Source organism: Lagenorhynchus albirostris, chromosome 16 (genome assembly GCF_949774975.1).
Source record: "Lagenorhynchus albirostris chromosome 16, mLagAlb1.1, whole genome shotgun sequence".
Classification (NCBI taxonomy): domain Eukaryota; kingdom Metazoa; phylum Chordata; class Mammalia; order Artiodactyla; family Delphinidae; genus Lagenorhynchus; species Lagenorhynchus albirostris.
The window spans coordinates 72824519-73112876 of record NC_083110.1 but is presented as its reverse complement, the minus strand read 5'-3'; the positions used below and the strand labels follow the sequence as shown (position 1 = coordinate 73112876).

The following is a 288358-nucleotide window of genomic DNA, read 5'->3' as shown; positions in this document are numbered from 1 at the left end:
GCTCACAACTGGAATCATCACCAATAATGCTGCCCCCACCAAAATCTCAATGTAACATCCAAACTCTTTGACCATCCCCTCTTACCCTTCCCCTCACCTTCTCTAGCGCTCCCTCTTTAGCAAAGACCTCGGGCAGTCCATTCAGCTGACCATTTTTTTCCCTATCCAGAACCCTCATCCTAACCTCACTTCCTTGCCCAGGCTAAATTCCACAGTCCAGCAGTAGAAACACTTCCTTGCAAATACCCTTAACTCCCTGGTTGCTCTTTCCTTCCGTTGTACTCCTCTCACAAAACCCCAACCCTGTTTAACCCAGGTACATAGTGGGACATTTCTGGAGAGACTCACGTGGCGGGGATGACCGGACTCACTCCAAATTTTTATGACCGCAAATATCAAATGTGCAGTCAACAGTGACAGGCACTCACCTACACTTCTCAGGTAAATGCGCTTTCCCACCCTCTGCGGTTATGTAAACTAAGACAATTCAGGCTTTAACTAAGCATCACTTCCCAGGCTGCCCAGGCTCTGGCTGGCCACCGGTGGGGTCCAATTACAATATTCACTCAGATTTTGCAGGCTAGCGTGGGACCTCAGACTCTTCTACATTTCTGGGGCTCCCTAGGGGTATCTCACGTGTGCTCTTGTATAGTCCTTGTAACATCATCTTCTGCATCCTCCTGTCATTGATATCTGCTCTCCAAAAGCCCCTTGAGGTAGCTCCTCCCTAGGGCGGGCCATTGATAGGACGCCCTTCAGGACAATGCTGTAGTGGAAATGTGTGTCTTGTCTGCTCAAGGCCCTTCCCCCATTCCCTATCGTGCTGGTAGAATTTCAGTCACAGCCACAAGATGGGGCACCCTGCCTGGACTCAGCCAACCACAGATCCCATTCCCCAGCAACAATGATTGGTCCAAAAGTGGGCACAGCTCCAACCTGGCCACTCAGAGTTCTTCTCCACAAATAACGGGAGAGAAAAGGTAACTTTCCACTGAGTTTTTTTACCCTGGAAGGATGTTCACCTGAGCACAGCATGTTTCCTTAAAGGTGGATAAAGGCTTTATTAACGAGGCCAATCCTCAGAGAGATGGAGAGTCCAAGGGTCATCATTTGAACTTCTTCATCCATCCAGGCCCAAACATCTGTCCTGGACTCGACAGATGCAAGCACCGGTTAGTCCCCTTTTGTGCTGGAGCCAGTCTGACGGGGTCTCTTCCGTTTGTAACCAAATCCAGCTAATGGAGTTAGTTGTCAATATGCCAAGAGTGCCATCACCTGGTGCTCTCAGTCCTGTGTCCCTGGAGGCGTCAAATCTGCTTGAAGGTCCTGGGGGTCTTCACCACATCCACGCCACACTGTTCCATGCAGGAGAGGGAAGTGCATCACACACTGAAGTGCAACTTGCACCCCAGGGCCTCACTAGTTCCTACAGCTTCTGCCGGCAGCCACACTCTCTACGGGGCTGAGACTAAGTTCTTGATTCTGAACTGGAGGCAAATCTGCAAGGTGTGAGCCTTGCTGTCCTCCTCAACCCAAGCTCTCCCTCTGCTCCAATGCAAAAATCTCTCCTCCCCCCACTTCCAGTCTATAGCCCTCTGCCCACCCATTATCACACATGCTCAGATATGTCTGAACACCAGGTTCAGCTCAGTCTGCAAACACACACACACACACACACACACACACACACACACACACAAATGCATGTACTTCTAAATTTAAAGTAATGAGAAAAAGCCAAGGGAAAGGATTGTAGAATTTTTTGACTGGAAGGGTCAAGGGAAAGGAGATCCATGCAAAGAAAATGAAGAGAAGAATAAATATCAATATAATAACCTGAATGACTTTTACAAGACTCAGTAGGACAACAAGTTCTTCTTTTCAAATGACAATGACAACAACAAAATTCCAGCCTCTATTTAAAAACATAGCCAAACTGTACTTTCGTGTGGTCAAATTCATTGGTTTCTGCCCAGTGCCATTCTTGAGGGATTGCCCCCTCCTCTCTATCCATAGGCTTGCAGTGGGAATGGTCATGTTGACACAGAATGACCTCTCTCCCATCCCCCAACCACAGACCAAAAGCCTCTACCCCAGGGATTGGGATGAAGACCAAGAGAGGCCACTCAGCCTTACTAGGGTGGGCGTGGGGAGTTATAAATTGCAGGAGATGTTGGCAGCAACCTGGCTCTAGTCTCTGCTGAGACCCCGTCATGTCCCTGTTCTTGGGTTGGTTCTGCCACAGGCCCCAACGCCCTTCCAAAGAATTCTGCCTGCTGAAACCAGCTCAAGTGATTTTTGTTACTTGCAACCAAAAGAGTGTTAATTAGAAGACATCTAATGAGCCAAAGATGATTATGAGAAGACCATGAAAGGAAAAGAGCAAAGGATCCTAAATAAATAAATGATAGATAGATAGATGATAGATAGATGATAGATAGATAGATAGATAGATAGATAAACCAAATCTGTGTCTAGAAGGAAGCAGAGATGCTGGAGGACCATGGGCACAGAATTCTCCCCAAAAGCTAGAAATGTCAAGATGACAGAAAGGCGCAATTACCGTAAGAAAGGAAACCAACACTTGACAAGTGTCCTGGGAACATGCAGAAAGGGGCCAATTTTTAAAACTGAGGCTTGGGAAGGAATTAATAACTTCCTTATAGTAAGTGACCTGCTTCTAGGAAAGCAAAGAGTCAAATGAATGACATTTGATCTTGTGTCTACTCCAGTCAACGGCACTGTCCCAGGGGTGGCCTCCCTTACTTATACCTCAAAAGCTCATTCCCAAATCTCTCAGCTAACAGCACTGTTCCTGGGAGGAGCCCATGACGCAGCAGATGGGAAGTTGCTTTGCAAAGCTGCAATCACTCATGCAGTGCAAGGGAGAGAAATCAAGTTAATTTTCATCACCCCGTTTTCTTACTGAACATGTAGAAGGACAAAGAGAGAGAGGGAAACTGATGAAAGAGAAGCAATTTTCTAAAATTGAAGCAAAAAATTAACAGCGTCCAGAAATCTGACCCCAATGTTCCTGTGCGTAAAGCTTTTCTATGATTTCCTGTCACCTATGGATAGAGTTCAGGATTTGTACGTGTGGTCCCTGCCACTTGGCCTGCTTCCACTGTCACCACCCCAGCCTACCCGCCCTGTGCACCAGCAACACCAAATGCGCAAGGTTCACCTACTCACCACGATGGTCTTTGCCTCTGTTCCCAGTGGTCAGCCTCCAGCACATCTCCCTCCTTGGTAATGCAGATTTGGTTTTCTTTTCTTTTTTTTTTTTTTGAGCACTTTGTTCTTTTCACTTCAAGGTCCTCGAACAATCAACTTTTCCTCTTTGGATGCCTCTTCTAATTAATACTCTTTTGGCTGCAACTAACAAAAATTGCTGAGCTCCCTTCAGCAGACAGAGAATCCACTGGAAGGATCCCACCTCTCCAACCCCCCGGCTTATTTACCTGCTTCTTTTCTTCAACCCTCAGCTCACCGGTACTGTTGGAGCCCAGAGCAGGCTGCCCCAAAATGTGCCTCGTGACATATTGATTATTTTGAATGAAAGTGACCTAAGAAACAGCCAATGCAAGAGGGACACACTGACCCCCCTCTCTGTCTCCCTGAAAGGAGGAAATAAATCTCTCATGTGAAAGGGACACTCGCCGCATCTGGAAGTAGAAGGACACTCTTATTGCCAGAGATAGGGAATTCGGGCTGAGAAGCCTATATAAACAAATAAACAAACCTTGTTACTTCTTTTCAATTACTACCTCAAGACCAAATTCTGTTTAAATTCATCACTAACTGAGCACCCAAAACCTAAGTTTTTGTGTCCTGTCAATTCCTCTCAAATTTACTGTTTCTTTGTCTAAAAAACATAGAAGCTTCCTGCTTTGGCCACTTCTTAGGTCCTATTTCTGTAAAACCTCCATGCTCATGAATGAAAAAGGTTCTTTTTCTCCTGTTAATCTGTCTTGTGTCAATTTTATTATTAGTGCAGCTATAAGAACTCAACAGGGGTAGAGGGGAAATCTCCCCCTTCCCTGTGGTACCCTGCCTCAGGCAGCCAGCGGGGCCCTGCAGGGTTATGTGTACCACCGCTCTGTTCCAGATGTGTTCTGCACAAAGTCAGATCACGAGCTCCTTGAGGACAGGGACTCTGCTCCCCAGTGTCAGTACTTGGCATGGCTGGTCTTGGGAATTCAACAAATGTCTGCTGGACACATATATGAATTATCAAAAAGGTAAATTCCTGCTGGTAACCTATGTAATGGCTATTGATCATTGTCAACCATATATTTTTTAAATTCCTGAGCAGTTGCTCTTGCCCATGGAATCCTATTTCTCAGCAGTCAATTTCACACACATTCATCCTGCTTAGAGTCTCTTCCAGCAAAGCAGATTTTCCATTTGAATTTGGGATTGCTCCATTTATCCACATTATGTTGTTCTGGAATATAAAGCTACACTCATTGTCATGGTCTTGATGGTACCTGGTAACACGAACACTTAATTATGAACCATCTCATGTGTTTCGGATGGATGTTTTTCTCAAAGAACTGAAGTTGAGTGACATGTTTGGCATTTACTCGAATAACAATAATATGGACCTTTTTACTGTACCTTGTTTAAGTAGCTAGGACAGGGCTAAGCATTTTACATATATGATCTCACTTAATCCTCACAATAACCCCTAGGAATTATTGCCACTTTATAGATGAGGAGGTTGCTATTTCGAGCGGTTAAGTAACTTGCTCAATGTGACGCAGATGGTAAGTGGTAGAGCTCGGAACCAAGGACATCAGATTCAAAATCACCCACGGTCCCTATCAATGGGCGCCTAAGAAAAAGATGGACTGAGAATGGGTGTGATGAGGACCCAAAAGGATGGTGAGAAAACTGACTAAAAACAAGTGACTACATTTCATTTTGTTCCCATGCACATTTTTAATTGCTCTAAGAATATCTGTTTCTTTCGTTATTCTCTTGTTACCTGTCATAAAACTGGAAACTGGAACCCGAGGCTAGGAGCGACTGGGAGAGCATTATTCCTCGTTTCTGCACTGGAATTTGACATGAGACCATATATCTAAGACCACATTAGGAATCTCTTGAAAGCAATAACTTTGCAAACTAGATTACCAGCAGCACAGCAAACCACTTTGGGGTTCATGAGATCTGTGTTCTCTGAGACTAGAATGCAAACTATAAATCACCAAGACTTAGGAAGATAAAGAAGACTCCTTGGGGGCTCCCTCTGGAGCCGTAGACAGAAACACTGTTCTATGCAACCCCACCTGGGATTCCTATGGACACATCCCTAAAAATTCCTATGGACACATCTCTAAAAATCACAGTAATAATTACATCCCTAAAAATTATGCTCTAACAAATGGCCAGTGAAGATTTCCTTCAGATTAACTGACAAAGATTGGTAAAAAAGCAAAAACAAAAACAAAGAACACCACGTCTGAGTCTGACCATGCAATCTGCTTGACTGGTTCTTATCGAGGTGGATTTCTCCATTGTGTCAGAAAAGGAAAATTTCTAAAAGCACTGAGTCCACGTATCTCAAATGAATCAAGAGAGTGTATCAAAATTTGACAGCAGAAAATAGGCCAGCTCCTATAATTTTTTTTCAAGGAAAAGTTCTCAGTGGTAAGGTCTTAGAATATGCCACACACTGAAAAATCTTGCTGTTAGAGGAATTAAAACTGAAGCCTAAGGGTTCCTCCATCTTCGACTTTCTGTCTCCATAAGTGACAGGAAATGTGGTTTATTTGTTGAATTTCACCGTGGATTGTTTGAGGAAAGTTGACTTGAAAAAAATCTTGAAATAAAGACAAATGTTTTGTGGCAGGCAAATATACAAATGAAAAGAAATGTTTAAGTTTTACTGAACTACGGATGATTTTTTAAAATGGTAACTGTGAAGCAAGGCAGGGCTGGAAATATTTCTAATTAGTGTATATTATGCCTTGTCTAATCAATCTTGAGAACCAAGGTAAATCAGGGGTGATAAAGCAGAGCCATTGCAGTCTTCATCATGGACTAGACAATTACCAGGAACGTTCTTCTCTTTCTGTCTCCTATAGAATTATCATTTCTCCCTTGCTATGTGTACCATAGAGTGACTCTTCCATCAAAGAGTCTTGCCACCATATGAGTTGCCACTTAGTGTCATATGCTCTGGTGTCTAATTCCAAAACAAAGCATTCAACCAAAGGTGGGAACAGCCCAAATGTCCATGAACAGATGAATGGATAAACCAAATGTGGCAGATCCACACAATGGAATATTATTCAGCCATAAAAAGGAATGGAGTTCTGATACCTGCCACAATGTGGATAAACCTTGAAAATATTATTCTAAGTGAAGGAAGCAACCTAAAAGGCCACATATTATATGATTTCATTTATATGAAATATCAGAATAGATAAATCCATAGAGACAGAATGCAGATTGCTGGCTGCCAGGATTCTAGGTAGAGGGGGGAATAGAAGGTAACTGCTTAATGGGTCCAGTGTTTCCTTATGAGGTGATGAAAATGTTTGGAACTAGACAGAGGTGGTGATTGTGCAACACTGTGAATATACTAAATCCACTGAATTTTTCACTTTAAAATGGTTCATTTTATGTCCTGTGATTTTCACTTCAATAAAAAAATTGCAATAAGACAAAGCTTTTACTTTAAACATGCCATGTGGAAATTTTAATACAAAAGTAAGAGCTACGACAGTGTGATAAATGCTTCTAATAAAAACAAAATTATGAGAGCAGGCCTCCTGTCCTCCCCAGCACTCAGAAGTGAAGCATAAAGCCTTCTGGATGGGTCATAATCTTCTGAGGAGATATGGATTTAATCAAAGAACCATGACTTTAGTTGAGCAGGAAAACTCCCAGCCACGATATTCTACCCACCACCTACTATGCAAAAAAAAAAAAAAAAAAAAAAAAAAAATCGCAAATGGCAACACTTCCGAGAAGGTTCTTTCTTTGCTATATCTGTCTCTTGTTGAGCCAGTTGGGGGTGGGAGGTCAAAGCTGTGCCCTCGCCCCAGATGGCTCTTCTGGTTCTTGGAAGCACTGGGTACCATAGCACTCACAAGTTCATCTTAAGGCATAAACCTGGCTCTGTGCTCAGGGTCCAACTTCCCCACAGAGAGAAACCTGACCTTTAACAAATCAGGGAATCTGAGAACCTGGAAAGTTCACTTTGTGCTGTTTCAGGCTTCATAAGATTTGCTTTATGGCATGCCTGCACAAAATCTTACTCTAAGGAGAGGGTCTATACAAGAGAGGTGCATCGATTATGAATCCCAAGCTACTACTCCCATCTCTTCTCTCCCCACAAAGTAATACTCTGCAGCACGAAACTGCTTGACTTGTAAATTGATTTATCAGGACTTTAATATAACTGCTGACCATGATCAGAATAGCAACAAATTGGCTTAAGCAGGTTCAAAGCTGAATCAGTGGAAGAAACAGTGGGTGTGTTTTCTAGTGGAATTCTTCCCACATGGAATGATCTGGGAGTGTTATCCAAACATGCGGCCTTATACACACACGCTTTTCAAGTCGAATATTTGCACGGGCAGTGGCTGGCAAATAGACATATCTGAGAGTACATACAAAGTAATCCCTAAGTAATTATACAAAGTTGAAAGCAGGAATGCAAACCTGAAAGCTACCAGGGAAGTCCGTGCACTCAGTTTCTTAAACAGAGATGGACCCCCTGAGTTTATAAACTCTCTGGAAATTCTTTACAAACTGTCGTGTTTAACTGCAACATTTAAAAAGAGGGTCAGGGCTTCCCTGGTGGCACAGTGGTTAAGAATCTGCCTGCCAAGGCAAGGGACATGGGTTCGAGCCCTGGTCCAGGAAGATCCCACATGCTGTGGAGCAACTAAGCCCATGTGCCACAACTCCTGAGCCTGTGCTCTAGAGCCCATGAGCCACAACTACCGAGACCTCGTGCCACAACTACTGAAGCCTGCATGCCTAGAGCCGTGCTCGGCAACAAGAGAAGCCACTGCAATGAGAAGCCCGCGCACAGCAACGAAGACCCAACACAGCCAAAAATAAATAAATAAAAATTAAAAATAAATAATAAATAAATAAATAAAAAGAGGGTCAAAAGTTTCATTGGGCCCTTAGAGAGATCCCTAATCCAGAAAAGCTCTAGACTTTTTATTTTTAAAGCCTCCCACAAGAGACTGAATAAACAGAATCTAATTTTGATTTGGCCCTGGAGTTGCCGCCATCTTCACCATTTTTAGAATTTCGTTCCGTTGGTTTGTTCAACCAATGTTTGTTATGCCTACCATGTGCCAGAATGGAGGGTAGGGCAGAGAACCATTGTAAAATTTGAAACCAAGTCCCAGAAAAATAGGCAAACATTGTACAAAAGAACTCACAGTGGGAAACCAAACCAGGACTGTTTTACAAAGACAGTGCTTGCTGAAGTGGACCTGGCCCACTTGAGATCTGAGTTCAGATGGATTTTAGCTGGAATAAACCTTCTAAACCCTTCAAGCTTCCCTGACTCTAACCTACCATCAAGGAGAAAACCACAAGGTGAAAATGGTATCACTTGTGCTAAAGCCCATTACACCAAACTTACACTTAATACCTGACTTAACTGCAGTTTCAACCTTTTCCAGAAATGTAATCTTAATCAACCCATCTGGAATTTTCTGGTCAGCACCAATGAGGTAGTCTCTCATGCGGGTGCTTTCCATCCCTCCCCTCACCCAGCAGAAGAGGCAATCTGCATGACAAAATCCTTGCCATTTGCCTCCCCAGCAAAAAGATGTCCTGGCCTAAATCCTGGCTCTTCTTTTGCTAATAGCTCCCTCGTCCCACCCTCCTCCCTATAAAAACTTTCCATATGGGGGGACTTCCCTGGTGGCGCAGTGGTTAAGAATCCACCTGCCAATGCAGGGGACACGGGTTTGAGCCCTGGTCCAGGAAGATACCACATGCCGCAGAGCAACTAAGCCCATGTGCCACAACTACTGAACCTGGGCTCTAGAGCCTGCGAGCCACAATTACTGAGCCCACGTGCCCCAACGACTGAAGCCCACGTGGCTAGAGCCCGTGCTCCGCAACAAGAGAAACCACCGCAGTGAGAAGCCCTTGCACCACAACGAAGAGTAGCCCCCGCTCGCTGCAACTAGTGAAAGTCAGCGCATGGCAACGATGACCCAACGCAGACAAAAATAAATAAATAAAATAAATAAATAAATTTAAAAAAAAACAAAAAGCTTTCCATTTTGTACAAGCTTCTCCGAGTCTCCTTCTAGCTGGTAGAATGGATGCTGCCCGACTCATCAGTCACTTAATAAACTCAATTAGATCTTCAAATTTACTCACTTGAATTTTGTTTTTAACACTTCACAGATAGATATACATTGTGAGAAGGTTAGAATTTAAATTTACATCACACGTATGCAGATACTCACAAAACTAAATTCAGTCATTAACATACGGTGGTTTCCCAAGACTCTAGTCCTACATACAGTTTTTTGACAAGCTACTGTTGATTTGTCTCACATGATTCCAAGCAGAACCAGTTCTGTTCTCTAGAATCTGCTCTGGCTAGTTTCTGTTTTATCCACACAAACCCAGAAAGCATGAGTCAGATCTACATGGGCATAGTTTATAAAATCACGTTCCAGCATGGAGAATTCAGGTCTCAGACCTCAGCATGTAGGTCCCATAGAGATCTCTCCCCATCCCCCAACCCCAGTGTGTTTCTCTCATTCACTGCTGAGAGATTGTCTAGGCTTAGAGGTGCTCAGGTTCACACAGAAAGCATCAGAGCTGGACGGGAACACCAGCAGTGCTGCAGCTGTAAAACCCACATTCCTAGCCCAATGCCATCCTGGAAAGCTGCTGTCCCATTTTACAGTTAGGAAAATAGAGGTACATATTTGTCCATAAAATGACTTAGCCACTCATAGGCCAGTTCTTCCCATTCCTCCATAACTGTTAGCCGTAATAATGAGTCAACCCCAAGGCAAAATTTCCAGGTAAGCCCCAGGCAAGACGGTGAGCCTGGCCACCTTTGGCTTTTCTCCCCCTCACCCCGTCCAGTCCCTCCCCTTTCTTCTTCTTCCCAATGCCACCCCCCTTAACCAGTCACCAGAAGCCCATTCTTTAAGCAGATCCTCTGGGCTCTGAAAACTGCCCCAGCCCCTGGTGTGTCCTGACTAGGGTTCCTTGGGGCATATTCTCTGTCACTTCACGGGAAGCAGAGATGTCCTCCACAACCGGCCCTTCTCCCTTTCTCTCCCCAAGTAAAATGTGTGCACCTTCACCATGACCTTGGAGACCAAGCCAGCAGAGCAGGGCGGCAAATCCCCTCCGTGCATCTAAGCCACTGGCTCCAATCTCGCTCCTGCCATCCTTCCCTCTGCCAAGTTCCACACTAGGTATTAGCTTCTTTCCTCTGCCTTAAACCCTGAGGGAACGGTTAATGAATGGAGAATTGCCCAGAGAGCGTCAGCCACAGCGGGGGGAGAGACAGGAGCTGGAGGACTTCCAAAGGGAACAGGCTCCACCGGGCACCTGAAGAGGTGACACTTCCAGGGCCAGTGTGGGGCAGGGCCAACTGCCTGACGGCCCGAGGCTGTGGCACTGTTGGCAGGCACATGACTGAGTTTTGCATCTTACCAAGACAGTTTCTTGGCCAGAAATGTAGATGGTAAAAATTAACTATAATCCATGTAAGTTTCCACTCCCAACACCATGCTCTTCAAAGGCTCCCTGAAAGATAGCTAGCTGTACTCCCACGGGGGCTGTGTATTCCCCGAGAGGCTCTAGGCAATGGCCGGGATTAGAGTGAGGTGTTCAAACCGAGTCCCCACTAAAGCCGCGTTTATGATGAACCTCTCTATCTAAAACTTTATTCCCCTTCTTGTCCCCTCTGACCTCAACCCTGGGATAACTGAACACTAATCCACAAGTCAGACGACTAAAACTGCTGCTGTCGATAGTCATTATTGTACGAAAATTGCTGTTGTCAATAACATCGTTAATGTGCTAAAATTGCTGTTTAGATATCACCCTTAACTACAAATTCAGGTTGTTTCTCCAGGGCAAGATGAACTAACAGACCCCCAAGCCATGGACCACCCCGCCAGAGAATCGTAAACCACAGACATCTTTACTCCGAAACCTCAAATAAGGAATGTCAAAGAAATGTCACAGGACATGATTAATCCCAGCCTCTTTCTTCTTTCCCTTTTAAAAAAAAAACCCCTAACTCAAAGAACAAGTTGGAATGGATCTGAGGCTTGTCTCCCACTCCCTTGCTCGGCGCCCTGCAATAAACCCTTACTTTGCTGCAAACTTACTTTGTAGCTGCCACGGGCATACAAACTCTAGCCTGGTTACAGTGTCAGAATCACCCCGTGCCTTCCCAGGTGGGAATGAGGCTGCCTGGATTCAAATCTAGCTCTGGCGCCATCTGCTGGCCGCTCTGTGTGCATGGTCTCTGTACCTGTAAATGAGATGATTGTTAACAGCAGCCCTCTGGTGGGGTTGGGGGCGGTTGGATGAGTCCCGTGCTTAGAGCAGCGTCTGTCTGAGCAAGCAGTAGAGAAAAGGTTTGCCATTTCTATCGTTTCCGGTTTCTTCTAACAAACGTTGTGTCAGCTGTGTCCATCCGGTCACAAGACAGCACTACATTTTACTTAAAGTCACACAGCTAAAAATGAGGTGCCAACAATTCACTGATTCCAAAGAGAAAATATGGTTTATTCACAGATACAACAAGGTCGAGATGAAATAGCACGATTTATGTGATCACTAAGATTCTTAGCCTCAGTTGTCATATTCAGACAAAACCTAAAATTCTTATAAGGTTTGTTAAGGTGAGGAACATTTCCTTGGTCCTCCTCAAGGAAAGTTCTGTCCATACTTCAAAGAAATCTATGTAAGTTTCAACCTCTTCTAACATAAATGGAGAAAGAGCAACAGAATTGAGAACAAAGGAAAGGAACTATACCACTTGGTAACCCTTGTTATAGGTTGAATTTCATCCCGACCCCCAAATTCATATGTTCAAGTTCTAACCCCAGTACTTCAGAATGTGACCTGACTTAGACTCATTGCAGATGTAATTAGTTAAAATGAAGTCAGGTGTCAAGCAAGGCGGACAGGCAGCTTGTTGTCAAAAGACCCAAACTCCCAATGGCTTTCAGGGAAGGGTTTTTAAAGGCAACATTTGGGGTGAGAGTTGCAGGGTACATGACTTTCTTCTGATTGGTTGGTGGTGAGGTAACAGGGTGGTGTTTCAGGAACCTTAATCATCAGTTTCTGGTTCCAGCCAGTCTGGGGTCTGCGTGCTTGTGGTCAGCATGCAGTCACCATCCTCCACCTGGGTGGGTGTCTTAGTTTCTGCAGAACAACTCAAAGATAAGCATCAGATTGTTATGTGTATCCCTTGAGGGGGAGGCAGGACTCTGTTTCATTATATGAACTATTTTTTATTTTTTAATTTTTTTAATTTTTAAGTTTTCCATTTAATTTATGTTTTATTTATCTGAACTATTGTTAAGCTATCATTACTTTTCTTGCTTGACTGATTTCCCTTTCTGTATTCCCTCACTTCGCTAATTACTTAACTGTTTGAGCCTGCTCTCTGAAACTCAGGGAAAGCATAGGAGACTAAAGGCTTTTTTTTACAAACAAGAAACAGGCAACACAGAAGGGCTTTTGTACCCGGAAAACCCCTACAGGGCTCTGCTCAGTTTCATGGCCTCCAGAACTGAGAGACAATTTCTGTTGTTTAAGCCACCCAGTTTGTGCTACTTTGTTATAGCAGTCCTCGAAAACTAATACACTCTTCCACAGCAAGAAAGTGTAGAAGGTTATATGGAGGGTAATATATAACACTCGGTAGTCGATGGATATACATGGATTTGTTCCACAAAAATTTGGGGGTAGCTTTCCTGGGTAGGTGCAGCGCTGGGTCCTGGAGTTACAATGGCCCCATCACACAGGCACTCAAGCCTCCGCACTGAATTCCCTACCACCAGGGCGAGTGCTTGGAAAGGGTGGAGGGAGCTGTGAAGAGCTTGGACATGGCCCAAGAGGGATCTGCATGTAGCCAGTAGCAGCTGCACATAACTGAGGAAGCCAGAGGTGGCCAAGGCAACACATGCAACATTATCAGGAGTCTGGCAGTGACCGAAGAGGCTCCTGCCAGCTTCACATGCCCACGACAATGTTGCTGATGCAAAAATATGGAGGGAAAACAGAATCTCGTAGCAACTGGCACGACATCTTCTCTTGTGGAAAAAATGTTTTGCTAAGAATTTGGCATGGACCAGTATGGTAAAGGCCCTAAGGTTATGCTCTGGTAAAAGGATAGGGTTGCCAAACCGATTTCAGGTGAGGACAGGGTCTATTAACCGCAGGTTTTTACGTGGTTGAGCCAGTTAGGCTGAGCTCTGCCCAAGGAGGGAGAAACCCCTACTGGCAAGAGAGGAGAGATTTGGGGGACAGAATAGAAATGTCTAATCAGGTTGTTTAAGTTGTTTATGGGGTGAGGGAGGTACTTAGAGTCCTCTCCCAGTCTCCCCTGGGCACTTTCCAGTGACTGCCCCACTGCTGCTTGGTGGTTTGAGAAGGGTCTTAGAGGGGGCAACCCAGCAAAAAGGAAAAATGAATGGCCAACAGCTGGGTTAACCCAGAAATTACTTTATGATACTTTCCTTATTATCACTCTGAGTGCAACCCCTGAACACAAGGAAGGACACAGTCTGACTCCACTTGAAAACTATTCCCTGGAATAACACATTCCCCAAACGGCAAGCTGTTTGCTATATTCTGAAATCCACCCTTCTTTGGCAGGGAAGCTTATCTTACTTAAGGCTCACAAACACCATTTAACAAACACCATCCTGCCCATTTTAAAGAAGAGGAAAGAAGGCCCAGGAGAGCCCAAGTCACTTGCCAAAGAGTGCAGTGATGAACCTGTGACCTGCATTCTCACACCCCAGACCTCCCATCCTCCCCCCCAAGCCAGGTCCCCTTTGTTCTGGAAGGTGCCTGGCCAGCCCCTTCCTGCCCCACAGTCAGTCCACCAAACTGGGAGTCACAGACGGTATTGTTTAAAACAAACATCCCAACAAATTTCCTGGGGGGATGGGGGGCGGGTAGTTGGAGTGAGTCTAGATTTTTCTAGAATGAAAGCACCTCGGGTTTATGGACTTTGTAGTCACGTTCTCTCTGTTGGGTCACATCCCCAGAAGCACTGCTGAATATCTTCTCCTCACTTTTGGACCCGTATACAGAAAGATGACCTTCAGAAGTTGCTTTTGTCACATTCGCCCAAATCTCAGTTCACAGGGTGATGATTTTACAGCCCAGAGGATCCCAGATTTTTCCTCAGGTGGTGGAAATCTACTGAATGTCCAGTTTTTTTTGTTTGTTTGTTTTTGGTTTTGTTTTTTTTGGCGGTACGCGGGCCTCTCACTGTTGTGGCCTCTCCCGTTGCGGAGCACAGGCTCCGGACGCGCAGGCTCAGCGGCCATGGCTCACGGGCCCAGCCGCTCCGCGGCATGTGGGATCCTCCCGGACCGGGGCACGAACCCGTGTCCCCTGCATGGGCAGGCGGACTCCCAACCACTGCGCCACCAGGGAAGCCCTGTTTTGTTTTTTTAAGTAATTCAGTGAGGAAGGCAGAATAATTCTTTATTTTATTTTTGGCTGTGTTGGGTCTTCGTTTCTGTGCGAGGGCTTTCTCCAGTTGCAGCAAGCGGGGGCCACTCTTCATCGCGGTGCGCTGGCCTCTTCACTATCGCGGCCTCTCTTTTTGCGGAGCACGGCCTCCAGACGCTCAGGCTCAGTAGTTGTGGCTCATGGGCCTAGCTGCTCCGTGGCATGTGGGATCTTCCCAGACCAGGGCTCGAACCCGTGTCCCCTGCATTGGCAGGCAGATTCTCAACCACTGCGCCACCAAGGAAGCCCAGAATGTCCAGTTTTTTATGTTATATGGTTTTCATTCCATCCAACTCAATAATAATTCTGTATGTATTAAGAGTTGCCCTCAGTCTTCAGGCTGCCGAACTATGTTTTCTTAACAAAGTTCATGAATTATGGTTTCTATACAATGGATTTCTATGTAGCTATTAGAGTGCAGTAGATCTATGCATATTGAAGAGAAAATATGTCTATAGTAAGTATGTCAAATGGAACTAAGTAAGGATGAGAACAGTATATATAACATGTGCCTGTTTTTATTTACGAGACTTTCACACAACAGCACAAAGCTGAAACTCGGGAAAGGAGCCCCACAGGACAGAGGAGTTCTGTGGTCAGCTTTCAATAGAGCATCAGGGAACATCCTGAGAAACTGCTACTTAGCCAATGGGCCAGCCAAACTGGCATCGTCAGTCTTCTGTTCACTAAGAATTTTTTTACCATGAACAGAAGTTTCATCAAATGCTTTTTTTGGCATGTGTTGAGATAATCCTAAAACTATTTTCATCTGTTAATATGATAATTTATATTATTTTATAATGTTAAGTCAAACCCAACTTGTTCATGATTTACACATTTAATTGATAAAGGATTTTGCTAATATTTTCTTTGGGATTTTTATAACTATGTTTATGAATGATTTTCCTTTCCCATTCAGTCCTTATCCAAAGTTATCCAACTTTCAAAATGAGTTGAGGATTGTTCCCACTTTTTCTATATCTGGAATAATTTGTATAAAACTAGATTTATTTGTTTCTTGAATATCTGATAGAGCTTGCTAGTAAAAACCATCTGGAATATCCTTTCGGGGAAGATTTTTAACAAATGGTTCAGTTTCTTTAGCTCATAAGCCTATTCAGTACACATTTCTTCTTGAATCAAGTTTGGTTAGCTCTACCTTTCTACAAATTTTCCATTTCATCTAAACTTTCATTTTTATAGACTTAAAGTGGTTTATATTATTTTATTACATTTTAATGTCTGCATTTATAATCTTTTTCATTTCTGATACTATTTGTGTTCCTCTTGTTTTTTTCTAGATCATTCTTACGAAAAGCTTGAAAATGTTTTAGCCTTTTCAAAGAAACAAATTGACTTTGTTGATCCTCTCTATAAAAATGTTCTCCTATTCTTATTGTTATTCTAATGTTTTCTATGTTGTTAATGTTTGTTCTTATGCTATTACTTCCATCATTGTGGTTCTTCCTATGAGTTTATTCTACTTTTCTTCTATTAACTTAAGTTCAATGGTTAGTTCATTCATTTTGAGCCCTCTTTTTTGTATATTAAATATTAATACATTAAATATATGATATATCACATATTATTAATACATAAAATATATGATTATAGAAATATATCATATAAATAAACTATATTAATATAGTATATTAAATATAGTATATAAAATATTAACACTATCAACTTCCTTCTAAGAAACACTAAGTAAGTTTTAATATTTTACCAGTTCCTCATGCACCACTTACCCCAAGTTGTTCTGGGGCAGCCTGCTGGGTAAGACTGACATCAGGGCATTTGGAGTGTCCATCAATGGCGTCCAAGTGCTTTGGCAGATCCTGATGCTTTCCCCTGCCCCTTCCTTGCTAATAGACCCCCAGTTTTGTTCAGGTATTGAGTGTCCTGGGCTTCACAGGCCATTCCCCAGCCCCAAGGGGTGAATGCTGATTCGTAAACCATAGTGGGAAACCAATTCCCTCTGCAGCAATTGGTACAACCCTGAATATGAGACTCCATCATGGCTGTTACGATTGGGGGAAAGTCCAGGGTTGGAATGGGGGGATTCACAGAAAGTTTTCCTTCCAATAAAAAGACATGCAAGGGAGAAAACGTTGCTCCCCTTTGAACCCAGACCTCCCAAGGTTAACTTGCGACTATGGGGAGAAATATTACCAACAAGCTGAGAATGGCAGAGCTGAAAGGTAGGAAGCAACAGAGACTTGATGACTTCACTGAAGACCTATGTCTGCATTTCTTGTTATGTAAGATAAGAAGCTCCTTATTATTTATTATTTGCAGCCAAAAGTGTCCTGCAGGTGCCACATGAGGCCAGCCTCCTGCCTGCTGAATGTCACTTTATGGCAGAGAGTTTTTCAGTGATACTGCAATGTGACCTTTGTATGCTTGCAATGGATCAGGCAACTGGACAAGATACTCACGTGTTATTACAGCACTCCTTCTGCCATCCTGGGAAAAGCACATCATTCCACATTTTTCCTTTGTTCTTAGGAACTCAAGAAAAGTTTTCTTTCATAAATTCATATTAAAATGATAGAGGGTCAGATTAAGCCTGTGAGAAGAAAAGAAAAATAAATGAAATGGGGCCAGAGCTTGTGCTTGCTACTGTGGCGATCCAGAGCAAGTGGGCATCTCCACGTGGCCTGGAAGGTGGGAGCTGTCCCTTCACGCACACGTCACTACCTGCCAAGTAAACACAGGCACATTGGAGTGAACTTAGCTAAGTCGCTTTCTGGGAGACAGCGTTTCCATTTTAGGGTCCTTTCTCACAAAATCTTAGAACATCTTTAAATTGTATTATTTAGGGCCCTTTGGTTGCGAATGAATGAAAAATTATCTCACACTTTTTAAAATAAATTTATTTATTTATTATTTTTGTCTGCGTTGGGTCTTTGTTGCTGTGCGCGGGTTTTCTCTAGTTGCGGCAAGCGGGGGCTACTCTTCATTGCGGTGCGCGGGCTTCTCATTGTGGTGGCTTCTCTTGTTGCGGAGCACGGGCTCTAGGTGCTTGGGCTCCAGTAGTTGTGGCTCACGGGCTCAGTAGTTGTGGCTCGCAGGATCTAGAGCCCAGGCTCAGTAGTTGTGGCACATGGGCTTAGTTGCTCCGCAGTAGGTGGGATCTTCCCGGACCAGAGCTCAAACCCGTGTCCCCTGCATTGGCAGGCGGATTCTTAACAACTGAGCCACCAGGGAAGTCCTCAAACATGTTTAATGGCTCATGTGAGCAAACCAAGGAAAGGTGAGTCTGGATGTAATGATCTGAACATTGTCAAGACTGTCTCCTCCTCTCTCTGCTTTTCTCTGCTCCTGGGCTCCATTCTCTCAGACAAGTTTCTCCCCAGGCTGGAATCATCATGGCCAGCAGCATCATCACGATTCTCTCAAGCAAAAAGCAAGAATGTCCCCCAAAGCTCCAATTAGAACCTTCAAGGGGGGGGACTCCAACTGGCCCAGTTTGGGTACCATGCTTATCATTGGACCAATCACTATGGGAAAAAAGGTGTGGTGGGTTGAACTGTGTCCCCCAAAAGACATGTTCAAGTCCTAATTCCTGGTATCATGTGAATCTGACCTTGTTTAGAAACAGGGTCATTGCAGATCTAATCAAGTTAAGATGAGGTCATACTGGATTCGAATGGGACCTAATCCAATGACTGGTGTCCTTATAAGATGAGGGAAATTTGGACACAGATATACACACACAGGGAGAACATCATGTGCTGACAGAGGCAGAGATTAGAGTAATGCATCTACAAACCAAGGAATGCCAAGGATTGCCAGCAACTACCGGAAGCTACATGAGAGGCATGGAGCAGATTCTCCTTCAGTGCCTCCAGAAGGTGCCAACCTTGCCAACATCTTGATTTCTGACTTCTAACGGTGAGAGAGTAAGTTTCTGTTATGGTAAGCCACCTGGTTTGTGACATTTTGTTACAGCAGCCCTGGGAAACTCATACAGAGATGCAGGGCCCAGGTTGATCAGGTGCCCACTGCAGTGGTCAGGAAGGTGGAGTACTATGAAGGGCAGCCCCCAGTATTAAGGTTGCAGGGGAGAAAGGGCTGTACCCCAAGGAAGGGGGAGGTGGTCCATTAACAGAGGAAGAGGGTAAAGGGGGCCAGGCAGGCAAGTACAGCGGCCACTACATTAACATACACTGTCATAATTTTGGCTGGATTTCTTATAGGTGAAGAGAATGGAATACGGTCTTGCATTGCAGAAAATGTTTATTCCCTCTTCCAAAGACAGTACAGATTCCTTCTTCCAAAGTCAGGAATTTACAAGCCACTGCAATTTGAACAGTTTTATTCCTTAGATAAGGACTGAAGTAGTTTGATTTGCTTTGACACACACACACACACACACACACACACACACACCCTATACAAACACATACCTATGCACATCCATACGAAGTTTTCTTATTTTAGGGGAAAACCTCATGCTACACATTATTTTTCATTTGAGATATAAATTCATTGGAAGTATACTCTAAGATAAATTTACTACTTGGTGGTTCTTTTTTCACCATGATTCGCTCAGAGTTTTAATGTTTCCTAATTTTACTTAGCCAGTCTTAATCAATTTCACAAAAAATGGGGGGCGGAAATGCCTTCAGAATAAACTGATTGATAACAATCAAAAGATAGTTTTCAGGAATGGTAACCCTCATCTCCCAGACATGCGCCTAGGGAAGGCTAGATAAGATAGGACAGGACACAAGCAACAATGGGACTCTCTGCTCTAAAGAACAAGGCCCCTGTTAACTGTGCTACCACGTTGCCACTTGAAGACGGGAGGGTAGAATTTTGTGTAATGGATTGATTGGTGAAGGAATGCAGTGCAGGACAATTCAAGTCAACAAAAATCTGTTAGCACGCTTCAATAAGTGGAACAAAATGGTTGTGAATGCTCCATTTCCCATGTTGATGTTGGGGAAGGGAACAGCTGAGGCTCAGATAACTTGCCAAGTAGTATATCATGTGACCCACCCACCTTTCCTGTGTGCCCTGCCGTGACACTCTTGCTCTGTGTTTTCCAAAGGAAGCAGCAGCCAGCTTGGTTAATCATGTCTTTGTCTCCTGAAATAGACCATGTGCTCTGGGGAAATAGATTCAGACTATGAATACTGATGCCCTTCTGACCTGACTCAGCTTTGTACTCAGCTCCTGAGTTCAACCTGCTTCTATGGAAGGTAGGTGGCAAATAAATACACAATTATGTTGTCCTATCCACTGAAACTGGGATGCATCACAGGTAAGGGTCACACTGTCAATCAAAGACCGTAGAATTGGATCCTAGGCATCTGGTAAACAGAGCAATAAATATTTTTACTGTTCATATCAGCAAGAGGGATGCCTACTCCATCTTTCTTTACTTGATAAGGAGTCCTGCAGAGAGATTGCAATTTAACCCCTAACACGTCACCTCTGATGGGCAGCAAGCACTAACTTCCTGCCGTTTCATATCTCCAAGCTCAGTGTCATTGTTTAAGGTTTGATTTATTTTAGGTGTCCCTAAATACACAGGTACCCCTGAGTTTGGATGTCACAGAGCCCCCTTATAGAAAAACTTACCTGAAGGTTTAATCCCAGACTAGAAATTCTCTTCACTGCAAATGAGATCATCAGTGTGATTTGGGATGCCCCAAAGTACACACTGGCCACTTGGCGTTCATTCATTCGAGTTTTATTTCTGAGGTCCCTGAGGCTTTTTATTCTCCTGTTTAGTATCTTCCCAAACTTCAGTCATTTAAGATAGAGTAGCATTTACAAAAGGATAAACATAGATATCAATGAAATAAAATACTGTTCAGAATTAGACATATACATATATGATCAGTTGGGTTTTAACAAAGTTGCCAAGGTAATTCAATGGGTAAAAAGAACAATCTTTTCAGAAATGATCCTGGAGCAATTGGTCATCCATACACAAAGGAAAAAAAAAAAAAAAACGCACACTTCAAACTTTACCTCAGACCACACAGAATAAAATAACTCAAAACATATCATAGACCTAAATATGAAGGCTAATGCTGTAAAACTTATAAAACACAGAAGAAAATTTTAGGGTTTAAACTAGGCAAAGATTTCTTAAGACACAAAAAGCAAGAACCGTTTTTTAAATTTTTAAAAATCAAGGGATTTCCCTGGTGGTTCAATGGTAAAGAATCCTCCTTACAATGCAGGGAACTTGGGTTTGATCCCTGGTCAGGGAAATAAGACCCCACGTGCCACAGGGCAACTAAGCCCACATGCCACAACTACTGAGCTCCACACCACAACTACTGAGCTCTGCGCCTCAACTAGAGCCCGTGTGCCACAAGCTACAGAGTGAACGCGCTCTGGCACCCTCACTCCACAACTAGAGAAGAGAAAACCCGCACGCCACAACTAGAGAGAAGACTGCGCACCACAACGAAAGATCCCGCATGCCTCAACAAAGATCCCACGCGCTGCAACTAAGACCGACACAGCCAAAAATAAATAAGATAAAATAAATAATAAATACATCTTTTAAAAAAATACAGCAAACCATTTTTAAAAAATCGATAAAGGGGACTGCATCAAAAATTCAATATTTTGCTTCAAAAAACACTTTAAGACAATAAACAGACAAGCCACAGGCTGCAAGAAAATATATACAAAACTTATATCTCCCCAAAATATATAAAAGAGCCCTTACAACTCAATAAGAAGAAGACAAATGGTCAAAAGATTTGAATAGACACTTCACCAAAGAGAATATATGAATGGCAGATAAGCACATCATCAGGGAAATACAAATTAAAATCACAATGAGATGCCACTACACACCCACTAAACGGCTAAAATTTTAAAAGATTGACAGTAACAAATGTTGACAAAGATGTGGAGCAACTTAACACTTACACATTGCTGATGGGAGTGTAAAATGATATAAGACAGCTTCTTATAAAGTTAATATACCAGATACTATAAGAACCAGAAATTCCAATCCTAGTTACTTACCCAAAAGGAATGAATGCATATGTCCACACAAAACTTGCATGCAGATGTTCAAAGTAGCTTTACTCACAAGAGCTCAAAACTCATCATACCCAAATAGCCATCAATAGGTGAACAGATCAACAAATTTTGGTATACCCATGCAAAAGACTACTACTCTGCAATAAAAATAAGCAAACTTGGGAGTCTGGTGGCCTAGTGGTTAGGATTCCGGGCTTTCATTTCCGTGGCACGGTTTCAATCCCTGGTAAGGGAACTGAAATCTGAAATCCTGCAAGCTGTGTGGCGTGGCCAAAAAAAAAAAAAAAAAAAAAAAAAAAAAAAATTAGCAAACTACTGATACACACAACATAGATGAATCTCAAAAATATTATGCAGGAATAAAGAAGCCAGGCACAAAATACATATATCCTGTATGATTCCATATAATGTTAAATTCTAGAAAATGTAATCAAATCTATAGTGATAGAAACAGATCAGTTATTGCCTGGGGCTTGAGGTAGAGAGAGAAATTGACAATTAAGGGCACAAGGAAGTTGGACGTGATGGAAACGTTCTGTCTTGATCTTGGTGGTGGTTATTTGTATACATTCATAAAATTCACCACAATTAAAATTGCTGCACTTTATGTACATTTATCTCAATAAAATTGATTTAATTAAAAGAAAACATTAAAATTTGAAAATTAGAATTATTTTTATGGTTTCAAAATAGGGTTTTTTAATAAAAACATTCCAAAGTGGTGGGGGAGTAGGGTATATACAGACAAAATAAAACTTTTAATTAATGAAGATAAAATTTTTAAGTCAAAAGTTCTTAAAACTAGTCATTTGATTTTTTGAAAATGCAATCAAAGCATATTAAATATATTTTATAGAAGTAAAACTATTCATAATTCTAGCATTCAATTTCCATCTAGTTGCCTATATAAAAAATAGACATGCTTCATGATGTTATATCTAGACCTCCGTATATACAAATTCAAGAATATATGCATTGTTTTAATATTGCAGAATATTCCTCAGCTGCCGTGCATAACTACTGCAAATACTGCGCTAATTTGTGAGTACCTCTGGAAGCAAGAATTGGAACACAAAGAGAAGCAAGAAAACGAATGTTGGCACTACTGGGAAACAATAACTCTTTATGCAAGAATCCATTATAAGTTAATTAAAGATAAATTAATTAAATTGTCTCTTCTTTACCTCACTGCTCTGCTGCTCAAATCATCCTTAGGCAACAAATCAGCTCCCACACAGGCAGCAGCACAAGCCTCACCCTTCCTAGCATTTGGGGGCAGCTGCCTTTGTTCAAGGGCAAGAGGCATGGAGAAGCATTTCCCTGGGGCCTGAATGGAGCTAGTCACAAAAGCAGGTGTTTGGGTTTTTAATTAGCATTAAATCATACCATACCCATGTTGGGTACCAGTTCCTAAGTGACAGAGCTGCCGATGTGTTCTCTGAGATGCAGGACTCTCTAGAACACGGGGCTCAAGGCAGGATCCCCTCTGCCCAGGTCCAATGGCAGCCCTGCTTGTGATATCTCTCTTAAATTTTTATTCAATATATCTGCTTTTATGTTAAGATCTATTAAATTCCTTTTTAATTCTACAAGTAATTTGTGAACATATTTCTTTATTGCACAAGTATTGAAACATTAAAGATCAGGCTACAGTCCAATTCATCCACCTACCCCACCCCACTGTTACAAGTTTGGCTACAAGTTCAGTACAAGTCATTCTAAATGCATTACATCATAGTAATAGCTAACACTTGTGACATATTTACACTGTGCTAGACATTGTTCTAGGAATTTTATACCCATCATCTTTTTTTAATCTTCATAACAACCTCATGAGACAGCTACTTTGCATACATATATTCAAATATTTACTTACAGGGGATCTATAGCAGTGTGTGTGTGTGTGTGTGTGTGTGTGTGTGTGTGTGTGTGTGTGTGTGTGTGTGTGTGTGTGTGTGTGTGTGTGTGTGTGTGTGTGTGTGTGTGTGTGTGTGTGTGTGTGTGTGTGTGTGTGTATCATACTTAAGGCTTAGTCCTGAAACTTATCTTGTTGACTTAATATATCTTGGAGATCTACTTATGTTAGGACATTTAGATCATACTTTCCTTCATAACAGAAAAAGGTAAATGTAAGCAAAATTTGCCTAGGGAGGGAACCAAAAGTTTCCTAAAGACTTTCAGAATGTCCCATTTACTGAGATTTCTAATTAGCTTCAGCTTCTGAGATCCACAGGCAATTAGCCACCAGGTGAAAGGTTAATGGCACAGCTGGCCAGGGCAAAAGCTTCCCTGTGCAAACCTCTAATTTGCTGTGCATCATTTTTTCCCCACCAGACAGCTCTCTAAATGAAAGGACAAAAGTCTCACAAGGCTATTTCAGGAGGATTTTCTAATAAACACACAGGATTACTATACATAGGATCTAATAAATACAAAGGAGCAGAAATTATAATGTCCATACAATTATTTCTTAATTAAACTTACTCTGGGCTAAATCACCAGCCTCCTCAACCCCCTCCCAGCGCCAGCATACCAGCACCACCAGCAATTCTCTGGTGCATTCTGAACTGCCAAAAGCTCCCCTATGAGCCAGAACGACCCCTTCTCCACTCACAGATAGACAAATCTCTTCCTAAGTGTAGCTTTCAACTTGGTATTGGAAGAAAAATAATCTAAGTATTTCACACTAATAAGTGAGTGTCTGATACTTCCATTTTCAGAACTGTCTCAAGGATGGCTTGGTTTTCTTGGTTTTTGTTTTTAGTTTTTTATTTTTATTGGAGTATAGTTGATTTACAATGTTGTGTTAGTTGCAGGTGTACAGCAAAGTGAATCAGTTATATATATATATATATATATATATATATCCACTTTTTTGGGGATCCTTTTCCCATATAGGTAAGAACGGCTTGTTTTAATCCAAAGCCTCTATTTGGTGAATTGAGACTCATTTGGGGAGACATTTAGAGACAGAGAGAAGACCCAAATACTTCCTCCTCTTCATTGTTTTCAGTAGGAAAGATTAGCTCATTAATATTTATGATATATCAAACAAGTTGGGCCCAGAGAGAGGTACAGAGTGGAGCTCAAGATAAATAAACAAAGTGAGCATCAGGAACTAATCAAGGCTGCTGGGACCATACACCTGCAGGCAAGAGAGGAAGAGAGAAATGGGGCACAATACGCAGAGATTTATTCAAAATGGATATTTTTATCCTTTCTTCTTTGCAATAGCAAAGTAGAATTCAACCCCTTTATAAATCAGGGGTTTGGTTTTTAACATGCTAGAACCTTTCTGTTTCTTCATGAAAAGAAGTACCAGGATAATTTTTCTAACACTTATTTGCCCCCAGATTCTCACTGGGGGAGTTTTCCACCCTCACCCAGAGTCAGTTAGGAAAAGAAAATTCCTGAACACCTCAGCCATCTAGGTCCTGTGTCTAGGTAATTCTCCATGGTTTTAAGGCTCTCTCACCTTTATGCATTGTTGGGGAGGGAAAATTTCCCCCTCTACCCCTCTTGAGTCCTTGTGGCTGCACTAATAATAAAATTGACACAAGACAGATTAACAGGAGAAAAAGAAACTAATTTTAATTTGTGCATATCAAGGTCTTATAGAAATGGGACCTAAGAAGTGGACAAAGCAGGCAGCTTTTATACTTTTTAGACGAAGAAACAATAAATTTGTGAGGAATTGACAGGACAAAGAAACGTAGGCTTTGGATGCTTAATGAGTGAAGAATCTAAACAGAATTGGGCATGGGGTACTAAATTAAAAGAATTATTCAACTACCAAGCTGGGCAATTTGGACAAGTTGGTGAACTTCTGTACAGCTCTGTGAGAGAAAGAAAGAACAAGAAGGAGAAGATAACTCAACAACACCTCAGGCTTCTTCCAACTCTAAAAACTCTACAATTCTCCATGTAGCCCTACCTAAACAGCGACAATCAAAAAACTCTTCAAGTTTGGGGTTGACATGCACACACTACTATACTTAAAATGGATAACCAACAAGACCTACTGTATAGCACAGGGAACTCTGCTCAGTAGTATGTAACAACCTAAATGGGAAAAGAATTTGAAAAAGAATAGATACAGGTACGTGTATAACTGAATCACTTTGCTGTACACCTGAAACTATCACAACGTTGTTAACCAATTACACTCCAATATAAAATAAAAAGTTAAAAAGAAGACCAAGCATAAAGTCAAGCAAGTAATAAACAGATTTTTTTAAATACTCTCCCAGGTAAGAATATATAACATGCTTAATTGCAAAAAATTTGATATCTTACAAACTTTTTTAAGAATGAAATTGCATCCTATTGAGGTGGTGCTAAAGAGAATGGAAACCAAAACCTCATTTTCAAGTGCCCTAATCTAGAGTTCCTCTAAAAGATTCCCAGGAGAAATGTAGTTCTTTTTCTCGATATACAGACTATCATCCTAAAGTATTACACATACTGTTTGAAATATTTGCCTTCAAGAATCCTGAGCTAATTTACATTACCATGTGAAGTAACTTTCTTTGTGCCAAGTCATAGTGAGAACCAGTGAAAAGAAATGCCTGTCAAATCTTATAGGACTTAAATGTTTCCAAGAACAGCCTCACATTCAACCCATTCCATCCAAAAATACAGATCTTAAAAAGCAGTACATTTCACAGTAATTCTTTGCTTCACAACGGGGCTCACCAAGCATTTCTTTTCTTTTCTTTTTTTATACATTTATTTATTTATTTATTTATTTGGCTGCGTTGGGTCTTCGTTGCTATGTGCAGGCTTTCTCTAGTTGTGGCGAGCAGGGACTACTCTTCGTTGTGGTGCACGAGCTTCTCATTGTGGTGGCTTCTCTTGCCGTGGAGCACAGGCTCTAGGCACGCGGGCTTCAGTAGTTGTGGCATGCAGGCTCAGTAGTTGTGGCCCACGGGCTTAGTTGCTCCATGGCATATGGGATCTTCCCGGACCAGGGATCGAACCCATGTCCCCTGCATTGGCAGGTGGATTCTTAACCACTGCGCCACCAGGGAAGTCCCTAAATAGACTTTTCTGTGGCATGATAAATGAAATTTTAGGTGTAAACCACTATATTTACACAACCTTTCAGAAATGTAAAATAATAATAGCTAATATTTATTCAGTGCTTCATGAGGTAACAGCCTAAATCCTTAATGTGTTTTCGTTTATTTAATCTTTAGAAGAACCTCCCAAGCCTGGTACTATTTTTTCCCCATTTTACAGGTGAGAAAAATAGATTCATAGCAGTTGAATAAATTTGAGTTCACACAAAAATTAAGTGGTAGAGTCAGGAGTCCAGAGTGTACACTATTATATAACATAAGGTGCCTACAACAATAGAACCTAAGATACAAGATGGTAAAATGGGAAGCTAAGCTCAACAACTGACTTATTCTTTTCAGGCTCCATGTTAAATCATTAGGATTATCTATGTTAACCTTTGAGGTCCATCTAATCCTAATTTGATTGAAATTTTAAAGTTAAAAGATAGTATCACGCTGACAGACCCAGTGAGACTTCATTAATTCAGTTTCTCATGCTTCAATCATTTCTGAACCATCCATATGTTTTTTTTTTTTTTTTTTTTTAGGCTGCGTTGGGTCTTCCTTGCTGCACGCAGGCTTTCTCTAGTTGCAGCGAGCGGGGACTACTCTTCGCTGTGGTGCGTGGGCTTCTCATTGCAGTGGCTTCTCATGTTGTGGAGCACGGGCTCTAGGGCGTGTGGGCTTCAGTAGTTGTGGCACATGGGCTCAATAGTTGTGGCTCGCAGGCTCTAGAGCGCAGGCTCAGTAGTTGTGGCACATGGGCTTAGTTGCTCCGTGGCATGTGGGATCTTCCCGGACCAGGGCTCAAACCCATGTCCCCTGCATTGGCAGGCGGATTCTTAACCACTGCACCACCAGGGAAGCCCCATCCATATGATTTTTGCTGTATTCGTGTATCACCCAAACCATTATTTACTTAATAATTTCATTTAAATCATCTACTTTATGTCAAAAGAATGATATAAGATCTGAATTCACTGGTTTGGTGGGCTAGTTGTATTTTTTTCAACTACCTTAAAATAAATATATAGCCACTTAAATTTAAAAAAGCATTCATATATCTCCTAAGATCATTTCTTGTTGTATTAGTGGCAATATATATCACAGTAGGAACACACTACAGTTGAAAACCTGTGACTTCTAGAACTATGATAGAGTTAAAAGAGCAACAACAAAGTCTTCATTGGATGCTGATAGGAACCTTGTATTTAGAGAACGTCTTTAACCAATAAAGAAAAGTGCAAGCACAAGTTCAGCCCAACCATCTGTGACTTTTAAGCCACAACTGATTGTCATGAAGAACTGTGAAAAAATAAATATGGTTCCAAGGAACAGGTTTTGTGACCCTCTAATGTATGGTTTGTCCTTACGCTAAATGTAATACTGCATATCATTCGGAATTAGATATTAATAAGCTCTACCAACCCCCCCAAAATTAGAATTTTTTTCTAATTGTCAGATATTCGAGTTGACTTTGGAAGGGAAACTTCCCATTGTTCAATAGAGGGGCACAGATTCAAGGTCTCCACTGATCTGGGAACTGAGTTACTGACACATGGAGCCTCCAGACTCCTGTAAAAAAAAATTCCCATAAAAGAAATGGATTTTATCATAGTGTGTCACCCCAGTGACAAGAACATAAAGCAGTGAAGCCAGCAACTATCGCCAAATACCATTCACTCATTTTTCTTATCATCCTACAGAATCAGACTTACTCTTAGTTCTTAGAGTCCTGAGAGCTGATTAATCGCTCCGAAGAGAAAGGTGATGAGCCAGAAAATAGATAAATCAGTAGTTAGTACTGACAGCTTGGAGACCACAATATATTTCCTGTGGACCCTGCAGGCAGTTTAGAACGTACTGAGGGGGACTTCCCTGGTGGTCCAGTGGGTAAGACTCTGTGCTCCCAATGCAGGGGGCCCCAGGTTCGATCCCTGGTCAGGGAACTAGATCCTGCATGCTGCAACTAAAGAGTCCGCATGCCGCAACTAAGAATTCTGCATGCCACAACTAAAAGATTCCACATGCCACAACAAAGATCTCACATGCCGCAACTAAGAGAAAGACATGGGGGTTGGGGAGCAGGTAATAGGGAAAGCGTCTGATGCTTTTCTGTATAGTTGACATCTTTGTTCCACATAGAAATAGGAGCTTTAGACTCTAATAATGGAAAAAAGAACTGAACAACCTTTTAACTTTGTCATGTATACTACCATTTTACTCTGTTCAAAGAGATAAATAGCATCATAACACTCTTAAATCAATGTAGGCTTGAATTTATATTATAGGAAGGTAACCATGCTCACTGATATTTCTATAATAAGTTTAATTTCCATTTAGCCTCTCTTTACAAAACCACAGAATTTGTTCCTTAAACCAAAATCCTTTTAGCATACATTAAAAGTATATCCAAAGCAGCCACCTTTTAAGTGTTTTAAAGTCAGCCCCTTAATCCTCTTCAAGAGTCAGCTAAAGGGTGTTTAATATAACTACTTAGCTGATTGGCCTATAAATCCCATGAGACAGGCAAGATAAGGACTTCGGGATTTCAGAGATAGATTTTTTTGAAATTATGAAAAGACAATGTAACTTGATGGGTAGGGTGGAATTTAGCCCTATAGGGCCATAGATGCCAAATGTAGCCCACAGATGTGGGTTTTTTCTACCTGCATGGAGTTTTGGAAAATTAAGTTAATGGCTTGCATTTAAAAATTGGGAGAGCATACAGAAAAATGTGGATTTCCAACTACACTACCCTCCAGCATGTCAGAGAGAGGAAGGGAGGGGAAGCGGGGAGGGGCGGGGGGCAGTGAGAGAGAGAGAGAGAGAAAGTCACCAACTGGTGACAGAATTAAGAGAGCGCTGGGAATCACCCGTTCTTCTGTCAGTGGCCAAGCCAGCGTGAACACTTGGCACCATCCTTCTTAGGAGGTGGGTAATGTTTGTAAACAATGTGTTGCCAGGAGATATTAGATTGTCCAACTTTCCCATGCTTCCAGACACCACCAATACTTTTCAGACACGTTAGACGTCAACTCAGAAGCTACCTTTCTAGAGTTTCTGAGAAGCTGTACAAGTTTGGAATACATACGAACGTGCAACTACAAACGTTGAGACATAACATATCTTTCATTTCTTTAAATCAGCTTAACTGCAGGTAGCCTCTGCTAAGCAAGCCACAATCACCACACAGAGGATCGCTGTGACAGGGTGGGAATTACTGAGCACGATGGCCGTGCACAGGGAGGACGGGGGTGGGGGAACCTACCTTGCTCCTGGGGTCCTCTACAGACATCCCCGTGAGAAGTTCTTTCTCCCAGAAAGGAGAGTGGACTTTTGCTCTCTTCTCATGCCCTGGAAACCATCCCATCCATGTTCAGTGGCCAGGCCGCTGGGAGTGCCCGTATGGGCTATGATTCCAAAGGGCCCTAGCTGGGCATGGAACCAGTGGCCTCAGCCTGTTCAGCATGGTGAGCTCGTTAACTGAGCCAGTCAGGCACCAGCACAGGGAACTGGAAGCAGATATTGGAAATCTAGGGCCAGGTGGCTGTGAGAAAGAATAGATAAGTGAATAAAATAATTTTCAGAGAGTACATGTGTGGACAAAACATCTGGAAGGATGCACACCAAATGCTGACGCTGACCCTCCAGGAGGTGGTAGGGGAGACTGCTGGCTTACACGGTCTGCTCTGCTTGAGTTTTCTACAGCAAGCATGCATCGCTTTCATCATTATAAAATTTCTCTATATAAAATATTTATAAAATATTAAGTATAAGATATTCTTATATAATATAATATATGCTACATGTAGGAATATGTGCATAGATAAAAGCTTAGCTCTGGGTGGTGGAATGGTGGGTAATTGTTTTCTTCTTTATAATTATCTGTATCCTCCAAATTTTCTACTTTTATTATCTGGGGAAAATAATAAACATTAACAGTAAAATTTAAGGTACGTTTTGTACCTTAGATCATCTCTCAGCTTCATCCTCTCACTGCTAAAGATCTTCATTAAAACGGAAAGCACCCATTGGCCTCCCCTTGCCCCACGCCAGTGACTTTCAAATCCTGTGTCCCCCTACAATAGGTCATCATTCGCAGCTATCCGTCTCGTGACAACCTCTGTCGACATGGCCAGCAAGTGACAACTTTCAAACAGAACCTCAGCGTTAAGACGGGCTCAGAAGTAAAGCTTTAGAGGCAACTGGCTCAGGAATGTAGGGCTCATCAGGCTCTGCTCCTTGTCCCAAATGTCCACAGCCACTGTGTTCAGATCTGCGACTCAAAGCATATACTGAAGATGACTACAGACCATCAGTAAAAAGCAAATCCCCCCAGAGCAGTCCTATTTTGTGATATCCCCCAGTCAGGGGCTGTTGGAGTTTCACATGGCTTTATCTAGAGTAGATTCTGGATAAAAAGTGTATGGTAAACTTGCACTAGATGATATGGCTGAACGAGGCACTACCCTCACTCATGAAACCTGCTGCTGGGGCTTGTCCTACATCCTATACAGCTCTGACGAATGTGTTTAGTATGAAAGATGGCCTGTGGGTTCTTGGGAAAATGCCTCCAAAACTCTTTAACACAGAAAAATTCCTACTAGTTACAAAGTAAGAGAAACACATATAGCCACACTCGTTTCTGTACAAAGCTGCGGGACTCGGTGGAATCTGTCTCATCATTTTAAGGATCCGTGAGGCAAAGGAAGAATTGAAACACACACACACGCACACACACGCACACACACACACACTCCAAGCAAAGAAATGCAGCAGGATGATCTTGTGAGATAGGAATCACGCCCTTTGGCCCCAGGCTCCCTCTATACAGTCTCTTTGGATCGTGAAAAGTGGCCCATGTTCATGTCCCAGGGGCTGTGACCAGGTCACGTCCAGAGAATGGAGACAACAAATTACTTGCTTCTAAGTGCAAAGGGCACAGTCCAAGTTAAAAGAAAAAAAAATCTGAAAAGAGGTGCCGCCTGGCAGAAGCGGTTCCCCGTCCCGTGCCCTCCGCAGCCCTCACTCACCCTCCTACCCTGGAGCTAGAAAAGGAGGGTGGCAGAGCGCTGGAGAGGAAGGAAGGGAACCGAAACAGTCTGGCTTTGGGCTCTGCTCCCAGAAGACAAGGTGCTGAAATCTGCTGGCAGAGACCCAGATGGATTAGAAATCCCAGAGTGGAGAGAACGAGCATCACCTGTCCCACCTGGAACTCTGGGCACCTTCTACCTTGTCCCTTGTGCCATAAAAGCCAGAAAACAACAGCACGGGGAGGGCAGAGAAAATGGTTAGGAACTGAGAGGGTCTCAGTTGGTCACAACCCTCCCAGAGACCCAGAAAGGCAAGAGAAAGAGAGCCATGCTTTCAAAGAGCTCCAGAAAAGTGTGGCCAACTCAGAGCCCTCTTCCCTACGATTGCAATGTTCCCAGTGACACCACGAGACTGTGTGTGCCCCATGTGGGAGACACCACAGTAAGAGTTCTCCCACTCTAGCTGAGGAAGGAAAGGGGGTGCTTATCCCTAAATGACTGAGAGATGACCAGGGCCTGGAAGATCCAGGGGAATAGCCCCCAAGGGATCATCACAGGGTCTGGGATTATTTCGCTTGGGCACCTTCTGGGACAGTTGAAGGCTGTCAGAGGGGCGGGGTGGGGGGGGGTCTGCTGACACCCACAGGTGGGCAGGGACCTCCAGGTGAGTCAAGCTCACCGTCCACCATTCCTGCCTGGCTCCTTGGCCCTGCTATTGGCACTTCAGCCAGAACGAGACTGAACGGTAACTCAGAGGGTGTGTACAGTAAGTTCCAGGCCAGCTGGGTTACCTTCTCTGAACCTCACTTTTCTTGACCGTCAGAAGGGACACAGTCACTTCCCAGGGCTTTGGTGAACCACAGAGAAGGCCTCAATAAAGGGCAGCTACTCCTATTTCCCTCCCCTAACACCAACTGAAATTCTCTGTATCTTTGCCGCAAAATCCTTACAAAGATCGCCAGTGCAGCAGTGTTTAGCCAGACACTTACGACTTCACTTGTGCCCACGGCTTCCTCCCTCCCTCAAGTCTGCACTTAACAAAGCTGCGTGTGACTCTTTATTTGCCTTAGAAGTACATAGGAAATGTACGGGGAAATATATTTTGGAGACTTACTTCAAAAAGTGCTTAATAATGTGTTGATCCTACTGTTAAAACCTGGCATTTTGCAAGTGTTTTATAGACATAATCTTATGACCCTAATCTTATGACAAGAAGATTAGTATTATCACCTTTGTTTTACACATGCATAAAACTGAGGCCATTAAATCACAAGAAGTTGTGTCATTAAAAACAACAATCATAGGTAATATTCATTAAGTAGTTACTATATACCAGACACTATTCTCTTTATATACATTAAATAAATATATAAATATATTTGTGTGCCTGGCACATACTAAACATTAAATATGTGTTAAAGACAATATTATTGGACTTCCTGGTGGCGCAGTGGTTAAGAATCCGCCTGCCAATGCAGGGGACACGGGTTCGAGCCAATGCACGGGACATGGGTTCAAGCCCTGGTCCGGGAATATCCCACATGCTGTGGAGCAACTAAGCGCGTGCACCACAACTACTGAGCCTGCACTGTTAGCCCATGAGCCACAGCTACTGAGCCTGCATGCCACAACTGCTGAAGCCCGTGTGCCTAGAGCCCGTGCTCTGCAACAAGAGAAGTCACCACAATGAGAAGCCCATGCATGCAACGAAGAGTAGTCCCCGCTGGACGCAACTAAAGAAAACCCGCACACAGCAACAAAAACCCAACGCAGCTAAAAATAAATAAATTAATTGATTAATTTAAAGAAAAAGACAATATCATCAGGAGTTCTCACTTAATCTCCTCAACACTCCTCAACCAGTCCTAAGAAGTGGGTACTTTTATCCCACGGGAAATCAGGTCACAGAGAGGTTAAACAAATTGCTGTAGTCACATAGGTCCTAACTGGTGGAACAGAGATTTGAACCCAAAGAGCCAGATCTCAGCTCCTACAGTCTTTTGCTCACAGCTGGGAGGTAGTATAGGCAGAATCTAAACCCCAACATTTGTCTGACCCCAAACCTCCTGACCACCTCGATAATTTGCGAGGGCTGTAATTCACTTACCTAGAGAAAGCTCAGTCGGCCTCTTTGTCCTGGTGCAGGCTGAGTGCACACTGACACCACCACCCATCACCCCAGACCCTCAGGAATATCTGTCTGCTTTTCCCAAGTCTGAAGGTGGCAACTCTGTGCCAGACAGACAAGGTAAGCCAGGCAGTTAGGGTACCATGAATAAGAATATCCATGGCCATCAGATACTAGAGTAATGCTGCTCTCAAAATTCAGATATCCTAGTATCTAAAGCACACCTGACTTGCTCTCCTGATGGATGTGGACCCTCCCTCTTCCAAACCCTCAGAGCATTTACTGAGCTCTCATGGAATTTCTCACATCCTGGCTTATATTATGGTTATTTGAGAACTTCTAACCCCTTCTAGAATTAAGTGCCTTGAGAACTGTATGGTTAAAAGACAGATCCGGCTGCTGTGTAAGAAACACCTCCAAATAACAATGGCTTTAAAAAGATGGGAGTTCATTTCTGTCTCACATAATGGTACAGATGCAGTGTGTGGGGCTGGAGAGCAGGGATCCAAGCACCTGCCACCTGTGACTCTGCCATCCTCAGAGCATGGCCTTTATCTGTCTACAATGGCTCTACACCTTGTCTACATTCCAACCAGTAAGAAGGGGGAATGGTGGCAAGGAGAGGGAAAGTCCCTTCCTTCTAAAGGCAGAGCCAAGGTAAAAGTTCTTTCACTATCAAAGAAAGGGAGAACACGTAGTGAAAGAAAATGAGCATCTCAAGTGACCATGGCTTAGGAAATACATTCAAAACGATGTTGTGTGCATGCAGACAATATTTTTTCATCCAACAAATATGTATCCAATGCCACTATATGTCAGACACTGAGCTAATCAATGGGACTCCAATGTAAAGCGTTCGCAAACAATGGGTGAATAAATGAATGAGCCCTTTTATGGAAGAGCAATCTGCAAGTAAGGCCATGAAAATTTCATGAGGGAAAATAATTTAAAATACGGGCACATGTAATTTCTTCCCATAGAAGGTCATAGATAAAAACAGACATATTGAAAGATGAATTTTTGTGGCTTGCTGAAAAATATGGAAAATCAATTATAAAAAAACTAAACAAATAGACCTGATTTATTGGGCTATGCTGCTACTAGCAAAATATATTACAGAGTCCCAATCCTGAATTTTTACTTTAATGACTTTTCCTGTATTTTGCTCTGAAGCACATTTTTACTTTTTCCCTACACATACACACACACACACACACACACACACACAGACAAAAAGTGGTCACTCACTGCATTTAGATAAATATACAGGTCTAAAATTGAATTCTTTGTGTGTCTTCTATAAGATAAACATTAAACACTCAAGGGATTTAATCTGGGAGAGGAGCCAAAAGTCCAACTCCAATTTATTATTATTTCTGAATTATATATGAATCACCACGTAAAGCTTTTAGTAATAATGTCAGTTGAGCTGCCACTGGAAAGCATTATTGTTTTCCGCCGTGGACACCACCAGCTCAGCTTCTCGTATTTCCCAAATTCCATTAAGATGGAACTTCCCAGATGGTGCCATCAGCCCCCCACCATAAGAAAGTCCAACAAATGATTTGCACTCTTATCATTTTAACTAAAACGCGAATAGTAACATGAATAGCAATACTAAAGAGTGAAATATTAAAATTCAAATGTTAAGAGTTGGATGAAAGTTTTGCAGTGAATTAAAATGAAGTTGCATTTAATTAGAATAAAGTTTTCTGAACTTAGGCGTTAGGTTTCAAAGTGGCAGACGTGAGTCCTAGGAATTTGTATTTTCTTCCCTTGTGTCGTTAACTTGTGATGTTTTTCTCTGCATACATTGCTCCTGAGAAACCGACAATTTCTCCTTCCACTCCGTGGCACCCGGACACACCATACTTACTCAGTGTGCTCTTTCTAGGAGAGCAGCCGCTGTGCCCATTCTGACATCTTTCTTCTCTTCAACTGCATTAGGCTTGACTGAAAGGAACAATTCATAGGCATTAAATAAGAGCTCCTCATCTGGAAGAGGCAGAGTATTGTCTCAGAATTTTGCAATTCTCATTTTATGTAACTTAATTGCATGCTTATTTATTCAGCTAAGATAGGTAAAGCATTTGGCAGTGTGTATGGCAAACAGTTATTATTTGTTTAGGACTTACTATAATTAAGGCACAATTCTAAGTCCTCTGAGGACTACTGAGACTCATTGATTCATTAAAAATGCTTATGAGGCTTCCCTGGTGGCGCAGTGGTTGAGAATCTGCCTGCCAATGCAGAGGACATGGGTTCAAGCCCTGGTGTGGGAAAATCCCACATGCCACGGAGCAACTAGGCCCGTGAGCCACAATTACTGAGCCTGCGCGTCTGGAGCCTGTGCTCCTCAACAAGAGAGGCCGCAATAGTGAGAGGCCCGCGCACAGCGATAAAGAGTGGCCCCCACTTGCTGCAACTAGAGAAGCCCTCGCACAGAAACGAAGACCCAACACAGCCAAAAATAAATAAATAAATAAATAAAATTAACAAACAAACAAACAAAACTATAAAAAAAAAAAGATTCCTGTTCTTTAAAAAAAAAAAAAGTGCTTATGATGCGGGCTTCCCTGGTGGCGCAGTGGTTGAGAGTCCACCTGCCGATGCAGGGAACACGGGTTCATGCCCCAGTCCGGGAAGATCCCACATGCCGTGGAGCGGCTAGGCCCATGAGCCATGGCTGCTGAGCCTGCGCATCCGGAGCCTGTGCTCCGCAACGGGAGAGGCCACAACAGTGAGAGGCCCGCGTACCGCAAAAAAAAAAAAAAAAAAAAAGCTTATGATGAGATTTCCCTGGTGGTCCAGTGGTTAAGGCGTGGGTTTGATCCCTGGCTGGGGAACTAAGATCCCACATGCTGCGTGGCCAAAAATAAAAAAAAACTTAAAGATCATTAACTCTGGATGTGTGCCAATATGTATAAGTGAACATATTCATTCAACATGTATTTATGGAGCAACTACTATGTGCCAGACATCATGCTGGGTTTACAAAAGCAAACATAGCCCCTACCATCATGGATCTTCCAGGCTACTGGGGAAGGCAGACAACCAAAGAATTGCACAAGTAAATACAAAACTAATTATCAAATGGGATAAGTGTTGTAATTCTTATAAAGCTTGGGTTCCTGTTGTTCATTTTCCTAGCAGTGTCACAAAGAAACACAACCCAACAAATGAAAGTAATTTCAATATAGCTCAGATCTCTGTCAAGGTGATGAAAAATAAGGAAAGACTGGGAAACTACATTTGGAGGCTGCAGGGATGTGATAACTAAGTGCAATATAGTATCCTGGATTTGGATCCTGGAACAGAAAGAGGATATTCATGGAAAAACTGGCAAATCTAAATAAAGTCTGGAGTTTGGTTAATGACAATGTACCCAAGTCAGTTTCTTAGTTTTGGCAAATGTACTGTGGTGATGTAAGATGTTAACAACAGTGGAACAGTTAACAACTGGGTGAGAGGTAGATGGAAACCTTCCCTGTCTTTGCAACTTTTTCATAGATTTAAAATTTTTCCAAAATAAAAAACGTATTTAAAAAAATAGTTCATATCTTTACTTGAATTCTCAAAAAATTCATGATGGTATCTAAATATAGGGATAGTTAACATTTATAAAAGTCTCATTTGTAATTTACCTCTTATATTAGTTGCCTGTTGCTGTATAACAAATCAGCCCAAAACTTAGCAGCTTAAAACAGCAAATAATTATTACCTCACACAGATTCTGAGGACGTGGAATCTGAGAGTGGCTTGGCTGAGTGAATCTGTCTCAGTGTCTCTCATAAGGTTGCAGTCAAGGTGTACACTCATCTCCAGCCTCAACTGTACACTCATCTCAAGCTTCAACTGGGACTGGAGAATCAAATTCCAAGCTCATGTAATTGTTTTTGAGTTTCAGTTTCTTGCAGCTGTTGGCTGGAGGCATTAGCTCTTCACCACGCCAGCCTCTCCATAGGGATGCTCACAAAAATGGCAGCTGACTTCCCCCAAAGCAAGTCATCCAAGAAAGCAAGAACACATATCCAAGACAGAAGCTACAGTCTTTTTATAACCTAATCTCAGAAGTGACATATCATCACTTCTGCCATATTCTACTTATTAGAGGCAAAATACTGAGTCCAGACTACATACGAGGAGAGAGGAATTCAGTTCCAACTCTTGAAGGGAACAGTATCAAAGAATTTGTAGACATGTTTTTAAAACTACTATCTCTACTCCCTCCTAGTAGACTCACTAAACTTACAGAAAAGGATCCAAAAAAAAAAAAAAAAAACCCAGTATAAATCCAGAAGGACAAGGAAAACAGAAGAGACAACAGCAACAAAAATTCAGAACCGGGAAATCAGGAAATCAAATCCAACAGCAGATCAAAGGAAGTTGAATCCTAAGTCAACACTGGGAAAAACAATGATGCCACGTAATTTGTGCTTCAGAACCTCAAAAAGTCTCATGAATTGGCAGCACCGGGTACTCGTGGAAGTGGAGTAGAGGTTGAAAGTCTGTTTAAGAACTAGTGAGGGTAGCTTCCACTCCATAGGCCTGGGCTGTGCACGGTGCCTCCCTTCCCAAGTGCACAGTATGGAAATGGGGAGGGGTCAGTGGAAGAGTCACTTTACAGTAAAGAAAGCTAATAGGGACTAGCTCATCCATGTGATCACGGGCAGCAACAACAGTGACAAATCATGTTAATAGTACGTACGCTTGATATGATGCAATGAAAATGGCACTTTACCTGTGGTCTTCCTCCCAATAGCCAGTAACCCCAGCCTTATCATGAGGAAAACATCAAATTTCAATAGTGGGGCACCCTACAAAACAGCTTACCAGCAGTGTTTATTCGAGGTCATCAGAAACCAGCGAAGTCTGAGAAACTTCCATAGCCAAGAGGAGCCTAAAGAGATATGACAGCTAAATGTAACATGGTATTTTAAATGGGATCCTAGAATGGAAAAAAGACATTAAAAAAAAAACTAAAGGAATCTAAACTATGGACTTTAGTTAATGTACCAGTATCAGTTTATTAATTGTAACAAATGTTCATACCAATGTAAGATGCTAATAGTAGTGGAAACTGAGTGCTGGGTATATGGAAACATTATACCACCATCTCAGTTTTGTTCAGGTCCCCTGGATGCTCTCCCCCACTTGATGTATTTCAGCAGCTGCTCCTGCCCCACCCTGGCAGAAAATGAGAGGTTTATTCACTGGAGTGGGTAAAAAAGATGGAAGCACCAACCATAGTTAAGGGACAGAGTAAGATACTGAAAATAAGATTAAGTAAGAATTTACATATTAATGTTGAAATATTCAGCTCCCCTCCCTGACTCAGAACCCAGAGGAAACAAGGCTTCTACACCCCAAGAAGGGTATTTGAAAATTCTTCTCTGGCCAACTCAAGAGAAAAGACACAAAGATAGTTAGGAGAATAGGAGAAATTCCCCGATGAAATAGTCCCTCCACCCATGGTGAGGCTCTCAATCAACAAGCCCAATCTCACTGGGGTTCTTAGTGTCTCAATCTTAAAAATAATTACAGATATTTGAGGAAAATCCTTAACATGAAAGACACCAGAAACAGTAAAAGGCAATTGAGAAGAAACAGACACCACAAGAACAAAAGCTTCAAAGCCATATTTAATATTCTCAGAGCAATAAGAGAATAGTTTGTCTCCATGAAATTAGAACAGGATGCTATAAAAATGAGCACAAAGAAGAAAAAAGGGGAGGTGCTCTTGGAAATTAAATTTTTAGCAGCCAAAATGAAAAACTCAGATGACAAAAAGCCAAAGGGATGAAAAAATATTAGAGAAATAGGAAGAATAGTCCAGGAGGTTCAACACCCAAATAAGAGGGGTGCCCTCAGAAGGAGAGTACAGAAAAACCAAAGGGAAGAAAATTAAGTTATTTATGTTTCAAGAACATTTTCCATAATTTAAAGAATGAGTCTGCAGGTTGAAAGGATCAACTGACAATGGATACAAATAGACCCACACCCAGACACAGGATCATGACATTCCGAAACACGAGAGACATGGTCTAGCCAAACATGTTAATTCCACTCCCCTCCTTGCCAATGACTGGCTCAGGACTGGGTGTACAGTGCAATTCTAGTCATTGAGACATGAAGGGAAGCGTGCATTAGCTTTCTGGGAAACGTCTCTTAATAACTCACATAGATGCGGGAAGAACGACTCCCTTTTGCTGCTTCTGGGTGTTCGGAAGTGCCTTAGCCATCTTCGAACCATGGAACACACAGCCCAAGAGGACACACATTTGATAAGTGGAAGAACTAGGTCTCAAGTCTACCTCCAAAGCCCACGTTCTTTTTTTTTCCCCAAGGGGAAAAAAAGGGGGAACCCCCCCTTTCTTTTATTCTCTGTGCTCATAGTTATAGCATCCTGTTCTAATTTCATGGAGATAAACTATTCTTTTATTGCTCTGAGAATATTAAATATGGCTTTGAAGCTTTTGTTCTTGTGGTGTCTATTTCTTCTAAATTGCTTTTTTTCCAAGCGGCATGTGGGAATCTTAGGTCCCTGACCAGGGATCAAACCCATGCCGCCTGTAGTGGAAGCGCAGAGTCTTAACCACTGGACCGCCAGGGAAGTCCCAAATCCCATGTTCTTTATTTAGCTCATAGTCTACACTGAAAGACTATCCCCAGAAAACAGCCTGAGGGAAAAATCATACCTGTGGCTCCTATTATGTCGCAATAGTTTATACATCAAGTGCCTCTAATTAGCTGTTGGTACTTTTCTGGAACCTCTGCAACTTGTATTTGTATACTTATTAGTGCTAGAAAGTAACCCTAGATCATAAATCTTTGAATATCAATAGCCTGGAAGTTTCAGCAACAGCAATTATCAGTTTAACCTACAACTCATTCAAAATGTCATCTAATAAACAAGTACATTAAGAAGGCTCTTTCAAGTTCACTTATTTTCATGCCAGATACTGTATTCAGATATTAAATCTCTGGCTTATTAAAGCAATAGTAATAAAGAGGCCAAAGTCATGAATTTGAACCTCCAGGTAAACTGGTTTAATTATCTCCACCACTAACTTCAATCAGTAATATTTCAAAGAAATGAAGTTTGTTTGAAACAAGAGGCAAGTTTTATCATGTTACCAAAAAAAAACAAAATGAGGAGATGGTCAAATTGGGGGTGGAGAATCATCGTATTCCGGCAAAAAAAAAAAAAAAAAAAAATAGTCATGCCAGTAATCAGAAAGCACCTTTATGAACAAAGGGAGCTATTGTGTTTTATGGTTCAGGCAACAGTCTCACTGAATCAATGGTGTTAACCACTTCCTATGGAGTGATGACACCCGTAACCAACACCTCTGTCCAGATTACCCTTCTAAATGCCAAGCCTTCATAGCCAACTGCAGCTGTACATCTCCTCCAGAAGTTCCTATGGCTGTCTGAGCCTCAACAGAGTGAACCCTGATCTAGACTTTCTCCTTTCTCGATGCATGGCACCACCATGCGACACGTTGCCCAAGACAAATCTTAGAAGCCATTCACAACCACTCCCTGCCACCCAACAAAGGTCTGTATATCCTTCCTTCTCTCTCAGTGTTTCTTCGCTTTGACCCCTCCTCTGTATCCCAATCCAGGCATCTCTTTCCTGGTCTATTTCAATCGTCTTCTAAGCAGTCATTCTTTTTCTAGTATCTTCTCTGTCCAATCTCCATAGTTATTAGAGTTATACTAAAATGCAAATCTGATGGGAGGAAGCAAAGGAGAAGAGTGGAGAGGTGGGTGTGTGGTCCATCACACAGGCAACATGGGTGTGTTTTATCTCCTAAATAGGAAACCTCTGAAAGCTTTTACACAGGGGAGTGACGCAAGCATAAAGATTTTGTTTGTTTGTTTGTTTGGGGCTTTCTTTGCTATCAAATGGACATAGGATCCCATTACTATTTAAACTTGTGTTTTTCTGACTGATATTGAGCATCTCTTTGGATACTTATCATTCATTCAGGCTTCCCCTTCTGTAACTTGCTTATTCATATAATTCCCTTTTTAATTTTTTTTTTCTGTTTCCCTTTTTTCCATACTGATTTTTAGATGTCTTTCTCCACACTCTAGAAGCTAAAGCTAATTTTTTTTCAGTCATAGATGTTGCACATACATTACCAGCTGTCACCTATTCATTTACTCTGATGACGGCATTTACCTGTTAACAGCAGCCCCAAAAAAGCCTATTTTTAATGTATTCAAATCTATTGTTTTCTTTATTGTATACACTTTGAGCATCTATTAAGAAATCCCCCCCACCCAAGATCACAAAGAATTATCTACATTTTTTCCTATAACGTTGCACTTTTATCTTTAAATTTAGGTCTTTAATCCACCAGAAGTTTATTTCTGGATATGGTAGAGATGAGGACCCAACTTTATTTTTCTCCAGATAACAACCCAATTTTCCCAAAATTATTTACCAAATAATCCACCTCTTCCTTAGCTCTATAAAATACCAAATCCTCATTTATACAGAGTCAATTTCTGGATGCTTTTCTGTTCCATTGAGCCTGGTTTTATGCCTGGTTCTATATTAATATCTGGTAGTGCAAGTCCCCTTTCTTTGTTCTTTTTTTCCCCCAAAATGTCTTAGTTATTCTTGAAGTTTTATTCATCTATCTAATTTTCAGAATCAGTTTATTAAGTCCCCTTAGAATACTCTTGCAATTTTAATTTGAGTTGCATTGAATTTATAGATTAAGTGGAAATCAATAGTTTTATAATGTTTTCATCCCATCCACAGCTTTTATTTACATTTTATTTTATATCCTCTAATAGAGTTTCAGACTTTTCTTCATAAAGGTCTTGAGAATTTTTATTATGTTAATTCCTAGAAACTTTATAGGTTTGTGGAGTTTGAAGTTTTTTTCTGTATTTTAATTGGTTTTTTTTTCATTTTATAATGAGTTATTTCTAGAGTAAGGGAGATGCTATTAATATTGATTTTGTACCCCATTTCTTTCAAACTCACTGAGGCTTTCTTTGAGGTATGATACATAAATCTCTTTGTGCCTGCTCTGTGTGTGCTCAAAAGAATGTATATTCTGTGTTGCTTAAATTTATCTCTGCTAATCTGGGTTAAGTAATCATGTTATTAAACTCTTTTGTATCCTTGGTTATTTTTTCTGCTTAATTTATCAGCTTTTGAGTATATGTTAAAATCTCCAACTATAATTCTTGATTTATCTATCTCTCGTCTTAAATCTACCATATGTTGCTTTATATGTTCCAAAGGTATAATATTAGGGGCATATGTCTATGATCATTAGATCTTCTTGGTCTATTGTGCCTTTTATCAGCATGCAACACCTTGCTTTGTCTTTGATTTTTTTTCCATAAGTTTGTTTTGTCTGACACTAAAATTGTTCCTTGAGCTTTATTTGCCTGGTGTATCTATTTTCACCTCTTTATTTTCAGTTTTCCTGTGTCCTTTTGTTTCAAGTGCAACTTGGTAGATAAAATGTCCCTGGATCTCAGGATTCTCTCATTCAGCCCACCCAGAGTCTCTGACTTCGGCAGTCATCCTTCTTTCACAGGGCTCCTGATCCCCAAATGTCTCTTAATTGTTCTTCTGCATTCACCATTATTCCCTTAAGACTATTCATTGGCCAGTGATGGCTCTCTGGTAGTGAGAAGAGGCCTACCTTGAGCTTCTCCAGGTGAGTTGGAGGTACAGACACAGAAAGCCCCAACTTCGGCTTTCCAAGCTCAAGCAATTCCTGCCTGGGCACCCTGTGGTGTGATAGAAGCTCTGGACACATGGAGGTGGGAACTCAATCAATCAGTGTGTTCATCTGCCTGCTAGTTTATGAGCTGCTTTAGATTTTAGGGTTTCAAGCACCCAAAGTTCTGGTCCAGCCATACAATCAAAGGTTTGCTATTGCCCTGGTTTGGTGGTGTAAGAGAGAGAAAAAGCCCAAGTATAACCAGTCCCAGTCCAACCCTGGCTTTGGTTTCCTGCCCTGAACCCAACTCTCCCCTTTCTCCTGAGAGTTTAGGGTCAGTTGTAAAGTAAGGTTTTGAGCACCATTCCCTCCCTATCTCCTCTCGGCATCTCCAGTGTCAGAATCAGAAGTTGTTGGTTTCCCTAACCAGAAGACAAATTCTGAATAGCCTGTAACAGACATTTGTTTTTCTTGCAAGATATTGTGCCACTGTTCGTTGCCTATAAATCAACTTAATTTAGATTTTGAGCTTTTCCCATGGTCAAGCTGGTGGAAAAATATAAGCCCTTTCTCTCTTGATTTTCAAAAGGTGATCTATTCACACGTCTCAGGAATATCTAAAAAGTGACACTGTGAAAACCTCCTTCCCACCCCCAAATCTAACCACCGATATTGGTTTATTATGCATATTCCAGAGTTTCACTATATATATATATACAAGAAGCATAAGAATGTATTATATATACACGCACGCACTGTCTTATTTGCTCCCTTTTTCTGCGAAGGACAGCAGAAAAGGACAATCTACTCAGCATTTTGCCTTTGTTATTTCACTTAACTTTCTGGTAGATCTTTCTCTACTGAAAGGTTGAGCATGCTTTTTATAGCTCTACAGTCTCCCACAGTATGGAGGACTGTGATGTATCTAACATCTCCCCCTGACAGACATCGAGGTTGTTTTACGGTCTCCCCTATTACCAACAATGCTGTGTTGAATAAAATAGAGCGTTTAAACAAAGGGGGGAAACAAAAAAACAGCCAAGGCATTTCATTTTGTGAGTGTTTCCCAGTAACTTATTTCTCCTGCTGCTGTTTCCTCCTGCTGCATTTTTATTTTCCTGGAAGCTTCATGTTGATGCTTGATTGCAATTTCCACATTGTACAGGGTCATTTTAGCAGTTGGTATTACACAGTAAAATAGAAAAATGTGCATTTGTGGGTAGCAACGAGAGCAGCAAATCTTGCATTTGTCCAATGCCTTCTGCAAGCCCCGAGTGCTGAGACAGCAGGCTGGTGGAGACTTCGAAAGCTCAACACACAGTGACAGTCAGCTGCAGACACCTCCTTTCTGCCACAGCAGCCTAAGATGCCCAGGGTGTGCTGGTCAGGCCATTCTTCCAAAGGCTACGGAAACCACAGAAGGCACACAGGAATTTTTTTCCTCAGTGCTTTCAAAAATCCACTGGCATATATACTGAAAAGAATTGAAAGCAGGAGGACTTCCCTGGTGGTCCAGTGGGTAAGACTCCACACTCCCAATGTAGGGGGCCTGCGTTCAATCCCTGGTCAGGGTACTAGATCCCACATGCCGCAACTAAGAGTCTGCATGCCACAACTAAAGATCCTGCATGCGGCAACAAAGATCCCATGTGCCGCAACTAAGACCTGGCGCAGCCAAATAAGTAAATAAATATATTTTTAAAAAAGAATTGAAAGCAGGGACTCAAAGTGATATTTATACACCCATGTTCAAAGCAGCTCTATTCACAATAGCCAAAGGGTGGGAGCAACCCCAGTGTCCACTGATGGATGAATGGATAAACAAAATGTAGTACATACATAAAATGGAATGTTATTCAGCTTTAAAAAGGCAGAATATTCTGGCAAGTACTACAATATGGATGAACCTTGAGGACATTATGTTCAGTGAAATAACAAAAGGACAAATACTATATGTTTCCGCTTACTTGAGGTACATACAGTCATCAAATTCGTAGACACGGAAAGCAGAACAGTGGATGCCAGGGGCTGGAGGAAAGAAAGGAGTAGGAAGTTATCGTTGATGGGTACTGAGTTTCAGTTTTGCATGATGAAAAGAGTTCTGGAGATGGATGGTGGTGACGGTTGCACAATAATGTGAATGTACTTCATGAGACAATATTGTACTTAAAAATGGTGAAGATGGTAAGTTTTTGTTTTGTTTTTTGGTGGGGTCTTAGTTCCCCGACCAGGGATCGAACCCATATCTCCTGCAGTGGAAGCGCAGAGTCTTAACCACTGGTCCACCAGGTAAGTCCCTAAGATGGTGAGTTGTATGTTATGTGAATTTTACCACAATTTTTAAAAAATTTAAAGGGTAAAAAAGATAAACTATTGGCAGCCCCTTGAGCGATGTCAGTCTCTCTGTATCAGCAGTTGTAAGCAGAGCCTTTTCTGATCAAATCATTTCTCCATGATCCATTTCTCCACAATCAGTGGAGTCACACAGAAAAAGATCTTATCCTGAGGACGATAGCAGTGAGACCACAAGTTAATATTAATCAAGCCCTCACTAAGCTCGGCTCCTTTGTCTCATTTAACCCTTATTAAAGCTCTGCAAGGTCAACACTATCTGCATTTTGCAAATGAGAAAACCGATGTTCGGTAAATCCAAAAGATAAACAGCAAAACTATTAGCACTCATTAGAGTGAGGAGTTAGGCAAGGGACATGAGATAAATGAAAAATAATCAATACTTTCCCATGTACCAAAAATTTCCAACTCAAAATTGTTTTTAAAAAATCTTCCCATCCACAGCAACAACAAAAACTTCAAAATACTGGGGAAATATTGCAAAAAATCTACCGAAGAAATATAAATAAGAGAGGAATTGGGACAAGGGGACAGAGTGAAAAATTCACTTTTTACCTGGTGCAATGAACTGAACGTAAATGTTCCCCCCAAATCCATATGTTGAAATCATAACCCCCAATGTGATGGTATTAGGATGTGGAGCCTTTGGAAGGTGAATAGGTTAGGAGGATGGAGCCCTCACAAAAGGGAATAGTGCCCTTATAAAAGAGACCCCAGGGAGCTCCCTCACCCCTTCTGACATGTGAGGATACAGTGAGAAGACAGTCTTCTATAAATCAGGAAGCAGGCTCTCACCAGACACTGAATCTACTGACAGCTTGATCTTGGACTTCCCAGCCTCCAGAAATGTGAGAGATAAATTTCTGCTGTTTATAATTCATCCAGTCTGTGGTAGTTTGCATAGCAGCCCCAACAGACTAAAACACTCAGTACTACCTCTGTGTAATTTTATATTCGTGGGGACTTCCCTGGTGGTCCAGTGGTTAGGACTCCGCGCTTCCACTGAAGGGATCATGGGTTCAATCCCTGACTGGGGAACTAAGGTCTTGCATGCCATGTGGTGCAGCCAAAAATAATAATAATAATAATTTTATATTCATATTAAAATGAAATTTCTGCCTAGTGAAAAAAAAAATGATGCCCTGGGCCTAAAGCAAAAACCTCTCCAAGTTGCTGTGAGGACCAGATTTCCAATCTTCTTCAATGTAGTTAAAATTACAATTTGATTTGTATAAATATATATTTACCTAAGGAGAAGGAACACAATGAGAATAAAATACATTGCAGTAAAATACCTAGTGTGTATATATGTAAAAAATTATAGGAAATATGTATGAATTCATATGGATATATTTAAAATGCATTAACCAAGAACTTAACAGTAGTCAGAAGGCAGTTGAATCGGGAATACAGGAGTTAATTAATACAATTGTTAATAAAGAATTTTATGATAGAGAAAATGGTACATTTTATGCATTTTTTTAAGGCAGAAATAGTAACTAAATTTAAATTGGGTGCAAACTCGATCACTAGCTCTGCATGATGTTGCAGAGGTGAGGGGAACCAGGTTTGCTAAAGTAATTGTGGTGATAGAAATGTATTAGCCTTGGATGCTACCGAGGTGGCCCATTCTATCCCAGTACATTGTAACTGTCAATTACTGCATTTTTTAATAGGCTAACTAAGGAAGAGAACAGGTGGAACTGTCCCAAAATGTCACTTGCCCAGAAGAAAGATCGGGTAGCTAAGAAGAAGGCAAGCTTCCTTAGAGCTCAGGAACAGGCTGCTGAGAGTTAATAAACCGAACCACAATTTCTATGAAGTTTTTCAGATAAAGACAGTAATAAACTTATTGAACAAGTAAAAAAAATTTTTTTTAATTCGGTCAGGGTAGTGAGAGTGGCAATATTTACTCTAAGGAAAAAAAAAAAAATCCTTTAACCCATCCAGGTGTTTTATTTGATCCAATCAGGGCCTGATTTCTCTGGTTCTTCAGAAACTTTTCTACCTTTAATGTTTACTTCTTCCTTTGAAGGGCGAAGTCCACCAACTCTTGTACATACTTAAGGAGATTAATTTTTAAGCTCTCTCCTCTGATATAAAATGTACACCACCTCCTCTCCTTTCATGTTAGTTCCCACTGGGGCGAGTCAGGCACAAAAATTTGAAGAAGGGGCTTCCCTGGTGGCGCAGTGGTTGAGAGTCCGCCTGCCGATGCAGGGGACGCGGGTTCGTGCCCCGGTCCGGGAGGATCCCACATGCCGCGGGGCGGCTGGGCCCGTGAGCCATGGCCGCTGAGCCTGCGCGTCCGGAGCCTGTGCTCCGCAACGGGAAAGGCCACAGCAGTGAGAGGCCCACGTACCACAAAAGAAAAAAAAAAAAAAAGGGAATAATCAGTAACTACCAAAGATGCTCTTAAAGTTCTTGTGGATCTGACTCAAGCTTATAAAGTTAAAGGCTCTGTATTTTGTTTCAGAAAAAATATCCATCACTGCCACACACCTGTTCCCTCAGGTGGGACCCTGACAAAGCACCAAAGCAGGAGTGTTGGACAGGTAGGTAGTATCAGCCCATAGAGAGAAAAAACAAGATGTTTTCACAAACCACTGGAGTGAAGAAACAGCTGTCCCAGGTCCCTGGTGGTACCTTGTCAACAGTTACATGAAGCAGAAGACAAGGTAAGGATGTAGTGGGAGAGACATCCACGTATGAGAATAAGGTAATTTTTTAAGATGATAACACACTCCCCTGCCTTCCAAATCCACTAAAAAAAAAAAGAATCTTGGGACTTCCCTGGTGGTCCAGTGGTCAAAACTCCGTGCTTCCACTGCAGGGGCACGGGTTTGATCCCTGGTAAGGGAAGTTCTGCATGCCGTGCAGTGCGGCCAAAAAAAAAAAGAAAGAATCTTGATCAACAGGCTGAAAGAGTTTGTCCAAACATTGGAGGAAAAGTAAAAGCTTGAATTTTCATCTTATTTTTAAAATTTTGCTTTCTGTACTCTGACCACAATTCCACCAGTTACTTATTATGTAATCCTGGACAAGTCACTCCATGTTTCTGACCCCTGTTTCCTTATCTATAAAATGGGCCTGTGCCATTCCTATGCCACAAATGTCAGAGTGACCTATGAAGCTGTTATTCCACTTGGGATTCAAGGTGGACACAAATGCACAGGAGACCAGGACTCCAACGCTGGCTTTGTCATTATCTGCAACAGTGACCAAGGCCCTTCCTCTTTAATCCTCAGATTGCTGGGAAGGGTTAGAAGGATTCCTGAGCTCCCAACCTAGCCACAGTTCAAGCTACGCACATCCACTGTTCTCCCAGACTGGGCTGTTTATATCAAGTGGCCACCCTCCCCCTGCAGTGGCATCTGTGCTAGGACACCACCTTTCTCTGACAAGTTGAACTTGTACAGATAGTGCTGCCAGCCTGCCACTGACAGCGATTGGCTGTTTTTATAGTTACAGAAATACGTAGATTTACATCGACCTGTCCACGGGCCCTTACTATCCGATAAGACTCCTTGTGGCCAAGACTAGAAATCTGTGAAATTCCAAGTCTTCCTCCCTGTTCTCCTCCAACTTCTTCCCAAACTGACCGTCTAATTTTAACAACACTGAACATGTGTTTCCAGATTTTCACTCTTTAACTCTCCCATGATGAACAATCCAGTGTATATAAATCTTTGTCTATTTTTTTAAGACTATTTCTCAAAGTGAAATTACTGGGTTAAAAGGTGCAGACCATTTTAAGGCTCTTGATACACACTACAACAAATTGTCTTCTGGAAAAGAACAAGCAATTGATATTCCTGCTAGCAATGTATGAAGCCGTGGGCCCATCCTTTTGTTTTGTTTTGTTTTGTTCATTTCCCAGTATAAGCAGTTAAAAAAAAAAAGTCCCCCCTTTTATATTTTAATTTGTATTTTGAGATAAGTCACAAGGATGAACATTTTATTTCAAGTGTACTGGCTTGTTTTGTTATGTTTCAGTGAATTATCTGTTTGTGTCCTTTTCATATTTTTTAAGTTCATCAAAGAAAATCTGTGAAGCAATTCCTTCCATAGCTAAACAGGGTGGGAGACGTAACTCTAGACACAAAAATAGAAATGTGAAATTGATTAATGTGAAATGAAAACTTTAGCTAAATATCCTGTTAACACACATATTGGTTACAGAAATTAAAGCATACACACTTCCATTTTTGTAAAATATTTTTTACCTTAAAGCAATTTTAAGAAAAATTGATCTTTTTCTCTACTTTGCCATTCTAAATCCACTTTAATGAAAAACTGTGACTTTTCTTTAGATGTGACACTTTCAGTCAAAATGAAATATAAAATAAAATTCAAAAGCAAAGTAAAATAAGATAAAAACTAACCACTTTAAAGTTGGCTGGGATCTGAACTATACAAAACTAAACAACATCCATAAAATGAAAACTTCTTTAAATATTCATTTCCCTTTGGGGCCTGGCAAATGGGAATTTAGTTCCAGCTTACTGCACTCGATCACTCCTGCAATTCAAGAAAGCTCTTTCCGGAATTTTAAGATATGCCAAGAGTAGATGTGATGTTCCTCTTTTTTTAAAAAAAAAGAACAGTTTTCACATTTTTTCATTTAAATTTTATTTATTTATTTATTTATTTATCCATTGCAGTGGCTTCTCTTGTTGCCGAGGACGGGCTCTAGGCGCACAGGCTTCACTAGTTGTAGTGCATGGGCTCAGTAGTTGTGGCACACGGGCTCAGTAGCTGTGGCTCACGGGCTCTAGAGTGCAGGCTCAGTAGTTGAGGCGCACAGGCTTCGTTGCTCCACGGCATGTGGGATCTTTCCAGACCAGGGCTCAAACCCGTGTCTGCTGCACTGGCAGGCGGATTCTTAACCACTGTGCCACCAGGGAAGTCCCTTGATGTTCCTCTTTCAGTTCCAAAGAAAGCGGTGACAGACATGACTCTACAATCCAGCCAGCAGACTAGATTTAATTCTCTGCAGATCAGCAGCACATGTTGGACTGGAGACACCGAGGATTCAGAAACCTTCATCTTTACGTATTTCTTCTGGAGGAGACTGAGGCTCAAACTCATCAATTCAAAACTCATCAGATTTGACAACAGTGGAGGTAAACTGTAATTTTCAGTTGGCAAAATATTGTCATTTTATAGAGAATAAAACTCCACAGGCCCCAGGCAATAAGAAGTCATGAAAGAGGGAGAGAATCATATACAGTCATCCGAAGACCACGGCCCTACTAGAGATTCAGGGGTTGACAAAACTGATTTGGGAAAGAGGAAACAATGTGGAGACGGCGAGGGCTTGATTCTGAAATTTGTTGGAAAATGAAAAATGGCGTCAGAAAATGAATTTTGAAAGAAGTTAAATGAAAAGTATTTGAGCTAAAAGATATGAGGTATAGTCTCAAAAAAAAAAAGTAACTTCCTATTACAACTGTGTTTCCAATATAAGACTGAAGAGTTTGCCTACCCAAATGCTGAATAACAAAATCTCTCCCTTTCACGCACATGATGCAAACATGACCTAAAGAAGTTCTAATGAGAACTTCTAATGACAGAAAAGCTACTTCAAAACTGGCAAATTAAGAATTTCTGGAAGCCTGTCTAGTAAAAGCTATCATGGGTATTATTTGAAGAAACTAAGTATTTTGACACAAGATGAGGGGGTGGGGGTGGATTTTATATGTATCTTTCCACTGGGAAAGCTTTGTTCTTTTTTATTCAGAGGAACAAAAAACATTAAATACAGATCCTTAAGGTGAAAGTGAACTTCCAGCCTAAAAAGGACACCTTGCCAGGTAACCGCACGTTTAGAAATGGGCATCTCCCTCCGTCGCCAACCGCTTGCTGAAATCTACTCATGCAGGTGCCTTCCTCTTACCTAATGGATGTCCGCGAGGGTCCAGGTTTAACTATGAGAAACTCTCTCACGTTCTCACTGTGTTTGGGGAGGGGTGCAGGTTGAGGACAGCGTGGCAGAGGCTGTAGGTGTCAGGGAAGAGGATGGAAATGGGGTTCTTACTCGCGTTTCTGTGCCCTCGGGGTTTGCCTCCCTTTGAGGGCAGAGAATGGAATCCCGTTAGTCGTTTTCCCCTGTTGAACAGTGCTTTTTGAGTTAAGACACCTGAGACCAAACCAGGGTAAAACAAATGTCAATTAAACATCACTGAGCGGCACTAGTACAGAGGAAGCAGGCCCACTCAGGGTTTCTGGAGGGTGGAGGCTTTGCGGAAAATGCGGGAGCCCGAGGTTCTGGTCTGCTGCAGCATCTGGAAAGGATGATAATGGAAGAGCAAATTTGGGAGGATGAATGACCAGCTTGGTTCATACAGAGGGAGCAGCAGGCAAGGCCGGAGAGAGGCTGGGGAAGCAGAGCAGGGAGGACAGGAAATTCTGAACCAGGGAAAGCCACCCAGAGGTAGAAGGGAGCTGGAGACGGCTTCTGAGGACAAGCTGGGAGGGCAGAGGATTCAGGATGGACTGCAGAGTTAGGACGGTGTCTCGGCTGCCTAGGCTTAAGGAAAGCCGGGGTGATGGCAGTGAGAATGGAGAACCAACCCCAGAGAAACAATAAAACCTGGGGGTGGTCACTGAGACCCTCAGGAGGGCACACAAGCTAGGACACTTCTACAAACACTCTTTTGTAAGGACAAAAGACCATTTTTGCGTTTATCCCTTCCTTTTCAGTTCAAAGGGTAGCAAACATCTAGGTCCTGTTTAGACCAATATTGGGGAATCTTCATTAACACGAGGTTTTACGCCCCACATAAAAAAAAAAAAAGGCACTTCAGGCAAAAACAACAGAGCAAATTATAATCTACATCTCCTAAAACTTATCTTTTTCTTTCAAAGGTTATCCTTTGAAAATGCTTTTGCTTGTGAAAAAACAAGCTGGGGGGTGGGGAGCAGTGTTGTGACTGCCTAGGTGTTTCCAGAAAGAGGCAGACAGTCAATCTGCAAGCATCTTTCTATAGTAGAGGTTTCCCTTTATTTTTGAGGCTTAAGCGTACTTTATTCTCCCCTGCCATTAACTGAGTGGCCCTGGCAAGATGGCTAGCTTCTAAGAGCTTCAGTTCTCTCATCTGTAAAATGGGGAGAATAAACCTACCTCCATGGGGGTTCTGTAAAGATTACATGAAAGAGCTTGCACAGTGCCCAAAACACAACTGACACCCCAAAAACACGAGTTCCCCTCCCCAGTTCTATTCCAGGGAGTAACATTCAGAGAACTACCACCTGAAGTTTCTTCAGGAGTCAGAAGTGCTGTTCAAAACACCTTTTCACCTCCTGGGAAAGAGAAGCAAACGAGTCTCAGAGATACAGCTGAGCACAGGCTTTGAGGGGCACAGGAAAGGAACGCCTCTTAGTTGGTAGTAAGCACTTCCAATATTCCAAACCATGCTCCTTTCAACAAGAGTGAATGCTATTAAGTGACTTAACAGAAAGAAAAGGCACCACAAGAAATGTTGTCTTTAAAACAACTTTAATGAAAACCATTCTCAACACATTCAAACAGCCCTTTTTGTGTTTCATGAACAACTTAATCTCGTCCAGTTGCCCCAACAGGTGATGCTGTTTCCCACCTCAGGTCTTTCCACCTCTTGAATGCACTTTCTTTCCCACCTTGTCCCTGGTTGCCCCTGCTTACCTGTCTTTTAAGTTACAGAGAGGCCAACCCTGGCACCCCTACTGAGGCTAGGGGAGGGGTACAGACAGGGGCATTCACTACCCATTCTCCACACTTTTGAGTATTTGAAAATTTCCACAATAAAACCTTTCAAAGTCACTCTTTAATATAAGAAATGAAAGAAAAACATGGTGGGTCATCCCAGGTACACCAATTCCACCTGTCCATGAGCCTGAACTGCAGCTCACCCCCTAGCAAATACGCAGCACTGCCTACTTTCTCACGGATGCGTCCTTGCTAATCCCTGGTCTAGTTTACAGGTCGCTGTAAGTTTCCTATATTGGACACATATTGTGACAGTTTACTGTCATATTAAGTGTGAATACTGCCCAAACGTGTTTCACTTGCTTTGAGACTGAAAAAAGGAAGCACTAAATGGAGAGGCTGCACTCTCTCACGAGCGCCCACTAGTGTCAACAACAACATAAAGTCATTCTCAGAGTTCTGTGGGGCTGATAGGTTTGGGGAAACCTGCAATAGCGTTGATGTTTAAAGCAGGAAAATAAATACCAGGGTGAAAAGAAGGCAGAATTTAGGAAGACAAACATGTTTTCTGGATCCTTATCCCAAAAGGAACTTAAGAGAATCAAGGCATGTAGAAGTTACTCAAAGTTGCTCTCCAAGAGTCCCACTGATCTGTGTGAAGACAGCCACGTGAGCATTATTACCATCCCCTCGCGCCCGCCCCGACTGGCTCCACAACTCCTGTCCTCCCTTCCAGTCACCTGCAGACACCTGGGCCTCTGTGAAGGATGCTCAGCCCTCTCTGGCAGCTCTCAGGGACAAGAGACCTGGCCAACTGCAACCCAGGGAGGACTGGAAGTGGCAGTGACCTAGCAACAAAGACGTGGGTCTTCCCTGAACCTGAGTGGTCGTGATAAAAAGAGTAGCAGTAGTGACAGTTAGCTAATGTTCTGAGTGCTTACTATGTACCCAGCATCGCTATGTGATCTTCACTCATATTTTCATTTAAGCCTCACAATAACTCTATGAGGCTGAGGAATTTCATGAAAGAGGAAACTGACCAAAAATCAGAAACACTTTGCCGAGAGGTTAGAGGAAAACAATCCTGCACGGGACCCACAGCTAAGAAGAGGTAGAGAGCTTGGACACAAAGGCAGGTGGGCACCAGAGCTCTTCAACATGCTGTCAAGTTTTTGGTAAGCTCACTTTAGGGGTGAAATAACAGGACAAGACTGACAACCTGTTGCAAGTCTTATACAAATATCAAGGAGACAAGTCAAGTGACAGTCCATCCAGCGCTTTGCAGGGAGACAGACAACAGCAGGAATGCCGTGTCAGCGCCTCAGCTGTAAAGAAATGAATTCTATCAACTCACCTTAGAGGACCCGCCCTGGGGAACTAACTCACACTGACTGGTAATTATTGCTACAATGAGAACCATTAACTTGGAGGAAAACCAGAACATTCAGTGTCTGCAGCTCAATTCACCCTGTTCCCAGATGGCAAAATCTACATGGAAAACAAGTCACCACCAGAACGCTGCTCGGTAAACACTAAGGCTCAGCGCTAAGGTATGACACCTCAAGTCATAAAAACCTGAAACAACGGTAATAGACCAAGATCAACCACTCTGGAATTTCCGGGACAGTCCTGATCTCCAGCACGCTATTTATAATATTGTGAGTTGCTATTCTGCATATATGATCCTCCCTGCCAGAGTAGTGGTATCTATGCTCTAATGTCCTCATTTTCAAGGGTCTACGTAGAGCACACCTTTCCAATAACATACTTACGTCAAAAATCAATATAATCTGTTAAGTCCTTCTACTATAATCACACTCTGGTTTTGAGGAAAATCCTTATCTGGTGGATTCATGAACCACACAGGCCCATCAGACTTGGAAAGGAGTTTCCTCTCGTTATGGCCACATTACCAAACCAGGCCCAGGCTGACCTCATTGGTTTTACGACGACTCCTTGACCTTCAGTTTCAGACACTGATGCTTTTTAACTCTAGTCCCAAACTCTGCACAGAAAACAATTTCAGAATATCCAGTGACTTGACTTTCCTCATCTGAGGAAGATGAGGGCATTAATCCAGGTTAGGGCTGGGTAGGAGGGTCCCAGGTGGCGATGAGCTACTGGGAAAAAGGAGGTCAAGCTTTACTCAGCGGCTATGCTCTCATCTATAGTTTATATACTGAAATTTGAAAAGGGTTCAGCTACTTTTTAAACGTTTGCAAACCACTGACCTGAATGGCCATTCTAAGGTCTATAAGTATTTAATTCTATTTCTGATTTTTAAAATTGTTTTATTCAACAAATATTTGGAAAGTGCCTTACTTTGTGACAAGTCTGTGGTAGGCATGGTGTTCACAACAGTGAACAGTACGCTAATAAACACAGACTCTGCCCTCAGACCTATGACTGTTTTGGCTTTGGTTTTGGTTGTTTTTTTTAAGAAATTGAAGAGTGATATAAACGCTGTCCACAGCAGAGTTACCTTCTAAAATTCTATTTTATATTTTCCCAGGTGTTAAAATCACAAGATTCCTAAAACTGAGCTGGTACACGTTTCTACTATGGACACTGGTTCAAGTGTTTCTTCCCCCTGCCCAATATTCAGAAGATACAGGCTGAATAATACAGACAAAACCAGTTGTAAGTTGAAAAATCAAACTGGATTTTATTAAAATATACATAAATAACCCTTATTTTTCTTTATTTCATCAGTTTGGGGAAGTTAAGAGGAAATTGGGAGGTAATAGCACTGGTGTAGAGAAATGAAGGCCAAAAGGGAGTCAGTGAAACGGTATTCCAGCCCAGATCTGCCACCCAGCAGCCTGAGAAAGGCATTTGGTGTCGTCGGCTGCATAATGAGGTGATTGGAATATATGCTGTCTGGGGTCACCTGCAGCTCAAAAACTCTACTGTCCTAATTCTGTCCTAATTATTAGGAGCAAATGCTACAGCTATGTATTAACTACAGAGCAGGTGTTCACAATGAAAAGTAAATGACCACTGAACTCACAGGAGTACTTTTAAGGAAGACAAGAAGAATACAGACGTTCTCTGCTTTAAAAAAATGCATTGATGTTACTGTTTTATTCACACTAACTAGAATATATACACAAAAAATGTGTATCATATGTGGCTTTCAAAAAATTCTATGTTCCATGAGAACTATGTAAACAGTGTAAAATGTTCCTACTGCATAACAAAAGAAAACCAGCATTTCCATGTAGTATTAGGAAAATATGTAGATAATTTGAAGTTACAGTAAAACGAAGTAAAATATCACAGAACAGTCTTTTCATGAAATAGTTATAGTCTAAAGCCAATACAGTTCATACTTTCAAATACTTTGGTAGAAGTGAAATGAATACAAAGCAAAAAAACCAAAATCCAAAAAAATTCTACTGTGGTTCTCATATTGATTGGAACTTTAGCAATGAGGCGACTGCACAGCTACCTTAGATGACAAATGGAAAAACTTCTCATTTGCTCCCCACTGCTGGTGGCAATGATGCTGGGAGAGCACTTCACAAGTCTTCTGTGAAGTGCGGAGCATCTCACTTCCTTCCACAGCTCTGCTCTCAGCAACAGCCTGGAAGGCTTCTTAAAGACAGCAGTTCAGCTTGGAATAGAAGTGATCTTGGTTACTTCCGCTAACAGATATAAATGACCCCGCATAAAAGCAGCTCAGAACTATAATTCACATTTAAAGTAGAACATAAATTTTTAAAAAACTGTATTATTATAGTTTCTCAAGAAGTCCACAGAACATACTACATTAATTAAAAAAAAATGCAAGTTCAATAGCCCACCGCCAATAGTTTTTTAAGAAACAGAAACAACCGTCTGCATGCTACAAATATTTCTTCATTGATATCACATATTACTTTGACAACTGTACAACTAAACTGATCTGAGGAGTTTTTAACTGCATCATTTTAATAATTTCTTTTTCTCATCTATACAGCCCAAATGTGGTACTGATTTATTTCACTGTCTTTTTGTTCTGTATGTTTTCTTTCAAATGAAGCCCTACATCTGCGAATTACAGCAGAGTAACTGTCGGTGAATCACATTTCTGTCATCCATCACAGGAGCAGACTGGGGATGTCCTCTGAGGATTTTCTCAGCAATGTAATTTATACTGCAACTTTCTGTAAAGACAAGAATGTCTTTAAAAGAAGAAAAAGAATCCTCGGTCAGCTTTACAAACTTATAGTAGTAACACAATAATGCACTGTCGTTCCTTTCTGAAGTAAAAGAACAAACACACTGTCAAGTGCCAAACAAACACTGCAAACTGCCTCTGAAGAAGAGCCTGCGAGCACAAGTCCTCAGACAGGCCTTCTGGAGGGATGAAAGGGCATCAGGGAGTGTTTGGTGAGATAAACTAGCCTGATAACCTTCATAACAAAATGAGTATAGAAAATAAAATACAAAATAGAAAGTGAATTATCTGTTGGGTTAATCTGAGGCTTTTTAAAGAACAATCCTAAAAAGGGCTAAAGGGCAGAAAAAAATTATTCAGCAAAATTGTCTATGCTTGAATGAACCAAGTATAGAAGGATTGTTAATATTTTAAATTAATTATTTTATAGTACCAGCATAACATTGGGAACTAATTTCTTGCCTAAATTTCACAACCACGTATAAGAAGTAAAACAATTACAGTGAACAAATCATGTGTGAAATAAAAGGTTCTTAATTTTTCATATCAGATGTATCATAGTCCCAGGCAGGAATACTACTGTTTGGAGTTTGTTTTGCTTTGTTTTGTGCAGAGAGAATGTCAGGGGAACTTAAATCATTTCAAAATTCATTTGGAATAATAGCCAAGAACATAGTATACCAAGAACTTGCACTGCCAGATATTAAAAACTTTCACTGATTCTAAGACAGCATCAATTGTAAGATGCAATATTGTTTTATGTACCATGCAAAGAAAAGATGTCCAGGGTATGGAATCTAAAAGGAGACAGAGACCCTCACAAAAAGTGGGGATACCAAATGGCAACAGCCTCAATGAGGGGTTAAAAAAATAATAATAACAACGCTTCCTCCAGAAGAGAAGGCAAAGAAGCCTGCATACCACTTCCTTGACAACAGGAAGAGGGGGAAATAATTCCTTGATATTTGCACTGGTACCTCCACCCCAACCTGCCTACAAATTCTGTGCTCTGAGTTCACACTACCAGCAAAGGCCAAGAAAACCTCAAGCAGAGATATTAGCTTCAACAGACTCAGACTGGTAGTGCCCCCAAGTGACTAGCAGAAGAAAACTCAAACCCTCTCAGGGAGAACTCAACTTCAATTAAGGCAACAGCTGATTTTTAAGATGCACTCCATATTTAAAGATGCTAAAATGTGGAAAATACATAATATGAAATCAGATACATCAGTTATTTCTCTGGTAGGCAGATAAATAACTCAATAGAAGAGATGTCAGAAAGCCAAGAAAACAAATATTGGGCATATGATTAAAAAAAGGTCAAACAATAATAGCACATGATAAAAACATCAAGCCAATGACAAAAGGGTACACTGTTCAATATATGGCACAGACAAAAAAGATTAACTATTTAAGAAAAAAGTTCAATCCCTCTCTATACCATATCTTCTAACCTATAAAGTTAGATGAAAAAACAAAACCATATAAGAACTAAAAGAGAATAAATATAATTATCTAAATAATAATTAATCTTAAAAGACTGGCCTACATATTTTTAAAACATGCTCCCCACCCCACCCCTCAAAAACCCAAAGCATAAAAATAAAGGGCAAATGTCAAACTGGAAAAAAAATTTGCAATGACCAAAGGTTAATACCCTTAACTGTCATAATTATAAATCAACCAGAAACAGAAATACCCCACCCCACACCGCCAGAAAAATGTACAAAGGTCAAAAACTGGCAACTGACAAAAGAAGAAATGGCCAATTAAATACATTAAACATGCTCAATTTCACTAGTAATAGAAATGCAAAATAAAACAATGATATAATAATTTTAGCTATCAAATTAGCAAAACTTTTAAAAAAACCAGTAATACCCAGTGTGGGCAAAAGGGTGCAGCACTTATATGGATAGCCGCTATGAAACTTCAGCAACCTTCCTGAAATGCAACTTTACAACAAATACAGATCAAAAGCCTTTTAAAAATGTGACTATCCTTAGATCTAACAACGCTACGTCTAGGAATTTCTGCCAAGCAAACAGTCAGAGATGTGCAGAAAGTATGTACAACTACATGTCAGAATTATTTATAACAGTGAAAAGTTGGAAAATCACCTAAATGTGCAACAGTGGTAGATAAATTAAGGATTTTAATAAATAGAACTATAAAATGAAATATAATGCAACTATTAAATATCCATGTATCTCTGAAGCACTGTTCATACTAGTAAAAGATTAGATAACCTATATGCCCATCGGTAAGGGACAGTTAAACAAATTACGGTGTAACAGTCAATGGAATACTACACAATCCCTGAAAAGAATAAGGCGGCTCTTTTGTTCTGATATATATTCTTTCTGCCTGAGATGATCTTCCTCCCCCAGATATCCACCTGGCTCACTTGCTCAAATGACATTCTATCAGTGAGAATGTCCCTTGCCATTTTATACAACAGCAACTTGTTCCCATCCCAAATGCACTCCCTCTCGCCCTTTTCCTCCTGCTGCTCTATTTTTAACCATCCGGCACACTGCCATTGTTTATTTACAGTCTGTCCTCCCCCAGAGGAAAGAAGATCCTTGAGGGCAGAGACTGTTTGGTCCACTGCTGTGAACCCCGGGGCCTAGACACTAGTACCTGGCACTTAGTAGGTAAGGTGCTCAGCGAATGATGCATAGATGATGGGTGGATGGATGGATGGATGGATGGGTGGATGGATATGGGAAAATCTCAAAGATACAAACATAAGAAGCGTGTCTTATTTTGCTAGTATTTGTCTTTTAAAAAGGAAAAAAATCATGTATGTGTTAGCAGATGTCTGGAAGGATACACAAAACTTGGAACGCTGGCTGCCTCCGGGTAGGGACACTGGGGAAGAAGTGTAAAAGGGAGGGCCCTCTCTTCTGTCATTTCTAAAAGGTGAACCAGGGACCTGGTGTTCCAGTGGGTAAGACTGGTGTTCCAATGGGTAAGACTCCACGCTCCCAATGCAGGGGGCACAGGTTCGATCCCTGGTGGGGGAACTAGATCCTGCCTGCATGCCGCAACTAAGAGTCCGCATGCTGCAACTAAGACTCAGCGCAGCCTAAATAAATATATATATTTTTTAAAAAAAGGAAGAGTCTCTTCCTAAAAAATAAATAAATAAAAGCTGAACCAACTGTATGTATAACCCACTCAGAAAAACAAATAAAAATGGTAAATATACACACACCCATGTTGTAGGCTGAGGTGGAAAAATTATACAATATACTCGCAAGTGGAAAAAAACAGGCTACAAAATAGCAAATAATATGAAATACACCGATGAGGTGGATGGACCTAGAGACTGTCATACAGAGTGAAGTCAGTCAGAAAGAGAAAAACAAATACTGTATGCTAACACATATATATGGAATCTAAAAAAAGAAAAATGGTTCTGAAGAACCTAGGGGCAGGACAGGAATAGAGAATGGACTTGAAGACACAGGGAGGGGGAAGGGTAAGCTGGGACGAAGTGAGAGAGTGGCATGGATATATATACACTACCAAACGTAAAATAGATAGCTAGTGGGAAGCAGCCGCATAGCACAGGGAGATCAGCTCAGGGCTTTGTGACCACCTAGAGGGGTGGGATAGGGAGGGTGGGAGGGAGATGCAAGAGGGAGAAGATATGGGGATATATGTACATGTATAGCTGATTCACGTTATAAAGCACAAACTAACACAACATTGTAAAGCAATATTCCAATAAAGATGTTAAAAAAATATATGAAATACACCAAGACTTAGAAAAAGCTTAGAAGGATTAACTTCTAACACTTTTAGTTAGCAAGATTATAGGTGATTTCTGCTGCTTCTTTTCTACATTTTTCTTTAGTTTCTGTATGAGGCACTATCGCTTTATAATTTTTTAATGGTTTTTGAAGCACACAGAGCACTTGTTTAGCAGAGGGTCGCAGCACCCAGATCCCAGGGCACAGTGACTCCCTCCCAGCGCTGCCTCAGTGATCCTCACTTTGCGTCTCCCATCCCAACCTCTGGGTCACCCACTGGGAAACTCCTCACTCCTGTGATTCTCCGACCTCATCCTGCACTGACCTCTCGCTTTTTTCAGTCTCTATCACCTCCCTTAGCTTCCTTGTCTTTCTCCTCCTGTCTTGGTCACCCGGCAAAACCCTAATCCTAGTAAACCCAATTATCTCTTACTGTGCACCTCAACCAAGTAGCAGCACATGGCCAGAGAAAAGTCAGGCGATCGTGCTAACTGTACTCACTTCAAATTTATGACCAAAATACCGAATGGGCACTCAAGCATGCAATACAATCCTACCACACTTTGCTGGTAAATTCCCTTTCCCCACACTCTGAGGTGAGTGTTCTTCTGCTCCCCTCTCTCCTCACGTCTCCCACAGCCCCTGACCGTGACCTTACTCTCACACACTTAGGACAGGAGGCCAGAGAACCCCGGTCTACCCACCACCACCGTTACCCACTACCCATACTGTGCCCTCACTCTCGGCCTTCCTCCAGTCCCATGGAAGAGGCAGCCCTGCTCTTTTTCTAAGACAAAACCCTTCGATCTGCCCTGGCCCTATCCCCCATTGACTTTTCAAGTATTTCCTCCAATAATATCCCCTTTAGTTCTTGCATTCTCAACTTCTCCCTCAATACTGGATCACTGTCGTTAGCAAACGAACGCACCTTAATATCATAAAATGTCCCTGTCTTATTTCTGTTAACCTTCACAGCGAAACTCGTTCCTCTGATCCCTTACCTCCCCTCAGCCCACTGAGCCTCTGCTGTATTAAAACAGCTTTGCTCAAGGTCACCAATGATGTCCTATGTCCTCTTCAAGCCAGTGGCCCATTCTTGGTCCTCCTCTTACTTGACCTCTCAGTGGCATTTCACATGGCTGACTGCTCTCTCCTTGAAACAATCTCTCAGCTTCCCTGAGACCACGAGCCCCTGGATTTTCTTTCACTTCACAGACTTCTCTCTTCTCCACTGACACACTCCTAAGTGACCTCATCCAGTTTCTGGTTTCAGGTGGCAAGTATGTGCTGATGATTCTAAGGTTATTATTATCTTCAGACTAACATCATTCACTACCAACTCTCCATCCCCACAACCCCTGAAACCCTGCTCCCTCAACAAGCCTTCCCAGGAAAAGGTACCAGCAACCACTCATTTGTTCGCATCAAAATCCTAAGGGCCATCCTTAACTCTTCTTTCCCGCACTCCCCACACTGAACTCATCTGTAAGTCCTGGACATCGCTACCCCTGCACTAGACCTGAGTTCAATCATCTTTCACCATCCCTATCACTACAACCCTAGTCGGAGTCACCACCAGCCTCTTACCTGTTGTCCCTCCATCCCTGCCCAGCAGTCCACCCTCCACCCAGCACCCAAAGCAATCTTTCTAAAGTATAAACCAAATTATGTCACTCCTCTTCTTAAAAACGCCTGGTGTTTCCATTACTCTTAGAATAAAATGTAAACGTCCTACCAGATCCCTCGTAGTCAGGCCCACCTACCTCTCTCCTCTTCTCCCCTCTGGCTACACGGGTCTGCTCTCTGTCCCTCAAACACAACACATCAGCTTCCATCTCATGGCCCTGGCAACTGCTCTTCTTTCTGCCTGGATTTTTCTCCCCGTATCTCCAGGTGTCCACCTCCTTCTCATCATTCAAATTTCAATTCACATATCATCAGCTTGGCAAGGCCTTTCCTGGAAGCACCCCCAGTCACTCTCAACCTCTTCCTATTTTGTCTTTTCCACAGAACCTATCAATAGCTGACATTTACTTTTGAATTAGAGTGCAGGCTTACTGTAATCTCCTCCCAGCAGAAGGCAATTTCCTTAAAGGTGAGAATGCACCCTCATTTACCACTTATCCCCAGGATGAAAACTGGCGTCTGGCACATAGTCAGTGCTGAATAAATATCTGTCAACCAACTGAATGACTATTTCATAATTGAAAATCTGGACTGAGGTAACTCTTGACATTACATTTAGTTTATTTTAATATTATAATATCAGAAATGCTGAGAACTGATAAAACTGTATCAAAAGCCTGATTACAAAATGGCCTTTTATACCTCTTACCTACTCTGTTAAGGTTTTCTAATACACATTAGGAAATGACCTAAATATCCATGAACAGGAAGCTGGCTAAATATGATGGGGCATAGCCATACAATGGATTCCTATGTAGCCATTAAAGAGAATGAAAAAGATCTACACAAGTTACTATGCAAGGCTGATCAACAACATCAAGCTGCAGAACAATACAGTCAATGAGATCCCTTTGTTCTGACATGAACACATATTTGATTGGACATGCACAGGAAAACTTCTCTAAGGAAATCCTACTAAAAGTGGTTACCTCTCCAAAATAAGAAGGTGAAGACTGAACTTATCATTTATGATTAAAAAACCAAAAAGTGCCAGGAACTACTTTTGATTTCAGCAATCTAGAGCTCACCACTTTGCATTTCACTCTATCAAAGGCTATAAAAGTTCTTTTTAAAAAACACATTACCTGTTTTTTAAAATGATGTATAATCTAGTGAGGAAAAACTGGCGTCAGCTGTCTCAGGAGAACAGTCAGGTTACAGAGTGTGGCCAACTTGCAGGTTGGTTTATGCATTATAGGTTTAACCCCCTTCTCTATTCCTTCCCTTGATAATGACTGGGAATGCTTAAAATAAAACCTTTACAATCTTTCAAGCAGTTTGGGGTTGAGGGGGGACATGGGACATGTGACACAGGCTTAGTCAACAGGTGTGAGTAAATTTTCGGAGATGCTTCTGTTTTCCTAATTAAGATAGATAGATATAACCCATACTACCCTTTCTCACCTTCTTCATGCCCCGAACACAGATGTGATATCTAAAACTATGGGAGCTATCTAATAACTACGAGGCAACAAGAGCCAACAGGCAGGTGAAAAGATGCAAACGATCTAGTGACATCATTCAATAGACGAACCCTTCCTGTTATGTAAGAAAAATAAACCTCTATTTTTTTAAGGTATTGTGAGTTCGGTTCCTTAATGTCTCTACTCTGAATTTTAAAAAAAAGAAAGAAAGAAAGAAAAACACTGAGAGGAAACAGAAAAAAGAAAAAATTATAGTCAACATCAACTCCATAAAAGAGGCTTCAGAATGAAACATTCAGAATTTATACACACAATAAAGATAAACTCACACAGTGAAGCTGAAGTCCAATCAATGCTGGGGCTGCTCTGGACTAATGTTCATTGTTCGATAAATTTCTTTAAGTAATAACAGGGCAGTATCTTCAGATTCCCTATTACAAAGAAAAGCACATTTACTTAAGAGATAATTAGAAATTAACCTCTAGGACTTCCCTGGTGGCACAGTTGTTAAGAATCCGCCTGCCAATTCAGGGGACAAGGGTTCGAGCCCTGGTCCGGGAAGATCCCACATGCTGGGAAGCAACTCAGTCCGTGCACCACAACTACTGAGCCTGCGCTCTAGAGCCCGCGAGCCACAACTACTGGGCCCGCGTGCCTAGAGCCTGTGCTCCGCAACAAGAGAAGCCACCACAATGAGAAGCCCACGCACCCCAACAAAGAAAGCCCACACGCAGCAATGAAGATGCAGCCAAAAATAAATTAATTAATTTTTTTTTAAAAAAGAAAGAAATTAACCTCTATGCATAAAGATGGAGAATGCAGCTTTGGTTCTATTCAATTCTACCTAAGAAGGGCAAATGAAAATAAAGTAGTGTAATCTCAGAGCTGTCCTTAAAAACTGGATGAATACCAATCAGCTCCAAAATAGCTGTGCTGCAGTTCTCCTTGGTGATGGAGGATACACAAAAGGATGGCTTTCAAAGTCCCTACCATTCCCATTCTGTGAAAGGCATCCCTGCAAAAACGGTGTGCAAGTACCAAAGGCCTTTGGTCAAAGGCAGATGACATGCTGCCATCTTGTGGATAACTAAACTAAAGGGGGAAAATACTGATTTTGAATATATGGGCATTCAAATTGCAAATGGTAAATCAGCAAGAACCTCACTAAAACTGCTGTATGTGCTGCAACGTAAAGGCCACATGAATGTTATCAAAGATCAAAATACTTACCAATAGCATAAGTGACTCTGAAGAGCGAAAAGATATTCATTAAAACTCTCTATTGGCTTTTCTTGAAGAACATAGTCAATTCGGCGGCCTCCGTTTAACATTCCAACCTTTCCTAAGTAGTCCTCATCCTTGGAAAAATCTGGATTTTCAACAGTCTTTTCTGCTAGAATTTAAACCATTTCAATATCAAAGTCAATCACTTAATCATTATCCTTTGACTTTAGCTGACCTTCTGGGCTCAAGAGAATATTGCTTGACACACGTAGCAACCTGGGGAACTACCAGGCTCACTTCCCATTCCTCCAAAGAGCCAGGGGAAGAGGGGCTGGTTCCCCGAGACAGAGGAGAAAGAGCCAACGAGCCGACAGAAGTTTTGAAGAAAAGGGGTGAGAGAGCATTGTAGAAAGAAAGGAAATAGAATTAGAATCTGAAAGAATCAAAAACATCACGGCACAATGACCTGACATTACGTGTACAGTCTACAACGACACAGTACAGTCAGACACAGTACCAGGAGAACATTTCTCACGGGGGGTTATTCAGATGCCTGAATACTAACTTAGTTCTCAACTCTAACATTCCACTCTGGCCTTATGAATCTCAACAAAATTTTAAGCCTGCAGGGTAAAAAGTTCAGCAACTATGAGCCCAAAACCTATAAAAAAAAAAAAAAGGATGACATGCATTTTGAAGTACAGTTTATCCTGATTTTCCTTTATAGGAAGAGCCTCTACACTTCAACAAAAAAGACTACAATGGAAAACCATCATCAAATAATTTATGTGTGCTATGTTCACAAATAATATTTGTACTGGAAAATGCCTCAAATGTCAAATTTACCTTCAACTACTTGCTTTTCTTCTTCTTCTTTGATTTGATTGGCTACCTTCTCCAATTCTTCTTGCAGCTGAGTTGAAGAGGTATGAGCACGGGCAAACTCATTTAATGTCTGCCAAGCACTTTTCAGTGAGCTAATGAAACCCTGCTTCAAATCAGATCCCATACGAGAGAGACTTTCTTTCAACTCTAAAGAGATTAAGATGACATATCAAGTTATTAGTTACTGGGTTAAATTCTGCACCACAAAAATTAAAACAAAAGTTATACTGTTCTCAGACAGGATAAGACCTCTTACTCTTCTCTTTCTTTTTTTTAATTATTATTTAATTTTTTTACATCTTTATTGGAGTATAATTGCTTTAAAATGGTGTGTTAGTTTCTGCTTTATAACAAAGTGAATCAGTTATACATATACATATATTCCCATATCTCTTCCTACTCTTCTCTTAAATGTCAAATATATGGAGTTTCTCAGCCAAGAACTTCCAACGTATTAAAATGTTTTGAGGAGTCTTATTCTGCCATTTTTTTTTAACAACTAAACTTGATCCAGCCTAAACCTATACATTTCCTCTCACCAAAAAAAAAGGAGTTCAAATACCATAAAAATATAATAAGCACATTTATGTGCTTTATTTTTACTGTAAGTTAAAAAATGGGCCCACGATATTAAAAAGATGATTGTTTTTCTAATACGTACTGGTGAAATGGTTTTGAGAATTTGAGATTCTGATATAACCACAATTTAAACTTCTAATTTAAAAATGAAGGAACTCCTGCCCCTTCACCTTTTCTGCTTTTGTCTAATAAAAAATACATGAATTCATAGTCTTAGCGTATCAAATTTCTCATTTAACTTCAAAAGAGTTAATTGTGTTTATAAAGCATGGTGCAGAAAAAAAAAGAAAGATATTTTAAATAAGAGGGCATGATCACTGTTCCTTCTTTTAAACCTATGGATAAGAAGTACTATACACCATTAGTAGGCATAAAAGAAACCTAAACCCTACTTGGAATTATTATCAATCCATTTTGTTTAATGAATTTTTTTAATAGGAAACGTTTGTTTAGTTAGCAAGGAAAAAACAGCTTGCTTGACTTATCATCAAATTTTTATTTCTTGATGGTTTGGTCATTAGTTCAAAAGTTACTTTGCTTCCCAATTCCAAAAACTATAACCAAATTCTATCAAAATCTATGCACCTCATCACTTTATTACCAACTTTCTCCATTCCTTATTATGTCAACAATTAGAATGTTATCAAGGAGAAATCATTAAGGAGAAGGAACTCATTCATAACTTTACAGCTCCTGCAAATAATTAGTAAACATGTTCTGAACAATGTAGGCATTTAAATAAATAAGAACTTAGTGTTAAAATTTTCATTAACTCATTACAAATGACAGGAAGGACACAATTCATTACAAATGACAGATTACAAAATGACAGGAAGGAAACAAGTTTTTATAGTATTTGTTTTTTACCTAAATGAAGTCTTTTTCTGCCTTTGTGATGCGGAATGAGAACTGCTTTTAGGTCCAAATCTGGTACAATCATAGGTTCTAATCTATATGCCACTGGATCAAGCTACAAATAGAAGAATTAGAAATCTATGAAAAGCTGTTTTGAGTTATATATCTTAGTTGAGTGAGAAAACAGGTATCTGGCAAACCAGAGATTTTGATTTTCTTTTCACACCTTATTCAAATACTGGTAATTATAAGAAGACTTCCAAGTTTGCGGGTAAAATTACTTGGCAAGCAAAGCAAGAAAATTATTTCCTTGAACAAAGTCTTTTTGGTAGAAAAGTTTATCGGAAAGTATCAGACTGTATTTTTTAGGTCAGAGAGCTGAGTTGTACAAAATCAAAATCAGTATTAATTCCTAAGAAATAAGAATCTGAGAATCTATTAGGATAAAGAGGACTGGCGCTTCGTCTTCTTCAAAATAGAAGTAAATGCAGTTCACTCACTGGATGATAAATATTGAAGAACCCTTTGCAGGTAGGAAGCCTGTAGTTCTCATCTATACTATCCACTCCTCGAATAGTGAGAAACATACCAATTGGAGATCCCAAGGCAAAGAAAATCTCTGGTTCAAAGTCTAAGGAGTTGTAAACAACAGAAACCTAGAAAGGATCAGAAAACAATGAAAGATGGTCATTCCAATGTCATGTAACACAAAATTCAAAAGTTCAAACTGGAACTGCACTTAATTAAAAGCATCCCAATATAGCTGATGCCCCTCAAGGTGTGGCTTCAGTGCTGATAACCAGTCACAGACAGCTGCTGCCAGCTGAAAAGGACCAAAAAAGTTCCTTTTGAAATCTTTACATACTAATACATCCTGTGACTATACTTTTACTTACTGTGTAAAGAAGTAAGTAAGAAGTAAGTAAAAACCATAAAATATAGTGTATGGAAGCATTATATTCATTTTAGTTATAAATGTGGTCAAAACTACAGACTCTAGAATCAAGCTGCCTGGGTTTGAATCCTGACTCCATTCCCCACTGTGTGACTGACCTTGAGCAAGTTTCTTAACCTCTCTTGCCTCCACCTCAGTTTGCTCATCTGTAAAATGGGGATCATAACAATGCCAAACTCATAATGTGGTTGAAAAATAAATAACCTAATCCACATAAAGTGCTTAGCATATTTTAAGCATCCAATGACTGTTACTTCTATTATAACTACCATCCTCATTCATTAGGCTTGTTTCTTTCCATTAGAAATGTGAGCGTAAGCTGTGACAAAGCGAGAGAGTGGCACGGACGTATATACACTACCAAACGTAAAATAGATAGCTAGTGGGAAGCAGCCACATAGCACAGGGAGATCAGCTCGGTGGTTTGTGACCACCTAGAGAGGTGGGATAGGGAGGGTGGGAGGGAGAGAGGGAGATGCAAGAGGGAAGAGATATGGGAACATATGTGTATGTGTAACTGATTCACTTTGTTATAAAGCAGAAACTAACACACCATTGTAAAGCAATTATACTCCAATAAAGATGTTTAAAAAAAAAAAAAGAAATGTGATTTATCCCAGAAGAGCTCGTTTGGGGGAAACGTCTCAGTTCACTGAGAACTGCCTAGAGTGAGAGAAAGCACCCACATTCGGACAGCACTCTATAAGTTACAAAGCTCTTTTGTTTGTTGCTCAGTGACAGAATATGAGTCTTCATTTTAGTATCCTGAGAATGAAGAACAATGAATGGCATAATCCAAGTGCATGACAGAGGTCCACTGAGAGCGAAGGGCATGGCAGGAACCCTTGTTCCCGCTTATCAGACGAAGACAGTGAAGCCCAAATAGGTGATGTCACTTACCCAGGAGCACACAGTGAGTGGCAGAATGAGGATTTCTAACTCCCAAACCAATGCTCTTTCTACAAACTAGGCTGCCCTTCTAACAAAGTCTAGACTTCACATCCCTTTGTTTGCCCGTATATTTGCAAATTCAATAGTTTCTGCTACTGATGAGGGCCACAAAATACTCTCAAGATTATGTATCTTCCCCCAGTTCCAGAAAAAAAAAAAGAGAAGAAAAAACAAAGTTAAAAAAAATTATAAACTGGAAAAAATATTTACATCAAGGGGCCAATATCCTTAATATATAAATTGTTAACTATCAGTAAGAGAAAAGCAACCCAATAGAAAAATAGGTAAACCAGCACCTCACACACACACAAAAAAACCCCTAAAAACTAGGCGATAAAACATCTAACCTCTCTAGTGCTCAAAGAAATACAGTGAGGTACAGTTATCAAAGATATATATGAAATACTAAAAAAAAATTAAAATCTATTTTCATGTAAAAAATTATTTCTTTAGAAGAAGTTACACAAGTAAGAATACTACATATTTTTAAAGGAGAATGATAATATCAGTACTAGTCAGGGAGAGGAGAGAGAGGCAATCAATCTTATAAACTGCCAGTTGGAGTACAAACCGGCACAACCTTTCCAGGGGCAAGCAGCAATAACTATTAACATTCTCATGTGCACGTCCTTTGGCCCAGCTATAAATACTTCCAGTTATTTAACTGAAAGAAAGATTAAAAATGTACACGGAAAATTGGTTTAAAACTGTTTATCACTGGATTGCTTAAAAGAATGAAAAATTGCCTACATGTCCAACATTATGGGTTGAATGTGTTCCCTCCAAAAGAGAAATGTACCACTACCTCAGACCTTACTTGGAAATAGGGTCTTTACAGCATTACAGTGGGCCCTAAATCCGATATGACTGATTTTATTATAAAAAGGAGAAATCTGGACACAGAGACAGGCATGCGCAGGAAAGATGATGTGAAGGCAAAGGGAGTCTGCCATGTGAAGATGGAGGATTGGAGTGATGCACACAGAAGCCAAAGGATGCTAACAACTGCCGGCAAACCAACAGAAGCTAGAAAGAGGCAAGGAAGGGTGCCTCTACAGGTTTCAGAGGAAGAAGGCCCTGCTGACACCTCAGTCGCGGAACTGTGAGACAGTAAGTTTCTGGCGCTTAAGACCACCCAGTTTGTGATACTTTGTTATATGGCAGCCTATTATAAAATAGGCTTTGTATTAGATGATTTTGCCCAGATATAGACTAATGTTAAGTGTTCTGAGCACGTTTAAGGTAGGTGAGGTTAAGCTATGATGTTGGGTAGGTTAGGTATATTAAATGCATTTTTCACTTTGGATATTTTCAATTTACAATAGGACATAACCCCATCGTAAGTCAAGGAAGTCAAGGAAGATATGTATGATATTCTAGTATTTTCCATTTTTGTTAAAATATATATGTAAATATATGCTCAAATAAAAGTGTAGAAGGCCTTGTTCAAACTGCTAATGGTGATTAGTCCTGGTTAAGAGATTTTTTTTTCCCCTCTTCTTTTGCTTAAATCAGTATTTCTTGGCTTTCTGGCAATGAATGATGCACACTGTGGATTACCACAACACTTTGGGTAACAAAGGAGATGGCATGTGACCTGGGCTGAGTAAATCAAACCATGCCCCATTCCCCAGGCAACAAGAATTGGTCCAGAATGGACTTGAGACTCAAACGAGGTCAAATAAAATCCCTCCTTCAAAGTTTCCTAATTGGACCTATCGGGGTACATTCCTTTACCTCTTATGGTAATAAAGCTATAAGGAGATGAGCCCAGAGCCACTGACACCCACCATTCCAGGTTCACTGGAAGAGAAGGCCAACTCCCAGGGAGAGGCAGGCGGGTGAGAGTGTCCTGATGGCGCGGAGCCCCTGGTTCCACAACTCTGACATTCCAACCTTCACAGGTAGGTGAAGAAATACCTGCCTTTAATTTGCTAGAATCTGTTCAAGTTTGCTCATGTTTAAAAAAAAGACATTTTTAAAATGCAAATTTTGGGGCTTCCCTGGTGGTGCAGTGGTTAAGAATTCGCCTGCCAATACAGGGGACACGGGTTCAAGCCCTGGTCCGGGAAGATCCCACGTGCCGTGGAGCGACTAAGCCTGTGCGCCACAACTACTGAGTCTGTGCTCGAGGGCCCGTGTGCCTAGAGCCCGTGCTCCGCAACAATGGAAGCCACCACAATGAGAAATCTGCACACCACAACGAAGAGTAGCTCCCACTCGCCACAACTAGAGAAAACCCACACGTAGCAACGAAGACCCAACACAGCCTAAATAAACAGACAGATAGATAGATAAATAAATAAATAAAATGCAAATTTTATGGATGAGTTAGGCTTAAAAGCTTTAACAGGCTACAGCAAACATCCAATAACATTTCCTGCCTTCTTTAAATCAGTCATGAACTCACTTAAGAGAATGGAACCATATAAACAACTATAAATATACTGAAAGTAATATTGTCTAAAAAGATTTTAATACTTTTAAGCCATTGAGAAACAATATATCATTAAATGCAGCATTATCAACTACTTGGTAGGTTTTTATAGGAATATTTCCCCCAGGGAAGAATTATGAGTAATAAAAAACGTAAGTTGAGGGAATGCAGCAAGCATCTCTCACAGAAGTTTAACTATATCCTGAAAATAATTTTCTAACCATCACCACTTCCATTGCTAGTGGCTAAGACACTAATGCTATAAAATTATGAGGGGTGAAAAAAATTGAATAAGGACAATTTCAAAAGCTAGGTGATATGTTCAGTACACATTCAGTCCCTCATTTCGAACATTGTGAAAGAAGCATACAATTTTTATTAAGAGAAATTCAGTTTTCTCCCCCCGACCAAAAAAAACTGTTGAATAAATATTTAAAGAATCTAAAGCTAACCCAAATAATACAGATACGTGATTCCAACATAAAATACATTGCCCAAGTCAATACGTTAACTTACCTGTCCAGTGCCAACTTCAAAAGACTCATAATCAACGTGCACAGAAGAAACGCAAACTCCGAGTGGGAGTTTCCTCTTGGACTCATTAGATTCTGAGGGCGGAGAAGCCATTTCTTTAGCTTTCTGAGCACTTTCCTCTTGTCCTTTTGTCGAAGCAGCCATCACTGCCTTCTTTTCTGATGCTTTTTTCTGTTCCTGTGAAATACCAAATTTTCATAATAGAACTGGGGGGAAAAAAGTTATCAGCTATCACTATGAAATATCTATATCAATATTAAGGAATGATTAGTAATTTCTTAGGCATAATAATGGTATTGTGATTATTAGGGAAATGTCCTTTTAGATATACATACTAAATATTTATGGAAAAAAATACCATGATGTCTATAATCTACTTTAAAATTCTTAAGAAAAAGAAAATTAAGAACAAAAGCAAAATGTGGCAAAACAGCTACAGTTAAATCTAAATATTTGCTATTAGTATATTCTTTGCTCTCCACTTTTCTATGTAATTTAAAATTTTACTAAAGTTTTTAAAAATGCCAACTTCTTCCTTTGTGATCTCAACTTTAGCCAGATAATTTAGAAGTACTTTATATAACTGTAAAATATATACTTCCTATAAAGACGTGTAACTTAAGAGAAATTTATTCATTCAACATCTTTACACCATTATGTCTACACGGAGCCACTGACAAATTTTCCTCAAAAGCATTCTGGGAAGAACAGATAAACACACTGTGGTACATTCATACAATGGAATAACTATTTAGAAATAAAAAGGAGTAAACTGCAAATAAAACAACAATTATATGAATTTCAAAAACACTATTTTGAGTAAAAGAAGCTAGGTACAAAAGAGTGTACAGTGTTGGTTCCATTTATATAAACTTCTAGAACAGGCAAAACTATCCTATAGTGATCAAATTCAGAATAGTAGTTGTATGGGAGGGGGAGTGGACCAGAAAGAAGCATGAGAGAACTATCTGAGTGACAGAAATGTTCTAGTTCTTGTTTTAGCTGGTGATTACACAGCCGCAAAAATTGTCAAAACTTACTGTAGTGAAAATCAAGATCTATGCATTTCATAAATAAGCAAAGAAAATTCTTAGGAGCGTCTCTAGATCAGGCGTACCTCTGTAGTAATGAGATAAAATCTGCTCGTGTGGGTTTGTGATCACACCCTGATACAGCAGCAACAATGTCAGGGGAATGTGAACAACCATCATGGTGGATTCATTCACTGGCCCTCATTCCCCAAGCTGTGAATGACTGTGTTAAGTCTCTGTTTAAATAGCTATTGACAGGAAATTCCCTGGTGGTCCAGTGGTTAGGGCTCGGTGCTTTCACTGTCGTGGTCCTGAGTTCAATCCCTGGTTGGGGAACTAAGATCCCACAAGCCTCATGGCGCAGCCAAAAATTAAATAATTAATTTTTAAAAAAAGAAGAGCTACTGACAGTGCCTAAACAAAACAGCTGGCCAAATTGGTCTTGTCTATCAATAAATTCCAAATACTAGAAAACCTGGAAATAAGTCCAATTGGTTAATTCAAAGGCAATACAGAATAAAGAAAACTCTCCACCAGCCAGCTGGGAACTGATTCCACCATTAAAGTCTTGGAAGGCTTCGTTATCTCTGCCCTTTGGAGGAACCACAAGATTAAACCTAAAACCCAAAATGAAGAACATGTTCAAGGTTCTTCAGTTTAAATTTGCTTTCTCACTTGCAAGTACCTCCCATTATACTCATAGAACTTAACAATCTAAATTGTTAAGAGGGCTGTCTAAACAGATCCTCAACTGTCCTACTGCGAACTGCTGTTCTGTTTCCCCTCCTAGACACATGCTATAACTTTAAAACAAAGTGAGCCAAAATACACATACTTGAGTATCAATATTCCCAGCACTAAAAATTATTCCTTTTCAAAGGAAAATGAATAAGATGGCTTACAAAGGGGAAAGAAAAGCTCAGGCCACAAATATTTGACCTCTTTATTAAAATAACAAGCTAACTAACTTTGGTTCCATTATTTCGGTTACACTAAATCAACAGGACACACCATTTTATCTTATTATTGATCTGGCAGCACCTTGTTAACTAGGAATAACAGAGCAATCAATGGCAACACGGCTGAGAAAGTTTCATGGTTCATCCAGAGGCAATTACTTTTGAGTTTAAAAAATAAGATGACTTTATAGTTTTACTCCTTTCAAAATATTCTTATAATGCCATTACTTATATATCCAAGCTACTACAGGAGCCAAAACAGGCTCCTTCTAGAGATTCTTCAAGAACTATAGAATACTTTTCTACTTTTTTCCTTTTATTTACAAAATAAAATCAGGGACAGATGTAGGACCTGGAAACATAGCTTCTCATTTGTTCTTTTTGTGTTTTTACAGGCCTGTGCTTCACTGATGTGCACATGGAGATGAACATGCTCACACTTGGAGAACACAGGCTGGCGGAAAGGAACAACATTGGCACGCTTTCATCATGGTTTTGGTGTGACCACTGTGCTCACCAGAGATGTTGCCTTTCAACTCAATCTTCACTGTCGCCTTCAATCAACCATCAAAAACACTATTTCTGTGTCTAAAATGTGTTTTCAGTTGTACCTTTCTTTCCCATTTCCTATTATACCCCTATCATCTCTCAATCAGTCACTGCATAATTACAGTGACTATGCCCGGAGATTCCTAACAGCCTCTAGCTTCATCCCCTTCCAACTCCATCCCCGCACTGTAACCAAGTGAACTCCCTAAAACACCGGCCCAGTCATGGAACTGCCCTCATTGCTCCACTGACCTACAGCAGTGGTTCTCACACCATGTCCCCTTAGAACTGAACCAGTGGTTTACACTGCTGCTAAAAATGTGGCCCAGTTCTCACACACACACACACACACACACACACACACACACACACACACACACACACAAAATTAACGTAAAATTCAAGTTGATAACAGAATTGTCTCAACTTTAAGATTTGTTCCAATTGTTTTTTCCTTTAGTACTCCTTATCAGCCAGTAGGCCCTAGCCAACAGCAAAAGACAGCAAATATTAATGGAAAAACCAGGAAGGAATCAATATGTCTAAAAACTCACTTATTATAAGCACATTTGCTCATGGTTGAAATTTTATGTGACTTACAGCACATAGTTTTCAATTTTAACATTTCTGAAGTAAAAATTAAACTTTAGACTAAACAGATGATTTGGTGCTAAATCATAATTTGTGATAAAAATTAATAAGTAAGCATTTCATGATGTTAGTTTAAAAGCACCATGACTTTCACAGCCATAAGAACGTGTTTGCGGACCACTCCCTCGTAACTGAAATCTGCCACATCTGCCATTCAGGCCCTCAGAACCCTGTGCTCTACCTTATTCTCAGCTCGACTGCTGTTTCCGCTGCAGAAAAACACTTGCCCACTACCGGAAGGCCATTTCCCCTGGCCCTACCCTTCCTTCAAGCTCAAGTACCAACACCTTGGAGAAGTCTTCTCTCACCAGCCCCAGCCCATTCTCTCCCGGGCAGGCCTCACCTGGCTCTGACAGCACAAGCAGCACTGATGCATCATCTGTGGTCAAATCTCTCCCCCTAACTAGACAGCATACCCTCAGTTCATCTCCAAATCCCAAGAACTCAGCACATGCCTGATCTAAAACATATACTCATAAAATACAGAACAACTCAATTGCTTAAGCTAATCATAACAAATCAGTCCTATGACTTTACAGTCATATTACATATAAAGAAGTGGCATATGTTAAGTTCCAAAGAAGTAACACAAATTAAAGAACCACAGAAGTTCAAAAGATGGAAGGATCAACGAAGACCATGTTAATATAATAAAAATAAAATAGCCACCCTAAGTGCTACCTAATTTTTCTAAGTATACAGAAAATCTCTGTAAAGTTAACTTAATGAAAATTAAACGAGTTATTCCCAATAGTTTTATTCTTTTGAAATGTTTTCTAGTTGTTGCTGTTATTGCTCTGATTTGGATTGTTGACAACTTTTTGGTTTTGGTTATTAATTAATGAAATGTATCCGTGTTCCTTCTTATCTCTTTAGATGGTGAGAAGGACTGGGAGAAGAGAAAATGCGCTAACATTTATTGGATGATAAGCTACACATGCATTACTTCATCCTCACTGCAATCCTATAAGGAAGGCATTATCACTCCCGTTTTATAAATGAAGGAAACCACAGACCAGAAAAGTTAAGCAAATTGCTCGTGAATATGTAATTAATAAGTGGTTGAACTGGGAATCAGGGTGACCAAGTCATCTTTTTGTCCAGGACTTACCCAGTTGTTGCACTGGGAAATTCTCAAATACCAATTCTAAGGCTAAAAGTCCTTCATCCCGGAATTTGCTCAGCCCCAGGAAAACCAGGAATTGGCATTTAATTGGAATTTGAATCCATTTCTGGCTGACTCCCAAGTCAGGCCTTCCATCAACTCCATTACTGTGCCCTTGGGCAGGGAGCACAGTAGCTGACCTAACCATGATGGTATTAACAAAAACTTCCAAAATATAAACAAGCTAGTCACAGATGAGTTTTTTCTTTTAGGTGCAGAGATGAACTTTACCAGTTTGGCTGCTTTATGTTTTACAAAGTTAGCTATCTTCTTCCTGGGTCCAAGTGGTATCCCCATTTCCTTCAGGTCATCCACTGTACACATAAGCTTTAAAAGAAAACAAACAGCACATTAATTAGTCAATCTAATGATATATGAAGTGAAATTTAAAAAAAGGAAATTATGAAAAGAAACCGTATCATCTAAAGCAACTGAATATCCAATTTGTTTAAAGTTAATTTCTTTTCTGTCCCCAGCCTCAGGTAATTTTTTTTAAATCATGAATTAATTTAGGTTGTAAAATTTTAGGCCTCCACATCTAAGTCATTCTTTTAATTTTTTTTTGCGGTACGTGGGCCTCTCACTGTTGTGGCCTCTCCTGTTGCGGAACACAGGCTCCAGACACGCAGGCTCAGCGGCCATGGCTCACGGGCCCAGCCGCTCCGCGGCACGTGGGATCTTCCCGGACTGGGGCACGAACCCGTGTCCCCTGCATCGGCAGGCGGACTCCCAACCACTGCGCCACCAGGGAAGCCCCATTCTTTTAATTTTTAACAGAAAATACATGCATGTTGTACAGAATTCTTTCCTCATACACAGGAAAAACAATTTTAGACAAAAATGAATCAAACTATCATCAGTTCCTATTTCCCCTCATCCTGGCCACATAGTATATTAATATCAAACCCTTAATATTCTTGCCAAACTAATAGGTTAAAAAAACCTCACTGCACTTTTTTTTAAAATAAATTTATTTATTTATTTATTTTTGGCTGCGTTGGGTCTTTGTTGCTGCGAGCAGGCTTTCTCTAGTTGCGGCGAGCGGGGGCTACTCTTCATTGTGGTGCGTGGGCTTTTCATTGCAGTGCGCGGGCTTTTCATTGTGGTGGCTCCTCTCACTGCGGAGCACGGGCTCTAGGTACGAGGGCCTCAGTAGCCACGGCGCACGGGCCCAGCACTTGTGGCTCACGGGCTCCAGAGTGCAGGCTCAGCAGTTGTGGCGCATGGGCCCAGCCACTATGAGGCATGCAGGATCCTCCCAGACTAGGGCTCGAACCCGTGTCCCCTGCATTGGCAGGCTGATTCTTAACCACTGCGCCACCAGGGAAGTTCCTCACTGCACTTTTAATTTATATTTCTCTTAAGAGTTTTCATATGATAAGAAGTCATTTGTTATTTTCTGAATATCATCTGTTCATATTCTTTGCCTATTTTCCTATTGTGTTGATGGTCTTTGTGTAACTAACTTATAGAAACTTTGAATAATAAGAAAATAAACCCTTTGTTTATAATGTGTGTTGCAAACAGTCTTCTTAACCTTTTGTTGGCCTTTAGGTGTTGTTTATGCCATCCCCTGCTATGCAATTTTTTTTCCATTATGGCTTCTGGGTTTTATGTCATACTTAGAAAAGCCTTCCCAGATTATTAAAAAAAGTTCTCCTGTTTTTTCCAATTTTTTTTAAACGTTTAAGTCTCTGCCTTATCTGAATGCACTGTGATGTAAAAGTGTTTAAATCTTATTAATTTTCAATCTCATACAAAGGAAAAACAATTTTAGACAAAAATGAATCAAACTATGATCAGTACCAGAGATTCCATATCAATCTTTTCCTTTTCAAAAGTGCTAACGTATTCAGAGAGGCTAAGTGCTTCCAGAGTTTCTTGCAAAGTCAGGACTTCTTCATTTTCAACATCAAGGTCACAAGACTCATCCAACGTCAGCTTTGGCTCTTCAGGTATCTTTTAAAAAAAAAGTTGGGAGAACGTTACAAAGTTCCCATAAAATGTCTTCTGATCTATGGAAAAATCTTAATTCTGTCCTATACACAAATCATAATTTTTGGCAGTTTGCTATCCAAAGTTTGAATATTCTGAAAAAGTATATAAATTTAGTAAATCACGCATGCTCCCATTTCCTACAATAATTTACTTCACATTTTTTAAAGAAACCATAAACTGTCTCTCACATTTAAATTTATAATACATAAGGAAGACGAGTGAGAAACTCAAATAATGAGCTCTATGATTCCACTGCACTCCTAAAGCTCAGGGTATTTTGTTACATAGAATCAGTTCAGATTGTGGAAAACTCTTCAGCTCCAACTCTGAATCTAGAGGTCAATTGGGCCATACCTGCTTTTCCTGGAAATGTGGCTGCTTCACAACTCCATTAGCAACAGCTAAAGGCTCAGGAGACTTTGATAAATTCAAATCTTTTTGATTAGACAGGATGTCAAACAATATTAAAGAACCTTAAAAAAAAAAAAAAAGCATTTTGCTTTATAATGTACTAGGTGCTTTTATAACACTAAATAAATTCTCCTCCTTTTTTTTGTTCAAAGTCCCAAGCAGAAGTCACATAAAGTTAGATGTTAATCAAGATCTGATAATAAATATTCTTGTTTTACCAAGTAGTAGAATAAATTAAAATATAAAGCATTCCTAGGTAACATGAAAGGCAAATAAGGCAGAATGTAAACTCAAAGCATTCATTTCTACCCTTTATAAAACTTAAAATCTATAATTCTAAGTCTTGAACTAACAATGTCACCCACATTGAAAGCAGGGATGACTCAACAAAAATTGTATTTAAAATGTGGATATTTGGAAGTTTTACCTAAACTGTGACCAGCAACAGAGACCCCTCCTTTGAAGTCTGGGTTCCGACTCATGAAGAGTGCATACAGACGGTTTATCTCCAATCCCACTTTCTCCACAATCCTCTGACAGTAGATGGGGCTGTTGTAAAATAAAATGTCTAGCAAGGTTTCATTAGTAAAGTGACGAAACCGACCAATACTTGGTAAAGTGATTTTCTTAATATTCCTGTTCAGAAAGAAAAAGAAGTATGTTTAGTCAGTAAGCACCTTAAATTTATCGGTTTCTAAAAGTTTCAATTTTGAATCCTGAAAATACACTAAGTAAAAAAAGATCCCACAGACTAATTATGAGTTGATTTTATAGACAGTTACTGTAAACAAATCAAGATAAACCAAAAAAGTTGTCATTTGTGCCTATAACTATACTATGAACTTGGGGATTCTCTGAAGTTATCATACAAAATAAGGCCAAAGCGAAGATTTTTAATTTATTTTTAAAGAGGAAAGCCTACTCTTCCATTTTTCTTCCAGTTTACTGGAAATCAGGATACCTGACAAAAATTGTGGGTGGCCAGGACAATAGAGAATGTAGCAAGAAGTAAAAAAGGAGCTTAATGGAATGAGAATCTCTCCTGATTTGAGAATGGCCATACTTCAGGAATACCCAAAGAGAGAGAAATCACCCCCATAACAGGGCTTCACATGGAGAGAACAGAATGTTTGTAGCGTTAGTTTTATTAAAGCATGTGCCCTGAAACATCATGATGTTCACTAAAATCCAAGTATGTCATTAGCCCTGTGTCCCCAGCATAAATATTTTCTAAATCTGTGCTTCCCAACTGGAAGCATTCCAAATTGAGTGGAGGCATTTTTAGTTGTCACAGTGCCTGGTAAGTGCTGCTGGCATTTAGACTAAGGATATTAAATGGCCTACAATACACACAACAGTCTTACATGACACAGAACTGTCCTGCCAGAAGAGTCTCCACTGAGAAACAATAATCAGTGGTTCTCAACCAGGGGCGATTTTATCCCCAGGGGACATCTGGCAATGACTAGAGACATTTTTGGTTGTTAAATTAAGGGTAAGGTCGTGCTACTCTTATCTAGAGGGTAGAAGCCTAGGATGCTGCTAAACATCCTATAGTGTACAGGACAGCCCCATGTGTGAACCACTATAGATCAGTATTCTAAAACCAGCTTAAGTTTCTTAGATTCTCTTAAATATTTACAATAGGAATACACACATACGTATGTACGTATATATGTGCATGTGCACACACACACAAAGTAGCACATAAACTTAAGTGTTTAATCATATGTCAGAGCAAGTATATAAAGTTTTTAAGTGTATCTGTTGAAGTCATAATAAACTACTTTATACTATAGTTTAAAATTTGAATCTAAGTTTGACTAATCTGAAAACCAAGCTATCAAAATCCACAAACCTGTCAACACCGGTGGCATCCCCACCCAAGGAACTATGCCAATGAACCGGAAGGAATTCCACTCTGCTTACTTTCCGATCATCTAAAGATTTCTTGAAATGTGTCTGCAGCAATTTGAGAGAAACCACCCTAAAATCATCCACTTAAAAAAAAAAAAAAAATTTTAGAGAAATGCAAATCAAAACTACAATGAGATATCATCTCACACCAGTCAGAATGGCCATTATCAAAAAATCTAGAAACAATAAATGCTGGAGAGGGTGTGGAGAAAAGTCAACCCTCTTGCACTGTTGGTGGGAATGTAAATTGATACAGCCACTGTGGAGAACAGTATGGAGGTTCCTTAAAAAACTACAAATAGAACTACCATATGACCCAGCAATCCCACTACTGGGCATATACCCTGAGAAAACCATAATTCAAAAAGAGTCATGTACCAAAATGTTCATTGCAGCTCTATTTACAATAGCCCAGAGATGGAAACAACCTAAGTGTCCATCATCAGATGAATGGATAAAGAAGATGTGGCACATATATACAATGGAATATTACTCAGCCATAAAAATAAACGAAATTGAGCTATTTGTAATGAGGTGGATAGACCTAGAGTCTGTCATACAGAGTGAAGTAAGTCAGAAAGAGAAAGACGAATACCGTATGCTAACACATACATATGGAATTTAAGAAAAAAAAAATGTCATGAAGAACCTAGGGGTAAGACAGGAATAAAGACACAGACCTACTAGAGAATGGACTTGAGGATATGGGGAGGGGGAAGGGTAAGCTGTGACAAAGCGGGAGAGAGGCATGGACATATATACACTACCATACGTAAGGTAGATAGCTAGTGGGAAGCGGCCGCATAGCACAGGGAGATCAGTTCGGTGCTTTGTGACCGCCTAGAGGGGTGGGATAGGGAGGGTGGGAGGGAGGGAGACGCAAGAGGTAAGAGATATGGGAACATATGTATATGTATAATTGATTCACTTTGTTATAAAGCAGAAACTAACACACCATTGTAAAGCAATTATACTCCAATAAAGATGTAAAAAAAAAAATCAGGGAAGACAAATTAACTTGATTAAATTTTCCTAGCTTGATTAAGTAGTTAGCAATTACCTCTTTTATGCCAGTATTTTTTATAACACAAACTTTTCAAGAAAAAAAAAAAAGATGACAAAATCAGTCCAGAAAAGGAAAAAAACCAACCTTTCGGAAGTTCTTGTTCATGTTTCATTATTTTACAGGAATATATAAATGACTGAAAATCATTAGCTCAACTACCATTACTGGGAGGCAGAAATGCACTGTGGGTAGACTCTGGAATCAAATTACCTGCTCCAGAACCTACAGACCGTGACATGGGAGAGGTTAACTCATCCTCTGGGCCTCAGTTCCTCACCTAATAGTAAAGATAACAGTAACAGCACCTACACCCCAAAGAGTTATTGTGAGGGTTAAATGATACAACTCATGCAACATACTTGGGACATACCAAGTATTCAATAAATATGAACTATTACTACAAACATAAAAATAAAACTTCCAAAATTTAAGTAAACCAGGCAGATTCACAGTTCCTTTAAACAACTTCTCACAACTAATTCACCATAAATCAGTTCAATGCACAGGTGTTCCTAGTGGCTGGAAGTGCTCAGGCAGAGGTTGTCAAAAAGCCTAAATTATTTCCAAGATCCCTTCTAATTCTTCACAATCTAGGATTTTATGAGTTATAAATGTCATAAGAGCAAATGAAGTACAAAGTAGTATTGCCCATGATCATTTAAATCTCCTCTTACAGTCCCTCAGCCAACAGTATACAGCTGGAAACCATCTTAAAAATGAAGGTTTAAAAGTTCTAGTAGTTCTCCAATCATTTCATGAAATGAAGTGACTAACGCTTACCACATTCAATAATGCTTCTAAAGCGCAAGTCACACACAGGTCCAATGCCATGCACCATGAACACCAAATGGTCAACCGGAGGCATTTCCCCTGCAAAAGAAAGAAAGACAGACATTCATCCATGCATATATACATACACACACACACACACAAGCTGGGGACTGTTTAGGTTTTCTTAATTGAATAGCAATATTCAATACCCCTTTTGTCATCATAAACTTGCCAAAATCAGATGAACGCAGCTCAAAGTCCACCTTTTGGCAAATAACAGTGAACTAGACCAAGGAGTGGAGGAAGCAGGCCATTTCTGATCCCAGAAGCTATGAGCCAATGACGATCATCAGTTTTGTACCTATAGAGGCTCCATAACCTTGTAATTTCTTCAGAACTCCCCAGGGCACTAAGCCCCACATGGAGATTCCACTTGTCAATATAAAACTTCAAAATCTTTTCCCAAAATCCTTCTCTGTGTTAGATTCACACATACTATACATGAACATTTCCAAGTTAAATCTACTATTTTACTCTGGTTATTTCATACAGATTCATAATATGAGTACATTTATTTCCAAATCCTGCTCACTGCCTGTTTTTATAAATAAAGTTTTATTGCAACACAGCTAGGCCCATTTGTTTGCATACAAATGCTTTCACACTACAATGGCAGAGTTGAGCAGAGATACAGCAGAGTCTGCATGGCTTGCAAAGCCTGAAATATTTACTACTTCGCCCTTTGCAGAAAAAATTCACCACTCCTGCACTAAAGTAATACAAACTAGTTGAGGCATGACAAAACAAGCCCAAAAATATTGCCCAAAGCCTAGTTTCAACAAGCAAAGTGCTTCTTCACAACAATATATATTTTAGAATCTATATTACATGGTTTGTGCACCTTCAACAGAATTCTAAATTAAAGAACAAACAGATATAAAAGTAATAAAAAGGAAAGATCTGTGCCAACCTAGCTGATTTCTGCATGTTATGGCAGGTAATCCTAATAACTATTTCCTTTTTTCATCATTCTAAAATAGAGAAGTCTAAAAATGACCTTAGTCCTAAACAAACTGTACGAACCATCAGGAATTTCATCAAGGTTATCATCAACTCCACGCTTTACAACCCTGGGCCTTGTCTGTCCATCTTGTGTGGTCCCCCATTCATCTGGCACTGATGAGGGCTGGAACTGAACAATAACCTTCAAGATACAAGAGAAGGATTATGACAGAACTCACTATCAAATTCATTCCCACTATAAGCTAAATACATAATAAACTACTTCATAGTATAGTTTATAATCAGATACTTGTACTGTTCCTCCAAAATCAATTTTGTAACAGTCCTGCTAGCGTTCAGTAACCATTAAAACTAAGTAAATCAATACCATTATTTCCAATGCTTATGTTGGAAAATAATACAACTAAATCAGAGGTAGTATGCCTTGATTTAAAAATATAACAAACAGGGCTTCCCTGGTGGCGCAGTGGTTGAGAGTCCGCCTGCCGATGCAGGGGACACGGGTTCATTCCCCGGTCCGGGAAGATCCCACATGCCGTGGAGCGGCTGGGCCCGTGAGCCATGGCCGCTGAGCCTGCGCGTCCGGAGCCTGTGCTCCGCAACGGGAGAGGCCACAACAGTGAAAGGCCCGCGTACCGCAAAAAAAAAAAAAAAAAAAAAAATTCAGGTTTACACATAAGAAATAAAAGAAGTAGAGGAATCCTTGTTTTATAAATACATATAAGGCAAAATCCTCTAAATTAACAACGTGCAAATTCAATTTCAATGTCCAAAACGGATTTACCTACCACTTTTCAGGAAGACATATACTATTCTGTTAAATCAACTGTATTAAATTTAGTCCAGTGTTACATGGAAAAATCTCAAATAAACAACCTAACCTACCATCTAAAGGAATCAGGAAAAGAAGAGCAAACAAAGCCCAAAGTCAGCACAAGGAAGGAACTAATAAAGATCAGAGAGCAAATAAATAAAATTGAGACCAAAAAAAAAACACAACAGGAAAGATAAATGAAACCAAGAGCTGGTTTTTTGAAAAAAATTAACAATATTGATAAACCTTTAGCCAGGCTTACCAAGGAGAAAAGAGAGAGGACCCAAATAAACAAAATAAGAAATGAAAGAGGAGAAATAGCAACTGATACCACAGAGACACAAAAAAAACCATAAGAGAATACTATGAACAGTTATATGCCAACAAATTGGACATATTAGAAGAAACAAATTTCTAGAACCATACAACCTGCCAAGACTGAATCAAGAAGAAACAGACAATTTGAACAGACCAATCACTAGTAGTGAAACTGAATTTCTAATAAAAAGAACTCCCAGCAAACTAAAGTCCAGGACCAGAGAGCTTCCCATGGGAATTCTATCAAACATATAAAGAAGAGCTGAGAAGCTGATACCTACCCTTCTCAAACTATTCCAAAAATTGAAGAGGAGGGAACAGTCCCAAATTCATTCTATGAGGCCACCATTACCCTGATACCAAAACCAAACACACTACAAAAAAAAGAAAATTACAGGCCAATATCTTTAATGTATATGTAAACAGTGTCAACAAAATATTAGCAAACCGAATCCAACAATATATAAAAAGGATCATACACCATGATCAAGTGGGATTTATTCCAAAGATGCAAGGATGGTTCAACATTTGCAAATCAATTAATGTGATACACACATTAACAAAAGGAAGGATTAAAAATCACGATTATCTCAACAGATTCAGAAAAGCATTTGACAAAATTCAACATCTATTCATGGTAAAAAAAAAAACTCTCATCAAAGTTGGTACAGAGGGAACATATCTCAACATAGTAAAGGCCATTTATGAAAAAACCCACAGCTAACAGCACACTCAGTGATGAAAAGCTGATCATATTTCCTCCAAATTCAGAAACAAGACAAGGATGCCCACTCCTGCCACCTCTATTTAACATAGTATTGGAAGTCCTAGCCACAGCAGTCAGAGAAAAAGAAATAAAAGGTATCCAAACTGGAAGGGAAGAAGTAAAACTGTCACTATTTGCAGATGACATGACACTATATATAGAAAACCTTAAAGTCTCCACCAAAAAACTATTAGAACTGATAAATGAATTCAGTAAAGTTGCAGGATATAAGATTAGTATACAGAAATCTGTTGCTTTTCTACACACTAAAAATGAACTATCAGAAAGAGAAAGCAAAAAAAGACAATCCTGCTTAAAATCTCATCATGAAGAATAAAATACCTAGGGGGAATTCCCTGGTGGTCCAGTGGTTAGGATTCTGGGCTTGCACTGCCAGGGGCCCAGGTTCGATCCCTGGTTGGGGAACTAAGATCCCACAAGCTGTGCAACACAGCCAAAAAAAAAAGAAGAATAAAATACCCGGGAATAAACCCCAATGTTCATAGCAGCACAGTTTACAGCAGCCAAGATATGCAAGCAACCCAAGTGTCCATCAACAGACAAATGGATAAAGAAGATGTGGTACACATACACACACACACACACACACATACACACACACACACACACACACACACACACACACACGATGGAATATTACTCAGCCATAAAAAAGCATGAAATTCTGCAATCTGTAGCAACATGGATGGACCTAGAAAATGTGTGTAGTGAAATAAGTCAGAGAAAGGCAAATACTGTATATCACTTTATTTGTGGAATCTAAAAAATAAAACGGATGTATCAATAGATAGCAAAACAGAAACAGACTCACAGATTAAAAAAAAAAACCAAAGTAGTGGTTCCAGTAGGGACAGGGAAAGGGGTAGGGCAAGATAGGGGTATGGAATTAAGAGACACAAACTACTACGTATAAAATAGGTTAGCAACAAGGATATATTGTACAGCACAGAGAATTATAGCCATTATTTTGTAATAACTTTTAATGGAGTATAATCTGTAAAACTACTGAATCGCAATGCTGTACACCTGAAACAAATATAATAAGTCAACTATACTTCAATTAAAAAATAAAATTAATAGTTTAACATTAACCTTCCACCCCCCCCAAAAAAAAGAATGCATGCAAGATGATATGTAAAATTTTGTGTGCTTATATAAAAAACAAAAGTTAAAAAAAAAAATTAAAAAACAAAAGGGTAAGTGTGGTTACCATTAAGAGGCAAAACTAGGGGAATGCAGAGGTAAGAGGCTTTTGTTTTTCATTTGATACCCTTTTATACTGTTTAAACTTTGATGGCATATGAATGTTTTTATTTTTACTTATTTTAACATCAGTAAGGACTATAGAGGTGGTTAGAATATAGGTTTTTGTTTTTCTTTTACACTTTTCTGTAATAAATAGCCTATGTTCTGAGAAACTACCATATTACTAGCATTATGCTAAATGCTTTTGCATAAATTACCTCACTTCATCAAAAATATGACCCTGGGAGGTAAATCTTATTTATTGCGAGTGAGGAACCTGGAGCTTAGAGAGATTAAGGATGGTAAATGGAAGACTCTAAACACCACACCCAATATCTTTAAAAAAAGAAGAAAGGTTTCCAGAGATGATACAAATAAAGAGGAAGAACTTATTTTTACTTTAAAGGTTGAAACAAACCATCATCAAGGGCAAGGTAGGCAAACTATTGCCTGCAGGTCAAACCTGGCCCACCACTTGTTTTTATAAATAACATTTTATTGAAAATAGCCAGGTCCATTGGCTTACATACTGCCTGTAGCTGCTTTCAGAGACTACACGGCCTACAAAGCCTTCAATATTTACTCTCTGGCCCTTCACAGAAAAGTCTGCTGAGCCTGGATCAAGTACAAAAAATTATCAAGCTTAACTTCAACGATGCATACTAAGCTTCAGCTACTGTGTTACCATAAACAGAAACTTCATGAGACAAATTTAAATTTCATTTTAGTTTCTATCATTGATATGAACTGTAGTAAACTTAAAAGCAATGCACTAGTTATAAATATATCCCTACTGCAGAGTAAAAATGAACATTTATCAAACATTCAGTAAAATAATTATTTTTAAAAACCTAAACACTTTAATATCTTAAACAACATCACTACCTTTGGATTGTGCATAACAATTGTCTCCCCACTCGGAAACTCTAATCTGCGGTGCCACTGATTCGTGGTTACAGCTTTTTTATATTCAGCCTACAAGGGAAACAACATATGATCCAGTAAGACAAATCTATTAAGAGAAAGTGTGGAAGAAAATTATAACTATGATAGTAATAAAAATAATAGTAATAGCAGCTCTCCTGTACTAACTGGCTACCATACTTAATATCATTTTACATACAGTACCTCACATAACTGCTCTCAATCAGCCCTAAATAATATTGTCCCCATTACCTACAGGTGAAAACCAAGGTTTAAACAGTCTATTAATTTCCTAGGGCTGCCATAACAAAGTACCACAAACTGAGTGGCTTATAAAAACAGAAACTTATTGCCTCACAGTTCTAGAGGCTAGAAGTCTGAAACCAAGGTGTCAGCAGGGCCACATTCCCTCTGAAACTCATAGGGAACTCCTTCCTCGCCTCTTCCTAGCTCCTGGTGGTCTGTCAGCAATCTGTAGTATTCCTTGGCTTACAGACGCATCACTCCAATCCTCTACTTTCACATGGCCTTCTCCCTCTATGTTTGTCTTAACATGACTGTCTTCTTATAAGGATGCCAATCATATTGAATTAGGGGCCCACCCTACTCCAGTATGATCTCTTCTTAATTATATCTGCAACAACTCTATTTCCAAATAAAGTCACATTCTGAAGTACTAGAAGTTAAGACCTCAACCTATCTCTCTTTTGTTTTTTTTTTTTGGTGGTGGGGGGCAGACACAATTCTAATGCTAGCAGGCAGTTTTAGTTCACAGTTGCACAAGACCACACAGTGATCACAGAGGTAAGGAGCAAAAGCAGAACTGTGGTTCACTCCCACCCACGACCTTCTGACTCCAAAGACTTGACTGTCCCACCACTTTCTTACTCTCCTTCCAGAGACACTATTCTGCTCTCTATAAGGCAAAAGTCTGAGGGTCTCTTGGAGAAAGATTCAAGACCAGGTAAGGGGGAACCTCTGGTACACCCACTGAGTAACAGTGGGACTTCCTTGGTGGCGCAGTGGTGAAGACTCTGCGTTCCCAATGCAGGGGGCCCGGGTTCAATCCCTGGTCAGGGAACTAGATCCCACATGCATGCCACAACTAAGAGTTCTCATGCCACAACTAAGGAGCCCACTGCTGCAACTAAGGAGCCAGTGCAACCAAATAAATAAATATTTTTTAAAATGAGTAACAGTGATTATTTGACAATCATGTCAAAGTAGAAGTGTTTCTTTTTGTCTCCTGGGCAGTCATTCAGTAACAATTCCTCTCCATCAGCCTCTATCCAGCTGACCCTCTTCCTCACTACTTTTTAAAAAATTTTTAATATATTTGTTGACATTTTTTAAAAGCAAGATCACAAACAAAAATGTTTAAAGATTCACCATCTTAAGAATTATTTTCATTTCTTCGTATTCCCTTTCAATCCACAGCTTTATAATAAATCTTGTCTGGTAGAGTATGTTTCTACTTTTCATTCTTCAAAATGGTCTTGATTATTCTTGATACTTTGATCTTCCATATAAAATTTAGGAGCAGTCTGCAAATTTTACTTAAAAAACCCTGATGTGACTTTGATTGGGATTACATACAATTTATAAAATAATTTGGGAAGAACTGACATCTTTATTATGTTGAGACTGTGCATCTATCTATGAATGTAATATTTTGGTCTATTTCTTTAAGGTCATCTTTTACATCCTTCAATTCTGCTTCATAGTTTATTCTCCATAAAGTTCATATATACCTTTTGTTGGATGATTTTTCTACTTAGCCTGTAGTTTTGTTAGTGTTATAGTCTTCTTTTATTATTATGGTTTCTAATTGGTTATTTCTATTGCGTAGGAATGTTATTAATTTTTATATGCTGATTTTATATCCACAGACTTGCTGAACTCTTACACTGGTACTAATGGAATTTCTAGAGGTTCTCCTAGTTTTCTATGCAGACATTGATGTAATTATCAAATTAAGGTGTTTTTTGTTTCCAACTCTTCTATTGTTTTGTTTTAGTGCTCTGATAGGATAGGATCATCTACAACACTAGCAATATGTATCACTTGATTCTCATTTTCTCACTGGCTTTTTCATTTCCTAAACTCCTCTGCCTCTTCCCTGATCTGGCTTGAGTTTCCTGGGTAGAGACTGAACAGGAACTAAGGTCTCCTAAAGTTAAGAACAGCTATGTGCTATTGAGACGGTCAATACATGAATTCCATCCTCGAAGCCTGTGTCACCCATTTATAATCAAATATAGTATACACTTTCAAATACTGCTTAGACTTGAAAACATATACTTTAGCTTCAAAATAATAGGACTAAACATTCAACCTTGGGATGCTATACCTTCAGTAGGGTCTTGTCAAGGGTACCAAAAATTATAGTACACATTTGTTTATTTATTTAGGTCTAAAATTAAGCCAAAGATATCAGCATTCCTTTACATATTTTATTCCTTATTCAAATGATTAAAATTATGTTTTAGTAGACTGGTGCCTCCTGATATTTGGTATTTCCAGGAACAAAATTAATTTTATGCCTTCTTTTCAGTCTTTGCCCTTACCTGGGTTCTGACTCAGCTCTAAATCAGTGTTTTTCAAACTGTGGGTCATGACCAGCAACAAATTGTAAAATTAATATTTTCAATGACATAGAAAATATCTAACTGAATGACACCTAGTGAGGTGTTGTTCCATGTACCTTTCTTTGTTTCTAATGGTGCGTTAGAGCTCACTCATACCAGCTCACAAGAGCTGATCACACATACCGCTTCCCAACTCTGTGTCTAGTTACATCATGTTGCTAGCTTACTATTGGCCATGGTGGGAGTATTTACACCATGGAAATCAGCAAACACTATAAATCAGGGTTTTTTTTCCCTGGAGAGCCAGTTTACCAAACACCACTGCCTCTGATAAATAAACACACATACTCATGGGGGTGTGTGTGTGTGTGTGTGTGTGTGTGTGTGTGTGTGCGTGTAAAATGTGTGTACTAAATCCAATCTAAAATGTATTCTTACTACACGTTGAAATGAAAAACATTTGAGGCCTCTGTTCTCAACAAGCTTCTTTTCCAATTTACTTAACCCCAACTAACATCTGTCTTAACTTCAGGCCAATATTCACCTTTTTGTACTGTTTTGGTTATAGAACAGTATTTCATAGTCACTATTATAGAGATTAATATTTCTAGGGCAGGCACAATTGATAATGACTATGACTAAGGATTACATTTACAAATTTTCTTTTGAAAAAGCAAAATACTCCACAAAAAATCTGTACTATTATAGCTATAAGAAAAACACACACACACACAAAAAAAGAAAAACACGTATATGAATAAAGAACAGTTTAAAAAAATATTTTTAAAATGTAACATTTTATTTGAAAGGATGACAAGATTGTGATTTTTTTCTTATTTCTATTAATTATATTATGATGTTCTTCAAGGACAAAAAAATTTAGTAATTAACAGTCAGTTGCTAAACTTGACTGTCAGCTCCTAAACAGAACATAAAGCCCAGTCCTTGCTTGAAGCTTTCAAAATATGAATCTAGGGAAGATTAACATTTTAGAGGTCCCTTTTAATGTCAATATTAGTATTGTTTTAATGTTTAATGTTAGTGTTGGTTACATAAGTTTTAGTTAATACATTAAAAAATAGTAACTAAAATGTTCCATACTCCATTTCCCATGTATGCAGATGAATTCATTTAACTTATTTCAAATATTTAATTACTCAATTATTAAGCAGAATTATAACAAGAAATTAACACAATTATGTAAAACAACATTAACCACCAATTTTAAGATGGCTAAAAAGTCTCACAATATTTGTTCCTATTCTTATATTTGTTTTCATAAACCAGAGGTGAATTTCAAGCCTTTTACTGAATATTAATTTGAAAAGCATCCATCTCCTTGGCATGTGTTGTCAGCAGCATATCACAGCAGCCTAAGCTCTTCTGAAGATTTGATATAAGTACCTTATTATATTAGATCTGTGACGTTCCCCTGAAAAACATTCTATCTTTAGACACCAGGCCACAATTAGTACCTCATGAAAGATGACACCAATTAAAAGGCAATCTTCTTTGCACACAGGATCAAGATAGGCTGTCTTGTAAATAAAGTCTGCTCCACTGTGAGTGGTGTTACATGAGGCTCCAACGTATACAGAGTCTATATGTTTTAAAGAAAAGCATAAAGGAATAAAGCCCACGTACCTCCAGTTTTTCACTGAACTCCTCTGTATAGGGAATAAATCTGCTGTCTGTGTCCCCTTTGTAAAACCAAGTACAGCGTCTCACTTCAGCTGGCTCCTCTTCCCAGTACACGGCTTTCCTCATCCGGTCATAGAGGTAAACGTCGTAGCGCCCTCCATCAGTGCCTAGAACCACACTCTCAGGGTCTGGCTGGACTGGAGCACAAAGACCACATTTTAACTCTACAGTTACAAGGTACATTTAAAAGTAATAAATAATGAATATGGTGACTTGTCTATCCTTAAAGACAAAGAACTAAGCTCATTTTTTTAAAAAAACAGAAGTTTAAGATTAATCTGTGCTGCTCAAAATGATGATTCTTTTAAGTGGAGAAGAAATAACGAGGGTAAAATATAAAAGCATGATCATGAAATAATTCAAATAATTGGTAGTTTTTTGTTTTTTTTAATCAAAGCAGCAATGCTCCATGAAGCATACTTCTAAAGAATAGGTGATTTTTAAGTCCCAAGATGAACTATCATCAGGATAAACAAAGAAACCTACTTCTATAGTGAAGACTTCTCAGAGTCTTAACACACTCTTGTGCACTATCTCAAGAGATGGATGTAGTTACAGCACTTCCAAAACTCATCTGACCATGGAACACTTTTTTCACAGCATCTTCAGTAACAAGAGTTCCATAGAAAATGCTTTATAAACGCCCTATAGCTACAAACAAATAAGGGAAATAAGAAAACTGACACCTGGGTTATATGAACGACTCTATTTCTTGGATTTAAACTACCTTTAAACAAAAAGGAAAATTACTAAAACATTTCTTCAAATACCTTGCTCAAATAACTCAGAACTTACATTAATATTATCATCTTAAGGTACAGAGACTGGCAGGCTCTACAAGGATTAAAGAATTTGACATTCATAAAAAGTAGGCCATGGATGAATACTCTTCATTTCTCTCTTCCTAAAATCAGATACAAATGATGCAGGATTTGTGCTTACCTGAGTTATAGATTTCTTCAAGATTCAAAGAGTCAAACACACTGAAAGGCATCCACAGTTGCCTGTATTCTATCTCCTTGCAGTAAAACCAGTGGGGTTGGACAGGTTCATATTGGTTTTGAAGTAGAAAAAGAGATGACGCTTGCACAGAGGGACCCGCAGGTCTAGCAGGTGCCTGCTGCTGGGTTGGAGGGGACAGCCCTGGCTGCACTGAAGGAGGAATCTGGGGGGGACAAAAGTTAGGACCGTCATGTCTGTCCAAAGGAACAATTCTGTATATGTTTCACACACAAACTAACATAGTAATGATTATCCTAAATATTTCTCTAGACAACTATTTAATAACCAGGCTCCAAAGCAAGTAAAACTTTTAAAAATCTAACAAACCCCAAAATCAGTTGCAAAGTGAACAGGACTTTCTCACACTGGTGGCAAAGTAAACTAATACCTTTACAGAAATCAACCTAGCAGTATGTCTCTTGTGATTTATTTAATCTTTAAAATATACATATTCCTTGGGAATTCCCTGTTGGTCCAGTGGTTAGGACTTGGCGCTTTTGCTGCTGTGGCCCAGGTTCAATCCCTGATCAGGGAACTAAGATCCCACAAGCGCCATGGACAAAAATAAATAAATAAATATAAATAAAAATAAAATGTGCATATTCCTTGACCTAGACATTCCATTTCTAAGAACTTATCCTAAAGATATAATTGTAAAAATTTACCCATAAGAATGTATATCAAAAAGTTATTTATAATAGACAATCAGTGGATACAATCTAAATGTCTAATAGAAACCTGATTAAATAAATCATCTTTTACTCATATGGGGAATTCTCTAGAACCATTAAAAACGTTATAGAAAAAATCTTAATAACACCTAAAATATGTTCACAAAAAACATACATAATGCTTGCTTCCTTGTTCACAAAAAACATACATAATGCTTGTGTTGGGACTTCCCTGGGGGCACAGTGGTTAGGCATCCGCCTGCCAGTGCAGGGGATACGGGTTCGAGCCCTGGTCCAGGAAGATCCCACATGCCCTGCAGCAACTAAGCTCGTGCACCACAACTACTGAAGCCTGCGCACCTAGAGCCCATGCTCTGAAACAAGAGAAGCCACCGCAATGAGAAGCGCAGGCACCACAACGAAGAGTAGCCCCCACTCAGGCACAACTAGAGAAAGCTCATGCACAGCAACAGAGACCCAACGCAGTCGAAAATAAATTAATTAATTAATTAAAAAAGAAAAAAAAAAAAACACTATGCTTTTATCTTGAAAAAAGGATAAGAAAGACATAAAACAAAATAAAAACAGGGTTTTCTAGCGGCAATTTCTATTCAGTTGGCTATTTGACATTTTTCAAATTTTCTGTACTGAAAATACTTTTAAAATCAGAATACAATTATTTTTTTAAATTTTTATTAAAAATCATTTTAGAATATTCTATCAATGCAAATGTACTGAGGTTGATAACTGTACTGTGGTTATGTAAAAAATACCCTTATTCTCAGGAAATACACACTGAAGAATCTAGGAGTAAAGAATCATAATGTATTTAACTGATCTTCAAATGTTTCCCCCCAAGATTGCACATATACAGAGTGAGAAAGGAAGGGAGGGAGGGAGGGGAGAAAAGGATACTCCAACACGTGTCAGCGTGCACGTTCACAAATGATAGAACAAATGTTCATGACAGGTAAATCTGGATTAGGGTACTGGGGTGTTCTCTGTCCTATTTTTATTTTTGCAACCTTTTTTTTTTTTTGCTGTACGCGGGCCTCTCACTGCCGCGGCCCCTCCCGCCGCGGAGCACAGGCTCCAGACGCGCAGGCTCAGCGGCCATGGCTCACGGGCCCAGCCGCTCCGCGGCATGCGGGATCTTCCCAGACCGGGGCACGAACCCGTGTCCCCTGCATCGGCAGGCAGACTCTCAACCACTGCGCCACCAGGGAAGCCCTGCAACCTTTTTTTATATTTAAAATTGTCATTTTAAAAATTCTTAATTAGGAATCTTTACAAAATTTCATCAGCAAACAAAGTATACTAACTTATATTACATGCTACAAATCTGGTTACTTTCCAATATGCTGAAATCCAACATTACCAAGAGTTTGTGTATTGGTAAGATTTAAATTAGATGGTAAAATGGAACCCATTCTTCATCCCCAAGAGAGAAGTCAGGTTACACTCTGATCGAAATACTATTATCTCTGCCACACTGGGCTGGGTTCTTAATTCTTCCTTTCAGTCATTTCCCTTTTTTTTGATTCAGTTCACTTCCCTTTGGAAGTCAGTTGAATAATTAGTGGGGAAAAAAGGCATAAAGGAATTTCATAAAATTTACCCAATGCAAAAGTTATTCCATTCCTCCCCTGAGACAGAGTTTGACTGTCTAGATCCAAACTCCATAAATGTAAATAAAAGAAATTATTGGAGTAATCAATTTTAGTCCCACCAATTGAGTGTTTTGATTGAGTAGTATAATTAAAAAATGAGAAGCTGGCAGTCTGCTAATAATTGCTCCGACTTTCACATGTCCCTAGATGACATTTGTCATTGGTATGTTACATTAAATCTGGAAATATTGGCATATGGTTAACTCATTAAAATCAATTACTACTTCCATAAATAGATAATATAAACTGAAATATGAACCATTCAATGAGCTATCTTTAAAAGATTGTTTACTTCAAAGCATGTAGCTTAAAAAAATACCCTCTGAAAATAATTTGTCATCATATTGATTATTAAAAGCACAGTGTTGGGCTTCCCTGGTGGTGCAGTGGTTGAGAGTCCACCTGCCGATGCAGGGGACACGGGTTCGTGCCCCGGTCCGGGAAGATCCCACACGTCGTGGAGTGGCTGGGCCCGTGAGCCATGGTCGCTGAGCCTGCGCGTCCGGAGCCTGTGCTCCGCAACAGGAGAGGCCACAACAGTGAGAGGCCCGCGTACGGCAAAAAAAAAAAAAAAAAAAAAAAAAGCACAGTGTTTTCAAAAACACAGGTTAAGATGAGAGCGATTAAAAATTACAGTGAATAATTAGGATATAAAAAACATGTTTCCATACCGATGGCAGAGATCCTGGAGGCATCTGGTACATCTGAACAGGGGGTCCAGAGGGCGGGGGATGGGTAGGATGGGCCGGTGTTTGGCCCTGCTGCAGCTGTGGCGGTGCAATATAAGGATTAGCCCTGCTGCTTACAGCTGTGTGGCGATATGGATTGTATCCTTGTTGGGGCGTTCCTTGGGGTGGGCTCCCAAAATTTGAAGGAGGGAGACTACTAGGCTGAGAAGGCAGATAAGTATTTATTCCCGTTTGTGAAGCAGGTGGAGCACCATAGTGAGCCTTCGAAATGGATGGTGAAAATGCATTCGACATATCTTGGGATCCGGTGGTAAAAGGGAGAGCAGTTGGGGGCTTGGAGAATGCTGACTGTCCAGCCGATGTTGCTGCAGTTGTTAACGGTGACTGTCCAATATTCCCAAAAGGATCACTACTGCTTGATACCTGAGAGAAGTAACTAAATGTCTGTGGGGTAGACGTGTGAGCAGAAGTCTGACCAAGGAAGCTGTCCTCCTCACCCACATCTGTGGAATCCTCTGAAAGGGAACAGAAGGGTACATGGTTTAAAGGTATGCCATCACTCTGTAGATAAGATTCTATACCGCAGACCTAGCAATTATACCTCTTATTTTGTTGTTCAAACTTACATTTCTGCATTAAAGACAATAGTGAAAAACTTTTTTTTCTTTGAAATAAATAACTAGAAAACATGAATAAGAAACAAGAGGGAAAAATACTAACTCATTCGTAAGCTCACCTCCCAGAGACAATCACTGTTAACACGGTTAATATTTTGATACATACCTTTCCACACTTTTAAAATAAATATAGTTATACACTATTTATTTTGTAGACATGTATAAATTATGTAGACATATATGTATATAGGAGAAGGTTTTAAAAATGGAAACAAAATCTATACTCCTAGTTTTACATGTTATTTTGAATACTGTTTTTTCCTGGTAAGAAACAATTCAAATACTGTTCTGCTACCCAAACACACAAAACTTTATTTCTACAGTAAGGACAAGAAACTAAAGTACAGATATTAACTCTGTTGACAACAAGGGGTGTGTCAGGGCTCTTACCTACAAAGCACTCATTATATAAGTGAACATGTGGTATTTGTATTCCTGAGGCAAAGTAGGTCAACCGTTAATTGCCATCCCTAAAACCACACAGTATCACAACCAGATAGTCATTAGAGAATGCCAAGCCACTGGAAAAGTCACTTTCTAACTAAGGGAAGTTCTCCTCACTTCCCTTTGCCCAACTTGATCTTCACTGTGGGTATTATTAGCATCAAACTATTTATCCTCTCTTCTGCTACCAAGTCCTAAAATAGTGATAAAAACATTTTCCTTCTACATGGCCTCAAAAGTCCAGTCTGGGCTTCCCTGGTGGTGCAGTGGTTAAGAATCCGTCTGCCAATGCAGGGGACATGGGTTCAAGCCCTAGTCCGGGAAGATCCCACATGCCGCGGAGCAACTAAGCCCGTACGCCACAACTACTGAGCCTGCGCTCTAGAGCCCACGAGCCCCAACTACTGAAGGTTGCATGCCACAACTACTGAAGCCTGCACGCCTAGAGTCCGTGCTCTGCAACAAGAGAGCCACCGCAATGAGAAGCCCGTGCACTGCAACAAGTAGCCCGCACTCACCCCAACTAGAGAAAGCCCGCGCGCAACAACAAAGACCTGACTCAGCCATACATACATACACACATACATACATACATACATAAATAAACAGAAATAAAAAAGCCCAGTCTACCTTTCCTCAGGAAACTTTTAGGAGGCCTTAGCTTCTAACGTTGTCTTCCTCTTCCTAATCTTTTCCTTCTCCCATCTCATTCCCTCTCATTTCCAATTCCCTCTTATCTCCCACTGCTGGAGGCAAAGAGCAGATCAGGAGGGTGGACCCTCTCCCAGCACACAGGCACACTAGTCCCTGCCCTTGAGACCTGCCAAAGGGTGGCCTTTCAAGCTCTGAGCTCCTTCTTGACCTTTACTGAATGAGGCCTTCAGCTCTTAGACTGCTCTCATTATATTTCACACACATCAATTTAACTGAGATACTCCACTATTCAAAATACTCCTCTGAGTTGTTTCTTTATAACTAAAAATATCTTCCTGCACAAGGGCCCCCCCCCCCGGCACCCCAGGCACTGTCTGCTTATATCGTTCTACTTTTCTGATACATTTCCGATTCCTACCCTCTCTTTTCAGTCACATGAACCTCACTTGGACTCAGATTTCTTAGTTGATGTCTTAACATCTAAAAGCAGAGGAGAAAACCTCTGTGGTGTCTTTCATCCTTTAAGACAACTTGGGATCAACCTGATCCAAGAGACTTTTTTCTGATTAGCATTAATTACAAACAAAATACTGATCTCAACAAGCTGCCAGCCTCACCTCAGGGGCACTTTCTAATTACATGTGGACACATCTGGCATCAAGAACCATAACTTTAATAAGCACCTGTATACTTGTGACACTCCCAACTCTGTCTCAAACTGAGACTGATCTTATGTGTCCCAGAACCTATCTTCCAACTGCCTCCTCAATACTTTTTGACAGGTTCAGCCACATATACCTCAGACTTAGTAAGCCTGAACTGAATTTGTCATCTTAACTGTCCCCCTTCATGTCCCCCCTTTTACACATATCACTAACCTCAACAGATGTCTGCCAACATCCATCCAGACACTCAAACCAGAAATCTCCTCTCTCAGACTGCTCCCTCCCGCTCACACCCTTCATTTAATCATTCAGATCCTCATTAAAGAAATATGTACACAGTATCCATTACATGCCAGGTGGTGCTATGCCTTGGGGCTGAAACTGAACAAAGAGAAGGGGACTCTGCACTGCACAGCCTGGACCCCCGTGAGTCACTAAATCCCAACAATTCGACTGTGTAGAAATCTCTCATATCTGTTCCCTGCTCTTCACACCCAGTGTGGCTGACCAGGGCTAGAGTGCCACAGGCTCCTGCCTGACTCGCAGTGGCTTCCAGATTGGCCGCTCTTGCTACGGTCAGCTTCACTCTGGTGCAATCTCTGCAATCTCAGGAAACTCCAGTCTTTCTGAAACACACCTCTAATCCCACTGCCTTGTTCAGAACCCTTCAAGGGCACCCTCCACACCCCACAGGGTAAACTACAAACTCCTCAGTGTGGTGTCTGAGGCCCTTCGTGATCTGGGCCCCGCTGACCACTTGAAGCACTCCCCTGCATTCACTCTAGTCACATGGAGGGGTGCAGCGGGGGAGGGACGGGGCGAGAGGGAAAAAGCATGGGATGGAAAGAGAATGTGAGCACCTACCACCAAATCCCACCAAATCAGCAGGTTTCTCTCACACCTCCAGACTCTCACATGTCTGTCTCCCCAGACTCCCTAATTTCTATGTATCCTTCAATATTCAGCTCAAGAACTGCCTCCTCTGTGAGGTCCTGAAGGCCCGAGGGATATCCTCTCCCTGGTCAGCCAGCCTGACAGCCACAGCTCTCAGAGCAGCCTATCAATCCCTCTTTCCAGCCGTCATAAACCTGTATCACAATTACTTACACAGCTGGGTACACTGCGTCTGTATATACTGTGCAGTCGTGAGGGCAATGCTGTCTGCTCCTCTGTGTCTCCCGGACACTGGGAACAGGGCCTGGCAAACGGAAGCTGCTCAATCCAGGTTTGTGAAATGGAATTGCTTCCTATGTGTCTCTTTCACTGACATGATTAACTGTTGCTTCCAATGTGACAGGTTCTCCTTTTGTCTCTGGAAATTATCTGAATGGGTTTCTAATGATCAAATCTTTTTTAAAGGTAGAAAAATATTTGTTACAGAATTTTAGTTCTAAAAAGTATTAATTTTCCTATTAAAAAAATAAACCAGGCTTCCCTGGTGGCGCAGTGGTTGAGAGTCCGCCTGCCGATGCAGGGGACACGGGTTCGTGCCCCGGTCCAGGAAGATCCCACATGCCGCGGCGCGGCTGGGCCCGTGAGCCATGGCCGCTGAGCCTGCGCGTCCGGAGCCTGTGCTCCGCAACGGGAGAGGCCACAACAGTGAGAGGCCCGCATACCGCAAAAAAAACAAAAATAATAAAAAAATAAATCATCTCCAAGAAACAATAGTTTTCAAGACAGGTAAGTTATCCTGTTACTTAGCAATGAAGATGTTTAGCATTTACGGACAGTAACAGACACAAACAAATTATATAGCAAGGAAGATGGGGCATGAATCAAACATCTGTGAAGCAGAGGATGACATGAAAACCCCATGTACAGCCTTATTTATTCCTGCAACCTCCCAAAGCATTCTGCTCCAGCCATGCTAGTCCTCCACCAAAAATGGCAATGATGAACCTTTCAGCCACACTATCAAAACAAGACATACATATTCCTGACTGCCACCCTTTCATTTATTCAATAAGTTTCTATTGAAAAATCGGTCTACAGCATACCAGACATAAGTTCTAGGCATAAGTTCCTGCTCTCATAGAGCTTACATGTTAGTGGGATAAAATAAACAAATATGGGACTTCCCTGGTGGTGCAGTGGTTAAGAATCCACTTGCCAATGCAGGGGACAAGGGTTCGATCCCTGGTCTGGGAAGATCTCACGTGCCACGGAGCAACTAAGCCCGTGTGCCACAACTACTGAAGCCTGTGCGCCTAGAGCCCATGCTCCGCAACGAGAAGCCACAACAATGTGAAGCCCGCGCACCACAACGAAGAGTAGCCCCCACTCACCATAACTAGAGAAAGCCCGCGTGCAGCAACGAAGACCCAACGCAGCCAGAAATAAAAAGTAAAATAAATTTAAAAATTTTAAAAGGATAAACAAATATTTGTACACATCAGGTGGTGATAAGTACCAAGAAGAAACATAACACAAGGGAAGAGGAACCATCATGTATTGTCTCTGATTTGCCCTTCTTCACTTCTCCATGAAACTTTCCTCAGTCTTCCAAACAAGAATAAATTATTCAACAGGAAAATATTCAACATTTACTGAGGATCTATGTGCTAGGCACTAAACAAGATCCTAGAAATAAAAAGGTAAATAAGTTATAGCTGCAAACTTCAAGAAGCCCACAGTCCAAATAGAGAGGCAGACATGTTTATTTCTCAAACATTTATATAACACTATGTGCCAAGCACTATATTCCGTGCCTGACAAAAATCAGTTCACTTCTCATCACAGCCCATATGGAAAATGAAGAACAGAGAGGTAAAGTAATATGCCTGAGGTCACACAGCAAGTAATTGGCAGGGCTAGGGCTGGAATACAGTCTGTGCTCCCCAACACCAGGTCTGGGTTATGCCACGTAATCGTTAAAAAGCAATCTCCCTAGACAATAATAAAGATATGTACAAAGTGCTAAGATGCACACAGGAGTAGGGACTTGAGAACAAGCAAGGGCTCCTTAGAGAAAATGATGCATCGCCTTGAAAGATGCCTGCGTTCTGTACCTCTACTTTGCAAATACTACGTGTCTATCCTAAGAGATATCCTACAGTATCCTAGGAGAGGAGGAGGCACTAATTTTTTTGCATTCCCTGCAAGCACCTGAGTGTCCAACAGGAGGTGTTCAACAAAAATCTGTGGAATGCCAGTTCAGGAGTGTCCAGCACTGGGAACAGTTCCTTCCACGAAGAGCTTGGCCCCCGCCCCCAACATCCCAAAGTCCTCAGGACACTCAAACCTGGCCACTGATGGCCCTGGCAAGGTACCAGAGGGTCGGGTCCAGGCACAAGGAAAACCTCCCCTCCGACCCTCGCCACCGCCCGCCGCCCGCCCACCTCCCCGCACACACTTGCCCCACCGGATCCTCATCTCCTTATTACCTCCGGGCAAGAGCAGGGAGGCCGAGGCAGCGGCAGCCTGGGTAACTGGGATAAAGGGCACGTTGAAGCTGAACTCCGTGGCCGAGGAGGAGAAAAGTAAGTTCGTGCCCGACGAGGAGGTGGAAGCTGCGCCTCCGCCACCGTTAGGTTTCCTCTCAGCCATGGCTGCGGCCCACCTTCCGTTACACGTCTACTGGGGGCCGGTGCGGAACCACCAGCCGGAAACCGGTCACGGTCGGGGCCAACAAACTTCCGCACTTGCGCACAAGGGCCGGAACTCCGGACGGCTGGTCAGCCTCCCTCTGCCCTCTCCTACGATGCCGCCAGGAACCAACATGGCGGCGCAGGCTTCACGCCCGGGTCCTAGCACGTGACATCCTCGGCCGCTGCCGGGGCCGGAAGGGAGGCAGAGGTGGAGGCTGCGACTGAGGTTGGAGCGTGGGAGAGGGAATGCATCTGGTTGTGAATCAAAGTACTAATCGGCACTGAAAATCTCGGCTTGCGGGGGGGCTCTCTAGGCTTCCTAAAAGTACCCACAGAAGCGTCTAACTAGATAAAATTTTGGAGGAACAGCGAAAGCACGCAGGCGCAGGTAGCAGAGTGCTAGCTGCTGACAGAGGGAGGAAAAGGTGTGGGGGCCATTTGCAGCTAAAGTCTAGCCAAACTCACCAATTGTAACCAAACACCCGCATCTAACCCGCCCACGTTGTTTTGAACTGAATTGAACTCTTGTTTGTCATTCGCCCAGAAATAGAAATGGTAGAACTTTTGAAGTTTTTAAGCCAAAGAGAAGAAAAAAAAGTTTAAAAGTGAAACCAGGGAATTGACATTTAAAATAGGCGTGTGACTTTTTTAATAGTTTTCTACACCTGTCTAAAATAATCTGACTAGTTTAATCCTAAAATGCACTATGGATAATTTGGATATAATTGTCATCTTTCACATAGTTAGAGATTATGAAAGAAAAAATAACAGATAATCAACTTCTTGGAGGGTGGGAGAGGGATAGAAGAAACCCAAAAGAAGCTTTCAAATAATGAAACTACCCTCTCCCCCAGCTGTTCACACCTATATAGTATCTGTTTATTTATTAATTCAACAACTAGTATGCTTACTGTCAAAACAAAACAAAAACAAAGCCAGATACTAGTTTAAAGCAATAAGGATAGATTTTTATTGCATTAAGGAAGTGGGTTCATCGTGAACTGAACTTCCCAAAAACAAAAGGCTGGAGACTTTAAAGACTGGCGTGTGCTAAGGCAAAGGCATCGAAGGGTGCCAAGGGGTGTTGGTCCATGTGACTGGGCTTGTTAATTGGCACTTATATGGAGCAGAAATTAACTTCTCATATCTTTATGACATGCAGTGGTACAAGTTAGAGCAAGGTACCCACCAGGCTGGGAGGAGACAGCTCTCAGGTCCTTGAGAAGGCAGTTCTGGGTGACAAAAGATTTATATCCGAAAGGGGTGGAGAAAGGTTTTATAATCGCAAGCTTTCTAAAGTAACTGCTTTAAGGGAGGTTCAGGGCCTATATGCCTATCACCTGGTTTGGGTTGGAAGAAACAGTAAATTCTCCTGGCAGTGTTGAGCTTTCTCAGGCAGGCATTTTAAGGGGGACAGGGTTCATCCTGGGGACATAGCCTTAAGCTGTTGGTAGCCATTCTAGAGTTTGGTCAAGGGGGTCTTTGTCATTACTATGGGTGGTTGAAGCAGTATACTAAACATTGGGGTACCATGGTATACAAGATAGACACAGGACCTTTCCTTCTTGGAGCTTACAGTCTGGTAAGGAAGACAGACAACTAAACACATAATAACAATAAACTGAAGTGTGATGAAAATAATGTACAATTTCTCAAAGTGTGTTGTGTGGAATACTGACACCATCAGGAGAGGGAGGTGTAACCCTTTTAGGGGAGGGATAGCAACTATTTAGAACAATCAGACCATCAACAAAGGACCTACCTCATCTGGAGTGACATGAAAGTCTTTCCTGAAGAAGAAATATTAAAGTTGACACCTGAAAGCCAATGAGTAGAAGTTAACCGGAAAAGCTTGGAGGAGAGGGACCGGAAGAAGTGGTGAGAGACAATTACAGATAAAGTTACAGTATGTAGGGTTACCTTAAGATGCCATATTTTTTTTTTGCGGTATACGGGCCTCTCACTGTTGTGGCCTCTCCCGTTGCGGAGCATAGGCTCTAGACGCGCAAGCTCAGCAGCCATGGCTCACGGGCCTAGCCGCTCCGCGGCATGTGGGATCTTCCCGGACCGGGACACGAACCCGTGTCCCCTGCATCAGCAGGCAGACTCTCAACCACTGCGCCACCAGAGAAGCCCAAGATGCCATATTTTAATGTTAAAAGAAACATGGGTTACCCCATGGCTGGAGCCTAGTGAGCAACTGGGAGAAAGCTGGGAGATAAGAATGAAAAGTAGACCAAGGCCAGATGATACAGGGTCCTTACAAGTTAAGAGCAAAAGGGACTGAAAGAAGGATTTAAAGGAAGGTGGAGAAATAACATTTGCTCTGTAGAAAGTTCACTCTGTCTTCAGTGTAATAAAATAGATAAGGAAAGAGCAAGCTTCGGGAGCAGAAAGAACAGTTGGCCGACTGATGCAGCGGACCAGCTGAGCAATGATGGTGGCTCAAATTAGAGCGATTGGAGTAGGAATGAACAGAAACAGGAGTAATTTCTGGGGAAAGATGTCAGATTGAACAGCTGTATCTTCATTTTCTTCTTCCTGAAGCTCTGTTGAAAACACAGATGGATTTGCTTGTTTTTTTAGGCATAAACCCATAAGGATGAGGAAAATGGGAGAAGATATGGCAGCAACAGATTTTGGAAGGCACCAAAAAAATAGGCAAGTGGTAGATGATTTAGCAAACCAGTAATGGGGAACGCTCAAAGGCAACATTATTTGCACCACAGGATCACCAAAAGATTTAGGACCTGATGACCTCAGGCACCTCTGGAAGTGGCAGTCCAGTGGAAGAGAGAGGTCCTATAATTAGGAGGATTGGTTAAAACTGTTTAAGAAACAGACCCCCTCCGCCACTCTCAGTAACTGGACTATTGACCATCCCCCTTAAAGGAAAAAGGCTGGGGCTTCCCTGGTGGTGCAGTGGTTGAGAGTCTGCCTGCCGATGCAGGGGACACAGGTTCGTGCCCCGGTCCGGGAAGATCCCACATGCCGCGGAGCGGCTGGGTCCGTGAGCCATGGCTGCTGAGCCTGCACGTCTGGAGCCTGTGCTCCGCAGCGGGAGAGGCCACAGCAGGGAGAGGCCCGTGTACCGCAAAAAAAAAAAGGAAAAGGGCTGAGTTTTCCCTTCTGGAGAGGGTAAAACTGAAGGAAGATTAAGCAAATACACACATACTGAGTAACAAAACACCCTGTTCCACAAACCCAGCCCAATTTCTTCACTCAGCTCCAAAAACACTAGCTGCTGGGTCTTCAACCTCTAGGCAGGAGATTAGAAGCATCTTGTTGGGGTCAGGGAACAAAAGATCTAGAGAGAATTAAATCCGGGTTTCGCAATGAGACAGCCCAGAGCAGAATCACCCCCTAATTAAGCTCACAATCAACAAGCCCCAGGAACACACCCTCCACTAACCCAAGAGCCTCTTCTTGGTCACTGATTTGCACCTCTGGTGTCAGCTCGGCTCACAATGGACCCTAAGTGCCCCTGAGCCACTGGTGGCTCCTGCGCCTATTGTATCTCCTGCAAATGCACCTCCTGCGAGAGCTGCTGCCCCTGCTGCCCCGTGAGCTGTGCCAAGTGTGCCCAGGGCTGCGTCTGCAAAGGGGCCTCTGACGAGGGCAGCTGCTGTGCCCGAGGTTGCGAAAGCCTGCTCCCAGGTGTAAATAGAGCAACATGCGCGAACCTGCCCTTAAAATTTGTTTCCTGCTACCCTGACCGGCTTGCTACATTCCTATTTCCATGAAATACTTGTAAGAAAATAAACTCATCTAGACAAAAAACCAACAAGACCCATGTATATGCTCTGAGCTCCCAATCACCTTTTTAGTCCCCATGCTTTTTGTTTTGTTCAGATATTCATTCAGCAAATATTATGTGAACCTGCTCCTATGCCAGACACGGGGGATACAAGAGTGGACAAATGGGCAGAGCCGTGACAGTTCACACTCTAGGGGACAGCCACCCTCTCTTGCTTCCATACTCACCTCCACCTGGCAAGGCAGGTGAACTGGGAGGATGAGACACAGGTGACTGAAGGGAAAGTGTGCTAATTTCTGATTCAGGGAACACAGTGGAACAGGAGGACAAACTGGAACCTAAAAATGGAGATGCCTGGCCATTAGATATATGGCTCTGAAACTGGAGAAAGAAGTCCAGGCTTAAAATGAGATGTAGGAGGCATCAGCTCACATGTAGGTGATTCAGAAATTGTGGGAAAAGAGCCTCGTGTTCTGTCACTGTCAGAAATGGCCATTCTTTTGGAGGAAGGTTTGTGTTGCTTTCTGTACAAGGTGATGTGCTGGGCACCAAGTCAGGTTGACAGATGTGATCAGAAAAAGCACAGGTGGGAGGTAGTCCCCACACTTTAAATACGATTACCACATACTCGAGAAGATTCTTTAACCTGGAAGATAGTGATTCAAACAAGACCCACAAAAGGAACAAGAAATGGCAATTTAGAAGAAATTACCGACACAGGAAGGCAAGAACTTTCAAAAATCTATCAATAATATCTTCAGAGGGATCTGCAACCAAGAAACAAGATCAGGGTGATGTTTAAGAAAGAAAAGACAAGAAATATTTAGGGAACAAAAAAGAAAGTCAGAAGAAGGAAAAAAAGTATGAGGAAATTTCTCAAAAAGTAAAGCAAAAAGACAAACAGATGGAAGCTAGGAGAGAAACCTAAGAAAATTAGATTGCCATGCAAGAAAATCCAATATCTGAATTTTAAGAGCTCTGCTAAGAGAGACAGAAAGTACAGGGGAGGGAATCATCAAGGGAAAAAAAATTTTTTTTAATTCCCAGAAATGAAGTATACAAGTTTCTCATTGGTACCCAGCACAATGGTTGAAAACATACATACTGGAGCATTGGAGACAAAGATCTCTAAAGGTTCCAGAAGGATAAAAACAGGTCAAAATGCAAAGAAATGCAGCTCCCAAAATATTTACCTCTCAAGCACACTTTCTAAGAAAATATGAAGGACTTGCTCCACCAAAAGTAAAAGAATAAGGCTAAGAAAGTCTTCCTATGGGGGATGCAGGTAACATGATATCCAACACAGGTGTACAGGGGAATTCAAGCAAATTCCCAAACAGACCCCAAAATGCAAGGACTCAAACAAATGTTCGTGTCTCACTCACACAAAAGTACATGTTGGTGACCAGCTCTTGTCTTCAACATGGGGCTTCTGAGGCTGCTCAAGTTGTTGCCACCCAAGGAAGTGGGAAGGGGTCAGGCAGTTCAGGGACAAATGTCCCATCTTAACAAGTGAGACAGAAGTTGCACACATCACTTTTGTTCACATTCCACTAGTGTGAACTTCGACAAAATGCACTCCTTTGGGGTGCAAGAAGAGCTGGAAAATACACTCCCCACCTGGGTACCCACATCGTAACTACAATTCTGTAACTATCGAGGAAGAAGATTTTGGTGGGCAAATGGCAGTTGCCATGGCAGTCTGTCCCTCTGGCCATAATGTACCCACCCTTATTCCCAAATAGAACATAGTCATGCCCCAAGGCGTAACCAGCTGCATCCAGCTTAAAAGTCCAGGATCTCTAGGCAGCTCAGCCCTTTCCAATGCATCTGGATGTGGTTCCTCAGGAGCTACGACTAAAAGACACCCAATAGACAGTTGTGGAGCAAAAACAGGGTAACTGCAATGGAGACTCCCACTGGGAAAAAAAGAGGAATGGAAAACACAGTAATCACGGTTCCATAGAAATGACTGAATCCTGCTAGGCATAAATTGAAAATACTCCTTGCCCTGACAGTGGAGAATGTTTGTGGTTAGTCCTGACTGTCTTTGGTTTGGTCCTCTGTAAATAACTCCCCAGTGCACAGTTCTTCCTGGCCCTGGCTTTGCCCTCTGGGGGTTTCTCCTTGACCATGGTCATCCAAGGCCATATGTGAAGTAGCGCTGGGAAGCGTGCCCTCTCTGGGGGCTGTACAGCTTTGGCAATTTACTTCCTGCTGGTATGAGTTTGGGGCCTGAGACTTGCTTTCAGGCTTGAACAGTTGCAGACTTTTTCAGGCCAGGCTTCTGGTTTTTTTTTTGTTTTGTTTTCTGTTTTGCGGTACGCGGGCCTCTTGCTTTTGTGGCTTTTCCTGTTGCGGAGCACAGGCTCCGGATGCGCAGGCTCAGCGGCCATGGCTCACGGGCCCAGCCGCTCCGCGACATGTGGGATCTTCCCGGACCGGGGCACGAACCCGTGTCCCCTGCACTGGCAGGTGGACTCTCAACCACTGTGCCACCAGGGAAGCCCCTCTCCTGGTTTTTTTTTTTTCCAATAACTTCCATGTCTGACCTGAGCTCTTTTTTCTCTCAGCCTAATGTTGGTTAACTTGAGGTCATCTGAAACCAGGCTACAACCTTGATCTGATCTTTGCCACAGGGCTAGATTCTCTAGTTTACCTGAGAAGTCTTCAAGGACCCTTGAAAATACCTTTGAGTGAATCCTCCTAGGGTTTGAACACCGAATTGATTGGTTTTTCCAGTCCTGGAAGGCCCCAATTTCTCCTATGCTGCCTAATCTGGTAGCAGTGGCCACCTGTGGCTATTGATCATTAGAAATGTGGCTGTCTGAATTGAGATGTGCTATAAGTGTAAAATACACTCCGGATTTTGAAGAATTAATTTTAAAAAGAGATCAATAGTCTTCATATGGATTATTTGTTCAAATTATAATATTTTATATGTTGGGTTAAATATTTTATTAAAATTAGTGTTACCTGCTTTTTACATTTTTTAATTTAACTTTTAAATTACATATGTGGCTTGCAAGGTATATCTGAGAGACTGAATACACAAACAATGACCAGACCATATTTAACAATAGAACCTGTATCCTCTGACAGTAGAGCAATTGGTTCACAAAGGTCAGGACTTGGTTGATGAGTGCCAACTTTCCTATTTGTTTCCTTCACTCCCCAGAAAACAGGAATGGTTAAGAAATTCCTCCTTGGGAATTCCCTGGCGGTTCAGTGGTTAGGACTTGGCACTTTCACTTCAGGGGCCCAGGTTCGATCCCTGGTCTGGGAACTAAGATCCTGCAAGTCATGGGGGCAAGGCAAAAAACAAACCAAACAAACAAACAAAAAATTCCTGCTCCCTTTTGTATTCTAAGAAAGGGTTAACTGTAAAGGACCACCTTGCTCTTGCACATTCCAAAATAAGACTCACCCCTACCCATCCTCAATGACTCCCTTGTTTTATAAAATCTCAAATTTTACCCCTCTTCTTTAAAAATGTCCTGAATGCGTGTTCTCCCTATTGCAACAGGCTGAGTAAAATCACCTCCTTCATTGTCTGAGGCATTTTGTCTTTCACCTATTGTCATCCACTATCCAACCACTAAACTAGAGCCACGTTATTTTCTATTTGTTACGACAGCACACCACTTCTGATAATACTTTTTGTATTATTTAGGGTAATGCTAGCAGCTGTTAAGAAAGAGATCTCGGAATGCAATGTTCCTATAAAAATCCAGGCTGACTTTAGCACAAGGTCATTCTAGTCATCACCATCCCATCCATCAGGAAGGAGCAAAGAACATATCCAGGGCCAAATGTTTAAGAAATTGAAGTGGAAGTTCCAGATGTCACATTCCCTCATGTTTCTTTGGTAAACCTAATCACACAGCCCTACCTAGCATCAAAGAAGGCTGGGAAATGTAGTCCCTAGCCAGGCAACCAACCTCAGCTACACTTCTGTAGCTAGGAAATGCAGTTCTTCCCTGGGAAAACTTTATATAGCCCTGGAAGGAGAGAACAGACTTTTTTCAAAGTCTCAATGAACAGATGAATCCTGAAGAAGAGTTAGGATAATGGTGGTAGAAGATCCTAAGAAGTAGAAGGCAACAAAGGCCAGAGTGGAATAGGCAGAAGGGCTTTGGGAAAGATGTCCAAGAAAATAAAGTATATAAAATAGCTGATGTCTCTAAATATCTAGAGAGGAGATTTGGGCAATTGATGGAAAGTGTGCATTACCCATTCAGCAAATATTTATTGAGCATCTATGATGTCAGACACTGTTCTAGGTGCCGGGGAACAAGGCAGCATACAAATACCAAAATCATTGCTTTAAGGATCTGGTGGAAATTTTAGTGCAGCTGAGGCTGAATTTGTGATAAGTATATAGAAAACAAGCAAATGTTTAAAAGAAATTTTTACCCCATCCTGAGGCAACTACATTCAATTCTTTCTGCTGATTCTTTCTGTATTTCTATATTTTTAAATTAACATGATTACATGTCACTTCTGTTCCTTTTTTTCTCCTTTGCATTATGTGTTGACTTCCCAGATGAAAGATGAGGATTTTGCTCTTTTTGGTCTTCTTTGTCCTTATCACATATATGAATCCTATATATCCTCATCCCCCTAGCCTCCTAAAGTTAAGTTATACGGACTGCCCTGGTGGTGCAGTGGATAAGAAGACTCCATGCTCCCAATGCCGGGGGCCCGGGTTTGATCCCTGGTGAGGGAACTAGATCCCAAATGCATGCCGCAACTAAGGGTTCACATGCCACAACTAAGAAGCCTGCCTACCACAACTAAGACCTGGCACAACCAAATAAATAAATTTAAAAATATTTTAAAAAATTATAATGTTGGTTAGGGGCTTCCCTGGTGGCGCAGTGATTGGGAGTCCGCCTGCCGATGCAGGGGACATGGGTTTGTGCCCCGGTCCGGGAGGAGCCCACATGCCGTGGAGTGGCTAGGCCCGTGAGCCATGGCCGCTGAGCCTGCGCGTCCCGAGCCTGTGCTCCGCAACGGGAGAGGCCACAGCAGTGAGAGGCCTGCGTACCACACACACACAAAAAATTATAATGTTGGTTAGATTAATATTGAAATTGTAACATTATTATGCTATTTAAACACTATTGATAGCCATATCATGCAATAAATTGTGATTCTTTTAATTTTCTATTCAAGTTTTTGTTTTCCTACCTTTAAGGCTTGGAACACTTTTCCCTCACACTTTTCACCTAGCTAACTCTTATTTATCTTTCAAGTCCTAGTGTAAATGTCACATTTTCAAGAAATCCCTGAAGGATCCTTTCCCCACAAGACTCCCTCACTAGAATAGATAGTGCTGTTCATTCCTCTTATAGAACTGCACTTTTTCTTGCCTGGCACCTATCATGGTTGTAAATGAATAGTTATTTAGTAATAAGTCTCTCACTGAACCATACATACCATGAAGGCAGGGATGGTATCTCCCTTTTTCACCCCAGTATTTCCAATGCCTTTGGTAATTACTTGTAGACAGTGTTACGTAACATCCTCCTTAAAAATACGGACTTGGGGTGGGGGCAGAAGTGTGATTACCAGTGGTGGAAAGAGAAAACTTGCCATAGAGAAGTACTCTCAGGGACCTTCCCTTGGCCTTTTAAATTTTCATAACTACTTATTAGTAGTGTCAAAACATCTTGCCCCAGGAAAATTAGAGGGTGAAATTATTAACATTATAAAGTAATTACATTTCAGTAGAATCACAGTGTCTCTTTAAGTAAAATCTGAGCAATTGTTTGCTTACAAATCACTGAATACAGAGGTAGAAACCAAAAGCTTAAGTGTTACTAGCCACTGCTGAATTGCTATCCAGCTGAAATTTCATATAAAGTAAATCTGAAATTATCACAATTTAAAAGCAGATGTTCGGGATGTTCCCTGGTGGTCTAGTGGTTAAAAGTCTGTGCTTCCCATGCAGGGGGCAGGGGTTCGATCCCTGGTGGGGGAACTAAGGTCCCACACGCCCTGCCGTGCAGCCAAAAAGTTAAATAAATTAATAAATAAATAAAAGCAGATGTTCATGACATATATTTAATTTGTGTATTACTGGCCACAAAGCTAAAGAGGGGGTTTCTCCATTCAATACCAGGGACTTGGCAACCCCCTCTGTTCAATGAATGAATGAACAAAGTGGTGGTAATGCCAAAAATTTGAAACAGCTCCCCCAAACTCATCAGAGCCAGATGTATGATATACTACGCCAGTCATAGTTATCCCTGGGTATTAGTTGCAAGGAGTTGGTTCCAGGACCCCACGGATACCTGCGGATGCTCAAGTCCCTTATATAAAATGGCATAGAACAGTGGCCCTGGGTGACCGGCCCTCTATACCTGCAGTTTCTACATCTGCGGATTCAAACAACCTTGACCCCTGGATACCGGGTGCAGAATGTAATCAGTTCACGGTGACAAATACAAAATAACCCCTTTTGCCCTAAGGAGGGCTTGAGACCTGAGTTCAGGTTCTCCAGCTCCCCACTTTCTAGACTCCATTCAGATCCTTCCGTTAATACGCCGTATTTCAGCTGATAAGACTGGGATTTCTCAGATATATTCCAGGCCTAGGGGCTGTTTCATTACAGAACTTGCATATTTCCCAAATTTCCTCATTCAAAGGTTACTGTTGACTTGATCTTTTGTGTGTGGTGATGCCACCGTCTTCATTCTGAGCGTGTCCTGACACACACGTCCTGTAGGAACCTCGCCAAAGCTCCTCGGCTGTTTCCAGCTTCTAGGCAGACACAGGCCAAGGTATGTTTTCACAGTTATGAACTTGCCTCTCAATCAGGAACTAGTCCCTCCGCAGTGCCTGAGATAACAGAAAGAGAGCTTGGGGGTTTTCAAAGTCCCCCTTATCTAAATGTACACCTTCTTCAGTGGGGTAAGACTTGATCCAGCTGAAGGAAAGTCACTACACAGGGTTTCCGGCAGGGAACCAGAAAAAAGAGTTGCCATCGGCAAAAACAAACAAAAAAACACCAAGAGGACGCCATGAGGTGGGCAGACACCAAAGGCTGCTTTACACTCTAGTTTTGCCCAGCGATAACTTTGAGGTCTCTTTGGGTTTGTGCTTTGGGGCTGTTGCAAAGCCTGTGCAAGGGCTCGCACTATAAATGTATAAACCGGACCCCGGGAGTTTCCCCCTTCGGTCCTGCAGAGTGACACCCAGCAAAACACCTCCCTCGGCCTGCGACGCCGGGCTCCGGACCGTGAGGCCGCGCCTGCCCTTCCTTTCGCCCGTTTCTAAGATGGCGGCCGGTCTGCCGCCGCGGCCCCGCCCCTCCCCGGCCCGCCCCCCTCCCCCCAGGAGGCCCGCCCCGCCTCCCCGCCGCGGGACCGCGCAGCGCGCTCCCGCCGCCTCTCCCCGCGCGAGCTCCACCCAGGTCGCAGGCAGCGCGGTCGGCGGCGCCTATTTCCCGCCATTGTGCAAAGTGGAGGTTGGGGGCCCGCACGCGCCGCCTGCCTGTCTCCGGCAGCGCCTCGCTGCCGCAGCCACAGCCGCCGTTCTCTGAGGCGCGGGGAGGCCGGGCGGCCCGCGCCGCGAGGCTCACCCTGCGTGGGAGGGCGCGGGCGAGAAGCGGCCGAGCCAGCGAAGAGGAGCAGCGGCTCGGGACGCCGGGCCGCGCCGGCTCCGGCCCGTCTGCGAGATGCCCTGTGGGGAGGATTGGCTCAGCCACCCGCTGGGGATCGTGCAGGGCTTCTTCGGTGAGTGGCGGCGCCGGGGGCGGGCTAGGGGGGCCGCCGAGTTGACGGAGCCCCGGGCCCGGCCCCGCCGCGCGGCCCCACGCGGGGCTACCTCGAGGGCTCGCGCGGCCGAGACGGCCAGCCGGGCCTGCGCTGGCCGGCGTTCCACACAGCGAACTTCGGGCCGCGGCTTCCCGGGCCCGGCCGCAGGTGCCTCCCACCTGCCCGATTCGCGATTCGCAAGCGGCCGAGGTTACGCCGCGAGGAGCGGGCGGGCGGGCGGCCGTGATTGACGGCCTCGCTTCCCTTTTTGGCCCTGCTGGCGGCCCGAGCCCCGCGTGCGGCACAGCTCGGAGGGGCCCTTGAACCTTCGCGAGGGCCGGCGGAGATGGGGTGAAGGAACAGCACTTTGCCTGGGGGAAGCCTGCAGGATATTTCAAAACTTCCGGTGTGTCGGGGGAGTACTCGCTCCCTCGCAGCAGAAGTTGGCTCTAACTCCTGTATTACACACATCCTCTCTTTTCGAGATAAGATATAGTGTTAACAGCTTAATTTTTCTTTAAGGGTGCCTTTAAAACCAGCCGGGTCTCCATCTCCTCTTGTGCCAGAGGTAGCAAGAAATGTTGAACTACTCAAACGCGCTCCTACATAGAAAGAGCTTAGAATGTGGCAGGCAAGCTTAGTAAATTTTAGCTGCAATTATTGCTAATGCCACTTTTCTGGTAAGGAAAATTTAGGTTTGTTTGCAGTTAACTAGGCATTTTGGCCACAACCCCCATGTGTTTGTGCTTAGGAGTGGTAGACGCAAACCCGAACAGAAATCAGTGTGTTAGATCAGAACACCTGACGTGTCAGGAGGTAACTTAAACTTGTTGAGTGGCCTTCCTCACTTAAGACGTTGTGGGATATTAGTGAGAACGCCTATTAAGAAGCTCAGTAGTCCCCAGCAGCCAAAACCGATGGCAGAAAATGTGTGTACTTCTTGCAGGAAAGGCTCACTCAACAAACCTTCATTCATTTTCCTTATAATTTGAACTAGTTTAGTTAGCTGGTTTCCCAGGCTGAAACTAGAAGCTGCAAATGAGGAGAAGGGCTGGATAGGCAACCGGACTGTAGGCAGTGAACACCGACAACCTGATAAAGAAGAAATTTAGAACTATGCATATGTTGTTAAAAAAATTTTTTTTTTTGAATCACTGTATATTCGTCAAGGATGCTTTTGAGGAAGGGGCATATACCTCTCCACTGAATCCTAGTGATTGATGTTCGTAATGAATACTGGAACTAATAATTGATTTCCAAAGTGATGGCACCAAAATGTGGAGTGAAGATTAAGTTGCACAGTAGGTTTAGGAGGGTTCAGGGGCGTAAATACTTATTAGGAAAAATCTTTCAAAAGTAAGTTTTGGTGCTTAAAGGGTGAAGTTCCCGTTATTGATGTTTAGAAAATTTATTTATGAGAAATACCCCTATCCTAGTCTTGCTGGATCAATGAGATGATTTTATTTTTGGTATATATTTGAATGTATTTGTGTCAGATTTTGTCTCCTGCATGTATGATCCTAAGAGGCAGACGACTCATTATAGTACAAAAGGTGTAATTTGGATATAAAATATTGGCTTCACAGTATTTTGTAAAGTTTGTGTAGTGTTGTGGGAACCTGGACCTTGTGGATGTGTTTCCCTCCAGAATGTCTTATTCTCATACAGGTGTGTCTTACAGAGAAAACAACTGATACTTACAGTCATGATGTTTTTGTAGAAGCTGTTCTGATGTATAGTATATATTTTTGCTATATTTTCCTATCACTGTGAATATATTGAATAACTTTATCATAACAGCATTTACAGGTGAGAAGTAAGTGAGGTGTTAAACTTTTTGGTTTAGTAGGAAATTGTTTTGAATCCATCTTTCCCCCAGATAGAAAAGGAGTGCCCGTCTGTTGTGGTTTATGAAGCTTCTGGGACCCGCCCCTGCCCAGCTCTCAGACCTCATCACTATATTCCCCCTCATATTGAACCTTTTTTCAGTTCTTTGATTTTGAACCTTGCCTCTAGGCTTTCTGCATAGGCTATTTCCTTTGCCTGGTCCCCACTTCCTCTCCCAGGGCCACTTTCCTGGCTAAATCTTACTCTTCCTTTCGGAACCTCAGTTAGGTACCTCCTGCTGCATGTAATTATAGGATCCTGTGTGGCCTAGAAATTAGCTTGTAAAGCATGTTGTTGAACTCACTTGTTTCTTGGGTTCCTCGGCTGTATTTTAACCCTGGGAATTCAGGCCGTGTATCTGCTTTATTCACCCAGAATATACCTGTACATCAGAAGGGCTCCGTGAACATTTGCTGAGGAGAGGCAGTGGAAAGACTGATTAATCAATCAGAAATGGTATAAATTGTGGTGGTTACTGTGACCACAAATCTAAACTAAGGACAGTCCTGGTGGACATTGTATTGGTTCAGAGAATGCGATGTGATCGTACCAGGTATGAGTTACTCTCACATGCAAATCCTAATTCTTTTTTCTTGGTTTGGATAAGAAACTTTGAAATTCTCTTAGAGGCCAATCATAACTGTATGAATCATAATTCATCTTTGTGAACCAATCCATATTTTGAATTTGTATCTGCCATATTACAATTGTTCGTATGTAAATTTTTTCCTATAAGCCTTCATAAAATGCCTTTTATGTTTCTGTACCAGTTTCTATAAGATTTTATATGTAGAATCTTGAGGGCCAAAGGCTTAAGATTTAGGAATATTTTATTGGGCTCTGTTATGTGCGTAATGCTGATGGCTCAGTCCCCACAGTGCTTGTTCATTTACTGACCCATATTAAATTGCTTCCCTTAAACAAGAGCAGGAATCTTAGATGAGAAAAAAGTTTTGTATACTTCTTTTTCTTTTAATCATTTTTTATTTTAAAGAAGGAGTTTTTTTCCTGTGAATTAATAACTGCTGTTAATTTCAGAAAAGTAGGAATGCTTATCAACTGATTCTTTATGTACGTTCTCTTCAGTTTGCTGGTTGGGTCAGGATCATTAGTTCTGATTATATTCAAGGCACTTCGGTCATATCTAACAGAACTAGAACTAGACTAGCTCATGAAAAAAAGGACGTTGGTGTGTGGAGGAGGGAAAGGAGTAGTATTTTATCACTAGCATTTTAGAGAATTTAAAGCAATAATAAAATCATCTAAAAGTCTGTCTGCTTTTTTATTGTCACCATGATTCTGTACCGACAGTTCACCCCCTTTTGTCTGTACCCGCCTTCGATCTCTCCTACCACCTGGCCCTTGTTAGACCACTGAAAAAAAGTGATTTGTTATAAGGCTATAAAACCCAAAGGCAGGGAGGGTGGCTTGGTATCCCAAGAGACTGCTGAATGGAATTGGAAAACTAGCAGGAATCCAACCAAGCAGCGCTTCTCAGTTTTTCTCCCTTAGGCTATGTTCATCTCTGCACACAAACTTTATCTTTCTCTGTTCCACTGCTCCCAGTTTCACCTGTCAGTTCCAACCCACTTGAGCTAGCATCTTTATCTTAATCCCAAATTCCAGGGTTAGAGAATCTGATTGGCCCACCATGGAGTCAGGGGTCCACTAGTCAGCTGTGGCCAGGGCAGTGTTATGTAGGATAGTCGTAACTATTGAGGCCCATACCTCAGCAGTGGGGGAAGTTCTCAAAGAAGATGAATGGATAGGGCAGCTGTGGCAAAAGCATAAATACATATATCTATACATGTGCATATATGTAGATATATACATGTACATATATGCATTTTAAAGTTATTGAATAATAACTTGCCTATGGTTAAAAAAAGCCAGCATGATAGTATTAAATGAAGAGTAGAAGTATGCTGCTCTTCTCCCACTGAGGTCACCAGTTTTAACTGTTTCCGATTATAGTTCTTTTTTCTTCATTGAGATATAACATAAAATTCACTGTTTTAAAATGTACAGTTCATTGGGTTTTAGTATGTTCACTATGAGTGCAATTATCACCACATTATTTCCATCACCCCAGAAAGAAGCCCCATTATCTGTTAGCAGCCACTCCCAACTGTCCCCTCCTCCCTCCTCTTGCAACCACTAATTTACTTCTGTCTATGGTTTACCTAATCTGGACATTTCATATAAATGGGCACATATAACTTATGGCCTTTTGTGTCTGGTTTCTTTAACGTAGCATAATGTTATCGAGGTTCATTTATGTTGTAGCATGTATCAGTACTGTATTTGTACAGTACTGATACATGTATCAGTACTGTATTCCTTTTTATGACCAAAAATAATATTCCATAGTATGGATATACCATATTTTGTTTATTCATTTATCCATAGGTGAACACTTGGCTATTGTGAATAGTGCTGCTATAAACATTCATGTACAAGTTTTTGTGTGAATATATGTTTTCAGTTCTCTTGGGAATATGTCTCAGAGTGGGATTGCTGGGCCATCTGGTAATTTTATGCTGGAACTTTTTCCCAAAGTTTGTACACCATTGTACACTTCCACCAGCAATGTATGAGGGTCCCAATTTCTCCAGTCCACTTCAACACTTGTTATGATCTATTGTTTTATTAGTAATAGCCATCCTAATGGGGGTGAACTGGTATCTCATTGTGATTTTGATTTGTATAACTGTAATGATAATAGTATAATAGTGTCTTTTCATATACATATAGGCCATTTATATATCTCATTTGAAGAAATGTCTCTTCGAGTTCTTTGCAGGTTTTTGTTGATATTTTTATTTTTTTTGGCCACGCCACGCAGCTTGCAGGATCTTAGTTTCCCGACCAGGGATTGAGCCTGTGCCCTCTGCAGTGAAAGCGCAGAGTCCTAACCACTGGACTGCCAGGGAATTCCCCTTTGCAGATTTTAAATTGGGGTTTTGTCTTTTACTGTTGAGTTATAAGAGTTCTTTATATATTCTGAATATTAGACCCGTATCAGATATATGATTTGGAAATATTTTCTACCATTCTATAAATTGTCTTTTCACTTTCTTGATAGTGTCTTCTGATGCAAATTTTTAATTTTGATGATGTCCAGTTTATCTCTTTTTCCTTTAGTTGCTTATGCTTTTGGTGTCATATTTAGGTAACCATTGTCTTATGCAAGGTCACAAAGATTAACACCTATGTTCTTTCTAAGAATTTTTAAGTTTTAGCTCCTTACATTGAGGTCTTGGATCCATTTTGAATTAATTTTTGTATATGGTATGAGGTAGGGATCTGAATTCATTCTCTAGCATGTGTCCCAGCACGTTGTGTGTGTGTTTGTGTTTTAACATTTACCAGTTTATTTTGAAGGATATCATAAAGGATGCAGATGAAGAGGTACATAGGGCAAAGTGTGGAAGGGTCCCTTGTGGAAGAACTTCTGTCTCCATGGAACTTGGGTGCGCTACCCTTTCAGTATGTGGTTGTGTTCACCAGTCTGGAAGCCCCACAGCACTGTTTGTTGAAAAAACTATTCTACCCCCACTGAATGGGTTTGGCAACTTTGTTTAAAAAATGAGTATGTGTGTGTATCATTTGACCATAGATGTATAGCTGTATTTCTGAACCCTCAATTTCATTCCGTTGATCTATATGTTTACCCTTCTGCCAGTACTATGTTGTCTTGATTACTGTAAGTTTGTAGTAAGTTGTTTTTATTTTTTTTTTCAGAATAATTCTTTATTTTATTTTATTTTAATTTTTGGCTGTGTTGGGTCTTCATTTACTTTGCAAGGGCTTTCTCCAGTTGCGGCAAGCGGGGGCCACTCTTCATCGTGGTGCGCCGGCCTCTTCACTGTCGCGGCCTCACGTTGCGGAGCACAGGCTCCAGACACGCCGGCTCAGTAGTTGTGGCTCACGGGCCTAGTTGCTCCGCGGCATGTGGGATCTTCCCAGACCAGGGCTCGAACCCGTGTCCCCTGCATTGGCAGGCAGATTCTCAACCACTGCGCCACCAGGGAAGCCCTGTAGTAAGTTTTGAAGTGATATGTGAGTCCTCCAAATTTGTTCCTTTTTTTTTTTTTTTTTAAGATTGTTTTGGCTCTTCAGAATCCCTGTATTTCCATATGAATTTAGGATCAGTCTGTCATTGCTGCAAAAAAAGGCACTTGGCATTTTGATAGGGATTGCATTGAATGTGTAGTGCATTTAGTTCTTTTGGTAATAGAGAATAGTAAAGATTACAGATTCTATGGGATAGGGAGGGTGGGAGGGAGACGCAAGAGGGAGGAGATATGGGGATATATTTATATGTATAGCTGATTCACTTCGTTATAAAGCAGAAACTAACACACCATTGTAAAGCAATTATACTCTAATAAAGATGTTAAAACAAAAAACAAAACAAAACAAAAAAGATTACAGATTCTAGAGCCAGACTGCTTCTTAATTACAGGACCATACCCAGGATATTTGTCTATAATCATTTTTTAATATCTCCCTTCTTTATACTACAGAATTATTTTCAGTAATAATCATGAAATAAAGCTATATGCAGTGCTTAAGGTAATTACATATTTTCAAAATAGATCTAGACATTGCTTCTATCAATTTCTCCCTGCCCATTTTAGAATTTTTTGTTGTTGAGTTCTGTTATGTTGATGTTGTTTCATGTTGGTATGGGTACCACACTTTAGATTTGAATAAGTTTGTATTAATTGTATAATTAATGAATTCTTTGTATTAAGAATAACTTAGCAAGTTTCAGCAGACGAAACTCAACTGTTTACTTGGTAGTGTTTATACCTACCTAATAGTTTGAATTTTGGTTTTAGTTATAGTTTGATATAATAATATTTTATATAAAGAATTGTCCGATGACTAATATGTGAATTTTGATAAAACTGAAACATCTGCAAAAGACACAAATTAGAGAGATACCAAATCTTTCCACTGATGTTACTAACATATTTTCATAATTCATTCTTTAGCTTTAAAACAAATAGCCATTTAAGAAGAATACATTTCAATTTTAAGATATGATTCAGATTCAGTAAAATTTTCATGTATGAGTAAAATTTGCACCTACTGCACCTCTCACTTCTCACTGTTTCACTGATTTATTAAACACAAATAACAATTCCAACAAGTTGTCCCATGGAAGATAGAATTGAAGTAACTCAAGTTCTCCTTCTTCATCTTTACAATCACTGGGTTATTGTTTGTTTATTTAAAATCTTTTGTATACATGTAGGACTCTAGAGTACCACAGGGCTTGGGGGATACTAACTGCTCTAACCAAATTTGGACTGTTGTGTACCACTGAGAAATTTACTATCCAGACATATTCATGTAGCTGTGTCTGTTGGGAGCCAAGTGTGTAACTGAGGATTCTTCAAATTAACTTCTATGTAGAATGCAATATTCATTAAAGGTTAAGTAGTAAAAATGTGCTAATTTGACACTACCACATATATTACTAAAACTCAGCAGTAGTTTTAGTTTAGTTCCCACAATTGTTTGGGATTAATACCAACAAAAGATTTTCCAAGGAAGAATATTTTATCACTGACATTGTTTAGAATTGCCAATTCAGAGTGATGGTAGAAGCAGAATGAATTTTAGTTGGTTTTATTATTTTTAAATTCTCTGCAGGAAATATATCTCTTATTGCTAGCACTTAGGGTAGACTACTCCTACCACTTCTGTAGTAGGTCACTGCTTGGCCCCTCTTACTTCCTAACTTTGAGTGTGAACATGTCAAATTAATTAACCTTTCTTTACCTCAATTTTATCATCTGTAAAATGGGACTAATAAGAGAATCCAGTTTTTAAGCCTGTTAAAAGGATTAAATGAGGGCTTCCCTGGTGGCGCAGTGGTTGACAGTCCGCCTGCCAATGCAGGGGACGCGGGTTCGTGCCCGGTCCGGGAAGATCCCACATGCCGCGGAGCGGCTGCGCCTGTGAGCCATGGCCGCTGAGCCTGCGCGTCCGGAGCCTGTGCTCCGCGACGGGAGAGGCCACAGCGGTGAGAGGCCTGCGTACCACAAAAAAAAAAAAAAAAAAAAAAGGATTAAATGAGATAATGCATATAAAGTGCTTAGAATAGTGCCTGGCACAGTCTTTTAAGTGTTCACTAAACATTAGCTACTATACTTTGGTAAAATTTATAATTTACAACCATTATTCTAAACAATATATATTTTACTTCCATTTGAGTCTCAATGTGTACTTTTCCCCCCATCCTCGTTTTTGAAGACTTCTTTAGAGCTGTTTTAAGTTCACCACAAAATTGAGCAGAAGACATAGAGATTTCCCAAATACCTCCTGCCCCACACATGCATAGTCTCCCCTCTGTTATCAACATCTACTACCAGGGTGGTGCATTTGTTATAATCGGTGAACTTACACTGACACATCATTATCACCCAAAGTCCATAGTTTACATTATGGTTCATTCTTGGTGGTGTATATTCTGTTGCTTTGGACAAATGTATAATAATATGTACATACATACATTCATCATAGCGGCATACAGGATAGTTTCTGTGCCCTAAAAATCCTCTGCGCTTTGCCTGTTAATTCTCCTCTCCCCTCTAACCCCTGGCAACCACTGATCTGTTTTTTACTGTCTCCATAGCTTTTTTTGCCTTTTCCAGAATGTTACATAGTTGGAATCATATAGTATGTAGCTTTTTCAGATCGGCTCCATTCACTTGTGATATGCATTTAAGTTTCCTCCATGTGTTTTCCTAGCTTGATAAGTGCATTTCTTTTTGGCACTACATTCCATTGTCTGGGTATACCACAATTTACTTATCCATTCACCTAGTGGAGGACATCTTAGTTGCTTCTAAGTTTTGGCAGTTACAAATAAAAACTGCTATAAACATTTGTGTATAGGGTTTTCGTGGACATAAGTTTTCAATTCTTTTGGATAAGTACCACGGAGTGCCATTGGTATGGGTAGAGTATGTTTAGTTTTATATGAAACTGCCAAACTGTCTTCCAGAGTTGCTGTACTATTTTGCATTCCCTCCAGCAATGAATGAGAGTTCCTCTTGTTCCACATCCTCTCCAGCATTTGTTAGTATTCTGGATTTTGCAGTGTAGAGGTAGCTCATTGTTGCTTTAATTTGCATTACCTAATGACATACAATGTGGTGCATCTTTTGCTTATTTGCCACCTATATATATTCTTTTTTTAAAAAAATATCTTTATTGGAGTATAATTGCTTGACAATGGTGTGTTAGTTTCTGCTTTATAACAGAGTGAATCAGCTATACATATCTCCTATACATATCTCCTCCCTCTTGCGTCTCCCTCCCACCCTCCCTATTCCACCCCTCTAGGTGGTCACAATGTATATATTCTTTTGTGAGGTGTCTGTTCAGGTCTTTGGCGCATTTTTTAATTGGGTTGTTCATTTTCTTATTGAGTTTTAAGGGTTCTTTGTCCTCCAACTTTGTTCTTTGTTCTTCACTATCGCTGGCCGTTCTGGGTCTCTTGCCTCTCTATAACTTTAGATTCAGTTTGTCAGTATGCACAAAATAACCTGTTGGAATTTGATTGGAATTGCATTGAATGTATAGATCAAGTTGGGAAAAACCAACATCTTAAAAATATTGAGTCTTCCTCTCCATGAACATGGACTATCTCTCCATTTATTGAGTTCTTCTTTGATTTCTTTTGAGTTTTCTAGCTTTCCTCCTCTAGATCTTATACATATTTTGTTAGATTTATACCCAAGAACTTAATTTCGGGGAATGCTACTACAAATGATACTATGTTTTTAATTTCAAATTCTACTTGTTCACTGGGAGTACATAGGAAAAGTGATTGACTTTTGTATGTTAGCCTTGCATTCTGTAACCTTGTTTTAATAGCTTATTAGTGCCAGGAGGGTTTTTTTGGTTGATTCTTTTGGGTATTCTATGTGGAAAATCATGTCGTCTGCAAACAGAGAGTTTTATTATTTTCTTTTCCTATCCATATACCTTTATTTCCCTTCCTTGTCTTACTGCATTAGCTAGGACTCCAGTACCATGTTGAAAAGGAGTGGTGAGAGAGGGGGCATCCTTACCTTGTTCCCGTTCTTAGTGAAAAAGCTTCTGGTTTCTCACTTATACTATTTTTAATTCTTCTGTTGCTTTCCTTTTAGATTTACAGGCATGTTCTTTTTTCCTCCAACAATTTTAGATACTAATTCAAGGCTTTCACTGAGGAAATTAGTGTCTCTTTACTGCCCTCCATTGCTTCTACCCAATTTGTGTCAGTCATTGTATATTACCAAAGTTTATAATATTTATATTCTATCTGTGACTATAATTTGTGCTTTGTCTGATCATGTTAGAAAGGTTAAAAATCAGAGTAAATGAACTACTGAATATAACCAAAAAGAAATACATGGATATAGAGAGCAAACTAGTGGTTACCAGTGGGGAAGAGGAAGGAAGGAGTGGCAAGACAGGGGTAGGAGATTAAGAGGTGCAAACTACCATGTATAAACTAAGTAAGCTGGAGTACAATCTTGTCATTAAATTATCTTGGTTTAAGAATAGTCTTTTAAGAACAAGGTCAAATCATTTCTCTTAAACCCCAAGGTTTAATATCAAGCCATAATTTACAGTTTTTCATAATAAAATAGGTCTTGGACTTCATCAAATGCTTGGTTCTGTATCCCCCGAGAAGGTCATTTTTTTTTCTTTAATCTTTTAGTGTGGCAGATTACACTAATAGATTTTCTAATAACAAACTGTTGTGCATTATTGGGATAAAAGTACTGCTTGAACATGATTTTTTTAATATATATTCCATTGGATTCAGAAGTTAATAGTTTATATAGGAGTTTTGCTTCTTTATCTTTTGTGAAGTTGTCCTGAAACTTTGCAGAATTTTCTGGACTTGGGACTTCATGGGATTGGGAGGAAGGATTAGCTACTGTTTCTTTTGTTTCTCTCATTGATATTGGACCTACAATTTTTTTTTGACCAAATTGTGATAAAAATAAGAACTCAGTCTTCTAATCTTGTGCCAATTTTGGCAACTTATATTTTTTCAGAAATTTATCCATTTTATCTGAATTTTCAAAATTATTAGTTCATACTTCATGATATTATATATAGTTTTTAGTATTTATCTATAGCATTTCTCCTTTTAAAGTTTTGTTACTTTTTCCTTATAGTTTTGTGTCTTATTTGTATCCTGTTGTTTTTATTTATTTGTATATTTTATTCTTTCTTTCTTTTTATCTTTTTCTCCTGTACAGGCGTGCCAGAAGATTTGTCTGTCTTAATATTAATCATTTGTATTGGTGTTTTTGTTCTCCATTCCATTGATGTCTGCCCTTAGCTTTATTTCCTTTCTTACTCTTTGGTTTATTTTATTGCTCTTTTTTTTTTAATTAAAAATTTTTTTTCTTTTAAATTAATTTATTTTTTGGCTGCATTGGGTCTTTGTTGCTGTGTGTGGGCTTTCTCTAGTTGCGGCGAGCAGGGGCTGCTCTTTGTTGCGGTGCACAGGCTTCTCATTGCAGTGGCTTCTCTTGTCGTGGAGCGCGGGCTCTAGGCGCGTGGGCTTCAGTAGTTGTGGCACGTGGGCTCAGTAGTTGTGGCTCACGGGCTCTAGAGCGCAGACTCAGTAGTTGTGGCGCACGGACTTAGTTGCTCCGCGGCATGTTGGATCTTCCCGGACCAGGGGTCAAACCCGTGTCCTCTGAATTGGCAGGCGGATTCTTAACCACTGCGCCACCAGGGAAGTCCCTATTGCTCTTTTTTTAGCTTCTTAACTTGAATGCTAATAAACTCATCTATTTCCATTCTCTCTTGGTGTTTGATAAATGTGTTAAAATCTGTAACTTTCTTCCTAAACACCACTTTAGTAGCCCACAGATATTAACCTGTACAGGTTTCTTTGTCATCCAAGAGTATTTGATAATTATCACTGCATATTCCTTTCTAAACTAAGGATTTTTTAATAGTATAAGTTTATTTTTTCTTAAATCATCAAGGACATGAGGATGCAGTTGTTTTAAGCTTTCCTTTTGTTATTGAGTTCTTACCTTGTCACATTTTGGTCAGAAGACATTGTATGTTTCATATCTATTGAGGTTTCCTTTGTGGCTAGTACATAGAACTTTTTGTGAATGTCCTGTGTACTTAAAAAATACACTCTCTGTTTGGATATTTGTATATTTATTAGAGAATTTATTAATTATCTTATTCATTTTGCTATATTATTTGTTTTTGTGTTTTGTGCTTAATTTATGTTTCTGAGAGAGCTGTGGAAAGTCTAATTGTGATTGCTGTTTTATTTTTTTTCTCTTTAGTTTTGAAAGTTGTTGCTTTATGTATTTTGGAGGCTATGTCAGGTATATATGTATCTTATTTTCTTAAGCAGTAGTGTGTTAAAATTTAATTTACTTATATTTGTTTGTATTATTGCATTTTCTCCCCATTGAAGAGAATTTTGACATCATTTTCACTAAGTTCTCCTGGCATTTTATTCACATCAGTTTTTTACTCCAGACTGTTATCTTTTCATGGATGTTCTTTAATGAGCCTGTTGAATCACTCCTTTAATTTGTGTCAGTTGCTTTTTAGGTTTGTTGCTTAGTTTTCATACTGGGATTTTTTTTTTTTCCATTGCGTTCATGAATTCTGTTGTTTCTTGGATCCTGTGTCTACCTCTTTATTGGAGTCTTTTTAAATTTTAAATTCTTTTTCGGAAAGGTTGTGTGAGAAGAAGAATAAGAGGCGCATTACATAATGATAAAATAGTCAATTCACCAAGAAGACCTAAATGTAAATACACCTAGCAAAAGTTTCAAAATACAAGCAGAAACTGACAGAACTAAAAGGAGAAATAGACAAGTCTGCAATTATAGTCGGACATGCTACTACTCTTCTCAGAACTGTACCAGAACTAGTGGAGAAAAAAGCAGCAAGGATATAGAACACCATCAGTCAAATAGATCTCACTATTGTAGAACCCTCTACTTAACAACAGCAGAATACACATTCTTTTCGAGTGCACATGGAACATTCATTCACCAAGGTAAACCACATCCTAAGTCATAAAACAAATATTTAACAAACCTAAGAGAATTGGAATCATCAAAGTATGTTCTCTGACCATAATGTAATTAGAATAGAAATCACTAACAGATAACAAGAAATTCAGACTTGTGAAAATAACATTCTGAACAATTTGTGGATCAAAAAGAAGTCACAAGGGAAATTTTAAAATATTTTAAACGAAAGGAAAATGACAACACAACATATCAAAATTTGTGAGATAAGCCAAAGATGTACTGAGAGACTTCAAGGGCATTTATTAGAAGAGAAGAAAGGTCTCAAACCAATAATTTAAGCTTATACTTTATGAAACTAGAAAAGAAGAGCAAAATAAACCCAAGTCATACAGAACAAAGGAAGTAATATAGAGCAGAAATGAATGAAGTTGAAAATAGAAGAAAAAGAAAATCAATGAAACCCAAAGCTCGTTGGGTGTTTTGTTGTTTTTTTACCCAAAAAGATCAATAAAATTCATATGCATCTTCAGACTGGCAAAGAAAAAACAAAGGAAGACAAAGATTACTGACATCAGGAACGAAATGGGAGATACTGTTAGAAACATGTGAAAGAATAATACAGACACGAAAAGAATAATACAAACAGCTCTATGGGCATAAATTGAACGACTTGGATGAAATCGACCAATTCCTTAAAAAACACCCTATTAATTTCCTATTTCTTTTGTAACAAACTACCACAAATTTAGTTGCTTAAAACAATATAAATTTATTTTTTTATTACAGTAGAGTTGATTTACAATGTTGTGTTAATTTCTGCTGTATAGCAAAGTGATTCAGATACACACACACACACACACACACACATTCTTTTTTATATTCTTTTCCATTATGGTTTACACAAGATATTGAATATAGTTCCCTGTGCTATACAGTTGGACCTTGTTGTTTATCCATTCTATGTATACTATTTCGCATCTGCTAATCCCAAACTCCCAATCCATCCCTCCTCCACCCACCTCCACCTTGGCAACCACAAGTGTGTTCTCTATGAGTCTGTTTCTGTTTTGTAGGTAAGTTCATTTGTGTCATATTTTAGATTCCACATATAAGTGATGTCATATGGTAGTTGTCTTTCTCTGTCTTCACTTAGTATGATAATCTCTAGGTCCATCCATGTTGCTGCAAATGGCATTACTTCATTCTTTTTTATAGTCAAGTAGTTTTCATTGTATATATGTTCCACATTTTCTTTATCCATTCATCTGTCGATGGACTTTTAGGTTGATTCCATTTCTTGGCTATTGTGAATAGTGCTGCTGTGAATATAGGGGTTCATGTATCTTTTTGAATTATAGTTTTGTCCATATATATGCCCAGGACTGGGGTTGCTGGATCATATGGTAACTCTATTTTTAGTTTTTTGAGGAACCTCCATACTGTTTTCCATAGTGGCTGCATCAACTTTCATTCTCACCAGCAGTGTGGGAGGGTTCCCTTTTCTCCACACCCTGTCCAGCGTTTGTTACATAAATTTATTATCTTACACTTCTGGAGGTCAGAAGTCTGATTTGGGTCTCACTGGGATAAGATCAAGTTGTCAGCAGGACTGCATTCCTTTCTGGAGGCTTTAGGGGAGAATCTAGTTCCTTGTCTTTTTTCCAGCTTCTAGAGTTTGCCAACATTTCTTGGGTTGTGGCCCCCCTCCACCTTCAAAGCCAGCAACAGCTGGTCAAGTTTTTCTCACATCTTCTTACTCAGACTTCCTCTTCTGCCTCCTACCACTTTTAAGGACCCTTGTAATTACCTTGGATCCCCCCAGATAATCTCCCTGTTTTAAGGTCAGCTCCGCCTAAATTCCCTTTTGCCATGTAACAATATATTCACAGGTTCTGGGGATTAGAATGTGGACATCTTTGCGGGGGTGTGGGGTGCATTATTCTGTCTACCACAGCCACCTACTATCCAGATTCACTCAAGATAAAATGGAGTTCCCTCCTCTCAGGTCCACTCTCTCTCCATTGCCCACCTGGAACCTCAGTTTTACTTTTTGTCTTTATGCATTTGCTTATTCTAGGTACTTCATATAAGTGGATACAGTATTTGTCTTTTTTGTCTGTATTATTTCACTTAGCATGTTTTTAAGGCACATTCTTGTTGCCATAATTGTCTTTTGACAAATATACAAAAGCCAATTCAATAGAAAAATAAGATTATTTTCAACTAAGATATTGGAACAATTAGACATTTAAATGCAGAAATATTACTTGCAACCTAAATCTCATGCCTTATAGAAAAACAAACTCAAAATGGGTCATAGATCTAAGTGTTTAAACTGTTAAACTTTTAGAAATAAAGAGAAGATCTTCATGACCCAGGGTTTGGCTATGAGTTCTTAGACATAATTCCAAAGACATAATGCATGAAAACAAAAATTTGATAAATTGGGCTTCATCAAAATTATAAACTTTGTTTTGCAAAAGCATTGTTAGGCAAATGAAAGGCTGAGAGAATATACCTGAAAATCATATATCAGATAAAGGACATATCTAGAATATATAAGGAAAATGTAATGATTATTAAGCCAGTTTAAAAAGGGGCAAAAGATTTAAGTAGATTTGAATGGACACTTCACCAGAGAGGATATAAGGATGGCAAATAACCACATGAAAAGAATTTAGTATCATTAGTCACTAGGGAAATGCAAATTTAAAGCATAATGGGTTATCACAACTACTGGTAGAGCTAAAATTTTTTTTTTTTTTTTTTTTTTGCGGTACACGGGCCTCTCACTGTTGTGGCCTCTCCCGTCGCAGAGCACAGGCTCCAGACGCGCAGGCTCAGCAGCCATGGCTCACGGGCCCAGCCGCTCCGCGGCATGTGGGATCTTCCCGGACCGGGGCATGAACCCGTGTCCCCTGCATCGGCAGGCAGACTCTCAACCACTGTGCCACCAGGGAAGCCCTAGAGCTAAAATTTTTAAAAAATTTTGACAATACCAGGTAGTGGTAAGAATGCAAACAGCTGAATCTCTTATACCTTGCTGGTGAGAATGCAAAATGGTACAGCCACTCTGGGAAATAGGCAGAATCTTAAAATGTTAGTCGTAATAATATATATATATATATGTATGTGTGTATATACATACACACATACATATATATACATATACCTAGCTGTTGCATTCTTAGGTTTTTCCCCTAGAGAAATGAAAGCTTATGTTCACACAAAAACTTGCATACAAGTGTTTATAATGGTTTTATTTATAGTCATCAAAAGTTGGAGACAGTCTAAATGTCCTTCAACAGGTGAATGGAGAAACAAATTGTAGTTCGGCTGAACAGTGGAATATTACTCAGCAATAAAAAAGAAATGAACTATTGATACACTTATGTGTTGGGGGTTCCAAAACCAACCGTATGTTTGGAGATTCACTAAAATGACATATATGACTCAGTATGTAGTTGTACTCCTGGCTAAGATTTATTAAAGCAGCATGGTAAGGATACACAGCCGGATCATAAGGGGAAAAGACAGATGGAGTCTCTTGGAATTTATGCATAGGTTTCCTTATGCTCTCTCCCATGGGAGAGTTCATAGCTTGGAAGACTCGATATTGTTAAGATGTCAGTTCTCCTCAAATCTATACTATGCAATATAAACCTAATCAAAATTTCAGCAGACTTTATATAAAAGTCGACAAGTTGTTCCTCAAAATTATTTAGAAAACTTGAGGATCTAGAATAATCAAGACAGACTTGAAGACAAAGATGAAGAACATAACTACCTGATTTTAAGACTAACTGTCAAGCTGTAGTGATTAAAACAATATGGTATTGGCATAAGGATAGACAACTAATCAGTGTAACATAACAGAAAGTCTAGAAATACATTAACGTAAATACAATGAGTTGAGTTTGACAGTAGTGCCAAAGCAATTTATTTATTTATTTATTTTTTAAAAATCTATCATTTATTGCTGCTGAGGACCAACCAGGAGACTTTCCCCCAGTCACATCTATTTCTCATCACTGATGGACTTGGAACTATGATAGTTTGCTAATTCTATAGCAGGAAAGATTGGCAGTGTATGAGTGAAGTTCCTGTCTTTGACCATGGGTTTAGTGAGTGCATATGTTTAGTGAGTGGTTATTTTTTGCATATTTTCTCTTTGGTAGATGTGTGACAGTTAATTGTTACTCTGTTTGCCAAAGCAATTTACTGCTAGAAAGTTGTTTAATTAAATAATGCTGGTACAAATGGATATCTTTTTGGAAAAAAATGAGCCTTGATGTCTATATCACACTATAATCAAAAACATTAATTTGATATGGATTACAGACTTAAATGTGAAAAGTGAAAAACAGAATATCTTTATGACCTTGGGGTCAGTAAACATAAAAGAAAAAATTGAAAAGTTGGACTTCGTCAAAATTGAAAACTTCCCATCAAAAGACACCGTTAAGAATGTCAAAAAGCAAGATACAGATTAGGAGAAAATACTTGCCCTACATATATCTGACAAAAGACTTGCATCCAGAATACACAAAATTTGTACAAATCATTGATGCCACAACAAAACCTTTTTTTTTTTGGGCCGTACTGCGTGGATTGTGGGATTTTAGTTCCCCAACCAGGGAGTGAACCCTGGCCATTGGCAGTGAGAGTGTGGGGTCCCAACCACTGGACTGCCAGGGAATTCCCAACAAAATCATTTTTTTTAAAAGATGGGCAAAATTAATAAGCAGGCACCTCACAAAAGGATTTATTGGAATGGTCAATAAACATATGAAAAGGTGTACATCACTAGTCCTTAGGGAAATGCATATTCAAACCCCAGTGAAATATTACTGCATACCCAGCATAATGACTAGGATTAAAAAGATTGACAAGACCAAGTGTTGGTGAGGTTATATAGAACCCTCATATGCTGTTGGTGAGAGTGTGAAAGTGTATATATGTTTTGTTCCTCAGTTCCCCTGACCACTTAAACTAGGGCAGGATTGAGTGCAGTGGTGCCCACATTCAGATGGCCAGGAATTCATGGGAAATATAATAGAGTGATATGTGTGTGCTCAGCAGGTCTCTTGGTTGCAAATGGCCCAACTCGATTCTGCTTAAACCAGAGAAGATGAATACGTTGTCTCAGGTAACGGTTCCTGAGAGGGTTAACGTCAGGCTCAATTACAGCCAAATACTTCACACTGTGTCTACAGAAATCCGCCTTTTTACTCCACTTTCCTCTGGGATGGCTTAGTTTTCAGACAGACCTTGGTCACTGTGGCCACATGCAGCTGCGGGATTATAACCTATAATGTTGAGCCCAGCTACTAAGCCTTATTCCCAGGATTGTCCTTGATTGATGCATCCCTAAACTGATCATCAGAACCACTGTGAGGTCTAGGTCAGGTCCACCCTTGGGCTGGGAGTAACGGTGCTGTGGTTCCTCCCTCAAAAAGAGGCACTGTCACTAGAAAAAGGGGAAATGGATGCTAGTCTTGCGAAACAACCTATTTTCTCTACATTGTACTTATTTAATGTTTATTTCTCTAACTCCGATAGCTATGTCCCAGGCCCTTGCTAGACACTGGAAATGTAAAGGTGAATTGTTTGTGAATAGAGAGCAGATCTGTAGCCTGGCATTGAAAACTCTGTGATGTGTTTGGCCTCATCTTCCTTTCGTTCAGTAGCTTTATTCTTTTCCAGGCACTTTGTGCTCCATGTATTTGAATTTCTGGTAGTGTCCATCCTTGTCCTTGGTTTACCATTACTCTTTCTTCCCCCAGAGTGCTCTACGTCTGGAATATGCCCATCCCTCATACCTCAACATGTTTCAGTTCTACCCTTCTTCCCAGGCCTGGCTCAAACACCTCTTTCAGAAGCCCTCACTGAGATTTTTTTTGACCTATGTTAGTTTCTCTTCTTTGCTTTTGCCTGTTATTCTATCCATAGCTTATCTTAGCTTTAAGTTCCTTCAATTTTAAATATCCTGATAGCACCTGGCAGAGTGCTGGGCACACAGTAGGCTTAATAAATAATGGATAGTTATTGTACTCTTTTTTTTTTTAAAGAAGATGTTGGGGGTAGGAGTTTATTAATTAATTAATTTATTTTTACTGTGTTGAGTCTTCGTTTCTATGCAAGGGCTTTCTCTAGTTGTGGCAAGCGGGGGCCACTCTTTATCGCGGTGCGTGGGTCTGTCACTATCGCGGCCTTTCTTGTTGCGGAGCACAGGCTCCAGACGCGCAGGCTCAGTAGTTGTGGCTCATGGGCCTAGTTGCTCCGCAGCATGTGGGATCCTCCCAGACCAGGGCTCGAACCCGTGTCCCCTGCATTAGCAGGCAGATTCTCAACCACTGTGCCACCAGGGAAGCCCAGTTATTGTACTCTTGATAATTTTGGAATTATCTATTGCAGTCCTTTAATTGTCCAGCAGTACCAGATATTAGTAAGCTGGCCTTTACTTAAGAACATTTTGTATACATGTAAGTTACTTAGAAGTAACTTACTGCTTCCCAATCACTCTGATGTAGCGTCATCACCTGTGATGTGGTATATTCAAGTTTCTTACACAAATGCAGTCAGCATAGTGGTGTTTGCAGTCATGGCTGCATGTAGGTCTTTTCTTTAAACATCCATTTGGACTAGAAGCAAAAATACCCATTCTGGTCCCCTCCCCCCACCGTCCAATTCAGTAATCATTTATTGGCATGTGTCTAGTAGAGTAGTGGTTCTCAAATGTTAGTGTGCATCAGAATCACCTCGAGGGTATTTTAAAACATGAATCGCTAGGCTTCACCTCCAGAGTTTCTGATTCAGTAGGTCTTGGATGGGCTGAAGAATTTGCCTAACAACCACTCAGGTGGTGCTAATACTGCTAGTCTGGGGACCAAGCTTTGAGGACTGGTTTACTAGTAGTAGATTTAACCCTCATTGCACATCAGAATCACTTCCTCGTTTTTCACCTCCACGAGTTCTTTTTAAGAACTGTCCTTTGCTCAGTTAAGTGAAAGCATTTGGAATCTCTGCTGCAGCATGGTGTTAGCAGGATTTTATGAGTATTTCTAACAGAATCAGCACAACAAATATAGACAGAATTCCTTTACGCCACATCTCCATAGCATCTGTGTGATGAGTATGGTACCTGTGTGATGGTGGAAGTACTGACCAGCTATGGTTAGGTAGTTCTAGTTCATGAAAACATATATTCCTAATTCTTTCACTCTTTGGTCTTGACCAATTCCCATAATTTTTCAAAGTCTGGTTTTCTTTAACATGACATTAAAAACACCTTTCTCTGATTTTGCAGTCATCATTGCAAGAAGCATAAAATGGATGCTGAATCTTGGGAGCAGGGCAAGTTTCATGATAATTGTCTGAGGTATCTCCTGTAGATTGCTTAGTAGTTGTAAGGGGAAGAAAGTAACTACAGTGGAGAAATTGGCTGTCACTTTGGGTGATGAAAATTAACGTCATCGATGAGGGGAAGATGGACATCTTGTCTCTAAATGATGTACCTACAAGGGCACAGCATCCTTATGTAGCACTCTGACTGGTAACACGTAACTGCAATCTACTCATAAGGAAACGTCAGACAGACCCAGTGAGGAGATTTCTATTTTTTAATAAAGGGTTTGTATTCTGCAGTGTCAGTGTCATAAGAGATAAAGATTGAGGAACTGTTCCAGAATAAAGGAGATAAAAAAAACACGATAGCTAAAAGCAATATGTGATTCTAGACTGGGTCCTGTACTGAAGTGGAAAAAGTGCAATAAAGGATAGTGTTGGGTCAAATGACAAGTTGGAATATGGATGGTAGATTAGATAAAATGTATTGTATCAATTTTGAATTTCCTGAGATTGATAACAAGTACTGTGGTTATATAAGATAATCTCCTTATTCTTAGGAAACGCATTGAACTATTTAAAGGTAAAAATAAATGATGTGTGTAATGTAATCTCAGGTGAGTCAGAAAAATACGTGGGAGAGAGAGAGCAAGCAAATAAAGTAAATGGGGCAAGGTTACAGGTGTTCTTTGTAATTATCATTGTGACATATTTTTCACTGTGACTTTTTGAAAGTTTGAAATTATTCCCAAATAAAAACTTAAAAAAAAAACAAAACACCACCACTCTCTGCTCTTCATTTCAGGGTAATTGTAAAAATTTTTTAAAATCTGTATAAAAATGTTTTCAAAGATCAGTCTACTTTTCAAATGATGGTTCCTGTTCTGCTTTGTCTGGGGAGCCTCGTATCTCATTCTGTGGGTGTCCTCAGGAGATTGTTAGCTCCTGAGAGCCTGCAGGGGGTCAGCCTCGCCCTGATTGTAATATCCAAACCCCCAACAGGGCAGCTTCTGGTGTCTTGTTCAGTGCTTCCAATAAGGTGCACACTAAACTAATGTGTGAACATTGTCTATTATTATAGATTGTACCTTCAGCTTTGAACAGTATATTTTTCTTTCAGCTCAAAATGGAGTTAATCCTGGCTGGGAGAAGAAAGTAATTGAGTATTTTAAGGAAAAGCTGAAGGAAAATAATGCTCCTAAATGGGTGAGCTCATTGCTATTGGGGGGGGAGGGGGGTGGCAGGGTTGGGCAGACTTGCAGTTTCTCACAGTAGAGCAGTAATCCACATACAGTTTAAATATATATAAATTAATGTTCACTGCCCTGTGCTTTAAGTGCATATGTATTAAAAGGTTTTTGGTCTCTTTTGCAACTTAAACTTAAATTCAAGCAAATAAGTGCTTTTGTATTGGCGCCTCTAGGTGGCAGTAATTGACCATGAAAAAAATGGGTAGTTGTGAGAGATTCGATTATCTTTTGTTTTATTACCTTCATTTTAAAAGAGTTGACATGTACGAGTTTTAAGAGAAGAGCTCAACAAAGCAAATGCCTTTCTGCTAATTGGAAAGTGTTATGAAGGAAAAGCATCCTTTTACATTATAGTCAAATGTCATCATACAAACTTGCGAGAACACAGGAAGTACTTTTTTTTAGCAGTTGTGTTATATTAACCATTGGGATCATTTGGCTCCCTTGATTTTGTGTGTGTGTGTGGGAATTGCGGTTTGAGTCTGGATATATATGTCTATGTATATGTACTTAATGTTTTATACACAGAATATTTTGACTTGATTGTTCGTTTTCGTTAAAGGTACCATCATTGAATGAAGTTCCCCTTCATTATTTGAAACCTAACAGTTTTGTCAAGTTCCGTTGCATGATTCAGGATATGTTTGACCCTGAATTTTACATGGGAGTTTATGAAACCGTTAACCGAAACACAAAAGCACGTGTATGTATTGCTTTATTCATGAAACTTACTGTTTACAATTAGTAGTATTAATTTTGTCCTTGTGTTGTTTATGGTAATTTTCATTCTGATAGATTGATATAATACTGTTATTTTTTTGCTTTGGGTCATAGGTTCTTCATTTTGGAAAATATAGAGATGTAGCAGAGTGTGGGGTATGTATACTTAAAATATATTCACTGATATGATTTTTTTTTTGATCTAAAAATCTCTTAGAAGGTGGAATATAGTAAATGAAAAAATTCCTTTCTTTTCCTAATACCTATATACCTGCTTTTTAAAATTACAGGTTATGATAAGTTCTTTTAAAATGAAAAGTAGAAGAAAAATGAAAGAAGATTAATTTAAGGCTTTACACGTGCTTAATTAAATTTGATTAAATCCTGCCCTCTTTTCCTGGGAGGAAAAAAGTAAACTTAAGCTTTCTTTGATAAAAGGAAGTAATAGAAACTCTCTTACATATCAGTAATGGGAAAGGGAAGAAGACAGAATCCTGGATATAATTATAGTTGTAAAGGGGTAGTTTTGAGATAGAAACTTACTAGAAAAGCAATTAGAGGAACCACAGTATATCTGCATTTTCTTTGGTATTGCTTTTCTGATAGTAGAAGAACAACATGCAGAATTAAACTTAATTTCATTCAGACACCTGTTCAACATGGCTGGCATTGTGACTGGGGAAAGTTTAAAACTTATTTCTGGTTTAATAGTAGAAGAAGATTATCAGCATGTCAAAATATATTAACTAAAAATATCTCATATTTTGCTTTTTGTGTGTTTTTCATGTGGTACTATTGAAACACAGGTGGTAATTTTCAATTGTTAGAAAGAAAACAAGTATCACAGGTAGGGATTGACCAGGCAGGTGCTGAGGCACGACCCCAGTAGAAAGGTGAGCCTCAGTAGTTACCTCCATTCTGGATCTATTAGATTTCTGCTTTGCAGTCCAGAATCTTAGTTTAATCGGGTTATTTAGGGCTTTTTACATTCTGGGAGTCTGACTCCTGCTTACCCAAACCTCAAGAGGTTAATATATAAACCCTAATCCCAGCCTGTTAATTCACAGTATAAATTGTTTCTGTTGAATAAATGTTTTAGCCCAGCGGGCTGATCTGTATGGAAGAAAAGCCCTAATTTGAAAGGTTGCTATAAAGAAAAAATGATAACTTCCTATACTTATTTAGAGTAATGGACTCACGAATGATGGATTCGTTTAATCTTACACATGATGGCCTCCAGCTCTCCCATGTCTTTTTCCTTTAGGGTGCCCCATAGCATGCACCATTGTGCAAGTCTAATGAATCAACTTGAGGTTTCCTGCATCCCTTGTTTGAGGGGCCCTAAGCCATATTAGGCTAATAAATTAATACACATTTTTTTTCCTAGTACACAATAATGCAGTGTCTCTATAGCTCAACAATCTCAGCCCCTGGAAATGGGAAAATGAAATAGGTGAGACTGTCTATCTGTGACACTCCCAAAGGCAAAGAGTTTTTATTTTGTACTACGTTGCTAAAGAGTCATAAGTAAAAGCACCACACCAGGAAAAGGGAACTTTGGCCCTGGAAAGAAATACAGAAAAAACTTAGCTTATATATATTATCTCAGGCTCAATTGATATCTCTGGGATTCTTTCTTTGTTTCCTCTCTTTCTTTCTTTTTCTCTTAAAAAACAGAATATAGATTTTACTTACTTTTAAGGGTTTTTTTTGGTACTCTAAAAGTAATATGTGTTTGTTGAAATAATTTTTTCAATATTACATCTTGGGTCCTCTCTGCCTCTTATCTCTAAGTATATTTGAAATAGAGAATATGCCTTTTCTAAGGAATAATATCTGACTTTTAAATCTCATCTCAGAGCTACCTCGTAATGAGTATTTCACTAAATTCCTATTTAATGGGCTAATTCTGATAGCTTTTTATGAGAGAGACAGTGGGATTACCATGAGCACTGTCTTTGAAAAAATTTAATAAAATAACATGTTTATTTAAAGGGAGTTAATTTTTTTTTCATTTTTCCTTTAACATCTTTATTGGAGTATAATTGCTTTACAATGGTATGTTAGCTTCTGCTGTATAAAAAAGTGAATCAGCTATATGCATACGTATATCCCCATATCTCCTCCCTCTTGAGCCTCCCTCCCATCCTCCTTATCCCACCCCTCTAGGTGGTGGCAAAGCACCAAGCTGATCGCCCTGTGCTATGCAGCTGCTTCCCACTAGCTACCTACTTTACATTTGGTAGTGTATATATGTCAATGTTACACTCTCACTTCGTCCCAGCTTACCCTTCCCCCTCCCCGTGTCCTCAAGTCCATTCTCTACGTCTGTGTCTTTATTCCTGTCCTGCCCCTAGGTTCATCAGAAACTTTTTTTTGTTTTTTTAGATTCCATATATATGTTAGCATACGGTATTTGTTTGTTTTTCTCTTTCTGACTTACTTCACTCTGTATGACAGACTGTAGGTCCATCCACCTCACTACAAATAACTCAATTTCGTTTCTTTTTATGGCTGAGTAATATTCCATTGTATATATGTGCCACATCTTCTTTATCCATTCATCTGTCGATGGACACTTAGGTTGCTTCCATGTCCTGGCTATTGTAAATAGAGCTGCAATGAACATTGTGGTACATGACTCTTTTTGAATTATGGTTTTCTCAGGGTATATGCCCAGTAGTAGGATTGCTAGGTCATATGGTAGTTCTATTTTTAGTTTCCTAACGAACCTCCCTACTGTTCTCCATAGTGGCTGTATCAATCTACATTCCCAGCAACAGTGCAAGAGGGTTCCCTTTTCTCCACACCCTCTCCAGCATTTATTGTTTGTAGATTTTTTGATGATGGCCATTCTAGCCGGTGTGAGATGATACCTCATTGTAGTTTTGATTTGCATTTTTCTAATGATTAGTGATGTTGAGCATTGTCTCATGTGTTTGCTGGCCATCTGTATATCTTCTTTGGAGAAATGTCTGTTCAGGCCTTCTGCCCGTTTTTGGATTGGGTTGTTTGTTTTTTTCATATTGAGCTGCATGAGCTGCTTGTGTATATTTTGGAGTTTAATCCTTTGCCCATTGCTTTGTTTGCAGACATTTGCTTCCATTCTGAGGGTTGTCTTTTCATCTTGTTTATGGTTTCCTTCACTGTGCAAAAGCTTTTAAGTTTCATTAGGTCCCAATTGTTTATTTTTATTTCCATTTCTCTAGAATGTGGGTCAAAAAGGAACTTGCTGTGATTTATGTCTGTGTTCTGCCCATGTTTTCCTCTAAGAGTTTTATAGTGTTTGGCCTTACATTTAGGTCTTTAATTCATTTTGAGTTTATTTTTATGTATGGTGTTAGGAAGTGTTCTAATTCCATTCTTTTACATGTAGCTGTCCAGTTTTCCGAGCACCACTTATTGAAGAGGCAATCTTTCCTCCATTGTATACTCTTGCCTCCTTTATCAAAGATAAGGTGACTGTGTGTGCATGGGTTTATCTCTGGCCTTTCTATCCTGTTCCATTGAACTATATTTCTGTTTTTGTGCCAGTACCATACTGTCTTGATTACTTTAGCTTTTTTTTCTTAAATCTATTTATTTTATTTATTTTATTTCTGGCTGTGTTGGGTCTTTGCTGCTGTGCGCAGGCTTTCTCTAGTTGCAGCTAGCAGGGGCTACTCTTCGTTGTGGTGCATGGGGTTCTTGTTGTGGATCACAGGCTCTAGGCATGCGGGCTTCAGTAGTTGTGTCTCAGGAGCTCTAGAGCGCAGGCTCGGTAGTTGTGGCACACGGGCTTAGTTGCTCTGTGGCATGTGGGATCTTCCCAGACCAAGGCCCGAACCCATATCCCCTGCATTGGCAGGTGGATTCTTAACCTCTGCACCACCAGGGAAACCCTTGATTACTGTAGCTTTGTAGTATAGTCTGAAGTCCTGGAGCCTGATTTCTCCAGCTCCGTTTTTCTCAAGATTGCTTTGGCTATTTGGGGTCTTTTGTGTTGCCATACAAATTGTGCGATTTTTTGTTCTAAGTTCTGTGAAAAATGTCATTGGTAGTTTGATAGGGATTGCATTGAATGTGTAGATTGCTTTGGGTAGTATAGTCATTTTCACAATGTTGATTCTTCCAATGCAAGAACATGGTATATCTCTCCATCTGTTTGTGTCATCTTTAATTTCTTTCATCAGTGTCTTATAGTTTTCTGCATACAGGTCTTTTGTCGCCTTAGGTAGGTTTATTCCTAGGTATTTTATTCTTTTTGTTGCAGTGGTAAATGAGATTGTTTCCTTAATTTCTCTTTTGGATTTTTCATCATTAGTGTATAAGAATGCAAGAGATTTCTGTGCATTAATTTTGTGTCCTGCTACTCTACCTGATTTTTTGATTAGCTCTGGTATTTTTCTGGTAACATCTTTAGGATTCTCTGTGTATAGTATCATGTTATCTGCAAACAGTGACAGCTTTACTTCTTCTTTTCCTATTTGGATTTCTTTTATTTCTTTTTCTTCTCTGATTGCTGTGGCTAAAACTTTCAAAACTGTGTTGAATAATAGTGGTGAGAGTGGGCGACCTTGTCTTGTTCCTGATCTTAGAGGAAATGGTTTCAGTTTTTCACCATTGAGAACGATGTTGCCTGTGGGTTTGTCATATATGACCTTTATTATGTTGAGGTAGGTTCCCTCTATGCCCACTTTCTGGAGAGTTTTTATCATAAATGGGTGTTGAATTTTGTCAAAAGCCTTTTCTGCATCTATTGAGATTATCATATGGTTTTTTAACCTTCAGTTTGTTAATATGGTGTATCATATTGATTGATTTGCATATATTGAAGAATCCTTGCATTCCTGGGATAAACCCCACTTGATCATGGTGTATGATCCTCTTAATGTGCTGTCGAATTCTGTTTGCTAGTATTTTGTTGAGTATTTTTGCATCTATGTTCATCAGAGATATTGGCCTGTAGTTTTCTTTTTCTGTGACATCTTTGTCTGGTTTTGGTATCAGGGTGATGGTGGCCTCATAGAATGAGTTTGGGAGTGTTCCTCCCATTGCTGTATTTTGGAAGAGTTTGAGAAGGATTGGTGTTAGCTTTTCTCTAGAAGTTTGATAGAATTCGCCTGTGAAGACATCTGGTCCTGGGCTTTTGTTTGGAAGTTTTTTTTTTTTTTTTTTTTGCAGTACGCGGCCTCTCACTGTTGTGGCCTCTTCCGTTGCGGAGCACAGGCTCTGGACGTGCAGGCTCAGCGGCCATGGCTCACGGGTCTAGCCGCTCCGGGGCATGTGGGATCTTCCCGGACCGGGGCACGAACCCGTGTCCCCTGCATCGGCAGGTGTACTCTCAACCACTGCGCCACCAGGGAAGCCCTGTTGGAAGATTTTTAATCACAGTCTCAATTTCAGTGCTTGTGATTAATCTGTTTATATTTTCTATTTCTTCCTGCTTCAGTCTCAGAAGGTTGAGCTTTTCTAAGAATGTGTCCATTTCTTCCAGGTTGTCCATTTTATTGGCATATAGTTGCTTGTAGTAATCTCTCATGATCCTTTATATTTCTGCAGTGTCAGTTGTTACTTCTCCTTTTTCATTTCTAATTCTGTTGATTTAAGTCTTCTCCCTTTTTTTCTTGATGAGTCTGGCTAATGGTTTATCCATTTTGTTTATCTTCTCAAAGAACCAGCTTTTAGTTTTATTGATCATTGCTACTGTTTCCTTCATTTCTTTTTCATTTATTTCTGAACTGATCTTTATGATTTCTTTCCTTCTGCTAACTTTGGGATTTTTTTGTTCTTCTTTCTCTAATTGTTTTAGGTGTAAGATTAGGTTGTTTACTTGAGATTTTTCTTGTTTCTTGAGTTAGGATTGTGTTGCTATAAACTTCCCTCATAGAACTGCTTTTGCTGCATCCCATAGCTTTTGGGTTGTTGTGTTTTCATTGTCATTTGTTTCTAGATAGTTTTTGATTTCCTCAGTGATCTCTTGGTTATTTAGTAGCATATTGTTTAGCCTCCATGTGTTTGTATTTTTTACAGTTTTTTTTTCCTGTAATATCTAGTCTCATAGCGTTGTGGTCAGAAAAGATACTTAATACGATTTCAATTTTCTTAAATTTACTAAGGCTTGATTTGTAACCCAAAATATGGTCTGTCCTGGAGAATGTTCCATGAGCACTTGAGAAGAAAGTGTATTCTGTTGTTTTTGGCTGGACTGTCCTATAAATATCAATTAAGTCCATCTTGTTTAATGTGTCATTTAAAGCTTGCATTTCCTTAATTTATTTTCATTTTGGATGATCTGTCCATTGGTGAAAGTGGGGTGTTAAAGTCCCCCTACTATTTTTGTGTTACTGTCGATTTCCCCTTTTATGGCTGTTAGCATTTGTCTTATGTATTGAGGTGCTCCTATGTTGGGTGCATATATATTTATAATTGTTATATCATCTTGGATTGATCCCTTGATCATTATGTAGTGTCCTTCTTTGTCTCTTGTAATAGTCTTTGTTTTAAAGTCTATTTTGTTTGATATGAGGATTGCTACTCCAGCTTTCTTTTGATTTCCATTTGCATGGAATATCTTTTTCCATCCCCTCACTTTCATTCTGTATGTGTCCCTAGGTCTGAAGTGGGTCCGTTGTAGACAGCATATGTACGGGTCTTGTTTTGGTATCCATTCAGCCAGTCTGTTTCTTTTTGTTGGAGCATTTAATCCATTTACATTTAAGGTAATTATTGATATTTATGGTCCTATTACCATTTTCTTAATTGTTTTGGGTGTATTTTAAACATCTTTATTGGAATATAGTGGCTTTACAGAGGTGTGTTAGTTTCTGCTTTATAACAAAGTGAATCAGCTATGCATATATCCCCATATCTCTTCCCTCTTGCATCTCCCTCCCTCACACCCTCCCTATCCCACCCCTCTAGGTGGTCACAAAGCACCAAGCTGATCTCCCCTGTGCTATGTGGCTGCTTCCCATTAGCTATCTGTTTGATATTTGGTAGTGTATATATGTCCATGCCACTCTCTCACTTTGTCCCATCTTACCCTTCTCCCTCCCCACATCCTCAAGTACATTTTCTAGTAGGTCTGTGTTTTTATTCCCATCCTGTCCCTAGGTTCTTCATGACCATTTTGGGTTTTTTTTTTTTTTTTTTTTTTTTTAGATTCCATATATATGTGTTAGCATACGGTATTTGTCTTTCTCTTTCTGACTTACTTCACTCAGTATGACAGACTCTAGGTCCATCCACCTCACTACAAATAACTCAGTTTCGTTTCTTTTTATGGCTGAGTAATATTCCATTGTATGTATGTGCCACATCTTTATACATTCATCTGTCGATTGACATTTAGGTTGCTTCCATGTCCTGGCTATTGTAAATAGTGCTGCAGTGAACATTGTGGTCCATGGCTCTTTTTGAAGTTTTCTCAGGGTATATGCCCAGTAGTGGGATTGCTGTGTCGTATGGTAGTTCTATTTTTAGTTTTTTAAGGAACCTCCATACTGTTCTCCATAATGGCTGTATCAATTTACATTCCCACCAACAGTGCAAGGAGGGTTCTCTTTTCTCCACACCCTCTCCAGCATTTATTGTTTGTAGATTTTTTGATGATGGCCATTCTGATGGATGTGAGGTGAAACCTCAATGTAGTTTTGATTTGCATATCTCTAATGATTAGTGACGTTGAGCATCCTTTCACATGTTTGTTGGTAATCTGTGTGTCTTCTTTGGAGAAATGTCTATTTAGGTCTTCTCATTTTTGGATTGGGTTGTTTGTTTTTTTGATATTGAGCTGTATGAGCTGCTTATAAATTTTGGAGATTAATCCTTTGTCGGTTGCTTCATTTGCAAATATTTTCTCCCATTCTGAGGGTTGTCTTTTCATCTTGTTTATGGTTTCCTTTGCTGTGCAAAAGCTTTTAAGTTTCATTAGGTCCCATTTGTTTATTTTTGGTTTTATTTCCATTTTTCTAGGAGGTGGGTCAAAAAGGATCTTGCTGTGATTTATGTCATAGAATGTTCTGCCTGTGGTTTCCTCTAAGAGTTTGATAGTGTCTGGCCTTACATTTAGGTCTTTAATCCATTTTGAGTTTATTTTTGTGTATGGTGTTAGGGAGTGTTCTGATTTCATTCTTCTTTTTTTGGGGGGGGTGTACACGGGCCTCTCACTGTTGTGGCCTCTCCCGTTGCGGAGCACAGGCTCCGGACGCGCAGGCTCAGCAGCCATGGCTCACGGGCCTAGCCACTCTGCAGCATGTGGGATCTTCCCGGACCGGGGCACGAACCTGTGTCCTCTGCATCGGCACGCAGACTCTCAACCACTGCGCCACCAGAGAAGCCCCTAATTTCATTCTTTTACATGTAGCTGTTCAGTTTTCCCAGCACCACTTATTGAAGAGGTTGTCTTTTCTCCATTGTATATTCTTGCCTCCTTTATCAAAAATAAGATGACAGTATGTGTACGCGTTTATCTATCTCTGGGCTTTCTATCCTGTTCCTTGGGTTTGTTTTTGCATGTCTTTTCCTTCTCTTGTGTTTCCTGCCTGGAGAGGTTCCTTTAGTGTTTGTCGTAAAGCTGCTTTGGTGGTACTGAATTCTCTTAATGTTTGCTTATCTGTAAACGTTTTAATTTCTCCATCGAATCTGAATGAGATCCTTGCTGGGTTGAGTAATCTTGGTTGTAGGGTTTTCCCTTTAATCACTTTAAATATGTCCTGTCACTCCTTTCTGGTTTGCAGAGTTTCTGCTGAAAAACCAGCTGTTAACCTTATGGGGATTCCCTTGTATGTTATTTGTTGCTTTTCCTTTGCTGATTTTAATTTTTTTTTTGTATTTAATTTTTGATAGTTTCATTAATATGTGTCTTGGTGTGTCTCTTTGGATTTATCCTGTTTGGTACTCTCTGTGCTTCCTGGACTTGATCGACTCTTTCCTTTCCCATGTTAGGGAAGTTTTCGACTGTAATCTCTTCAAATATTTTCTCAGCCCCTTTCTTTTTCTCTTCTTCTGGGACCCCTATAATTCGAATGTTGGTGTGTTTAATGTTGTCCCAGAGGTCTCTGAGATTGTCCTGAATTCTTTTTTTTTTTTTTGCTTTATTTTTTTTTTGCGGTACGCGGGCCTCTCACTGCTGTGGCTCCTCCCGTTGCGGAGCACAGGCTCCGGACGCGCAGGCCCAGTGGCCATGGCTCACGGGCCCAGCCACCCCGTGGCATGCGGTATCCTCCCAGACCGGGGCACGAACCTGTGTCCCCTGCATCCTGTGTCCCCTGCATCGGCAGGTGGACTCTCAACACTGCACCACCAGGGAAGCTCTTGTCCTCAATTCTTTTCATTCTTTTTTCTTTATTCTGCTCCCTGGCAGTTATTTCCACCATTTTATCTTCCAGCTCACTTATTTGTTCTTCTGCCTCAGTTATTGTGCTATTGATTCCTTCTAGAGTATTTTTAATTTCAGTAATTATGTTGTTCATCACTGTTTGTTTGCTCTTGATTTCTTCTAGATCCTTGTTAAATGTTTCTTGTATTTTCTCCATTCTGTTTCCGAGATTTTGGATAATCTTTACTATCATAGCTCTGAATTCTTTTTCAGGTAGGTTGCCTATTTCGTCTTCATTTATTTGGTCTTTAGGTTTTTACCTTGCTCCTTCGTCTGTAACATAGTTTTTTGTTGTTTCTTTCTTTTGTTTTCTTTTCTTTTTCTCTTTTTGATGGGTGGTGCTATATTCTTGTCTTACTGGTTGTTTGGCCTGAGACGTCCAGCACTGGAGTTTGCAGACAGTTGGATAGAGCTGGTGTTGGTGCTGAAATGAGGACCTCTGGGAGGCCTCACTCTGATTAATATTCAAAGGGATTTAACTTTTTAACCTAGGGTGCTGTATATTTGGATTTGAAGGAAGGTACTGTATTGATTATTGCATTTGAAATGATTTTATGCCTGTTTTCTTTTCAAAAATGATAGTTTGGATTTAGTAGTTGCTTGTTAATTAACTCTTAATATGAAAGTATTTACTGTGATTTTATAAATAACATGGAAATATGATTGCTAATTTTTAAAGTTTTTGTAATAAATTTTTTTAAGTAAAACAAAATTTTGTATATATCACAGCCTCAGCAAGAAGTTGATTTAAACTCTCCACGAACTACCACTTTGGAAAGACAGACTTTCTATTGTGTTCCAGTGCCTGGAGAATCCACGTGGGTAAAAGAAATATCCTTTATCTGAACCTCTTATGTGTTGAATGGTTACTGATTATTTTCTTAATTGAAGAGAGCACAATTCACATTTTGATTTTTTTTTTAAACTTAGTCTTTTTACCTCAGTGAAGGTAGCTGGAAAAGAAAATTATTCTTCATTTATAGAGCTTGGCTTTATTTTTATAAAATGTGTTTCCTTTGTCCTAAACAAGAAAATCTATAAAACAACCTTCAGTATTCATCGCTGAGAAATGATAAAATTATGGTGCATTGTGCTAGTGAAAAACTGTTTAAAAGATTGAGGTGGATTTAAAGGGACTGAAAAAGAGAGTTGCACAATCATTAAGTAAAAAAACTGGTTTTAAATTAGAACTCATTCTAATTTTATTAAGGGAAAACAATATGTTTGTTCTTTTGAGAGATTGTGGAGACATCTCATTCTCATTTTTATTTTTTTTAGTTACTAATTTCTTTAGGCATTGTTCACATACTGAAATGCACAGATTTTAAAGGTATACTTAAGTGGTTTGGATAAATGCATACACCTGTAATTTGCACACCCATGGAAGTAAAGAATTTTGTGCCTTTTTCCCGTCACCACCTCCTCCCCACGACTGCTCTGATTTTTTTCACTATAGCTTAATTTTACTTATTGTTGAATGTCATACAAATGGAATCATATAACATACAGTCTTTTGTGTCTGATATCTTTTATTCAGCATAATGCATTTGAGATTCATCCATGTGTATCCATAGTTCATTCCTTTTTATTGCTGATGGTATTTGTTTATATAATATCCAATTGATGAACATTTGGGTTGTTTCCAGTTTGAGGCCAGGCATTTTTTGGTGAGATTTTAACTTACTAAATCAGTTTTTTAACAGATACTTTGTGTCGGTTGTGATAAAGTTGTGTATCTCTCAAGGAATGTTTCACAATCATTGAATCACAGTTCTTGAATTTATTGACATAAAACTTTCATAGTATTTCCTTATTTTCCTTTTAATGTCTAAGGCATATGTAACAGTGATCTCCTTTCATTTCCAAAATGTTAATTTGTTTTTCTCTTTTATCCTTGATTAGTATTGCTAGGGGTTTGTCAGAGAATCAAGTTTTTACTTTAATTTTTTGTTTTCTATTTCATTGATGTTTGCTCTTCCTTCATTTTTAGTAATGGTTTTAATTTTTTTTTTAAACCTTAAGGTTAGTGTGCAGATCATTTCATATCTTCCTTTTCTAATATTAGCATTTAAGGCCATAAAATACTCTCTAATCACTGCTTTAGTTGGATCCCACAAATTTTGACTTGTTTTTACTCTCATTCAGTTCAAAATATTTTCTAATTTCCTTTGTGATTTCTTCTTTGATCCTTGAGCCTCACTACAATATACTTCTGTTGATCTTTTAAACAGTTGTCTCCTACATAAATTTAGAAATAAGGGGGAAAAATTACGTCTTTTATGTTGCATAAATATTGATCATTTCTGGCTCTTTTTGTCTTTGTCTGGAATCATTTCACTGAGCCCTTTTTTTTAAGTACTGATCCATTGGTAATAAATTTTCTCAGCTTTTTTTTAACTGAAAATGTCTTTATTTCACCCTTTTGCGGGTGTGTGTGTGTGTGTGTGTGTGTGTGTGTGCGTGTGTCGTGCTGCTGCATTGTGCAGCATGCCGGATCTTAGTTCCCTGATCAGGGATCTATGTGCCCCCTGCATTGGGAGCATGGAGTCTTAACCACTGGACTGCTAGGGAGGTCCCTCACCTTTATTTTTGAAGGATATTTTCGGAGGTTGTAGAATGCTTTTTTTTCTCCCAGTGGTTATAGAATGCTTGATTGACAGGTATCTCCCATCTTCAACACTTTAATGATATTGTTCCATTGTCTTCTGGCCTCCATTGTTTTTTTTATGAAAGGATAGCTGTCATTTTTATCATTGTCATGTGTATGTAATGGGTCTTTAGTTTTCCTCTGGCTGCTTCTAATATTCTCTGTGGTTTTCAGCAGCTTGACTATGATGTGCCCATGTCTGGGTTTTTTGTGTTTATCCTGCTTGGGTTTTATTGAGCTTTTAGATCTGCGGGTTGATATTTTCAGAAGATTTCAGCCATTATTTCTTCAAATATTTTTCTGTCCCAGTCTCATCTTTTTCTCATTTTCTGGGGCTCAAATCACATGATTGTAGACTAATTATTATTGTTCTCAGGTGATTGAGGTTTTTTGTTTTCCATTTTATGTTTTAGTTCTAGATTTTTTCATTTGGTTCTTTTTCTTTGTTTCCATTTTTCTGATGATAGTCCTCATCTTTTCTTTTAAAATTGTAAATTTTGGAATTGCTTTTTAATGCCCTTGTCTGCTAATTCCAATATCCAGGTTGTCTCTGGGTTTTTTTTTTTTTTTCTGTTGATACTGTTTTTAATCCTGCTTATAGGCCATACTTTCCTGCTTCTTCACATAATTAATCATGTGTTATGATTAGTTATGCTGATATACAACACTGTTGAAAGTTCTGTCTTCAAGAGTGTTGAATTTTGCTCTGGCAGGCAGGTAATTTAAGTGCATCACTTTGATCCTGCCAAGGCTTGGTTTTGGGATTTGTTAAGGTAGGTATGAGTGGCACTTACAATGTAGGATGTAGTCCTTACTTGCGAGATGTGCTATTTCCGGGTCTCACCTAAATGCTCGTGATTCTCAGCAGGGTCCAGTTCTAGTATTGTGTAACTTCCAGAAGCTCTGCTAAGCTCCCAACCGAGCAGCAGCTGTTCTCTCCTAGGGCTCTATTTGAAGCTCTTTGCTCTCTAACTGTTCTGCAAATTCCAGTTGCTTCAGTAGCCTTGAGCTATGTGCTCTGTTTTCTCTACCAGCAAGAGCAGAACCTCCACTTCCCTTTGCTGCAATTTGGAAAATGCCCCTGAGAGAGCTGGGGAGAATGTGGAGTTTACCTGTGGTGTTTCTTCTCATTCAAGGATCATAACCTTATGTTCTTTGTTGTCCAAAGACTGAAAACAGTTGCTTCATGCCTTTTGTTCAGCTTTACAGGTTTTTTGTTTTTTTAATTGAAGTATAGTTGATTTACAATATTGTGTTAGTTTCAGGTATACAACAAAGTGATTCAGTTATACATATATATATATGTATTCTTTTTTAAAGTTTGTTTTCCATTATAGTTTATTTCAAGACACTGAATATATTTCCCTGTGCTAAGCAGTAAATTCTTGTCGTTTATCTATTTTATATATGGTAGTGCGCATCTGTCAGTCCCGTACTACCAATTTATCCCTCCCCCGCCCAGCTCCTACCCTTTGCCTTTGGTAACCACGAGTTTGTTTTCTATGTCTGTGAGTCTGTTTCTATTTTATAAATAAGTTCATTTGTACTATTTCTTTATATCTCACATATAAATGATATCATATAATATTTGTCTTTCTCTGTCCGACTTACTTCACTTAATATGATAATCTCTTGGTCCATCCATGTTGCTGCAGATGGCATTATTTCATTCTTTTTTATGGCTGAGTAATATCCGTGTGTGTGTGTGTGTGTGTGTGTGTGTGTGTGTGTGTGTGTGTGTGTGTGTGTGTGTGTATACACGCCACATCTTTATCCATTCATCTGTTGATGGACATTTGGGTTGCTTCCATGTCTTGGCTATTGTAACTAGTGCTGCTTTGAACATTGGGATGCATGTACCTTTTCAAATTAGAGCTTTTGTCTTTTCTGTATATATGCCCAGGAGTGAGATTGCTGGATCATAATGGTAACTCTATTTTTAGTTTTTTAAGGAGCCTCCGTTCTGTTTTCCATAGGGGCTGCACCAATTTACATTCCCACCAGGAGTGTAGGAGGGTTCCCTTTTCTCCACACTCCAGCATTTATTATTTGTAGACTTTTTTAGTATATGTGCTGCCGAAGCAAGCACTATTTGTAGACTTTTTGATGATGGCCATTCTCACCAGTGTGAAGTGATTATACCTCATTGTAGTTTTGATTTGCATTTCTCTAATAAATAGCAGTGTTGAGCATCTTTCATGTGCCTGTTGGCCTTCTATATTCCGTCTTTGGAGAAGTGTTTGTTTAGATCTTCTGCCCATTTTTTGATTGGGTTGTTTGTTTTTTTCTTATTGAGTTATATGAGCTGTTTGTATATTTTGGAAATTAAGCCCTTGTAGGACTCATCTTTTGCAAATATTTTCTCCCAGTCTATAGGTTGTCTTTTCATTTTATTTATGGTTCATTTTCTGTGTGAAAGCTTATAAGTTTGATTAGGTCCCATTTGTTTATTTTTGCTTTTATTTCTGTTGCCTTGGGAGATCATTTTTACAGTTCTTTGCAGCAAGGTAGGGGGCATAAGTTTGAGCTGTTAATTCTTATGACCCAAACTGGAAGTTCAGCCTTCTTTTATTGAAAAGGAATTTTTGTTATTCTGGGTTTTTTAAAAAATTGAGGTGTTGTTGATTTACAATAATGTTTTAATTTCAGATGTACAACATAATGATTCAAAATTTTGATAGATAATACTCCATATTTATTATAAAATGTTGGCTGTATTCCCTGTGTTATACAACAGGGGTCCCCAGCCCCTGGGCCGTGGCCTGTTAGGAACTGGGCTGCACAGCAGGAGGTGAGCGGCGGCCGAGTGAGGGAAGCTTCATTTTGCCGCTCCCCACGGTTCTCATTACCGCCTAAGCCATCCCCCCCATACACACACACACCCGTCCGGGAAAAATTGTCTTCCATGAAGTTGGTCCCTGGTGCTAAAAAGGTTGGGGACTGCTGCTATACAATATATCCGTATAGCTTATTTATTGTATACATCAACCTTCTTTTAAAAATACATTCTTATTTTAACCAAACTGCCAAAGTAATAGTCTTTTTTTTTTTTTACATCTTTATTGGAGTATAATTGCTTTACAATGGTGTGTTAGTTTCTGCTTTATAACAAAGTGAATCAGTTATACATATACATATGTTCCCATATCTCTTCCCTCCAAAGTAATAGTCTTTTATTAGTCACCTAGGTAGGGTAACTTACAATATTCCCCAGTTCATGAAAATCTTTCCTTAACCTTTCATTTAACGTCTATGTTAATACAAACCAAGCTCGAGTCAGCCCTTCAACGTCCTACACTCCCAGTCGTCACAAGAGGAGTTATGAAGATGATGAAGATATGGACCTACAGCCGAATAAACAGAAAGAGCAGCACGCGGGTGCCAGGCAAGCAGGTAGTGTGTGCCATTGGGCTTTCGGTAGACTTCTGGTCTCTTGCAGTAGATTCATATTCAGAATTAATTGTTGTATAATGTAGCTCTAGATTTAGGAGCTGGCAGTAATTTGACAACTTTGCTTTGAGGTTTATCAGAATTATAGACGGTTCTGAGAGTTTGAACAGTTACTCTTTGGTCACACTGTGCTTCATAATTGAGCAGTTAGGCATCACTTAGTGAGAAGTGGCTACTCTACTGTCAGTTGTTAAGGGTCTCAATTTGGGTAGCTGGAAAAGGTCTTTTATCTTTCTTCATATTTTATTTATCTCAGCTTTTAAGTAATATGAAGTACTCTACCCTAAAAGTGACTTATTTATATCTGAAACATCCTTTCTTATTTTCTTTTTGGAATAGTGATGCTTTTAATTAGTAAGACTGAAAACATTGGAGGAAAAATGTGAAATTGTGGTATACGGGATTACTTACTCCTAAACTTTAAAATTAATTAAAACACAATTCTGATTAAAATAAGGAGACCAAAAGTTGAAATTTTCCAAGAGAATGAGAGAATTTCAAAATTGGTATATATCATTATTGATTTCTCCAGTCACAGTTATTATGAACACTGAATTCCTTCATATGGCAGGTAGATAAGTTTGTCTTTATTTCTCCTTTTGTGTCCAGTCATTTCTCTTTAGCATCTTTAATCCAAGGACAAGTTAAAGGCAGAGGAGGTAAAAACAAATTAGTCTAGTTAATTTGAATGTGAAGGATGGGTTGAGAGGGCAAATATAACACTCAGTGGTAAACAAAGATTTACTACTGAATTTCATTTTATCATATATTATTCTACTTTATAAGTTCATATTACCATATTTCTTTAATGCTAAGGCATATTTTAATGTTTTTAAAATTGGAATGTTTTACAGTAAATGTATACAAATGTGATAGTATTCTTTTTCTCCACTCACCCCCCAAATGTTTATTAAAATTAACGGTGTATCATAACAATAAACATATTAGAATCCAAGACACATGGTAATTCTCTTATCATTTAAGCTATTGATGCTTCTTTCTATTTCTTGCCCCTTTTGTTTGAATATCATACTTTTCAGAGCTTTTGAATACATTTGAGTGCATTATTTATGTAAAGTTTACCTTGTTTGTTGGTTTCTAAGCAATCTTTCAGGCTGTATATATATTTTAAGCTGTTTTGGAGATAAGTGTAGATTCACATGCAGTTGTAAAACATAAGACAGATCCTGTATATACTTGATCCAGTTTCATCTGGGTCAACATCTTGCATAATTAATAGTAGAATATCATAACCAGGAAATGGATATTGATATAGTCCATAGACCTTATTCAGAATTCACATTTTTACATGCAGTTATTTTTGTGCATGTGTATGTATTTAATTCTGTGCAGTTTCATCACATGTGTAGATTCATGTGACCACTACCACAGTCAGGATACAGAACTGTTCATTACCCGGATCTCTCATGTTGCCCTTTTATAATCATACCCACCTCTCCTGCCTCTCTACCTCTTCCTGGCAACCACTGATTTGTTCTTCATCCCTATAATTTTGTCATTTTAAGAATGTTACATAAATGGAATCATGTAGTATATAGACTTTGTAGATTGGCTTTTTTTAATTCAGCAAAATTCCCTTGAGATCCATTCAAGTTGTTGCTTATATCAATAGTTTATTCCTTTTTATTGCTGAGCAATATTGTGTGGTATGGGAAGCTATATTTTAATTCTAACTAGTTATCAGCCCTAAACTGTGACTACTTCAGGGGTAGAGGCTATCTTTATTTTTATAAAATTAATTTATTTATTTTAGTTTTGGCTGTGTTGGGTCTTTGTTTCTGTATGAGGGGTTTCTCTAGTTGTGGCAAGTGGGGGTCACTCTTCATCGCGGTACACAGGCCTCTCAGTGTTGCGGCCTCTCTCGTTGCGGAGCACAGGCTCCAAATGCACAGGCTCAGTAGTTGTGGCTCACGGGCCCAGTTGCTCCACGGCATGTGGGATCCTCCCAGACCAGGGCTCGAACCCGTGTCCCCTGCATTGGCAGGCAGACTCTCAACCACTGCGCCACCAGGGAAGCCCGAGGCTACCTTTTTTTTTTTTTTTTTTTTTTTGCCGTACGAGGGCCTCTCACTGTTGTGGCCTCTCCCGTTGCGGAGCACAGGCTCCGGACGCGCAGGCTCAGCGGCCATGGCTCACAGGCCTAGCTGCTCCGTGGCATGTGGGATCTTCCCGGACTGGGGCACGAACCTGTGTCCCCTGGATTGGCAGGCGGACTCTCAACCACTGTGCCACCAGGGAAGCCCCCGAGGCTATCTTTAAATGATCTTTTGTATCCCCAGCAACTAGTCTGATTCCTGGTACATAGTGGACATTAATAGATGTTTGGTAAATGAATTTATTGTTATATGGTTTTATTCTACTTAATAAGTAGAAAGAAGTATGTTCTACAAAGGTGTTTTTGTTGTCAGTAGACCCGTGTACTCCTTGGGTCAAAGATGTCAAGTAACGATGTTAAATATTAACTTTAAAGTTACTTACATGAGATTTGATGGGGGGGGAATTTGTTGCCATTTAATTGCAGGTGGAAAGTGATTACACTTTCAGATCTTCATAATAATCTTTGTTCTCTTGATAGGTCAGAGGGCTTCTAGTATGTGTTATTTCCTTAAAAACTGTAACAACTTGAAGTTTGTAAGCTCAGAAGCATCATTTCTATCAAATTCAAAAGGCTATTTAGGAATGTTCTTTATCTCCAGGAAGCCTTAGCAATGATGATGTGCAATGCTGTCCCTTTGAATTTAGGGAGTGTTGGTGGTCTTCAGTGGTGTGGAGAACCAAAACGTTTAGAAACTGAAGCTGCTTCTGGACAACAGCTGAACTCGCTAAACCTCTCTTCTCCTTTTGATCTGAATTTTCCACTGCCAGGAGAGAAGGGTCCTGCATGCCTCGTGAAGGTAATATCATAGACCTGATGCTGACAAAGATGTGTTAAGTGTCTCAGAAATTAAAACAGAAATCTCTTAGCATTTGTATTAGCAAGTTTTCTCTTGCTGCAATAACAAATCACCACAAACTTCGTGGCTTAAAACAACAAAATTTATCATTTTGCAGGCTTTAGGCCAGAAGTCCAACATGGATCTCACTGGGGGTAAAATTCAGGTGACAGCAGGACTGGTTCCTCTCTGGAGGCTTTGGGGGGAGTTTGTTTTTTTGCCTTTTCCAGCTTTTGGAGGCTGCCATTATTCCTTGGCTTGTGGCCCCTTCCTCCAAGTCAGCAGTAATGCAGCCCTCTGACCATTTCTTCATAGTCACATCTCCCTCTGTCCTTAGGTAGGAGAGATTCTCCAATTTTCAGGACATGTATGATTAAATTGAGCCCACCCATGCAATCCAGAATAATCTCCCCATCTTAGGGTCCTTAATTTATACAAGTTCCTTTTACATGTAAGGTAACAACATACTCAGGGATTCCAGTGATTAAGAAGTGGATATTGGTCGGAGTGGTGGGGGGACATTATTTTGTCTACCACGGCATTGTTTACAAAAAATGGATATTTCAGATAGATGTGGAACAACTTTTAAATTAATATCTATTTCCTTTCTATATCATTTCTAACTTACTAATATCTGCTTTATTTTTTAATATTTATTTATTGGCCGCGTCAGGTCTTAGTTGTGCGGGATCTTTGTCGCGGTGCGCTGGCCTCTCTCTAGTTGAGACGCGCAGGCTATGTAGTTGCAGCGCGGGTGTAGTTGCCCCACCACATGTGGGATCTTAGTTCCCACACCAGGGATCGAACCTGGGTACCCTGCATTGGAAGGCGGATTCTTAACCACTGGACCACCAGGGAAGTCCCTATCTGCTTTATTTTCATCATTCTTCCTTTTCTTATCAAAAGCCATTTCTCACTTAGATTTAAAATAAGGTAGAAGGAAAAAAATCTGTTAATAGTTTGTTCCCCTATTCTGCTTATTCTGATTTTTTAATCATGAGAGGTGAACAAGTGATACAAGTTTCAGAAATGATCATTGAGAATTTCTGTTCTTAGTTGTTGTGGTTTTAACTTAAATGGCACTTCAGTTATGTAGCACAGGAGCAAGAATTAGCACGTTTTTCCTTCCATGCTTCTCTTAGGTCTCACCAGTAGGAGGCTTTGACAGTTTCTAATATCCATCATGATAGACAGCTTTGAAAGTTTGGCTCTTTACTGTGAGAAACCTCATGGCCATTCTAAGTTTGTGTTAATCCTCCTAACACTGCATAGCTTGTGAATAAGTCCAAAGTTAATAATCGTGGGGTTTTCCCTTCTCTTGATGTAGTTAATAGATTTTGAGATAATGCATGTTTCTAGTTTTAGTTGACCATCATCCTTGGGGGAAAGCCTTTTCTCTGAATGTAGTGGGGAAACAGACATTGGTCAGGAGTCAGGAGGGCTCATGTTTTAGTTGTTAACGTATTTGCTCGTTGCAGAATGACTTCAGGTAAGTGCTTTACCTCTCTTGATCTCAATTTATCAAATGAAGGAGTTGCTTTGAGGTTCATTTTCTGATTTAAAATGCTAAGATATTATTATTACTTTAAGACTAATATCGTATGCTTTTTTGGTGTTATTTGGTCCTAACAATGTGATTTTGTGTGGCCTCTTGTTAGGTCTATGAAGACTGGGATTGTTTTAAAGTAAATGATGTTCTTGAGTTATATGGCATACTATCTGTGGATCCTGTGCTAAGTATACTGAATAATGATGAAAGGTGAGTTTATTTTGACATAATTATCCTCCAACTTTTCTGAAAGTTTGAAATTATAAAGAACTCCCTTTCTGCCTTTACCCAAATTTACAAGTTGTTAACCCTTATGCTCCATTTGCTTATTTTTATATATACGTACACTTTTTGGAAACCCTTGAGAGTAAGTTACGTATGTCATATCCTAAATACTTGTTGCATTCATATTTCCTAAGAACGAAGACCTCGTATATAATCAGAGTATAGCTACAAAGTTTGGAAATTTGCTGTGAATACACAATACACTAACCACAGACGACACTAAATTTCACTAATTGTCTCATTGCTGTTCTTTCTGACAGTCATTTTCTTGGTCCAGGATCCTTAGGATCACTCGTTGCGTTAACCTGGAGCAGTCTCCAGCTCTTTGTTGTCCTCCAAGGCCTTGACAGTTTTTTCTGTTCTTTCAGCTTATACAACAAAAAATTCATTTCTCACAGTTATGGAAGCTGGGAAATCCAAGGTTAAGACGCCAATGTCTAGTGAGGGCCTTTTTCCTGGTTTGCAGATGGTTGTCTTCTTGCTGTGTCCTCACATGGTAGAGCAGAACCTTGACACTTAAAGAGTAGAAACCAGTTATTTTGTAGGGTGTCTCTCAGTTTAGGTTTGTCTGATGTTTCCGTGTGATTAGATTCTGGTTATACATTTTGGGCAGGAAACTACAAAGTGATGTATCTTTCTCAGTGTATCACACCAGCAGGTACAGTATCCCGTTCCTGGTGAAGTTCTTTTTGACCACTTGGTTACTTGTGGTACACACGTACATCAGTCTTTATATTATTTACAAGTCGGTATATAAGAAACCATGAGCTCACACTGTCTTCCTGGTTCCAGTTCAGTTCAGCTCCACAACTCAGTGTCATTCTAGTCTTCCTCCTTTCTGTATTTGTAATCCCCTTTTCTAACAGAAAGAAACTTGACTCCCAGTATCCTCAATATATTCTTTTGCTCAGGTTAAGGTCTACCAGGTTTCTCTACTGTAAAGTTACTATTTTTCACTTTGTAGTTAACAGGTAGTTTAGAGGGAGCTACTTCAAGACCATATCATTTCAGTTTCATTTAATTTTCACCCACTTATTTTAGCATTCATTGATGATTCTTGTTAGACTCAGTTGTTACTCTGATGGTGATTTTCTGTTCAGTCATTCCCTCTACATTTATTCATTGGCATTCTACTGTAAGATTTCTCTCCTATTTATTCATTCAAGTACTTCTTGTTTATGTTAGTGTGGATGTTAATCTGTTATTTATTTTGAGGCTCAAATTTTCCCATATTTGGCTACTGGGAGCCACTTTAAGCAGGCTCTGGGTTCTTCTTTTTTTTTAAATTATTATTATTTAAGACCTTAAAACTGGTGCTTGCAGTTTGTTGACTTTTTTGAAAAAATCAAGCAGTAAACTTCCATTGCAAATTAAAAATGAGGTTCTTAAAAAAATCTCAACTTGACCAGATATGAAACAATTTAAAAACCTTTAAAGGTGTATTGAGAAAAAACAGGCTTTTTCTTTTTTTTTTTTTTAAACACGTTTGTCATTACCTGAAAGAGACGTCTTTAGGTAAAAATAATAAAAACCCCTTGCTGCTTAGATAATGCAGATAGTTCTAGTTATGTGGTCAACAGGCAAAAAGCAAGCACTTAAGGTCTTCAGCTCCAATCTTTTGTTCATTTCTTATTGCTGGAATTTCATATTTGTTTCTTCTTGTTGGATGACTAAACCGGGTGATGGTAGAGATGGTAAGCTAGCATTTTCTCAGCCCTGCCCTGCTCAGCCTCGGGTGCGGATGAATTCTCAGCTGGTGGATTGGCTGCTTTTGTCTCTTTGCCATCTTGTGGTTCAGGGTTTTCTGGGCGTCTGCGTCGGTAATTGAAGTTGCTGCGGTACCGATGTCGAGGTGGCTGCTGACGCTGGGTCTCATCTCCTTGATTTTCCTTATCTTCTTCATTGCCGTCCTCTCTGGGCATCTTTGGCGAGGAAGGCATATTCTGTCTCACTCCTCTACCTTGTTCTCCTGCACCCTGGTTGTCAGCACCCTCCATCACTTCTCTCTGCACAGGAGGGTTGGAGTGCTGTGGTCGACACCCACTGGGTCTCTGCATGCAGTAAGGTGGGCACCTTCGCCTGCGGTAGGGCCGACGCTGTTGGGCCTGGCACTCTCCGATCCCTCATTCTTTTCCCCACTCTCACTGTTCTGGTAATTCTGCGGGTGATTGCGTGGAGGACCCCTACGACGTGGATAGTGTCTATGATGGTTACGGTCTGCTGCGTGTTTACTGCCTTGCGCTGGAACTGCACCAGGGCCTGTAACATTTGCTGCCTGCACACCCCCCTTTTCTCCTTCAGCAACATCGAACTCCACAGTCTCTCCATCTGCTACACCACGAAGGTACTACCTGGGGTTCTTCTTTATGGCAGTCTGGTGTACGAATACATGTTCCTTGGTGTCATTCCTGTTGATGAAACCATATCTGTTTCTTACATTGAACCATTTTACTGTTCCCAGAACCTTCGCCGTAATGATCGTTTTGTCCCCGCCAGCAGGCGCCACTGATGTGAGGCTGCCGGGGCCACCGCTGCCTGAGCCACTGCCAGTCCTGCCCATGCCTGTTGTGCTGGGCTTCGCGGCGGCAGCAGTGAGGGCGGGGGGTTGGGCGGCGGGTGGCTGCTGGGTCTCGGCCTCGCTGCTCATGGTTGCGGTGATGGTGAGTGGGGACGGTGGCAGTGGGGCTGCTCGGGGCTCTCCGGGGTCCGCTCCTGCTACCGATCGAACTGTGGGTTCTTTTTTTTTTTTGCGGTACACAGGCCTCTCACTGTTGTGGCCTCTCCCGTTGCGGAGCACAGGCTCCGGACGCGCAGGCTCAGCGGCCATGGCTCACAGGCCCAGCCACTCCGCGGCATGTGGGATCCTCCTGGACCGGGGCACGAACCCGTGTCCTCTGCATCGGCAGGTGGACTCTCAACCACTGCGCCACCAGTGGGTTCTTTTTGACGTGACCTTATCTTACCGTTTTTGAACATATATTTTCTGATGCATTAAGCTGTTTCAGCCTCATCTTGTACTTCCCATGCTTCAGCCTCAGTTTCAGCCCTTTTTCCAAGGAGCACCTGTTTCTTTTAGTGAGGAATTTTGTTTAAAAAAATCAAGATTTGAGTACTGGTGTGCTCATTGGTACTGAGCTGGCATTGCTTCTATGCCATTTCAGCAGAGCTAGGAAATAAATATATACATACTCACACACGCACACATTTATATACACACATCTACATATATTTTTATATTATTTACAATATCAGAAACCATGAGCTCACACTGTCTTCCTGGTTCCAGTGCAGTTCAGCTCCACAACTCGGTGTCATTCTAGTCTTCCTCCTTTCCGTATTTGTAATTCCCTTTTCTAACAGAAAGAAACTTGACTCCTAGTATCCTCAATATATTCCTTTGCTCAGTTCTATGATATAGTAGAGTCCCCCTCACTTTGGTTTTGCTTTCCATGGTTTCAGTTACCTACAGTCAACCGCTGTCTGAAAATATTAACTGGGAAATTCCAGAAATAAACAATAAGTTTTAAATTGCATACCTTTCTTAGTAGTGTGATGAAATTTTGAGTTGTCCCACTCTGTCCTGCCCAGGACGTGAACCATCCCTTTGTCCAGGGTATGCCATCCGTTAGTCACTTAGTAGCCATGTCAGTTATCAGATCGACTTTCCAGGTATCACAGTGCCTGTAGTCAAGTAACCCTTATTTTACTTAATAATGGCCCCAAAGCATAAGAGTAGTGATGTGGCAATTTGGGTATGCCAAAGAAAAGCTGTAAAATGCTTTTTTTAAAGTTAAAAGGTAAAATTTTTTGACTTATACGGAAAGAAAAAAAAATCGTATGCTGAGGTTGTTAAGATCTACAGTAAGAACAGGAGAAGATTCTGTAAAATTGTTGAGATGGAAAAAGAAATTAGTGCTAGTTTTGCTTTTGCATCTCAACCTGCAAAAGTTACAGTCACGGTATGTGATAAGTGCTTAGTTAAGATGGAGAAGGCATTAAATTTGTACAATAAGATATTTTGAGAGAGAAACCACATTCACGTAACTTTTATTACAGTATATCATTGTAATTGTTCATTTTTATTATTAGTTATCATGGTTAATCTCTTACGGTGCCTAATTTGTAAATTAAACTTTATCATAGGAATGTATATATAGGAAAAGACATATTATATGTGGGGCTCAGTACTATCCATAGTTTCAGGCATCCACTAGGGGTTTTGGAATGTATTCCCTGCTGATAAGAGGAGACTGCTATGCAGAGAAGGTAATTTCAGAATTGATAACTCATACCACTGCAAAAAACAAACCTAGTAACTTGAGTTCATTATTTGTTTCCAATTTTTATTTTAGAATGAGAGTGTATATAGAGTCAGCTGTGTTCCAGAGTTACCTGGGTGACTTCTTCCCACTTCAGTGCTCTGCTAGTTGTTATTCATTATACATAGTTAGGTTCATTTGTTTCCATTGTGTTTCACTGCAGAGTTTTCCCTCTGTCCTTATTGGTTTCTGTACTTAAGTATAGAAAACATGGAAATTGTTGCCAAAATCAAAACTGTATAAAAAGAATGTAGGAATGTCATTCCCCACTACCCTCATCTCTTCTACCCTGCTCCCACCCATGCTCTGTAGGGCAGGAGAGTGAGGCTTCATCTGCTGCTACCCTTGCTCGCGTTGCCACCTGGACCATCCCCCCAACCCCTGCACCCCCCACTTTCCAGCCCATCCGTGGGAAAATTGTCTTCCATGAAACTGGTCCCTGGTGCCAAAAAGGCTGAGGGAACCAGCCTCAGTTCTGCTTTTATCCTTCCTGTATCTCTTTTTTGCAAAAACAGATACATATATATTTTTTTCCTCACTTAGCCTTATGTAAAAGGGGGCATGGTATATGTGCTCTTTTACATATTTTTTCCCCTCATTTAATATATTCTGAAAATCCAGATCATCCTCATTCTTTTTTTTTTGTTTTGAGGTTGGCGAAAGAAAGGAATTACATTCTGCCCCTGCAGTAGAGTTTTTTGTTAAATATTGGACATTCATCTTGGTTTTCCATAGGAAGAACTTATTTTTTCACACTTAAAAAATGATGCAAAACAGACATTTTAAACAACTTTAAATAAACAGTTCCATAATAATGGCATACAAAATTGCTTGTCTTGGCTGTTTCTGGTTATGGTGAATTTCCTGCTTGAGTTACTTCATTTATGGAGGCATTTTAGTACACAGACTGAGCCAGATGGCCTGGGTTGGAATCCTGGTTTGGCCACTTACTGGCTTTGTGACCTTACACTTAACTGCTACAGTGGCTTGGTTTCCTCATTATACATGAGGGTGGTTGTGAGGTTTTAATGAATTTGTGTGTGCAAAGTGAAGAACATTGCCCGGCACATGGTACACACTATATAAAGGTTGTTGGTATCATTCTTGTATTTAAGGAGGATGGTGGTATGAATTGATTACTCTCTAGAGTCAGTCTGTAAAGTCTAAAAACATCTTAGTCATTTGTTTCAATCATCTCACAATAAATCTATCATCTGCTAATTTATTTAGCAAACCTGAAAAACTCACACTTCCTTTTCACTGCTTGTCTATTCATTATTCAAGAGAGGTATCATGTAAGAATAAAATTTAGGAAAAAGAATTAGCAAGAGAGATGAATGGATTCTTCACACTGAATAGTAGACACCTGATGGCTTTTAAGGAAGAGACCCCCATTTTTGAGACATGTGATGAAGCATTTGATGTCCCAGCTAGTAGCTTAAGAAAGGGTGTCTGAAGTAACTTGATGAGTGATATGCTGTATCCCATTTGTTGCAGTTACAACACACCCAGTAAAAATGTTATTGATCTTGAAGAATAGAATAAATACATTCTCTCATAATATGACCAAAGTAGCCTGAAATCTGTGATGTAACTGTTCACAAGGAAGAGGAGCATTTTCTGCTCTTTAAGGGGACGTGCAGGTGAAATTGTTCTTGGCTTGAGTTCTCATTTGATTTTCAGAGATGTGTGTTATTTTTACATCTGTACAGCTGCCGCCTTTGTGAACTGAAGCTCTGTCATCTCTCTGCAGGGATGCCTCTTCGCTGCTAGATCCAATGGAATGCACAGACACAGCCGAAGAACAGAGAGTGCACAGTCCTCCTGCCTCCTTAGTGCCAAGAATCCATGTGGTTTTAGCCCAGAAGTTGCAGCACATCAACCCTTTACTGCCTGCTTGCCTTAACAAGGAGGAGAGCAAAACCTGTAAGTGTAAGTGCTAAAGGCTCGTGGCCCAGAGACTTACCCAGCATGTGAAAGCTGCATGGTGGAGCTGTCAGTCAGATTCTTGGTCGTCAGAATAAATTTCTCCAGCGATCACCATTTCTTTGCCCCATTTTCCTTTATGTTAATTCTCTTCATTAAAATGAGGCCCCCCAAAAGGTATACACGCTGTCTTATTTTGACAGCTGGCATCACTTACTAACCAATATTTTAAGTCCATACTAGTCATCTACTGACGTGCAGTGCTTTGTTCCAGTTACTTTTTAACCTAAGAGACACGAGAGGAACTGGTTTGTGTTCTGAATCTGGTCTTCTTTCTCTCTCCAGTTGTTTCTAGTTTCATGTCTGAATTGTCTCCAGTCAGAGCAGAACTGCTGGGGTTCCTCACTCACGCCCTTTTGGGAGACAGTTTGGCTGCTGAATATCTTATATTACATCTCATTTCTACAGTGTAAGTGCTCTGTTCTTGGTGGGAATTAAGGGAGTTTGGTTTTGTTGAGAGGGGAAAAGAACAGAAAGGTTTCTGTTTTTATCAGGCTTCATCACCAGATGGTTATTTACTTAGTGTAACAGGTGTTATACCAAATCATAGAAATTCCTTTTTCACTTTTCTCAGTGTCACATGTAGCATTTTGATTGTATCTCCTTAAATTTAAGAGCAAAAATCAGATAAAGAACCTGGCCAATGAGTAAAATGAGTTGTTTTGTCCTTTGTGCATTCTGAATTCTCTATTTATACATCCCAAGGCTCTGTGAGGTCCATTTGGTGTACATCTCACTTGTATGTGGACTTGTGCCCCTCTCCCTTTCACTTCACTACAGCTCTTTGTTTTCTGATTTCAAAATAACATGTGTGCCTTCAAAAAGTTCCAAGAGCATAAAGAAGAAAATTGAAATTGTCTGTAATCTCACCACTTAAAGATGATCTCAGTTAACAGATCTTGGTACCTGTTCATATCATCTTTTTTTTGTTTACATATGTATCCATCCCTACTTAGATCTCAGTTATACTCTAAACAGATCATTATCTTGCTTTTATCATTTATGTTAAGCATTTCCTATCATAATTCTTCTTGAACCTCTTAATGGCTGTGCAGTATTTCATTATAGACAGTTGTACTTTTTCCCTAAATGTTAGGTTTTCCTACTTTTTCTCTGTTTAAATAATCCTCCAGTAAACATCTTTGTACTATAAATCTTTCCTCAGGTAGGATTTGAGACAGTAGTACATGATGGTTGAGAGCATAGACTCTGGAACCAAACTACCTGGGTTCAAATTCAGCTCTGTCACTTCCTGGATACGTGAACGTGGGCATGTTTCTTAAAATTTCTGTATCTCAGGTTTCTCATCTGTAAAATGAAAACAATAATACCTACCTCAGAGTGTTTGGGAATTAAATGAGAAAGCATTTAAGTACTTAGAACAGTACCTGGCACATGCCCAGCACTTAAATATTGGCTATTATTTTTATTGTTGTTTCTGCTTAAAAAAACAACTGATCAGAATAATCTGCTTTAATTTTAATGACAGTATTAAGCTAATTTTTCTTCGTTTGCTTTTTGATGGAGATCAGGAAATCACGTGAGTATCTTATTGGTTGATATCTTTTTTTTTCTAGATATACAAGAAGAGATGTTCTTCCACTAGGAAAATTTACGGTTAACTTGAGTGGGTGTCCACGGAATAGTACCTTCACCGAACACTTATATCGAATTATTCAACATCTAGTTCCAGCAGTAAGATCAATATAAATATGTATTATAAGCTTAAGTACACTTTAAAAGTCCATCTAATTGTCTTTCATTCAACCCAAACATTTAACTTTGAGATGTTAACAGACCTCATTAAGGGGAAACAAAGCCTGCCTAGTTTCATAATTTAAAATGTACTAACTCCTAAACATTTCACGTTTCCTTTATTGCCTTAGCACAGGTCTCTTCAAGTAACAACACAACTGTAGTAACTCCCTTAACATTGTACTCTCCGTTGATGCCAGTTTGTTTGTACAATTTGGTATCCTTTGTGTGCTTTAAAATCGTAAATCTAAGTAAACTCTAAATTATAGGAGCATAATTCTTTTAGTTGAGGTAATAACTTGATCTCTCCTACCCCAGTTTTAATTCCTGTTTGGAAAGTCAAGCTACCTTTATTTGCCAGGACATCTGGAACGCAGTGTTTGTGTGGTGTTAAGATCTTGGGGGCAGGAGAATAGCTTCTGATTAGTTGTGTGACTGGCAATGCCAATCACTTCTTTGGAAATTTAAGAGGTTGAAACAGATCATTCATTTAACCAGTGTTTATTGAGTGTCTTCTGGGCTCTTAAGAAACAGCATTGGACTAAATAGACCAACATTTCTCACTCTCCTTGACTCACTTTACACTGTTAAAAAATTATTGAGAACTTACAGAGATGTTGTTTGGGTTTTTATTATCAATTTACCATATTAGAAGTTAAAACTAAAAACATATTAAAATATTCATTGAAAATAAATCAATTACATATGAGCAAAAGTAAAATATTTTTGTAAAAAATAGCTATTTTTCCAAACAAAATAATATTAGTGATAAAAGTGACATTGTTTTAAATTTTTGCCAGTCTCTGTAATGTCTGGATTAATAGAAGACAGCTGGATTGTCATATCTGTTCCTGCATTCAGTCTATTGTAACATGATGTTTTGACTGAAGTCTATGAAGGAATGTTGGCCTTACACAGATGAAAAAGTAGTTGGCAAAGGAAGGACTTTTAATGGCATTTTCAGATAACTAGATATTCTTCTGATACTAGACCAAAACTGTCCATATGGCATTTTCTTCAAGGAGTTGTGTGAAATCTGTAATCTCATCAATGAACTTTTTATACTCTGCTATCGTAAATTCATTGGTCTGTCTTGCACATTGAATGGATCTTTTATCCATGTGTGATTTTGACCTCATGGACCCCATAAAAGGGTTTCAGCAACTCCCTGGGAGTGCCCTGGACCACTCTTTGTTGGTGGTGGAAGACCAACAAATAATAAATAACATATATAGTATGTCACTGAAGTGCCGTGGAGAACAGTAAAGGCCCAGGGGAAGGGGATAGGGAGTGCTGGGGATAGGCCAGGGTGGAGTTGCTGACATCTACAGCGTGTCGGGGAAGCCCTCTCCAGGGTGGAGTTCAGGGAGAGACTTGATGCAAACCCAGGATCAAGACACAGGGCCGTGTTGGGGAAAGTGTCTGTCCTGTGCAGAGAACAAGTTCAGGGTCCGAGCGCAGCGTGCTGGGCATGTTGAGGAACGCCAGCCTGAGGGGCCGGTGTACTGCCATGGAATGAGTGCTGGGGAGGAGCGTAGGACGTGGGGTCTGAGTGGCAGCCTAGGGCCACTCAAAGCTTGAGGCCAAGATTTAAGTAGCACATACTTGGGACGTGAATTATATTTTTAAGTATGAAAGTGATGTGAGGAAAGTACTCAGGATTCTTGCATGGTAAGGTATTTCCTTTTTGTTCTTTTTATTCTACATCACTTTGTAGTGGTTTGTTTTACTGTTTCATTTTTACCATATCCCACTCCCTTATATTACTCTTACGTTTGTGTTTAGCTAGCACTGAACTTTTTCTAAACACTTGCCTTTTTAATATCTTATTTAGTTTTCGTAGCAGTAAGTGTGAATGACCTACTTTTGCTTATATGGAGCTGCACCCTGCTCTATGGCACCTTTTGTTTCGACAGACTCTGTTTCTTTCGGGGTCATTTCCTTGTATCTATAATATGACACCCCCCCCCGCTTGCTTTGAATTACTGAGCCAAAGTACAAAAATCCTCTGCATTTTGAAAATACATCTTCTCTCTTCCTTGACATCCTTCCCCACCCTAGTCTCCACCCGTACCACACATACTTCTTTATGGTCCAGAGTGATCTTAGATTGGAGTACAACGCAGGGTGCAGAGGGCACTGGGTGGTGGGCTCAGGAAGACGGAGGGAGGTGCAGGTGGACTTAACTGATTTTCTGCTGCTGAGACTGGGTGAGGAGGTGGCTCTCCCGGGTAGAGCAGGTTCCGAGACCCACAGCGCTGATGACAGTGTGGAGTCCTCCACACCTCAGGCCTCCTTGGAGCAATTTGTTTAGAGGTCTGCAGCTGTCTATGCTGAATGAATATAGTTTTATTTTATTTTCAAAATTTATTAAAAATTTTTAAAATGGAAGTATAGTTGATATATAATATTATATAAGTTACAGGTGTACAATATAGTGATTCACAGATTTTTTAAAAATTGAAGTACAGTTGATTTACAGTGTTGTGTTAGTTTCAGGTGTACAGCAGAGTGATTCAGTTACACATATATATCTATTTTTTTCTCAGATTCTTTTCTCGTATAGGTTATTACAGAATATTGAGTATACTTCCCTGTGCTGTATAGTAGGTCCCTGTTGGTTATCTGTTTTATATGCAGTAGTGTATTATGTTAATCCCAAACTCCTAATTTATCCCCCCACCCCTCAGCCCTTTCCCCTTTGGTAACCATAAGTTTGTTTTCTGTGTCTGTGGGTCTATTTCTGTTTTGTATATAAGTTCATTTGTATCTTTTTTTTTTTTTTTTTTAAGATTCCACATGTAAGTGATATCATAAGATATTTGTCTTTCTCTGTCTGGCTTACTTTACTTAGTATGATAATCTCTAGATCCATCCATGTTGCTGCAAATGCCATTATTTCATTGGATTTTATGGCTGAGTATTCCATTGTATATATGTACCACATCTTCTTTATCCATTCATCTGTTGATGGACATTTAGGTTGTTTCCATGTCTTGGCTATTGTGAATAGTGCTGCTATGAACAAAGGGGTGCGTGTATCTTTTTGGTTTAGAGTTTTGTTTGTATGCCCAGGAGTGGGATTGCTGGATCCTTTGATAATTCTATTTTTAGTTTTCTGAGGAAACTCCATACTGTTTTCCATAGAGGCTGCACCAACTTACATTCCCACCAACAGTGTAGGAGGATTCCCTTTTCTCCACACCCTCTCCAGCATTTATTATTTGTAGACTTTTTGATGATGGCCATTCTGACCAGTGTGAGTGATATCTCATTGTAGTTTTGATCTGCATTTCTCTAATAGCAATGTTGAGCATCTTTTCATGTGCCTTTTGGCCATGTGTATGTCGTCTCTGGAGAAATGCCTACTTAGGTCTGTGCCCACTTTTTTTTTTTTTTTTTTTTTTGCGGTACGCGGGCCTCTCACTGTTGTGGCCTCTCCCATTGTGGAGCACAGGCTCCGGACATGCAGGCTCAGCGGCCATGGCTCACGGGCCCAGCCGCTCCGTGGCATGTGGGATCCTCCCGGACTGGGGCACGAACCCGTGTCCCCTGCATCGGCAGGTGGACACTCAACCACTGCGCCACCAGGGAAGCCCTGTGCCCACTTTTTGATTGGGTTTGTTATTTTGATACTGAGCTGTATGAGCTGTTTGTATATTTTGGAATTAAGCCCTTGTCAGTTGCATAATTTGCAAATATTTTCTCCCATTCTGTAGGTTTTCTTTTCATTTAGTTTATGGTTTCCTTTGTTGTGCAAAAGCTTTTAAGTTTAATTAGGTCCCATTTGTTTATTTTTGTTTTTATTTCCATTACTCTAGGAGATAGATCCAAAAAGATATTGCTGCCATTTATGTCAGAGTGCTCTGCCTATGTTTTCCTCTAGGAGTTTTATGGTATCCAGTCTTACATTTAGGTCTTTAATCCATTCTGAGTTTATTTTTTTATATGGTGTTAGAGACTGTTCTAATTCATTCTTTTACGTGTGGCTGTCCAGTTTTCCCAGCAACACTTATTGAAGAGACTGGCATTTCTTCATGGTATATTCTTGCCTCCTTTGTTGTAGATTAATTGACCATATGTGTGTGGGTTTATTTCTGGGCTTTCTGTTCTGTTCCATTGATCTATATTTTTGTTTTGTGCTAGTACCATACTGTTTTGATGACTGTAGCTTTGTAGTATAGTCTGAAGTCAGGGAGCCTGATTCCTCCAGCTCCGTTTTTCTTTCTCAAGATTGCTTTGGCTATTTGGGGTCTTTTGTGTTTCCATACAAATTAAAAATTTTTTTTTCTAGTTCTATAGAAAACGCCATTGGGGGCTTCCCTGGTGGCGCAGTGGGTTGAGAGTCTGCCTGCCGATGCAGGGGACACAGGTTCAGTTCGTGCCCCGGTCTGGGAAGATCCCACATGCCGCGGAGTGGCTAGGGCCCGTGAGCCATGGCCGCTGAGCCTGCGCGTCCGGAGCCTGTGCTCCGCAACGGGAGAGGCCACAACAGTGAGAGGCCTGTGTACCGCAAAAAAACAAAAACAAAAACAAAAAACGCCATTGGTAATTTGATAGGGATTGCATTGAATTTGTAGATCACCTTGGGCAATATAGTTTGGTGTTTGTCCTCTCCTCTCACGATTACTGATTTAGATATCGTATTTGTATATGGATGATTTCCTACTTCTACTGTATGTTTGCCTTTACTGATGAATATGATTTTAATTCAGGGAGCACAGAGGAAAATTAAGCTTTTCTCTCTCCGTCTTGATGTGTAAATAAACATTGTATTTTCTGTTTTGTTAGCCTGTGGTCAGTTAAAGAAGTTAAGCCTCTGAATATTTGATATATATATCAGTTGTCTATCATTTGTTTCTGGTTCACTGGTAAAATAAAAAATATTCTTCAAGAATACTGAACAAGACAGCTGAAAATAAAGCAGCTCATAGAATCAGAAATTCTTATGATGGAGAAATTTTTGTTTCTAAGAGCTCAAGAAACCATGAGACTGCTTACTCCCTTAGAAATAATAAGCTCTTTCTTTCCATTATAAAATGTAGTGTTTAACTCCAAATATATGTTTTCTTAAAAGAGGGAAACTTAGTTCCTTGATCATTAAAAAAATTTCTCTTTGCAGTCTTTTCATCTGCAGATGACTATAGCGAACATGAACCACTTGAAATTCATTCCCCACAAAGACTACACAGCCAATCGCTTGGTCAGCGGGCTCCTCCAGCTGCCCAGCAATACTTCTCTTGTAATTGATGAAACTCTCCTGGAACAGGGGCAGCTGGACACGCCAGGTGTGTGCACGGACGTTGTCCTTCCATTTCTAACTCCCAGCAAAGCCAGGCGTGGTAATGATCTTCTAAGGAATAACTGAACAAAGACAAATTCACACTTCACAAGTACTTAAGACAAAGGCTTGCTCTGTGAATTTGGTTAAAGCATATATCATTAACAAATAAGTTGTGTACATCAACTATGTTTTGTGATAGTTTGAAAATAGTATGATAATACACCAAGTAGCAGGTAGCTTTTTAAAGGCTGAAAAGGGAGGAGGTTTTGCCTTTAGTCCTATATTACCTCAAAAGAAAAGTTGTAGAAAAGATCTAATAAAACATTTTCTACCAGCCAATGTGATTTAAAAATTTTTTTTCAAAGAATCTCTGAAAAAATATTTAGTAGATCAGATGGCTTGCACTAACCTCAGTTATGGAACATGTTATAAAATTACGAGAAAGCAGATTGCTTTATCTATGCTCAAATGAGAATTAAGGCACTTTGCTGGTGTAAGTTCAAGAGGTAAAAATAGAAAAAATAGTGTAGACTGGGTAGAATTAAGGCAAAGGTGAGTATAAATTCAGTAAAATTCAGTAACCTTATCTCTGTATAAAAATAATTTTGGTTCTACCAGATTACTTTAGCCCTGTGAAGATGCCACATACAAAATAATCATACTTTTATCGGGAACTATTTTATATCTAATTGCACACCAGATGCTTGGTATTAGATTTGGGGTGGGTGGGGGAGGAATCTTGGCTCCAGAAGTATGTTTGTGTAGCTTGACAGATATTATCTGTGAAGCCTATTAATTAATGACCATTTAGAAGATTGAACAGTGCCTCATATACTTTTTTTTAAAGCAGTAGAAATCTCATGTCTTATTATTAATGTCAGCAAAACTAATTTGGTTAGGTGATTAAAATCAAGTTACTGAAAAATTATTCCCTTGTTTTTGTAGGTGTTCATAATGTGACTGCCCTGAGCAACCTAATAACTTGGCAGAAGGTGGATTATGACTTCAGCTACCACCAGATGGAATTCCCCTGCAATATTAATGTTTTTATTACTTCAGAGGGGAGATCACTCCTGCCGGTAATGAAGGGTCATTTTTAAATGGATGGAGGTTATATTGGAAAGATATCTATATTTTTGCTTTGTTTCTTGGTACTGCTTATTATTAATAAGTTAAACTTGTTTCAGAGTTGTGGCTGCCGATTATTAATGAGGGAACTGCTTATTTTGTTCTCTGGGATGAAAACTTTGTAAAGAAAATCACAAGACAAGCAAAGAAAACTCTTGGCAGCAGAAAACTCCCACATGTAGGGAGAGAAAGTAGAAACTGTCTGTAAATTGCCTGATTAACATCCAGACCTTTGTTCTTGCTGCCTCTGTTCCATTGTTTTCTGCCAATCCCACGTGAGAAATATTTTAGAGTTCCTTTTAAAATGTTCCTAATCACCTGGTAATTATTTCTATGCTTTATCGTGAAATGCTCTGGTGAATCATCAGTGACTAATGAAGAGAGCTTTTACGTCTGCGTCATTAATGATGAGAAGTATGCCCAGTTGTTGAAAAGGCGCACAGTTGCTCTGTATAATGATGTTCACCCTTGATATATGAGGAACTGCCTGTGAATGAGAATGAAATGGCCCAGTGGTAAATTTCTGTGGGAAAGTGTGATTTGCTATATGTGGTTTCTAGAAATGCAGTTCAGTAAGAAATAGAGTACATGTTCCGTGATTAAGGAAACATCTAAAACATTTTAATTAACTGCTTTTTAGAGATTCACTGTCTTTTTATATGTTTACTAATACCATTGAGGAAACATAAGTAACCAAGAAAAGGCTAACTTCTGTAATTATTGCTGAGTTACAGTGCATAGAAATTAATATTAAAAAGTGACCTCCCCCTAATAATGAATTGTGTTTAATTCCCTTAGGGGCTGATAGAGATAATGCATCCCTCTGAAATTCTAGGTTGATTTAGGAACTTGGAAAATGATGTGTACTGTTTCTCATTTTAGGCAGACTGCCAGATCCACTTACAGCCACAGCTAATTCCACCAAACATGGAGGAGTACATGAACAGCCTTCTCTCTGCGGTGCTGCCTTCCGTGCTGAATAAATTCCGCATTTATCTGACCCTTTTGAGGTTCCTGGATTATAGCATATCTGATGAAATAACCAAGGTGTGTTTGGGTTAAAACAAAGGATTTCCCTGTGTTGAATTGGGATATTTAATCAATTTACATTTACTGTAATTACTGGTAAGGTAATCTTGCTGTTTGTTTTCTGTGTCATATGTCTTTTTTGTTCCTCTATTCCTCCATTATTGTCTTCTTGTGTTTGAAATAGATATTTCTAGTGTACAATTTTAATTTCCATGTCTTTTCTTTTATGACATATTTTTTTTCTTTAGTAGTTGCCCTGGGAGCTACACTAACATCTTAACTATGATAATCTGGGATTAATTTAGGATTATGCCAGTTTAAGCACAATAGTATGCAAAAACTTTGCTCCTTTATACTTCCATTCCTTCTCCCGCTCCTTTGTGCTTTATTATCATTCACGTTACGTCTTTATACACTGATACATCTGTCAACACATTTGTAATTATTGCTTTATGCAGTTGTCTTTAAAGACATTTATACTACTTTTTATATTTACCTGTGTAGTTACCTTTACCAGTGATCTTCACGTGGATCCGAGTTACTTTCACTTGAGCCTGGAGAACTCTCTTTCGTATTTCTCAGTATTTTTTATGGGGGAGCTCTGCTTGTGACACATTCTTAGTTTTTGCTTACCTGGGAATGTCTTAATTTCTCCTTAATTTTTGGAGACTAATATTGCTGGATGTAGAATTCTTGGTTCATAGGCTTGTTCTTTCAGCACTTTTAAGTCCTCCAACTGCCTAGTGGATTTTCTGAGGAGAAGTCAGTTTCCAGTGAGGGTTCTTTGTACACAATGAGTCATTTTTCTCTTGTCCTTTCAAGATTCTCTCTTTGGCTTTTGACAGTTTAGCTGTAATGTGTCTACATATGGATCTCTTTGAGTTTATCCTACTTGCAATTTATTGAGCTTCTTGGATGTGCAGATTAATGCACATTTGGGGGGAGTTTTCAAGACATTTGGTAAGTTTTTGACCATTATTTCTTTAAGTTTTTTTCTGCCCCTTTCTCCTCTGTGGCACTCCCATGTATGTATGTGGTACATTTGATGGTGTCCCACAGGTCTTTGAGGCTCTGTTCAGTTTTCCTCATTCTTTTTGCTTTCTGTTCCACAGACCAGATAATTTTGGTCAGCCTGTCTACAGATTTGCTGAATCTTTCTTCTGCCTTTCAAGCGAATTTTTAATTTAAGTTGTATTTTTCAACTTCAGAATTTGTTTGCTTTTTAAATAATTCCTATCGCTTTACTGGTATTTTCTATTTGGTGAGACATCATTCTCATACTTAAAGTTCTTTATTCATGGTTTCCTTTAGTTCTTTGAATATATTTAAAATAGCTAATTTAAAGTCTTTGTGTAGTAATTCCAATATTTAAGTTGCCTCAAGGACTTCTTATTTTCCAATGAAGGGGGCTACACATTCTTGTCTCTTTGTATTTCTCCTACTTTTTGTATTGAAAACCAGCTTCTTTATAGATGATTTATTTTTTTAATCTAGTTATTTATCTTTGGCTGCGTTGGGTCTTTATTGCTGCGTGCAGGCTTTTCTCTAGTTGAGGCGAGTGGGGGCTACTCTTCGTTGTGGTGCACAAGCTTCTCATTGGGTGGGTTCTCTTGTTGCAGAGCACGGGCTCTAGGCGCGCGGGCTCTAGAACACAGGCTCAGTAGTTGTGGCGCACAGGCTTAGTTGCTCCGCGGCATGGGGGATCTTCCCGGACCAGGGCTCGAACCCATGTTCCCTGCATTGGCAGGCGGATTCTTAACCACTGCGCCACCAGGGAAGCCCAAACCAGGTGTTGTAAATAATGTAATTTGGCAACTCTGCTCTGGCAGATTCTGCCCCCTCCCCGCCTGCCCCCCCAGGGTTTTGTTGTTGTTGCTCTTTGTTGTTTAGTGACTTTTCTGAACTGATTTTTAAAAGTCTGTATTCTTAGTTGTATGTGGGCACTGAAGTCTTGGCTCGGTTAGCTCAGTGGGCAGTGATTGGATAGAAATTTAATTTCCTTAGATGCCTGGAAGCAGTCTCCCAGTCTAAGCTAAGGGACTCTGTATCCATGTTGGAGCAATCCTTTAACACTCAGCCATGCAGTTTACAGCTGCCCCCTAGCCTTTGCCTTCTACTTGCACAGAGCCTCAAGGTTGTTCAGTGGTGAGAGCTTATGGCCTGCCTACTCAGGCTCAGATCTTCTGAGCATGTGCCCAGCCCTGGGCATGCATGCGACCTTCTAAATTCCTGGTGGTTGGGGATAGATATACACACCCACACACACATATTTGTGTGTGTGGGTGTGTATATGTATAAGTGTATAAAAGAATATATATGTGTGTGTGTATATGTATATATACATATATATGCATATGTGTGTATATGTATATATACATATATATGTGTATTCCTCCCCCTCCAGATCCCCTTAAGGATATCTCATTCCCCAGATTTTCTCTTTTTTTTTCTTTTTGGTTTGGTGGTGGTTTTTTTTTCCCACAGTGACTTTTGAATTTTTTTTTTTTTATACAGCAGGTTCTTTGTTTTTTTTGTGTGTGTGTGTTACGCGGGCCTCTCACTGTTGTGGCCTCTCCCGTTGCGGAGCACAGGCTCTGGCTGCGCAGGCTCAGCGGCCATGGCTCACAGGCCCAGCCGCTCCGCGGCATGTGGGATCTTCCCGGACCAGGGCATGAACCCGTGTCCCCTGCATCGGCAGGCCGACTCTCAACCACTGTGCCACCAGGGAAGCCCTATATAGCAGGTTCTTATTAGTTATCCATTTTATATATATTAGTATATATATGTCAATCCCAATCTCCCAGTTCATCACACCACAACCCCACCACTTTCCCCCCTTGGTGTCCATACGTCTGTTCTCTACTTCTGTGTCTCAATTTCTGCCCTGCAAACCGGTTCATCTGTACCATTTTCTAGGTTCCACATATATGCGTTAATGTACAATATTTGTTTTTCTCTTTCTGACTTACTTCACTCTGTGTGACAGTCTCTAGATGCATCCACGTCTCTACAGATGCCCCAATTTATTTCCTTTTTATGGCTGAGTAATATTCCATTGTATATATGTACCACATCTTTATCCATTCGTCTGTGGATTGGCATTTAGGTTGCTTCCATGTCCTGGCTATTGTAAATAGTGCTGCAGTCAACACTGGGGTGCATTTGTCTTTTTGAATTATGGTTTTCTCTGGGTATATGCCCAGTCGTGGGATTGCTGGGTCATATGGTAATTCTATTTTTAGTTTTTTAAGGAACCTCCATACTGTTCTCCATAGTGGCTGTATCAATTTGCATTCCCACCAACAGTGCAAGAGGGTTCCCTATTTTACACACCCTCTCCAGCATTTTTCTTTGTAGATTTTCTGATGATGCCCATTCTGACTGGTGTGAGGTGATACCTCATTGTAGTTTTGATTTGCATTTCCCTAATAATTAGTGATGTTGAGCAGCTTTTTATGTGCTTCTTGGCCATCTGTATGTCTTCTTTGGAGAAATGTCTGTTTAGGTCGTCTGCCCATTTCTGGATTGGGTGGTTTGTTTTTTTAATATTGAGCTGCATGAGCTGTTTATATATTTTGGAGATTAATCCATTGTCTGTTGATTTGTTTGCAAATATTTTCTCCCATTCTGAGGGTTGTCTTTTCGTCTTGTTTGTAGTTTCCTTTGCTGTGCAAAAGCTTTTAAGTTTCATTAGGTCCCATTTGTTTATTTTTGTTTTTACTTCCATTACTCTAGGAGGTGGATGAGAAAAGATCTTGCTGTGATTTATGTCAAAGAGTGTTCTTCCTATGTTTTCCTCTAAGAGTTTTATGGTGTCCAGACTTAGATCTAGGTCTTTAATCCATTTTGAGTTTATTTTTGTGTATGGTATTAGGGAGTGTTCTAATTTCATTCTTTTACATGTAGCTGTCCAGTTTTCCCAGCACCACTTATTGAAGAGACTGTCTTTTCTCCATTGTATCTCCTTGCCTCCTTTATCATAGATTAGTTGACCATAGGTGTGTGGGTTTGTCTCTGGGCTTTCTATCCTGTTCCATTGATCTATGTTTCTATTTTTGTGCCAGTACTGTATTGTCTTGATTACTGTAGCTTTGTAGTATAGTCTGAAGTCAGGGAGTCTGATTCCTCCAGCTCTGTTTTTTTTCCCTCAAGACTGCTTTGGCTATTCGGGGTCTTTTGTGTCTCCATGCAACTTTTAAGATTTTTTTCTCTAGTTCTGTAAAAAATGTCATTGGTAATTTGATAGGGATTGCACTGAATCTGTAGATGGCTTTGGGTACTATAGTCATCTTCACAACATTGATTCTTCCAATCCAAGAACATGGTATATCTCTCCATCTGTTGGTAGCATCTTTAATTTCTTTCAGCAGTGTTTTGTAGTTTTCTGCATACAGGTCTTTTGTCTCTGTAGGTAGGTTTATTCCTAGGTATTTTATTCTTTTTGTTGCAGTGGTAAATGGGAGTGTTTCCTTAATTTCTCTTTCAGATTTTTCATCATTAATGTATAGGAATGCAAGAGATTTCTGTGCATTAATTTTGTGTCCTGCAACTTTACTAAATTCATTGATTAGTAGTTTTCTGCTGGCATCTTTAAGATTCTCTATGTATAGTATCATGTCATCTGCAAACAGTGACAGTTTTACTTCTTCTTTTCCAATTTGTATTCCTTTTATTTCTTTTTCTTCTCTGATTGCCATGGCTAGGACTTCCAAAACTATGTTGAATGATAGTGGTGAGAGTGGACATCCTTGTCTTGTTTCTGATCTTAGAGGAAATGCTTTCCGTTTTTCACCATTGAGAATGATGTTTGCTGTGGGTTTGTCATATATGGCCTTTATTATATTGAGGTAGGGTCCCTCTATGCCCTATAATGCAAATGTTTTTGCATTTAATGTTGTCCCAGAAGTCTCTTAGGCTGTCTTCATTTCTTTTCATTCTTTTTTCTTTATTCTGTTCCGCAGCAGTGATTTCCGCCATTCTGTCTTCCAGGTCACTTATCCGTTCTTCTGCCTCAGTTATTCTGCTATTGATTCCTTCTAGTGTGTTTTTCATTTCAGTTATCGTATTGTTCATCTCTGCTTGTTTGTTAACTCTTCTAGGTCTTTGTTAAACACTTCTTGCATCTTCTCGATCTTTCCTCCATTTTTTTCTGAGGTCCTCGATCATGTTTACTGTCATTATTCTGAATTCTTTTTCTGCAGCATTGCCTGTCTCCGCTTCATTTAGTTGTTTTTCTGGGGTTTTATCTTTTTCCTTCATCTGGTACGTAGCCCTCTGCCTTTTCATCTTGTCTATTTTTTCTGTGAATGTGGTTTTTGTTCCACAGGCTGCAGGATTGTAGTTCTTCTTGCTTCTGCTGTCTGCCCTCTGGTGGATGAGGCTATCTAAGAGGCTTGTGCAAGTTTCCTGATGGGAGGGACTGGTGGTGGGTAGAGCTGGCTGTTGCTCTGGTGGGCAGAGCTCAGTAAAAGTTTAATCTGCTTGTCTGTTGATGGGTGGGGCTGGGTTCCCTCCCTGTTGGTTGTTTGGCCTGAAGCGACCCAGCACTGGAGCCTACCTGGGCTCTTTGGTGGCGCTAATGGCAGACTCTGGGAGGGCTCACACCAAGGAGTACTTCGCAGAACTTCTGCTGCCAGTGTCCTTGTCCTCACGGTGAGCCACAGCCACCCCCCGCCTCTGCACAGGACCCTCCAACACTAGCAGGTAGGTCTGGTTCAGTCTCCCCTGGGGTCACTGCTCCTTACCCCTGGGTCCTGATGCACACACTACTTTGTGTGTTCCCCCCCAGAGTGGAGTCTGTTTTTCCCAGTCCTGTCGAAGTCCTGCAATCAAACCCCTCTAGACTTCAAAGTCTGATTCTCTGGGAATTCCTCCTCCCATTCCCGAACCCCCAGGTTGGGAAGCCTGACATGGGGCTCAGAACCTTCACTCCAGTGGGTGGACTTCTGTGGTATAATTGTTCTCCAGTTTGTGAGTCACCCACCCAGTGGTTATGGGATTTGATTTTATTGTGATTGCACCCCTCCTGCCGTCTCACTGTGGCTTCTCCTTTGTCTTTGGATGTGGGGTGTCTTTTTTGGTGAGTGCCAGTGTCTTCCTGTCGATGATTGTTCAGCAGTTAGTTGTGATTCAGGTGTTCTCGCAAGAGGGAGTGAGCACATGTCCATCTACTCTGCCGTCTGAACCAATCTCTTTCATTCCCTAGATTTTCTTTTTAATGGTTTTGGTTAGCCTGCTGTTTGCCCCAGCTGTTACCCAATGTCTGGGATGGCTAAGATGATCAGTAGTTGCTTCTGATTGCTTTTGATAAACTCTCTGGGGGAATAGGCTACTCACAGTGGGCAAGTGCCAAGTCAGGTTAAATAAAGACAGGCTTGCAAATGGATTCTTCCTGGGAACTACCAGACAGTCAAATAATAACAGTTCTCTGGGAATGGTGCTTTGACAGCTCTAGCCCCACAGCCCTCTGCAGTGGTTGCCAGGCTGGCTGTTTTCAGGGCTGCTTGGAGGTGGGTAGAGGAATAGGGCAAATTTAAATGCCTCAAAGCTCACTGTTCTTCCTATCTTTCTTGAAAAAATGCTCCCCGAATTGTTTCAAGCATCTGGTTAATGTGTAGAGTTTTGAAGAAGCTGATTTTGATCATTTTTGCCTGTGTTCTTGTTCCCTTTAATGGTGGTGAGGATCTTCAGAGGTCCTTACTTGGCAGTTTTTGCTGACGTCTCTCTTCCCTGTGTTTAAAGGCATCATGTTTGCCATGCACGTTGCTGGCTTTTATCTGTTTGCCTGGTGTTCTCAAATGAATCTTGAGTTTTGTTACTTTGTTTAGAGTACTTTCCTCAGTGGTATAACTTATGTGTAAAGTTTGGTTTTCAGTCTTTTTACCCATATTATTACCTCATTTGTCTAAGATGCAGGGTGACTTCCTCATTTTCACATCAGGCAAGGCACCATGTTACCTTCCTTTTCCCTACAAAATGCAAATGTCGTTTCCTCATAAGGAATAATTTTAAAGTTCATTTACTGTTTGATAAAGGCAGTTGAAGATGATTTTGTGGAGATGCGCAAGAACGATCCTCAGAGCATCACTGCCGATGATCTCCACCAGTTGCTCATTGTAGCTCGGTGAGTGTACATGTCCACGATTGCCTTTTCATTGAGCTGTAGATAAATCTGCTTACTTAGGGTAACTGAGGCAGACTTAGAAAAATGGAAATGAACTTCTTCCTTCTAAAAATCCCTTGTGGAATGACTCATTGAGAGGGAATCAGTGGCCAGGGATCACCTCAGTGGACCAGGGCATGCTCCCTGTTCTCCACACTTCAAAGAGGGAATCACCCTCCAAATATGACAAAGTGTTCCTTTGTAGAAGTCTAACTTGGTTGTTGAGTTCTGTAGTTACCAGATGGTCTTGTCTCCCACAACAGTATTAAAAAAAACTTACAAACCGGTAGGTCTTAAAAAAAAAATAGTCATTATTCTAGGTCTAGACTTAAATTTGTTTCTGTATTTCAAACCAGGTTTCTGTCTCTCAGTGCTGGTCAGACAACACTGTCAAGAGAACGATGGCTAAGAGCAAAGCAGCTAGAGTCTTTAAGAAGAACCAGGCTTCAACAGCAGAAATGTGTGAATGGAAATGAACTTTGAAGGTACTGACATCTATGAAAGAGTAATGGGCGAATTGTAGCCACATTATTGTAAAATTCAAATATCATTTATACCACACTGTTTTGTAGATAATTTGTATCAAAAGAAAAAAACCAATGTCTTTTCCTGAAATCACACCTGGTAACATCTAAAGTTTATATAATATTCAGTAAGGGCTTTTTCCTTACTGATTTTACGGAGCTTTTGAAGTTTGTTTTATAATTATATAAATTAGTAATGTACAAAATTGTATTTGATATTAAAAGTTTAATATTGATAATGTTGCTGATTATACCATTTCCTTAGTTTCCGTAGCTTCAGCTAAGTCATAGGCCAGACTCTGTTGAAATGCTAACATCAACATCATTTGAAGAAAATGGTTGCAATTCCAAAGTCAGAGGAATTGTTCACTTCAGATTTTTATGTCTTTCCAATGAACACTGGGTGTGAATGTGTACAGTGGTCCAAGTTTGGGGAATGGAGCATACTTGCCATAATTCACATGATCATGTGAAATTCTATAATATTATCTCCCAGACATCTGACCACAGCTTTTTTCCATTTAACAGTTGTTAACAACATGCAAAACAAGTCTTTAAATGGCAGTGGTTCCCAGACGTTTTGGGTTTCATGGACCAGTAATACTTCTAAAAATTGTGGGGATTGACAGAGTTGCCAATTTATTTTGCCAAGTAATCTGAAAGAAGTCACTGTATTATCACCCTTTTTTCCTTCATAAAAGGACAATCTCAGAACAAGAGATAGTCCTTTAAATGGAATAAATGTAGCTTTTTGAAAAAACACTACATTGTCCTTATTTTTCTCATTTCACTCCAGTGCATTTGGGAACCACTGTTTTATGGACTCGCTTAAGGGAATGCTGTCTGCCCTGTGAAGTTGTTTTGCCCAAATAGGAAGAGGACAAAATTTATTTAACTTTTTAAAAAATGCCTTCTTTAGAAAAAAATGGTTTTTAATTCTTTTCCTTAATAAATGTCATTTAGTTGCTGTGATTACATTGGATTTTGCACTTTTTATATAAATTTATCAATTAGTTCCAGATGTATTAGATGAACTAATATTATCTGCTAGTCCAGGAATGCCCTGATAAAACTGTATGTAGGTAGGTTTTCCCCAGACAAATTACAGTTTTAATACAAATTTTCAAAGGAATAAAAATATTATCCATAGCTAGAAAGCGAATTGATACAGTATAGTAGTATAAGTGGCATCAAGAATCTTTGAAAAGGTTAGAACACTACTTTTAAGCTATCACTGGTTATATATAAAGATTAGTTTCTCTTAGTAACTTACTTAGTCGGAAACATTAGAAATCAGTTAAATGATTACTTAAATTCTGCACCCCCCTGGCCCCCAAGGCCTAAAGTGACATTGCTAACCAGGAAAACAGGGTCAGCCTTGAAAATGGAGGAGTTTATTATGCCTCATGAACTGAAGTGAAAATTACTAGTTGTTTAACTTTTCCTAAACTCAAATCTATTTTTATAAACTAATGTAAATAATCTGTTTATATTTAGAATTCTAACTGGTTTTCATTTTTATAACTGGTAGACCAGACCTTCCTTAACCTTTTAGAAATAAAACAAAGGCTCAACTGGATTTGTGGGAATAAAATTCAGCAGAGTAGATGAGTTACTGTGTGTTTATTGTGCCAGTGTGAACTGTAATTTACCGAAGAGAAGTACATAATTTGCTTGGTCTTACAGAGAAGTTCCCCTGAAAGGAAAACGCTTTCAAATAAATAAAACTTCCTAAATTACTAGTACTTTGGGCTGTTTTTCATGCATTATGAGACTCACCCCATGTGATCTTCTGTGTGGAAAACCATTACCAGACGTAAACTTCAGTATGAGAGGTGGTGCATGCAGCACGGCGTCCTCCCTCTGAAGTCCCATTCAGGTAAGAGATTAGTACTCTGGGCTTCAGAAATCCTTTTCTCCTTGGACAGTGAAGTTTGTTGTTCTAATGCAATGTTAATCCTATTTGAAGCACCGGGAAACTGAACAGACATCTATATATTATCACCTTGATTGAGATTAAATTTTAGTTTTAATTTTAGTTTTAAAATTAATTTTAATTAACTTAATTTTAATTCCTTAGTTTTAGTTTTCAAAAATCTCTTTGGAACTAATTTCTTTGGAGCTTAAAAACACATACTTTTATCACCTGACCTTGACTTTATTTTCTCTCATGTTGTAGGACATCTAATAGTTTCAAGAAAAGGTGGTAAGAGAAAAAAGCATTCAGTTTCGATGTTTGGTTTTTAAAATTTGATGGTTTGTGATCCATTTCATCATTTTTAAAGTCATGAAAACACTTCAAGAGAGTAAAGTATTAGGAAAGGCTGGGACCAAGTGTTCAGTTATGGCAAACTTACCTTGTTTCCAAATTCTTTAGTCTGACATAAAATATCAAACCTTTATCTTCAAAATATTATTCAAGGAATTCTCATAGACATTGTCACTTTAAATTATGATGATATTTTATTTTAAATAGTCACGACATCTGACACTTCAAAAAAGATACCACTAATAAATAACAAAAGTGGAAATATCAAAGTTACAACAGACATAATGTTTAGCTGAGAATCATTTCAACAGAGTAAGGCTCTAAAGATATCAGACAAACCAGTACTTGTTTGGAATAAGGTGTGCAACTTTCTTACTGTATAGGCTTACAGACAAGGCCCCGGTTCCATGTGGTCAAGGTTACAGTCATAAAACCTAAAGTTTTAGCACAGTTGTGCTTCAGATTAAACTTTCAGTAGTTGTGCTCGACTACACAGGATGTTATGGACTGCCCCCTGCAAAAAATTACAACTTGAAAGACTTCTTTCAAACATTATCAGTATCCAATATGTATACGTTCTTAACATTTCTGAAAAGAAAGCAAAATTAATAGGTGCTGGTGTTCACATCTGACAGCTCAGGTTTTATGACTGACAAGTCTTAATGCTCCTAGACTTTGGGGCGTACAAGGTAGCAGTATTTTAAATTTAAGTAGAATGTGGGGAAAATTAACATCAAATGGGCATTCATTTCTTGACTGTAACGCCATTAGCCCTCAATTAACTCTTTATAGGGAATGGTTAAGCCATTAAAAACTTAAACCAACAGTTTTTATATTAAAATGCTTTGCCATACTAGTAACACTTTGAAGTCACTAAAAACTAAGTATTTACCTTGTAGAGGAAACACACAGAAATGAACTGACAAACAGAAAAACAAGTTACGAAAAATGCTAATCACCTAAATGGATCCATGTCCACCCTTTGTGTCTACTTCATACATTCTCCCCACCCACCCAGCTCCAAAAAGTGTTCAGGTTATTACATCCCAAAGTAATCTATTCCTGAATTACTTTTAAAGAGACAAACTGCTCTGTAGTGTATAAGCTACTTAGGTCTACATTCTAGGATGATGCACTTCCACTGTCCTAGCTCTCAAATTTGGAAATCTGCTCAGGTTCAGTCTCCTTTTAAAACCTTTCCAAAATAAACATAATTAGAATTTGTGATCCCTAGATTCAAAGACAGTACAGGTTATATGACACCTTTTTTTTGGGATTAAATAAAAGCCACAGGATTCTGTGTGGCTAAAAACTAAATCTGAATTATTCGTGTCTGGCATTGAGTAAACATATTTTTAAGTTCATTCTGCTGGACTTCATTAACTCCTTCAGGTTCTGCAGGGCTCTTCTGAACCTTTGCCACTGCAAAGCTTATCCCCTGGGTTAATCCAGCTTGGGTAATAGTAGCAACCTGGACCATGGAACTTCGAATCTTTGCAAAGGGAGAGACTGCTCTGCTGCTACAGCTGTCTGAAGGAGAAGGAGTTACGTGCAGCCCTCTCTCGAGTTCAAGTGTGCCAGATTCGGAGCCGGGGGTCTTTTGAGATACAACCGAATGCACTGGTTCAACTGACAGAAGCTGTGGGCCTGCTGCAGACAAAGACACATCTAACTGAGATGGTCGAGAAGGTATCTGTTCCGCTGATTCAAATTGAGTGTCTTCGTTAGAAACTTGATTGGTCACGTGATTTCCTTCCTCACTAGCCTGCTGAGAAACAGACCTGGTTTCTGACAGCTGGCTCATTTTGTTTTGTGCATCGTGAACAAATCTGTGGCAATAAATATCCACGGGCTTGGCAAAGCCAGTCAATGTGTGTATGTTGTCAGCAGAAGGACTTTTCTTCTGAGAAGACTCACAGCCTTTTCCAGGCCCACTTTCATGAGCAAGAGTAACCTCTGAAGGAACATGAACGCTAATATCAGTGCTGCTCATAGACTGGGATCGACTGCCTAATTGAGGTACTGAAGCAATAATACCACAACTAGGAAGAACATAGTCTACTGGCCCTACATTCTCTAACGAGTTAGCTAGCTGCCTGTCTTCATCAGACTTGGAATTTGTAAGGAATTCATCAGAGTGGTATGAGTCATTATCTGAAGACATTTCCCCATCTGACTCTGCCTGGGCTTTACTATCCACCACACTAGTGTTTTCCATGGTTTCAAGACTACTATCTGATTTCCAAAGATTTACTTTTAAGTTTGGTTTTAGAAAGTTAACTTTCATTTCAGGTTTTGTAAAGTTTCCTAGCTTTCGTAGATTGCCAATATTTACATTGGATTTGGTCTGTTTCACTTTTTGGTTTAGAGATGAAAATTTGCTCATTAAAAATTTTTTTCCCTGGGCCAAAGAGCCTTGATTTTGAGATCTGATGCCAATGATGTCTTCATGAGGTTTGCTGCTCTTCCTACAAATTAGAAAAGAAAAAAGTTAATTTCCCCATGGAGGCCAATTATTAATGTAAGTGAAAACTCTTATTTAAAATGGCCCCAATTTCTTAAAAACAGTACACTGCTAAATGATAAACCCAGATAACCCCTTGGACTTGATGCAAGAACATTAATATCCAATACAAATATGTGAGCTATAGACAATTTTATATACAAAATATCATTTCAACATACAATCAGTATTAAAAGATGATTAATCAGATATTTTAATCTTTCTTAAACTAAGTCTTTGGAACAGCCAATGCACAGTATTTTATATTTTACAACAGGGGCAGCAGAAGCCTTTGTAAGTGACATTGACGAGTCACCCCCAGGCACCGAATGGAATGGGTGGCCCAGCTGTGTGACTTTAACCCCAAGTTCAGCCATCAGGCCACAGACATCTCCCACATGTGCTATCATCTTTCTCAAGCAGGCCACCTGGTGCACCGAAGAACCACCCTGTGGAAACACTACATCTGCAATATTTTAATCCTACTTAATGAAGCGCTTCACAGTAATTAGATGAATTATGTTGAGTTCTTGGGCATTCGGGGAGGAGAGGGAGGTAATGGAGGAGGGGAGGGAAGCCTCCTAACAGTAGCCTCAACCTCTGCTTTTGCATTATTCTGAGAATAAATGTTTCCAGAAAAACCCCACACCCAAAATTTAGACTAGTCCCATTTCAAAGGCTCCACAGCCATATGTGGTGACTGACTACAAATGGGGGCAGCACAGATCCACCACATCAGCAATCTAAACCACCAGCAAAGGCAACACTAACTATATAGGCAGGTGTCTACAGCATCTTAACTAAGGTGTCTACACATTCCAATTCTGCTGAATTCAGGCAGAGCGGGGAGGGGAAAGAACGCCGTTTCCTTATGTTTCCTGTGGGCTACCTGGATTTATTTTAGAAGACTTGGGACATTTAACATAACTGCACTTAGTGTTTTCTTCTCTGGCATCCCTCATGGCTGCTATAAAGAAAAAAGTCAGTGCTATTTACCACACGTCTTAGTACACTGGTTCCACACTTGGTCATGCAAGATCACTGGTCATGAGAATATTTCATAAAAATTATGATGTTAAAGAGCTACTTTATAGTAGCTCTTTATAGATTCTATAAAATTTAAATAATCTCATTCAATTAAAAAAAAAGGAACCACTGAAATAATTATTTCTAACACAAGACAGTTTTCCTCTAGATGACCAAATGACTCTTTTCTAGTGGAATGTGGACTTTAAAACCTGCTCATTAGATGGAAAACCCACAGATTTTAAATGTAAAATAATCTGTTTACAGGCATTCTTTTCCAAAATTCAAAAACCTAGTGTTTAAAACATACTGGCTGGTTATTTTCTCTAAAAAGTTATTTAAATTTGAATGTTCCCTCTCTTAAGAGTATATTTAAGCGTTTCAAAATGTATCACTTGTGGCCATAATTTATTTTATTTATTATTATTACTATTTTGGCCACGCCGAGCGGCATCCAGGGATGCCTGGATGGGGATCAAACCAGTGGCCCCTTGCAGTGGAGGCACGGAGTCTTTCTTAACCACTGGATCGCCAGGGAAGTCCCATGGCCATAATTTAAACAAAATTATTACTTTCTGATCCGCGAAAGTAATTATTACTTTCTGATCCCTCTAAATACCGACACAGTATCATAATGTGATTTCTCTCCCTTTTGCAAATACTTTAAAAGAAGTAAAACTTTAATCTTCTCTGAAGAATAAAGACATTACTATCCAAAGTAGTATACTTACCTCTCAAGCTTTTTCTCTATTATAGGCACATCTAATCCCATGGCTTGCTTGGTGATCTGCAGCATCTCTGCAATGCACTGAAGGGTATCTGAAACCCAAATATAGTTGCTTGCCAGTTTCTCCAAAAACATATTTAAAAATTAGCAGTTCTCAGAACTCCAAATGAAATTTGTAGTCTTGTAATTAGATACAAGTTTATTTGTTATAATTTACAGAAAAATGCTATTTGTTCATCACGCCCCTCACTAATTCAAAATGTTGTAAAATTTCAACAGAAGACTAAAGAACAAAATAACCAAATCAATTGGAATTAAAAGTTTATTCTGAAACCCTCATCGGTCCAAACACTGCTAGATGCTGAGACAACAGCCGTGAACAAGACAGGTGTTGTTTCTGACTACTATCCATGAGAGGCGTATGTGGTAGGAAAAGCCATGACACGCATAAGGCCAAACACACTGAGAATTCCCATAATAGATTCCCTTGCCCCAGACTACATCATCAGTTCAAATAATGTCCCTGCATTGCTGGGAACAAAGCTGCTATTTCAAGATCTCAGATCACAAAGCTGTTTGCCTGGATCATTCAGTTGGTACTGGGGATGTACAGTCCCCAAGTCCACTTGGGCTTATAAAAGCAGAGAAAAAGTTATCACTGAATACTTTCATCTCTCTCCATTACCTTTTCCGTCCTCTTCTGGATTGCGCATTGCAGCTCTCAAGGTGTGGAAATAGCCACTTGCTTCTTTATATCTGTAGTGCAGTCGCATGCAGGAGAACTTTGCCTTACCAAAAAGAGTGGGTTCAGGACCTAAAGACCCAAATGAATACATGTAAATCTTTCACATAACATTCATTTTCTTCTGTATCTTCAGAAGACTGACATTCATCAATTATTTAGCATTTTTCTTCATAATCTAAATGAGAGCACATGCTTATGATTTGGTTTCATGAGATTATAAATAAAAATTCTTCAGTCTCAAATATTTAAACTGTCTCGATCCCAGGGTTAATCTTCACAAGGCAAGTAATGAAAGAAATATAGTTATTATTAGACTATATCCATCACTAATCTCTCAAAATCAGAAGGGAATCCTAAGAAATGTACTACTTAGACTATCCCCTTCTGATTCTAATAAGATGTTATACCATGTGCTTAAATAATGACCCATTCTTAGAAGAAACAATATTTGCTTTCTATGACTTGGTTAGTATGTTAAAATTTACCTATTTCAATTTTTTCCAGATCTTCTAGACTTAGTCGTTGATACTGGTTTACTTTGTCAACTTCATCATCATAACTAGACAAAGGGAAAGAGAGTAAGAAGAGGATTAAAATCAAAAGCATATTTGGCTTGTCAGCTGAGGTATAACAGCAACTACTATGCAGTTAAAATCTTCCACAGCACAATACATTCTGGGGTAAATTAGTTTCTATTTTGACACTAATATTTATATATATATACACACACACACACATAAATATATAGTTCAACAGCTAAAGGAAAATCAGTTTATACATCTTACACTAAAAGAAAACAAACCTAAAACTTAACCTAAAAGGAGAGAAAAACACATACATATACTGAAGCTATGTATTCCTGATACAGCAGATAAATCTGATATCCAAAATCAAGAATGAGAAATCCATATGATCAGTGCCAATAGGCACCTGGGCCAATGACAGTTCACACAAGGCCCAAAAGAAAGTAAATATATATGTATTTGAAAAAAATAAACCTCAATTCTGGTAAGGCTATGAGGAAGTACTTGTATTTCTGCTAGTGGCATTGTTAACTGGTAGTCTTTCCGGAGATCAATCTTGCAATAAGGCACAAAAGTCATATAATTCATCATACCCTTATAATCAGAGAAGTGCATGTGCACACACACACAATTACCTGCACATAGACAGCTGTATCATTCATAATAGCAAAAAAGATGGGAGTATTTTAATGCCTAACAATGGGGAAACATTTAACTAAGGTATAGTAATAAACAATGCTATACGGTCATTCACAATAAAAATATGTGGAATACATCAAAACTTGAGATCTATAGGAAATAATACTAAAAGAACACTTATATAAACACACTGATTATAAAGCACTTTCAAACTGAAGTCAGAGTGATGTAACAATTATGTAAGGTAAAGGGGTTCAGTGAAATTTCTTAAAATACATAAAACTAGATTCTTTTTTGTGTTACAAATTCTAAAAAGGAAATTTACTCGCATTAAAAAAAAAAGTAAAAGCTTTAAATCAATAAGCAACTTACTAGGCCACGTAGTAGGCAGAGTTAGAAAGCAGTAACAGCACATCCACATCTCTGTGAGTAGCATCAATGAGGCTAAACAAACATGACACAGGGAATTAAATATTTTTGTTTTCATTTACCTTTTTTTTCTACAGCAGATCCACTTATGATAAAAGATTGGAGGGGCTGGGGTGGGGGAAAAAAATCAAGTAATCAACGAGTCCTACTTCTTCAGTTAAATATATACAATCTGTCCATCTGGAAATTTTAAAAATCCGAAAAACCAAGAACCCAGCTTAGGAAGGTGGGGTAGGTGAAGGAAAGGACTGGAGCTGAGAAGAGGTCCCTTCTCAGAGAGGTAGCCGAGGAGAGAGTGCTCAGGGGAAATGGGATAATGGGGGTGGGGGACTGGATGATGGTAGAGGGGGTCAGGGTTGGAAAGAAAGGAAAATGTGAGGCTGAGAAAAGAGATTGTCTAGATCATCTCACATGACCTAACCTTCAAAATGACACTGCACATTTAGGGTATTTTTACACTCATGTAGAATGCATCCTTTGAAAGAACTTTACATAAATGTAGTGTTTATGTGCAAAAATGGAACCCAGCCCAAACTACTTTGCATTTTTCTTACTACAGATTTACTCAGCTTTTAAGGAATGAGTAAACATTTCTTTATTCTAAGTCCATTTTGCCATATTTTATTTCCACTCTAAAATCAAGTATCAGAATAAGGGATTAACCATTAAACCAAATACTAATTTTTTAAAAAAGGTCAACACATAAAATCTACACATAGTCAACAGATAACACGGGCAGAATCCGAACTCAAACTGTCATCTATTAAAACAGCATTTCCAATCAAAAGGTGAAATTAATCCACGCCTCTTATACTGTTTCTCAAAATTCCACTGTTGGAGTGGATATTTCTACCTTAGAATTTCATAGCTATTTGCAAAGACTTACCAAATGCTACTGAAAAACAAATGGAAAACAGGAGGGAGAAAAAATCACTTGTAGATGGAGTTTAAGTCACGTACATAACCTGCGTAAGAATGAGGTCACTCTTTAACAGGTACTGCAGAGAACTTTACCAAGATCTTCCAGTGCAGGATTTTACCTCGGCAGCACGTTGCTGCAGCGTTAACTCTAACAGTCTTAATCTAAAATAACAAACTGACCTCAGTTTTCACCAAAAATATGCCCCCAAAATACAACTAATTAGGTCAGAAGCCAGAACCCAATGAATACACAGACTGATCCAAAATATGAGCAATAACCAACCAACGGTAAAGAAAAACCCACAAATTCTATGATTCTGGCAGAGGCTCACTGAGAACACAGACTAATGACGTAAAACGTAATTTAGTTGTGCGCGTTGGTACTTACGTGCACTCTTAAAATTGTCGCTTGAGCCAAGCCATAAAAATTACGTCACGACACGTACTGTAATATGAAATAAATTCTAACTCTACTATATCTTAGTTTCTATTTTGACACTAATATTTACATCGGTCAAACATGATCTCGGTCAAAAGCATCCTGTCCTGACGAAAAGCACTTGGCACATGACAGTCGAGAAAAATGTCAGCCCCCCCCCCGCATTTTTATCGATGTATAAGATGCAGTAAATACTTAATTTCCCTCCCCGCCACCCTCCGCCCCACTTAAACAGAAAAAAACCCAGAAAACAGAAAACACACAATTTTTTTTTTTTTAAACACGGACAAGAAAAACAAGAAACCCCGTTTCAGGGCTCCCCGCCCCCGCGCCTGCAGCTGGGAAGGGGCGCTGCACTACTCGCTTTTCTCTTCCCACCAGTCAGGCATCCCCTCCTTCCACACGAAGAACACGACCACCGCCAGCACCACATGCAGCCCCACCACCGCGACAATGGTCGCGTAAAAGCCACTGTCATCAGGCGACATTAACAGGAGGCTTTGGAAAAGCAGTAATTTACAGGAAAAATACAACCCCACGGGAACTTTAACCATAAGTCCTGCAAAAAGGAGAACAATTTTGAAAGTCATCGCCAGGCTGCCGCCTTCGGGCTTGGGCTCGGCGGCGTTGCCGGCGGCACTGCCCGTGGCGTTCGCCTGCCGCTGGGCGGTCGGAGGAGGCCGGTGGGAGCGCGGCATCCCGTCAGTCCGTCCGTCCGTCCACGAGTCGAAGCTCAGTCAGAGCCGCTGGCAGCAGAACTACCACCTGCAGCGACTGCGCTGACTGCGGCAACTGCAGCGCGGCCGTGCCGAGGTCACGCCCAGAACCTCAGCCCGCTTCCGCCGCCCGCCTCCGCCGCGGCACGCGCCTAGTGCGCAGGCGCGGCCGGTCCGGCACCGCCCTCGCCGCGAGCAGGGAGGGTTCCCGGGCCGGCGGAGAGGGGTACCGAGGTGGCCGCGGGCTCTGGTCCCCCAGCCCGGCTCCCGTGAGAGCGCACGCACGCCTTTGCGAAGGGCCATCTTTGCTGGTCGGAGGGCTGCTAGCGGGCGGGCTGCAGCGCACCTCACTAGTCCACTAACGCGGGTACAAGTGGTCATGTGCTCTCGGTGTAAGAAAAAGTGAGTCCGAGTGGGATAAAATAAAGAGTTGGCTTTGTGCTGATGCTGAAGGGCACCTGGACGGTACCGCCGATTTCCCGTCACATTAAAGATTCCTCCCCCGGCCGCAGCGCGCCAGCCGGCGCTTACCGGCTGTCATTCAAGTCAGCTTTCCTTGCAGCCGCTGCGGCCGCTTGGAAGGGAAAGGACACAGAACGGCCCGAGAGGTCTGATCTGTATGCGCCAGGGGCTGTCCGCGGGGAAGAAACTGAACTGTGCTCAGTGTTTAACAGAAAAAGGCTCGGGGCCGGGGGTGGGCACCGGGTAAGCACGAAGGAGGGCACAAACCAAACAAACGGCACAAAGCTGTGCTGGACAGTTCCTGCTGGGGTGCTGGGAGGTAAAGAAAAAGGGAACGGCAGCCATTCTTGCTGAGCTGCGCAGGACGGAGCATTTGTAACTTTTTCTACCAGGTATTTAAACAGGGCGGTGATTGCAGTGAAGTGAGTGAGGCACTGGTCCCTGGCGCAAAATTTAAGGGGATGCCAAAAAACTCAGCCATCAAGGTAAGTTTTTAGTGCAATATTTTTAAAAAATCAAAATTAATGCAAACATGATAAAACATCAACATTTCAAATAAAGATAGGATCTGACCCTGCAACCTGTACAACCCTGTCTCACTTGCCTCACCCTAATCTCAGCCCTGGTTCCTGTAAAACTTTATTTACAAAAACATGTAGCCCAATTCAACAAGAAGACACACAACCCAATTTTTTAAATGAGCAAAGGATTTGAACAGACATTTTTCTAAGGAAGACAAACAAATGCCCGCCAAGCACAAGAAAAAAAAATGCTCAACATCATGTGTCACTAGGGAAATACAAATCAAAACCACAATGTGATACTCCTTTACACCCCCTAGGATGACTACGATAAAAAACCATGGAAAACAAGTGTTGGTGAGGACATGGAAAAACTGGAACCCTGCTACATCACTGGTTGGAATGTAAAATGGTGCAGCCACTGTGGAAAATAGTTTGGTGGTTTCTCAGAAGTTACGCATTGAATTATATGTGGCCTGGCACTTTCCCCTCCTAGGTATACACCCAAAAGAAAAACAGGTGCGCAAACAAAAACTTGTACATGAGTGTTCACAGCATCACTATTTACAACAGAATAGCCAGAAGGTGGAAACATAAATGCCCAAAGGAAGAGTGAATAAACAAAATGCGGTCTGTCCATACAATGAAATACTATTCAGCCATAAAAAGGAATGAAGTTCTGATACATGCCACAATGCCCGTGAGCCATGAAAATATTATGCTAAGTGAATGAAGCCAGTCACAAAGGCTACATATTACATGATTACATTTATATAAAGTGTCCAGAATACACGAGTCCAGAGAGATATAAGTATCAATAGATTAGTGGTTGCTTAGGGAGTGAGGGTGGGGATAGAGTATGCGGATTCTCTTTGTGGTGATAAAAATGTTCTAAAACTGACCAAAGTGATGGTTGCACAACTCTGTGAATATTCTAAAAGCCACTGAATTGTACGCGTTAAATGGGCAAATTGTATGCTATATGAATAACATCTTGATAAAGGTGTTTTTAAAAACCACACACACAGCCTGAGGCAGACAGGTGCTGACTGCTGAAGCCTCCAAGCTCAAGGGGCTGAACTCACCGCTGGCTGTCTGGGGACCTAAGCCCCCAAAGCCATTCCCAGAGCTACCTCTTGCTGTCCTCCACCAGGGGCTGCCTGTTCTGGGTCCACATCCCTGGCTCAGTAGACGGACTGTACAAAGGCTCTATAGCAAACTCAGAGAGCCAAAGAGCAGGTTTCCAAACATCTCTCTTCAAGAGAAAGGGAAAACTATCCACCATCTGGAAAATCTTTACGCCTTGCAAATGAAGATAAATACCAGTAGCAAATTTAAAGAAATCTTAGCAGTGTTAGAAAGGATGATAACCACAAAGTATCTCTAATAAGAAGGACAGTTCTTGGGACTTCCCTGGTGGTGCAGTGGTTAAGAATCCGCCTGCCAGTGCAGGGCACACGGGTTCGAGCCCTGGTCCGGGAAGATCCCACATGCCCCAAAGCAACTAAGTCCGTGCGCTGCAACTGCTGAGCCTGCGCTCTAGAGCCCGTGAGGCACAACTACTGAAGCCCGTGTGCCTAGAGCCCACGCTCTACAACAAGAGAAGCCACCCAATGAGAAGCCTGCACACCGCAATGAAGAGTAGCCCCCACTCGCTAGAACTAGAGAAAAGCCTGCACGCAGCAACGAAGACCCAACGCAGCCAAAAATAAAAATAAATTAAAAAAAAAAAACACTTGATCTAAGGAAAATGATATTGACAATCATGACACCTTCAAAAAAGTGAAGTGCAAAGTTAAAACTCAAGCAAAATGCAGATGTGATACCTGCAGTTATTTCTGAATGGGAATTAAAAGTACTACCTTTTGGGAGTTTTTGTTTGTTTCATGCTGCATTATGTTGGACTGCTATTTTAAAAACAACAACTAACGTACATGAATAAAAATTTTTTACCAAATGGCTTATAAGAGCACAGAAATTTTCTGCTAAGTTGTGTGTGAGGAAAACCTCATCTTTTAAGAGTCCAAAAATTGCATCCATACATATAATACTAACTATCAAAGTGAAATAATCCATGGAATTAAAGTCATGGAAGGTTTCCCTATGAACCTACAGTCAATGTTGCCTTTCGCTCATTTTAATATATGTATACTACCTTGCATCCTATTGTTCTTTCAAGCTTATTTTATGCCCCTTTTATTAAAAACATATGAAATGTAAAATAAAATCTAAATAAAGCCTTTTATTCTCAGAGCTTGGTCTAGAATTTTCTGAAGTGTTTCTGATTCATAATATTGAAAATTATAATTTTAGATTTTAGCCTGAAAGCAAGCATTCAGTCTGGTGGATAAATTTGGATCCTGCCATTCAGTTGATATTTTAAAGAACCACTTGAAACTGGATGCTTTTTGTTTAAAAAAGAACGTTAAGTATTAGTTGCCCTATTTATTTTATGAAAGACCAGGACCACTTTACAACCCAAAGTAACTAGCATCATTAAACCTGTTGGTACACTCAGTTTTGTGCATTAATACAATAAACCTAGATTCTGGGGCATGGAGTGGGGTTGGGGGCAGGGGAGAACTCAAGAAACAAGCTTTGAACTGTAGTTTCACAATTTGGGTTTTTAAAAAATCAAATATTGCTAGTGCCCCCTTAATTTTACGGCCAAGGTGAGTATCTTAGCTTGCCTTAGTACCAGCCGTGTATTTGAGAACTGCTATGAACTACGCATCCATGACCACAGCTCTATGGACAATTGCTAGCAATAATTAGGACAACTTAACAACATCAGAAAGCACGTTAGTTACCAGGACACCACTCCAACTCACCTGGGGTCACAGTCAATGAGGGCCCAGCCCCCATGGAACTTTTCATTATCAGGCAGCAGTAACTTCATGTAACTTTGTAAGAGTTGACTAATTAGTTCCTGGTGGCTTCTCTGATTTTCCTTATGCAAAGCTTCATGCTCTTTCTCCTTGGTAAATATGGAATAAAGATCTTCTGTCACTGGAATGCCTTGCATCAAATCTAGAGTAGAAAGTGTTAATATCTATCATCTTCTTAGTTTACTAATGCATTTTTAAAAAGCAAAAGAGAATAAAAGACCTAAAATAATAAGACTCATTAAAAAACACAGGCATAAATCTTTTTAAAAAATTTTTTTTGTGGTACGCGGGCCTCTCACTGTTGTGGCCTCTCCCGTTGCGGAGCACAGGCTCCGGATGCGCAGGCTCAGCAGCCATGGCTCACGGGCCCAGCCGCTGCGCGGCATGTGGGATCTTCCCGGACCGGGGCATGAACCCATGTCCCCTGCATCAGCAGGCGGACTCTCAACCACTGCACCACCAGGGAAGCCCAGGCATAAATCTTTGTGACCCTGGACTAGGCATGGTTTTTTTAGATATGAAACTAAAATCACAAGCCATAAAAGAAAAAACATAGTCAAACTGGACACCATCAAAATTAAAAACTTTTGTGTCTCAAAGGACAATGTCATGAAAATTAAAAGGCAACCCACAGAATAGGAGCAAATATTTAAAAATCATCTATCTGATCAGGGACCTGTATCCAAGAATATATAAAGAATTCCAATAATAAAGAATTCTCAATAATAAAAAGACAAATAAGCCAATTTTAAAACGGGCAAAGGAACTGAAGAGACAAGCTAACTTCGTCCTGGTACAGCACGCAGCTCAAGGCTTAACAAAATCATTGTAATCCCATTCCCTGTGCTTGTTTGGGACTGTAAGCCTGGAGGAGGCTTCTGGGAGAGATCTGCCAACCACTGACCCTTTCAGGGAAGCAGTAAGCCCAGACTGCTACTGGCCCCTCTCTCTTAAACTTGAAAAGATCCAGCTTCAGGGTTAGGATGAAGCTGATGCGACTGATCGTCAAAATGAGAGAGGAACAGAACATGCCTCCTCAATGACATAACTGAGGCGCTAGATCAACCAAGAGAAAGAAAGGTATCTTAGTTTTCCTTGAATAAACTGCTAAAATCCAATTTTCCTATCAGCATGCACCCTATGTGTGGCAAACGGACCAAACTTAATTACACCAGACTTCTCAAATTCCTAAATTGCCTATGCATAGGCCCTACTATTTCATTTATAATAAATAATCAGGTTAAAAAATAGGATTTAAAAAATATTCTTAGAGACCATATGACAAGCTGTTACATTTGATTCTAATCCAGAATACTCTACATTTACTTTAATCCTAAAAGGTAATACTTTCATGAAAATTAAAGTTAAAATATGCCAAGGCATGAATTCCACTGGGCAATCTACCCTCCATTTCTTTTCTTAAATAGTGATAGGAATTGGTTAGGATAATCTCTAAATCTGATACCCTAATATCCTGTTAAATCATGCTTATAAGAAAGGCTGCTATATTTGTCCATAGCAAGAACACATGGTAAACATTATACGAAGAAAGAAAATCATCTCGTTTTTCTCTCTCAGCCTTGAGTAATGGAAAAACAAATAGAATATGGAGTTTTTAGTCGATGAGGTTTTAGGGCACCTTATTCCATACTCCAGGAGCCTCAACCCTGCCTTCTGTTACATGAATAACAAATTGACAAATACGTATGGAAATGAGCGGTTTCTTTTGCTGCTCCAGCCTAAAAAAATTGTCAATTCTAATCTTGTAGGGACTTCCTTGGTGGTCCAGTGGTTAAGAATCCGCCTTCCAGGGACTTCCCTGGTGGCACAGCGGATAAGACTACACATTTCCAATGCAGGGGGACCAGGTTCGATCCCTGGTCAGGGAACTAGATCCCATGTGCATGCCACAACTAAGAGTTCGCATTCCACAACTAAGGAGCCTGCATGCTGCAACTGAGGAGCCAGCGAGCCGCAACTAAGGAGCCCACCTGCTGCAACTAAGGAGCCTGCAAGCCACAACTAAGGATCCCACCTGCCACAACTAAGACCCAGTGCAACCAAAACAAACAAATAAATATTAAAAAAAAAAAAAAGAATCCGCCTCCCAATGCAGGGGATGTGGGTTCAATCACTGGTGGGGGAACTAAGATCCCACATGCCATGGGGCAACTAAGCCTGCACGCCGCAACTACTTAGCCCGCACACTGCAACTAGAGAGAAGCCTGTGTGCCGCAACTAGAGAAGCCCGTGCACCGCGATGAAAGATCCTGCATGCCGCAACGAAGGTCCCACATACTGCAACTAAGACCCAATGCAGCCAAATAAATATTTTTAAAAAATTCTAATCTCGTAAAAATTTGATTTATTGGGTAAGATGTTCAACACAGAGACACAAATATATTATACAACATATGAACTATGTTAATGAAGTTGGTTACTGTAAATGGTTAGTCACAGAAAGAATAACAAATTTGAGAGAGAGAAAGGCATTTATGTTCCTTACCTATAACGGCTTGCCTATAAGCATCCTTAAATCGATTCAGGTAATACCTATTTGCTGAGTTAACACCATCTTTCATAACTCCTGCTAACTTCCTTTCTCCTGTCCTTGTAAAGTCACCCTGTCAAGGAAAAAGTCACTTTAACAATTTATTCAAGCACAAAAATGTTCCTGAAGTCAATGTGGGCTTTTGATTCAAGACTGGAAATCTACAGGGTTTTATAATTTCCAAATAATGTAATTAAAATATCTACTAGTATTTGACTCGGATCCAAGCATGTCAAACAATTAAACATGCTATTGGTAGCATAAAGTCTCCACAGTTAGATTGTGCCTTAAGGTAAAGCCATTTTTGGCAATCTGTAGAATATCTAGAATTTACAGGTCAAAACTTATCATATAATAAACAAAACAAAAAGATTTTCAAACCTCCAACTGGTATGATATTCAAAACACACAAATTTCTGATGTGGGAAAATGTAGACAGTTCCCTAGAGCTTATTATAATGGAATTTAACCTGCATATGTGGTTGTGTGTATATATAGAGAGAGCAGAGGTTTCCATACCTTGCTGCACATTACAATCCCTGTAGAATGATCCAATGAAGATTTAATTGTTTTGTTTCTCTTGGTTTTCACAACAAAGGTGTCAGAGCAAGTCCCTAGAGAGGTAGTGACTTAAACTTAAGGCAAGGAAAGCATAGTCTCTTTCTCCCGCATCCCAACCCCACTATTTCTATCCAAGGCAATCTTGGAAACAAGTCTGGTCCTAAAATTGACAACTTAGGAAGAACACGTTGCCAATTAGGTCATTCGCAGGAAGTATTAATTTAGCAACATGAATCTATTATAGAAGAGAGAGACATGAATGCTGCATCCAAAGAATTTTAATATCAAAGGAAAAAAAGTGTTCCTCTTTTTTTTCCAGCTTTGTGTAATTGACAAGTAGCACTGTATAAGTTTAAGGTGTACAATGTGATGATTTGATATATGTGTGTGTATATATATAGTACTGTTAACTATAGTCACCATACTGTACGTTAGATCCCCAGAACTTATAACTGAAAGTTTGTACTCTTTGACCAATATCTCCCCATTTTCCCCATCCTCTGGTAAGCACCAATCTACTCAATGTTTCTATGAGTTTGACTTTTTAAAATTCCACGTATAAGTGAGATCATGCAATATTTGTCTTTCTCTGTTTGCCTTATTTCACTTAAGATAATGTCCTCAAGGTTCATCCATGTTGCTGCAAATATCAGGATTTTCTTCTTTTTTATGGCTGAATATTCCATTATATATATACACACACATTTTGTATACACACACACACATTTTCCTTAGCCATGCATCCACCGTCAGATACTTAGGTTGTTTCCAGGTCTTGACTATTACGAATAGTGCTACAATGAACACAGGAGTACAGGTATTTCTGTGACATACTGATTTCATTTTCTTTGGATATATACTCATAAAATAAGATTGCTGGATCATATGGTAACTCCATTTTTAATTTTTTGAGGAACTTCCTTACCATTTTCCATAGTGGCTATGCCAATTTACATTCACACCAACAATGTACAAGGGTTACCTTTTCTCCCAACACTTGTTATCTCTTGTCTTTTAGATAACACCCATTCCAACAGGTGGGAGGTGATAGCTCACTGTGGTTTTGATTTGCATTTCCCTGATGATTACTGATGTTGAGCACGTTTTTATGTACCTGTTGGCCATTTGTATATCCTCTTTGTAAAAATGGCTGTTCAGATCCTTTGCCTGTTGTAAAATCAGATTATTTCTTTTTTGCTATTGAGTTGCACTACTTGGTTACATATTTTGGGTATTAACCCTTTCTCAGACATATGGTTTGCAAATATTTTCTCCCATTCCATGGGTTGTCTTTTCATTTTGTTGATTATTTATTTTACTATGCAAAAGCTTTTTTTTTTTATGTAATCCCCCTTGTTTATTTTTACTTTTCTTCTTGTGCTTTTGGTGTCATGTCCAAAAAATCATTGCTAAGATCAATGTCATGGAACTTTCCCTATGTTTTCTTGTAGGAGTAAACTAAAGTTTCAGGTTTTACAGTCTTTAATCCATTTCAAGTTAATTTTTGTGAATGGTGTAAGATAGGGGGTCCAGTTTAATTATTTTTCATGTGAATATCCAGTTTCCCAACAGCATTAGTGAAGAGACTATCATCTCCCCATTGAGTATCCTTGGCTCCCTTGTCAAATTATTAGTTGACTGACAGCGTGAGTTTATTTCTGGGCTCTCGGTTCTATTCCATTAGTCTATGTGCCTGTTTTTATGCCAGTACTGTTTTGATTACTACAGCTTTGTAATATAGTTTGAAATCAGGAAGTGGGATATCTCCAGTTTTGTTCTTTCTCAGGATTGCTTTGGCTATTAGGGGTCTCTTGTGATTCCACATGAATTTTAGGATTTTTTTTCTATTTTTGTAGAAAATGCCAATGGAATTTTGATAGAGATTATATTGAATCTGGAGATGGCTTTGGGTAATTTTTTTTGGTATGCGGGCCTCTCACTGTTGTGGCCTCTCCTGTTGCGGAGCACAGGCTCCGGATGAGCAGGCTCAGTGGCCATGGCTCATGGGCCCAGCCGCTCCGCGGCATGTGGGATCTTCCTGGACCAGGGCACGAACCTGTGTCCCCTGCATTGGCAGGCGGACTCTCAACCACTGCGCCACCAGGGAAGCCCTGGGTAATATTTTAATGTTAATTTTTCCAAGCCATGAACCTAGGCTATCTTCCATTTATTTGTGCCTTCTTCAATTTCTTTCATCAACATCTTACAGTTTTTAGTGTACAGATCTTTCACCTTCTTGGTTAAGTTTATTCCTTACTATTTTATTGTTTTTGATGCTACTGTAAATGGGATTATTTTATTTCTTTTTTAGATAATCTCAATTAGCGTACAGAAACGACAGATTTTGGTAGGTTGATTTTGTATCCTGCAACTTTACTGAATTTGTTTATTAGTTCTAACAGTTTTCTGGTGGAGTCTTTAGGATTTTCTATATAACGTTGACCCTTTAACAATGTGGAGGTTAATCTTTGTATAACTTATAGCTGGCTTTCTGTATCCACATTTCCTCCACATCCAGGGATTCAACCAACCACAGACTGTGTAGTATTGTAGTATTTACAACTGAAAAATATCCACATATAAAGTGGACCCATGTAATTCAAACCCATGTTGTTCAAAGTCAACTGCATAAGAACACACCACCTGCAAATCAAGACAATGTTACTTCTTCCCTTCCAATTTGGATGCTTTTTATTTCTTTCTCTTGCCTGATTGCTCTGGCTAGGACTTCCAGCACTATGATGAAAAGGAGTGGTGAAAGTGAGCAACTTTGTCTTGTTCCTGATCTGAGAGGAAAGCTTTCAGTTTTCACCACTGGGTGAAAGGATGTTGAATTTTGTCAAACGCTTTTTTTGCATCTATTAAGATGATCCTATGATTTTTATCTTTCATTCTATTGATGTGGTGTAACACATTTATTGATTTTCAAATTCTGAACCAGGGGTAAGTCCCTCTTCCTCATGGAATACGATCCCTTTAATGAGCTGCTGAATTTGGTTTGTTAGTATTTTGTTGAGAATTTTTGTATCTACAGTAATCAGGGACATGGGCTCAGAGTTTTCTTGTTGTGTCTTTATCTAGTTTATGTATCAGGGCCTCATAGAAACAGTTTGGAAGTGTTCCCTCTTCTGTTTTTTGAAAAGAGTTTGAAAAGGACTGGTATTAATTCTTCTTTAAATGTTTGTAGAATTCACCAGTGAAACCACCTAGTCCTGGGCTTTTCTTAGTTGGGAGCTTTTTGATTACTGATTCAATCTCCTTACTCATTGGTCTATTCAGATTTTGTTTCTTCATGATTCAGTCTGGTAGGTCGTATGTTTCTAGGAAGTAATCCATTTCCTCTAAATTGTTCAATTTGTTGGCATACGCCTGTTCATAGTAGTCTCATAATCCTATGTATTTCTGTGTTATCAGTTGTAATATCTCTTTCATTTATAATTTTGAGTTCTCTCTCTTTTTTCCTTGGTTAGCCTAGCTAAGAGTTTGTCAATTTTGTTTATCTCTTCAACAGCCAACTCTTAACTTTGTTGATCTTTTCTATTGTTTTTCTATTTTCTATTTCACTTATTTCTGGTCTAATCTTTATTACTTCCTTCCTCTTGCCAACTTTAGGTTTAGTTTCTTCTTCTTTTTCTAGTTCTTTGAGGTGTAATTGTTAGGTTGAGATCTTCCTTTTTTCTTAATATAGGCATTTATAGCTATAAAGTTTCCTCTTAGAACTGCTTTTGCTGCATCCCATAAATTTTGGTATGTTGTGTTTCCAGTTTAATTTGTTTCGAGATATTTTTTGATTTCCCTTTTGATTTCTTCTTTGATCCATCTGTTGTTCAAGAGTATGTTAATTGCCACGTATTTGTGAATTTTCCAATTTTCCTCCTGTTACTGATTTCTAGTTTCATACCACTGTGCTCAGAAAAGATACCTGATATAATTTCTATCTTCTTGAAGTTGCTGAGACTTGTTTTGTGGCCTAACATATAATCTATCCTGGAGAATGTTTCGTTTGTGCTTCTGAAAAATGTGTATTCTACTGTTGGTGGATGGAATGTTCTGTATATGTCTGTTAGGTGCATAGGGTCTATAGTGTTGTTCAAATTCATTGTTTCTTTATTGATTTTCTGCCTCGATAATATATCCATTGTTGACAGTGGGCTGTTAAAGTCCTCTACTATTATTGTAATGCTGTTTATTTCTCATTTTAGTTTTATTAGTATTTGCATTATATATTTAGGTGCTCTGATGTTGAGTGCATAAGTAGTACTTCTCTTTAAACAATAAGTTGCACAAGGATTTCTAAAGTTCAGTTTCCTTAATTAACAAAAAGCTTTTTGACATTCATCACCCAACTAAAAGATGGATAATCTGATGCTTGTTGAGCTCTCGATGGTACAATTTGTTATAACAAATATCCTGGGGTGAACTATTACCTTGAAGGAAAATTAACATAAACCTAATTTAAGCTAATTCAGCCACTTCCTATTGCCCACAGAGGGAGTTATTTAGTGACCAGTGACTACAGTTTACATTTACATTAAATTCTGTGAAGATCAGCTTGGTGGGATCTTCAAAGGACTTTATGTATAACAATCACAAAAAGATAATAAAACTTTTTTTCAACATTTACTATGTGTCAGGGAATGGTCTAAGCTCTAACATGTTATTAACTCATATAATCCCATGCCAATATTTTGAAGTGGGCCTAGTATTATTCCTGTTTTACAAATGAAGAGACAGACACAGAGAAGTTAAGTGACTTGCCCATAGTCACAGAGCTAGTAAGAGGCAGGGTTGGGATTCAAGTTCAGAGGAGGCAAATTATACCAGGGACCCAAATCCCACCAATATAGACATGTTTTATTTTGTCTGTATAAAGTTTTAACCGCTATACTTAAAATTCCAACTTTCCAAACTCCCTTGAAAACTGTGAGATCTAGCAACACTGGGCCTCCATCCCCATTAGGAAGTAGCAGAACAGCACCTTCCTAAGACAACATATGCTCTTCCTCAGGTCCACACAGCCCATCTCTCCCTTTAATCTGATGGGTCACATTACCTGGCATCTGTGGAATTTGAATGTGTGACCCCTGCCTTACCCAAACATTCCAGAAAGGAGTCAACTACACCTACCACCTGAAACCCATGTACTTTCCTCTCAAAAACCAAGTTGGTTTTAAACTATACCCTGTGTCCCACATAATGACCCACAGATGCTGGCTGCAGGTACTTACCTTCAGGGCAGCTGTCCCAGCATACTGTCTGCTAATGGAGTCACCATTGTTGGCCCACATTATCTGATAAATGCGATTGCATTTCACCGGTAGTGGCTGCTCTGGGGGCATCACACCTAATTTTTTCAGCTAAAATTAATACATTGGTAGATTAACTGCATATAAGCCAGGACACTATAACATAAAATGTATACTGCAGAGAAAGGAAGCATATGCATGTACAATTTAGGACCCTTAAGTTTTAAAAAATGATGTTTTCAGACTTTTTCAAAATTAAGCACCACTTGAAAGATAGCTTTATGAATTGCTACATCTGAATAAATAGAATAAAAAATTTATACTGTTTTGCTGTAATTTTTAATGTGTAGACTCATACTATTATATTTTGTCTTTCTTTTAAATTTGGCTATGAAGTGAAACTAACCATCAAAAAACCATATAGAAACAACAATAATATTAATAGCAGAGCAGTAAGTGCCCAATAAATGTTAAGTCTGGTGCCACATTCTAAGAACTTTTTTTTAATATAAATTTATTTTATTTTTGGCTGCATTAGGTCTTTGTTGCTGAGCGTGGGCTTTCTCTATTTATGGTGAGCAGGGGCTACTCTTCGTTGTGGTGTGTGGGCTTCTCACTGCAGTGGCTTCTCTTGTCGCAGAGCATGGGCTCTAGGCATGCGGGCTTCAGTAGTTGTGGCACGTGGGCTCAGTAGTTGTGGCTTGTGGGCTCTAGAGTGCAGGCTCAGTAGTTTGGGCACACAGGCTTAGTTGCTCTGCGGCATGTGGGATCTTCCCGGATCAGGGCTCGAACCCATGTCCCCTGCAGTGGCAGGTGGATTCTTAACCACTGCACCACCAGGGAAGTCCGAGCTTTTTAAAATAAATTATCTCATTTACTCCTCATAACCACCCTGTGCAATCAATACTCTTATTACCCCCATTTATAGATGAGGAGATAGAAGTTTGGAAAGGTTGAATTCTTTGCATGGGGTCAACACCTTGTACGTGCTAGGGCCAGGGCTTGATCTCCAAAGCCTGGCTGCTTCAATGTGACAGTAGAAGGCATCCCCAAAGGATAGTCACAAGGTTCTATCAGGAGAAAAAAGCATGCTAGGAATGTCAACCTTGGGAATTCATTACCCAGGCGTTACAGGGCTGAAAGATCTAAAAGGGGACACTGAGGTGAGAGATATAATGACTCCAGGAAACAGCAGGGTTGGGGCACAAAGCGAAGAGGCTGGTTCTGTGGTGCCAAAGGAACCAAAGCCACAGAGAGGGTGCTGATGATGGGAATATAACACGGGTGAAGGAACTTGTCCCCTTGTCCTCCTCCAGCCTCATGGTCTTCCTTTAATGCCCTCTATTGGCAGAGCCTGACGTGGAACCAGCTGGTTGAGCAGAAAGGTGGTGTGCAGACCCCATGCCCCAATACAGAAGCGAGTGTTTGGAGCTGAGAAAAAAAGGTAAATGACTACACAGTGCCACCCAGTACAATTTTAAATGCTGGGCCTCACATTTTTGAAATGAGTACTTAAGAAAACGCCACTTGATTCAACTGATTTCTAGGAAAGGCTGTACTTTCCAGGTTTTAAAGCAACAAGGATGTTTGCATGCTGTAAATGTTCTATGGAACAAAGATTTTAGTTACTGGTTTACATGTGAAAAAAATTAAAAATGAATATTTACAATCCAGTGGACCCCAAATTACCTGCTGTTCCATGACCACTCGTGCAATGGCAGCTTGGACCACATTGGTGCGATCCAGGCAGTCCATGCAATTAACTCGAAAAATCCCTTCTTGTTTACATATTACTCCAGCTTGATCAACCCTTTTCAAAAACAATATGGAATTACTTTACAATATGAAATACTTTAAAGTTTTCAAAACCCACAATTCTTCACAGTATAATAATAACAACAGCAACACTGGTTATCAATTTGCTTAGAATATTATTATGTGGCAGGCATTACTGAGACCTTTGTAGACGTTATTGTTAATTTACACAATAACTCAACAAAGAAGATATTATCCCTATTTTGGGGGGGGAAAAAAAACAGGTACAGAAAGAGTGACTTGCCTGAGTCACACAACTACTAGGCAGAACTGATACAAACCCTAGTTATGCTTTTCTACACATTTAAAACCAGAAGGCACTTTAAAACACCATCCCATTCCTCCTTTTTGACTTCAAGTAGAAATGCATCTAAATTAGCTTGAACAGACTAATTCACTCTATCACCCAGTGAGAAGTCATGCAGCATGCCTCACTCATCTAACTTCTCTAGCCACCTGTGGCCTTAAAATCTAATCAAATGTTCTCTCCTGTCCTTTAAGCCAACTTCTTCTTCCTACGTCTCCCCTGAAGAATCAACTTCCTTCTCTGATAATTTTTAAATGTCTCAAAACTGGGACCAAATACCTCTAAACCTTCCTTCCCATGTTAGGAACCAAGAAGAAATGTAGATCATGAAGCGTTAGAAGGAATTAAAGAATAGTCACGGAGCACTCCACTCCATTTTGCTGTGACCACCTGACACCTTTCCCCTGTTCAAAGCTAACAATGCCTAATGACTCACACTCTTATGAAAAGGAGAACAGGAATTGGGAAGCAAATCAAGAAAAACAAAAATCCTTTCTCAGCCTGCTATTATTTTAACACTTAGTGGTACTAGACAAATACATATGATTTCACAGACCAAGAGTCTGTCAAACTGATTTCTTACGAAATACCTACCAACACCACTTCATGTCAAGAATAATGTCATAAATGGCATCTGTTAGTGTTTGAACATTCTCAAACTTCATTCCTCGGCTAAAATACATGCCAAAAGGAAAAAAAAAAAACTTTAATAATTTTTTTAAGCTTATGATACCTAAGGTTACTTGGAAAAATGAAAGAAAATTATTACTGTAAATATGAGAATAACACTACTTTAAATAGGCAATTATATAAATATTTATAACTAATCTTCATTATGAAAGAAAATATGCTTAAGAATACACTGAAACATATCACAGCCATCAGAAGCTTCTTTCCCCACCAAAATTTTCAATACCTATGTAAATGAACCCACATTAGAGTCAGGATTATGACAGAAGACACTTGCTTTCAGAATACACACAAGTTAAAATTACCATCAAAATGATTGTTGTTTTTCCAGAGCAAACTCCAGTGGAGTTATCCCAAGGGAGAGCAGTATTACTAACAGTATAAAGATGAGCCAGCAGGATGAGTTTTAAGTAAGGGAACACTATTACTCCTGCCAGGCTCAAACTCAAGCAGAAAGGGAAAGTTCCAGAAATTCTTTTACTGAAGGATAAAAGGAAAAAAGGAACTCTTAAGTCTCCAAGTCATTTTGGAACAAAAAGACTGTAAATATTTCAGGAAGAATTAACTTAAATTTTTAGGCAAAATAAAACCCGTATGTAAATGGAACTAAGTAAACAAATGATAGTCCTTTCCTTTCTAACAATGAGGAGAACAAGATTTTCTTCCCAATAAAGAGAAGAAAAACTAAGGTCCCTGTGGCAGTGTCTACCACAAACATTGGAACTGAGCAAAACTCCTCTCAGGAAGCCATCTTACCAGTGCTCATGGAAGTCAAATGAAACATAAGTGAGGTGTGAGTTGTTAAAGAGCAACACTTGTTTCAGGTAAGCGTCGCCAATTATTTTCTCTCTTCCTGCCTGGTCTACCAAATTAATAATAACCTGTGAGAGTAAAGAAAAGGAAAAAATTTAATTTAATCAGACATTAGACTCATAATTTTTACTGAATTTATTTAGAATTATGTTTTAGAAATAATTTATAGCCAGACTCAGAAATTAATCCACTCAAGCATCAATTTTTTTTCCCTGTAAGATTTTCATTTGTTACATTTAGGTTTATGAGAATTTACATCAATGGCATGAATAGCTTTTTTACACATTATACATTTGCGATAACCTCTTAGAATATAAAATGAAAACAAATTCCTTTATAATAGCAGGTATTTTAAATCTCTAGAATAATTTTTAAAGAAATATACAAAACCTACATACTGGACACTCTGAAACTTTGCTGAAACATGTAAAAGAAAACCTAAATAAATGGAGAGACACACCATGGTGCTAGATGGCAAGATTCAATATTGTAAAGATGTCAAGTCTCCCTAGGTTAATCTATATACTCAACAATCCCAATCAAAATTCAATCAGGATCTTTTTATGGACTTGGAAAATTAATTCTAAAGTTTATCTGGAAGAGTGAATAATACAGGAAAATATTTGAACACTAATAATAATAAAGGACTTGTCCCGTTGGAGAGCAATACATACTTTAAATGTATAGTGATTAAAACTGTGGTACAAGTGCAGAAAAATGAATGACTCAACAGAACAGGTCAGATGGCCTAGAGACAGACGTATGTACACTGAGGAATCTAAGCTATGGTTACATCATTCTGAGAGAAATATGGACTATACTATATGTGGACTACGTGTGGACTATACTATAGTGGTATACTACAAATGGTATTGGGATAACTGTCTGTTTACATGGAGGGGGACTTAAGTTAGCCCTCTACACTTCATTATACACAAAATAGATTCTAGATGCATTAATGATCTAAATATTTTTTCTTCAAGTTATAAAAAAGCTAGACGAAATGTTGGGATGATTTTTCCCTAATTGAAGGATGGCACTGACCTTCTAAGCATAACAAAAACCAGAGAGCGTAAAGAAAAGATGGACAGATGTGACAACATAAAAATATAAAACCTCTGTGTACTAAATGACAGAATAAGCAAAGGTTAAAAAAATATATAAAGGACTACCTAGGGGAATATACCTGCAACATAAAAACCATTAGTATATGAAGAGTGCTATAAATTCAGTAAGGAAAAAAATGGGTAAAGGATACAGAGGATATTCACAAGAGAAGATAAACAAATAGCCAATAAACATGAGACTACAACTTTAAAGAAACGTACATTTTAAAACAGGAAACCAGTTTTCACCTATAGACAGGCAAAAGCTGAACACTAAATGTAGACAGCATTAGTGAGTATATGGGGTAATGGGCACTGGCTCCCACTGTTACTGAGATTGTACACTGGTGTGATCTTTTTGGAAGCAACTGAGTGGCAGGTATCAACCTAAAAGAAATGTAATGTTTGATCCAGCCATTTCACCTCTAGAACTTTATAAAGCACACAAGTGTTCCAAAATATATAAAGGATGTTTTCTGGAGAATTTTAGAATAGCAAAAACTATATCCTAAAGGTCCACCAATGGAGAAATGGTTAAATAATAGCCATGAGCTATTAAGTGAAAATAGTTGCAGAATAGTGTATATCCCATAGCTTATAGCCCTCTTTTGACTTAAATTTTCAATGTGTAATATGCATGTGTCAAGATGTTTTTTGCTGCAAATGACAAATTACTGACTCAAATCTCAGAACGGAAATCTGTTCTGAACCTCAGAAGTCGAGGTTGCACGGTTCCAGAACTGCTTCATTCAATGGTGACCAAAACCAGATCTATCTTTTTGTTCTGCCATCCTCGGCATATTAGTCAATCCTCAGGCTAATGACCTAGGCTTGACACAGCTACAGCAGTATGAACCAAATCCAGACACAACCACCACAGAGGGATTGACTGTGGGTTCCTGTATCTCTTTTTATTAGAGCAGGAAATCTTGCCCAGAGCCTCCCAGCAGACTTCCCTTCACATCAGACCTCATTGGTCAAAGTGCCAAGAACATACACAAGCCCACGCCTGTACCAAATACAGGCAAGAGCAACAGTAGTGACACCATGACTGAGTCAGACCGACCGTACGCCCACCTCCCAGAGAGCAATTACCCAGCGGATGAGGGTGGATAAAAGAACACTCTTGGGGTACTGTTAGAAAGGAACAAGTGTCTCCTCAACACATACGCCTATAAAGTTGATGAGTATGATGTGTACAAACAGGTTGTGAAAGTCAACAGGGAGCAGGAATGAGGGTGGAGAGGAGGTTATTTCTTCTACTTCCTTTACATACCTCACAATTACTTCAATTTTTACAGTGATTACGTGTTACATTTAAATTATGGTTTATTCTCTTCAATGCTACTTATAATTACACATATTGCGAATACATGAAATTTATTTACATTGTAAAAAATTCAAATGTAGATAAAGGTTACATCCTTCCTGACCACAAGCAAAGCCTTCCCTGAAGGTAACTCCCACTACAAGTTTGATGTGTACCCTTTCAGGCCATCTAAGTGCGTTCCTATATAAATGTGCATGCCATATGTAGGTGAGAACACATATATATGGAAGAGAATTACATATGACAGTTTTGTTTTGTGGGAGTTTTTAAATGGTAACATGCCATATGCTGTTACGCACTTTTTCTCACTCCACTATATGAGTTTAAGATCTTTTCACATTAGTACACACAGATGTACCTCATCATTTTTTTTTTTTAAGAAGATGTTGGGCGTAGGAGTTTTTATTAATTTATTTATTTTTGCTGTGTTGGGTCTTTATTTCTGTGCGAGGGCTTTCTCTAGTTGTGGCAAGCGGGAGCCACTCTTCATCGCGGTGCGTGGGCCTCTCTTGTTGCGGAGCACAGGCTCCAGATGCGCATGCTCAGTAGTTGTGGCTCACGGGCCTAGTTGCTCCGTGGCATGTGGGATCCTCCCAGACCAGAGCTCGAACCCGTGTCCCCTGCATTGGCAGGCAGATTCTCAACCACGGTGCCACCAGGGAAGACCCCTCATCATTTTTAAGCATTTGTAGGCAGCACTTTAGATATGCTGTACTTTATTTACCCACTGACCTCCTGATGAACAAAGGGTCTTTTTATGCTGCAATAAGGAGGCTTATACATGCCTCCTTGATTGAACACATGTTTCTCTCAGGGAGATTTAAATTTTTTTGTCATCCTTGACAAAACTTGTACTTCCCGCCATTTTTATTTTAGTCATTCTGGTTTTGTGAATGGTGGTTTTAGTTTGCATTTCCCTGATGATTAACGACGTGGAACACCTTTTCATGTTTATTGGCCTTTGGACATCCTTTTTCATGAAGAATCTGCTCAAGTCTTTTGTCCAATTTTCTTTTGGGCTATACACCTTTTTTATGGATTTATAGGACTTTTTAATGTACTCTAGATAAAAGTCCTTTGTCTTATATATGTCTTCTCCCGCTTTGTGAATTGCCTTTCCATTCTCTTAATGGTGCCTTTTAATAATCAGAAGTTCTTTTATTTCAGTGAAGTCAAATTTATCAATTTTTTCATTATGGTTGGTGCTTAAGTCCTATTTAATTTTAATAAATAATATTTATAACATATAGTATTTTAATATTCAAAATATTTGATCATTCAATAAAGTTTCAGTAAATAAAATTTTAGTAAAAATTAAACATTTAGTAAAGTCATTTTTTTTCCATTATGGTTAGTGCTTTTAAAGTCCTGTTTAAGACCCAAGGTCAAAAGATGTTCTATATTTTCCTTTAAAAGGCTTATTAACCTTTCACATTTAGATCCACATCCATCTGGAACTGATTTCTGTATATGGTATGTAGGATAGATATCAAAAGACAAATTACTGGATTAACAGTATAAGCATATTTTATTTTATTTTTTGCAGTACGCGGGCCTCTCACTGTTGCAGCCTCTCCCGTTGCGGAGCACAGGCTCCGGACGCGCAGGCTCAGCGGCCATGGCTCACAGGCCCAGTCGCTCCGCGGCACGTGGGATCTTCCCGGACCGGGGCACAAACCCGTGTCCCCTGCATCGGCAGGCAGACTCTCAACCACTGTGCCACCAGGGAAGCCCAAGCATATTTTATTTTGATTGATAATACCATTCAAAATGGCTATAGCAACTTATGCTGCTCCCAGCAATGTGTGAGCGTTCTCATTTCCCCAGTTACCTGCCTTTATCTCTTACTACAAACTTTATATTTTTTTTCAATATGAGGGTTTGCTTTTTATTTCCCTGATGGGACTTTCTTTGATATTGCATAAAATTTATATATTAACAACTGAAATCTATTCAATATTGAGTCTTTCCTTCCAGGAACATGGTATTTTCTCTCCGTTTATTCAAGTCTTCTTTTACGTTCTTCAGTAATCCTCCCCTCCCAACACCCTTGCCCCCATATACATGCTATCTTTTTTGTACGTTCGGTAGATTTCAGGTTGTTTCTTCCTATTTTTGTTACTGTTAGAAAAATGCATCCCATGGCATTACACCTTCAGACTGGTCATTGCTAATGGATAAGAGAGTTACTGATTAGTCTATATTAATCTGTATGAAATCTGGTCATCTTATTGAACTTGTATTCCACCTAACAGTTTTCAATTGATTTTGGTTTATATGTTCACATACCTACATATGAATGTATGAATAAATAAGAACGGTGGGCCGAGAAAAAAGATATTGAAGGATACATAACAAATTGTTACCTCAAAGAGATGGACCTATAGGTGGTACTGAGAGATGCTTTTCCTATCCTACTCCAGATACTTCTCAGATTGTAGTAACTGACAGTAGATTAATCTCATCTAAAAACAGTCTAAAGTAGCTGACTCAATGATAATTCTTAAAGAATATTAAGAACATTCTTAGCTATGTGTTCTTTAACTTCACGAGAAATGCCATTTTGCTTAATTATGAATCGTATTATTATTTTCATGAAATTTAAAGAAACATGCATAACCATTTCTAAAAATATGAAGGAACATTTATTACTACAGATCAAAACCCACCTGTTTTTTGTAAATTTTCAGTTGTTCTTCAAAATGGGCACAGAAATAGGCGACAGTGTCCTTTTCACCTACAAAGAAGTGATACAAAATCTTTTTTTCCTTCCCATGTGTAACACAGAAATTAGTGTCTATTCCACCTTTACGTTTACTTTTACATAATTTATTGACAGCCCAAATGTAACTAAGATTGTCTAAAACCAATATTTTAAAATGAAATGCTAAGCGGAAGATCTCTGATATTTTTTCCCCCAATTAGACTAAACTGAAATACTGAAGGTGGCAACTATGAAATGACATTTATTATTTATATAACCAGCCAACTTGTCAGAAAAGGTTTCATGTAGTTCATAATAAATTAATAAAAACCCCTTTAAAACAAGGATGTTAAAAACTGAAGTTTTACTGAATTCTCACAAATATAAATTGTTTTGAGAGAAAAATATTCTGAAAACAATTTTTAAAATCAGCCTCTTTCAGTAATCTAATTAGATTGACGTGACTTAGCTATTCCAGTGCTAAAGTTAAAATACTGGAAGAAATTACGTCCTTAATATTTAAAACAACAACAAACCTTTCCCAGCAAAACATGTGAGTAAAGGCATCCTATCTATTCCTTGTAGATGCTGTCTTATTTAAGATATTTCCTGCTTCTATAAATATTGGCCATATTTACACTTTTCCAAAATTAAGCATGTAATAAAGTATTCTTTAAAGAAACAACAAATTAAAATCTGTGAGTTAAGCTCTGTTTTGCTCTCTTTTGGAATCTTTTTATTGTCAATTACTTAAATTGTCAACAACCATTATTACTTTTGTGATTATTATATCACTATTAAATTTTACCATGAGTTATTATTTTAAATGAAGTATCTGGCAAAACAAATCCAAACCTAGGAAGTATCTAATATTTTAAAAAACTCCCTCTGAAATCATCGTCTGCAAACCAAATAACTGACAGGCTTACTTCTGTCCAGCCGAGGTCTTGGATTATATCGATACCCAACCTGGCTCCAAAACACAGGCACAGAGCCTCGTGTTTGAATAAATGACAAGGTATGATTATGCACATGAATTAACTGCTCAGTCTCCACATAATTTGCAACATTTCCATTTTTATCCACTCCTCTTCGTTTATAACGCATTCCTAAAAGAAAATTAAAACAAAACAGCAACATTGAAAAAAAAATTAGTCTCACTAGATATGCTTCTTAACCAAATCTGTGTCTTTCAGGACAGCCTTGGGGATCTAATGAGCAACTGCCAGGCAGAACAGTATCAACTTACCCCAGATCATGCCTGGGGTATTTATCGTTTTTTAAAAGTTGAAGCTGAGATAGTTCCTGTGAACTGAAAGAGGAGGTTTTTCCCAAAGGTGCTAGCACTCGGGAAGGATTTATTACTGTGATACAGGCTGTCAGTAGGAACAATGGTATCTAGAAGCACATCCCAAGTGACTTTCTGCTCTTTTCCACATATATACCTCCTTTTCTTTTCCCTTTTGTTAACTCTCTCCCATTCACTTCTCTCCAAAAACTTGGTCCCCAATTATATCACACTATTGAGAGTCACTGGGCGCTTTGAAGCCAACTGTGTTTCCAAATCCATTATTGTCATTACCATTTCAATACATCTGCAGATGTTCCATTCTCGCCTGGATTTAATTTGTACACTATTACAGCCCTCCACTCACCTGCTCTGTGTCTACTTCGGCGTGAAATGAGAGCCACTAGGAAGCGTGGGTGAATGTCATCTACGCAGGTGGACTCCTGAGGGGGGGTCTCTGGGCTGCTTTTCTCATCGTCAGATGACTCATTATAATTAACCACAAGTTCTTCAATCTGCACAAAACCTTGAATAATGGGGATAATCCAAAAGTCCACATCCGGTGTCTGAAAATAATATGAACATCATGTTGCTCCTATTCTGTACAGCACTGCTACTTCCTTAAACCCAAGCAGTAGTTAGCACATACTTGTTGTTAGTTTATTAGAAGCAGAAACCTTCCATCCTTTAACTATATTTTCTGCTTTTTGGAGAACACTAAGGAATGGAGGGAGGGAGGGGGGCGGAGGTGAGAGCCTTTCCTTTTGTTTATGGTGGTCATTCATAAGAAGAGCTGCCTGAAAGGGACCACAGCTGCTGGGTACAAATTCAAGCTCCACCACTTACTTCCTGACGCAGGTGAATCACTTAACCTTGCCATGCCTCGGCATTCTGCTTTGTGAAATAAGAAAAAGGACAACCTCATAAGATTGTTGTGAAGATTAAATGAGTAAAATCTGAAAAGTGTTTGGCGTAGTGCCTGCCTAATAGTAAGGATTTAATAAATGTGGCTATTATGCTTCTTCCTGCTGGTATAGAAGAAAATAAAGCTTAAAGGTTGATTTTCAACTCCCAATTGTATTAAGCCTTTAATTAAATACAACGAACTCTGATCACTTTATTATGAAACACAGAGGTCTATTCTACTTTCTAGTTTAGAAAAAGTCTTGCTCTGCCAAGCTAAAATCCAAGTAGTCAATGAACCAAAAAAAGAATCCTTTCCATAAATATCTTATTTTAAAAAGTCATCCAATGTAATTAGGAGAGTATTAATTAAAGTTAGAGATTTCCTCTTAGTCTTTCCGACTAAGAATACTCAGATTTCTCAACTGACTGTATGCAGGGACAGTAAAGGATGAAAAGTGCTCCAGAGAAGCTGTTCTTAGCCCCTCCTTCCCTCCTATCTCCGTATCTGTATCTAGCCTTAATCTCAGCATCAACTTCAAATCCACCCCTTCTTTCACAGTCTAAAGTAGCTGTGAAATATACTACTTATATACTCCAGGTCCTATCTCACAGTTTTGTTTTATGGAGCCTGCAGATAGGATCTTAGGAAGGTGGTTAGAGTTGAAAATAGTGAAGCAAAGGATCTATCTGCATTCATTACTTTTATCACCATTCTCATTATTTATATTTTTGTTTTAGCAATAAATACAAAACTCTCAGCGGGAACAGAGATCGGTATGCTACGAAATGCCACCTTTATTGTAAGTCATCGATTTTAAATGGTAATGCTACGTGTCTGACAAAAACTCTGCAAAACACATTAGAGCTCAATATGTCAGCAAACAGGACAAATACTCATTACAGACACCCTTATTTTTCTCCCCCTATCATTAAGTCTTGGTGGTCATGGTTTGATCAGCATCATAGAGAGGCAAGAACATTTTAGAGAGGTAAGCCATGATAGATACCTAGTTTTAGACACCACCAGATAAATAGGTCAAAATCATTTATACTAACCACCACCAATAGGGAGAAACAGAAAGAAAAAAGGTTTGAACTTTCTCAAAGGTTAAGAAAAAGATAATCTGTGACCCTATTCAACTTTTTGCTCAATTTGTGTCCAAAACAGTAACTGGCACATGGCAGGCTTTCGATAAATATTGGTTGATTGACCGAATAAATGAACTGTCTTTGGACAGTCATAATTCTCCAATATACATGACAGAGTAAAGGAAGAAGGTAATCATTAAACCTGAAGGAACCTCATGCAATAATTTCATCATACCCCCTGTCTTCCCTGATTCGAATACTTGTAGTACTGGAACGTTCTTAGAGATTTGTCTACTCCAATTTCCATATGAGGAAACAGGAACATTAAATGACTGGTATCACTAAAGGAAAACCGGGCTTCAACACTTCCAATGGGTACAAACAAAATATCTTTTACAGGAACTCTATGGATATTAGTTCCACAGCCTTAAATTATGACTGTTCTATGGAAACCTGCTAAAAAGATAAGCCTGTGACTATATAGTCAAATTATGAACTATGAATATTTAAAGTAGTGCCCTGGTTTTCCCTAGCTAAATGATTCTCATTCTACAGGGGAAAACATTACGTGAGATTTAAAATTTTTTAGTACAACTTAAAAATATTTGCCTAACAACTATAAACTACCTTAGAATATTTCAGAAACAACTACTCACACCAATCTCAGTAAGGTCTTGTATCATATATTTATTCCAAAAAAATCGGTCATCAACCTGGAAAAGGTAGAAAACAAACAGTTCAGAAACATGTTGTTTCAGTTCTCCTATAGAAGCCAAACGGGTCCATAAATTGTTCTGGTGGCAAACCCTGCTCTGAGCTGTGAGAGGTACCTTTTGCCAGAGAGGACAGGGGTCCTTCTCCCCAGCACTCTGCCTCTGCACTGAATTGGTCAGGTCATAGGTCAAGCTATAGTAAAAGGATTCTGAGTCCATGAACATCTTCAGCAACTCCTCAAGTAATCTTCTCTCCAACTTCTCCTTTTCTTTACTTTCCTTAACCTGTAAGAAATTAATCTACTATTACTGCAGGAATTAAATGTAAAGCATTGTGTGGATACCACACAACTCCCTAGGAGCAAAGTAAAAAATAACCCCAAGGATACGCAGAGATGGTGCTTTAATATGACAAGTAGTTTGAAAGTAAGTTTATTAGCAGGAAAGTCACCCCTCAATTTAAAACTAATCAAAGATGAATTCCAAGCCCATATCAATTAAACTCTTACTTTCTTTTTATTAGGAGCAGACACATTGGATTTAATATGCGTAAAGGTCTTCAGTAGAAACTTTGAGTCATCAGGAGATGGTATAATCTTCTCTGGTTTGTTAATTCCAAAATGATGCTTCTTACAGAGCTAAATAATAGGAGGAGAAAGAGAATTATTCATTATTACTAATATCTGCTTGCTTAATGTTCAAGTGTGAGTGCAGAAGTGTCACTATTCCTCAAGCACTGTGGTTAAAACATCAAGAGCAGGTAAAATGACCCAGCAGACAACTGATGTTAGAAAACACAGTTGTGGTTTCAAGGATTAGAAAGCTACAGTAGAGGATAAGCAAAGAATACAGGGCAGGATATACTTAGGATTTAGGGGTAGAAAATTCAGGTTAGGATGATAGTAAGTTCTTATGTAATATAACTGAAGAATAAAATGCTCTGGTTGGGATTCATTAACGCTTTAAAAATCGGCATCAAAGATTAAAAATAGTGCAAAATACACATATGCTATGCTCTAGTCACACTTCTTTAGAGCAATATATGCTAAATATTCATGCTAGTTAATTGAGTGTTTTGGGTGAGAAGTTGCCAAGAGTCTGCTCTATTGAGAATGTTAAAAGCTGGACGTTTCAACCACTCTCTCGCCTCCTATCGTCACACACACTAATGAAATCAGCATAAAAACACACTCTTTGGGTCCAGAGATTAAGTTTGAAGCAGAAAGTAGGGGCTGCAGGAAATATGCAGTCCAACCAACAAAGGTGATGAAGAGGATGGGAAGGTGTTAAGACAAGAGAAGGGCACAGAGGTTCTACAGAGGACTACCTGGTTAAAGTCAAGCGTTTTACATATAATTTCATGTGGCTCAACACACAAAGCAAATATTCTGAAAGGGACACAAGGATTCTATTAACCATATGCAGACTAATTCCATTTTTTCAGTACACTGGTTTTATTGCTATGCTAAGTGGTAGACACCTGTTAAGAGCTAACAGTTACTAAATGGTTATCATTAGTAGTGTCTTACTTACAAAATAACTATTACTAGATTATAAACAGGATAAAAAAACTTAATGAGGAGAAAAAACTAATTCAAGATTGTGGGGTTTTCAAAAATATTTATTTATTTGTTTAGTTTTTGGCTGCATTGGGGTCTTAGTTGTGGCACACAGTATCTTTTTTATTACGGTGCTCGGGCTCCAGAGAGCACGGGCTCATTAGTTGTGGCAGGCGCGTGGGCTGCAGAGCACGTGGGTTCGGTAGTTGTGGCGTACGGGCTCTCTAGCTGTGGCACCCGGGCTCAGTTGCCCCACGGCATGTGGGATCTTAGTTCCCCGACCAGGGATCGAACTGGCGTTCTCTGTATTGCAAGACAGATTCTTAACCACTGGACCACCAGGGAAGTCCCCTGGTTCGAGTTTTGATTATAAATTTTTTTAAAAAGTTAGGGGGTGGACTTCCCTGGTGGCACAGTGGTTGGGAATCCTCCTGCCAATGCAGGGGACACGCATTCGAGCCCTGGTCCCAGAGGATCCCATGTGCTACGGAGCGACTAAGCCCGTGCGCCACAACTACTGAGCCTGAATGCCACAACTACTGAAGCCCATACACCTAGAGCCCATGCTCCGCAACAAGAGAAGCCACCGCAATGAGAAGCCCGCACACCACAACGAAAACGCAATGCAGCCAAAAATAAATAAGTAAATTAATTAATTTTTTAAAAAAAGGAAGGGGGCTGTTCCTGTTTTATCAAATTGGAAGTGGAGACTGATAACTGAATGAAGAATTCGGATGTACTGCAATCTTACGGGTTTTATGTCTTTTCAAAGCTATGGCTACCAAACACTATTCACATGGGTTTCAAAACATGATTGCAACTTTACACTCCTCCTGGCCTACCAGTGAAGACAAGGGAACCAAAGGTGAAGTAAAAAAAATCTACAGTCATCCGGCCAAAACCAAGTTAACTTAATTTCCCTTCAAGTAAGCAAAACTAACCAGATCTTGAGATAATGGGGAAGGAGCAAGAATCAAGCATATGGACGTTGCTCCAGCAATTCTCTCCTCTCCCCTCTTTCTGCCTGATCATTCCCACCAGCACAGAAACACACTGATATTTCTCTCCTCTAACACTCCTCCTGTGCCAGCTAGGGTCCTACTTCTTTGTACTCCTCACTGCCTCCAATCCCTCTCCTCCCATTCTCTCTCCAGCCCACTCCAACTTGGCTTTGGCCCCCACCACTCCACCGAAACCTTATCTTCAGTGTGACCAATGGTCTACTTGGCTAAATGCAGTGGTGGATTCCTGGTCCTTATCTTAACTGCTCAGTAGCATTTGACACAGTTCATCTCTCCCTCATCTTCTCTGATACACTGTCTTACTTGGCTTCCAGTGGTCACTCTTTTCCTCTTTTACTGGTTCTTTCCTGACCATTTGACTTCTTAATGTCTTGGCACCTCAAGGTTCAGTCCTTGACCCCCTTCTCTATCTGCATTCACTCCCTCAGCGATTTCATCCAGTCTCATGGCTTTAAATACCATCTACATGCCAACCCTTCCCTCCCAGCGGTACATTTCCAACCCCACTCTTTCCCAAAATTCTAGAATCACAAATCCCAACGTTTCCACTTGGATTTCCATCAGGTGCCTCACACGCAACATGTTCAAAACTAAACCCTCATCTTCTCTCCTCTGCCTTCATCTCCTGTGGCTCTCCTCCCCTTGCTTGCTCCACTCCACCCATGTCACAGCCTCCTTGCTGTTCCTCAACAAGCCAGGACTACTGCCACCTCAGGGCCTGTGTTCTGGCTGTTCTCTCGGCCCAGACATCCTCTCCTCAGGTATCTTACCATAATCTCCAATCCTGGGTACTCCACCCACCACCCTTACTGCACTCAACTTTTATTTCCCATAGCGTTCACTACTTTCCAACATATGACATAATATAATTATGTTGATGTTTACTGTCTGCCGCACCCCCACCATGATGTAAGTTCCATAATAGCAGAGATCCTTGTTTTACTGACTCATATATCTCCAGGGCCTTAGCAGTACCTGGTACAGGAGGTCTCAAAAAACCTTTGTTAAATGAATGGATGGGCTCTGACGCTACAAATGTAAGTGGTAACCTCCAGATTCACACATGGGGCATAAAAGTAGTCCTAGAAAACCATCACTTCCCTTCTTCCATGAATACACCTCATACCCCTCCAGCCTTGGTTAGTACGGAATTATTGGGGCAGCAAAGGAGCTCTCCCGTTAGCCCCCTGCTGCTGCTGCTGCTTGCGGCACTGAGCAATTGCCAGCTAGTGATTTTTATGCAGAGTGTTTGTTAGTAATCATCTAGTCATATTAATAACACCTTCTTTAAAAGATCTGAAAACATGCCTTAAACCTAGTTATAGATTGTTGCAATTTTAATATTCAAACAGGATATTATGCCTCTGTCAGACACAGTTATTCCTTAAGAGCATTCAAGCCAGCAAGACTTTCCCCCAGGAATATATCAAAGATGATTCTAAATATCTAGCTATTCTAAAGTAATCTTGCAGCAGCACACCTAGTCTGCACCCACTCTCCTCAGTCTAGAAGGACGGGAGTTGTTTTTCTCTGCAAGGCTGTGTCTCCTCTAGGATCAGGACCTTGCCCCATCATTCACCCCCTCTCTCCTCTGTTCCAACCTCTCTCTCTAATAGTCCCTTTCCTACCACCTTTTAACATTGTTCAAGTTTACCAGAATCTTTTCTCTAAATCCATCCCTCAACCCTGAAATCTCCATGAGTGAGCAGGGTACAGTGTCACAGTCACTGGAACTGTGAGGACTATAGTCTGGTTGGAGTAGGTCAAAGAGTGAAGGCCAATGAAACTGCTCAGGCAGAGTGAAACAAGGACCCCCTCGCTCTGAAAAGGACAAACCTTATGTGTGTCTAAGAATGTGGCATTAATGATCACTCTCTGCCATCTTGTCACCTGGCCCCTATGACACCCGTCTCTCTGGGCTCTTCCCCCACCTCCAACTGTTCCTTCTCTGTCTTCTTTGTTGGCATCTCTATCTCTAAAGATAATGGTGGCTCCCAATGTTCCACCCTTAGTTCTCTTCCCATTCTTCATGCTCTGCCAAGAAAATTTCATCCTCTTTCCTCGTTTTTAACTACCACTACGTTGAACTCTACATTTCTAACTCTACTCTTTTGCTCTGAGCTCATGACCCCAAAATACATCTCCCCACTAATGAGACACTAGTCTCTCAAATTCAGCATCTCCAAACCTGACCAACGTCTGTTTAGCAAATCTTGTTCCTTCTCTGGTATGCCGTATCTCAGGCAATGACTACATCACCCACTGGATTACTTAAGCAAGAAATCTTGGAGTCATCTTCCATTATTCTACCTGCTGAAGTCTCTCCTATCAACCCCAACTACTTCATGCTGATTGTTATTGTGTTAATTCAGATCCTTATCTTTTGCCAAGACCAGTGTTTCTCAAGGGAGGTGCTACTGGCTTAACAGACAATTCTTTTCGGCACAATTATCCCACTTAGAACAGATAACCTAAGAGCCTCCTTTCACGAACTGGGGGGTCCCACTCCAGCACCAGGCTTAAAGTACTGAACATGGCTCCAGACACCCATCTCCAATATAGCCCTTTTAGTTCCCTTTAATGTGTAGGGACCAAATCTCCACCCACCACTGCCTGCTTATGGATGCAGAAACTAGAAGGCCTCTGTCTGACCCACTATTCCGTTTATGGTCCATGAAGATAAGATGCGGTTTCCCTCTAGGCCTGGGAATGTCTTGTTTTTCTTTTCTTTTCTCTCTCTCTTTTTTTTTTTTTTTGGCGGTACGTGGGCCTCTCACTGTTGTGGCCTCTCCCGTTGCGGAGCACAGGCTCCAGACGCGCAGGCTCAGCAGCCATGCCTCACGGGCCCAGCCGCTCCGCGGCATGTGGGATCTTCCCAGACCAGGGCACGAACCCGTGTCCCCTGCATCGGCAGGCAGACTCTCAACCACTGCGCCACCAGGGAAGCCCTCTTTTTTTTTTTAATCTATCCTCTTCCTGGGCTTGGAACAGAGTTGGTATAGGCCCAATATCCCTTAACTCCAAAATCCAAAAAACTCTGAAACCTGAAAGTTTTTAAAAGTTTGCTACAAGCTCATCTAATGACAAAATAATCCCTGAACTGATATGAGGCAATTTATAGTCATCATTTACCTTCCTTAGAATGAATATTCATATGATTCTTTAAGAAGTTTGAATGTGTAAAATTGTAGGGTAATGTCCCAGACTCACTGCACATATATCAAGTACATGGAATAACCTTTTAGAAAGCCCCCAAACCTGAATTCTAAAACAAATACAGCCCCAAAGATTTCAGATAAGGATTGTGATCTGCATTACAAAGCACAAAGTCACCACACCATCTTATCCAGAAGTCTGTCTCTGTCTCTTAAAACTGACTTTTCTAAATAGAAATTTAAAATACTTTAAACATAAAACATTTTCAATGAATATTTAAAAATCTTCCATATATAAAGTTAACTTTAGAAAAGAAAGTATAGACCACTATCTTTTAAAATAGGTTAAATTCAGGCCTACCCAGAAACAGGAATACAGAAAACTACTTCTTGGGATCCCTTCCAGTCTTAAGATGTTTTGTTTAGACAGAGCTCTAGGGATTACAACATACAGTGTGGACAGTAGGATCACCTTCCCTTTTCCAGAGGCCCAGCCAGTCCTGTGTAATATGTGCTTAGGCACTTCTCACAACATCGATACACACCATCTCAAAAAGAAAAGCACCACTGCAAGCGCCACAGTGCTCCCCTAGTTTTTCTACTACTCTAGCAACTTACATTTCACAACCAAGATTAAGGGCTGATGTTGTTGCTGCTGTATAGGAAAAGGAAACTAAATGATTTTACTTTAAAGGTTGGTAGCTATCTATGTCCATCTGGAGCTAAAATTTTAAACAGATGTCTAATGGGAAACCAAATATGGAAAATGATACAGTTATCTATTAAGGCAATGAGATACAGCAAATAAGATATGCAGATATGGAACATAAGCCTATAAAACTTTAAAGGATGTTTTTTCAAAAGAAAGAACATCTATGTTCTCATTTATTTGAAACCCACAGATTCTTCATACCCTTGTATAGATCTTTTTTTTTTTTTTTTTTTGGCCATGCTTCATGGCATGTGGGATCTTAGTTCCCCGACCAGGGATCAAACCCGCACCCACTGCAGTGGAAGTGCAGAGCCTTAACCACTATCTAGACTGCCAGGGAAGTCCCTAGATCTTTTTTTTTTTTTCCTTTAATGGCACATTGCTTTGAAAAACAGTCTGGCAGGTCCTCAAGAGGTTAGACACAGTTACTATATGACCCAGCAATTCCATTCCTAGGTATGGAATTTCTCTTTCTGCCAAGAGAAACGAAAACAAATGTCCACCCAAAAACTTGTACACAATGTTCACAGCAGTATTACTCATAACAGCCCCAAAGTGAAAACAACCTAAATGTCCATCAACTGATGAATGGATAAATAAAATGTGGTATACAATGGAATAAAAAGCAATTAAGTGTTGACACATGCTACAACAAGCATGAACCTTCAAAACATGGTGCTAAATAAAAGAAGCCAGTCACAGAAGGCCACATATTTTATGATTCCATTTATCAGAAATATTCAGAATAGGCAAACTTACAGAGAAAGAAAGTAGATTAATGGTTGCCTAGGATTTGCCTGGGGTTTGGGGGGAAATGAGTGACTACTAATGAGTGCAGGGTTATTTTTAGAGCGATGAAAATGTTCTAACATTAATTGTGGTGACAGTTAAAAAACTGTGAATATACTAAAAACGACTGAAATTATGTGCTTTAAATGAGTAAACTGTATACTATGAAAATTATTTTAAAAACTGGCAAACAAGCCATATAACTAAAGCAAAAAGTCAATTGGGGGGCTGGGGGGACCTTCAAGATGGTGGAGGAGTAAGATGTGGAGATCACCTTCCTCTCCACAAATATATCAGAAATACAACTACATGTGGAACACTTCCTATAGAACACCTACTGAACACTGGCAGAAGACCTCAGACTTCCCAAAAGAATCGTGTGGCTGACAGGGTCTTGGTGCTCCGGCCGGGTGTCAGGCCTGTGACTCTGAGGTGGGAGAGCTGAGTTCAAGACACTGATCCACCAGAGACCTGCTGGCTCCATGTAATATCAAACGGTGAAAGCTCTCCCAGAGATCTCCATCTCAATACTAAGACCCAGCTCCACTCAACGACCAGCAAGCTACAGTACTGGACACCCTATGCCAAACAACTAACAAGACAGGAACACAACCCCACCCATTAGCAGAGAGGCTGCCTAAAATCATAATAAGGTCACAGACACCCCAAAACACACCACTGGACGTGGTCTTGCCCACCAGAAAGACAAGATCCAGCCTCTTCCACCAGAACACAGGCACTAGTCCACTCCACCAGGAACCCTACAGAGCCCACTGAACCAACCTTAGCCACTGAGGGCAGACACCAAAACAGCGGGAACTATGAACCTGCAGCCTGTGAAAAGCAGACCCCAGACACAGTAAGTTAAGCAAAATGAGAAGACAGAGAAAACACACAGCAGATGAAGGAGCAAGGTAAAAACCCACCAGACCAAACAAAGAGGAAATAGGCACTCTACCTGAAAAAGAATTCAGAGTAATGATAGTAAAGACAATCCAAAATCTTGGAAACAGAATGGAGAAAATACAAGAAACGTTTAACAAGGATCCAGAAGAACTAAACAGCAAACAAACAATGATGAACACCACAATGAATGAAATTAAAAATTCGCTAGAAAGAATCAATAGCAGAATAACTGAGGCAGAAGAATGGATAAGTGATCTGGAAGATAAAATAGTGGAAATAACTACTGCAGAGCAGAATAAAGAAAAAAGAATGAAAAGAATTGAGGACAGTTGTAGAGACCTCTGGGACAACATTAAATGCACCAAAATTCGCACTATAGGGGTCCCAGAAGAAGAGGAGAAAAAGAAAGGGACTGAGAAAATATTTGAAGAGATTATAGTTGAAAAGTTCCCTGATATGGGAAAGGAAAGAATCAATGAAGTCCAGCAAGCACAGAGAGTCCCATACAGGATAGATCCAAGGAGAAAAATGCCAAGACACATATTAATCAAACTATCAAAAATTAAACACAAAGAAAAAATATTAAAAGCAGCAAGGGAAACACAACAAGTAACATACAAGGGAATCCCCATAAGGTTAACAGCTGATCTTTCAGCAGAAACTCTGCAAGCCAGAAGGGAGTAGCAGGACATACTTAAAGTGATGAAAGGGAATAACCTACAACCAAGATTACTCTACCCAGCAAGGATCTCATTCAGATTTGATGAAGAAATTAAAACCTTTACAGATGAGGAAAAGCTAGGAGAATGCAGCAGCACCAAACCAGCTTTACAACAAATGCTAAAGGAACCTCCCTAGGCAGGAAACACAAGGAAAAGACCTACAATGACAAACCCAAAACAATTTAAAAAATGGTAATAGGAACATACATCTCGATAATTACCTTAAATGTAAATGGATTAAATGCTCCAACCAAAAGACACAGACTGGCTGAATGGATACAAAAACAAGACCCATCTCTATAAGAGGCCCACTTCAGACCTAGGGACACATACAGAATGAAAGTGAGGGGATGGAAAAAGATATTCCATGCAAATGGAAATCAAAAGAAAGCTGGAGTAGCAATCCTCATATCAGAGAAAACAAACTAAAATAAAGACTATAACAAGAGACAAAGAAGGACACTACATAATGACCAAGGGATCAATCCAAGAAGAAGATATAACAATTGTAAATATTTATGCACCCAACATAGGAGCACCTCAATACATAAGAAAAATGCTAACAGCCATAAAAGGGGAAATCGACAGTAACACAAAAATAGTAGGGGACTTTAGCACCCCACTTTCACCAATGGACAGATCATTCAAAATGAAAATAAATAAGGGAGCACAAGCCTTGAATGACACATTAAACAAGATGGACTTAATTGATATTTATAGGACATTCCATCCAAAAACAACAGAATACACTTTCTTCTCAAGTGCTCATGGAACATTCTGCAGGATAGATCATATCTTGGATCACAAACCAAGCCTTGGTAAATTTAAGAAAATTGAAATCGTATCATGTATCTTTTCTGACCACAACGCTACCACACTAGATACCAATTACAGGAAAAAATCTGTAAAAAATACAAACATACGGAGGCTAAACAATACGCTACTAAATAACCAAGAGATCACTGAGGAAATCAAAGAGGAAGTCAAAAAATACCCAGAAACAAATGACAATGAAAACACGACAATCCAAATCCTATGGGATGCAGCAAAAGCAGTTCTAAGAGGGAAGTTTATAGCAATACAATCCTACCTCAAGAAACAAGAACATCTCTAGGGAGGGTGGGAGGGAGGGAGATGCAAGAGGGGAGAGATATGGGAACATATATATATGTATAACTGATTCACTTTGTTATAAAGCAGAAACTAACACACCATTGTAAAGCAATTATACCCCAATAAAGATGTTAAAAAATAAAAATAAAAAAATTAAAAGTATATCACTACACAATAAACAGACATTGAAAAGATTAAAAAAAAAAGAAACAAGAACATCTCAGATAAACAACCTAACTTACACCTAAAGCAATCACAGAAAGAAGAACAAAAAAAACCAAAGTTAGCAGAAGGAAGAAATCATAAAGATCAGAACAGAAATAAGTGAAATAGAAACAAAGAAAACAATAACAAAGATCAATAAAACTAAAAGCTGGTTCTTTGAGAAGATAAACAAAATGGATAAACCATTAGCCAGACTCATCAAGAAAAAAAGGGAGAAGACTCAAATCAACAAAATTAGAAATGAAAAAGGAGAAGTAACAACTGACACTGCAGAAATATAAAGGATCATGAGAGATTACTACAAGCAACTATATGCCAATAAAATGGACAACCTGGAAGAAATGGATAAATTCTTAGAAAAGCACAACTTCCTGAGACTGAACCAGAAAGAAACAGAAAATATAAACAGACCAATCACAAGCACTGAAATTGAGACTGTGATTAAAAATCTTCCAACAAACAAAAGTCCAGGACCAGATGGCTTAACAGGCGAATTCTATCAAACATTTACAGAAGAGCTAACACCGATCCTTCTCAAACTCTTCCAAAATACAGCAGAGGGAGGAACACTCCCAAACTCATTCTACAAGGCCACCATCACCCTGATACCAAAACCAGACAAAGATGTCACAAAGGAAGAAAACTACAGGCCAATATCACGGATGAAAACAGATGCAAAAATCCTCAACAAAACACTAGCAACAGAATCCAACAGCACATTAAAAGGATCATACACCGTGATCAAATGAGGTTTATCCCAGGAATGCAAGGATTCTTCAATATATGCAAATCAATTTGATACACCATATTAACAAACTGAAGGAGAAACCATATGATAATCTCAATAGATGCAGAAAAAGCTTTTGACAAAATTCAATACACATTTATGATAAAAAAAAAAACCTCCAGAAAGTAGGCATAGAGGGAACCTACCTCAACATAATAAAGGCCATATATGACAAGCCCACAGCGAACATCGTTCTCAATGGTGAAAACTGAAACCATTTCCACTAAGATCAGGAACAAGACAAGGTTGTCCACTCTCACCACTATTATTCAATATAGTTTTGGAAGTTTTAGCCACAGCAATCAGAGAAGAATAAGAAATAAAAGGAATCCAAATCAGAAAAGAAGTAAAGCTGTCACTGTTTGCAGATGACATGATACTACACACAGAGAATCCTAAAGTTGCTACCAGAAAACTACTAGAAGTAATCAATGAATTTGGTAAAGTAGCAGGATACAAAATTAATGCACAGAAATCTCTTGCATTCCTATACACTAATGATGAAAAATCTTAAGAGAAATTAAGGAAACAGTCCCATTTACCACTGCAACAAAAAGAATAAAATACCTAGGAATAAACCTACCTACAGAGACAAAAGACCTGTATGCAGAAAACTATAAGACACTGATGAAAGAAATTAAAGATGATACAAACAGATGGAGAGATATACCATGTTCTTGGATTGGAAGAATCAATATTGTGAAAATGACTATATTACCCAAAGCAATCTACAATTCAATGCAATCCCTATCAAATTACCAATGGCATTTTTTATAGAACTAGAACAAAAAAATCTTAAAATTTGTATGGAGACACAAAAGACCCTGAATAGCCAAAGCAGTCTTGAGAGATAAAAACAGAGCTGGAGGTACAGATTCCCTGACTTCAGGCTATACTACAAAGCTACAGTAATCAAGACAATATGGTACTGGCACAAAAACAGAAATACAGATAAATGCAACAGGAAAGAAAGTCCAGAGACAAACCCATGCACCTATGGTCAACTAATCTATGACAAAGGAGGCAATGATATACAATGGAGAAAAGACAGTCTCTTCAATAAGTGGTGCTGGGAAAACTGGACAGCTACATGTAAAAGAATGAAATTAGAACACTCCCTAATACCATACACAAAAATAAACTCAAAATGGATTAGAGACCTAAATGTAAGACCGGACACTATAAAACTCTTAGAGGAAAACATAGGAAGAACACTCTTTGACATAAATCACAGCAAGATCTTTTCTGCTCCACCTCCTAGAGTAATGGAAATAAAAACAAAAATAAACAAATGGGACCTAATGAAACTTAAAAGCTTTTGCCAAGCAAAGGAAACTACAAACAAAATGAAGACAACCCTCAGAATGGGAGAAAATATTTGCAAACAAATCAATGGACAAAGGATTAATCTCCAAAATATATAAACAGTTCATGCAGCTCAATATTAAAAAAACAAACAACCCAATCCAAAAATGGGCAGAAGACCTAAATAGACATTTCTCCAAAGAGGACACACAGATGGCCAAGAAGCACATGAAAAGATTCTCAACATCACTAATTATTAGAGAAATGCAAATCAAAACTACAATGAGGTATCACCTCACACCAGTTAGAATGGGCATCATCAGAAAATCTACAAACAATAAATGCTGGAGAGGGTGTGGAGAAAAGGAAACCCTCTTGCACTGTTGGTGGGAATGCAAATTGATACAGCCACTATGGAGAACAGTATGGAGGTTCCTTAAGAAACTAAAAATAGAATTACCATATCATCCAGCAATCCCACTACTGGGCATATACCCAAAGAAAACCATGATTTAAAAAGACACATGCACCCCAATGTTCACTGCAGAACTATTTACAATAGCCAGGTCACAGAAGCAACCTAAATGCCCATCGACAGATGAATTGATAAAGAAGATGTGGTACATATGTACAATGGAATATTACTCAGCCATAAAACGGAATGAAATTGGGTCATTTGTAGAGACATGGATGAATCTAGAGACTGTCATACAGAGCGAAGTAAGTCAGAAAGAGAAAAACAAATATCGTATAGTAAAGCATATATGTGGAACCTAGAAAAGTCGTACAAATGAACCAGTTTGCAGGGCAGAAATTGAGACACAGATGTAGAGAACAAACGTATGGACACCAAGGGGGGAAAGCAGCGGTGGGGTGGGGCTGGTGGTGTGATGAATTGGGAGATTGGGGTTGACATGTATACATTGATGTGTATAAAATTGATGACTAATAAGGACCTGCTGTATAAAAAAGTAAATAAAATTTAAAAAAAGAGTCATGTACCACAATGTTCATTGCAGCTCTATTTACAATAGCCAGGACATGGAAGCAACCTAAGTGTCCATTGACAGATGAATGGATAAAGAAGATGTGGCACATACATACAATGGACTATTACTCAGCCATAAAAAGAAACGAAACTGAGTTATTTGTAGTGAGGTGGATGGACTTAGAGTCTGTCATACAAAGTGAAGTCAGAAAGAGAAAAACAAATACTGTATGCTAACACATATATATGGAATCTAAAAACAAAAAAATTGTTCTCAAGAACCTAGGGGCAGGACAGAAATAAAGACACAGACGTACAGAATGGACTTGAGGACACGGGGAGGGGGAAGGGTAAGCTGGGACAAAGTGAGAAAGTGGCATGGACATATATACACTACCAAACATAAAATAGATAGCTAGTGGGAAGCAGCCGCATAGCACAGGGAGATCAGCTCGGTTAATTGTGACCACCTAGGGGGGGTGGGATAGGGAGGGAGACGCAAGAGGGAAGAGATATGGGAACATATGTATATGTATAACTGATTCACTTAGTTATAAAGCAGAAACTAACACACCATTGTAAAGCAATTATACTCCAATAAAGATGTTAAAAAAAAAATTACCATGCTTCTAAATGCACCTTTTAACTGGAGTTATACGGAAATTGAATTAAAGATACCAAAGATTTAAATTAATGTGTCAGAAAATAAGCAAACAGTTTGTGATTTTCAACATAGCTGTTCTTTCCCTTCCTCCTATTGTTCACTGTAAAGCTCCATTACCATAAAATAGGATTAAAGGAAAGGGAAAAAAGGCTTAAATGCAAATTTCTAAAATTCTATTCTCTTGAGAGAAAGGCATGCCAAACTATCACTAAAATGGGATCTGGAAATACTTTATCTATAATCACGGTTACCCTTAATTAGCAAGGGTCATTACATATTTCCAACTCTTAACTTTTAGTACCCTGGCAAATGCCATAGCTCAGACTGTTCAACTGTGCTGTAAAAATACTCAGCTATGTGCGGGCATATCTCATTTTCACCTGTATTTGAAGATAATCTCATTCACTTAAGAGTATCAAGAGAGAAAAGGAAAGATCTTCAGAATAAAGACATTTTAAAAGCTTTCATCATATTCACATTTTTGTGTCTTAAAATTCTATTAAATATTATTTCCTAAAGATTCCTCCCCCTCCACCCCTGCCATTTACACAACAGTCAGCTACTAATCTCAAATGTTACGGATTGGTGGCCACAAAGGGCATAAGAAAACCTCCCTGAAAAGTCCAGCTCCAGTTCTCCGATGAGGACAGCTCATTTCCCCAGGGTTGGGAGTACTAGATGTACAAACTGATGACTAGCAGGTGACCAAGGTGCTGGATAAGCTGTTTCTTGCTCTAACTCTAACTGTCAGGGCCCCCAGGCTTAATGCTCAAACCAGCATGCTGCCCAAGGGGTGCTCGCCCTCAAGGCAAAGGCTGGTGACAAGAAGCCACACTGACCTTTCAATTTGTCAGCAGTCATCCAAAGGACACAAGTTTATTAGCTTAGCAAACTGACACAATTTTTTTAGTCTGGCTGTTCTTCACTAAAATAAAATGCAAACAAAACCTGCCAATACCTGTTTTTAATAGGCCCAATTGCCACCTAAGGTACTTGTCTCAGATCAGCAATAGTATTAGTATTCCATCTCTAGTACCAATTAAAGGAAATAAGAAGTACTCTAATCTCTTTTTGATACTTGCAACAAATAGAATATCAATGTCCTCCTAAGTTCATTTTAATGCTTGTTTCTTAAAATTAGATTGTCAAACTTCCAGCATAAAAATAACTATACTGTCACAGGCATACCCATTTTACCGTGCTTCGCAGATATTTTTTTTTCGTTTTTTTTTTTTTTTTAACAAATTAAAGGTTTGTGGCAACCTTACATCAAACAAGTCTATTGGCAGGATTTTCCAACAGCATTTGCTTAATTCATGTCTCTGTGCCACATTTTGTTAATTTTCACAATTTCAAACTTTCTCATCATTATTATATTTGTTATAGTGATCTGTGATCAGTGACCTTTGATGTTATTGCAAAAATATTGACTCACCGAAAACTGAGATGGTGGTTAGCATTTTTCTAGCAATGGTATTTTAAAATTAAGGTATGTACATTATTTTTTAGGCATAATGTCCTTGTACACTTAATAGACCACAGTATAAACATAACTTTTATATGCTTGAGAAACAAAAAGATTCATGTGAATCATGTTATTATGATATTTGCTTTATTGCAGTGGTCTGGAATTAAACCCACAATGTCTCTGAGGTATCTCTGTACTTATTTTTTTAAACAATTTAACCCTGTCCCCAAACCTTCTTCCTAACAACTCACCTTAGAAAAACACGTATTTGAGCTGTGGGGTAGTGGGAACTATGTTACCTGTTACCTGCTATTCAGGTAACAGGGAGGCAAAGTCAGCAGAGTGATACAGGACCAAACGGCCTGAGTCCAGGTGTGATTATCTCCTCTCCAAGCCTTCTTTCTTCACCTGTACAACATGGACTGTAACAGTGCCTACTTTATAGGATAGTCCAAAGGATTAAATATGATAATCCATTTAACCCTCAGGGCCTGTCTGGCACATCACACAGTGACCAGAATAGGCTAGGACTATGACAGAGTGATGACATCCCTAGATGCCACATCCCCACACTGACAGCAGGCATGATACAAATGCTTTCATGGGTTACTTCAGCCAGGCGGTGGCAGGCACAGTGTGGAGACAAACATTGGCCCTGGGCAATCTCATTATCTTGGCCCTAAGTCACTGTATTTGAAGGCTTGATTTCCTCTTGGAAAATGAAAAAGTCTTACAAGATCAGTGGTTTTTCTTTCTTCAAAAAAAAAAAAAAGAAAAAAGAGTCCCTCCCATCAGGAAACCTGCACAAGCCTCTCAGATAGCCTCATCCACCAGAGGGCAGACAGCAGAAGCAAGAAGAACTACAATCCTGCAGCCTGTGGAACAAAAACCACATTCACAGAAAGACAGACAAGATGAAAAGGCAGAGGGCTATATACCAGATGAAGGAAAAAGATAAAACCCCAGAAAAACAACTAAATGAAGTGGAGATAGGCAACCTTCCAGAAAAAAGAATTCAGAATAATGATAGTGAAGATGATAGAGGACCTCGGAAAAAGAATGGAGGCAAAGATCGAGAAGATGCAAGAGATGTTTAACAAAGACCTAGAAGAATTAAAGAAACAAACAGAGATGAACAATACAATATCTGAAATGAAAACTACACTAGAAGGAGTCAATAGCAGAATAACTGAGGCAGAAGAACGGATAAGTGACCTGCAAGACAGAATGGTGGAATTCACTGCTGCAGAACAGAATAAAGAAAAAAGAATGAAAAGAACTGAAGACAGCCTAAGAGACCTCTGGGACAACATTAAACGCAACAACATTCGCATTATAGGGGTCCCAGGAGAAGAGAGAGAGAAAGGACCCGAGAAAATATTTGAAGAGATTATAGTCGAAAACTTCCCTAACATGGGAAAGGAAATAGCCACCCAAGTCCAGGAAGTGCAGAGAGTTCCATACAGGATAAACCCAAGGAAAAACCCGCCGAGACACATAGTAATCAAACTGGCAAAAATTAACGACAAAGAAAAATTATTGAAAGCAGCAAGGGGAAAACGACACATAACATACAAGGGAACTCCCATAAGGTTAACAGCTGATTTCTCAGCAGAAACTCTACAAGCCAGAAGGCAGTGGCATGATATACTTAAAGTGATGAAAGGGAAGAACCTACAACCAAGATTACTCTACCCAGCAAGGATCTCATTCAGATTCAATGGAGAAATCAAAAGCTTTACAGACAAGCAAAAGCTAAAAGAATTCAGCACCACCAAACCAGCTCTACAAGTGCTAAAGGAACTTCTCTAAGTGGGAAGCAGAAGAGAAGAAAAGGACCTACAAAAACAAACCCAAAACAATTAAGAAAATGGTCATAGGAACATTCATATCGATAATTACCTTAAACGTGAATGGATTAAATGCTCCAACCAAAAGACATAGACTGGCTGAATGGATACAAAAACAAGACCAATCTATATGCTGTCTACAAGAGACCCACTTCAGACCTAGGGACACATACAGACTGAAAGTGAGGGGATGGAAAAAGATATTCCATGCAAATGGAAATCAAAAGAAAGCTGGAGTAGCAGTACTCATATCAGATAAAATAGACTTTAAAATAAAGAATGTTACAAGAGACAAGGAAGGACACTACATAATGATCAAGGGATCAATCCAAGAAGATATAACAATTATAAATATATATGCACCCAACATAGGAGCACCTCAATACATAAGGCAACTGCTAACAGCTATAAAAGAGGAAATCGACAGTAACACAATAATAATGGGGTACTTTAACACCTCACTTACACCAATGGACAGATCATCCAAACAGAAAATTAATATGGAAACACAAGCTTTAAATGACACAACAGACCAGACAGATTTAATTGATATTTATAGAACCTTCCATCCAAAAACAGCAGATTACACTTTCTTCTCAACTGCACACAGAACATCCTCCAGGATAGATCACATCTTGGGTCACAAATCAAGCCACGGTAAATTCAAGAGAACTAAAATCATATCAAGCATCTTTTCTGACCACAACGCTATGAGATTAGAAATGAATTACAGGGGAAAAAAACATAAAAAACACCAACACATGGAGGCTAAACAATACGTTACTAAATAACCAAGAGATCACTGAAGAAATCAAAGAGGAAATCAAAAAATACCTAGAGACAAATGACAATGAAAACACAACGATCCAAAACCTATGGGATGCAGCAAAAGCAGTTCTAAGAGGGAAGTTTAGAGCTATACAAGCCTACCTCAAGAAACAAGAAGAATCTCAAATAAACAATCTAACCTTACACCTAAAGGAACTAAAGAAAGAAGAACAAACAAAACCAAAAGTTAGCAGAAGGAAAGAAATCATAAAGAACAGAGCAGAAATAAGTGAAATAGAAATAAAACAATAGCAAAGATCAATAAAACTAAAAGCTGGTTCTTTGAGAAGATAAACAAAATGGATAAACCATTAGCCAGACTCATCAAGAAAAAGAGGGAGAGCACTCAAATCAATAAAATGAGAAATGAAAAAAAAACTACAAGAGAAATATAGCCTGAGAGAAATTTCAAGAAATATAGATAAAAGATATAATAAAAGTTAAATCTCACCTTGACTTCCCCTACCCCAAACCAGTTTTTGAACTGTGCTGTGCAGTCTTAGGGATCCCTAGAAACAGAAGGTGGCTTCCAGCAGAAGCCAAGTAGGCAGGGCCCCAAGGAACCCCTCTTCTCCTATCACTACCTCAACAAAAGCAGCTCTGGCTTCTATGCATTTTATATACTGGATTTCACAGATTTTAAAACAAAGGTTCCACTACCAAAGTGAGACTTAAAAACCACAGGATTAAATTACTCTAAAGATATTATGCAGCTCTAAAACTCTATGATTCTGGTCTATTAAACCAAATCCCCATAGTTGCCATTACATCTATATCAAGTTTCCATAAAATTTCCTGAGACTTTACCTTACCTCTAGCTCAAGATCCTGAGGTTCCATTTCAGAAAGTGATAGCACAGCAATTTTGGTAACCTTACAGACCTCATGGTCTCCTGGAAGTTTGCCCACCAAAGCTTTCTGCCGAATTAAAATAAGCCACCATGGTAGATCTGAAAGAGAAAAGTCATATTTAATGTCTGGCTTCTATAAAGTGGTACTGTCCCGGCAAGCTGAAGGTGAATAATCAAACACAGTGTGCAAAAGATACAACCCTTTAAAGCAGCGGTCCCCAACCTTTTAGGCACCAGGGACCGGTTTCGTGGAAGACAATTTTTCCACGGCCGAGGCGGGTTGGGGTGTGGTTCAGGTGGTAAGTGAGCGGTGGGGGGGATGGTTCAGGTAGCAACGCGAGCAATGGTTCAAGCAGTAATGCAAGCGATGGGGAGCGGCAGATGAAGCTTTACCTGCTCCCCCCTCCTCCCCGCCCTGCTCACCCTGTTGCGTGGCCCGGTTCCTAACAGGCCGTGGACTGGTACCTTTTAGAGCACAACAAAGATATAAAAATGACCCTTAAATGTACGAAAATATTTTCAATGGAGATGTAAATTAAAATGTTGCAATACCATTCTCACCCATCAGCTTGGGGATAATAAAAAAGTATGACAGCACATTCGCTGGCCAGGCTGTGGGAACCAGGCACTCTCCTAGTGCTGGTGGGAATACAAATGCACACAACTTTTCTAGAGGGAAATTTTGTGATAACTAATAATAAAACATACACACTTACCTTTGAACCTAGCAATCCCACTCTTGTGAATTTACCTTGAAGACACACCTCAACAACACAAAAGTACACATACTCAAATCTATTCATTGCAGCAGTTTACAACTGTAAAATACTGGAAACAACTAGAATGCCCAGACATAGGAGAATGGCTGAATAAACTATGGCACATCTATGCAGTAGAGTACTATGCAGCTGTAAAAAAGCATTCTGTAAACTGCTAAGAAGTGATTCCTCGATACATTAAGGGGATAAACTGGATATTATTAATATACAATAAGGGTATTACATAATAAGATATAGTATTAAATCGAAGCACAAAAGAGTATCTAGAGTGTGCCACCCTTTCTGTAAGAAAGATGAGAAAATATGCACATATCTGCTCATTTGTACAAAAAAAAAGAGGAAAGAGAAATTAGAAATTAATGAGATTGGTTACTGAACAAGGAGTAGGTGGAAATGACATGGAAGGAAGAGAAAACAGGAATAGGATAAAAGGGATCAGGGGGATGACATCTCTCCAAGTATACCCTTTCACGTAGTTCTGACTCTTAGAATCATGGTAATGTTTCACATCCCCTCAAAAACAAGTAGTTCAAATTAACCAGAATGTGAAGGGAACCCAAAACAAAATGCAAAGAGTAACCCAACTCTGTTACAAATGGAAAACGTAACCATAATGTAGGAGATAAGGAAGAAATAAACTAATCTAAATAACTTTGGAAAACAGTATTTTGCAAGGATAAAGACAAAAAGAACTGTATACAATATTGTACTCTGGTTAGTGAATTATTTTTCAGAAGAGTATGAGTTAGCAATTCCAAAACTACTTTATGTGTACAATAGGACTGAGCAAATAAGTAAATATATTGAAGAAAGTGGGGGAGGGGTGTAAAACAAATGAAAGAAGTATTTAATAATTACAAGAAAGAAAGGAAAGAAAACACCTAGAGGCCCAATAGTTATCTTTCCAATCCAAATTTCTACTTCTCACAAAAGATTTCTATTTAACTGAGAAATGGTCTATGAAAGACAGCATCCAAAAGCAATTTTTCATTTTATGAGACTCTACACCCTTTAAAAATACTACCTAATTAGTACCAAAAATAAAAATAATTGAAACAGTGTTTCAGGAATTTCTTACTATAGAAAAATAGCATGATGGATATATATTCCCCTTATGAAAAAATATTTTTAAAAGATATATAGTATTTTAATTTCCCCCATTTTCCCCCCAAATATTAGTCAACTCTCATTTGAGGGAAAGTGCTCTGGAGATGTGCTTAAAGCATTTCATAAATGCAAGAATTTGGAAACGTTTCATAGTTCTTTATAAAATAGGGTAGAAATCTACTCCAAAGTTTCAAGGCTTTTGCAGGTTATTTCATTAATATCATTAAACTTTAACCAAGGACCTACCATGTGCTGGGAAGTACGTCAGGCACAGATTAAGGTTACCAAGCACCTAACACACAATAAACCTAACACAAAATAAATAAAGCACATAATACATAATAAACTGTTGAATGCTAATACAGTCTGCTGAATAAAAAGAAATTCTTACCACAGGTCTCTTAACCTCACAGGAATAATTTCTATTTTACACTGAACAATTTAGTGTTGGCAGATGATCAGACAAGCCAACATTAGGAAGCCCTCTTCCCAGTTTATGCCTTCTTGCTTTCATATTAACATTAAGAATTGCGATTTTAAGAAATTACAGCAATGACAAAAACACAATGTGCACAATCAAATGTAATAAATGTCTTTCCAATAAGCCATCTAATGGTATAGTACCAAAAATATAAAAATACTAAATTTCAAACACAGAGGTTTTACCCCACACATAGACTCACTTGGGAAACGAAAGGCATGCTTTTTTCCACAAAAACATTGGTATTGTCAATACTGAAATTCAACTTACAAACTCAAATACATTTAAAAATAAAATATGCATATTTTTAGAGTTTAGCTAGCTAAACTCATACACAGAAACTGAAAAACTGAGGTGCTTCTATAAAAAAAATTACAAACTTAAGTTCAATATGTCTGAGGGATTATAATGAAGACTAAATCTGAGAAAATACCATGTAAATGATCTCAAACAAAAGAGAAAAAATTTTCTAAACAGTAGCTTTCCCTTTTCAGAGAAGCCTCAGTGTTCTGGACTTTGAGGTCAGAACTCAGACTCAAATTTTAGCTGCCTTATTTATTTGTCATGTACTTCAGCTTAATACTTAACTGCTCCAATTCTTGGTTTTCTCATCTGTAGAATGGGATAAAACCACCTATTTCAGAGAGTATCTATGAGGACTAAATAATTTTTATAATTCCTGTTATTATTACTAAGAGCTAATGTTTACCAGGTAGCAAAACATATGATAAACCTATGGTAAATAAAACAACGTGGTGCCAGTACAAGAATGGACAAATGAATACTAGAAAAGAACAGAGAAGACAGACGCAGACCCATGTAAATATGGGCATCTATTAAATGATAATAAAGAGGGGGAAAGCATGGTGTGTCAATAATTAGTGTTGAAATACATACTGAAGTATCTGCAGAAAAATATCTGGAATCTGCTTTGAAATAATTTAGACGCTGGGAGTGTGGGGACCACGAATAAAAATCTTTTTGTAGTTGACTTCCAACCAGCTCTACAAATTGCACTGGGTTAAAATCTCATAAGTCTTTTAATATACAGTTTCCTGTCTTACTGTTTTCAGTCTTACACACTGATCAAAATGAAAAAACTAAGAGTAAGATAGATAAGGAAATCGATACTTACTAGTTGTAATCTAAGTAAGGTGGGATGATGAAAATGTCCTGGAATTAGATAGTGGTGATGGTTGTACAACCTTATGATGATACTAAACACCACTGAATTGTAATTTAAGAGTGAATTTTATGGTGTGTGAACTATGTCTCAATCATTTTTTTAAAAAAACTCCTTCTAAAGAACAAAAGAACTTGTTAGGAGTCTTATCTACCAGGGCAGAGAGTGAAAAACTAAAAAGTGGGCTTCCCTGGTGGCGCAGTGATTAAGAATCCGCCTGCCAATGCAGGGGACACGGGTTCGAGCCCTGGCCCGAGAACATTCTCACATGCCATGGAGCAACTGAGCCCATGTGCCACAACTACTGAGCCTGCACTCTAGAGCCCGTGAGCCACAACTACTGAGCCCGCGTGCCACAACTACTGAAGCGTATGCACCTAGAACCCATGCTTTGCAACAAGAGTAGCCCCCGCTCACCGCAACTAGAGAAAGCCTGCACTCAGCAATGAGGACCCAACGCAGCCATAAATAAATAAATAAATAAATAAATGAAGAAAACTAAAAAGTGTATTTCCTGTCAAACACAGAGACACAGGTATTTGAAATAGTGTTCAAAGGAACATTAAAACCATAATGGAAAGAAAATGAAAAATTTGAATTGGACACTAAGATATTTCTAGGCTGCCCCTAGAAAACAAAACAAAACAAACAAAAAACCTCATGAGAAATAGCAATATGTATTCCTGTAATTATTTTGCCTTAGGTGAAACAAAACACAATAATAAACACATAGAAGCCTGGAAGTTCGGCAAGAATGAGCATGTTAGTTACAGGGTTAAATGATCCAAATATATTTTCTCTAGTTTGTGCTTTAAGCCAAGAAAAATGTAAAAGTATTGATATATAGCATCACTACTGTTTAGCAATCCCAGTATCCAGTCAGGCATAGTTTTGTAATAAAAGTTTTTAAAAGCACAAATGCAGGTTACTGCATTAATTTATATCACCCACCAGCAGAAGAAACTTGGCTCAATTAAAGCTGCCACACTGAACTCTGGATATGCGGTACAACCATGTGTCAAAGGTAATTTAGTCTAGCAAGGTCTTTCAGCATAAAGATATTTTTTCAACTTTTTAAACATTTTACAATGGGAAAAAAGGTCAATTTTGTAACCCTGACTCCTTCAGGAAAAGACAGACAGGAAAATCTGACTTCCCCAGCAAGATAAGAAAACTGATTAGGAAGTGATTATCTTGAAAAGCATGACCAGTTAGGGCAAACTAAAACAATAGTCCTGGAAAAGATTCAATTGCTTGCCCTATACAATAACTGACTCAGTTAAAAGAGGATAAGTAATGGCAGGATAAAGATTTTCATTTAAAAAAAAAATTTTTTTTTTCCTAAAATTGGATGAAACTCTTTTCTCCCTACTCGTGACCTCACCTCTAGGAAGTACTGCATCTTACATATTTCTCAACATGACTATCCATCCTACTGACATATAGAAAAGATAAGCATTTGATCCAACAATGAACGTCTAGCAATCCTTTTCATTTTTATTAATGTTAATTCGATAGGAAATAAAGGAATACATTCCATTTGTTTAAAAATGTAAACATTACATATACAATTAATGTTCCCTTTGACCATTGTTCCCCACTCCATGGCAATTCTTTAAATCTAATCCAAACCCCACCTTGTGAGTTCTCTCATATAAGGAGACTAGCAGAGACTAGGAGAGCAATTGGTTACCATTGTAACCAATTGGCATTAGTCCATTTAGTCCTTTTAATCTTACTTGAGAGTTTAACAATGACCTTTTAAACATACATAATTTAGGGAATTTCCTGGTGGTCCAGTAGTTAGGACTCTGCGCTTCCATTACATGGGGCACTGGTTCGATGATCCCTGGTCAGGGAACTAAATTCCCACATTCTTTGAGAATGAGCCCCTAATAAGTATTTGGTGGTGTAATTTACGATTTTTTTTCTTTTGATGCAACACAGCTTTATCTAGTCTTTCCAAAGCATTCAATTTAGCCTTCACAGAAACAAGAAGTCTTTTTTTGTATCAATACTCATAGTTGATGGGCTTATTTAATTATGTACTTACAATATCGAGTAAAACAAGTATGAACAGGATTGGAAATAAACACGATCCACCAGAAGGGAGAGGGCTTCCTACCCAGTCTCCCCTGGCCTTCAGAGCATCCAATGCATCTACCAACAGACTCTGCAGAGGCAGTAAGGCATGTTGGTTAATCTGGCAAACAGGTTAAGTGAGATTCAACTAAAAGAGCCCCTAGTGATAGAAATACATAGGCAGTACGTATTCTGTGGGCCAGACACTTGAAGTGAATGAAATATTTGCGTGAAAATGATTTTGCTTTTCTGATATTCTTCTTCTGGCTCACCTTTTCCAAAGACTGGTTCTGATTTGAACTGGTTCAATGGGATTTTTTTTTTTAAGACTTAATTCTTTTAGAGAAAAAAAAACTTATTTACTTTTGTAGCATACAAAGGTTCTGTTTTCACTGCTCTTTTGGACACTTTCCAGTTTCTCTGTGTCTCTCTATAAACATTCACGTTACGACCAAAGGCAAAAATAAAAAAGAAGGTGGATCTGATAATGACTCTCATATGTTTTCCTCCTTTAGCTTGTCCCAATCCTGCAGACTATATTCCTGAGGACAAAGCACTTCCTTCACGTCTCCTAGGTCCACGTCACCTGGAGTGTCCAACAGGAGAAGCTGGGAAATGACAAAGCAGAGAGAACCCTGCTGCCTTAACACTGGAAATCAGCACAATAGAATTTATAATTATATCCGCATGCCAATAAATACTAACCCAGGTGGTTACTACATACTCCGAAGTTGTAATATAATATTCAAATAACAAATATTTAAATTCTTGAAGAGCGTCTGTAGATTACGCCTCTAATAAATGCTCGGAGTCTGCATTTGCACCAGATGAATCAGAGAATGGAGATGTGTCGGTAAGAAGGAAAAAAGAGAATTAGGAAAGGGGATTATAGTTGGCTCACCTTTCCTTTCTTCTGTGTCAAGCTGATAATAAGAATACTCGTATGTTTCTCTGCCGTTTCAAGTTGACAGTCTAACTAATAAGTTTAAGGCAAATGACTCATTGCCCTTTTTATATTTTAAGGCTTAGGTGTGTACAAATTTAAAATTGCTATATCTTTCTGGTGACTTGAACTTTTGCTATTTTTGAAATGTATATCTTCTTTATGCTTCTTGCCTTAAACTCTGTTTTGATATTGGGATAGACACATTATTTTTCAGTAGGTTAGCATTTGCTTGGTTTCTCTTTTTTTTCTATCCTTTTACTTTGGACCATTCTGTATACATACACATATACCTAAGGTATTTGTCTTAAAAGCAGCTTGTAGATGAATTTTATTGTTTTTCCATTATGAAAAGCTTTGTTTTTTAACTGAGTACTAAGTCCATTTGTATGTAATGTAATTGTTGATAAACTTAAGAATCATTCTACCGTCTTACCATTTGTCCCACCTGTTCTACATGCTTTCTTTTCTTGCCTTCTTTTGGATTATTAAGTGTTAAAATTATTATTATTCCATTTCCCCCTTTATTAGGTTTTTACAATCTTTTATTATGCTATTAGTGGTTATATTGTAGGGTCTGATAATACGAGTCCTAACTTACAAAAGCCTAATGTAAATTAGTATTTTTGCCAGTTCCTGGACAGTGAAAGGACCTTAGAACACCAGCCCTTTCTAGCTCACTATTGTTACTATTATTGTTGTGTGTTTTCATTCTGCGTTAATTTTAAACCTCATATAAAGCCAACTTTATTTAAATTTACCAACATATTTACTCTTTCCACTGAACTTCACTCCTTCCTACAACTCCACACTCCCATCTGGAATCATGTTCCTTTTACCTGAAGAATTCTTAGTATTTCTTTTAGTGCAGATACTGCTGATGACAAATTCTTTGTTTGGCTCAAAATGTCTTTTTTTCCTTAATTTTTGAAGGTATAAAATTCTAGACAGGCACTTTGAAGACAGCATTCCACTGTCTTCCAGCTTCCATTGTTCCTATCAAGGCTGATTGAATGCCCTTGAATTTAATGTGTGGTTTTTCTCTGGCTGCTTTAGGATGTTTTCTTTGTCTTTAGTTTTCATCAGTTTTACTACAAGGTGCCTAAGGGTGGTTTTCTTTGTATTTTTTCCCTTGCAGTTCAAAGTATTTCTTGACATTGTGACTTGTATTTATAGTTGGTTTTCGAAAATTCTTGGCTATTATCTCTTCAAGTACTGCTAGTCTCTTGCTGTCAGAAACAATCTGTCTAGTTTCTCTTGATCTCATTTTTTAAAATGTACGGAGTATCGTTAAATGATCTGTTATATAATATATTAACACACTATGCATTTTAAGAGGCTCTAATAATTGGGTAATGTCTTAACGGCTTATCTCAAGATAAATTATGTTCCAATTTGAAGGATCCTGCTTTTCTTTTTTTTTTAAAACAAATCTTTGGTAGGAATTTAAATTCAGTCCAATGTGTGCATAAAACCTACTTCATTGATACCTATTGCATAAGCTATTAATTGGCCATTTAGTACTTTTAAATGAATATGAGCATAAGTCTATAGGTTTTATGCAAACTTATGCATGAATTTAAATTTCTACTAAAAGATATGGATTCATGGTATGTTTAATATAATATTTTGCTTTATATTTAAGGTTATTTCTATTTTTTAAAACTACATTAAGAAAAATGCTTTCTTTTCCTAATGGAAATAGAGCACTATACATCTTTGAATATATTTCAGGGAGCAACGTACACCATTATACATCAGGTAAGTAGAAATACAATTAACAGTACCAGCACACCAGAGCTATTTTTTTAAAGTACATCATATTGGGCTTCTAATACTCTCAGTGACCAAAGAGCCAATTATTAATTTGTTCATTTTCCAAGCATAGTAACTACTCAGTGTTTCTTGATGGGTCGCTCTGTTGCCTACTAAAGTTTCCTAAGTCTGGGTATATAGAAAACTGACAATGACTCATAAGAACAGTATCTAGGGCCAAGAGGTACACTTATTAGGCTCCATTTCAAAAGTATCAAATGGTGGAATCAGAAGCATCTTCAGCTTAACCTATGAATTTAAATTCATCCTAATAATAAAATCCTTAATAATGACCTGCCATAAAATGAAATAATCTATTATATGCCATAAAAATATAAAGTCTTTTCTATTTATAATAGTCCTAGAAAACTACAAAAGTCTAACTTACAGAGTATCCATGGGCAAAATGAGTTTCTATATAAAAGTACATTTTCCAGGGAGTTCCCTGGCAGTCCTGGTTAGGACTCCACGCTTTCACTGCTGAGGGCACGAGTTCAATCCCTGGTTGGGGAACTGAGATCCCATAAGCTGCATGGTGTGGCCAAACAAAAAATAAAAAGTGGGGACTTCCCTGGTGGCACAGTGGTTAAGAATCTGCCTGCCAATGCAGGGGACACGGGTTCGAGCCCTGGTCAGGGAAGATCCCACATGCCACGGAGCAACTAAGCCCGTGTGCCACAACTACTGAGCCTGCGATCTAGAGCCCGCCAGCCACAACTACTGAAGCCCGCGCTCCTCGAGCCCATGCTCCGCAACAAGAGAAGCCACCGCAATGAGAAGCCCGTGCACCACAAAGAAGAGTAGCCCCCGCTCGCTGCAACTAGAGAAAGCCCGTGCAGAGCAATGAAGACCCAACACAGCCAAAAATAAATAAAATAAAATAAAAATTTAAAAAGTCAACATTATAAAAATAAAAAGTACATTTTCCAGATAACTATATCTTTATCTTCCTAAAGTGCTAAGATGTTTTCTTACACGTTTATTTAAAATGTTAATATATTACATACTTTCCTACCTATTAAACCCAGGCATACTAAATATAATTGGGATTTTTATTTATGATGAAGGTTTATCATCATGAAGATAAATTACTGCTTTGGGGGGGTGACATAAGTATGCTTCAAGGTTGGAGGTGATTGGCCCCTGTGCATGAAGGGACTCAAGCCTACCGGCTGTAAAAAACCTGATAGCCAAGAACCAAGAATCTTCTTTCTTAAACACAATTAGACCTGATAATAATTTGATTGTAATCACTTCAAAATGTTCAATAAGAATATAAAGGAGGAAATAAATATAGGAAGCACGTTTATAGCTGGCCCATACAGTCAGTCAGTCAATCTTACCTCAACAAGCCTCTTCTCTTTATGGAGTAAAAAAACTTTTAATATCACTGCCATAGGGATCACTGAGGGAAACAACTAGAGTTTAAGAACAAATTCATTTATAACTAGAAAATGGAACGATCGTGAAACGGAAGAGGCAAGTTGGCTTGCCTCTAAAGTTTCTCTCTGCCTGAGGATATAAAAATCTGCCAGTTAGAGGTACGCTCAGAACTAAGCAGCATGCTTATCTGATGACCCTTGGGAGAGCTCAGAACTATGGGGCACCTTCATGTGTCCAGTTCAAGTACTGCTCCTACCGGGGAGGTGGAACCATCTGCACCAAGGAGATTGGAGCTCAGATCAGGGACAAGGGAGGTGATGGAAAATTCTGAAGCATAAAGTAATGGAGCAGGCTGAGGGGAGCAAAGAGAGGAGGGAAGGGTCATTCAGCACCGAGGTACCTGGGAAGAGAGTAAAAGGAAGAGGGAAGCAAAAACCAGAGACAAGAAGATGCCAAAGAAAGGAACCAATTGTACCACTTAGCTGCCTGCTTCCAAGACCCAAAGCTATTAACAGAATAGGTCAGCTAAACTACAATTAAAGAATCTTTTAAGGATTAACCAGGAACCTAGTCACCAATGTAAATCTTACCTCCAAAATAAGGAGTTCTGAGACCCTCATGAATGAAAAAGTGAATATAAAATGACTGTTTTTAAATTACATTATAGATTATTTGGTAGAAATGTTATGTTATGAATAATACTGTTTCTTTCTTTTTTTTTTTTTGGCTGAGTTGGGTCTTTGTTGCTGCCCGCGGGCTTTCTCTAGTTGCGGCGGGGTGCGGGGGGCTACTCTTCAATGCGGTGCGTGGACTTCTCATTGTGGTGGCTTCTCTTGTTGCAGAGCACAGGCTCTAGGCGTGTGGGCTTCAGTAGTTGTGGCTCACGGGCTCTAGAGTGCAGGCTCAGTCGTGGCACACGGGCTTAGTTGCTCTGCGGCATGTGGGATCTTCCCTGACCAGGGATTGAACCTGTGTCCCCTGCATTGGCAGGTGGATTCTTATCCACTGCGCCACTAGGGAAGTCCCGAATAACACTGTTTCTTTAAAATACTTCCTTCAAATCAACTTTAGTACGTGAAAAAAAGTCACCTTTGTTACCAAAAGGTAGATTACTTAATTTTTAAATTAAGTTAAAATCAGAAGTAATGACAACAGGATACAACAAAAGCTATTCTCTGACTTAAATATTTTCAATGGCTTTATTGAGATATAATTCATATACCATAAAATTCACTCATTTTAAGTATAACAAGTCAATGATTCTGAAGAATTTAGAGTTGTACAACCATCATCGCAATCCTTACATGTTTTTATTATATGAGTTGTCAGTAGACAATAAAACAATCCACTTCTCTCAAGTGCAACTGTATGCAGACAATTGAACTCGTATTTAAACAGAAGCACTATCTAAAGACCGTGCCTGAGAAGCAGGCCTCCAGCAGAGGCTGAGAGCTCTGCAGGGACCCTGTCAGGCTTCTCTTCCTTTTTCTCCAGTGCCCTTGAGCAGTGGGGTTTTCTAATGGCTTTTTAGGAAACTACTAAGGCATCGCTGGTGACACTCCATTCATTAAACACTAAAGTATAAAAATATTTCATGTCGTTGAGTGTCATAGCAAGGTCTCCATCGACAGCCACGGACTAAAATCAAACTTTTTAAATCATACGCATAATACACTTTAGCATTTTAATGATCGAGATATCCTCACCACTTTAAAAGTGAAGAAACAGCAGATGGTGTGTACTACTTGAATGGGAGCGACTTGAGTGAACTGTGTCTGTAGCTGCTCAATACTAGGAGTAGTAATTCACTTAATTACTACTAACCTAAGAGCCTCTATTGCTAAATTAATCAGGATTCCTGACAATTCTCTCTTCCAACTATTTCTGAATATATCGTAGGAAAAATACTTTTGCATTTTATATTCAGATATTTCTTACCCTAACGAGTTTATCCTCTTCTCAGTCTTCAAAACACGTATCCCCCGGGGATACGTTCCAGGACCCCAAGTGGATGCCTGAAACCACAGGTAGAACCGAGCCCTATATATACATTCTTTCTTGAACACTGGGATCATTACTAAGTAAAATAAGCATCACTTGAACACAGCACTGTGATACCTCAACAGTCGATCTGATAACTGAAACGATTACTAAGTGACTAATGGGCTGATAGCATACAGTGTGGATAAGCTGGACAAAGGGATGATTCACATCCCAGGCAGGAGGAAGCAGAACAGTGAGATTTCATCACACCACTCGGGATGGCGTGCAATTTAAAACTTATGAATTGTTTGGAATTTTCCATTTAATATTTTCGGACCATGGCTGACCGCAGGTAACTGAAACTCTGGAAAGTGAAACCACGGATAAGGGGGGGACTACTGGAGATTTTAATTTAAAGAGTTTTTGTAATCCATTTACAGCCTCCAGCCTCGAGCAATCTCTTCCTGGCTCTGTGATGATACAGCTATCTCCTGGATGGAAGGCATCCCTAAGGAAGTGGTGTTTGGGTTGAGGCCTGAAATATTAGTATGATAATCTGGACAGGGCCAAGGTGCGGGGTGGGGAATGAGAGGAAAGTAGTCGTTGGCAGAGTTAGCAGCTGTGCAAAAAGACTCCCGTGATTGAGAAAACACATTTCAGTCCTCAACTCAGACATCACTTCCTCAGGGATGCCTTCCATCCAGCAGCCCCCGCTACCACCAGTCAGGCCCCTCTGCTATGTGCTTCACAACATCCTACATTTTTCTTCTTCAGAAGCTTATGTTTAATGATAAAATTCTGATGGGGTAATTAATGTCTATCTCTTGGCTTCGATTCTATGCTCCTGGAAGCTTTGAATTTTGTTCATCCTGCAGCCCCCAGCACATAATAGGCACTCCGTCAATATTTATTAAATAACTATTTGTTGAATATTTTTGAATAGCCACTGCACAGGGGGACACAGCAGTGAGCAAAACACACATAGCCCCTGTCTTGGAGCTTATACCCTGGGGAAGGAGGATGGGTGGAAGAGGACAAACGAAAAAGAAGAAAACAAAAAATTAATGTGTAATTACAACTGTGGTAAGAGTTTGACTATCATCCTTACTCCCCCCTGGACACTACAAGGAATAGAAGACAATGATTTTTCATGAAGCTTTGCTTTTCCTTCATCTATTTAGCACATTACATGTCCCTTCTACTTTCTGTTCCTCATCTTAATAAATTCCAAGTGATCAAACCAAAGCCAGACACCTTCAGGTTGTCAAAAATAGGCTGCATTAGACCCTGGCTGAAAGTCCACCTGCCTGCATATGTCTGAGGAAGACATCTTCCAAACTGAAGAAAGGCTAATGGTTCTAAATTGTTGTTTTCTAGGCACCAGGGTTAATAGAACAATTTTGGGGACAGAGCTTGCTAAAAGGAAGGGCAATTATCAGCAAAGGATACCACAACCAAATAATACTTTTAAATTCTTCCAATGCACATTTTTCTAAAGGGGCAGATGGATTATAAAATATAACCTTCACTAATGCTACTAATATTTCACTTCTAAAAACATTACTTTTTATAATCCCCACCATGTCACCTTTTAGTGACATGTTAGTATCATTAGTTTCAGTAAACATTAATATTATTGGAAAAAAAAGTCTAAGTTTAAAATTTGTTCAAAATTGTATAGCTAGAACTTAAGTGGTTCTCTAGTGATATACGTGACACCTCTAAGTTACCTTTAAAACTAAGGAAAAACTAGTAATAGCCAGCATCTATTGAATGCCTACTATTAACAGGAGCTATGCTAAGCACTTCATGTAAGTTTTATTAAATCTTACAATAAACATATCTAGGAGGTGTCATCATCTTTGTTTTATAGTTGGCAACTGAGGCTTGGATGAAGTAACCTGATCCAAGGCAACTGTGTGATCTTACGGTTAGTCCACTGCTGGGGCCAGTGCCTACTCAGTGACATTTGGGGAATGGCCTATTCCACTGTAAAACAAAGGGTCAGAAGCAATGGGGGGAATTCTCTTTGACATGCTTTTGCAGTGAGTTTTCCAGTGGATGTTAGGTTCCTGTTAAGGGCTGAATTATGTTCCCTTAAAATTCGTATGTTTGAATCCTAACCCCCAGTGCCTCAGAATGTGACCCTATTCTAAAAAGTGGGATCTTTAAAGGTGTAAGTAAGTTAAATGAGGTCATTAGGGAGGGCTCTAATCCAATATGACTGGTGTCCTTATAAGAGGAAATTTGAAGACAGACACCACACAGAGAGAAGACAATGTGAAGATGATGTGAAGACACAAGGAGAAGACAGCCATCTACAAGCCAACGAAAGAGATCTCAGAAGAAATCAACCCTGATGAAACCTTGATCTTAGACTTCAAGCCTCCAGAACTGCAAGAAAATAACTTTCTATTTAAGCCCCCCAGTCTGTGGAACTTTGCTGCAGCAGCCCTAGCCAACTACTAACGGTTCCTAAGTCACGACTGCTTACATCCCATGAGCTTGATGACAGTCATGGCTCACCCACGCCGTTTTTAGACTGTCAATGACAACTATTCAAGTAAACTTATGTTCCCATCTCACTAGGCAAGAAAATTCGTGCATTAATATGTAGAGACTAAGTAGGAGGGAAACAGCAGTGAGAAAAAGTTTAAGTACAGACATTTTATTCCCCTAATCTTCTACCCCCAGAAGGTAAGATGCCCCCGTAGGAAAATGCACATGGAGTGATTATCTCCGTTATAACACATACCAGGAACACACTGCCCGTCGGCCAAGGTGGTAGTGTGATCAGAGCAAGAGCCTTAAAGGGACACAGGGAGGGGAGGAGACGAGGCATGCCCAGGACAGAGGATGAAGAAAGAGAAGGTGACAAGAGTAAGATGGATGCTCAGGGGGTGGGAGCTGGGGGTGGAGTGATACACAGGGTGCGGCTGCAGTTCTCTTGTGGGTGAGGGGAAGAACAGCAGGGGGCCCAGAAAAAACTTTCCTTTGCTTCCTCCCCACACCCTTTCTTAACAGCCAAACCTTAGAAGTGATGGGGCAGGAGGAAGAAAAAAGAAAAAAAAAAAGGGACAGGTTAGGAGAGTGAAAAACTGAGACACCTTCCCTGCCCTTCTTTACTTCTTTTTAGTATTTTTTTCTCTAGTTCACTCTATTCCCCACCTTTCCCTCTTCCAAAATATCCTATATAACAGATATCTACACTGCCTACCAACTTCTTGTTTTTGGTCCAAAGAAAGGCACGTGGTGCAAGGAGAGAAAGTGCATGTAAACGGGCTGACCACAGGAACTGCCCACACCTCCGCTACCTCCTAATGACCATACTTCGATTACATCAAACTCATCAGCCAGTAACATATTTGTACATTGCTTGTAGGAAATGACTTTGGGTTGTCTGCCAAGGACAAACCCTCCTGCTTTGCTTGCCTGTCCCGCTTAGAGCAGTGGGCATGTTTGAACTTTGTGACCAGGGACGGTCCCTGGCTCAAGGTAAGCCAAAAAGTCTCTTCCGTAGGGGTCTGAACTAGATGGCTAGTCAGTCTCCAGGGGTTGTAGGGAACATCAGACGTTGGTTGGCTTGAGGGCTGAGGTTGGTTTGAGTACCACATAAATGCATAAATTCTGTCCCATGTAACACAGAAACAGAGACAGCCAAAAGAAGAGAAGACTGTAGGAGCTGTACGGGGGGAAGTGGTGGTCAGATACCACCTGCCGCAAAAGTAATCTCAGATCCTGAACAAATCCATTTCTTGGTTTTGTTCCCTTGAATTCCTAATAAAAATTTGTTTGCATAAACTGATAGGTTTGTATTTGCAACCAAAGAATTGATGAAATAGTGATAATTTACTAAGCACCTTTAGGTATATTATCTTATTTGAGATGCACAATACCCTAAGGAAAAAAAGTGGGCAGTTAGTTTTACTCTTGTTTTACAGTTTATAAAGTAGAGGCTCTGGGGCGTTGTGGCCCCCAATGAACCAGCCTCCTGGGATGGAAACCCTTGTTAAGCCCCTTCCCACGTTAGTTCTACGTTTGGATGTGTGACCTCCTTAGACCAATGGGATATTAGCAAGCTCAGTGACACAAGCAGAGGCTTGATAAGCCCTCATACATTGGAACTTGTCGTCTTAGCACCCTGAAAGGATGCTAAGGTATCCAGGAGAGACAGGCCCCAAGGAGAGGCCTTGTGAGATGAGACACGTGGACAGAGATGCCACATGAAGGAAAACTGAGATGCCCCCAGGCAAACCCCCAGCTGAATGTTGCCACATGGATGACCCCAGCCAACAGAAGAAAAGGGCAGAAGAGCCGCGTGGCTGACCCATAGAATCGTGAGCTATTATACGTTGTTGTTTTAAGGCGTTAACTTTTGGGACAGCTTGTTACACAGCAACAGATGAAACAGATGTTATGTAACTTCTCCTATATCTGAAAGCTAATAAATACAGCCTGAATTCAGGTCTCTTGACTCATGTCAGTGATTTGTTCACTGTTTCAAGATATAACTGAAATTGGAGAAAAATAACTCCAAAGTTTCATAAGCTTCACTTAAACAATAGAAAATGAATTTTAGCTCAGAACATTCAACTGTGAAATTATCCTGTCAGCATATAAATGAATTAAAGATATACGTATGTAAATGTGGACAGGTAGGAGAGTGTGACTAAAATACTTAGCATGTTACACAATGTCTAATGCTTTTCTCCTTTGTATTGAAAGAATTTTAAAACTACCAAAGACAGAACGTACAATAATGCTCGCAGTGGTATTATTTCTAATGGCAAAAAAAAAACAACAATGACAAAAATTACCCAATGACAGAAAAAAGGACAAATTATGATATATTTATGCAATAGTGAAAATAAGGAACTAAAGTTTCCTATATCAACGTGGATAAATCACAAAGCATCAAGTTGTGGGAGTGGAGAGGAGAAGTGGAAGAACACAAACAGCTTAATATCATTTATATAAAATTCCCCAAACACAAGGCTCAGCAACATATTGTCGAGGGATATATGTGTAACAACAGCAATAATGAAAATCAAGGGACGAATAAGTACAATATTCAAAATCACAGACTCTCTTGAAGGGAAGAAGGCAGGAGAGGATATACTTGGAGAAAGGCAGTGAGGGCTCCAAAGACATTCGTCATGTTTCATTCCTTAATCTAGGTGGTAGATAAATGCGTGTTTGTTTTTCAGCAAGCTATACTGCATATCCGTGATAAATAGCTTTTCGTGTCTATAAAATAGATGACACATTTCAGAAAATAACCACAAGAATTAGCAAAAGAATATTAGACTGTCTCCGGCAATTTGTGCTTTATATCATACAGAAATTACCTAGCTTCCAAACGCTCAGTAATTTTATTTTTAAAGCATTTTTAAAATCACACTACAGAGGTAGCTACACTCCCAATAACACAGCAATAACAGCAAAGCTTCCTATAGCTCTTAACTCACATTAAAATTGCTACCAAAGGAAAAACAGATATTTAAATTTAGTGCTTAAAATATTTCATTCAGTCCTCTTCATGACTTTTTGGGACCTGCCTACGTAACACCTACCTTCTTACAAACAAAATTCCCTCTGAACTCAGCACAGGTGCCTGTCCTTCAAATGGAGGGCTTAGTGAATGATCTAGAGCTTCCATGAATTTGCCCGCCCTGGATACAGCTCCCGGAAAGGACTGCACTGTGTACTAACAGACCCATACTCCTTCCTGGCCAGAGTTGACTATATTAGGAATGGACAGCTAACCCAAAGCCAACCAGTCCCGGTCTGACACCTGCCTACCTCTCCAGCCTTGTTCTTACTGTCCTCTCCCTCAAAATCAGTGTGGTTGGTGTATCTTTCTGTCAGAGCACCTAACACAATTCACAAATAATTATACATTTATTTCAAGGATTACTCACTAATGTCTAACTTCCCTCTTAAACCATAAGCTCCGCTCATGGTGGGAACAGGTCAGTTATTGCTCATTATTGTATTCCACCGACTAGCACAGTTCCTGACACAATTCCTAAAAACAGGCATTTAATAGCTTGTGGGGTTTTTTTTAAGAGGAAGAAAGGATTTTACTATTATGCCCCCCTTTCTCTAAAGCTTTTTGGGCATCCCTTGGAGATACTGTGGATTCAGTTCCAGACCACTGCAATAAAGCAAATAAAATGAGTCACACAACATTTTTGGGTCTCCCAGTGTACAGTTGTTTACACTAAACTGTAGTCTATTAAGTGGACTGGCATTATGTCTAAAAAATGTACATACCTTAATTAAAAATACTTTCTGGGCTTCCCTGATGGCGCAGTGGTTGAGAGTCCGCCTGCTGATGCTGGGGACACAGGTTCGTGCCCCGGTCCGGGAAGATCCCACATGACGCCGAGTGGCTGGGCCCGTGAGCCATGGCCGCTGAGCCTGCGCGTTCGGAGCCTGTGCTCCGCAATTGGAGAGGCCACAACAGTGAGAGGCCCGCGTACCGCAAAAAAAAAAAAAAAAAAAAAAAAAAAAAAAACAACTTTCTTGCTGAATATACAGCGGAGAAAAGACAGTCTCTTCAGCAAGTGGTGTTGGGAAAGCTGAACAGCCCACATAAATCAATGAAGTTAGAACACTCCCTCACACCATGCACAAAAATAAACTCAAAATGGCTTAAAGACTTAAATATAAGACATAACACCATAAAACTCCTAGAAGAGAACACAGGCAAAGCATTCTGAAATAAATAGTACCAATGTTTTCTTAGGTCAGTCTCCCAAGGCAATAGAAATAAAAGCAAAAAGAAACAAATGGGACCTAATCCAAACCTATAAGCTTTTGCACAGCAAAGGAAACCATAAACAAACAAACAGACAATCTACAGACTAGGAGAAAATCTTTGCAAACCATGTGACTGACAAGCGCTTAATTTCCAAAATATACAAACAGCTCATACAACTCAATGACAAAAGAACAAACAACCCAATCAAAAAATGGGCAAAAGACCTAAGTAGACATTTCTCCAAAGAAGACAAACAGACGGCCAACAGATACATGAAAAGATGCTCATCATCGCTAATTACTAGAGAAATGCAAATCAAAACTACAATGAGGTACCACCTCACACTGGTCAGAATGGCCATCATTAAAAAGTCTACAAATAGCAAACGTTGGAGAGGGTGTGGAAAAAAGGGAACCGTCCTATGCTGTTGGTGGGAATGTAAATTGGTGCAGTCACTATGGAAAACAGTATGGAGGTTCCCTAAAAAACTAGAGTTGCCACATGATCCAGAAATCCCACTCCTGGGCATATATTTGGAGAAAACTATAATTCAAAAAGATACATGCACCCCAATGTTCATAGCAGCACTATTTACAATAACCAAGACATGGAAACAACCTAAATGTCCATGAACAGATGAATGGATAATGAAGATGTGATATGTATATACATATATGATTATATATTTTTAAAAAAAAAAAATCAATACAATGGAATATTACTCAGCCGTAAAAAAGAATGAAATAATGCCATTTGCAGCAACATGGACGGACCTAGAGATTATCATACTAAGTGAAGTAAGTCAGAAAGAGAAAGACAAATACCATATGATATCATTTATATGTGGAATCTAAAATATGACACAAGGGAATTCCCTGGTGGTCCCGTGGTTAGGACTCGGCGCTTTCACTGCCAGGGCCCAGGTTCAATCCCTGGTCAGAGAACTAAGATCCTGCAAGTTGCGTGGCGTGGCCGGAAAAAAAAAACCAACTTATTTATGAAACAGAAAAAGACTCACAGACATAGAAAACAAACTTATGGTTACCAAAGGGAAAGGGGGAGGGGAGGGATAAATTAGGAGTTTGGGATTAGCAGATACAAACTACTATATATAAAATAGATAATCAACAAGGTCCTACTGTATAGCACAGAGAACTATATTCAATATCCTGTAATAAACCACAATGGAAAAGAATATGAAAAAGAATAAATACATACATGTATAACTGAATCACTTTGCTGTACACCAGAAAGTAACACAACACTGTAAATCAACTATATTTCAATTAAAAAAAAAACTTTATTGGGACTTCCCTGGCAGTCCAGTGGTTAAGACTCTATGCTTCCACTGCCGGGGGCGCAGGTTTGATCCCTGGTGGGGGAACTAAGGTACCACATGCCGCATGGCACAGCCAAAACAAACAAACAAGCAAAAAACAATAAAATACTTTCTTGCTAAAAACTGTTAACCATCATCTGAGCCTTCAGTGAGTTGTAGTAGTAACAAAGATCACTTATCACAGATCACCATAACAAATATAAAGTTTGAAATATTGCAAGAATTACCTAAATGTGACACAGAGACATGAAGTGAGCAAATGCTGCTGGAAAAATGGCACCAATATATTTGTTTGATGCCAGGTTGCCATAAACCTTCAATTTGTAAAAAAACGCAATATCTGCAAAGGACAATAAAATGAGGTATGCTTGTATTTTTGTTTCACTTATATGGAAATATACCCACTTTGGGCAGACCCAAAATTAAGGTAAAGGAATCAAAGCCATTACAGAATCTACATTTATCCTCAAAGAAGAAAATGTCATAGAATGCCACATTAAATCTGACAAGTTTAAGGAGTTTACAGAAACATACCTGAGTGAAGCTGAATTTTGCCAATAACACCTTCTACCAACCCCAGACAAATGGGATTCCAGGCAAGAAGTAGATCAGTAGCTAAAATAAAATAAGAAGCAATCATGAAAACATATTCATCAGAAAACGTATTAAAACAGTATCTTTATAGAGAACAAACTAGTGGTTACCAGTGAGGAGAGGGAAGGGAGAAGGGGCAATATAAGGGTGAGGGAGTGGCAGGTACAAACTGTTGGGTGTAAGATAGACTCAAGGATGTATTTTACAACACGGTGAATATAGCCAATATTTTCTAATAACTGTAAATGGAAAGTAACTTTTTAAATTGTATAAAAATTTTTAAATTTTTAAAAAGAAATGTCACAGGAATGTCACAAGACGATTAAAAAAAAACCGGTATCTTTAGCAGTATATTAAAAAATGATCAGCTTTCCAAAAGAGCAGTTTTCAACACCCAGAACTGAATACATTACTATCGAGCACTTTGTGGACAGGTATTAATTCCGACCTGAATAAGCCTTCTAATATACGGACAGTTATGGGGAGATAACTGAAATTCTAAAACTCTACTCAGATGGGAGGCAGTACTCTGGCGCCCTGCAGTGGAGGAAGGAGGCTGGTACACTACAAGAGGGCAAACAAGAGGAGTTATCCAAGGTGCTGTCGCCATGGCCAGTCCCAGATCCAAAGACAAGGCCTGAAAAACCACCACAGAGATGTGCACTTACCTTTTCCCAAAGAAGCTAACACCAAGCAAAGAAACCCAGAAAGCAAGTGCTCTTTTATGTGACTTCTATGGAAAAAACAATAGGAATTGCTTCCATTTATACTGAGTGCCTAATATGTGCCAGGCATCCAATCAGGGTTCCTCATCTGAACCACAGAACAAGACAATGATTTGGATGACTGTTTTCTCAATTCTCCCAAGGATGGTACATAGTTTGTACCATTCTAGACACACAGAAGAGAAGCTAATTCATTACATACAAAGGATGCCTGAGGACATTAGGGCATAATTCTGTTGTGGAACCCAGGCTACAAAAGGCTGTTATATCCATGGAGATAAAGGTTACATTAGTGGTGGTTCAATAGCAGGAAAAAATTAGCAAGAATGAAAACAGCATTTCTCTTAGCAGAAAATTAAAATTACATTTTAGTTATTACCATTTAAATTCTATTTTAATGAAATGTATAATCAATCTGTAACACATGTGGGTAATTACAGAAGAGTTTTTGACTATTGTATCTTGAACATCTCTGTTGTTAATGATACAGTCAATGGGAGGCAAAAAGAAGTTACCTTCTGTTTTTATTTCAAGAATTAAAGTAAAATAGGGAATTAATTTTTTTAAAGGCTGTTATACACATTATCATTTCTAACCCTAACAATTCTATGAGTTAGGTATTAGGAGTCCCAATTCACAGATGAGGAAATGGAGCCTTAGAAAAGTAAAGTGGCCATGTCATACAACGGATCAAGGGCAGAGCTGCAATTCAAAGCCAGGTCTGCATGACTCATGGCCTGTGCTCTTAACCATCCAACTACAGTGCCTCCCTCAGAATTTATATATGGAACTAATCAGTAAGACAATATTTACATTTTAAATAACATGCATTCTTATTATAAATACTGTATAAAATTGGAAAAAATATTTTATCACTTCCATCCCGCCACCCAGAGATAACATTATTTTGCTACATTTCACATGTCTGTGTGCATATCCAACTGCAATATTGCAAACACAAGACTATATGTTAATTTTTCTTATACCATTTCGTATTTTCTCACATCTTTAAAATATTCTCCAAAATTATAACTTCATGGCTAATTTTCCACTTAAGGAAGCACTTCCTCACTCTTGGACATTTAAGTGATTTCCAATTTTTCTCTATTATAAACAATACTGTGATCAATGATGAACATTATGCAAATACTTTATTTCCCTAATTAATAGCTTTAGAATAGTTCCTAGGAATGAAATTAATAGGTGAAAACATTTAAAAAAAAATGAAAGCTTTCAAATATTACCAAAGTGCTTTCTGCAAAGGTTATGCACCAAGTTAGATTTCTGCCAGAAGCATATGAAAATGCTTCTTATGCTTTGCCATCATTTAGAATTTCTTTTTAAATTTTGCTAATTTGATGGCATCCATTGCCTAAATGATGTTTATTTTCTTTTCATTGCTGGTAAGATTAAACATTTAATTATAAAACTGACTGCTTATGTTTCTTCTTCTATGATTTTCTTATTCATATCCTCTAACAATTTTTCTTTATGTTCCTTATTGATTTACGAATTCTTTTTATATTAAGAACATCAACTCTTTGACGTGTTTGTAAATATTTTCAGTTTTAAATTTTTATACAAATCTGTTTTTTCATTATTTTTTCGCTTATCATATTATCTAAGTTGTTCCTTACCCATTATCAATTACGTATTTATTAATTTTACCTCTTTGTTAATTTATAAAAATCTAACTCTAACTCTGGAATTCATGTTGGTGTACAAACTAAAAGTACCCTGATTTCTTTTCAAATAACCAGAATCCCTGTCAGGCAGGCCAAATCTCAACATCTGCCAACACAGGTGCCCCTGCTAAGGAAACAGCTCCAGCTACTCATAACCCCACCCTGACTTCAGATGAACAACCACAGTTTTAAGACTCTATCCTTTGGGTTTCAGATGAGCTCTAGGAATATGGAGGAGGATGAAAAAGTTAGAGCTAAAACAGTCATGGACAGTTACATAGAGGAAGTGGAACTTCAAGCATAAGGAAATCAGAAAGAAAAATAATGCAGCGGAAAGAAAGTACAAGGTTTGTTTCGGAAACTGTCCCTTCACTGGGGAAACATTTATCAAGTACCTTCCAAGAACCAGGCACTGTTATCAGGCTAAGATGTAAAAATAAAGGAGCAAACAGTATAGATCAGAAGACCAATGAGTATCGTTAGTATGGTGGAGATCTTTATTGATAAGACTGGAAAAAGTAAACTGAGGCCAATAAGGAGAGACCTGAATAAAAGACTAATGAGCCTTACTTCCTGGAGGCCTTGGCAGGCAGACAATGACAAAAGTAAAACAAGACTGCAGCCAGGGATTAGGTGACAGCACTGAACGGGGGTGGAGACTGCGAGCAGGAAAAGGAGCTAGAAGGTTATTTATCACAAGAGCCTTGGCTTGAAAGGATATGGTAGCTTGGGGAGCAGGGTGGGCAGTAGGTGAAGAATGTACAAAAGGAGATTAACATGAAACACCCCAAAGGAAGCTACACAAAGGACAGGAAGAGGGTGAATTTTGAAATGACAGTGAAACGTCTATCTTCTCTTGAGAGGGATAAGATGAGGACATAGCTGAGTAAGAAGGAGGAAGGAAGAAAAAGCAGGCTATACAGCAGCAGGAGAAAAGGTGGGCGAGAACCTCCTAACTCAGTAATACCCTTTTGCACCTTTGGCATTTTGAACCATGTGACTATAGCAGCCATTCAAGAAAATTAAAATTTCACTTAGAAATCTATAAAGATGACTAAGTTTTGCAGTCTAACGACTAAAAATAATAGTCACTGGGACTTCCCTGGTGGTCCAGTGGTTGAGACTCTGCGCTTCCAATGCAGGGGGGCCGGGTTCGACCCCTGGTCAGGGAACTAGATCCCGCGTGCCGCAACTAAAAAAAAAAAGATCCCGCGTGCCGCAACTAAGACCCGGCACACATAAAGAAAGAAAGAAATAAAAATAATAGCCACTAATAATCTTTGAGGTTATTTGAGAGAGAACTAGTTAGGCCATTAAGACTGAGTTCATGATAGGGTGGTCAAGGAGAAATGTCTAGGCATAAAAACCAGGAGCTATTTAAGGAGGAAAAGAAAACAAAATGAAATCAAAAGTACAGGTGTAAAAGTTAACCTAGGAAATGAAAGATATTACTTTCTTCTAAGTCTAGAAGAAAAGATGAAAAGGCTAAATATAGAAATGGAGATGAGAAGCAGATGGATGTATCGTATGGCCTTGACTCAGTAAAAAAAAAAAAAATGTATCGTATGGCCTTGACTCAGTCAAAGTCATCTTTGCTTTAGCGGGGGAAGGACAAGAGGCAGAACAAGAGGAGTACCAGACGCTTGGTGTGGGGAGGGGAATCCAGAAAGCCAGTTTGCAAATGTTCTGTGTGTACTTGAAAAGCACGTATATTTTCTTAGTGTTTTCAAGAAAAAGGGTGTCAATTCAATCCGTTGGTGGGTCATTATATCAATTTTGTACAACGAGACCAGCACTAACAGCAAAGAAACAGAAAAGAGAAAAACTGTACCATGTAAGGGGAAACACTTCACAAAACTCTTGCTTCTGAAGTTATAGGTATATACATATATGTCTGCTCAAGTCATGCTTTTAAAAGTATTTCTTACTTCAAACATTTGAATACACTATTCAACTCTGGGGTGAGGGCTCATTATCAACTTTATTAATTATTTTATTCAACTGCTCTATGTACTTGCTAATGTGTTGACTGCTTAGCCTAATACTTTGACAGGGTTCTTTTTTTTTAAATCTCATGCTTTGTGTACTCTTCCTTCTTAATTTTTGCCTCATATTTTTTCAGACTATGTTGTCAGGCACATACAGATTCAGGATTATTATATCTTCCTGGTGAATTGCTCCATTTATCAGGATGTAATAACTGCCTTTATTTCAAATAATGCTCTTTGCCCTAAAGTCTAGTTTGTCTAACATTGATATTGTAAAAGAAATACATTAGGCATGAAAAAAATACATACAACATTGTTAATCCAGTCATATGTCTTTTCCGACCCCCCAGAGCCTGAGAAACAAAGTCCAAATTCCTTGGAAAGGCTCTCAAGGCCCAGCGTGGGCTCCTCCTGTCTACCCTCCTCCCGCCTCCCCACCCCAGCATCCTTGTCTTCCTACAGTCATCCAGAAGTGTGCACAGGCTGGGCCTGGAATGCTGCTCCCCACCCACTTCGGCATGCTGTTCATTCCAGACTCAGAACAAGGGTCACTGGTGTTCCCTGACACATTCCCCATTCCACTCACCCAGCAGAACTGATCGGGTTCTCTTTTGTGATCCCCCTGAACCCTGCTCGTATACACATCGTGGCATCTCATTTTGGTTTAATGCACCTAATTACTGACTTGCCTGTCTCCCTGACTGAACAGGAAGCTCATCAAGAACAGAAAATGCATGGAGACCTGATCTCATTTAGCTTTATGTCCCAAGTGCATGATATACAGCAGGCTCCAAATGCTGAACAGACAAATGAACGAACGACACAGAATGGAGAAGCAGGCTGGAGTCAGATAATTTGCACTGAATCACATTAGAAGGGTTCAGTATTTGAACTAACAAAGTTAAAGTCATCTGCTCTATTTCAAATAAAGATATCATGGCTGGCAGAGGTAAAGTGTCCAATATTAACTACACAGCTTGTTAAAATCAAAACCCCACATCCCACTCTCAGTCCAGGGCTCTATCCTACCTCTAACACCATAAGTTTCCCTACCATGTGTAACTACTCAGACATAATACTCTCATTTTAAGTTCGTATGGGGCTTTCAGCTCACCACCATCATTCCAGCCACACAAGCCAGAACCTGGGAGACATTCAAAATGCTTTCTTCCTGGGAGTTCCCTGGTGACCTAGTGGTTAGGATTCCGGATTTTCACTGCTGTGGCGTGGGTTCAGTCCCTGGTTGGGGAACTGAGATCCCACAAGCTGCATGATGAGGCCAAAAAAAAAAACAGCTTTCTTCCTCACCAGTCCTGTTGATTCTACCTCCTCATATCTGATGAATGTTTCACTTCTCTCCATCCCCGTGGCCACTATCCTTGTCCAGAGCCAAGACCTCCTCCATCTAGATCATGAGAAAAGCCCTGGGCAGGCCCACATGCAGCAGACTGTATAACACATAACAGGCACTCAAGTATTTACTGAATGCAAGGAGGACTCTAAACGGTTTGGTACTGTAAGCCCTTAAGGTAAAAGGCAGGAAGCTGTAAGAATGAGGCTGAAAAACCAAACAGGGACCAACTCAGGAGGCCCACAGGCAGTAAATTCAGGAGACATTTCCTCCAGAGAGGGCAGATTTGCATTTGAGATTGAACACTGGGGCTAGTATGCAGAGGATGGATGGGAGAAGGCAAGCCTAAAGCCAGAGATCCAGGTGACAGGAGTGTGCACGAGGGTGACCTGGTTCCAAATCTGCAACTGTAAGGCTGGACAGAGTCAAGAGATTCTGAGTGACATGGGCACAGCCTGCGTTCCATGTCCTGAGTGAAAAGTCCCAGCTCTACTGCAGTCTTGGAACCCCTTTCACCTTCAGGTCCCTCTTTCATAAGCGGGAATTCCATCTAACTTACAGGATTTTTATGAGGATTAAATGGAAGAATTATGTGAAAGTACCCAGCACAATGCCTGGCACATAAATGTTCAATAACTTTTACCTCAAGCTGGGAAATGTATATGCATTTAAAATTCCAGGTTCCTAGCACTCACTAAATCTCTCTACAGATTTTTATTTCAAGGGTCTACATACGGCTTTTTATTTAAAAAGGAAAGGATAAAAAAGGAAAAACCCAACTTTGATTGTTTTTTACATTAAATCTTAAGGCCATAATCCCTAAAAGCCTTCTGAGAATAATAAATGTTTTATGAAAATATCTCAATGCTTAGATATGCCCCCAAAATTCTGTTTCTTCAGAATGTGAAACAGATACAGGGCTCTGATGCAGCTCAAAATTAGGCACGCAGAAACAGTCCTAGCAACCCAATTCAGGTCCAAATGGCAAATCAAGCATAACTGCCAGCTTCCTCCCCTCCCCTAAAGTCCCCTACACTGGAGAGGGGAAATTTAGAAGCAGTAGAGTCTAAATGAAGGTTAAAATATACTTGGGAAAAAGACACAGACATCAGTAGACTTTAGTTATATACATGAAAATAAGTACTAGGGTCCTAAGTTTTGAGAAACCATAGAAGAACAAAAAACAGAATGGGTAGCTTTTAATCAGCAACAGAAAGACATCTGATAAAAATTCATACCATCCAGAAAATTTTAAAAATTTTAAAGTAAAAATAAAATTCATACCATCCTACGGAACACAGTAAAAGGTGACAGAACAAAAAAACTGAGAAAAGCACAATAAATGGAAAACATGAATAAAAGGTGAAAATAACTCATATTAATAATTATAAATAAACGTAAAGTTTCAACTTACCAATTAAAAGACAGACTATTAAGTCTCGACTCTTCTATCGGTTTATTTAATTCTAGGCCTATTTTGTTTACCACTGTATGCCTGCAGCCTAGCACAGTGTCTGACACACAACAGGGACTCGTTCAATAGTTACTGAACCAAATCATAAACGATGAGCATGTGATTTCTCACAATGAAAGACTTAACTAAAAATTCTGGGAAACTTTAAATTATCTTAAAATCTCTAGCAGGTGTCCACAGCTTCTCACACCAATATAGCGAGAAGCCAGTGGAGGAAGGCCTGAAATAGGCTATATATAACGGGCGCAAGAATGGAGGCTGAGTGTGTCTTTTTGAGCCGCTACGACTTTATGCCTGGTACAGTTCCTGGCACACAACAGACACTTCAAAATATGTGTGTGTGTGTATTTTTTAATCTGTTACTCTTCATTAAGGAGATAAAAATAAATAAAAGCATTAGCAGAGTGTTTGTATAGAGGACATGTATGAACCATACTGGTCTCGGCATATGTAGCAACTATGCTTAGTAATGGACAATCTGTCACCATTATTAATGCCTACTCTGGAGGCAGAAGGCATTGGAATGGCAGGGGAAACGGCCAGTGGGCTTGTCCCTTCCTTCCACAAAGAAGAGCCATGTAATTGATCTGCTCCAACAAACATATTGCTTTCTAATCCTTCCTTCAAAAGGTATATTCCAATGTGGCACACAATTTCAAAAGAGAAACATTTGAAGTTTGCAAATAGGTTTTAAAATTTAGGATTATCAAGGTTATCTAGTAAAGAGTAGAGCTGCTTACAAATTACAAAAGCATAGTATTTTAGAAATAATGCCAAATTTTAATTAGTGAAACCATTAAAGTAACATACACCCAAAGACATAAGTAGTTTGTCATAAGCTCAATTGTTTGACCCATTAGGTCAACATTTCCACTCTTATTTCAGATCCATTTGGCAGGACATGGCTTCTATTTTCATATGCCCTCTTCTTCCTGGTACACAGAAAACAAGTGATTAAGTACTGTGTGCCTGCAGAGAGCATGACTCACTCATTCCAAGAGCCCAGAGTGATGGTGCTCCCTCAGCCCAAGAACAAGCCTGGGTTTTGCACAGCTGCTGAAGTTTACAGGCAGTTTCACTTGTGTCAAAAAAAAAAAAAAAAGGTGCTAGTGTATGCATACATAATCAGACCCAAGTTTCATTTCCTGCTAAAGACAAAAGGACATTATTGCTCTGAAAAGACAATTACCAACACCAAAGTCAAACAGATGAGGAAAAGGGTTCTACAATGAGGAATTAAAAGTTCCAATGGTTAGCTCATCCATACTTAAATTCTCAAAATTTAATTAGGCCAGAAAAAAAGGTTAAGGAATAATTTGATTCAGATGCCATCTTATAAATGCAAAATTTGATACATGTTTCTCTGAACTCTCTAATAGTAATTATTTTCCAGCATTCAGCAAGCTAAAGAGCTAATCCACTTTAGAAGTTCTAGCAGCTGCTGCTTTCCCAGTGTGAACTCCAGCTCAACGGTCCTGGATCCCGGCTGCTCAATATCACCATCTGGGAGCTGTACAAATACTGATGCCTGGGCCCCATCCTCGAGAGTCTGACTGTTGGGTTACGGTGGGACCCAGGCACAGGTATTTTGTAAATTTCCCCCAGGTGATTCTAACGTACACCCAGGTTGAGAATTACAGGTCGAAGTGATTATAGGTTACTAGTTGGAACTTGCATTAGTAGCTTTAGTTTTATCCTACCTGAGTGATTCAAAGATGACATCTGTGCCGTGGACAGCCTGAAACTCTTTCATGTAATTAAGAACCATAAACTGAATAAAGAGCTCATAATATATAGTGAATAAGCAAAAAGTTGGTGTAAGCTACTATAAAAAAATATGTTTAAAAAAATAACCCTAAGGGCAAAAAAAAACAACCACCAAAAAACCCTAAGACTAGTTAAAAGATGAGATATACTACCTAGGAATGGGATCCTAAGAATTTCTAGACTTTTCTATTAAAACTGGGATCTGGCTTCCCTGGTGGCGCAGTGGTTGAGAGTCCGCCTGCCTATGCAGGGTACACGGGTTCGCGCCCCGGTCCAGGAAGATCCCACATGCCGCAGAGCGGCTAGGCCCGTGAGCCATGGCCGCTAAGCCTGCGCGTCCGGAGCCTGTGCTCCGCAACGGGAGAGGCCACAACAGTGAGAGGCCAGTGTACCGCAAAAAAAACAAACAAACAAACAAAAACTGGGATCTAATTACAGTGCAGCATGAAGGATATTAGAAATTGTTTTTTTGGGCAGAAGACCTAAATAGACATATCTCCAAAGAAGACATACAGATGGCCAATAGGAACATGAAAAGATGCTCAACATCACTAATTATGAGAGAAATGCAAATCAAAACTACAATGAGGTACCACCTCACACTGGTCAGAATGGCCATCATTAAAAAGTCTACCAAAAAAAAAAAAAAGTCTACAAATAACAAATGTTGGACAGGGTGTGGAGAAAAGGGAACCCTCCTACACTGTTGATGGGAATGTAGATTGGTGCAGCCATTATGGAAAACAGTATGGAGGTTCCTCAGAAAACTAAAAATAGAGTTGCCATATGAGCTAGCAATCCACTCCTGGGCATATACCCAGACAAAACTATAATTCAAAAGGATACATACACCCCTATGTTCATAGCAGCACTATTTACAATAGCCAAGACATGGAAACAACCTGAATGTCCACTGACAGATGAATGTATAAAGAAGATGTGGTATATATATACATAACAGATTACTCAGCCATAAAAGAATGAAATAAATCCATTTGCAGCAATATGAATGGACTTAGAGATTATCATACTAAGTGAAGTAAGTCAGAAAGAAAAAGACAAATACCCTATGATATCACATATATGGAATCTAAAATACAACACAAATGAACATATCTATGAAACAGAAACAGACAGACATAGAGAACAGACTTGTGGTTGCCAAGGGAGAGCGGGTTGGGGAGAAGGAAGGATTGGGAGTGTGCGATTAGCAGATGCAAACTAATATACATAAGATGGATAAACAACAAGGTCCTACTGTATAGCACAGGGAACTATATTCAATATCCTGTGATAGGACTTCCCTGGTGACACAGCGGTTAAGAATCCGCCTGCCAATGCAGGGGACACGGGTTCAATCCCTGGTTGGGGAAGACCCCACATGCCGCGGAGCAACTAAGCCCGTGTGCCACAACTACTGAGCCTGCACTCTAGAGCCTGTGAGCCACACTACTGAGGCCGTGTGCCTAGAGCCCGTGCTCGCAACAAGAGAAGCCACGGCAATGAGAAGCCCGTGCACAGCAACAGAGTAGCCCCCGCTCACCACAACTAGAGAAAGCCCATGTGCAGCAACAAAGACCCAACGCAGGGACTTCCCTTGTGGCTCAGTGGTTAAGAATCGGCCTGCCAACGCAGGGGACACGGGTTTGATCCCTGGTCCAGGAAGATCCCACATGCCACGGAGCAACTGAGCCCTTGCGCCACAACTGCCGGGCCTGCACTCTAGAGCCCGCCAGCCACAAGTAGTGAAGCCACGTGCCTAGAGCCTGTGCTCCGCAACAAGAGAATCCACTGCAATGAGTGGCCCGCGCACCGCAACGAAGGGTAGCCCCCGCTCAACACAACTAGAGAAAGCCCGCACAGCAACGAAGACCCAATGCAGCCATAAATTAATTAATTAATTTTAAAAAAAAGACCCAACGGCAGCCAAAATAAATAAATCAATCTTTAGAAAAAGACAAGAGAAAGAAATAGGATTCTGAAAGCTAAATAAGAGCACAGGTGAGCTAACAGTTGGTATTTTCCTTAACTCATTTTAGAGCCGGTAACTGAGATGCATAAAATTAGCACTTCGAACATAAAATAGATGCAACCTTTGTCTCTGCTGGCGTTTAAATAATTTCCTAGCTTTTCCTGAAAACTCTGTTCAAAACTTACTCTCTTCCATCTAGGATCGTCTGTATAGTCATTCTGATAACATAGGTCCTTACCAACAAAAAGCTCTACCTTCAAACACACCATCAGGTCTAGGATCTGCCATTTTAATTGCCCTCAAATGTAGAACTGCTTCTAGATCAAACGAGGGCCACAGCAGAGTGTCCTGTGGGGTGGGAGGTACAGGGGAGAACCTGTACTATTTCAGTCTGGCCAGTTAGGCACTATTCATTCTCATAAACTTTTTTCTTTTTCTTTTCTTTTTTTTTTTTTTTGAGTACTTAATTAGAACCAAGGCACTGTGCATACAAAGTTATTTCTGGCAAGGCAAGGCAAAAATATATATATACCCATTAAAGTCCACTAGTCACACGGCCAGTTTCTTCCAGGACTTTCCACTCTTAAATAAGACAGAAACAATCACAGACAATTTACAGCTGGAAGGAACTTCAGAGAATCAAAAAGAAGAACACCTTTCTTCCCATTTCTTTATGAGGAAGAAAAACAGATTTTCACTACCTTGGGAAAAAACAGAGACTTTGAACTTCAAGACCCAGCTCAAATCTCCCACAGAACTCAGCTCTATCACAGTATCTGTCACTCTAGAATCCTCTGTATGCCCTTCCCTTGTTGGACCACTACCTGGGCTATAGGGTAGAGACAGTATTTTATCCATCTTCTTACCTTGGCACAATGCCTCGCAGACAGATCTTCAATAAATGTTTGTTGAAATAATAAATAAATGACTTCACAGAATTTCAGACTTAATATAATTTGGAAGGAGAAAGGAATAGAATACTAAATTAGTTGTCAGGGCGGAGGGCTGCTTCTTTGAGAAAAGGGAGTATTTGAAAGGTGCAAAGGGGGATAAATGCAATAGCTACTAGAGGTGAATCCTGGAAGTCAAGAAGAACAACTGCCCAGAGGGAGACTAGCAAACTAGAAACTCTGCCAAACTCTTTGGTCTACCCACCACAACTGTTCCCTGGGGGAGGGGAGGGTTATTATGCTGGAAATAGGGAGAAGAATGTTTATATCTGGCATAAATGCAATGTATAATGACACCATGAAGCATCATTAATATTATACACGCAAACTACTAAAATTAAGAGCACTGTGGCATGTTTAAAATGTCCCAACATTTCAGTTACATGTTAGGACTATTTCAAATTATATATGTTGACCATTGCAGAAACTGGAATTTGAAGTTTAGTACAAGTAAAAAGAGGTTTCAAAGAATAATATTCATAAATTTTCATAAAGAAAAATTAATGTACTTTAAATGTATTTTTAAATATCCCACTATGACGTTAAGAAATTCAAGGTTAAATGTAAAAGAATCTGCAATTAAAATGAGGTAACTTAAAAAGAAAAAAACAACAGGGAACACTGACCTAAAATCAACCTGTACTTCCCTCAACAGCCTTACCAAAAAGTTGGCAGGAGTGGATGCTTTTTTGTGAATGAGAGCAGTTCCTTCAAGGGTCTCACAGCAACCAGAAAATGAGTCATCTTAACAGAGCATGGGATTTAATTAAGATACTACCAGTATGTGTTCTGATAGTACTATGATGCTAAATGTGCAGTGCTCACCCTCACTTTTTAAATACTACTTAAATATTACTTAATGTATTATCAACAGCTACTGCTAATAAAGTAATGTATTATTTCTCTATTTTGGTAAACACACTCTAATTCAAATATTCTTCTCAGCTCGTTTATGGTCATCTGACACATATGATTATAACTTAGCCCAGCTAATGAGTAATTTGTTACAGGTTCTATGAGATTGCTGTTACTTCTCAGGTTTGTGTTTGCAAGACTAGATTTTAAAAGTTTATATTTTAAAACATACTTGAACAGGAATAGAACAGTTTACAAAAAGGTTTACAGAGAGATAGTAATGCAGCTTATAAAGATCTAACACATTTAAATCTCCATAAAACCACATCAAGGTCAGACTATGGCTCTGAGAATGCACTGAATCAATACTATAGCCAAATTAGTTCGATTTTCCGATAGTCTAGTATCTATCTGCAAATACATCAGCTAATTTTGTCATAAATCATAAGAACCAAAATCAGCCAACAATCTTTTTTTTTGTTGGCATAGGGCCAGTTAGAGAAAAATAAAAATGTCTTTGGGCCTCATTTATTTTCATTAAAAAAAGATTTATTGAATCCCACAGAATTAAAAGTTAGATTCCCCCGTTTCCTGAATAAAACGACAATGAGAAATTAGTACATATTTTAAAGTTGGTAAGAGATGCAGCGTTTTAGTCTTCTGTTCTTATGTTCTTCATTTAATCCTCCCAACAACCTATTTGCTGCTCAAGGTACACAGAGTCAACCAGAAACTAGAATTATTTCAATTCATTCAATACAATTTTTACAGAAGACCTGCAGTGGGCCAGGTGCTAGGGATATAGTAATGAATCTACATCTCCTTCTCCCTGCTTGGGCTGAGTTAGGCTGGGCAGGTGGGATAAGGGGAAGCCATGCTGCTGGGCATCCTGGAGCAGCACCAAAGTAGCCATGTTCCGAAAAGACCAAGCTGTCAGGGCACCTTTGTTTCTGGCACCTGCATGCTCTATCCTAAAGGCCTGGATACTGCCTCTCCTCTGAAGCCAGCCTTTGGCAAGTCCTGGCCTCTGCTGGCATGGCCAGAACACAAGCATCTAGGAATCAGCGATGCTACAAAGTCCCTCCCCTCTTCGGAAGTGGTTGCCCTGAAGACTTTTTCTCCTCCATTCCCTCTCTGCTTTATGTGCTCTGAAAGGATGTCTGTGAAACTGGATCTGGAACTGGATCTGGAACTCTTGCAAAGTTAGACTGAGAAGGCTTCAGGTTGCTCATCACTGGCTGAAATAGTTCCCATCCAGTACATATTAGTGTTTCTGCTCCAAGATCTTCCCTCTATATATTCCCTCCACAACCTGCAAATGTTCTAAAAACTTAAGAAGAGAAACCTTATAAACTGACCGTGGAAAAACGAGTCAACCTATTATATAACGATATTCCCTGTAACTATATAACTAGTTTTGCAAGAAAAGAGTGAGGACAGGTGAAAGGTCAAAGAACAAACCAATAGTCCCATCATCAGCCTTTTCATTCTACATAGATCCTTCCTCAACGTGCATACTTTGACATTTCAGAGGCTATTTTATTCTCTACATAGGCTACACTATAATGACTATGACAGCTAAATACATTTCAGATATTACCCATAAAAATATAAATCCTACAACTTTGTGGTCAAGAAGGTAGAAAGGTTTATAAAACATTTTTGTCAATATTGAGAAAAACTTGGCTTTGGAGTTAATATGGGGTTAGAAGTCTGGCTCTCCCTCTTATTCTTTGAACTTGGACAAATTACTTCTCTGTGCCTGTAAAATAATAATAAAACCCCTCCGCCTAAGTTTTATTGTGGGGATGCCATGAAACAGTACACATAAAGGGCTTAGAACAGTGTCTGGTTCAGAAAAATGCTTAGTAAATAAAAGCGGTTGTTATTAGCTACTACTAATCTCAGTTCACAAAGCAGACAATATGCACAAAAACTTCCCTCTAGCTGTAAAACCTGATTCCAAAAATTGTCATCATTCACCCTACAAAGACTATCTTTTTTTTTAAGCCAAAGAAAGGGGGAAATTTTTTGGAAAGATGTGTTTTGTATCTTGCATGCATAACAATAAATGTTCACAAAATAAGTTTACAGATCTGTTCAATCCAACTGCTAGCCTGTTAGAAATATAAAATATGGGGTAAGAAGTGTTCAAGGTATAAAAGTGGTAAGCCATTTTAAAGAAACTGAAAACTAAAGACACTAGAGGAAAAAAACTGGTTATTCAACAGCAACAAAAATGGTTAAAAAGATTTTTACAATATATTTAATAACTAATTTTTAAATTAAAATGCCCTATTACATTTTGTCATGGTAAGTGGTGAATTTTTAGCAAACATGATTTTCTAAAAAAGGTAAAGTTAAAAAATTTTTTCAAAGTAAATACCAAATAACACAAAAGTCTAAACTGGATATAGTTGCATAAAATATGATTCCGCGAAACAGATAAAAGTTCTATTTAGATTTCAATTCTGTAATTAATTTCTCATTCAAAAAAGTTTTCATATGACATATTAAAAATAATTTCATTATCAAAAAATAACTAAGAAAAACAGGAATGCATTTTTATGTTTCTGTACATTCTGATAACTAGCATCCCCCTCCAAAAACTGTTCACTGGTATGTATCATTCAGTGTTTCATCTCTCTCTAAATAGTTTACATGCTTATGAATGTTATGTGTATGACAGATGCTCTACCATCTTTTCGTGGTCAGTCTCAGAATAGAATGAAGCAATAGGCAGCAGTAAATTATATAACACTGTCCTATCAGACAAAGCTACAAGGACAAGTGGAAGCAGTTTTAAGATTAAAGAGATAAGACCATATCACCCTTGCTCAACAGTGGACTATATTATATTGCTTTTTAAGTCTTTAAATTACAGCCCTTATTCTCAGATAGTGAAACTCCACGCTCAAGAGATTACTGAATGTTTACACAGTGCTTTATCATTTTCCCTGGTTGAAAATAAAACAGTCTAAATATTTTCCTCTGCTGGTCATTACCCTGCAAGAGATATAAGCAGCCACCAAAAAAGCAGTTCTAAGTATGAATACAGACACTCACTAACCTTAAAAAAATGGAAAACCAGAAAAAATACTCAACTACTTAGAAGAAAAAATTTAAACAATGTTAAAGAAGAAAATACGGAATACCATCACAAAGATTTTTTTTTAAATGACGTTAAATCAGATAGAAAAACAACATAAGTGGAAATGCACCTTTCCTCACATTTATTTCCTTATCCAGCTGGACAGAGATTTTCCACCTAAATTAGAAGACATTTAAAACAGGGCCTAAAATGAGTAATAAGCATAACACAACATCCTATATTTGTGGCAATGATAGTACTGAGAGAAAACCTGGACTTAAATTTAATTTGGCTCAACTCAACCAAAAATGCCTTCTGTGTCCTAAGCACTCTAAAGCTCAGAGATACCAAAATGAGTAGAACGTGGTCCTTGCCTTGAGGAATGCTCTGTCCACTGGGGAAGAAGGAAGCAAACCATTATTATATGATACAGTCAGGGCTATAACTAACGTGTGTACCAAGTGTCTAAAGCACCTGGAAACACAAAAAGGTGACCAATAATTCTGCCCCAGGAATGCAGGCTATGGTGAGCACAGAGTAGGGGTGGCATCTGAACTGGGTCTTACAAAATAAACTAGGCAGGAAAAGAGACTGACAGTAACAAACATTCCAGACCAAGGAAGTGGTCACTTTAGACTTAAATATCAATACTGATCCTTCTGATGCCACTAGAAGAAAAGTCCTCTTTCAAGTTGCCACAAACATAAAAATCACAAGGCTCACAGGCTTTTTTGGTCTTATGATACTGCCCTTTAGAAAGAAAAGGACTTGGCCAGTAATTTATTCAGTTGAATAACCAGTAAGAAACTATGAAAGATTTTAAATGCTTTCATTACAAACAATAGCAAAACTGGCTGTAAAAGCAGAGGGAGATGATCCAATAAAATGGAGAATTTTAAATAAGTCTACAGAAAAAGACCTGGAAAACATTTAACAATTAAATGCCATTATTCCATAGGCATTCTTTAGAAAGGCTCTTGAGTATTGGATAGGATAAACTATTTGGTAAAGTCAGGTGTGTGAGATTCTTTATTCATTGGCTATATATACTTGAACACCTGAAGATCAAAAACAGGCTGTTCTGAAAGATAATGGCCTCTTCCTTCCTCTATATTTTTGGTCTGCTTTAGTCTGTGGTAGGCTGTATCCTAAGAAGTGTGATAAACTTAATTGCAAAGGCTACAACCATTTTATTCAGAAAAAAGTTAATTTGCCTTCTGATATGGACTTTGGATATATAAACAGTAATTCAAACCACATGGCTTAATCCAAAATCTAGGCCCAGGTTTCCCTGTGAATATTCCTTAAAGGCTTAAGCCTGTAGCATGATCATCTGAGCTTCAGCTCAGATGATTGGGTTTAAGTATCCTTCCACTGAAAGGTAAGCTACTAGCCAGCACCCTAGAAGAGTTGACTTACTTCTCTTGAGGGGAGCAACTTATCCCTAAAGCTGTTAGGACTGGACAGGTTCCTGTGTACGAGAAATGAACACAAACCAAACAGAATGACACATAATTCATTTAAAGCCATCTATTCAGAGGACTCCTGGGACCTTACCTCCTTCCATGTAATTCCACCAGCTTGGTTCATCTCTGTCAATCTTAGAGGCTAAGAGAAAGGAGAGAGTAACCCTAGAAATGGAGACAACCACATCCACCTCTATCTACATATGCTTCAATTCACTGTCCCAATACACAGGTGACCTAGAGATTTCCTGAGTGTTTTTGATGAAACACATCAATTCTTGTCCTCAAAGAGGTACACTGAACAAACACTTAAGTTGGCACTGTTTCAAAAACATTTCATTACGCACAAGGACCAAAAAGTCCAACCCTCATTTTATAGCTGAGGAAATGAAGTACAGAAAAGTGTTCTGTCCAATGAGTTAGAGGTGATGTCAAGTTCCATCCAGCTGCCATAGTTAATTTTAAGCTCTTAAGAATCCAAAGAGTCGGCTCTTTGACAGCCTGGGGAATTTTGCAATCTACTTTTCTTCAGTCTGCACTTGAAGCCTTATCCAAACATTGTGGGTGGGGTGAGGGGAGAAAGACCAGGCAAATGATCAAATCAGGAAAAACAGGGAGAAGAGAATGACTGGAGACCGGCCAAAATTAGCCTATCTACAACACCTCCTGTCTCAAGATTATCAAAGAACCTTATCTGGGTGCAGTAGTTTCTCTTCCATTCTGAATAGAGGAAATAAAATGTAATAGCAAGAAAATACATCCAAAACCTAGAAAAAAAAATAAGTTCTCCTTCACTGCTCTAGCAAATCAACGAGCAGGCCTTCCTAGGCAAGCAGTGGGACAGGCCAGAAAGTGTTCTGGGGTCCAATTCTACTCTCTGTGACCTCAGTCAAGTTACTCAACCTTTCACACCTGTCTCCTCACCTGAGAAAGAGTATATCACCTCACCACCTGCTTTGTAAGGTTGTTGTGAGGACTGGGAATAATATATTAAGGGACCAGATCCTTGGAAACCCTCCTATAAATGGTAACTGCTGTGATGTACATGAAAAGTTCGTTTGTGCCTTTCATACTTTCCAATTCATACCACGTAAATTCTTTTGTCTAGATTACATACAAGAATTACAAGTAAACTTGAAATGCTCTGGCTATTTCTTTCAAGAACTCTGTTCTCTTACTTCTCCTAAAATGAAAGATCTGCAGTGATTAGGAAAAAGGACTGGCAACCTCAAAGGGGGAGGTGCTCCGGGGCCCCCTCAAGGGAAACCGCCCCCCCGACTGTCAGCTCTCTGAGGGCAGCGACTGCCCTGTTTAACTCACCACTGTGACCTAGTTTTCCTAATGCAGACTAATCGTTGTAGACTTAGACATCTCATGACAGCTTACATGACACCCAAACATGGACCCACAAGAGTGTATCTCACAATACTAAGTCACACAAAAATATTAAAAGTTGAACATTACGATACAGTTTAACTGTAATACTAAAATTTAAAAAAAAAAAGGCGCTGTAAATCGAGTGCCTATGAGGTAACCAGAATGAAGTCACGCCTTTAATGATAAAGGACCACCAGAAACACATAGATGTCCACAGGCACTGAAGCTCCGGCAGGATGTTCCACTGAACTGGCGCGATCGCCTCTGGCCTGAGATCGGGATTCGAACCCAGAACTTGTCCCGAAGGACGGGCAGAGGCCACTCCTGAGGGGAAGAGGCCTTTAAGGCCAGGCGCACCTCGCTCGAACTTTCTGGTGGGCGCCGGCCCGACCCCGACTGCGGGCGGCTCGACTCACGTCCCCTCTCCCGGGCAGCGGAGCAGATCGCGACGCGGAAGCGCGCTCGGAGGGACGAGGGTCGCCAGTCCTTTGTCCCCCGCAGAGGGGCAGGGGCGACGGCAGCGCTCCCTCCTCTCAGGAAATAATGACAGACCGCGCGCCCTCGCTCGAGCCCGCCCCGCCCCGCCCGCCAGGGCCGCAGGAGGCGCCAGATCCGCAGCCCCCGGCCGAGGGGCCCCGGCCGCGCCCCCTCCTCGCCCCCCGCCCGCCCAGGGCGACCCCGTGCCGCCAGCCTCACCCGGTCGGAGATGGAGGCTGCCGTCGCGGCGGCTGCACCACAGCGCGCGTTCGTCCTGCTGCAGGATGTAGTGGTCCTTGGCTTGGAAGAGCTCCATGCCGGCCCCGGACGCTGAGGGAGGCGGCGGCGGCCCGGGCGCGCCAGCGGCTCTGCAGCCCCGCGACCCCGCGACCCCAGAGGCGGCGGTTCGCGCGGGGCGTCCTCGTCGGCCGGGGCCGCCAGAGCCCGCGCTTCGGGGAGCGGCGGCTGAGGGAGCACCCCGGCTGCCAGACCCGCGGGAGGAGAACGCGCTGCGGCGGCGACGGCGGCGGCGGCGGCGGCGGCCTTCGGAGGCCTCTCCCCCGGCTCCGCCCCTTGATCGGCCCCGCCCCCGCTCCCCTTCATGGCTCCTCCCCCTGCCCCACCCCTTCCCTGGCTTCTCCCCTGACTTCTCCCAGGCTCCACCCCCTCCCCGTCTCCTCCCCGCTTCTCTCTCCTTTCCGTTCCTCTTCCTGCCCATTCCCGCCGCCTTCTTCTCCAGCTTTTCCTGGGTTTCTCCGCCTGGTTCCTCCCCCGAGGCGCTTCCTCCTCCCTCTTCTCTCCCCATACAAGCCCCCTCCTCCTCCTCCCGCTCTTTCCAGGCCCCGCCCCTGGCGGGCCCGCTTTCCCAACCCCGGGGATTGCGGGCAGAACACTGGCCTGGATGAGACAGGCTGGCCGCCTTACTGCCCTGCGGCCTTTGGAGCAGAAGCCCACTTCTGGGGCCTCCGCTCCCATGCCAGCAGGTTATTCGTTACTTTCAGCAGCCCTGAGAAAAGCCAGGCCGACTCCCTAAATCCAGCCTGAAACCCGCCCCCTCTTCCCCCGGGCCTGTACTGCCCGCAGAGACCCAGACTAGGAGAGCTGGGAAATGCGACCTAAGGGGCTGGTTGCAGGGGTCTGTCACCAGCCAGGCTCTCCACAGAGCTGGGGCGTCTTCTGTTTTGGAATTTCCTCTTAGAACCTTGCAACATTTGACAACAGCAAACATTCAATAAATGCATATCAACGAGAAGCATGTAACAATAGAAATTAAACAAGTATTACCAGCACGGGGCTCTAAATAACGAGAAGGAAGAGAGCAAAGTCCATAAGCTATCATGTCCCGAATTAAGCAGGACGCATGTGAGAAGACAATAAAATGTCAAGGAAGTAAAAGGGGTCTAGTTTGACAAGGATAAGGTGGCTGGAGAACCTCTTGTGGAAGGAGGAAGCCCTCCCAAGTATCTTCAAGCTATCTTGAAAGGCCAGGTGGTATGTTGAACAGAATGGGGCTTGAGAGTCAGGACCTCAGTTCCAGGCCCCACGCCAGGGGTGATCTAGCTGTGTGATCTTGGGAAAGTCTCTTGGTCTCAGATGGCGGCTGAACTAAATGACCTTTAATTACACTCCCAGTTTTATGAGTAAATGAATCTTTCTACTCCTATCTCCTGCCTTTTCTAATGCCTTAGAAAGGAAGAAGGAAAAAACAAACAAAAACGAGGTAGAAGACAAGAAAAGCAAGGCAATGCTTTTAACCTTCTGCTAGATAAAAGTGAGAGGGCCCAAAAGCAGGAAGGAGTTCCACATTACTAATTATTCCAGCCCACACTGGTTTCTCAGTTGAATTTCCATAGCACAGGAAGCCCCATGATGACAAACTGTCCTGGAATCTGTGATAAGTACTATGCCTTTTGGACTGTCCAGACATCTCAACCTGAAGGTCAATAGGAGCAATTACTATGGCAAATGAGGTGAGTTGGACAAAGAAGATAATGGCAATAAGATGGTGGAAAGAAGATTCAGTGGAGCCATCAGTTTCGGATTTATTGTTGAATTCAGCCATGGGTTGACTTTCCTTAGCAAAAATGAATAGATAATGAGAAAGTCTTATGAAGACAGGGTGTTCTGCAAATTACTTCTTTATTTTTTAATGAATCACATTGCCAGATGTGAAGAAAATAATGCTATTGTCACTTTTGAAACAATTGCTTAATTGATTGAAACTTTCCCTGATGTTTTAAATCAGTGGTTCCAACCATAGCTACCTAGTGGAATCACTTAGGGAGTTTTTCAAACATACCAATACTAGGACCTCAGGCCAATTAAAGCAGAATTTAATTGAGAAGGGCTCTGGCAACAGTATTTTTTTTTTTTTTCCTAAGCTCCCCAGAGTATTCTGATATGCAGCCAGGATTAAGCACCACTGTTTTAAATGAAATTAAATGGAAAAATCTGCCTGACAGCAGCTTAGTAGAAAACACCAGTCAGTCATTAACTCAGACCAGTGTATGCGGGTGATGACCTGTAAATCCAGAGTTAACAAGCAGAGCCCTTAGGAGAGAGAAAACCTGAAGATGTTCCTGGAATCTATCTGACCCAGATGCACAGTGCTCTCTCCCTCTCACTCTGAATGCATGCTAGAGCCCTGGCCTGGCCAAGCAGAATGAGTGAAAAGAGTATACTGTGTCCCTAGCAGATATCACATCCTCAGTCTCCTGCCACAGGTGTCTTGTCTTGTTCCTGCTAAGGACTTCCTGAACCTCAAATACTCTTTACCTGCCAGGAGCTCCTGACACTGCAACTTCTCTACTCCCTGGCTGGCCTCCCCATCCTTGGCCTGTGGCTATCTGCCAACCTTCATCACTCTCTTCCAGCTTCCTAATTCAAGGCCCTCCTGCCCTTGAATGGTGCCACCCAGTTTATGGTAGAAAGTTCATGTGATGCTGTTCTGTTTTTTAAACATGAATGACCATCATGTGTATTATATATGTTTTACATGTATCATATATTTATACTAGTTTAAGTATATCCACTAGGAAGTTAGGTTCTAGCCTGTTCTATCTGATCTTAGTCAAGTCACTTAATCTCTTTTAGTGTCAGTTTCCTTATTTATTAAAAGAGATTACCACTAACGGTTCTTCCAGCCCTGAAATCAGTGAATGTGAGGAAATGTGTCCACATAGTTAAACTCAGGCAAATAAGGATGGTAAAAGACTCAACTCTGATTATCGATTTGGCCTTCAATGTCATGTTTATTATTTGTTTCTGAGATTTGGGGGTTATGATTAGATTCTAGTGTCCTGTGGTGAAATTTGACTTTTAACATCATCTCCCGTCTACTTGTCTACAGTCTTGTATGTTGTTTGTCTACGAGAACTTTCTTCAGTATTGTTTGTATATGAGAAATCTTCCAAAGGAGATATATTTTTTTAAATACATGTTCTGCCTGCCAGGAGGCTGCTGATTTCTTCAGTCAGCAGTCAGAGCGGTTAAGACCCCAAGATACTCACAAGCCAAATTTTCACATTTGACCAATCATCAGCCGATATCTCCTGGATTTGACTGCCATACCTCCTCCCATAACTTCATGAAGTTACAACTGGAAATTGTAACAACCATTTTGGTGCTTTGACATATGTAAAATTGTTCATTTGAGAAGCACCATGGAACAAAAAGGGAAAAGTCTGTTGCATTGGTCTAAATGAGAGACACTTTTGTTTAATAGAGATCATCTCTCCTCCATTGTTATACTTTGGGGGTTAATAAGTACTGGCTTTTTAGTTGTACAGTCTGATAAAATTGTCAAGGACCCAAGTTATTGTTTAAACCAGCTATAATAGTTCTTTTGCGTGTGTGTGTGCGTGTGTGTGTGTGAGAGAGAGAGAGAGAAAATGAAATGTGTTTTCTGCATCTAATCTTTCTCCTTCCAGAGGAAAGATAATTAGCCTTTTACAGTGATAATTTCATATTTGTCTAAAGCCAGCTGTCTCTCACTTCCTCTGTGTTATGTATTTACTTTCCAATTTTAAAAATAGCTTAAAAATTAGAGAGTTCTGGGGGCTTCCCTGGTGGCGCAGTGGTTGAGAGTCCGCCTGCCAATGCAGGGGACACAGGTTTGTGTCCCGGTCTGGGAAGATCCCACATGCCGCGGAGCGGCTGGGCCCGTGAGCCATGGCCACTGAGCCTGCGCGTCCGGAGCCTGTGCTCCGCAACGGGAGAGGCCACAACAGTGAGAGGCCCGCTTACTGAGAAAAAAAAAAAAAAAATTAGAGAGTTCTAAATAAGCTAATTTGAAGAAAAAAGTCCAAGGTATACTGTTAAATAGCAAAAGTCCTAGCTGCAGAGTTGTATTTTAACGTATCCCATTTGGGTTTTTAAAGGGGAGAATGGAAGAGATATTATGTTTTTATAAGCGCAGAACATTTCTGAAACAAAACACAGGAAGTGTGGTTACCTCTGAGGAATGGAAATGGGGGTGGGGGGATACTCAGGAATGGCAAGAAGGAGGGTAGAAACTTCCTTTTCACTTTATATTCCTGTATGCTGTTTTGATTTGTGTGTGTGTGTGTGCTTTTATTGCTTTAAATTAAAAAAAAAATAGTTAAATATGTGTGTGTCTAAAGCACATTCTTCCACCACACACAAAAACATATTTTTAGGTAACTTATTACCTAGGGGTTTAGAACCTTTTGCATTGACAAGCCAGGAGTCCAGGGCAAAGCTCTTTCTATTCTTCACACACTGCTTAGTAGTTTTGAGCTTTCCTAAAACCTTAAATGCTGTCAAAGTGAGCTATAGTTAAGTATATAAGCCATTTTTCTGCACTGTATCCTCTTTTACATGGAATATAGGAAGAGTATTTTTCTTTGACACCTTTTCTAAACCACAGCAGTAGCTGTGGCTTCTCCTTCCTCTGCCAATTGCAACTCTCAGGCTGATGGCCTGTTGGGGCCTGTACCATCGTAAATCAATAACAATTGTCAAAAGTGCCTTCTGTTAGATAATCATTTTAGAGATTTTTCAGAGAATGCTTTGTGCTGCACCAGAAAACAATGGCGGGGGTGGGCTGGAATGACTCCTGTAGGAACTTGGTACATCTTTTGGAAAAGCTGCCCAGTGGAATTTCTTCTCCTGGTTAAAGATAAATAATAACAGCTCACAGCATTTCACCATTTCATAAGAGTAGCACTTAGTAACAGGAAATATAGGGTTTTGGTTTCCCTAATTCTACTCCATCGTTTTCCCTCAATTTTACAGCATTTCTTAAATTTACTTATTATTTATTTATTTTTGGCTGCATTGGGTCTTCGCTGCTGTGCGCGGGCTTTCTCTAGTTGCAGCCAGCGGGGGCTACTCTTCGCTGTGGAGCGCTGGCTTCTCACTGCGGTAGCTTCTCTTGCTGTGGAGCACAGGCTCTAGGCACACGGGCTCAGTAGTTGTGGCTCACAGGCTCAGCAGTTGTGGCTCGCGGGCTCTAGAATGCAGGCTCAGTAGTTGTGGTTCACGGGCTTAGTTGCTCCGCGGCATGTGGGATCTTCCCGGACCAGGGCTCGAACCCGTGTCCTCTGCATTGGCAGGCAGATTCTTAACCACTGCCCCACCAGGGAAGCCCTTTACAGCAATTCTTCAAAGAGCCTGAGGAAGCACAGTGAAGGGTGTGTGTTGGGGGAAGGGTGCTGGGCTGCTCCTGACCAGGTGAGCATAGGGAGTGGGGGGTATGTAGTTGGGGGAAGAGAGCGATGCGGTGTGATTTGCAAAGTCTCCATGATGAGGCCCATGATGGGTAACCAGAGACCAGCTGCAAATGTGGCAAATACATCTTCGAAATTTGGCCATCACTCTAATAGTTGCTGTTTCTCGAAAATGGTGAGATACTAGCATTGAGGTTGCCTGTGAGCAGTGGACCACTTCTCACGGTTTTTCACATTGCTCTTCTATGATTTAATCAAGTAGGGATTCTAGGTTGTAGGGGTGATGCTTATAAAGCCACAACCCAAGCGGTTCAGTCCATGGCAGCGTCAAAGCTGAAAAAAGAGCCATTCCATACATATCTGAGAAAGCTCCAGTCCTTTGAGTATTTCTCAAATACTATAAAGCCCTCTGTAAGTTTTTGTTCTGTTGTTTATTTTTAATCTGTTTCTTTTCTGCTCATCATCATCCTATGGTACAGATACTCCCATACCTCTCCTCTCCAACCTCCTCTCCGGCTTCCTTTCCCCTTTTCAGCTCTTTGCTGTGAAATCTGACCACTCAGGGCTATTTCCCCTGGAGAGGCCTGGCCTTCCTTGGAGGATGGGAGAGAGGAGGAAATGGAAGACTACGCCAGAAAGCTCTCCAGCTGTGGGGAAAAGGGGACGGGCTGGGAACACTCAGACACTAACAAGTCTATCCCATCACTTCAGCATGAGCCTATTTCTCCCTTGGGATTTGGTTAAACTATTTTCATTTTGAATGGGAAAAAAATATGGCGTGTAAACAATTTTATTTGGGGCCCTTACATTTAAAAAGCCCCAGGTTACTATCTGGACTTTTCTTTCCTTATGATTTCACAATTGGAACTCAAGTGTCTGGCTCAGAGAAAGAGAGCAAGCTTCGGGGAACTGGTATCTGCCAGCAGAGATGGACACGCACTGGATCTGAAGGCATTCCCCAAAGCAACGCCAGTTCCTTGTTTGCTGCTGACCCGGCCTATTTGGAGCAAATTACTTACTGTTCTGCCTGTCGAGCTTGGAGCTGAGAAATCCAGGGGTGGCAGGGGATGAAGAGAGACAGGTAGGAAGGATCAGTGCCAGGAGGCAGGCAGTTTAGATGAACTCGCTTGTCTTATTCTTCCTACCCCCTCCCCCATTCCCAGCAAGAGGCTAACAGAGCCCTGGGTCCCCGCCCACTTCCCCTGTTTACCTAAGCCTGAGGTACTTGGGCAAATCTCCAACTCCCGAAGGTTAGTTTCCCTTATGTAAAATGGAGATAAAATAGAAAACTTTCTTCACAAGTTTATTGTCAGGATTAAATGAACTTGTCTTTGAAAGGGTGTCCCAAACTATGAAGTGTTAAAGAAATGTTATTGTATAATTTTTTTTAAATGTACTTTATGTGTAAAGTTTTCCCCTCTAGATCTCAGCTTATTTGATGGATTTCTAACATATTACATAGATTTTTAACATATATATTACATACCTAATACGTATATATTAATATATATTAAAGAAGAAATATGTTAATATGTATGATTCAGATGTTTTATCTCAAATCACGTCATTGGGAAATAAAAGTAATAGATATTAATCATATAACTAGAAGGATGTTTAGTCTTGATTCCTTTTGGGCTGCACCCCGCAGCCCAAAGACTGAAGAAAGCCTTCAGTCTTCTTCAGCCTTGAGACTGAAGAAAGAACCCAGAGACAGTGACAGAGACATCAACAATTTATTGGATAAGAGATCTCACGCATCCAAAACAAAGGTCCTAGAGGGAACCCACACTGTGGGTGGTGAAAGGCAGTAATCTTTGCTACTCAGGGGAGAAGGAGGCTACCATTTATAGGGGGGATTGATGTCAGGTTGGTTCATCAGTTACCAGGGAAACCAACGGCTGGGGCAGGGGGCAAGCATGTAGACAGTTACTAATTAAGCCCTACAATTAAGAGGATTGGATAATCATGTGAGAGAAGCAGGGCCTGGTCGAACAGGGCATGTACAGGGAGCAAGAGAACAGCCATCTTGAATGACCTAACCACACAGATTTCCAACCAGAGACAGAGGATTTGCCCTGAGGCTAATGAAACTTAAGCTTCAGGAGTTTTGTTTGTTTTAATACTCCATTTCAAGTTATTACAAAATAATGGCTATATTTCCCTGTGCCATAAATATATCCTTGTTGCTTATTTATTTTACATTAAGCTTCAGGGCTCTTGGATTTCATCCAAAGCCCTGTACATAATTCTGTATTCATTATTTTTTATTCTTCTTTCTAAAGAGGACCTGCCATACGTTAAAAAAGCTTCAGGTGCCACAAACCTTGATCCCAACACTAGCATAAAAGAATGTTCTGGGCTCTACATCCCAGGAGAATTTGGGGCCTACTCTTTGTCTTCTCTTAATTTGTCCTTCCCTCTTTGGTCATCCTCTTGTATCATTTTAGCTCCTCCCCTCTTTCTAAATTCAAATATACTTTCTATTACCCCTAATTCACTAATCCACTAACACTCACATAGCTGGGTGAACACACACACACACGCACACACACACTGACTTCTATCAAGAGATAAATTTAGAGACTCGAAACAGTGTGTTCAAGGATAGCACCATTCATCCCAAATGACTCAGAGAGAGCTATTCCAGTTAATGTGGAGCCCTTACCGTGAAAATAGAGCTAGGAAGAATTCTTTCATTCAATAATGCTAAGGTTGTACATGTTCCAAGAGTGGATTCAAAAGTACTATAAATAGGAAGAAAGTGTTTTCATCATGTGATATTAGACTAGGCTGTCTTTGGAAGAAAAGTAGCACTCCATGTACCAGGTGTGCTTATCTTTGAGGGATTCAGAAGGAACCTGGCTACACCACACCTACTCAGGGAAACCCCTGGGAGCAAGCAAGGCACCACAGTCCTTCCCCGGTTCATAGGAGCCCTGGCTCACTCCCCCACACCTGCTCCCGCACGCGATCCAGAGCCACCAGAGGAACATCCTCAGTCACATCAGGATGAAGCCTGAAGGGACAGGTATTTGGGGAGATAAAGCACAGGTCCTAACCTGTTGGAAGGGTTGGAATTCTCAAAATTGGGGCTGGGAGACGTCAGACTGCAAGGGGAATTAAAGGAAGGCAGGCGACAGACCCTCAAAAATGGGAGATGGAAACGAGGAGCCAGGTAGTAACCATTCAGAATACTCCCTGAAGGCCTGAACTGAGCGGGTGGGCCTCACCCACCACGACCCTGAGTGGCAGGAGGAAAAGAGTAAGTTAGATGAAGGCAAAGCTTCCAGCCCCACTACTGGACGGCTTCAGGTTGCTTATCTGACATTTCCATAAAAGCTCAGTCTAGACCCCTGTAGCCAGCAGAATACAGATAACAGATATGAGAGCCTAATCCCTGGAACCTGTAAATGTTACCTGATATGGAAAAAGTATCTTTGAAAATATGATGGGATATCTTGAGATGTGATTAAGGCTCTTAACCTGGATTACTCAGGTGGGCCCCAAATGCAGTCACATGTAACCTTCCAAGAAGGAGGTTGAGGTAGATCTTGAAAGTTCTCATCACGAGGAAAAAAAATTTGTAACTCTGTGTGGTGATGGATGTAAACTAAACTCATGCTAATCATTTCACAATATATACTGATATCAAATCATTATGTTGTACATCTAAAACTAATACAATGTTATATGTCATTTACATCTCAATTTTAAAAAGGGGGATGCTAAGCGAGATTTTACACACACGGAGGAGAAGGTGATATGAAGACAGAGCTGAGAGACACTTGAAGATGTTGGCCTTGAAGATGGAAGAGATATGCCCACAGCCAAGGAATGCCAAGCCACCAGAAGCTACACAGGCAAGGAGCTGATTCTGCCCCAGAGCCTCCAGGAGGGAGCAGGGTCCGGCTGACAACTTGATTTTGACCCAGTGAGGCTGATTCTGCACTTCTGAGCACCAGAACTATAAGCGAACAAAGGCGTGTTGTTTTAAGTCATAGGAAACTAATACAATCTCCATTAGAATTCTGCAGGTGTTCGGTCTGGCAAAGATTGGCAGAGACAGGCAGCACTGGCTTCTAGTCATCAGATGCAGCAATGATTCCTCATGGGTTACCAGGGAAGAGGACTACTGGGCCAGGACCCCTCCTGACCTGCAGGGGACTGTATTTGTTTCCTAGGGTTGCCATACCAACTACCACAAACTCGGTAGCTTAAAACAACAGAAATTTATTCTGTCACCATTCTGGAGGCCAGAAGTTCACAATCAAGGCGTTGGCAGGATTGTTTCCTTCTGGAGGCTCTGAGGGAGAATCCCTTCCTTGTCTCTCTCCTACTTTCTGGTAGATTCCATGATCCTTGGCATTCCTTGGCTTGTAGCTGCAGAACTCCAGTCTCTGCCTCTGTCTTCATGTGGATCTTCACATGGCCTTCTCCCCTGTATCTCTGTGTATCTTTTCCTTTTCTGTCTCTCATAAGGACACCTGTCATTGGATTTAAGGACCACCCTAATCCAAGATGATCTCATCCAGAGATCTTTAAATTAATTACATCTGCAGATATCAAAAACAAAGGGCTTCCCTGGTGGCGCAGTGGTTGAGAGTCCGCCTGCCGATGCAGGGGACGCTGGTTCGTGCCCCGGTCTGGGAGGATCCCACATGCTGCGGAGTGGCTGGGCCCGTGAGCCATGGCCATTGAGCCTGCGCGTCCGGAGCCTGTGCTCCGCAACGGGAGAGGCCACAGCAGTGAGAGGCCTGCGTACCGCAAAAAAAAAAAACAAAAAAAAACCAAACAAACTTATGGCTACTAAAAGGGAAAGGTGGGGGCGCGTAAATCAGGAGTTTGGGATTAACATACACACACTACTATATATTAGTTAACCAACAAGAACCTACCGTATAGCACAGGGAACTCTACGAAATATTCTGTGATAACCTATATGAGAAAAGAATCTGAAAAAGAATGACTATATGTATATGTATAACTGAATCACTCTTCTGTAACTGAATCAACTATACTCCAATAAAATTTTTTAAAATAAAATAAAATAAAAATCAACCTAAAAAATTAATTACATCTGCAAAGACCCTATTTCTAAATACGGTCATATTCACAGGTACTGAGTGTTAGGACTTGGACTTATCTTTTGAGGGGGACACTATTCAACCCACTGCAGGGGCCATACCCCTCCCACTCAGTGGCGGAACGGCAGAGGACTCCGGCAATCATCTAGCCTCATGAGGACTCCACAAGCTGGAGCAAATTGCCATAGGATCAGGCAGCACATTATTGACATCAGGCCTCATAGAAACCAGCTATGAGGAATTTCTAATCCAGCATGATTCCCACCACACTGCCTAGCCTGTCTCTAATTCCCTACCTAGGAACCATGCTATTTCATTCCCAATCAGCTTCAGATATACACCTCACTCATCTTCACACGATTGCTTTTGGCAGGAAAGACAAGCTTACCATACACTAACCGTTAAAACCAGAGCTTCATATTTCAAGTTTACATCTGAAAGATGTAAGAAAACACTGCAGTTCCAATACTCCCCTTTCTGTACCTTTTGCTAAACGATCATTCTTCTCATAAAGGGAAAGATTTCTCTCAAAAGTTAGCTGACTTTATGTCCCAAAGCAGCTATTCTATATAAGAGTAGAGAAGATTTTTTTACACTGGAGCTGCAATAATCACCTCCCAGCTTATGAGGCATTCTGGTTTTAAAGCTCTTTACATGTGTTATCTTTTTTGAGACAATGGATACCCTCAAGATGTCCTCATGGAACTTCAATTGGCAGTTTCCATTTACAATACATGTGTTGAAAGGAAGGGGGGAGCTATTTCTGAGGGTCTCTGCTAGACACTTTCCCACTTATGTAATACTCACCACAGGTTTGAAATCTCTCATTGGGTCCTGTAGCTACTGTATGACACAAGCCATCCAGCACTTGTCAAGCACTGTGCTTGTCTCTGCCCTGCTCATTTTCTATATCTGTTTCCTGGGGCTGCTGTAACCAAGCCCCACAAACTAGGTGGTTTAAAACAACAGAAATCGCTCTCTCCTGATGCTAGAAGTCCAAAATCAAGGTGCTGGCAGGTCTACACACATCTGAAGGCTTAGGGGTGGATCCTTTCTTGCCTCTGTGTAGCTTCTGGTGACTTCTGGCAACCCTTGGAATTTCTTGGCTTGCAGCTGAATTACTCCAGTCTCTGCCTCCTCTGTCACATGGCCTTTTCCCCCTCTGCTTCTGTGTGTCTCTTTCGGTTCTTCTCTTCTTATAAGGACTCCAGTCATATTGGATTTAGGGCCCACTGTAACTCAGTATGACATCACCTTAACAACGAATTATATCTGCCAAAACTCTATTGCCAAATAAGGTCACATTCACAGGTTCCTCACGGGTGTGAATTTGCGGGGGCGAGATGGATACTATTCAACCAAGTGCACTTGCCCAAGGGAGATTTACAGGTGGATGGCTCTTTGGATGGCTTGATTTTCTTTTACTGCCCTTTTTAATACACCAGTTCCTCATGTCACTCAGAAACAAAAAGCCATACAGAGGAATAGAAGCCTGCGCAAATTAATTGTATTGCTTCCTTCTGTTTCTAGAAAGTCCAGATTTATTTACTCCTAAGGAAAGTAAACCATCATTCACCAGGGACTCGAGTATGACAGCAACCAAATTATTAAAGTGTGAATATTTGCAGCCATTCCCCAGCACCCCCCAAATCCAGGAGTGTGTGTTTGTATATTGAGTATGCGTTGTTCTTACTTGCACTGCTTCCCCTTCCCTACACTCAAGAAGGGCCCCATTTCTGCAAGCCAGCCTACATATGATGACATACTTAGAGCTTTCAGAGTTGTACCAAGCAGATCTCCAAATTGACAGCTCTGCCACCCGTCCTTCTCCTTCAAGCCCCTCCCACTGCCCTTCAAGCTGACCTCCGCTAGAGGGAAGGACTTGAAGCTGGTACCAAGCTGTATTAGCAGCTCAGGCTGCCATAACAAAGTACCACAGACTAAGTGGCTTAAACAACAGAAATTTGTTTCCTCACAGTTATGGAGGCTGGAAGTCCAAGATCAAAGTGTCGTCAGGGTTCATTTCTTCTGAGGTCTCTCTCCTTGGTTGGCAATTGGCCACCTTCTTGCTGTGTCCTCACATGATTCTCTCTCTGTTGTGTGCTGTATATGTCTTAATCTCCTCTTCTTATAAGGACACCACCACTCACATGGGATTAGGGCCCACCCAGATGACCTCATTTTTACCTTGGCTACCTCTTTAAAGGCCCTATTTCTAAATACAGTCAGTCTGAGGACTTCAACATAAGAATTTGGCGGGAACACAATTCAGGCAAAAACACCAGCCAAAGAGCTCATCGTCAGCTTACCTACTCTTCTCTCTTCTTCCCATCAGCCCCTACCCATTCTTGGGGTCCATCCATCCAGTCACCCTACAAGATGTGGAATCTTTTCTCTAAGTATAATGTGAAATATATGAAATAATATAGACACATATAAACCAGATACTTACAATTTACCCATGAGTGATATGTTCTGTAAAGTTATTGGATAAATGAAAGTACCTATTAAAAGTGATGATTATAGAGACATATTACAAGTATTCCATTAACTGAGAAAATGGAAAAAACCAGAGTTGAGAAATTCAGTTCCATTATTAATTAATCTAAAACAACAGGTTTGCTGTATGCTAAAAATAGCACCAAGAGTGTGAATTAGCAAGATGACTGAGAATAATTACTTTTTTTAAATCATAAAAACCTCAATTATAACCAACCCCTAATGTGAG

At 39.9% G+C, this 288358-nt stretch overlaps 3 protein-coding genes, 1 long non-coding RNA gene, 2 other non-coding genes and 2 pseudogenes across 21 annotated transcripts; 4 read left to right on the top strand and 4 right to left on the bottom strand.

The window, feature by feature from the left end:
• Positions 1-44983: 44983 nt before the first annotated feature.
• SEC23IP (SEC23 interacting protein) lies at positions 44984-103150 on the bottom strand. Of its 8 annotated transcripts, none has more exons than XR_009535988.1 (20): positions 102947-103150; positions 97106-97638; positions 94034-94256; positions 93035-93228; positions 88764-88853; positions 84775-84895; positions 83701-83790; positions 81796-81937; positions 80365-80573; positions 79881-79999; positions 79335-79487; positions 77760-77855; positions 73156-73350; positions 68797-68952; positions 68309-68411; positions 66824-67009; positions 65984-66146; positions 65083-65184; positions 45646-45706; positions 44984-45082 (listed from the first exon to the last, which is right to left on the bottom strand). XR_009535988.1 is itself a non-coding variant. In XM_060125817.1 (19 exons), the coding sequence occupies exons 1-18, from the start codon at positions 103107-103109 to the stop codon at positions 65103-65105; spliced, it is 3018 nt and encodes a 1005-aa protein (XP_059981800.1). In that variant the 5' UTR covers positions 103110-103150; the 3' UTR covers positions 45494-45706; positions 65083-65102. The 8 variants fall into 8 exon arrangements, 6 of the variants coding, with proteins under 6 accessions (XP_059981800.1, XP_059981799.1, XP_059981801.1 ...); XR_009535987.1 differs by lacking the exons at positions 44984-45082; positions 45646-45706 and adding exons at positions 50638-51356; positions 52071-52317; XM_060125817.1 differs by lacking the exon at positions 44984-45082 and having other exon boundaries at positions 45494-45706.
• LOC132507690 (small nucleolar RNA SNORA66) lies at positions 47545-47677 on the top strand. Its single transcript, XR_009536263.1, has one exon. It is a non-coding gene; the product is annotated as a small nucleolar RNA SNORA66 (small nucleolar RNA).
• Positions 86966-87038, top strand: TRNAA-UGC (transfer RNA alanine (anticodon UGC)). The gene has a single exon. It is a non-coding gene; the product is annotated as a tRNA-Ala (tRNA).
• Positions 103151-106617: 3467 nt separating the features above from the next.
• LOC132506952 (metallothionein-I, hippocampal-like) lies at positions 106618-106893 on the top strand (annotated as a pseudogene).
• Positions 106894-112962: 6069 nt separating this feature from the next.
• Positions 112963-114996, bottom strand: LOC132507087 (uncharacterized). The gene is made up of 2 exons (XR_009536050.1): positions 114496-114996; positions 112963-113753 (listed from the first exon to the last, which is right to left on the bottom strand). It is a non-coding gene; the product is annotated as an uncharacterized LOC132507087 (long non-coding RNA).
• On the top strand, positions 114327-182094 carry MCMBP (minichromosome maintenance complex binding protein). 4 transcript variants are annotated; one of them, XR_009536049.1, is made up of 16 exons: positions 114327-114649; positions 136070-136155; positions 136762-136902; positions 137034-137075; positions 147010-147111; positions 152176-152320; positions 155141-155292; positions 156990-157090; positions 163238-163416; positions 163756-163879; positions 165048-165165; positions 170348-170513; positions 171455-171588; positions 172520-172684; positions 179576-179789; positions 180185-180245. XR_009536049.1 is itself a non-coding variant. In XM_060126114.1 (16 exons), the coding sequence occupies exons 1-16, from the start codon at positions 114592-114594 to the stop codon at positions 180309-180311; spliced, it is 1923 nt and encodes a 640-aa protein (XP_059982097.1). In that variant the 5' UTR covers positions 114327-114591; the 3' UTR covers positions 180312-182094. The 4 variants fall into 4 exon arrangements, 3 of the variants coding, with proteins under 3 accessions (XP_059982097.1, XP_059982096.1, XP_059982098.1); XM_060126114.1 differs by having other exon boundaries at positions 163238-163410; positions 179701-179789; positions 180185-182094; XM_060126113.1 differs by having other exon boundaries at positions 179701-179789; positions 180185-182094.
• LOC132507090 (Y-box-binding protein 1-like) lies at positions 158639-159839 on the bottom strand (annotated as a pseudogene).
• A 702-nt stretch (positions 182095-182796) lies between the features above and the next one.
• INPP5F (inositol polyphosphate-5-phosphatase F) lies at positions 182797-275310 on the bottom strand. 6 transcript variants are annotated; one of them, XM_060126053.1, is made up of 20 exons: positions 275076-275301; positions 255619-255699; positions 235186-235322; positions 216790-216918; positions 216398-216565; positions 216224-216280; positions 213940-214138; positions 213214-213393; positions 212250-212317; positions 207088-207212; positions 206236-206313; positions 205209-205329; positions 203502-203630; positions 197668-197785; positions 195105-195303; positions 189158-189229; positions 188108-188181; positions 187563-187691; positions 186882-186969; positions 182797-185089 (listed from the first exon to the last, which is right to left on the bottom strand). In XM_060126053.1, exons 1-20 carry the CDS (start codon positions 275170-275172, stop codon positions 183934-183936), a joined length of 3405 nt encoding a protein of 1134 aa, XP_059982036.1. In that variant the 5' UTR covers positions 275173-275301; the 3' UTR covers positions 182797-183933. The 6 variants fall into 6 exon arrangements, with proteins under 6 accessions (XP_059982036.1, XP_059982037.1, XP_059982040.1 ...); XM_060126058.1 differs by lacking the exon at positions 182797-185089 and adding an exon at positions 185098-185584 and having other exon boundaries at positions 275076-275310; XM_060126054.1 differs by lacking the exon at positions 189158-189229.
• Between the last annotated feature and the right edge of the window lie 13048 nt (positions 275311-288358).

Excerpts from the sequence above, each read along its gene's own strand:
- SEC23IP (XM_060125817.1), bottom strand. The coding sequence starts at position 103,109 with ATGGCTGAGAGGAAACCTAACGGTGGCGGAGGCGCAGCTTCCACCTCC. Across the intron at positions 80,574-81,795 it reads GATGCCACCGGTGTTGACAG|GAATATTAAGAAAATCACTT; the intron begins GTTTGTGGATTT and ends CTTTCTGAACAG. Across the intron at positions 77,856-79,334 it reads AGATTGATATGGAATCTCTG|CTTATGTGTACAGTGGATGA; the intron begins GTACTGATCATA and ends TTTCTTTTAAAG.
- MCMBP (XM_060126113.1), top strand. The coding sequence starts at position 114,592 with ATGCCCTGTGGGGAGGATTGGCTCAGCCACCCGCTGGGGATCGTGCAG. Across the intron at positions 136,156-136,761 it reads AAAATAATGCTCCTAAATGG|GTACCATCATTGAATGAAGT; the intron begins GTGAGCTCATTG and ends TTTTCGTTAAAG. Across the intron at positions 147,112-152,175 it reads AATCCACGTGGGTAAAAGAA|GTCTATGTTAATACAAACCA; the intron begins ATATCCTTTATC and ends CTTTCATTTAAC.
- INPP5F (XM_060126053.1), bottom strand. The coding sequence starts at position 275,172 with ATGGAGCTCTTCCAAGCCAAGGACCACTACATCCTGCAGCAGGACGAA. Across the intron at positions 187,692-188,107 it reads TCTGGAAAAAATTGAAATAG|GTCCTGAACCCACTCTTTTT; the intron begins GTAAATTTTAAC and ends TTGGGTCTTTAG. Across the intron at positions 185,090-186,881 it reads ATAGAGAAAAAGCTTGAGAG|GAAGAGCAGCAAACCTCATG; the intron begins GTAAGTATACTA and ends TCTAATTTGTAG.